Raw genomic sequence first — 265,377 nt, 5'->3', positions numbered from 1 at the left:
CCACAGCAGGAAAGCCAGGGGAGCTCTAGATCAGTGTCACCTGCAGTCTGCGAGATGTTACCCAATGATCCACAAAACTATCGCAACACCAACAAAATACACACACACATACACACACACTCAGCAAATGGGTCAGAGCCAGCACGAGCTGGCACTCGCTCCCGACTGCTCTCCATACCTAACAGCAAAAACAAGCCATGGCTCATACATTATTTAATCAATATTTTACATTACGATGCCTGTAATTTCAACAATAACTGTGTTTTTTTGTAAGGCAATGTGATTGTCTTTACCTTAACCCTAAGCACTTTGTTTCTTGCTTTCCCTCCAACTGTTGGGAACGAGACAGGCTACGGATAGTTTTTTTCTCAGGCAAAGAAGCGTCAGCAGCTCTGTTCTAGATCGGGCTAAACGCTGACATTAGCATATAGGTTCAGAGCAGTCATATGGTTTTGAAGGGACCCTGATTGTCCCCATTGTCTGTGTTTTAGTTGGGTTTGCGGAGTTTCTCCTCATTCTGCGGTTCGGTGCCGTCCCAGCGATGCTTCGCTCCTGCGCAGACCGGCTGAGACCGCGGCCACGGGGTGCCGAGCTGGTGCTCAGCACGGTGCACTAAGCCGCTCGCCCTGCGTGGGCTTCAAGCTTCCTTGCTGCCTGCTTTCCACAAGGCACAGCAGTCACAGAGGAGGGGCTCGGTCCAGGTGACATTGGCTTGAGGCTTGGAGGTCCCTGTGAAGGATCATGGGTGTCCAGTGTGCCCTGAGGATTTTCCTTCTGGGCCTTGTTTCCTCATCTCTGAAACGGAGATGTGTGTCCGTCCCAGCCTCAGGAGGGTGGAGGGAGGTGATGTACGCTGACAGCAGCGAGGCATTTTGATACATGGTGATGTGTGCGAGCAGTGACAGTGGAGTATAGACAAATCTATGCTGGGTTTAATCCAACTAGCTCCAGGGCTGGTAGTTATCCAGCTGCTGTAACAAGTCAGGCTTGTGTAGTAATGATGTAATTCCCGTAGAAATGACTTGCATGACCTATGGCTATTTGTTCTGCAAGATGATCATGAGCAGACATCTTTCTTTAGCTGTGGTAAAGAAAACTAGGTGGGTGGTAATTTCATTAAGGGCTAAATTCCTCCCGCCCCGGTTTAGATACTTAACTGAGGCATCTGAGAGAGATGAGGACCTGGAAAGGGGGAGGCAGATCTTTGATGGGCTGAGCTACAGTCTGCTGATGTCTGTCTCTCTGCACTGACTGCTCGGGGGTGTAGGGTACCTATGCTCCTAATTTAGGTGCCCACATTAGTGCCTAAATGTGGGTGGGACGAATGCAATGCTAAATGGCTTAATTCCACATTTGCTAGTGCCCATGAGAGGTTTAACTGACCCAATAAGCCTATTTTTACACCTAAAAACCTAAGCACAAGCCCCCAAATCCGATGAAGGAAAACCACTAGTCTTGGATCACAGAGTAGATCGAAGGCAGAGCTGAGAACAGGAACCCTAAGCTGAGTCCTAATGTATTCTTCCAAGAGTAAAATGCAAATTAAACGAACTGATGATTGCCCTTCCATTACTGCAAATCTGGGAACCAGAGGTGCAGTCAGAGACAGCTCGGTTGCTCCAGCTGCAAGGGGCTTGCAAACAGCTCAGGTGTGGTTCCCACCTGGGCCTCATCCCACACTCATCAGCAGAGCTCTGCAGGGCTGAGGATGGCCAGATAAATGAATGCCCTGCTGGGGAAAGCAATTGCTCTGTGGGGTCTAGCGAGGCTGATAGTGGTAGGAAGCTCTGGGTCATGTCCTAAGCATATTCAGCCCAGTCATGTCCTATGTAGAGTGGTAAAATCACTAGGCAGCCCTGTCTTCTCCTGCCTGTGAGCTGTTCCTGGAGCTCCGTCTTGGCTCAGCCCTCCCTAGTATGTGGTATGTATTTCTGTGTGGCCCCTGCTGGGGTTTTTGTCCGCAGCTTAGTGAGTCAAGGCTGTTGGCTGCTTTTGTGCTAAGGCAATGTACTCAAAATCCAAATAGAGACTGTTTCCAGCTCACTGGAGAGCTATTTGTCTACAGTTTATTATCATTGGCATGGTGCTGGTCTTCTCTTGTATTTTACTTTCTCTTTCATGTGGTTCTTTCAGTAGGCCAAATTGGTGACTTATGCAGAAGCTGTTTTAAAATGGTTGTACTGCTCAGCGGCTGTGTCAGAAAACCTGTGCACATGTTCCTGTGAAACAGTGGTTTTTAGCCTGATGAACTGGCTGCTACAGCTGTCATCAGGCTTAAGCTGTTAGCCGCTTTCAAGGGCGTTTCGTGACTGCTTACTAGAAAGAGATACTGAATTGGGACTAAATACCAGAGCTTGTCACAACATCTTTTGGAAATCAGTGGTTTGAACTGGTCTGGGCCTTATATCCTGTTTTTTAGCTTGGGAACTTGCAGAACAGACCAAGGTTGTATACTTACAAATCTTTCTAAGTAATGTCCTTCAGTAAAGGCAGGGGAATATCAGCTCAAAAAAGCTCTAACAGCTCTGAAACTAATAGATGAATTGAAAGGAAGAGTAAGAGAACTAGCAGCAATGACTCACTGGCACAGGACTGCTGTATAAGAATGCAGTGTTTTAGACCCAAGATGTGCAGGATCAAGAGATTTGATAACCAGAGCTGAGCTCTGAACTGTGCTTTTTAGTCTGGAAATGTTGAAATCCACACAGTGATCTCCTGAATGCTCTTGACCTCTATGGGAGAACTGAACCTGCTTCAGGTGCTTCAGACAAATTCATACTCAAATCCAGAGCTTGGTCTATCTTTAAATATTTTTGTCATCAATTGTTCTTTCTCAAAAAACTTGAGAAACGGTGACACAGAGCACAATGCTATTTGTCAGCGGTTGATCACAGCAAAGGCCAAATGAAAGAAAGTCGTTTTCTTGGTGCCTTTTATTTAAAGGCAAAGTCAAGAGAGGTGCTGTCGAAATGAGAAAGATATGAAGTTTTGGAGGACGGGGACTTGCAGCTAGCAGTCGTAACCTGAAATGACCATTACCATACAACTGTAACCATAGCTACCCCTCTCTGAAAAGAAGTGCAGTGAGATGTGTAGAGCCATCTTATTAATTACAAACTGAATAGCTGTCCTCTGCCCTCTTGGAGCGAGACAAACTGTCTCTTAATATAGCTTTCAGTAAAGTTTTGTTCCTGGTGCGCTTCCCTGAGAAGAGGGAAGGGGACGGTATGCTTAAAATGAAAAGGCCTGCCATGATCTTATGTTATATTTAAAGTCAATCCATATAATAGGGGCATATTCCAAAGAAAATGTGGCCAAGAGTAGAAAAAATAAATCTGCCGGTACAATGGATGGACTGCTGAGTGCGTTGTGTGTAAACACATGCAGGTAGTCTGTGAGCAAAAAAAGCCACTCTTAGTTCGTGGAGTTGCCTGATGGGCTGCTCAGGTATACCTAAGATTGCAGGGTCATGATTTTAAATCTACCAGATTCTGCTCATAATTAAACCACCGAGTCTGCAACAACCTTACCATGGCACAGAATTTCATGGAGGAGTGGGAGAGAATACAAACTTTTATTACTCCAAAATGACCAGCCCTTATGAAGAGGTTTTTTAGCTATGAACAGTATACAATTTTTCAAGTTAGAATTAAGAAGTTCTTTTGACTCTAGCTAGAAGACTGCAGTCTGGGTGTTTATCAATCACCCTTGAAAGAGGAAAGAAAAATTCCTCTGTTTACCAGTGCATGTATGGGTTTGAAAAAACCCTGCTATTCTGTTCTGGAAAGCAGAGAGAGCAGGAAGTTCAAATTCCTGAGCTTGCTGAAAGACCCTAAGACAATAGGTGATATAAGCTCCAAGAAAGGCATATATTGCAGTAAGATAAGAAAACCACTGCAAATTTCAAATAGATGTGGACAGAGAACAAAAGGACTAGTTAGAAGGAAGGGGCTTTGTCAGGAGCACAATTAAATATTTATCATTTGTGCAAAGTCCTTGAGGAACTGCAGGGCAAACTGAACTTAACATCCTTCTCAGGACACGAATTTATAGAGCTATTTTCACTGCTTTTGAATCCTATAGCCATTTGCTATGTGAGAGTCATTGTTTTGGTGACTGATTTGTATAATCTAGTTATTATAGTATGCAACCAAGGATGAAGAAAATTGTTAAACAGCATTAACTAAGAATGGCAGATCTGTGGTGTGTGCTGACACTTGTTTATTAATGCTGTGTTGTCTACCCCAAGCATTTCCAAACCAGCTGATTAGTTGCTTGCTTCTCTCCAAAAAAAAAAAAAAAAAAAAAAAAAAAAAAAAAAAAGCAGGAGACTTTCGTGTAGAGAAAATGGGCTGAAGAGCTATGTGCTTTGTAGTTCCTGATGCTTTAAGGGAAGCTATCTGCCTCAAAAACATATGAAATGCTGGAGACCGAAATCTGTTTTTATACCTATCTCCCTGCAAAGAGAGACTGCTTGGGCCTCTTGACCACTCAGGCAACCACTTTGCTTTGCTGGAAGAAGAAAGCAATGCCCAAGGAGGGTCCAAGCGTACTGTGCTGCCTTTTTAAGGGAGCTCCCAGGGATTTCCCTTTGCAGGCATTGCCAGGCATTTTCATATGTCTTTGCTGCGTTTGAGGGCTATAGCATAAGGACAAAATGTGCATTCAGTTGTCCCCAGGTCCAGCTCGCTGGGATAAATCCTACCAGCTTGTATTTTGACAGTAAGACAGTTCGTGTAGCTCTCGGTCCTTCTTTGTGTTTTTCAGAAGTACAGCTTTCCTTGGAAACAGTCTTCAGGCAAGTTTCCAATCTTTCAGCATAGCTCAGAATTTCAACTTTTTATTTTCCTCCCATTTTTTCCTTCTCCCTGTGGAAGTGATTGAATTGAGGTTACAGCAAGTAGCTGACAACTCATCTTCAGTTTCTTTTCTCCTTTGCTGTGTGGCCTTACCTGCAGTTACCAGAAACTGCTGCCTGTAGCTCTGGCTTGCTTTTTTTGTGTGATTTTTGCAATGCGTGCAGTGTCTCACACTTCAGCACAAACTACATGGCATCGTTCTCCTTTCAAGGCTGAGGTTCAGAAACTCTTTTAGGATAGACAGCAAGGAAGGAAGGAAAGGGTCTCCCCATCCTCCCCACCTTTGTCATCCTTGAGTCAATTAACTATTCCCTGTTGCAATGTCTATCTGACCTACAGTGGTCTTCCGGAGTCTGGGAAACCTTCCATGAGCCTTTCAATGGCAGGGTGTAGGGGTATCTCTCACGGGGGAGAGGGCCATGCCATGTGGTTTCCACACAGACTAAAGTTTGACTGGTATGAAGTTCCTCCTTTAAGGTTGAAAACTTCTGGAAGGTGAGAAAAGATGATTGAATCCTTCTGGTGCAACTTTCTGCTTGCTGAACACCATCTTGCTGAAGTATTTGCTCCCTGACTTCCTCGAGGGGACACAGAGCCGCTAGTGAACATGCATGGCTCATCCTCCTGAGACTGGCATCTCCCAAAGCTGCACTGGTTGCCAGGGAGGACTTCCCATGTAAATCTGAACACTCATGGAGGGGGTTTCATCTTCAGCTTGTCAGGTGTTCCTCGTGCGGATCCACTGGGATCTGGGGCCTAAGCAAGAGGCAATGGATTACTCCACTTTCACCCTCAGTACCAAATGCTCCCTGGAAGTGTTTTGGCATTTCCATGGTTTGTGGCATTGGTGACTGCAGAGAAAAATAGGTCCTTTGAACCTAGTCTCCAGTTAATTTCTTTGCTGAAAGAAGAGTAAAAAAATTCTTGGTAATGCATTAACCTTTGTCCTGCTAATGTGTCACTTCTAGTCATCGCTGAATCTTGGGCAACAGCACTACTGCATTTGCTTTCACAATTGAGTCTTTCTTCCTTGTATAATGTTCCACTTTCCTTTTGCACATACCTTCCCGTTTTCTGTATTTTTTCAGTAGTTAACAACAAAAAAAGAAGGTCTTTTTTCTGAGATGTTATGTTATAATTAGTTTTAAGATGATCCATGCTGTTTATTCTCTTATGTCTGACATCCATGATGAGTAACTGAGAAGATACTTTGGTGCTGAGAGCAGCAAACTTAGGTGTCCGTTTTCTTCCATGGAAAACTACTTTTGCACTTATTCCAGAAACTGAAATGACTCTTTCTTTAGAAATGGATTATTTTAAACTACTGCTGTGCTACTTCCACCATTGCTGTTGTTGTCAGGATCACACTCAAGGTCAAGATATGCGGTTTTTTTGAGGGGGAGGAGGGGGCTAAAAATGCATAAGCATTTGATTTTGACCTTCTATAAAAATCATGCTGACTGTTCTACAGCTTCTCTTCACTAGACTGACAGACAGAAGGTTTCATCACAAATAAGATGACTTGGGGGGAAAATTAGTCTTCAGCAAATTTAGTTCATTTTTTAGCTACCCATAACCCTTCTTCCAGTCATTCCCAGTTCTCTGCTTTATTCGGCCCTATAAGTAGTGCAGTGGAGAATATTGTATGGGTTCAAGATAAGAACTTTCCCTCCTAGCTCTTGCTGCAGTGCTCAGGTGGTCCTTTCCTGAAGGTCAGAGTCTGCTTTTATTTCTGACTCAGGCTCCTGGCTTGGACATCTGTCCTCAGCAGATGAGGACACTGCAGGTGCTGCTCTGCTTGCGTGCTCGGCAGTTCAGCTGCCCTGCTAAGGGATCTAGTTGTGGGGGTTTGAACTGTTTGTTTTACGTGTGCTTCAAGACGCTCAGCTGAAATGCCTCTGAAGGACAGGGATGCAGCACTTGGGACTCCAGGTTTCTCTGAAAGTGTGGAAGCCTCCTACTGCAAGTGGAGAATAAACAGATAAACTGCTTGAAAACAGCACTCCAGACTTCATGTGATCCTTGTCAGGAGATGGACAGAAGAAGATTGGATAAACACCGTATTTTGAAATGGCAAAACACCCAGTCTCTAATGGCCTTACCATATCCATAACTGGGTGTTGCTGGGTTGGAAGGGACCTCTGAAGGTTGTGTCATCAAACCTCCTGTTTGAAGCAGGGTCAGACTCAAGGTTTGAGTGGATTGCTCAAGGCCATGAGGCAGTCTGCACGTCCAAGTTTCCCCTCATTGAGAGCAACTGATAACTATTCTGGGTAGATGCAAGATGGTAGGAAACTTTGACTCGCATAAATTTTTCCATTTTCATAAATGCTGCTCTGACTTGGATACTCTGAGGAGACCTTCCTTAAGGAAGGAGCTAAGGCAACACTTGTATTCCACCACGACTGTTTCAAATGCAGTGCTGGTTGCTGGAACAGTGAGCATGGGAGCAATGGTATTATATAGAGTGACATAGCTTAAAAAGCAGCAAGGTTTAAAAACAGATGATGATAAAGCAGAGCTGGCACAAACCTGCACTTTTTATGCCTTTCATTTTTTGAGGTCAACAAAAATAGACTATGTTTTGGTTCAACTTCTTCCAGTTCATACCAGTGTTCTCCCAGGGACTCCCCCGACTGCTTCTTGCAAAGTCTGAGGACAATAAGGCTTTCAAACCTGCCTCTGTAAGATACTTTTCTTGGTTCTAGTGCTGCCATCAAAAATATATGTACGTTATTAGGGAAACTTGATTTGTTGCCACACTCTGAAAGTTTAACATTGGTCTTAGGACAAACTTTAATAGAATGAAAATGCCCAGAATTTGGAGTTAGAGTAAATGAAGGACTGGAAAATTTGTCCTGGGGGAAGTCTGTGGCTGTCGCTGCTGTGTGGAAGAGTGTGAACCCTAGAGCAAGGGGTGGTCTATGGCTCCTTATTCAGGTACCTATCCTGGGTTTAGCCGTACGCTACCAACTCTAAGTACAAAGCAATGGAGAGAAGCACATCTGTTGAGGCATACAGAGCAGTGTGGGCCTCAGCTTATCCCTGAAGGAGCTACAAGGGGGCAGGAGCACTCTGTAGTGCATGAGAACCTGGAAAGTGCCCCATGGCTTGATCTCGCCAAAGGTGGTGCTTTGCAGCAGGCCTGGGCCTAAAGAAAAGTGCTGTAAGCTGAAACCATCAAAGTTCAGAGAGCAGAGCGGGAGCAGGTTGTGGGAGTAGACGAGCGTCTTCTAAATGTTAAGGGGCACATTGCAGGAGATGCTCAACGGATGCAAAAGGTCACCGCTGCCTAAGCTTTCAGTAAAACAAAGGCCAACTATTTTTAACTTAATTTCCAGTGAGAAGCCTAAAGCCATAAGCTGGCCTGATTGCAGAAGGGTCAGACTTCTGGTAATCACAGCTGTATACATAATGTGATCCTATGACCACGTGTGCATTCATAAACAGTGTCCAAAATTTGCTCTGATCTCTGATGCAGTAACGCTTGCAGCTGCAGAATGGGCCCAATTGTGTTAGGAACTGCAAGCCACGCAGTAACAGCAGTATTTGTCTTGGGGTTACTGTCAGACAGTGAATTCATGAATCAAAGGTGAGATTTAGCAGAAGGAGATATAAATATTCTGTGTTTCTTAATACCACCATCTCCAGCTGCTCACCACAAATGAGTTTAAAAAAAAAAAAAATAGGCAAGAGATACCTCATTGATTGCCAGGGAAATGGGGCAGAGGCCTGAAGAAATGTTGCTGAAGGAATCTGCCAGGAGAAGCCAGGGCTCCCAAGCTGTGTCCTGTATGAGACCCAAAGCTTGGACCCCAAGCCTATTTTTAGGAATAAATGTTTGTATTTTCTAAGACAGATCTGCAGGGATCATGTTAATGCACCTGCTGGCAGGAGTGTGGGGAGCGACAGGAGGAAACCTGCTTCTGTCTTGCACAGCTTCTTCTCACCCTGATACTTGATCCAAGAGAGGACAAGTTTTGGTCCCAGATCGTATCGGCTACTGTAGAAAGTGGGACTTCAGATGTAGGTTTTAGTTCATACTCATTTCTGGTGCAGAAGAAAAGCTGCTGTAACTTGTTAGTGAGCTTCATGAGCAGCAGGATCTGCAGGCAGCTTGGACAGTAGACAGTCTGCAGGAGACCTCCAGAAAGTCCAGTTTGCCTTCTTTCCAGTGCGATGAAAGCTGTGTCAAGAAGAGAAAGGGCGAGGAGGAAGCAAGTGTGGACTAGTCTTATTTCTCCTGAGATGGTATTTGCAGCAGGGCTTTTCTCAAATTTACGGAGGGCATATCAGTATCCTTCTGCCTTCTCAGCAGTCCGGCAATGCAGGTGAGGCACGCTTCTCCACAGCGGTGAGAGGCTTCACCTCTCGACTCTCCTCTGTGCGGTTATGAAGCTGGATCACTGTATGAGTATGACACTCTAGGGAGGAACCTTTCTTCTTAGGAATGAGTTTGGAAGGCTTTTAAGTGCAGGAGCTTGTTGTTTTATTGATGGTTGCTAGGGACTGGGGACAGAACGTAGCTCTAAAGGCAACTCCACGGAAGGCATGAGCCCGTCGTTTCACTTTGACTGGCAGGTCATAAACGATGCTGATTTGTGCCTCTGGGTGACTGCCAAGTACAGCACGAGGGCAACGCCCGCAGCAGTGACGTGAGCGAGAATGGAAGGCTTTTTGTATCCCAATTAGTAACTGCAGCACAGCCTGGGCCTGTTCTTGGCTGCCTTTCCACCAGCTTGGAAGGGGAGCAGCTATCAGCACGAGTGCTGTGTCTGCAGCTTTGGGACAGCTGTAGCGCGTGGCTGGGAGGGCTTGCGGCACCAGGTCCCCAAGTGGACGAGCCGTGAGTTAGTGTTACCTCGTGATGTTGCAGCTCCCGTTTCTCAGCCACTGCTCAGACCCACGTCCGTCCCCATGGCAGTGCAGGTGATCCACCAGCTCTGCTCCCGAGTTGCACTTTGTATTCCCAGGGGAAATTCTGCCCTTTTCAAAGCAGCTGTTTTCAATGAGTAGATTTCTCCTCCCTTTGGCATGGGCGGGGAGTGTGCATGGCTGCTGCTGTTGCACAAAGGTAATAGGCTTGTGGCATAAGACCCTTTAACAAACAGCACAAAATGGTTTTCCACAGTGGTATTAGAGCTTTGGAGCTGTGCTCAGCATATCAGCTCAGCTATTTCCCTGACGTTTCAGTCACCTCTTCTGATCTGCGTTAGTGACTGGTGCTTTTGAGGAAACGAGCATGTCTCCAGATTGTCCAAGTGCACAGATAAAATGAAAATGTGCATCTCTTATCTGCAGTATTTATCTGTCCCCCAGGTGCTGCGGAGGTCACTGAGCAGGTGTTTCTCACGTCTGCCTGGAAACACCTCTTGGAATAATCCTGATGCTTGGGATCCCCAGGCAGCTCGTCCTGTACAAGGTTCTCCAAGGTGCATCAGTGTTGGGGTATTGCACTCATTTTTCTAACAAGGCACAGAGACGTGAAGAAATTTGGCAGAAGTCATACATGGCATCTCCCCTAGAGCTAGGGGTTCAGTGTGGGAAGCTCTTGGTCCTACTCCTTCAGTGAGAGGCTTAGATCTGTAGTAATGTATTTCTTATAAGGACTTCTGACAAAGAGCTGAGGACTCAATGCAGTCAACAATATGTTTAAGTAGTTTTAAGTAGTGAATCAGGTTTTTGATTGAATAATCACTTTTTAAGAAGGTACTTATTTTGTACCCCCAAAACCCAAATCTTTCCATTGAACAGGTTAATGCTCTCAGATTGACTAGGTTTTTTGAGACAAATTCCAATACATTTGGAGTTGTACTTGTGATTGTCTTTTGGTGAAGGCTCAATATTTTTCCACATTCAACACAGATGATATTCTTTCTATTTTTCTTTAAAAAGAAACCTCATCTCTAAAGGAACCAACCAAAACCTCTCAGACGCCTTGTCTCAGTGGATGCAGATCAGCCTAACTCCAGCAATGGCAGTGGAGTTGCAAGAGTGGCTGGCCCTTGCTTTTTCCACCAAGCCCTCCAGGTTTGCTAGGATAGAGACTTATATATGTGTATACTCTTGAGAGAGGATCTTTCTCGTACTGCCACCTGTTCATCCTAAAGCACAACGGTAGGTGAGCGTTTGTAAAAACCTCCCTGTGCTCCTCAGGAGAACAGTCTCATCAACCAAAACCAAGCTGCGTTTCTGTAGTGTCCTGCAGAGCATCCTCACTGAGTGCTTTTCAGGGTTAGCTGTTACAATCAATAATAATTAAAAGCAATCCAAAGAAGTAAGAGGATAAAGGCCTTTTCTCAGTTAGTGTCAAAGCTGTTGTGGACTGCACGCTCTGAATTGCAGGCGGGAGCTGATGCTGTGGGTGAGGAGCAATGCTTAAAAAAGCCCTGCTGCTTCCCAGAGCTGAAGTACTAATTAGGGCCATGGACAGTCAGCTAATTCAGGCCTTAATGAGCCTCAAGGGACTCCAAGATAACAAAAGCTATGCTGGGTATACCACTGTGCAGCCTTGAAGCTGTGCTGTTTTATTAATAAAAGCCTTTACAATAGATGTTGCATCATACGTGGAACTGGAAGGAATCTTTGAAAACAGAGCTTGTGAAATCCAGGCGGTGGAGGCAGGTCCAGCCTTTTCTGCTGGCATATTTCACCTGTAAAAAGCCAAATGCGCATCAGCACGATTTGGGGTCTCTCTACTGAAAGCCCAGAGATCTGCAAAATTGGATTGCTATTTCTTGGGCTGCAAAGAGGAACCAATGCTGTGCAAAGGCAGGACTGAGGTGTTCCTCTTGTTTTGAGGACTTGGGACAGGACCTGAAATTTCTTCTCTGGGTGGTTACTCTCTAACTTGATTTTTGAAAAGAAGCTGTGGTGTCTTTCCTATGCTTAATTTTCTCGGAAAGCATCTTTCGGGTGGGAATTGCAGGGATCTTTGTGTGCGTGCACGTAGATCTGTGACCCACACAGGTCTCCTGATCACCTGTGTGGAAACACAGCTAACCACTAACACAGCGGAAAATGGGACGCTTCCATATCTCTAGGATACAAAACAGATGTGAGGCAGAACAAAAAGAAGAGAAAAAGGAAAACCCCTCCCAGCTGCCCTTGCGACCTGCCCCCTCTGAAGCCTTTGCAGTGGGGTGCCTCTAAACTCCGGAGGATCAGGCCTGCCACACAGCCCAGTGAACCCCGTATAGCTTTTTATCATCTTCAGTCAGCTTTATCTGAGGCAGTATGGACCCTGTGGGGTCACTTATGTGGATCTTCCAGCAGACCCTTCCGCTGTTTGGGTTTTCACTCTTTTGAAGCAGAACAAAATGAATTTGAGCGTGAATGACGTGATTTCCTTTCTGGGGGCATCCTGGCAAATGTGGGGCAGCCTGGGCAGCCAAAGCAAATATTCCCGTTTGCTCCACGCTGACAGCCTGACCGCGGGATCCCAAGTGCTGCCGGGGCCGGTTCCTCCTGAGCAGAAGCAGTAAGCGAAGCCGCTGCCCCCTTCCCGCTGCGCCTGTGCGTGTGCTGAGGCAGTCCTTCTCCCGTCTCCCTCCCGCCGCGACTTCTGTGCACCAAAGGGCAGGATCTGGCCTTTAATCACAGGTTTCACTGAGGGCTTGTGCCTGTTGGGCTGCAGCACCAATTATCTCTGCATTTTGCCTACCCAGAAGATGGGGGTAAATTGACACTATTCTGCTTCAGAGCTCATTTTTAATGAATTAAATTTAAATTTAATTAAGTATTTCTCACACTTTTGTATGTTTTTTTTTCCTCCCTTAGTAAGCTAAAATGCTAATTGTGGAGCGTATGATCATCATGGTAAGCTACTTTCCTGAGAGTTTAACAGAGGGGTAGAGAGAGGAATCTCTTCATATGCAATGGTTCCTTCCTGCCAAAGGAGCGTTAGGTCTCATCTAAGGTCCTTTCTCTTCCAGTTAGTCCTATTTTTATATACACACACACACACACACACACACACACACACACACACACACACACACATATATATCTATAGCCAATGCACTGCATCATCTTTTGGCACCCTGAGGAGGAGCCAGGGGCACAGTAGATCTTTCCAGTGGATTTATGTGACTGTCATTTGCCCTTTAGATATTGTCTGGCTTCTCTAAATTTTTCAGAAGCCACACTTGCTTTTGGGCCTGCAAAGCATCCCTGCTGCAGGATCAGGCTCTGTGGTGTCTCTGTACGGGATCAGCTGCTGTGGGTTAGCATTGCAGCCCCACCAAAAGCAGGAACCCCTGGCCGGGCTCTTGGAGAAATGGAGGAATTGCCTCTAGCTTTCCTCCTCCCAGCCAACTGGGAATTCTCCTTGGGTTGCTACAGTTCTTCCTTTGTGTAAATTAAAATGTCTTTTCTTGCTGACTGCTTCAAAACTGATCCTGCCGGGAGCCTGGGCACCCCTTCCCCATGGCTACCTGTTGCTGCAGTGCTGAGTCCCTCCCATTCATCTCTAATCCTTTCGTGTTATTGTATGGCATTTTCTTTTTGTTTGCTATTACACGTAGCGACCTGGGCCAGTCTGGGTGTCAAGCCCCTGTGAGCTGTGTAAGGAAAGCAAGAAGATGTGACAAAGGTGTTAGCTCGCCTGGAAAGCTGGACCTGGCCAATGGTGAGAGAGGTTAATTTGCTTTCCTTGCTAAAATAAAGGATGGTGCCTTGATCCTTACCCTTATTTATCCAGTTCAGAAACAGTTCACTGCTTCGTAAGTCAGGATCACACCCTTCCTCTTATTGCTGAAGTGTGTTTCCTGAGAAAGTACAACCTGTCTCCTCCATCTGCCGTTGCGATTAAAATAGCTGGGGTGGGAGCTCTCCTCCCCCTTCCCAGCGCCCAGAAACATTACTCAGGAAAACAAGGAAAAACACAACACCTACAAACCAGCCCCCATGTGAAATTATCTGCCTGGGTATGAAAATGTAGGAGAGTTGGGAGTCGCTGTGCTTCACATGTGGCTTCAGACACAGCACGAGGGCGGCAGGGCAGGTTCCCGGCGTGGGTGAACGCTCAGGTGTGGGTGCAAAGCATGTGGCATGGTCCCGCTGTGACCCGTGTGGTCAACCAGGTCCACCCTTGTGTATGACAACCTTCAAATCTTTTGCATCCTGTCTATACTGTATCTTTATTATATCTCTGTATGGTATTTTTATCTATGTTCTCTCTTTTGCATCTCCTCTATGTGAACAGCTCACATGCCCATAATATCCCAGCCTGGCAAACGTGTGCGTGGTGACAAACGTCCAGTGGCACTGAACAGAGGCTGCTGGCACCTTGGGTCTGTTTGTGCATCGTGTACATGCAAATATAGGGGCATACAAAAGCTGGCTTATTTTACCAGCCGTTGCCTTGGGCTGCAGGGTGCTTCTCCTAGCAGCTGAAGTTAGAGCGGGCGAGAGAGCAAGCGAACAGCGTGGAAGCTTGGACTTCACCAGCAAGTGAATTGTGGCCCCTCAATCTTTATTGTTCATGTTTTTGAGCCATGAACATTTTTCTGTTCACTGCCACCCTCTCCTCTGCTCCTGTCCTCTTGCTGAGCTGCAAAGGGCACCACATGCTTTCAGCCAGCATCTTCCCTCCAACACTTACTGCATGAGCAGTTTCTTTCTGGTGCTCCGGCTTTTGGTACAGCTGCAAGTAGAAATGGCTGCAACACAGACAGGAAAAAATTGCTCATTTTTGGCTACTGCTGTTCTTCAGTATCAGAAAGTAATGGGATGTGTTGAAAATTGTGATTTTTTTGGGGGGGGGGCATGAAAACTCAAAGTTCTTTTTGTAGTGGCTTATATTCTCTATATCGGAACCTTGGAAGTTTGATTTTGCAGCCTGGAGTTCCCAAATGGAACGTAAAACAGTACAAGGCTTTTAAGAGTTGGGGGACCTGCAAGAGGCAGCCTCATTTTGAGGGGCTTTGCTTTAGGAAGGTATGTGCTTGGTCACTACTTTGTTTGCTGCAATAATGTAGGGCTATTTGCTTTTTCTTGTTATTTGTAGTGAAACCTGCTGTCATGCAGATTTTTCAACCAAAATTTCACAGAAAGTTCTTCTGAGTCATCTTTTAGGAAGTAGCTCCTAGAAGACTCTTCTCTCCCCCCTCACCTTCCAAACCACATAAAGAACTGTAATAGGAAGTAAGAGTCTTCAACGGAGATGAAGCAATTAAACGCCACTGAAGATTTCTATCGTCTTCAAATTCCACTTCTCCTTAATTTCACGGCCACACTCAGCTCCCTCTCCTCCCTGTTCCCTTCACACAATGACCTGTCTCTCTCCACTGCGTCTCCCACCTCTCTGCCGTCACCTCCTGGCTCCCTCTCAGCTCGGAGCTCAGCTGGCCTCAGACCTGTGGCCTCATCTCATTCCACCTAAGGGCAATGTGTGAATGGAGGTTTCATATGCTTTTATGCCTGTCTGTAGTCTCATCACAGAGTCTGATGGTTGCCTAGGATGGGCAAAGGTATCGTGTTATTGGTATGAGAGCTTTGTGTGTTTATTGGGGAGGTCTCTGCAGCAGCTTTTATTTAATGGAAATCAGTAGTATCACAAGACCAAAAAAACCCCTCTAAGAACTGTGAAGCAACAGCCTTCCCTCTACTTCTGGTTTCCTGGCGCTGCTGCCCACCCATAGCAGTGTAATATGTGGAGAGAGACTGTAGAGTCAAACGGAAGGCGAAGGAAAACAGGATTCACCAGATATTTTGCAGCCTCATCATTATCATTATGACAGTGATATATTAGGTGAGAGCTGGGCAGATATTTTGTGCTATAGCCTCTCATCCCAAAATAATCTTCTTCCCCTTCCCCTTGCTCTCCAGCCACCACCTCCAGCAGCAGCGTTGCTCCTGCCTCTTGGGCAATAACAGGGCTCGGAGGGGCTTTGGTATGTCGGTTCCCACTTGGCACCCCTCTTGTTCTGGTTGTGACAAGGGTCTCACACACCTGGTGAGCAAACCCTCCTTTGTATTTTTATTCTTCTCTCCTCATTGATCGTTTCCTGGGATAACAACATGAGAAAAATAGATTAGCAAAACTCACAGCAGTCACAAACCACAGAAGTCTTTGCCCTCTGATTCAACTGCTTGGCATTATCAAGCAGAAGAAATGTGAAATGGTGACACTTTTTAATTCATTAACGTATTTGTTTGCCATGGCTTAAAGCATTCTCTCTCCTTTGCTCTTTATGAACGGCAAGTACAAAGCATAAGCATGGAAGATAAGGCAGGCATTTGCACAAATAAATGAAAATAATGATACGGCATCAGTTGCCTGAAAGCAAGAATCAAATTCTTTCCCATTCTGCTGAGTTTGATATACATCAAAAATACAAACTTTCTGCATTTTCAGTTCTCTGTGCAGAAGACAAACACAGTCTATTTTCCCCATTACTGACAAACAGCTAAGCAGCAATCAGAACAGAATAACGGAGAACAGCCCAACTTACTGCATTTACTTTTGTCCAAAATGCCACCAGTGTATTGTCGTAGATGAACACTACTGAGAGATTTAGGACTCAGAAAACAAGTGGAGTTGCTGCAATACAAAGTGTGTCTCCTTTCAAAAACACTTCTGATTTTTTGTGTGTGTGTGTTGTTTTCAAGAAGCTCTGGCTACAATGCTGGTCTCTTCTGGCATGAATGCCTCTCTTGAGAATATTTTCCAGCGTTTTTTTGGAAAAGAGATGTATAGTTGAGAAATCAGATGAGGAGTGCAGCAGACTAAGGGAATGGCTTCAAAGGTTAACCTGGTGTAATGGTTTGGCGCTGCTTTCTTGGCAGCCTTGCCTGGACATCTTAAGCCAAAGATGCTGTTGCTATCAGGACAGCATTACCCTTTCCCACTCTTCTCTCTAAAAGTCTAACGCACACGCAGAAGATGAGAACTGAAGCTCCTAAAGAAAAAAAAAAGTGCAAATAGCTTGGTTTGAAAGAAAACCATTCCCCCCCCCCCCCCCGCTTTTATTTTAAGAGAAGATGGGCTTTAATGAAAAAAAAAGTTGCTTGTCAGGAAGAGAAGTGTCCTCTCTTATTTCTGATAGAAAACAAGATCAGATGAGTAGGCATAGCTGGGACTGCCAGTGGGTGTTTCCCTCATTGAAATGAAGCCTAAGGAGGGGAGGAGGTTTAATTTTTTTCTGTCAAGAAAAAAATTGTCCCAAACCAACCTTAAAATTGTAAAATTTTTATTTAATTTGCACAAGATATCTTCCTTTTTTTTTTTTTTTTTAGGTACTTTTTGCTGGACAGTTATTTACCTGCTCTAGCTGGCCATTTCTGTGCCATCTCCATGCACAGCCTTGATTTTAAAAAGCAGCGTGATACCGAAATGTGACTGCATTCAGGGCTTTAAGGGTCTTTGTGAATTGACTGCAATGGAGGCGGCAGCCAAGACCCATGGACCAAGGTTATTCCTTCAGCTCACTTTTCCCTGTACGTGTGTCCTTGAATGATGTCAGAGAACAAAGAGCATCAGCGACGATGGAAGAATTATATAGTACTGACCCTTGTGATTATTGTCCCCAGGGAAGCCTCCCACTCTTCTGGGTATAGGAAGAGTTCAGGCATTTGAAAATGCATTTTAACATTTGGCAAAGCGAGGATCCAGAGGACAGACCATTAAAAATTTGCTTTTCATTAACACAGATTAATTCAATCATTTAGCTAGTGCTTTCTGTACTGAGAGCACCCAGCCACACACTATTGTGGGGTTTCACTTGTTTTTCTGCCAAGTGCCAGGCTCCAAAGCAGCTTGATTTCCAAGCGGGCACTAAAGACTTTTGGACGCTGTGATGTGCCATCCCTTGGATCCGCGGGTTGATGGCTGGGTTGTGCAAGCCTTCCCCAGGCAATGTGACTAATTTGAAACGTGCCTCGCGGCGTGCGGGCAGGACAGCTCGCTGGAGTGCCAGCCAGGGGGGCAGCCCCCGGCACCAGCATTATCTGTAGGAGGATGAGTAAGTCCTGAGTAAGGCTCACATGAGGTGGCTCTTTATTTTAATTTCGTGTTAGTAATGTGAACTGTGCTGTAGTCAAGGGTTTCCTGAGGTTATTAGCTGTAATACACCAGGTCCTAAACACCTTTTATTTCTCAGTAGTAGAAGCTGACCCCTTCTGCAGTTATGTCGTACACACCAGGAAGAAGAGCCTGGTGTTTACCTGGTTAATTTGGAGGAAAGCTCCCCATACACTTCAGTAAGCTTTGATTGAGGCCCTTCCTGAGCTACTAGTGCCAAATTTTATTTGGTTCTTCAGCGGGCTTTGCCTGGTGAGAACAAAGCTCCAGCACCTTTCCTGTTTTGTTGTGGTTCATCGCCTGGGCAGTCCACTTTCCATGATCCTTCTCGCATCTTGGTTGGATGTAGACTTTGTTTGCCTTCAATAAACTTATTTTTAGCTCAATAAAGTACATTCCAGTCTTCCAAGGCAGCTATGCTGCTGCCTAAGCAACCATAGTCTTTCTGGAGCATTTCATGTAGCATTTGTTTTTCAGTAAGTAGTAAAGCTGTGCTGAAATACATGCAGTGCTTGGTGTGGAGTTTTATTTCCCAAGATGTGGATGAGACAGACAGAAATCCTGGCCCTGCAAAGTCAGCAGTAAGACCCTGGCTGACTCTAGTGAAGTGGGGATGACGGGAGAACAGCAGAAATGCAGCCTTGATAAAACCAGATCTAACACACTCGCTCCCTGCTCTTCGTCTATCTCCCCCATCAGCAAAATGGCACTTTAAACCATCGGTGAAGGCTGCGTTGCCTGGATGTAAGAGTGGGTCTGTCCCTACATATCCCCAGCGTGGCTCAGAGGGCAGAGGTTTGCAACTGGGAGGAATTTGGCTATGAAGACTGGAGAGGCCCAGGTGAAAGAGAGGAAATCTGCAGCGAAATCTGAGAGGAGGCCAAATACTGGGGTGATTCATGCCAGAAGACTCAAAAAAATTGAGAGCAGAGGTTATACTTTAGAAAATAGTGCAGAGATTAGAGCCTGGTGTTTGCCTGGTTAATTCAGAGGAAAACTCCACATAGGCCTCGATAAGCGTTGAATGAAGCCTTGGCTGGGCTGCCACTGCCATATTTTATTCAGTTCTTCTTCAGCAGGACTTTACCTGCTGAGAATAAAGCTCCAGCACCTTTTCAAAAGAGAGTGCAGTGCAAGTGCCTTCATAGTTACTACCATTAAGATAAATCGTTTAATACGCGGCATGTCTCTGAGACCCTGGACTTCCCTCTGCGCTATTGCTGATGGAGACTTTTCCCCACCAGGGATTTTCTGGGTGCATTGCCTGGCAGAAATCTGGGGGAGAAGGACATTGAGAGCATTGCTGCAGCCCAGGGGATAAGGAAAGATGTCGCAGGGGGTGTCCTACCTAGCTAGGATCCAAGCTCCCTCCAGCTCATTTAAAAACATCCCAAATTTAAAATAGCTCTAGTCATCTCCTTTAATGCCCTCTAAATTGCAGCTGAACCAACCCATGGGACTCAAACTGCTACCAGTTGAGGTGTTCTTAGCTCCAGCTTCTGGTTCAACCTTGAGAGCGGGTACGTTAGCACCTGGGCAGTGGAGCAAGGTGAGGCTGAGCCCTCTCTCGACACTTCCACTAGTGCTGAATAATCGAGCGCAATGAGTACGAAAGGCCTTTCTTGGGGCAGGAGAGTGTCCTGGCCGTTGGGGTGGGCTTGCCTGACTGTGATGGGCTGTCATCCACGCCGGACACTAGCAGGAGACCCCTTGCATCTTGGTGTGATGATTTGCCTTGTTACTAAAATAGAGTGTGAGTGCGTGTGTGTGCATGCTGCCAGGCGCGACAAGTTCCCAGCCTGTGACTGGGCTTCTAGGCATCGTTACAAGAACAAGAAATAATGTCCCTGGAAGAAATTCCTCTGTCTAAATGACTCGCTCGTGGCCTTGCTTTAGCCATTACGACGTTGCAGAACTAATGGCCGATCACCAGCATTACGGCAAGGCACTTTTCACAAACGAATGCACATGCTGAGCTTTATTTCTGTAATGTCATCAGGCTGGCAGATAATGAGCAAGAACAATTTTTTGCCCTTAAATAACAGCACATATTAAAAAACAAAAAAACAAAAAACAGCCCACAAGCAGAAAGCCAAGGAGCTTGCGAATCACCTCTCCGCTCAAGGATTTATAGCGCGCAGGCCTGGTCGGAGCAGGAGAACCTGTGGAGATGACTGAAGTCTAGTTTTTCTCAACAAGCCCATTTTGTGTCTGGGAAGTGAGAAGGCGATGAATCAACCAGCAAAGAAAGAAACAAAGGCAAAGAGGAAACAAACAAACAAATATATCACTTTTTAAGCAGCAAGCTGCCCAAAGGGGACAGGAGCAGAGCAGAGGGCTCTAACGAGAGCTTGTGCCCCATCCCGGTCACCTGGATGAAGGATCTGGTGTTACCGCACCTGCGTTCCCATGGACATCACTCGTTTCCTCACAGTAGGAGATGCCTGCCCGTGTTGACTAGGCTGATGGGCATGTCTGCAGACCTGATGATGTGCCTCGTTCCCGGGTTTGGTTAGGAGGGATATGTGGCAGGTCTAGCAGCAGGATGGTGCCAAGCCAGGGCCAGGGAAGGGCTTGCACCTGGGGGGCACAGGGCTGGCTGGGGCCCCTCTGGCCGAAGGCTGCCCAGGGTGGGTTGTTTTTTGGGGGAGCAGCTGCATGTTTTTTCTTTACAGGAGCATCAGGATGGAAAAAATTATTGCCGGAGAGGGGGGAGTGGTGCTACAAATGGTCAAGAGCAGCAATTCCGGGTGGCCGTTAGCAGACACACAGCGAGGTGGGAAGTGGTGTGTGTAAATGAGACAAAAAGAGAGGCTTTTGATTCAGCTGCGCCGGGTCCCGGGGTGTTTGCAATTGCTAGAGCAGCCGCTGTGATCGCAGCACCGGCCTCCCTTTGATCAGCAGTGGCTTTGTCGTTTTGTAAGTCCCCGACCTTTCCTTCCCTTTCGAATAGGGCTGAAGTTTTTTCTACTTGCATGCTTGAAAGTACATCCACCACCCTCTACTACCTTAATCTTTTGGTCTAATCATTTGCCAGCTTTAGATCTAAATGCTCTTCTCAGGAGACAAATAACACCAGCACTTCTTCCAAAGCAGCTTTAAGTTGATGATACAAGACATAGGTCATGAGGAGCAATTATAAAAATCAATATCTTTCACTTGGACAAGCACTGTTATACCATTAGCACCACCTTAGTTTGTTAAAAGTCTTTTTACAGCCCACTTAGCCTGCGAAGGGGCTGCAGTTCACACCGCACGTGTTGCTCGACCGTGCCGCGACCGTGCCGCGATGGGCTGCTTGCTTTAAGCTCGGTTTCGCTTGAAGGGTCTCCGCCGCAGTGTTTGGCCAGGAGCACTGCGGAAGACAGCGTTATTTATTGGAGCCATCTGTTTCCATTGGCACGGAGTGAGCCCATCACAATATTTCGGTTGGTCTCTGCGCTCTTTGCACACCGTTGCCGCACGTGTTTGCGGCAGAGCAAAGCGAGCAGCTCCTGACGTTACGGCGAGGTCACGCTCGCTTTGCACAGGTATAAATAACGCTGGCGAACGACGCCAATACCCTTGGTCTGCCTCCCTCTCCGAATTTCTCCAAACTGGGAATAGCGCAGGAATTACAATCCAGGGCCGTGGAATTCAACCTAGCATTTCTATAGCAGTTTATGTCAGCATTTCTCTTCCAGCAAAAGCTTTTTGATTGTCTTTGGTGCAGCAGAAATACAGCCTTTAACCCGCTATGTAACTGGGTAATACTAAAATACTTTCCCATAAAAAGCTAAGCTGAAAGAATTGTACAGTCAGGGCACAACAGCTCTGAAGAGTCTCCCATTGCTCTCCTCCAGGGCTGTCATCTGCGGCTTTCTGGGGACTTGATCTTCCTTAACTGGAAAACATCTCCATTAGCTCCAAACTCCTGGATGCTGACTAAAAACGAGTCTATTTTGGGAGCGTAAGGAACAGGGGTGAGCCCGAGCGGGGGGCACTGCCTGCCTGGCACAGCACAGCCAAGCGAAGGGGCTATCACAGCCGGTGCTGGACCGGACTAGGCTCTGTCAACGAAACCAGCTTAACCGTGGACTTCGGCGGGTGCTCCCTCCCCAGTGTGTGCTCTACCTTGTGCAGTGTTCATGCCATTTGCTCCCCCCCCAAGAAGAGACCACGACCGTTGTCCTTCGCTGCTACAAATGATGCAGTCAAGCTTCCCACGTTTTGGTAGATCGGAGGGGTCGGCGTGCCCAGGGTGCAAGGAACGGATAGGAAAACCCAGCCAAATGTTTCCCTTGCCGGGTAATACTGTCACCACTGGCTCCAGCATTAAACGCAAATGTGTTAGCACATGATGAATAGCCTGCTTCCCCACTGTCCAGAAATGCCGTTAATTGGAGCCCCTGGGCAGCACTGGATTACGTTACAGGCTGAAACCGCTTATCTATAATCAGCGACCAAAATAAAGCTTGTTTAACGGTACAGCCACGCAGCAAACAACAGAAAAAAGGACAGTGCAACCCTGCGAGCAACACGGGGACCGGCAGCGTGCCGCATCCTGCCCAGCGCGGCGGGCAGGGAGCACGCGGAGGAGCGCCGAGCACGGCAGCGTCGCGGCAGCCCGCCCGCTCGCCCTCGCCAGACAGCAGGCACCAACGGCCCCGGGAGCTGGCCTGGGGACCACGGCTTAGCTCTCACCACGGGCTGGGAGCGTTTATTGTACTTACTCCTGTTTTCTTTCCCCAGTCCTGAGACTCTGGATTTCCTTTATAGGTAGAAAAAAAAAAAAAAAAAATGACTGCAGCAGAAGGGCCGGACCTGTCTTGCCACCAGGTATCTGCAGGGGAGTGAAAGCTTGAGGAAATCAGTGCATTGGTCACGTCTTCCCTCCAAAATAACCGGTGGGATGAGGGCTGCGTTCAGGCAGGTGGTGACGTGGTTGGGGCTCCCCTTGAAGGGAAGCGAGACAGCCAGCACCGTCCCTGACGCCCGCACCAAACTGACCTGCCGCTGCGCATGCGAAGACATGATGGCGGGGGGGGGGGGGGGGGGGGGGAATCAGCATAGAAAATAGAGGCGTTTGCAGAATAAACATGAAGCGGTTTAGGTCAGTAAGGCAGCGAGCAAGGAGGGATTTTTGCAATTACCCTGATAGCGCAGTTTTGCCCAAGCGGCTCTGCTCCGTCCCCGGGGTCGGGCCCGAGAGGCTTTGCAAAGCGGTGCGCTTCCGCGGCGAAGAGCTGGCGAGAGGCGGGCGCCTTGTGTGCCCTAAGGCTGGTCCTTTTGTCACAAGAAAAGCAGCGGGCAGGCTGGTGGGTGTTACAATACAGCAAATTGCAGCTCTCAACATTTATCCAGCTTCCCAACAGAGAGCAAAGGGCTCGATGGATGGCACCAGTTCTTGGAAGGCAATTTCACTTGAAGGTGTGCTAAAGGCCGTTCAGCGCAAGAACGGCGGTTTCGCTGCTCGGGAATGGCAGATGGTGGGAAAGCTATCGAGTGTCCAGGTCAGCAGGCATCAAAGTGACGGTAAAATGACAGGGGCAATATGGCTCAGCAAAGCTCTGCTCAGCCCATGAGGGGCTGAGCGAGGAGACCTCGCCTGTGGGGACTGGGGAATAGCCCCGCGACCGAGGACCATCAGAGATAACCACAATGGCCACTTCCAGTTCTGCCAAGGACTTATTTGCTCAGACCTGCAGCTCTTCACACTTTTTGCAGTGTTTTGTGGTGAATGTGACCCAGCCTCATATAAAACCTATATTAAAAATCACTGTCTGTAGTAGGGAGAGATAGTCTTAAGTGGCTGAGCTGACCTATTCCCAAGCATTTCCAGTCTGTGCTGGTGCAGTCGCTAGCTAAAGCCCATGGATCAAATATGGCTTTTGGTTACACTGGGAATACACCTGCGGTAGGTCACCAGGGTTGTTTTGATTTTTACCAGTTCAGAAAGTCACAACTGTGATTTTTGCCCTTGTTGTACAGTTCTCGGGACAATCCCACCCGGTTACAGGCGCCCAAGGACGGCTGTTGGGCAGGTTCGAGGAGCCCCAGCTCTGCTGGCATAGACAACTTGTACATGCACCCAGACACACACATACACGTGCACATAAAAGTGAGCTAAACAGAGAGGCAACTATAGCGATATATCCTTTTATTTCCCCAGATGATAAGAATAAAAGCTCTTTATTAACCGTGCCGAGGTTAAGTTATAACAGTTTTTCTTCCGTTGACTTCCTGGGGGAGTGCAGGTGGACCAGCCAACAAGATACCACTTAGTCTCTTGGCGCATGCCTTCGCAAAGGTTATATATAGCCCATTTAGGCACACGGTTTATTCTGAAAAATCTCAGCAGCTGCCTAAATCCTACCAAAATTGTGTGCCTTTTCCATACGATGGGTTTAAAAGCTAGCCCGTCACTAGCTGAGATGAAGACATTAAGGCTCTCTGCTATTACAGCAGCAGGGCAGGGAGGAGACCGAGCATTAAGAGCTGCGTGTATACATCCATCATCACCGCTCTGAATGCGATTAGCAACGCTTTTCTCCGGCTGGTGAGCAGAGGAAGCAGGGAGGGAGCCAGCGGTGACACATACTTGACTAGATGTCCAAGAACAGAGCGCTTCCTCAAGCACTAATGTTTTCTTTATGAGGCAATCATTTCTGCAAGGGTTTAATTTTTTATATATATTGCCCTTAATGAAAAATTAAAAAAAAAAAAAAAAAATCCCACAATGTTCCTGTCTTAAGAGATTTGGTGGTGGCGGTGCAGCTGCTGCTGTTGTAACCAGCATTGAAAGACGATCAAACGTCCACATCCGTCAAGCGACGCGCGTGGGGCTGGGCTGGATTTGGAGGAGCCCGAGAGCTGCTGCAGGGAGGGCGGTTTGGCAAAGGGGCTGCCGGGCGCCGGGACCTGCCGAGAGCCACCTCCGCCCGCCCGGCCCCGGCTGACCACAGAGGCGCCCTCAGACCCGCAAGAGGTAGCGGACTAGTTTGGCTCTGAAATGAGAGGCTGCAAATTTCCGCAAGGACGATTTTTGCCTTGAGGGAGCTAAAAAAAGAGAAAGGATGTGAGCATTAAGCGCATCAAGAAATAACGTCTACCTCTTTTCCATAGCAAAGGTAAAAGAGACACAGGAGGATAAACGCTGGTTCACAGTTTGTACTTGCGGCCTCGGGGAGCTGATGTTCGGGCTTGCACAGCTGCTCTCCTCCCTTAGCACGGGAGCACTGCGAAGCCCTGAGCGAGCGGTGCTGTGAAACACGCTCGAAAATGCCCGGTCGTCTCTGCCTCCATATCAACGTGCAATTCTAGTTGCTTCTCGAAGAGCACAGGTGGCCCGTTACATGCTTTGGAGGCTGCTGAGCTGGTGCTGTGTTTAGTGCAAAACCTGGTACAGCTTCTCAGGTGCAGACTAAGAAGGAATTTCAGTGTTTGGGCTAGACCGGGACCTGTAATCCCAGACCCATCAGTCGGGTTCAAAGCATGAGTCCTTAGGAAGGACACGCTTCTCTGTAATACCCTGGGCACATACACAGATAAACCGGAGAGGGCTTTGACATATGGAGTCGTTGGTCAAACAACATTTGTATCACGTCAGAAACATATTTTAGCCCAAAAGCTTGAGCGGTTATATTGCAATGCCCCAGATGGAGCCGGGACCTGCGTCTGGTCGTGGCGGGTGAAGGCAGTACCCTGCGTTCCCACCTATTTTGCGTAATAATGTTATAGCAAACACACAGTGTGGAAACCATGCACTTAGCTGAAGCAGTATATACCATTAAAACAGGCGGAGTTAATGTAGACGTTCATTTTAAGGTACTTTCCCCAATGATGGTGAATTCCTGAGCTAGTCACGTGCATTCCTGAGTGTTGCTAATGCTCCTGCTCCCGGGAGCCATGGCGGGTGACTGGGTGTCTTCCCCTTTCCCCCTTTGGCAAGGCTTTTTTGGGTGCATCATGACCCACCTTGGGCAATGCATGCCCCCTTCCCGAAGGGCGTGTTTGCGAGCTCAGAGGCGAAGGTAAAATTCTGGCAAACAGCTTTTTTGCCCCATAAAAACCACATGGAGCAAAGACGGCGGCGCAGGTAGGAGAGAGACTCTGCGGAGGGAGGTTTTGTATAAAGCTGCGTTGGGAGCCCGTTCTCCTCCGCAGGCCCCTTTGGGAGCGATGCCGTGCCCGGCCTCAAACCGGACCTGTTAGGCGGGATACGAGCAATCCTATCCCTGGCCCAGGCGATCGCCAGCATCCGCATCGTCTTCGCAGCAAGCAGCCGTGGCAGCGGGGGGAGCAGCGGCAGCTCGCGGCATTGCCGAAGCGGGAAGCAAGCGGCACCCCGGGACGTCCGAGCTCGGCGTGCCCCCGATTTCCGCCCCGACTCCAAAGCCGGAGCCGCAGAAGCCGCTGCGCTTGCAGCCTGGCATCGTCGCCTCGCTCTGGTGCACGGGGAGCGGAGCTGCTTGGCTTCCGCAATTTTTTTTCATTCCCCTGCCATTTGCCTGATGCGTGCGGGCTGCCGGGTCGCCCACCCGGCACGGCACGGCCGGGAGAGAAGGAGCAGGGCGGCAGGGTCGCTGCTGGGGCCATGCAATTATTTATGGGCATTTAACGCCTGGGCCTGTTTGCTCTTGGCAATGGGCATTGCCCCAGCCTCTACCGGTCTGGATGCCACGGTTAAATAAGCCCAGTTTTCCTGGTTATAGCTTATTTTCCGAGCTCTCTCGATAGCCACCCCTGACCTGTCTTACCTGCAAAACGCCAAAGGGTTTCTGCAGCGAGCGGAGGGGCAACGCGCCAGGTTTTTTTCCTCCTCGGGTGCCCCAGCTCCCCTCCCGCGGAGGCAAAGCCAAGGCAGCGACCCGCTCGTGCCCTGGGGGCTCAGCCCTCCGTGCGGCCGGGGCTGGCCCCCTGCGACCCCCCCAGCCCGAGAGGCAGCGCTGCCCGTCCGGGGCCGAGCGAAGCGGCAGCGGCCGAAAGCTTCGGAGCGCGTGGAGCAGCCGCAGCGGTTTGCAAGCGTGGAGCCTCGCCGGGAGCCGCCTGCCCCGCTCCGGGCGGAGGATCCCGCACGGAGGATCCCGCACGGAGGATCCCGCATGGAGGATCCCGCACGGTGGATCCCGCACGGAGGATCCCGCATGGAGGATCCCGCACGGTGGATCCCGCACAGTGGATCCCGCACGGTGGATCCCACGCAGGGGGCTGCTCTTCCGGCTCCCCGGGAGCTGGTTCTGCCGGCAAGCGCTTGCCCCCGCCCCGGCCGTGCTGGCTCGTCCTTTGGGGAAAGAGGGGCCCCGCTCTGAGGAAAATGATTTAAAATGCCTTCAGATGCCTTTTCACTTCTTTTTATTTAATTCCATAAATATTTTCATAAGGCTCAGTGTCTTTACAACACTTTTTTTTAAACACTTTTTTTTTTGTTTTATACACACAACTTTGACACTTGTTTGACAGGGTCAAACAGTCCAATATAAACAAAATAATAAAACTGGCAAGTGCGGATCAGCTGGGTTACCAAAATCCTTTTTTTTTTCTTTTTTTTCTTTTTTTTTTTTTTTTGCTCTTACTGTTAAAACCCCAAAAGCACTAAAATATCAGTATTTGGCTTCAAACTAGAATTTTAAAAACCTTTTTTTTTTTTTTTAAATTCTCTGCTACAAGTCCCTGTCGTCATAGTGCCTTTAAACTCCTACAGACTCTTCTTTTCTTCTCAAGGAAAAATAAGCTTGGTGATGCCATGCAGAACTTACAATAGCTACTAAATATACATGTTCCCTGAAATGTAGCTGCAATGAAAAGATGACAGAGCATAAAGAGAACAAAACCAGAAAACCCAAAGCACCACAGTGTACTATCAATAACATTGCAATGGACGGCTGGTGACCATCCAGAAACTGAAACAAAATTTCAAATATATTTTTCTATGTATTATTCTCTATTTACAACTGTTAGATGCACCTAGGTTGGTTCTCGTCTGAGCTTTTTGGAGAGGGTGGGGAGGCGAAAGTCTTGAATTTAGATCCTCTGTTCTAGTGGCTAGGTCAAGGGGTGATGCAAGTCATTTACCTAGGGAGGAGGGGTTTTTTAAATTATTTTTTTATATATATATTTATATATATATAGTTTCAGCCAGAGAAATACCGTAAACGTTTGTTACAACTGTCTTGTTTTCTGCGTATGGGATGGTGTGTGGGTTCCTCCTGTCTGGCATTGAAATAAAGTCGGTATCGGCTGCTCAGGCAAAACTACCCGGCCCCGCTTGCGGCGGCGCGGCGTCCGGAGCGCTGGAGCCGCAGCCCGGCCCTGCTCCCTAGCGGGAAAGCCGCGGCGGGCAGCAAAAGTGGGGCCGGCGCTGGTTCTTCTTTGCGATAACGCGCCATCTCTTGCAGCACCGTGGCAATTTATGGAGGGGAAGAGCTTGCTCGGATGTCCTGACTGAGAGCCAAGCCCCTCTGTCCTCTGCAGCAAACGCCTGCATCTGCTTGGCCGGCCACCTGGCTGGGGCAAGGGCTAGCAACGCTAGTTGGGCTTGGCTTTCCGTTTAAGAAAGGAGCTGCGAGTCCAACAAGTGGCCTTGTCAGATCGAGCGAGTCTTGATTTATGACGCAAATAATGGTGTGGCGGTGGTGTTTCGTTTTTCCTAGTGCTGAATATTTAGGAAGCATCTTCTCATAAAAATTATGGATGTCTCATTCTCACTCTCTGAGGCACAAAACAGTAAATGAACAGGCTTAACTAATGTGCTTGTTACTTTTTTTTTCTTTTTTCCCCTAAGCAATTAAAAAGGCAAAGGAATAAGTGAAATTTCATCATGCTGACAATATTTTACAATCTCTCTCTCTCTTTCTCTCTCTGTCTCTCTGCAGCTCTCTCCAGCCATTCAGCAACAGTACGATGCTTCAGTTCACTTCTGCGACCCAAACTCACCCACCTCTCTAAATACCCGTTCTGCTGAGCAAACAAAATAATAATCGCTGCATATTCTGTATTAATATCTGAGCATAAAAATGCAGAGATACAAAAGAGCATAAAAATCAGTTCTGATATAAAAGTGCGTTGCCTCCTATACGGAAATCCTGGCGTTTAGCTGTTGCCTACTGCGGGTTGCAGCGGGGGGACGCTTCCCCTCTGAAATCCTGCTCTGGCTTTGCTGCTTATTGGTAATTTCTAGGTTACTAAAAAGTGCTGAGATTATGGTTGTGCTTAAATAAAAAAAATCTATAGTCAATGCCTTGTAACATGCCCTGAAAGGGAAGAGGCTTCATGGAAATACTGAAATCACACTCTTGGCTGGTCTCCCCAATTTCTTGTTTCTCTTAAGGGAGAAGAGAACGTATCTCCATGCTAGGTGGCCTGGGGTTGCTGATACGGTGCGTGACATTCAAAACAAAACAACAAATACCATGATCAATCACTTCATCCCACATTTGCAAAGGAGCTTGCAAAACTGCTCTGCAAAGCTTCAAGTTCATCAAAAAAACCCATCCTAGGGCACAACGATTTGTTTTACAAGCTCGAACAGCAGCTTTTGGGCTTGCAAAGAAATGCACCGAAGGCTGAAATCGTAGCAAGCGGCTTTGAAAACACAGCTATGAATCTCCAGAGCGAGAAAAAGAGAGAGAAAGAGACCCAGAGAGTTTAGCTAATGCCTATCGAGCCCCCTGACAGCGCTACACCCCTGCTCGACCATTGCTCCAGGTTGCCGTCAACCCATCGCTGCTCTAGATCAGGTCACGCGACCACGGTCACCCAGCAAAACTCCTCGGGTCGCATCACTACCGGAGCAAGCCCTTCTGCCGCTGCAGCTTGCATGCATTACATGGCAGGCGACTACTCCCAGTTACTTAAGCAATGATCCTTAAGCTAACGGGTCACTACCGGCAGCTAACGGCTTGCTTGGCAGGTCAGGGCCCACAGCAAAGCCCGGGAGCTTATACGGAAGAGCGAAGAGCAGTGGTGGGCCTCGCTCTGGGGATCATTGCTCCCGTAAAGAGCAATTAGTGGTTCGTTAGAGCAGGACTGTGCAGGCGTGAGCGGGGCCGACAGGATGGGACCTTAGTTCCTGAAGAAAGAAAACCGGCCATGTGCTGGAGCCTAACAGCCAATTTTCCGCTAGCTAGGATGGAGGGCATGAAGCCACCAATTTCTAAGCTCTTATCTTTGCGTAGAAGACAAAGATAGTAGTGGGCATTTCAGAGTTGTGGCTCGGCTTAAAAAGAAAGCAAAATCCAAAGCGAAAACAACCCCACAGAACTAAAACAACCCCACAGAACTAAAACGGCACGCCAAGGAAAGGAAAGCCCCCCGCTGCTCTTTTCTCAGCCTCACTCCGCCTGTGAGCAAACCACAGCGTCCTGAGAAAAAGGCAGCGCTTAAAAGAAAAGGGAAAAAAAAAAAAAAAGGCAAGACATCAACTAAGGAAAAGCCGCTCGCTTCCTGAAAAGCCCTTCGGCTCGTTTCCCCCTGCCCCCAAGAAAACAGTGAAAGCCAGAGAAATACTGCGCAGCAGAGCGTGGTGCAGGACAGAGCACATCCAGCCAGGCACGGGGGGGAGCGGGGAGGGCGGCACGGGGAGGAGGGCAGGGGACGATGCTCTTCCAACGCCGGGGACAGCCAGGGACGGGACGGAGAGGGAGCGGAGATCTCCCGCCGCTCCGAAAAGCAAACACCCCCCCCCCCCCGCCCCGCCATAAATAAAATCAAATAAAATATACACCAGTGCAGTCCACGGGGAGCTTCGATGACGAACTCACACAAGCGAGAAAGCATTCTGGGATGCCAATGGCGACTTGGATGGAAATGAAGGAGAACAGAACAACAACAACAAAAAAATTACGTTCGACCGATGGAATAAAATAAAATAGGTCACATGATTAGAAATCATTGGTGCTTCCTAGTATCTAGTAGCAGATTGCTTCCCAAAAACAACAAAAAAAGTTTTTGGTCCTTCCATATATATACATACATATATACGTGCGTGTGCACATATATATATATGTATATATATATTTAGTTGCAACAGTGCTTCTCCGAAAAAAGGTCCATCTATAAATATAATTTTATTTATTTTTATTTTTAATTTTTAGGTTTTTTTAAGTTTAAAATTCTCCGTCTCACTCTACGTATTATTTTTTGAATGGCGTTAACCTGCTGAAGTTTTGCCAGAATGGTGACTGGCTGCGTTTGGGTTCGGTGAACTCGAAGACCTGGGCCTGGGATATGCCATCTGTCACCATGTACTGTCCCTGATTTAATGGATCCTGGGGTGGTGGGTAGGCTGGAGGAACCGACCTGGAGTAGCTGACACCTGCATCGATGATTGGGGGGAAAAAGAAACAGATCAGTCAAAGTGCAATCGGGTCAGTAGTCGTTCTTCGTCATGCTATCGCTTCTTAACGACCCGGGTCCCGAACACCGGGGAGCTGCGCTAGAGACGGCAAAGCTACGGACGGCACCGGCGGCTGCCTCAGGTCTCCCCTCGAAGGCCGCCTACGCTGGGAACGAGTCGATGGCGTGGAAACGGCGCGTGGCTTCGGCAGGGGCCGAGCTGGGCCGGCCCTCGCGGAGAAGTCCTGCGCCACCCACGAAACACGGGCGCGCGGGCGAGGGCAGCCAGCCGCGGCCTTCAACCCCGCTCCCAGGTTTCCGAGCTCGGGAGCCCCCCGTCCCCCGCGGGAAGCCGTTCGGCCCCCGGCCGCCCCGAGCGGCGCGATGCCCCAAGCCGCTGGGCCACGGCTCTTCCCTTCGGTGCCCTCGGCAGGACTTCTCCGGAGGGCGTGCTCTACGCCGGCCAGCCCGCCCTAGCCCCAGAAGGGCGGCGCGCCCCTCCGACCAGGCCGCTGCTGCTCCGGCCAAGGGGGAGCGCGGGGCGGGCGAAACCTCCCCGCGGGCGGGAGCATCCTTCCCCCGGGAGAGGCAGCGGGGCGGGCCGGGACCCGCGCGGGCGGTGCCGGGAGGGCGCCTCGGGGACAACGGCAAGTCGCCGCCCGCGGGCGCGCCGCGGGCGAGGGGACAGAGCCGGGACGAGCCCTCGCTCCGCGCCGCGGGCGGGCGGCGAGGGCGGCTCCGGCAAAGGGCAGGGCGGGAGGGCGAGCAGGGCTTGGAAGCGGGTTGCCGTAAGCTCTGGCCATCTCCGGGTTGCCTCCGCGGCACCGCTCTTCCTTCTGCGGGAGGGCAGCGCCCGGCCGCCGGCTTCGCGCGGGGCAACCTCGAGGCGACAGCCTGCCCTGGCTCTAACTGCAGGCGCCAGGCGACTCTGCCCGAGGAGATCAGTGTCCTCATCTGGAAAGCGGGGTAGCAGGACCCACCTACCTCGCACGAGGGTTGTGAAGCTAAATTAATTAATGTTTGTAAAACACTTTGAGATCCTCGGCTGGGAAGGTGCTAGAGAAGGCAAAATACGGTGATTAGCACCCAGGTACCACAGCAACGTGTGCACAAGAAATGCGACTCTCTGCATTCGGTCAGCGGTTCCTACCCACACACAAACGCATGCTCTGCGGGCCCAGCGCCGGCGGCCCTGGGACGGGAAGGGCTGCACGCGGGCAGGTACTTACAGAGAAAGGAATGAGCCGCACAAAGGGCACTCGCCGGGTTCAGCTGACAACTTTTATACGTTGCCGCATTGCAATCCGGGACCTCTTTTTGACATGAAGCTAAGGCTTTAGTACGGCAGGAGAGAGAATTAATTCGCTTCCCCTTGCTACAGAATTTACCAATGATGAGTTGTTAAAAACCCCCAAAGGTTCAGACTGAACAGAAATATCATCTTGACTATGCCTAACTGGTTTCTTCTTCTTTACAGCAAATACCATCAAGCCATGCAGCTCTCCATCCACTGTAGGGAGGAACCAAGACCTTTTCTTACGGTGGACAAAACCTGCTCCATGAGTCTTATTATTAATCTTTAACAGATTCATCACAGTTAACGTTTCAAAGATAATTGGAAAGAACAATCTGGAGATGCATTTGTATCTGGATTCTGGAACCTGAACTTACTCATCAGCTACTTTTCTGCTTTTGTACTTTATCCAGCTCTGCATCTTTCCCAACCTCCTCTCTCCCGCAAACAGCCTGCCTAGCAGAATGCAACCCCCACAGAGCCCTTGCTGTTCTGAGGACAAATCCGAATAGGATTGCTTCCAGGATGCCTTGGACAGCTCCTGGACCCTCCTTGCTGGCTGGGCCCAACTGTAAACTTGAATTTGCCACCTTGTGTGATTCAAGCCAGTGACGTCCCATAAGGGCAGGACACGAGCTCATCTCTGCCCTCTCTCTTCCGCCCCTTCTTTTTCTACCACTGTCCTGCTCTGAGTTTCCTTGCCAGAGGGTAATTCAATGGTGGCCAGTGTAACCACTGGCAGAGTCTGCTCTGGAGAGCAAACTCTATCCCTGCACCCTTACAAGAGTGTAGACGTACTCCTGGAGACCACCAGCCATCAGTGCTCCAGGATTACCATTTCTCTCAGGTGAGGAGAGGTTGGAGAGGACTTCTAGGGTCTTTGGGGGAGGTCAGGATCTGGAATGGGTCCCTTATATGGCTGAAGTTGGGAAATATATCTGCTTCGGTCTGGTAAGTGACTTGGATCTTTGGCTGACTCAGAAGACTGTATTAGTTAACAACTCTGAATGCACAAAGACTTTCCCATTAAAGGACCATGTATTACTTTAATGGGAAATAGTCCTTGTGCAACCAGGGTTATTAACTAATGTTCCACAGCACAGAAAAGCTGTGAATCTAAAGCTGCTATTAAGGGACATACAGCAATTGTTTCTAGCTTCAGAAGACCTTAACACCACATTTCTTTAATGACATGGCCCAATGGCTTTTGCATCCTGCTCTTCTGCAGCCACTCTTGTGACGAGTCCAGTCTGCCATGCTGAGCAGGCCTGAGATCTTTATTGTCACTAAACCAATTTGTGGAGGGTGAACTAATGTATTTTAATCATGACACAGAAGTGCTGAGAAACCTCCTGGATCAGCAAAATTTTATGCATTTGGAGGGATGAAGAAGTGGAGAAAGAAGAGTCTGGCTGAAGTCCACTGAAATCCATGGAGTTATGCTGCAAAGCACGTACTCCATAGTCTGTCTTCTCCAAAAGAGAACAAGGCAGACTCCCCTGGCCAGATCACTAGCAACCCCCCATGGGAACATATATATCCCCTCGGAACATATCTGCATATACACTGCTGCTTTCCTCGGTAAAGAAACTTAGACTGACACTCTCCAAGTTGTTTATGTGGCTCTGCTCAAGGCCTAGGCCTTTGGTATTAATATCTCCATTGGATGAACCTCAAAAGCTCCCAGTTGGTTCTACTTGAATAAGCAGCCAAAGGGTTGCATATTTATCAAGTGGCCCCCATGGCCTAAATTACCCAAACTGTGCATTTCGATCGCATGCATAATTGCTGTGTGTTTGTGGGCATGCAAATAAAAACATTTGTGCTCTGGAAAATTAGGCTGATAAGTCCATGATAATATATTTTCTTGGGAAATTGTCACACAGCACTTTGCAATAGCTAGAGATGCCGCAAGAAGGGCTTTTAGAGATATCCGCTCTCTTGACAAGGTGGAACACAGGAATTATGTGGGGGCAGGAGGAGGGAAATTCACCCAATCTGAACACCTTCAAAGCCTGAGAAAGAGCAATTCTGGGAAAAACTGTGACAGGTTGGTATTTTTGTATTCTGCACTGAAGTGGTTTGTTCCCTCATCAGAACTTGGGGCTATTGTGCAAAATTGTCTCTTGAGGGATTTTTTTTATATGCAAAGCCGTAACTCCACTGCAATTCAGCTGAAAAAAATGAGCAAAGCTCTCTTCCAATGCAGTTTTGGGCTGCTTGGTGAACAGAATTCAAAACTCAAAGGAGAAGAATCGATAGCTAAGTAATGATTTCTAGACACAGCTGCTGTGCTGCCTTTCCTAGGCGTTAGGAAGCAGCCATGTCCCAGCGCCCAGACTTGGAGCTCCTTCTGCTGGTTCATACATAATTCTGCACTGTAGCAGACCACGAAGCTTGCAGCTGCACAGCGAGACTGTTCAGTGGAGTGGGGGTTGTGGAAAGCTGTTCAGAATGAGCAAAAAGAAAACTCTGGGGTTTATAATCCGGCTAGACAAAACTGGCAGAGAGAGATGATGCACTGTCAGTTGAAATCATGGCTTTTTTTAGTGCCAGACAACGTCACTTTGAATCATCCGGATTTCTTAGCTCAGGAAAACAATTGCAAAGATTTAGAACAGTCTCTTTTTTCCTTCTAGTTCCCTTCTTCCAAAGTGTCTCTTGTCCTTGGAGTTATCGTAGGAACCCCAAACGATATTTCCAATAGGAACTAGCACTGGAAGATTTAGGAGCGAGCTATTAACTCCCAGGCACCCCACATGGACGTGTGCCGACAGACCCAGTGGTAATCTAGGACAGCTACATTAACACTGCGCTCTGCCAGAGTTAATACAAAACATACACAGAACACACTTCTATTTGCCAATATACAACCACGAAACCTTCCCTTACGAGATGTTTATTCCATCCTCAGCCTGCTAAGATTTTATCTTATGCTTTCACGAGCTATTTCGTATGCTTTTCTTCCACCTACCCATCTAGACATCACGCTGCTCAATAGCCAGGGTTAGATGGGAGACAAAAAATTGCAACACCTGCTCTCTGCACTGGCCAAGCTTGGGACTCCACCGGTAGAAAAGGAAGCGGTGCTGCACCGGGAACCTTTCACTTCTCTTTGCTCTCGATAGCACCTACGGCAACTTGCATCCCTCCGGAGGCATGCTCAGAAATCTCACAGATTCACCCTCCGCATGGACACTGTCACTCACACGCAGCGTGGGGCAGCAGGGAACGCACCTCAGGAACGCTGGGCATTGCACGCTTACACACTCCTGCACGAGCGACAAGTGAGAGAACGGGTAAGAAGCGGTCATGGCTGAACAGCCCTTTGCCCTTCTTCAGCACATTTCAACAGAGGATCTCAAAGCACTTCTCCACTATTCATTCAGCTGCTGTTACTTTTAGAGCTGGCCGACAGTACTTCTGCTCCCTGACTGCAGGACCAGCTTCTAGAGCAAGAGGTGTCGCTAGGGGCCGCGAACGGGAAACGCTGCCTCCGACGGCAGTCCTGACCAGCCACCTACCTCCTTGGCTTTTGCTTGCGTGCTAAACTACTCAGCTCAAATTTTGTCATACTCACCCAATTCAAGAGGAATTTAAGTGGTGCATTAGCCATGGCTCTTTAAACAGCAGGGGATTTTACTCAACAGTCTTGCAGAGGTATTACCAGGAACGGTACCCGGTGATGAGAACGTGCCTGAGCTCCCTTTTCTAACCACTAACCTCCCTTCTCTGTTTGGGGGAAGAGGAAGGGAGAAGGGGCAGCTGCTCCTCTGCAGGGACCTTGCAGCCTGTAGAAATGTGACAGGGAAAAAATGGTCTCGTGTCCTGGCTAATCCACAGCCAAGCGCAGTATCTGCAAATACTGAGGTAACTTCACCTTCCTGAGTATATTTATCAAGTCTGTTACTGCAACCTGGTGTCATTAGACTAGACGTTAAGATAATGATTCCTCATGTGATAAGCAAAAGCTAAGTGAGGCAAGATGGAATAAATGATACCAGTGCTTTATTGATCAAAGCCAGGTGAAAACTAATTTATCCCATCTTGTATTTATATAGTCTCCCTCTCCTCCAGCGCTGTGTACACTGACAGCAAAGATCACTCCATCTATTTCATCAATATGAAGAGGTCACTTCATCCATCACTTCCCTGAAGTGCAGCCTCTCCTGGGCTGAGGAAATGCACCCGGCAACGCTATCCCCTATCTAAAATACCACATCAGACTGAAACTGTGGGAGAATCTGGCTTGACAGACTTATTGAAGTTGGTTTCTCAACATGACATTGATGTCAACACCTAGACTCTTCCAATTAGGGCTTTGGGATTGCGGGAAAACCCAAGAGGTCCATTTCACATCTCACCGAAAGATCCCTCCGGAGAATTTGCTCAGAAGCATGTGCCCACTGCAGAGTCATCAATGCCAACCTCAGAGGTCTCGCGCCCTGGAATTTATTCCTGATTTGCTTAGTCTGTGCATCTGACCAAATCTCAGATAAAACTACTGCCTCCACTGAGAAGCCCTCTATCTAGATGATCATCAGTGAGACTAATAAGCGCTTTGGTGAGCCCCAGACAGTCACTGCATAATCACCATGGCTGTGTTTTGGAGGTTCTGGTTGGGGTCTCTAATTTACAAGCGATGGGATGAGCACTAGGATGTCTCTGAATCCATGCAAAAGCAGTACTGAGAACATGGTTAGCTCCGCTCTTTCACCTATGCTGTGGGAAGCTTTGTAAAAAAAGGCAAACAACCTTGATTATCTGAAAATGCAAACGCCCCTCTGTTTTAAAGAGGTTAGTTTATGTGTTGCTCAGTCTCATTCGTTCCCCCCTCGGCTATGTCTACATGTGCGAACAGGATCGGAAACCATGCCAGGGCCACATCAATCTTGCTGCCAGTGAAGATGCAGTAGCACAGGCTTAAACACTCGGGAAAAACTACAGGGGGCATCTAGAAACTCTGTTACCTGGCAAGACCTGTCCTAGCCGGTCAGATAAAGCCAGCAGAGGTACCTTAGCACTCCGTCATCTCACCTTCATTTTGCTAGGCAGACTTGCTGTGGGACAGCTTGAACTGCAAAAAGTCTGAGATATCCGAGAAAGGGTGCTGGGTGCTTGGGTCAGGGCTTTATGGGTGAGTTTGCCACAAGCTCAAGTCGTCAGAAGGGAAGTCAGCAGGAAAATGTGGTGACTCAGAGGACGTTTTACTGGAGGCCCAAGCAGCTCATGCTGGCTGAAGATTTAACCCCAAGCGGGATATGCATAGCTGGGTGTTTACAGCAGACTGAAAGACAGATAGAGCTCAGCATCCATCCAAGTCCAAGGCTAGGTGGGGGGGTGACGCGTGTGGGTCGGGGGGCATCTGCTTTGGTGAAGCTGTGGCACGGCGCAGAAGAAACCACACGGGACAGAAGGGGCTGACTCCTAGCACGGGCTGCAGCACTCGCCTGCGAGGGGGAAGCCCTCCCACCTAGCACTTCATCCTGAGGTCACTCGTACTACTTTGAACAGCCATTTCACACCAAACTGGAAACAGTCGTGGGAAACGGTGCTTTGAGACTGGGGTCACGTTACTAGGCACTGCAAACTCCAATCACCCATACCTTCTAGGATCGTAAGCAAAAACGCCTTACGTGCTCAAAGAAAGGAGACGGGCTACGTGCTGTCCTGGGTGGGGACACACGGGGACATAGCTGAGCATCCGGTGAGGGACCAAATGCTTCTGAGAGCTGCAAACACTGAGCATTGCAGCGGAGATTAAACGCGGCTATCGCAAAAGCAGCTCTTGATGGACTGAGACACTAAAGAAGCACTGGAGCCTGGTGTTTTCAGACACTTAGACATGGAAAACGTGCCCTGGATAATCCTGGGTCTACATTAAAGATGGACTGGAGATCCACTAGGGATCCATTTTCAAGGCAACTTTTCACTGCTTTAGTCAATTATAAGTGTAATTTTGGAAGCACAACCTGATGCGATCTTAATGTCCTGCTTGTCAGTGCAGGCAGCAAAGGTCCTCAGTAGCAGCTGGACTTCTCTGCAGGAAAACTGCACACTTGATTGTCTGTAGCTTAAAATGGGTTGTGGGGATTTTTGTTGTTTTTGTAAATCAAGCTGAATAAATCTCTTATTTTACTATTTCTAGGAGACACCACACTGAATTCCATTCCCAGTTACTGCACTGACATTGAAAGAAGCTAAAGGGCTGTAACCAGGAGGCAAAATCTTAAACAATCAATGCAAAAAATAATAATAACAATTAAAAAAACAAACAAACATGAAAACCAGCCCTTTTCCCTGTCTGCTGGGAAGGAGCACAGCCAACACTACCCATTCACTTTACGTCTAATGGACTTAAAGAAGGCAGAAAATTGGTTTAATGCTGTCTTAAGGCACCTGGTCTAATATCATTCCGTTTTGCCCAATGCAATAAGTAGTGCAAACCCTGGTGTATTGCTGAAATCTCATCTTGCTCATCGGGACATCGATGTGGCAGGGACCCTGGCACCGTGGGTGAGCACGCACGTGTGCGGGCACGCCAGTGTTAGGACCCTTGCATCGCCAAAAATCTTTCAAAGAGTTGTGCTACCTGAACAACGTGCCCATCAGCTCAGAGGGCAGACTTTTGGGTTCTTCTCTTGGTACCAGCTGATCTCACTGTCTCTGCCTCACCGACCGCAGCGAGCAGCAGACGAACTGCTGCTTTTTAATGGGCACGGCAGCTAGCTCCGGAGTAACACCTTGGGGAGGCAGGGCACAACAGCGCATGAAAAAAGCAGCAGTTTTATACTACGTGAAAAATGTTTTTCTGCCTCACCTCTGCCAAAGCTGATTGCCTTTTTCCATTTCACCTCCTTAACGGCTTTTCTCTCTTCTTTAAGTATCCCGTGACAGGGACATTACCACTGCTTCCCATCGAAGAGGTGGAGGGAACAACTGAGCTACTCTGGAAACAAGCCTGTAACAGATGCCCGCCGGCCCACGAGCAGGGCTCTCGGCATGTCCGGGCAGACTACCGAGCCCTCCGGTCCGGCAGTAGCCACTGTCCAGCAAAGGCCTTAACTCGAAATGGATAAATAGCTCTGCTGAAGTCGGGGGAAATGTTCCTTTTCCCGAAGTGCTTCCTGCTCTCAGGATGTAACTGATGCTCCAGAAGCAACTCAAAGCCCCGGCAGTGCCTCTGCCTCGCTGCGGGACGCTGCCGTGCAAAGCCGAGGTGCCCGCAGCCAGCACCCTTCCCCGCGCCCGCCCGCCCGCCCGGCTGGCGAAAACCCTGCGGGCGCCGTGTGAAAACTGCACGTGGAACGATTACAAAAGTCCGGCCCCAAAAACCACGTCCCGGGCACTCCCTCCTGCTCCCGCGCGGTGCCACGGGCTCCTCGCTGCAAACGCTCGCGCCTCGCGCCGGGTTTGGGGCAAACGCAGCCCACAAACCACTTCCCTCCGAGCAAGAAAACCACGAGTTCGACTTCAGCAAAACGTTCAGGGCCAGCACTTCCTTTAATGAATTTAATGAATTTGGGCTTGGGCTGGGATTGCTGCAGTGTAGGACAAGAGAGGCAGCGCAGCTAGTGGGACGATGCTGTTCGCGTTACCGCAGACCTCGTGTGCTGGGCAAAGCAATCAGGCCTCCCTTAACTCAACGCTCCGAGTCTGACGGAGCTGCCGTCAGACTCAAGGACTTCATCCCATAAAAAGCACTCCCAGTGTTATGGCATAAGCTCATTCTGCACAAAGAAGCGCTGACTGATGTTCTGGGGAAGTAGGAGCTAGTTAATTTTATAGTCAGAGGAGCCTAGGATAATAACTCCCCCACTTTTTCATCTCAGAGAGAGAGCGAGCGAGCGAAAGAGAAAGAGAGAAAGTAAGAGAGCAATTGCTGTGTAAGAAATAACTACAGTTAGGCATATTATGTTTGTCAGGATGCAAGTACAGTGGTTTAATTGGGAGCACTGGTAGGCATGCTCAGGCACTTTTGAGTTGTGTCAGTTAATGATCAAACAGTAAAATTATTAATTAATTAATAGCTTAATTAATTAATAATATAGTCAAATGATTAAATTGCAAATAACAATTACAACTGGTTTTGTTACGGCCGCCATGCAATCCGGTTCTGTGATTTTCCAGCCGCCATAACTTCAGTGATTGCTTCCGCGCCAAGGGAAAAGCATGCAAGAGGTGAGGGGCAAACCAGCTCAGCTGATCTCGTGAGAGTAGCCTGCGCTATAGGTGCATCGTGTGCGATAGGTGTTCCTGGGCCCGTTTTTGGGTGTATGCATATTTTGAGCTTAGAAAATCTGGCCAGGAGAGCTTTTAGAGAACGTTTCAGAAGACAACATAGGAAGTTAGTAGCGAGGAGAAGACCAATGACGATGGAGAGACACAGCGAACCGATGTGTTTACAGTTGGCCTAGCAAACCACTACTGGACCAGCAAAGCCAGTAGACAACAAATAGGTGAGGCAGAAAGCAAGGAGCTCCTTCAACTTGTGCAAAAAATAACCCAAAGCCTGTACAGAATGGGGAAGAACCTGCCCGGGACTTACAACATCCAAGAAATGATGAGTTTTCTCAAAACCCATTTAAAGGCCTGGGTGTGCCAAGGTACTTTGGTAACTAATCAATATGTCTGTGACTTTGGGAAGGTTGGGGAAACTTGGAAAAATGACCTCCCTGACTTTCCCTCCATAGTTCCTATTTCCAAACCTGTAGCTGCAAGAGTTATTGCAAGAGATAATTAGCACTGGCCTTTCAGCCAGTTGCAACTCAGTTTAATATCTAGCATGGCATTTCTTAGTTGGCTGTAGTCTGCTGGGTGGGGAAATGAACCTGCCGTGAGAGATATATAATGTCTGGACTAGGATGCTTTATTTCCTAGAGCTGCTGCTACTGTGCTGCCCTTAAAAAGTTATAGGTAGCCCAAGGAAATACAGGCCTCCCCTTTCCAAAAGCAGGAAAGGGGAAGATCCCTTATTATCTCCAGCATTTTAACCATCTTCCTTTCTTTTCTAACGGGAGACTCTGGGTGTTAGGAAAGCCCCCCCCGACGTCTCCGCACTCACTCCCATTTCAGCCTGAGATAAACGACTGCGTCTGCTTGGTCCGTGGAGCGGCGAGCGGTTTCTGCCGCCCAGGGACAGCTTCCGGACCCGAGACTGGAGACGCGAGATCAAATTCATCTCTGGCAAAACTCCACTGGCTTCAGCCGCGGTAGACCAGAGATTAATTTGGCCCACAGATACATTAAGAAAGGATACAAAGCACAAACGGTGTTTTATAAAAAAAGAAAAGAGAAAGGAGGGGGAAGTTCAGGGGACGCTGGATCCCAGCCCAGCAGGATTCAGCCCAGCCCGCTCCACCCTCACATCACCTGGCACAGGGCATGTTGCCGGTTACCTTTTTGCTTACTGACTTTCCTTACTGTCATTGCCGCTTGCCGCTTTTGATTTTCAGAAATTTCAAAGCCTGAAAAAGGGAACACGGCAAACACAGTTCAGAAGATTGCTTACAAAGCCTCTCGTCCCTTTTTTGGGGGGGGGGCGGGGGGGGATTTTCTGCACTGTTTAGCAAACACAGAACCCCCTCGGTGGCGAAGCCTCACCCCGCGAGCTGTGTGTACGGGAGGTGTTTTATTGAAAAGCAAATCAGCCTTGGCCTCTTTATAATCTCGCTTGTGCAGGGACTGCATGAAAAGTAAGATTAGACCCATTATTCTTTATACAGTATCATAAATATGCCCAGCGCTCTACAGCTGAGCAATACAACCGATTTTGGTTACAGCCAATTTATGGGCTGAGGCTGAGGGGAGGGCAAGGCCGGTAAGTCATCGACTTCCCTGCGTTCCTATCCTGCACAGGACACGCTTAATCAGAGCAAAAATGATGCAGCCAGCAGACTCTGAGGTCTCCCTGAGGGTGCACGGCTGGAGACTTCTCTCCCACAATACCCACGGAGGTCCACTGGGTCCAGGCTTGAAGCTATGGGCAGAACTGGTCTGGGGACGGGCAAAAATACTAGTAACCGAATGGGAAAGATACCTATTTCATGACATCGAAACTAGCCAAAAACATTTGAACAATTTTGAATCGTAATTCTACAGCAAAAAAAAAAGGGGGGGCTTCTTCAACAGTTGGGGCTAAATTTAATATTACCATCAATCTCCTTTCAGGTTCATTTCAGATTCCTCACCTATCTTTTCATCTTCTTGTACCATCTTCCTTTCTTCTCTGAAAGCTCTGAGCCATCGCAACTTCTCCTCCAGTTTCTTGGCAAAGAATAAGTGCATTTCCTCAGTCTCCTTGTTATGAAGTTTGAAGGCATTCTTCATGCTGACATTGAAGTCATCATCTCTCCCATCCTCTATATCCACCACCTCGTACTTATCCATGTCTATGCGACCTTTGTAATACAGGATATCTCTTCGTATCAGGTCCTGTAGAGAAAAAAGGAGAGATGGGCTGATCATAAGACACTCACAGAGCCTGAACTCAACAGAGAATTCATGGGAGGGTTGAAGGAAACAGGGAAGTAATGGTGAAATACGATCGAATTCTTAAAACCTCATCTGCTGTGAACACATTTGTTGCTGGCTAAGTGAATAGGGTCAATTATAGGCATAATAGAAGAAAACATAAACCCTCATGCTGCATGATTTTGCTTGCGGGCATAAAGAAATGCCTTTGAGTAGGTAATGCACTTCCATCCTTTTCCATGGGTTTGATATCTTCTTATGTAGCATATGCTGTGACCCCTGTTCCACAGGACAAGAAGCTGGAAAATCAGGGTCTGACCAGGTTCCCATGCTGCAAAAGAGGCTGAGTAGGACAGCAAAACTTGAGAAATCAGCTTGTGCTTTTGTTTGGCAGCGCAAACTTGGTAGAGCAGCTCTCGGTGTTTTCCGAACCAATTCTAAATGTCACAGGAGATGGGGTTTCTGCCACGTCTCCCCGGAGCTCATTTCCCAGAACACATCGGTGAGAAAATTATCCTGATTCTCAGTTTGGAGAATTCTTAGCTCATCCCTACCCCATTAAAACCACCGGTTTTAACCTCATGGTCTGGCTCAGGATCCTCTTTTTCCCTCCTTGGCATTTGCAGCCTTTAGAACAAAACTTGCTCATCCTCGGCTGCTTTCTAAGTCGATCATCCCTGGCCTCTGTTTTTTCAGAGACAGCTCACTTGGTGTCAGGAAGGGGGAGAAAAAATTAGTCTTTATTATTAATTTTTCAGAACTCCCAGGAAAACACCCACAGCTCCTCGGGCTCATTTCCACGCCGGCGGCCGCCCGCGCGGCGATGCTACGCACCGGGTCCCCGCATCCCCCCCACCGAACCACGGAGGCTGCTCGCGGCAGCCGGGAGCCAGCGGTAGGTGAGGAGACACTGAAACATATTTTGAGGTCTGTGGTGTCAACTGCTCAGTCACAGATAGGAACTTGCAGATGCTGACAAATTGTAGCAAAAAATAGTACTCATTTTCTTCTGTTTTCCCCCTTCATAATTAATTTGGCCTGGTCCATCAAATTTTGTATTGCCTTTAATGAAACGATTCCTGATTTAAGCTGGTGTAAGAGGAGAATCAGACCCAAATCTATACATTTTTTTATAGGAACAGGTAACAAAAAATGATCATCAGAAAACAGGATATTAATTACATAAAAGCATGACCACATAAAGTGATTCAAGTGACAAGGCATACACATTTAAAAAGCCCAATTTAGCAAGACACAGTTGAGAATCCCTTTCTCCACCCACTCTCATAACCCAATGTTTAGCCGTATGAAATCAGTCTAACTTAAATACCATTTGCTTATTGAGAGGGCCACAAAGATAAGCGCTATGTCAAAGGATTCACTTGAGAGAAGAAATAAAATCAATGTACAGCATTTACGTCCTCGAACTAGATTTAGGAGTGAGGTTTTTGAAAGATAAGCAGGAAGTATTATTTTAAACAAACTGTTAATTTCAGAAAAGCAAATTGTACATCACAATTTTTCAGCAAACTTCCTCCTGGGTCTGTCAGGCAGCATTAACAGTCATGAGACGGGGCACCGTCCCGAAGCTTATAGTCTTTAACACCTGGCTCCCTTCCTGAAATGCTCTACCAAAAGAAGAAAAAAATATCCATTGACTAACATACTGTAGAAATATCTTCCTCTAGCATGTAGGCTTTGAATTGTGATGCAGTCCAAAACATAGGAAAAGGATATTTCAAGCTGAATATGTAATAAAAAGCCTTTTCTACACTGTGCTAACTTGGAAAATTGGTTCTTTCCTCTGCCTCTGCCCCCAAGCAGTGAAGTGCTGACAAAAGGCCGTAAAAATCACACTAAATTTGTTCAATTAAATCAATACTGTGCACTGTGTTTAAATTATGGGCTTGGATTAGCCCTTAGAATTAGCATTTATCTTTATCACGTTCTCAAAAAAAATCTGGATAACAAACCTTACGGGGAAAAATAAGATGTGCTCCTTAAATTCGCTCTACTGAGAAATCGTCTTCCTCCCCCAGAGGACGAAGCAGTCTCACCGCTTATGAAAACTTCCAAAACAAAACACTGAACAGACCGCCCTTGTGAGTGAGGGAGGTGAGGTGGGATCAGCCGCTCTTCTCTGTGCCATACTGGCGATTACACAGAGATTTGTCCATAAAAGCTAGGATGAGAATAAATAATCGCAGTCCTTCTAATCTGGTTCTGAAAATACAGCCCCGGGTGCATTAGCTTTTTTCTTGTGCATTTTAAATGCATTTTTTTTTCACTCTTATCTCTCCAGTTTGTGTTTTCAATAGGGAATCCAGAAGCAATGAATCATCTCCTCCACCATCGCCCTCCCCAGAGCTCTCGGCCTCCAGCTTGATGGCAATTTTCCGGTGGAGAGTCCACCCCTGGAGGGCAAGGAGGAAGGCCCAGAGGAGAGACACATACCGCAGCGGACAGAGATGAAATCACCCAAAGGGGTACAGAAAAGGCACAGAGCTCCAGAAAGGTCCATGACATCATCTGGGCGCAAGTTGTTGCCCAGTACCAAGAGTGTATACTACCATGCGTTGCTTCATACTACCACAATGTCAGGACTGTGCCCCACTTAATAACTGCAAATTCCAGCACCAGTAGCCCAAGTTTTTATGGGATCCTTGACTTTTTGTACCGTGACGGAGCACAAAGACATCTGAGTGAAGAGCAGGTGTGTGTGCATGGAGCGCAGTTTGGAATGGACTTGGTTTCTCAGAAAGTTCAATCCATACTGCAGATGTGACTGTAACTAGATAACATCATTTTTAATGAGTTAGTCTTCTCCTACTGTCATTTCTCCTTTCCTCCCCTCTTCAGGCCTACACTCGGTGGATGGATACTGTTCACCAAAAAATGAAATTTTAATATCCACAGTACAGGAAGCATAATGAGTATTTAATCCATGGCTATGTTATCACAAATGTTCTTGCAGCTCTTAAAGAATAATATACATTATTTAGCTTGCCACTGAAGCATGGGCACGTTCAAACGCGTTTGGCTTCCAGTGCAATTGATTTTAACAAAAGTTAGGAATCCTTCTGTGCTACATGAGACATGCACCAAATAAGGCTGTATCCCTGTTTTAAGGAGCTTCTTATGCATGTGGACACAAAAACCAAAACTCAGGGAAAAAATATATGGAATGGAAGCAATGCTGCTCTGTGTGATTGGTGCCAGAGCCTGCAGGGAAGCCACAGCAGTGCTGAGAAATGAACCCTGTTGGTCCGGACCCTGTTTTTGGTCGGGCACAGGACTATCCTCCCTCTCTTCAAGCACAGAAGCTGAATCAAGCAAGCGCACACAAGATGAAGGAAAACAGATGTGTGGCTGAGGATGAAAAGAGATTACTTAAAGAGACTGGCCTAAGTCCTACATGTGAGAAGGACAACGCAAATACATACACATAAAATGGAGACTTGCTGGATATATAAGTTGCCATACTGGTAAAGGCGCTTACGGGAGGGCAGAACCTGCAGCTGGGACAGCGGGCTGCTGCTATTCCTGATTATCTCAGGAACACCGTACCAGGGAACTGGGACGAAATTACTGAGCTATGTTTAGTCAGGATGAGGATCCAGCTGGATTGCACTGCCTCGTTTTGGATGTCATATTAAAATTTTTTTTGAGTTAAATCGGATAACGTGCAAGAAAAAGTACAAAGGAATAAACCCTCAGAAAACATGATCGGGGGGGCGGGAAGGCTGAAGGAATAGAGGTGTTTAACCTAGAGGAGACATGAATGAAGAGGAACATGCTACCAGTATTTCTATACGTGAAATCTTCCTGTAAAAAGGCCAGTGATTATTCTCCATCTTGATTGCAGCTTGACTTAATTTACCACAAGGGAGAATAAGATTGGATACTTGGAAAAAAAAAAAAAACCTCTCTGGCTATAAGGGTAGTTAAGCACCAGAAGAGACAAAATCGGGAAGTCTTGGGACAGCCTTCCTTGGAGATTTTCAAGAATAAGGTTAGACAAACACCCATCAGAGATGATCTGAGGATACTCGATCCTGCTAAGGGAACAGCTAATCTCCTGGGGGTCCCTTCCAGCTCCACATCTTGACGGTGCCTAGGATGAAGCGACAGATGGAGGAGGAGTGGGATGAGAGCGGGTGGGATGGCTGCGGACTTCAGGGGCAGCACGACGGAGGCCCCGAAGCACAGAGCGGGACAGCAAACGCGAGGAGCAGCCACGAGCGAGCACGGCCTCGGCAGACCGCAGCCAGATTGCCTTGCGTGGCCCTTGAGGAAGTGGATGCATTTAGGTCATTTGCACTTATTTGTGTAAATACCATCTTTTTTACCCTACAGCTTCTGTGATTTCGCATTCTTTCTCTAGCAGAGGTTAATTAAGCTCTTCTGAATAAAAACACTCTGCAGTCTGTTCACGTAATGCACACGAAGGATTCACAAGGAAAAAGATGAAGACATCCCCCCCCCCCCCCCAATAAATTTTGATGGGAGCACAAAACAAAGTTTCGACACATTACATAAACCTACTACGACTCTGCTCTCGGCAGTTGCTTTTTTGGAGGGTTAGAGCCGAAGTGCTGGTGCCTGGGGTAGCGGCTGTGCTCAGGGAGCTGGACCTGTGCAGATGACCTGCTCGGGCCATTTTCTCCTGCTCTGACTTAAATCGCCCCAGCTCGCTGTCCCCTCTTTGAAGGCAGGAGGGGACTTTCACTAGGTGGGCTTGGAAAAAAAAAAATTGTGACTGTCATAAGGAAAGCAAGACTTTAAAGGGAAAACCTCCCAGGCTGCAGATCTGAGGCTGCGATGTGGCTTCCGCAACGAATTACCTGCCTAGCCCCCAAAGCATTGGGCCGGATTTAGCTAATAAAGGATTGTATCTATAAATCAGATTGTTCAATAAATCTTACCATTAAGTCGACTTCTATTCTACCTGGCTTTCGTGCTGCTTTCTCCTCCTGCCTTTTGGCTTTAATCAATCAGCGGTTTTCTGCCGTGAGCATCCCCCAGCCCGCAGCTACCTGGGACAGGCGCTGCCTTTGCGCGGCATGTTTGTGCCCTGCCCCGCATGACTCAGACCCTCCCGTGCTGCTGCAGAGGAAATATAATATTAATCACAAGAGGGACAATCTGCCTGCGTAGCCGAGTGCTAGTGCAAAACGGCTCCAGAATTAGAAGCCACCCTGCAGCCTAAAGGAGCACGTAACGGTGAAATTATCCCCTCCGTCAGAAGGCACAGCCGAGCAGTCGGGAATCTCCCGCGGTACCTCGCGCGAGGCTCTCGTCCCTCGCGGAAAGGGGCACTGTGCATTTCGAGTACACGGGGGAGCAGGTTTTGGGGTGAGTTCTGGCTGGGAAAAGCCCAGGAGGAATCAGCACTCCTTTTGGGTACAACGAGCCCGTGCTGTGCCTGGGCTAAGAGTCCCACCGGTGCAAAGAGATTTGTTAAGGTCTAAAGGGAGCTGAGGGGAGACGGAGGAGTTGCGCTGCTTGTATTTGCTGCACGAGGCTGGTTCTCAGCAGCTCTTGTGCCTCTTGCAGTCGAGGCCACTGCAGATTGACTGGGGGATGGAGGGGAACGCAACGGCTCCCTGACCTCTCCCCAAGGCAGGGTCCAGCCTCTAGAGACAACCTGGCCTAAGGTATGTGCCAAATAATTGGCACCTGGTACCTTTGCAGGTCCCCATCCGGTCCTCTTTATGCATTTCAGAAGCTCCTCCTGTATATTTCTTTGGGCATGACATACAAGGAGAGACTGTGAGGTCTTACGCAAGGGTTATGATTTTAGGATGGCCCATTTTTTCAAGTGCCATGTTTTACTCTATGCTAGGTCACACTCTACTTCTCATGTGTAAAACAAGTCATCTGTAAAACACAGGCACAGAGAGAGCCATTTGCAGCCATGACTCATTAGATCCCTTTTATGAGCTGACAATATAAAAGATGCTACCCTCAAAGTAATCTGTTACAAGTTTCTCTTTGCACGTGTAGGTTATCGGTCCTCCTGATTACCAATATCTTGCATATTCCAAAAGTAAAGTAGTTTCAAAATGACCTAGGGAGGAAATATTATGTACTGTAAGTACATGGTACAGTCAGATCTTTTGACCTCTGTTCCTGAAGCACTGACTTTGCTGCACGCCTTCGCTTAACTTGCAATTCCTCCATGCGTCTTTCCACACGTCTGTAATGGGATAATGATATTTGCTTATTTTACAGGACAATTGTGAGCTGTAAATAAGCAATCTGTGAAGGACCCATTGAAAGCCTTTGATGGAGGTTCTTTAAAACCTCAAGGCATTGTAAGAACAGCTTAGCACTGGGCTTACGCGTGCTTCGTGATTTGGAGTAACAGACCAAACGGCCGCAGAGGGAAGGCTCTGCAGGCTGCAGCACGGCCCAGAGATGGCAGACGTGCACGTGGCATCGCACAGTTCCCTGTGTCCCTCCTACAAGGCAAAGGGGGCCTTAATGCTGCTGGGAGTGAAAGACCAAGGTAATGCATAACGGGTGGCTCTTCTGCTGGGGATGGTGGGCTTCATCCCCAGCAAAAATCTACGGAAGATCATCTCAGTAACATCTTTGAGATATTTTCCTCTTGCGTGGAGCATGGGTTACGGTGCAAAGCTACATGAGGGCTGTCAGGGGGGTTCTCCCCTCAGTACTCCTTAACCTAAGTACGTGCTTGGTTTGAGGAGCATCACCTGTAAAGCAACAGCCCTTGCAAGCGTTCATGGGGCTGGAGGGCTCGTAGTGTTAGCCTAAGTAGATATGAGTAAAGGAGAGCCAGGACTTGCCGTAAAGAACTAGCAACTGAAACATAACACAGACAAGGTGGCAAGGCAGCGATGCATTCCCTGCCACTGCAGATTATTTTTGCCTAGTAGGTGATGGTTCTTCAGCAACCAAAGGAAAATGGGGATTCAAGGACGAGGCTGAAGAAAGAGATCCTGCGCAACTGGAAACTCTGCAACTTGGCCAATAGTTGATGTTATGCTGAAATTGGGAAAGACTAAACTAGGGTCCGTAACAGCTGCACCCTAACCCTACGCATGCTTTGGAAAAGGCTGAGCTGGCTCTTGAACTCAGCTGTGGGTCTCAGACCCATCTCTGGTGATTTCTAGTTGGCCTGGGCAGTGATCAAAGTGCAGAATGGAAAGGAAGCAGAGGGAGCGATCCGAATTTCTCAATTTACTCCTGAAATTTGTCCTAATTTTCCTGCCTGCCTGCTCTCCATCTTCACTCTGCCCAGCCTGCCGTGAGCAATGAGAGCATGGCACGCTGCCACTTTGCCATGTCTTTGGGTATCTTTAGTCATAAGGGCTTTCAACGTTCCTTGGGTTTTTATAAAAAGACTCAGTGCCTACATTTTCAAAATCTAATTTACCTTAAAGCGACCCTTTGAAGAAAGCGGTCCAGCCTCCTTTTCATGAACACTCAGGACACAATTTTCCATAGCATTTGTTCATTTAACTTAACCCTACTGAGGGCAGATTTTTAAGACGGGGCAGTCACGTGCAGTTCTCACCGACTGTCCCAGCATCTGAGCGCATTGCAAATCTGGGCCTGTTTTCTGTCCAGCCAAGCACCTACAGATTAATCAACACTTTTGAACGTTTATGTCCTAAATAGTCTTGGTATCAGAAAACAAATCTAAACCCTGCTATGTGGCCGGATGCCAGTGACAGGGAACTTTGATATCACCCAGCAGTGCGGGCGGAGCCATCCTTGAAGAGCAGCCCTGAAGTGCCCTGGGATGGGTCATGTTGTAACCATGGGGAGGTGACACCACCTCCAGGAGGGAGCCTTGGCCACTCAGGTCTTCCCGCACGCTTCCTACGATGGGCCAAATTGTTTGTTACAAGTTGCCCCAGGGGCTGCCATGCAAAGATGGGAACTGAAATCTCCGAGCACGCGGTTTATGTAATCCCTCCTTGCACAAGGACAGCTGTGCTGGGGAGGCCGGCAGATTCCTGCCAAATTATTCAGCAGTGTCTGTCTACTGAGTTTGGAAAGAGCCGTTTGATTCATCCTTGCCAGTTCCATGAAGCTGCAGTGTGGGATCGGTGCGGGGGAGGACTGGAGCTGAAAGCGCTTGTGTGGAAATGCTATTTTCGTTCGATGTATTTATTGGAACATCAGTGGCATTTTGATGCCTTGTTCCACCTAAAGCCCAGTCACATTGTATCTGAAGCAAGGGGGCAAGGGTGAGTGCATTTCCAAAGAACTAATAAACGGAAGGGATGATAGGAAACCTTTCCACAGACACATCGATTTGCTTTTCTGCTCTCCTCATTTTGTTCTCGGGGTCTGAAGATTGTCCTGGTGAAGGGGCACTGGAGGAGGAGGGATCGACTTGCAGCTTTTGAGGTTTCGCTCATGGGCCAAATTTACACCCACTGCAATTATGGGAGCGATAAATTAGGCACAGCATGTATTGTATAGCATCTTGCATATCTATAGGGTTATATGACTAGGCTCAACCTGCTCCACATCCAGAAAAGAAAACACAGACTGTAAACGGCTTTCTAAATTTAGCCCTCCCTGGATTTCACCATCGCGTTAGTAACTAACAGCCCAAACCCTTATCCCGCTGCCCTCTGCCTGTAGGTCTCCTGTGTCCGGCTGAGCCGGGTGTTCTCCCCCCACACCCGCTGCAGCCCAGCTGCCTTGCTGGGGACCGCGATCCCTTCTCCGATATTGCACACCGAGCACCGCAAAAGCAGCACCTGCCACGCTGAGTCGGCAGCACATCAGCAGGTTTTCGGTAGGTCGCTGGCTCCTACCAAGACGGCGGATTAACCCAAGCCCTCGTGCAAGACCGCATTCAGGGCAGGTCGCAACCAGCACACGCGCAGCCCTGCAAAGCGTTCACCGAGCAACGGCGTTAATGACTATCTTGACTAAATATTGAAGGACTTTCATTTTCTTGAATCCGCCAGATCTGAAAGCTATAAAAGCCTTTTCCACCACCATTTTTAATATATATTCTGCCAATTGCTGGAATTTATCGTGTTCTGCTATCTGACGTTACTAGCCGAGCAGACTGACAGAGATGAATGAGAGGATCGGAGTGAGCGTTGTCTTCTCCTTGCTATGCTGTACGGCCTGGACCCACAGATCAGTCGGCACTGGCTGATCGGCAGGGCTACGTCAATTGGATTGTGGAACCAACGCTCCTCAAAAATTTGATTTTATACTTTGCTCCGGGACTCTGACCAGGGCATCCTCAGCCAGGCACGTTTTCTTTGGTTGTCTTTATGCTCGTCTTGTGCTGTCTCACAAGATCAAAGAGCAAAACACCGTGCTTGTAAGTGCAACACACAACCAAGCCTCTGCTGAGCTGCAGGGAAATACAGCCCGACCCAGTTCTCCTGCCTTGCTGCAGCCTGGAACCAGGCCTGACCAGACACACGGGGTTTTATGGAGATCTGCATTAATGGGAGGAAAAGGGAAGAGGTGGGGATGTGGGAAAAGTCCAATCAAGTTCCTTGTGGGTGGAAAACCCACTTGAAGGAACAAGAATTGTGCCAGTGCTGCCTTCTGTTTGCAAACAAGATTTTAGGCTAAACTGATGAGACCTAGTTAGCCTGCAATAAGAGCAGGGCCTTTGTTTCGGTGCAAAGATTACCTCAGTGTTTTTAACTGAACTGATATGGGAGCTAGACCTTCTCACACTAAAAGGGCTCTGAAATGTCTCTTTTATCTTCCTATATGGAAATGTGAACTGCAATGGAGTCTGACAGGATTATTTTATTTATTCTATCTCCTATAGCAAAGCTATTTCTGGCTGAATGTCTGGCTCTTGCCATTAAACTGGTCTCATTTTGCTTCTCATGCAACCTGCTTTGCTCTGAGAGCTCAAGGGAAGACAGCAATAGCAATAAGCCACAAGCTGGAGTTTACATTGCATCTTGATTGCAAGAGACACATAAAAAGTGCAAATGAAAACTAAATGTGTTTCATGCAGTCACTGATCTTTCTGCTCTGTCAGAAAACACTGAGCATGGAGCCCCATCAAAGCCTGTTCCACGATTGGCAAAAGAAATGCCTGAGTTGGTGCGGAAACGCTGTTAACCCTGCTTACTTCGTACTGTCATTTCTAGCCGAGTGCCACAGCACTCTTGAGCCCCTTGGGGAAACCAAAACTATTACCCAGAAGAGAAATATGAAGATCCTCATCTATTATATGGCAAGTACCTTGCGTATCCCCCAACGTGACGAGCTATGGTCATAATTAATACTGCGTGTCACAGCCCTGGATGTGAAGTACTGTGATTTGCAAATTTAAAGCATCTCTGTGCCAAGCTCTCTCAACTTCAGGGTGATGGGAAAAGTAGGCGCTGTGCCTTTAAGGCAACATCTTTTAAGGCTAACATCATCGAGGACTGACTTCATTTCTTGGTAATTACGGTTAGCATACTGGAATATGTATTCTTCCTTCCTGATTGTAGACATATGGCAAGTCGAACAGAGGCCAATACTTGCTTCCTACACAGTTTATTCCCTTCTTCCTTTCCAAAAGGGATTTTTGCATTATGGAAACGAACCCACAGTTTCTTCTGCTGAAGCAAGCACCACTTCGTCCTCATGCATACAGCAAACACCCAGCCTCTGACTCAGGAAACACAGACAGAAAGTTCATTAGAAGAGTTTGATATTAATCTAATAGCCTGAAGTTAGCTGGCTTTGCAAAGAAAATCTAAATCACGAGTTTCACCCATGACTCTTAATCATGAACTGCAGACATCTAAGCTAACTCAGGCCTCCCCTTTCCCCACCGGTTCTAGAAATGTTCTGCAGTATCTACCTACATCCCTCGGTATTTCAGTTTTCATTGGATACTGAAATGGTTGACATGGTCATTTCATCTCACTACAATTCTCACACCCTAGCACCAGGCAATAATTCAGTGGCAACATTAGGAAGCAACGAGTACTGTCTCCTGCGGCAAAATTTGAGGCAAAGAGATTGATTTGTAAATTTGGGAAAATTTTTCCACACAAGTTGCTTTGCAAGATGGTTGCCAAATGAAAGCCGGCTGCCGCAATGTCAGCTTGTCCATCTGCTGCTGCTGCTCTTATCCATACAACTCTTGTAAATCTGAGCGCAAGTCTCCCACCTGGAAGAAAGACTTAGCTATATATCCACAGTGGCTGAGATAACATCTGTCAAGTGCATTTTAATACAGTCTTTGATAATTACTCATTGTCACAAACTAGGTCTCTGTGTGAAGTACTCTCAGTTATCCGAGACGTGGTGGTCATGGAGATGCATTTTGGATTTCTCTTTCTGAGGCAGAGGAGTTTATGTTGGTATCAAGGGAAGGAAATCAAATCCGACCAGCACCGTGATTCCTCTGACTTCCCTGCCTGACTGCTGAGCCACGTATGTGCCTTGCCAGCTCTCTGAATGCACACAGTCCATCAACCAGCTGATCACCCAAGTGCCCTTAAGCACATTTACCAAGAAAGACCCTTGGCTCAGCTCATGTTGCAAGAGCTCTTGGAAAAATCCCAGCAGATTAGGCTACTGGGAAGACAACAGGGACATTCACATTCAAGGAGCTGCTCAAACCAGCAGCTAGCAGTCCATCTCACCCATCTGCGGAGCAGCACATCACCTTTATGAGATGAGTGAGAGAGAGGATACGAGGGGGTAATTCCAACCTGCTGAGATCTGCGGACACCCACGACTTCAAAAGGCCAAGCAGATGCTGAAGCCTTGCTTGAAATGTTTAGGAGCAATTGGTAAATGTGCTGAATGATGATCAGCTCGCTTGTGCTGTCAGATGGCCTGTCTGGCATTACTGATGGCCTTCTGCAGGCGTATCAAGCCGGGGAGCCACTATGTGCTACTCGCAGGAAGAATCATCCGGAGAGTTATCCTCCCTCACAGAAACGTTTTGACCAGATGTTCAAAAAAACTCCCAATCTTAAAAACATTTTCAGGCATCAAGAGAAAGAAAGGGACTGCAAAGCTCCAGGAAAGTAGGTCATTTTCAAAGCAGAAAGGAGTTTACTTGGAAAAAACGTTAACTGCTGCTAAAAGCAGATAGCAGGATATTAGAGGAATATTGGCATACCCAGTAGGCCCAATTCCTTATGCACGTGCAACACTGGGTTGATCAGTGGGAATAAGAAACCCGGTAATTCTTGCTAGCATGTGATAGGTGTCCTGCTGAAACCTTCCTAGGCCATCTGCCTGTATTGATGTAACGAGCCTGATCCAAAGAATCAATGGCGGAAACAAACACATTTTTAGAGCCTCCAGAACGTGCCTTGTCTTTAGAGCTGCGCAACGGACACAAAGTAGGAGAACTGAAGCAGTCCTAAGTGTTTGCTAGCGGATAACAAGACTGCTATGAAGAAACTCAAACTTGCATGGGGAGGGGACGTGTTATTTTGCATGTCGCCCTCGCCTGGAATAATGGGTACAAAATGAGCTGTTATCTTGGCTGAAGACAGATTTTGTTATACTCTGCCATGGGTTCAGCAATTACACAGCTTGCCCAAAGAAGCAAAAGCTTGAAATATAGATATATACCATGGTTGTTGGCATAAATGTGGCAGTATGCGCTCCTAGGAACGATATATCCAGTGCATGGGTTGGTCATCATGCCTGCTGGAAGCAGAGCGTTGCTGTTACTTTTGCAGAAAAAGGAAAACTGGGAGCTATAAAATTCGGGTAACAGTTTGAGTTAGGACATGCAGGAGGGCTTTCAGCAGCTCTTTTCCAGATACTGCAGGAATTCATGTACTGTCTTTATGGACCTAAAGATGCATCTACTGGTATCACTGAATGCCACTACCACCTCACCTTAGTCCAGAGCAGCGAAGCTGATTCCAGCCAGTTTTTGCCACATCAGAACTGTTTATTTCATCAGCCACTGCAGGAATGAGTGAGCAGGAACCTGACGGTCTTTGCAACACGACCCCGCAGTGTGACAAGTTTTGTAGACAACTGAGTTCAAAGGGAAGGACCAGAAAACCAGCATCCAAAACTGTCGTGGAGCTTATGAAAGCAAACTGCAACTGTTCCATCAGGAACAGATGTATCCGTGTCTGCCAAACTGTATCTGCCAAACCACAGAATCCATATGCATTAATACGGGCTTCGAGAGCACACAGCTCTTCCAGCTGCAAACCCATACCCATTAGACAACACATAACGAAGGTGAGGGTGATGTGTAGATAACTGCAATGGAGATTTGGAGGAGTGCGAGATCTTGTTTGAAATATACTCTTATCATCCTTAGAGCCTCTCAAGATATCCAACATGCTTTCACCAAAGTAAAATGCTTGTGATATATTTAAATAGAGAATTTGCTTTAGTTCCTTATTTCTATTTAAAAAATCTCTTTTTGACCAATAAATTGATAAAATTTAACCATTATCACTCAAGAATGTATGTATTCTCAAATAGACTGTGTCACGATTAAGGATGTGTCACACCTACTAATTTACTACTCAGCTAACGTTATCTTATCTAAAAAAAACCCACAAATGTAGACGATTTTCTGAAGAGGGAGATTTACTAGGATACGCCTTCGTAAGTGGTACCAAAACTGAAACTTTTGTTCATGGCTCACCGACTAAATGAACCTCATGCAAAACACAGGTTGGGTCCTCTGGGAATGTTCTCATCATCCGGAAGAAGAGGGGTCCCGTTCAATCTGCCTCTTCGGAAACCTCTGAAGGACTTAATTCTCCCTGCACACGAGACAGAGAAGCTGGCGGCCCTGGACCAGTCTCAACTCTGAATCCTTCTGGAAACCAAAACTTCAGCTTTTTGCTTTGCCCTTGTGCACTCAAGCAACTCTGATTCCTTGAGGGTTTGGGCAAGTGCGATGTGAAAGCCCGTAGCAAGCCCTGTGCCACTGGAGCACTTCGGTTCCCACGACTGGCAGTGGGGCTGTGCTGCCGAGACTGACCCCGGAGGATCAGCCTGGGACGCGGCAGCTCTACCCAACCCCAGCCAAACCAAGCTGGAGCACCAGGACCCCAGCAGACCTGCTGTCTTCTCCCACGTCTCGGAGATGTGTGGGCCGTGATTCATCTCCCTCAGAGAACAAATTTAGGACATAGGGTAGGCAAGGCCAGCCACCCTTGGCTTCCAGCACCTCGGTAGAGATGGTGCTTGACTGAGACAGCCCCAGGTTGTCTGGCTGGCTGGCTCTAAAATGGAGGCTACCTTGCGAGATGGCTGCTTGTTATGATCCATAGCAAGAAAGGGTCAAGACAACACAGGTTGTAAATCATTCGGATTTACTTTATATAGAATATGTGTTCCCAAAATGTGAGCTAACGCTCCTATTAATTCCATATTTGGACAATCTTTCTTAATAATGTTCAAGGAAAATGCTAGCAGTGCTATGGGGAAATGCTATGGCAAAGTCCTGCTGTAGCCCCCTCTCCCCTCCTGCCCCCTTACTCTGAAAAATAAAAAATGCAATCTGACATTGGAAAGGCTGGTACTGCAGATTTAGGAGGAGATGCTGCAACTTAGTATGGCCACTGTGCCCGTGACATCAGGCTCAACCGCTCTCTGCCCCACCACCCTAAAGCTCTGCGTGGAGACTGTCCCACAAAGATCTCGGCCAGCGGCAGAAGAGCTTGTCACAGCTGCGACACGGAGCCAATCTCCCTACCGTGAAGACCTAGAACCGCCACGGAGTCTCCAAGACAGAGCTGAAAACTGCAGGACGTTCTCCTGTGAAGACACCTCTTGTGCGACATCGCCACACGCACAACGCACAACGCCTTTTGAATACGTAAGGGAAGAGGACAGTGTCGCACCAACAGTGCTCGCACGCTGATGCAACCCGTAAGCCCCCAACAGCCTGCTGTGAACTGCTGAACGCTCTCCGGCCATACTGATGACCGCGGAAATCCCAGCTCTGACTTTACTGGGAGCTGAAGCGGTGCTAGAGACCTCTCTGGATCAGACCCAGTGCAAGCCAAACTGAATGCTTATGAATTGGAAATTCAGGATCGTGGTCAAAGTTTAGGAGGTCAAGATTAAAAATTAAACCCAGCTGCTTATTTCCAGCCTCATCTTGACAGTTCTCTGAACATCTGACTTTGTTATTGCTGTTCTATTTACGTTTTTTTTTTTTTTTTTTTTTTTTTTTGCAGAGCTGGGAAAGGTGTAAAAGGGACAGAAATGAGGGAAGAAAAATAAGCACACCCATTCCAGAAGGCAAAATTTCAGCCAACCATGACTCAGGGGAAAAGTGCCACCCACCGAATCGCGCAGGCCACGGCTCCCCGCACCCCGGCAGCGGGCAGAGATGCCTCGGTGAGTCGGGAGCCACCCACTCGCTCACGCACACGGCTTCCTGCAGCAGCAGCAGGGCACTCCTCGGAGGGCCGCCCCGCGCGCGCCGACCTCGCTCCGCCTTCCCGCCGCGTCTGCGACCCGACAGGAACGCGGCCCGCTACGTTCGGCTGCATGTGTCTGCAGCTTGCTCTCGTTCACACTTGAAGCCGATCCAGGGGACTCCCTCTGCAGAGCTATCTACATATCTGCAGCGAAAATGTCAACGAATCCAAGTGTGTCAGAAGACAGAGGCATCCAGGACTTCTGAGCTCCACCGCTTCACGCACTGACGTCTTCCTTAAAGCGGTGTGATAACACTGAGCTGGGATCACCTCAGTGAGGCTACAGCAGTACAACGGCAGGCAGCTCAGAGCCGGAGACGGTGATACTGCTTAGCACAGCTGCTCCCAACCACAGTTCATCTGCTGCTACTAATGCTATACTGTGTTAGCATCAGTATTCTTGACTATCTTTCTCCGCCTTCACGATGGGCTTCATTGCAGAGGCATGCCCTGTAAGCTAGCACCGCAGCTACGTAAAGATGAGGCTTAAAACACGTTCCACCAAATGACAGCACGTACACCCTGGTAAAAACCACAGTGCTGCCTGCTATTCCTTCCAAAAGCAGCAATTGTCATTTTAACGCAGTAACTGAGTCGTCTGCGTACATGCCAGGCTTCACAGTCCATATAGAAGTTCTAGGGCTATCTGATTCCTGATCACATGCTGCTGCAAAAACCCTGAAGGAGAAGCGAGGCAATGAGCCAAAACAAGGGGAATGCAAGAAAAACAGCAAGGCATGCAGCGAACAAATGGATGCTGGATTTGCCACTAGTGTACAAATCCTTCTATGTTACACTCACAATCCTGTAATTCAGTATTTCTAGGATTTGCACTGCCCTTCATCAGTGCTACTCATGTCCTCTTCCGCACGTGTGGGAAATGGCCATCTTGCCCTAAAAACCACTCTGGGATGGAAAGGCTGCAGCCTGCCCGCGGTGTGTCCTTAGCAATGCTGGTTTCTCCCTGGATGTCCTTACCTTCTTGCAGAGAACCATCTGGTGATCAAAGAGAAAGAAAACGCGCTGCTGGTTCCGTCCATAAGGCTGGTAAATCCAGGACATCTCCCCCGTGTAGATCAACTCGGAGCTCCGGTCCAAGATATCGTCTCCCTGGAGGGCACAGAGAACGAGGCGGAGTGAATCACTGCTCCCCGCCGGCACAGCAGATAACTTTCTCTGGGCTGGCTGGGGAGGAGCAGGCATTAAATGACATTTTGACCCTCCTGCATCTCTCCAAGCTGCCCCTTCTGACCAGAAACGGGACCATCCCCACCAGCTGCCCGGCCGCTCTGCCCCTTCTCGTGGCGCCCAGCTCGCCGAGGCAGGCAGGAGGGAGGGGTACGGCAGCGGTCTCGCCGCGACCTCTCAGCACACGTCCTCCGAGCAATTCCCCTTCCTCTGCATCCAGGGCAGGGAATGGCCCTGGGGCCCCCAAAAGAGCTTCCCAACGCAAGTGCCCCGCTGAGCATCTCCAGACATCCCCCCCACGAGCGATCAAAGTCATCCAAAGTAGGATATCAATTTTCTCTCCCCCGAGGCTGTCAAAACTTCTCCCTCCAGATTGCTGCCTCTCTTCCCACTCTTTCAGGCAATTAGATCCCCTTCTCCCACAGGTTGTTAGAGCCCCCCATCTCCAACGAACTGTCAGGACCACCCCGGCTCATCTGGCAGCAGCCAGCCCCAGAGGCGGCGAGGCCTCCCCGGCAGCCTGCCAGGATGCCCTCACCCCTTCTTTGCCTCAGGCTAATGCTTGTTTTCTTCTCCTCTCTTCTTCTTTTTTTGTTTTGTTTTAAGGATTCATGAGCAGATGGTCTTGGAAACACAGCTCGCTCTCTCCCACTCTCGGAGAGAACAAATGCAGTCACCCTCCACTAATTGGGATGAGCTGGACTTTTTTAAAAGTTAATTAAAATCTATTTATTAAAAATGGGTGAATTCGCCACCACCTGCCCTGTGGGCATCTCAGTGCATCTCACACTCTGAAACGCTGCAGAAGGAGTCAGGAGGACTTCAGCTAAAAGGTAAGGAGCAGGATGGGGGAGCAAGGGAGAGAAAAGCTTTCTTTTTTGGCTCCCAAACTGGTGCAATTCTGGCTTTGATGCTGAACGAGGACAAGCCCATTCCAAAATCTAGGCAAACAGCACATAAGGCTTCAGCCAGCTACAGGGGTATCTGGAGAGAGACGCGCCTTTCTGGTACCACTTAGACGTGCAGGTGCTGAAGGACCCAAGAGCCAACCCCCACTCCTAATTTCATGGTTTGGATTTCAGGCTGCTGCTCAGGTAAATGTGTAATTAACCTCTCGGCATTGATCTCAAAGGAACGCCTGAGTCCCTGGGCCCAGTGACAACAGCAGCTTCATTAAGTCGCTGCATCGTCATGCTGCAGCAGAGACTTTCCAATTGCCTCAGTGAGGCATCTATCCACCTCTCTGTCTCAATTTCACAGCTGTGGCATCCGAAGGCCTCATTAGGGATAACTTGCTGGGAATACCGAGGGACATTCCCAGGGAGAGAGGTGGTGTGCATCTCACAGCACTTCCAGAGCGTGGTGTTGGGGTCTGATCCCAGCTGCATTACCTCCTGGTCAGATCCCAGTCTTTACAGAAACTGGGTCCTGCTGAGACGGCTCAGGCATCATCAAGCCCTTGAACAAGAAGCCTCTGAAGCAAACATATGGGCTCCAGAAGTTGTGGGCCATCCTAACTAAACATGAGCTTATGTGAAGAAGATTCTACCAGCCCATGGATGGAAGCTTTTATGAGAGGGGGTGAGCCTAGTGTCTGCTAAAAATAGAAAGCCAGTTCTGTGTTTTACTCCTGTGGTAGCATCTAAAGCCTGAGGACACACAGAGGACTCTGTAAACACTTCTACTTCATTAGCTGAACCCAAACTGTGTAGTCCCTGCAAGCAACATGAAGGAAAGAAAATGATAGGATTTGTATTGCATTTTTTATGTTGTGAAAACTATTTATATATACAGTCCATAGGCTAGAAATAGATGATTTCCAATGTTGCATTTGCAAATTTGGAAATGTGTATTGCAGATAGCTTTAGATTAGCATACAGCTGGCCAGCTTTCAGCCCCCAAGAGCAGCACTCTCCACGGCCCTGCCTGTTCCTCAAACCCTCGGCTGCTGTAGCAATACTGGCTTGGCTACGCTGCCAGAGCCTCCTAGAGCAGATGCAGCGAACCTTGAAAGGAGGTTTTCTGCCAACACAGTGATACCACCTCTCCGAGCAGCATAAAGTCTCTTCTGGTGGCGGAGCATCCATATGGGGGGTTTACTGGGACAGCGAGGTCAGCCAAAGAGAGGGGACGAGGAGGGAAGCGTTTGCCTTTCTGCTCCAGTGCTAACGTGACCACCCCAGCCAGCCTCTCTACGTGTCCTGGCTTGAGGCAGGCTTTCATGCGGTGCCTCTCCCAGCCCGTCTCTAAAGCCACCGTGGTGTGCCTTCGGAGTTAAACTGCGTGGTGGAGCCGAGGACGGGCGCACATTTAAGCCGCCTGGCTTGATCACCCAAGTGGAGGCAGCCAGCCTGTCTTCAGCAGTAAAAAGCTCTCTGGTGACTAGATAGCTGTCCAGCACTGAGCAGACTGTCTGAGGTCTGGCTTCCTCCAATCCTACAGAAAACAATGAAAAAAAAGTTGTTTCCCTCTCCATTTTTTGCAAGCAACCCCTAGAGAGGCTGGATCTCCTACATCCTTCTGTACGTTGAGAGAAACACCGTTAAAAAAGAAGAGGATGGATTTTCAGTAGTTCTGAACTAGCAGATGTCTTGCTGACTTTGGCAGAGCAGAGCAGCAAAATGGCCAAGACAAGATGAGATGGCCTCCCGAGGTCTCTTCCAACCTGAGCTATCCCGTGATCCTGTAAACCAGTAAACCCGGCCCTCCGCAGCCTGCGACACAGGTTTGCACTGAGCATCCTGCTGCAAATGAAGGGCAGGGAGAAGAAAGCCGAGTCCTCCTTTCTTCAGCACAGGCACAGAGTCCAACTACTTCGTGTGCAGTAGCGGGGGCAGAAGGTCACCCGGTCCGAGGCTGGATGTGTGCTTCACGCTCCCTCGAGCTCGCCGGCACCACAGAGAAACGCCTGAAGTGCTGGGGCCAGTCCCGAATGTGGTGGCAGAGGGTCAGCTCTGCTGCTGCTGCTACACAGGGATGAAAGTCAGCAGCTTGCCAGCTGTGCTGCAGGTGACCACTGCTGGGAGGGACCAAAGGGGGTTTAGCAGCGTCACAAAAGGAAAGCTCCTGGGAGAACCAGCGTGACACGGAAGGACATTTCACTGCGAGCTGCGTGTTAGACCTCCCCGTCTGCTCCACTGCTTCTTCCCCACGTGAGCAAGACGCTACCTGGGCAGGTGGTATCAAGGGCTCCGAAATGCTCGGCTCATCGGACACGGGCCCCGGCGCCCAAGCCCACCGCCTGACGCGGCTCCTTGCTACCGCTGCCGGGCAGAAACCCCTCGTCGTAGTTAGCATTCAGCAAGCAGGGCTCTCTCCTGCCCGACACCGCTGCTCCTTAATTAGAGACTGACAGGCTGATTAGCACTCTGGGCTACGGGAAGATCAGAAAAAGGAGAGTGAGAGAAATGTTGTCCTTTTCATCAGGCTCATTTTCGATACCTTCTGTTGCTGGGAAAAATGTAAAAAAGGATCTGCTCCAGTCCCTGATGTGATTTTTCCCAGGAGGATTTCTCATCAGGCTGTCCTCGCTTTGAAAACACTACGTTGGTCGCATGCATCATCTTTTCTTTTTTTTTTTTTCATCTCATTCTGGGATTTAACAACGTAATATTAGGCTGAAGCCAACTATTATGCATTACATAAATAAGGGCACCGAGTCTTGCTTTAAAGCAGCCGTAAATAATAAGAACGGGAAGAAATTTAAAAGGACAGTGTTCATTATATTTCTCAATTACACATATTTTGCCCTTCATGTAAATTTAACACTCTCGAAACCTGCCAAATTGGCAACCCAAGGGAATCAGGGCTAGAAATATCTAGAAATCTGCATAAACCAATGTCATTTGTTTAAACATAAGGAGGAGCAGTTTAAGCCGTCTCGGGCTGATGAGCTGGGCTCTCTCCTGTGTCAGCCATCCTGCCACTGGCTCAGGGTCCTTCAGCGATGCCCGTCCGTGGACGGCCACCACGGGCAAGGGGAACCTGGCCGCGTCGCCTCCCTCCTCCAAGCCAGTCTGGGCTGAACGGGAGGAGAGAGGAGCTGGCTGCAGCCACAGAGGCGGGAGGAGGCCTGGGGTGCTGCGCTCCTCCCGCACCCGGGAGCTGGAGTTAGGGTCGTTGCTGCCTTTTTTGTTTTGTTTTGTTTTGTTTTTTTGTTTTTGACTTGGTTTAAGAGTTACACGGAAAAGGAACTGTTGCCCTCTCATGGGAATAGAGTGATCCTGAGGTCCATCAAAGCGCAAAGCTGTTTTCCGTCACTGCGTCATCTCAAATGGGCGGTTTTGTGGAAACAATCTCTTTATAGTACTACTGTGTGTGCGTGTATATATAAGTGTGTATATATATATTTGTAGCCCACTAACCTTTGAGATCTGTAACTGTCTTTGAGAGGGCACGAGCACAAGAAGGGACTGAGCCTGCAAAGGCTGCCCAGCACGGGCTTTGTCTGGCCCGTTTTCAGTCTGATCCCGAGGAGACTTCGCATGCTGCTCTGAACCGGCTCCAACTAACCTTGCGCGTCAGTTTGGCCTCCCTGCTTTTAAATGTCACTGCTTTGATCTGAGGGTACGTAACCATGGGCAAGGGGACGATGCTGAGCAAAGGGAAACGCAAGCTGGACACCGGGAAGCACTTGACAACACGGAGAGCTCCCAGACCCTGCACGGTCCCTGCGGGAGGGGGAGGAAGCCCTATCCTCCGAGCCACTAACAACTGCAAGGACAAAACACACCAGCAAATTTGGTGTAGGCAGCGGCAGCGCCTCTCTGGGGCTGTTTACGTCTTGGAAATTCAGGTTGCAAAAGAAAAAAAGAAGTGTCATACATGGCACCAGTCCAGCCCAGACTTTTCAGTCCAGACCATGTTCCTAGGAGTTCTGCCGGACCACATTTCAAAGTGATTGGGATTATTTTTGATTTATGGCAGTCAGAGAGACTGGCATCTTCTCTTCAGATTTTGCTCAGTCATGACTTGTATAAAGCTGCCAAAGCTGCCAATAATTCCTTAGGCTTCACGCCCTGGCTGCCACAGCACAGTTATCAGCTACCACTAAAGTCAGGCCACCCTTGCTTGGTCCCATCTGTGATTTAAACCATCAGACCCTGCTTATGTGACACCTTGAAAAAAAAAACAGCCTTGTTTAACTAAAGGACATTTACATTTTTCAAATGCTGACTCTGAAATTAACCTTCAACATGGGCCATGTGGAAAATCATGAGAGATAACAACCATTCCTGACACATACGGGCACAACTCCATGGGATTCAACAGAATAGCTTCTGCTCAAATTAGCTAGAACTTGCCCCCTACTTTTTATTTGCTTTTATTTTAGGATCACCATTATGCATACATTCCAAATAATGCCCTCTCCTTGTGAGAAGATCCGTAAACACACTCTGTTTCACTTCAGCATTCCTTGAATGTTCATGAACATCTCAAATATTCACTCACTAAACACTGTTTTTGTTTGGTTTGGATTCTTCCTTCTTTTTTAAAAAATCTTTTCTAAGATCTCATTGCAAAACACGGGTAAATTTAGAAATGAAAAGGCAATTTCCAATCAGAAAGTCAGAATGGCTAGTCTAGAGATGTGGAAGAAAAACACAGAAATTTCTCCAAATGAAACATTTCAACAAGCTTAAACATTTACTCTTGGTTTCTGTTGAAATAACCCACCAAATGCAACATGCTGTAGTATAACATTAGGTGGGAAATAGGGATTATCTCTATCTTGTGCCCTGGCTGGATTGCTAGTGAAAAAAATCTGAACTGATAGCTTTTCCTGATTCCCATTTTCTTGGATTCATGTTTTGTTTTGTTTTTTCAGGCTAGTTTTAAATGAGCCTGCACGCCAGGTCTACGTTGCTATAGCCACTTTGCACTCCTGTGCCAGCTGCAGAGCGGAGGAAGCCACTGTGATGCCCACAGGGAGAGAGAGGGAGCACCTCGGGGTGCGAACTCTAACTAGAGCAGGAATAGGGCCATGGAAAGATGGGAGGGAGAAGCTGTGGGTTCCTGTCTCTGTTTCAGTGAGCACTAAATACAAGCTGTACAAACATTTATAGAAGCACAAACTGGATGTCAGGTCACCCTCTTCCACCTGAGTGTCCTCCACTAAAAAGCTAGGTCTTCTTCCACGCTCTCACCGAGAAAATGCTTGCATGGGCTCCACAGACTGGAAGAGATGGGAGGGGAAGTACTAGGAAATCCCTCTTACACTCCATAACAGGTAGGAGATGAGGGCTTGACTCCCTTCAGGTGGGGGAAATCAACCCCAGATTGCCTATGAGAGTGCTTCAATCTGTTATGAAAAAAGGGCAACTTGTGTAGACTTTGACTGTTTCTTATGGAGTCAGATGTGCTCTGAGGATGAGCTAAACTGGGTCTCCAGGTAGACGGCGACTGGGAACAAGTCCTACAAGTGAGATGAGTGCCATTCAGTGCTCTGTCTCACACAGCACCACCAAGGTTCAGGGGCTGCCAGGCTCACTGGAAACTTTACTGGCAAAAGCAAAGGCACAAAAGGTTTCTGACAGTGCTATAGATAGAGATCAGCTGAGCAGGATTTTGGAGGCTAGCAGCTTGGATTTGCAATGCCTGAAGATTGTTTGCACAAATCTAGGACAGATCTAAGCATCTGGCACTGCTTTTGATCTCTCCTGCTCCTTTTTTGCAATATAATATAGTTAACTTTTGAGTATTTTGTTTTCTCCTTCATCTTCTTGGCCTTTACATGGACATCTGTGAAGTGGGGGCTGGATTTGAGGACTCAGAGGTTACTTCTGAGGCAAAAATCAAGCGGCGATGTCCTCTAATGGATCTAGCTCTCATAATCTAGCATTCTTACCACAGTCCTTTGACTCTTCTTAATCCAAAACACAGATGTAAAAATGGCAAGAAGGCTGTTTTCCTTTGAATGGGGGCAGTATCTGTATTCCCATTGGAGCTCTGAGCAGTAGCAACAGCAAGTTCTGTTGTGTTATGAAAAGCAGGAGGATGTTGCTGCAATAATGTGCTTACAAATTTGGAAAAGTAACTGGAAAAAAACCCTGGAAGTATGATTTGGAAGCATGATTTGGCAAGTTCCTAAGGACAGGACGGGGATAAAGAATGGGTACAGCTAAGCAGGAATGAATTATTAAGGATATGGCTAAGTAAAAATGAATTATCAACTGGGCTAATGGAAGTGAAAAAGAAACTACTATACCATAGATCCTATATGGAGGTCACCTTGGCTTTCCACTCACACATGAATATTAACTGACTTGGAATTGATCCGTCCTTAATCTAGATTTATTTACAATGACGGTCTTGGCATTTCTTACAAGTGACACCCATTCGCTCATCACACAGAATATACTGAAGGCTGAATATATATCTGATGGCCCTGCGCCTCCTTGGGAGAAGTTTTCTAATTCTGAAAATAAGTCTGCGTGTCAGTATTAGAGAGAATTTTCTTCCCAGTAAGCAACAATAAAACAATCAGGGAAATCATCTGCATTCTCTGCTCTAACCGCCACTCAAAATGTAAACCAACAATGACTGCTGCATTTATATGTTTTATCCAGAGAGCCAGGGTTGAATCTAACCCTCGTTAGAGCAATATGACTAATAATACAGAATTGGAAGGTGATGTACCTGCCTTTCTCTTCATCTCCTCCCAGTCTTCCTAGATCTTTTCTGGAAAAACCTATTAAAGGACTAATGATTCTCCCTATACATTAATTTACATAGTGTGGTCTCATTGACTTTAATGTTGAGTTCTTCCAGATCTTTATAACTGTAAGTAAGAAGGGTGGCTGTTCCACCACTATACAAATCTACTTGCTAAACACCTGACTTGATGATTTAAAATAGAAGGGGACTTACAAAAACATTTGACTTTGGTCTGATTCAAAAACTCTATTCACTAGCTACATTCATACAACAATTTAAAAATTCAGGGAGGAAAAGAAAAGGAGAAATGTTTATTTTGGATAAGAAAACACATGCCAAAAGTATAGAAGACTAAAGGCCTGGTAGTGAGGAATCCATCTGCTGACTTTGCCTTGCCTTTATTCCTCAGCTCATTGATTGTACCATGACTACAGGCTTGGTTCAAAAATATCTTTAAGTGGCTACTCACTTTAAATGTGCAAATAGCATTGCTAGCTTCAGCTTAACATTTTGACTTCTAATCATGAAGTGATCACCGGAAGAGTTTTCCCCATTGTCTTAACCTGTCACAATTTCCATGGCTTTCTGGTACCTCTTTCCATACCTTTTCCCCAGTGAGAAAGCACAAATACCCGCAAAGAGTTTGATTCAGATCTCACTTACTCCCAGCCCAACAGCACTGCAATCACCAGAGTTACTCCAGATTTATATCAGTGAAATCAGAACTGGACCCTAGACTACCTTCAGAGTACCACTAGTGTTTTACATCTTAAACACCATCTCCAAAATCTGTAAATACATCATCTCCTCTGTCCTGAGTTTAATCCTGGTTCTGGGGTCTTCTCCGACATACATCCCGACCAGGCCATGTGAAACAAACTACATGCTCTAGGATGATTCAAAAAAGTGCATGGATTTTACTTTTTCCAGGTTTATAGCACCAAATCAGGATGCAGAGGGTACTTTACCTCCCAGTCCAGAACGGAGGCCTGCCACTGAGCTATCTTGTCGATGTTCTCCAATCTCCGCTTCCGCTCGTTGATCTGTTGAGTCACGTTCCTCATGACTGCGAGTGCGGCAGCCACATACCTGTAGTCACTGTTAGACACAAAAAGGAGTCCATGAGCTGGAGCCTGAGGTGCACTGCAAAGGTACACGAGTCTATCTTTAGGAGTGGCATAATCTCGCCACCCTTTTAGAAAGAAGTGCAGGCAGGGTTTGCCACTCATTATTATCTTTTCCATCAGCAATAACTTTCTCCAACATCCAAAAAGGTCATCTTGCTTAAAACTGAAGTTGTGTGTGTGTGAGAGAGACAAGCAGGTCAAGTCCTCAGTTGGTTTGCATCAAGAGACCCCAACTGAGTTTGGTCTGGCCTCTACCGATCTAACCTAAAACAGTTGTGGATATCGATTTTTAAAGTCTTATGATGCTCAGCTGAAGCATCCAAGAAGAAAGTTTGAACATTTTTATAATTTCTGTCTCTGGGCCCAGATTCTTCCATTTTTAAAATGAACATTGGAAATATTTTTTATATTATTTTTTTCCTTTTGTAAAAAGTATCTCCTTATTGCAATAATTTAAGGAAAAGAGGTCCAGAAGGACCATCCAATAATGCCATTCCCAAGTCAGCTGGTTAAACACTGGTGGGTTTCACAGTCATTTTGTGCAGATAAGCAGCATGTGAGCAACTTTGTCCTACCTGGATCCATCTATCTGTACATCTCCACCCAAACAAACATAAACATTTATAGTCCCAAATTGACATGTTCCTGCTTTCCCTCTTTACTGTCTTTAGCCATAAGAAGATCAGACTAGAACTTCTGGGGTGTAAAGGTCTCCTTTCATAGCCTACTCTTGCACGGCCAAGCCACAGGCTTCTCTGGCCCCACTGTCTGTCCACATTTGCTGTTGTACGTAAAAGGGTGGCAACGTCCCAGAAGAATCAGCCACCGCAGTAAAACCTCACTCTCCCAGTTCGCTTTACCCGGCTTGAACACAGAGGTAACCGACAAAGCCACCGATGGAAACATTACAACTAATTGATCTCTCAGTCTTTAAGACGTAAGGCCAGAGTCCCTTCCAAGCCATAAGGTGATTCCCGTAGTATCACCAAGCATTCATCCTGTGGCATTCACTCTTACTGCAGACTTCAGGTGAGCAAATCAAAGTAATTCTCTTTTTTTTTCCCGGACGGGCCTGTGAGTGTAATAACACAGAGTGAAAATAGCCTCCTGCCAGAGCCAGCAAAGGTGATGATCAGTCTTTCCAAAAAGTGATGCTGAAATCAATGTTATTGATTTCCACCCTGTGCTTTCTTTTCCATTCCAAGGAACCTTAATGTTCATTTCAATCGGAAAGAGAGACAAGGCCAGCTGCCATAATGCCACCATAATTTACTATTAACTTAAGGGTTGATATTGACTGCTGACTAATGAGAAAAACTGAGATCTTGGGCAGCTGCTGGGGGAACGGCTTTACTGATTATTGCTAAGGATTGAGCTGGTGACAGTTAAAATAGGGGTGAATGCTGTGAACCAGAGTGAATCCCTGGATCCATTTCCTCAGGTGACACAGACAGGATTAATATTAAGAAACAATCACAACACAATATACAACAGAATATTATTTGCTATTTCGCCAACCTTTCTTGGATGAAATCTTGAAATCTGTTCTCAAATTTTAATCAATTCTTATGTCAAATTCAAGCTGAGGTTAAAAAAATCCTACAAATTCCAAAAAGTCAGGGCTAGTCTTTCAACAAAGTAAGGATAATAGAGGATAAGATATCTGGCTTATAAACAGTGATGCACAAGGAACAATTCCTTGCGCCTTCCTTCACATGAACATCTGTAGGATGTGGGTGTGCCTGGCTGGTGAAGGGAGAAACTGAGCTATGCCAGAGACACAACAGTCTGATCTTTGAAATATCCAGGAGATCTCACAGGAAAGTCTGAAAGTCACTATGGCCAGAAAGGATCTGTAAAGGTAGGGAGAGGTGTAGGGTTTAGAGAGAATCTCAGATAATCTCCTGGCAGCTACGCTCATGCCAGGAAGGGAGGCAAACTGGAGTGACACCCATTAGCAGAGTCTCCCCTACCTCACCTAGCACGTTCACACAGCTCTTGACTCTGACTCAGATCTGCTTCGGGAACGCTGGGGACACTAGTAAGCTGCACTTATGACCTTCCTATATTTAATTCATATTAAGCTGGTGTAAAACTTTAGGAGGCGAACAGATGTGGCTTTGTGAAAAATTCAAATGAACTAGTCTCAAAACAATGCGCAATTCAGCGGAGCCGGGCTTTGAAAACACCCCCATGCCTGCCTCCATGCAGAGTGGGCTGGTGCCAATCAAGCTGGGTTTTATCTTGGTAATGCTAATTCACTAATGTTCTGGTTGAAGAAAAACCCCCATGCACATTTTTCTTTCTCACAGTAATGAAGAGTCAAGACTGAATTTTATGGGCTCCTAGCCCACGTCTGTGGCTGAACTGGCAAAAACTTAGAAGAAAAATAATAGAAGCAAAGCATTGGGCCAGTGAATTAACAATAGGATAGCATTAACTATGAAATTAAGGTAAATAAATTGTTTGTCATTTATATTTGGGATGCAGTGACCTCTTTCTAGTGCTCAGTCAGGACGCAAGTCAGGACTCTTGCCAAGTATCACATGCTAACTTGGGACAGAGTGATCAGGTTTCTGGTTTCACCTCTATTGTCCTGAACTGGTACAGAGAAGATGCATAGCTATACAAAACCAGTATTAGTGAAGAGGAGGAGAAAAAGAATACAATGTCCCATCTCAGATGAAGCTAACACACTTGCTTTCATTGGGGCTCTTGGTCCTTTCTGAGTTGTGTCTTAACCTGTAAATAGTTCAACTGTTTTTTTTCAAAATGGTATTTTCTGCATAGTACGATACTAAGCAGAGTGCATAACAGACTCTTACTCCAGCCTGTGATGGGCCTGATTTCTTTGCATCCGTCCATTCCGTAATTTTATAGCTTCTGTTTCAGACTCTCAGTCAAACTGCGAGCGTTGCCACGCTGCCAGCGCAGGAGGACACCTCACAGCCTGATTAATGGGGCCACCTGAAGCTCTCCAGTTGGCTTCTCAGTATATATCATTCATAGCTGACATCAGTGGTATCCCAACCAGCAGGTACCTGTCTTTTTCCTATGTCTGATACTGCTTCAACACGACATTCCTCAAACATTATTCACTTTCCCAGTCCCAGGCTTTTGTCTTCTCAGCCCTGATCCAAAGCGAGTGATTATAGCAGCAGCAAACACTCATATTTCAAGTAGGTAATCAGGGAGCCCTGGGCTTTCTGCACAGCCCTGAGGCAGAACCATCTGAGGCTGCGTAAGTCCCACTCGCTGTGCCTCACTTTCCCTACTCGTGGCATTGAACTTGTCCGGCGAATGAGCCGGGTGATCTAGCGGATCGACAGCTTTCAGGCTCTTTGAACGTTTCAACCAGAGGAGCTGGACCACGGGGAGCTGTGGTGTAACCCACCGCACTTCTGCATTATAATGCCATTTAATGTGGGGCAATAAACTCTTCAGGGCATGCCCACACCCACTGAAGCACATCATGCATCCGGGGTGGAGATAAGGCACAGACCCTTTGCTGGCTCTCTGTGCAGGCATGAATTTCATTTCACTGTGTTAGAACTTCAGAGGGCTAACGTTTTATTAATACAAGGTGGGCAAATATCATCCTGGTTTCTCTTTTCAGAAAATGAAGAAACAAGAGAAATGAAGTGCCCAAAGCTCTGTCCTATCACTGACACAATCCAGGACAAAAGAGATCTCAATCTGAATCAGCTGTTGCTTAGCCACAGGAAAGGTCTCAGTCTCCTCAGTCTGATTACATAGCAACACACTGATTTTAAGACATCCCAAAGAAAAAGGAATGTACTGACAAAATAATTCACCCTTGGGGCAATCATGGTGTCCATACCCCCTTCGGTATTGTTACCAATAAGCTCAGAGGAGGTCACTTAAAAACAGACCTCTCCTCTCTGAGGCTGCTAATGTCCTCCTGTTGCAAAGTCACAAACCTAAATTCGCACCATAAGCACTGTGGGGACATCCCACGGGTTGCGTCTGGTAAGGAAAATCAGCCACAACGTTTTGGATCCTAGAGCTGGCTTCAAATACCCTTATGTTCCCACGAGTCCTCTCCAAATCTGATTTGGCCTTGCAGTGAAGGGAAAAACAGAAATTAGATGTGGAGCCAAACACATGTCCGAACTGGTGATTTATGGAGGGGCATTTGGCATTTGATTCGTGAATCAGCGAAACTAGTGAAGTAGCTCAAAGCTCATCAGTGCATCTCTGCTCGTGTCACTTCTCTGTGCATTTCCAGAGCAGGGTTTGGAAAAAAAAAATTACTCGCAGAAATTTCTCAAATATTTGTGGTCTTTTTTTTCTCTGAACCATTTTCCTTTGAGTGGTTTTGGTAAGATAAAGAAAACTGGCAGGGCAGGGGAAAACCCGCTCTTAGGTGGCCTGATTAGGGGAAGTGATTTCATAGGTCTTGGTTTTCCCTCCGTCGGGGAATCAGGTTGGTTGCCCTCACCACAAGCAAAAGAGATCCTGGAAGTTTTAGGAAATAATGAAATTGCCGGGTGCTCCTCAGAACCAAACCTAATGGCAAAATCAGCGATGGAGACGAGCTGAAAAGCAGAGCACGTTCTGAATTCTCCCCAAATCCGAGCGTATTCAGCTTTGAGTTACGGGTCCTGGCCCTCCACCTGCTAATGATGAGGGAGGGCCTCTTCAGGGTCAAGGAAGGAGCCTCTCTGACCACCGCATGCTAACTAATTTTTCTGGTGTAGCAGGTACACCCAAGAGTAATTAGTTCACATCCTGATTACAACAGAGATGACCCTGGCTCCATTAAGTACCCGTGCTTTGGAGAAGCTCTCTGTCTAGTCTGCCGAACCTCTGCCTTGCTTCGATTTATACAAGATGTCATGAAGAGAAGAGCTGGACAGAAAATGCCCGGCCGCTGGGTGTGTGCAGCGGCAACGTAAAGCAGCAGTGAGCAAAACCGCGTGAAAAAGAGAGCGCTGCAGTACCTGTGATCCTGCGCGGTGTACTTCAGTAACTCTGCGAGCTGCAAGGGGTATTTGCAGATCTTCTGCACCGGCGTCAGAAGGAAACCATCTATGGCAATATCAATCATCTGCTGCAACAGACGACACGCTTCAAAGAAATGCTGGTACCTGCCATCTTTCATCAGCTTGGAAAGCTCCATGCACGCGTCCAAGTGATTGTTACAGTACTCCGAGTAGATCCAGAACCCGTCTTGCTGTGAGAGGCAGGAGGGAGGGGAGGCACACAGAGAGGAGCGCACGTCAGACAAGCACTGCCAACGCTCAGCCATCCGGCCGGCTGACAATATGTTACGGGTAAAGAAAAAATGACACCCCAGCAGGAGGAGGGCGGGCTGGTCCTGGAGGAGCCCCTCTGCTTGGAGGAACTGCTGCACGGGTCCCGGGGGGCCGAGGGAGGCAGAGAGGGACCCTGTTGCCGAGGGGCTGCGTGGGTGGGGGTGTGTTAAAGCGATCCCCCGTGCAGCGTTGTGGGAGCTCTCCGTTTCAAACCGAGCGAGGGATTTTCTTTACGAAAGGTGAAGGTGGAACCCAGCTACAGCCCTGGTCTTCGGCAATACAAGAGGACAATCCTGTTGTCCCTAGGGCTCTTTTCCCCGAAAGAGCACGAGCCACCTGAGAAGCGGCAGGGAGCTGAGCCTCCCTCCTGCTCTGCAGGGCAGACTTGAACGGCCCTTCACTAACAGGGAACCCAAGGCACCAACCACTGTGTGGATTTGCCCGTGGCTATAAGGCCACAAAACACCAAAGCTGGAAAAAAAAACCCAAAGAGAAACACATTGGCACATGTGTGCCCAGCCATCCTTTGCGCTGGTCTAACAAGTGGTTTAGGCTTGATCTTGCTGCAATCTCCCTTTTCTGCCTCCACTGACCACGGATGGGGCCGTGGCAGCTGGTCACCCCCTAACTCAGGCTTGGTTCCTCTGGGCAGACTATGGAAAGGGAAGCCCCTTCCTTTAAATATACTTGAGCAGCAATTCGTGTTTCTCAGATAATGTACTTTTCTCGTGATAGGGGCGTGCGGTTTCTTCCTCCATGCCTGTGGCTGACGGTGGGCCACATGCTGAGCACCTCTCTCTTACTAAAGTCACTAAGCAACAAAATACTTTGCAGATCCAAATAACAGAATATATACCTCAGTTTCCCCAAATGCTTATACAGGGATAATTCATCAGGAATTTATTAGCCTGCTTTCAACCCCATGAGAATGACAACGTAAGTATCAGACAGTCCTTTGAATAACAGTAGCAATTCTTACTGTTGTCACTACAAATTAATTGACAGCACAGCCCCAGGACATGAAGTTTTAGCTACTAATTCTCACCAAGATTTCTTACATCTTTTTAGCGCAGAGGTGCAATACGCTGCTACTTTGGAGATCGCTGGCTCTGATCAAAAGGAGCAGCCACTGAATTGGCATTTGTTATTTATAAAAAATATCTACTAAGCAGCAAGTGAAGAGGTCAAGCTGTGTGAAGCTGCACCAAAGAAGCTGGATGGTGGACATCTGGTTCAGATGCCGTGGGCAGCGTCCACGAGCTACCCGCAGCCGCGGCTCCCCACTTCCAGACTGGGCAGCGTTGTAAGATGGTGTCATCCCCATCACATCGCTGCTTTGCCACGTGCTAGTTATAATTTCCGTTTAATTTGCGGAGCACGCAAGTTCAAGGGAGGCCAGTAACGCACAAGCCTCGGCGTGGGGGACAGCCTCCTCCAACACAGCCCGCAGCGAAAGGCATTTCAGTCCTCACTTTGCGGCACGATTTTTCCAGTCTGCTTAATTTCTGACCAAGGGAATTACTGTTCCTGTACATTGCTACCCCTTCCCTAGAGCACCTAGCCCTAAAGATACACAGAGTGATGCTAATGCCATAATGCAATTTCTCAAAAATAAAGTTGCTTTTCAATTAGAAGACCAGTGATGCTTAAGAGGAGCTGTGAACCTTTTCAGGGATGCCCCGCTGAAGTTTTGGGACTGTCTATCACAAATTTCCCCAGTAATAAGTGAATGTGGCCAGCTCAGCCTTGCCTGTAAGTAATGAGGTAATACGTTACAGGATCTGCATCCCGGGTCGGAGCACCTCTTACGTAAGCTCTGCTATAGCACTTCATTCGCCCTAAAGGAAAGCCTGACAAAGCTGGACTGTCATTTTCTTGACATTTCCTGACATACTGGCAACACCGGCCAGTTCATCAGCTCCTGTAATAGGGGGCTTGTGCAACGGCAAGACGGGGTGGGCAAAAGCCTCCAGGACTATATCGTCAGCGAAACTGTCCTGTTCGTTCTGCGTTTGGCGTGAGTAAGCTATCTGCTGCCCTGCTGCCACTCAGCGCGAGGCACCGACGGGCACCTTCCCACCCGGCACGGGCAGGAGCTGCAGCCACCGGGGTTTTCCACCCTTTGCAGACGCATCGCGTCGCCGGAGTGAACGTCCTGAGCATTTTGAGTAGTTCCTGCCTTCTGACATTTTCTGCTCCTCTTCCCCCCCCCCCAAAAAAACACCAAAAAAAGGCAAATGCACTTACATGTTCAAGAAAACATGGTCCAATTTCGCTGAGGTGGGGGTCCTCGTTGTTGTACTGTTTCTCCAAGTCCCGGACAAAACCCATCTGAAATCTGTAGATATCTTCAATGTTGCCAAAGATGACCTTTAGCTGTTCATCACTGAACATATCCCTCCTCTTCCGGCACTGCTTTAAATAACCCTGTAAGGAGTAAGGAAGAGCAATGCATAAAATAACCCAAACTCTGGCAATCCCGGGAGAGCAGCAAGAAAGAAAACACCTCTTGTTTTAGATTAAAAAAAAAATAATAGCTGGGCACTTTTACTAATGCAGCTCCTAGATTTTTCTTGAGGAGGTAGTAAGTAAACACAGAATCAGAAGATGGCTCTGAAGACAAAATCCACTTGTTACAGCATGACGGTCTCCTCCACCCCTGCCTGACTTGGCATGCAATGAGCAAATCGCGCCCCTCCTTCGGCAGACGATGCTTCACGTGCAGCTTTCGGCACTCACAGCCGCTGTTCCTACCGCAGCCCGCAGCACAGCTCTCGCTCCGGACCCGCCAGGGCCACTACCCGCGGGGCTGAGCAGCCTGCGTCGGTCGATGCTGCAGCCAGCGTGCGTAGGAAGGTAAAGAGCGCGCAGAGGACAGCGCTGGGTCCTCAGCAGCCTCAGCACGCTGCACGGCTCAGTTCTGCAAAGGGAAAGTCCCCCCAGCATCTCAGCCGCCGCAGCCTGAAAGCCCCCGTCCCTGCCCGCGGGCAAAACTTGGCCGAGCGCTCCAGAGAGATGCTGCACGCCTGTTCCCTCAGAAACGGCTGCCCCGCGGCACGCGGCATCCCGGGGAGCTTCTACAACCACCGCCGTCCCCACGCCCTCGGCAGCGGCACACGGCCTCGTAAAGCGGCCAGGGTCCGTCTGCCCGCCTGCCCGCCCCCATTTCTCTGTTCGGCCGCAGCGAGCAGGACCAGGAAGCTGCCAACCGCGCTGAGAAACGCTCTGCTAACGTCCAGCCGCGCGCCCTCGGTCTGGCGAGAGGGCGCACACGGTGTAACCGCCCGGGCGCAAAAACGCATCCCAAGCCTGCCGCTCGCCAGGCGAAGCGCACCAAAGCACGCCAGCTCCCCGGTCTGTTAGGCAACACGGCTGGTCCCGCCGTCACGCACCTTCCCCAGCGCGGGGACCCAGGCGGGAGGGCTGGCTGAGCGCGGCGCAGGAGGGCCGCGGGCGCTTGGGCCTCCCGGCCGCGGGGCCGGGCAGCGGCGGGGCGAGCTGCGGATTGATGCCATCTAGAGGAAAGCAGCGTCATTTTAACCTTTGTTTCCTGCTCTTCACTCCATCCCCCCAATTCCAAGCAGCGTAAAACGAGGGAGAAATTTTGTCCTGTTTTCTCAGCTATTGCCTTTCTTTGTTTTTCTTCCTTTCTTAAGCGGGACTAGATGAAAAAGCTTTGTGCCCTGCTCCGCACAAACATCAGGGTCTCTTACTGAGTCTATAGGCATGAAAGATAAATGGTGAAAGAGCGAGGAAGAATTCGGATGCAGAGAGTTTAAGGGAATTCTCCAAAATCACAAAATGAATCTGTGGTGGAGCTGGAAAAAATTCAGACCTCCTGAGCCCCAGCCCACTGCAGCAATATAAAGATCCTCCTTATTTATTCTTCACCCGCCTACAACACTGGTACTGTGGCCAAGCGCAGCTGGTCACCACACATGAACTTAGCCATGAACTCACCATCCCGGTTTCATCTGACTCATGAGGAATTCAACCCCACTTGCTTGGAGCACACGTGGCCTAGGGGACGGGGCGACACACCGAGGCTCGGGATTGCCGGGGCTGTGTTTCTGCCTCTGCCACTGACCCGTGTGACACTGCGCAAATCGCTTCACCCCTCTGTGCTTTGCCTGTCTCGACGATTTAGACTAGAAACTTTGCAGGGGCCAAATATCAAGTGCTATATGCTGTCCTAGTCCCGCTTGTGGCCTCTCGACTGAAATGGCAACAACATGGGGGTCATCACGAGACGACTTTGTCCTTTATTATGTATGGAGAGAAAAAAAAATAAGGGAAAAAGTGCCAACAGCTCCAGTTCAACGGCTATATTTGGGCACTATGGATGCTTAGTCACACAGATGAGCAGCCAGCTGGTGACACGCAGCTGCTGAGAGACAATGCAAACTATTGCAACGCTATAATAAACTGTCCTTCAGCCTCACCATGTGGTTCCTGGGAGGGAGAACTTCAAATAGACGAATGATAAATGCAACTTTGGCCAACCTGGCGAAAAGCCAACCTCTGAAATGTCCAGCTTAACTAATGGGTACCATATAATGAACCGGCTCGCTCCTTCAGCTGGGAAGCCTGGTTTATGGAACACCTTTCACATTTGCTAAATGTAGGTCTCCGCTTTCAGGGCTTCCTTGGTTGCTCCTTGCTGACTCATTTTCCTGGGTTTCCCTCTTGCATTTATCAAGGCCAGGAGGAACGAGGGCAGGCTGGTTCCCAGGTTGCAGGACAGTTGCTGGGCAAATAAAAATCCAAGCTAGCAAGGAATAATACAAAATGCTTTCTGAGCTGTTTTTCATGATTACCTGCTGATCTCAGGACAGCTAAAAAAGCCACGTGGACTTGCCTCCCAAGGTCAGGCTCTCGGCCCCTGGCTTTGGTGCCAGCAGCGCTGAACGACTGCTGCAAGCCGGCCTCCCTTCTCGCATACCCAGCTCTGTGAAATCAGTCAACGGCTGATTTACGTGAACATCTTTCAGCCCTGGGGTTGCTATTGGCTGCGACTACTGTCTTGAATATTCCCCATCCTCTCCACGCTGGCTCATCACTTTACCTAAGTCACGTGTTCCAGAGAAGTTGAAGCAGCACATTTCTGTACAGGCACCTATAAAACCACAGGGAAAAATAAATGCACGCACAGAGTTCCCAAGCCTTATCCTGTACCCAGCCTGTGCATTTGGACGGTTGATTTCCAGCACAAGTGAGCAAATGGGAGACTAAAGATTTATATATAAAACACAGCAAGCACCAGCTAGAAGGCTGCTGCGTAGTTTTTCCAGTAAATTTACTTCTGTTACATAAAACAATGTCATCTTCCTCCTGCTTGTTCCATCAGGTTTGCTCAGAGAAGGGATAGCTGACTGACGAGCAGATGTTGGAGAGTGTTTTGCTCAATGAATACCTAAAAATAGCTGCCAAACTGTCTCCCTTTAAAGTACTTTTCCATGTAGTCCCTAAGGCACAGACCAAAGTTGGAAAGTATTTGTAGGAGGTTAAGTGCTAAGTTCTCTCCACCCTGGAGCGGGTACAGGGAGAGTCAGGAGAGGTGTCCAGTCCATCCACCCTTTTCCTTGTCCTGCTGAGAGCAAGGTGAAGGAGGAGATGATATTCCAGCTTCTTTCCATTTCTGAGCCAGGGTGGAGGAAAGTTTGCCTTTCTGACCGTGCTTCAATTTGGCCAGCACTAGGCTATCGAAAGATACTGCTCTCTAGAGCAGTGGCCACAGCATCGGGGCGAGCATCACGTGCGAGCGTGATGTGCTCTGCAGATACTCACATATGAAGAATAAGCACAAGAGCAAAGTTCAGGCAGTGTGAATCAGAAAGGCAAACTACAGCCACGGCTGCTCACAGGCAGTCAGGGCTCTGAAGCGCTTATTCAAATATCTGCCAACAGCAGGTGCTGAACGTCAGGCACATAACCGTGCATCGGTTCCTCCCCGCTCCTATTCCCCATCGGCACTGCTGATTCTCGGGACGCAGACTGTGATTGCCATGGGGCCCCCCTGAAATACCTACAGTCCAGCAGCAACATAACCTGGTTCCTCAAAACGGCAGCCAGCTCCAAACCAGAAAGACTAGATGTACACAAGCAGGCTGCAATAGACAGCTACAAATTGCGCATTGGGGAAAATACGTATACATATTTTATATCTATCTAGCTAGCTATATATAGAAAGAGATATAAAAAAAGCAGTAGGTTTACACATTCTTCTAAACTACTGAGATGCTTGCTAGCAATGCAGCGATCTGTTCACGTGCCGCTGATTCCCTGTTAATCCAAAGAGCTTTCCACTGAGCCTCCCTCCGGCTGGGTACCCACTACGGAGAGGCTGGTCATGAAGGGCCAGCAGCTCCCTGTCCGCGGTCCTCTGAAGATGGACGGCATCTCTGCCAAGAACGTTTCATGCCACGTGGCTCGGAGGCAGCACAGAAAAGTGGTCGCTCTCTGTCTCTGGGAATGAGTCAAGCTAACGTCACCCGGACCACGTGACAACTTGTCCCGTCAGCTCTGCGCAGCAGACTCAGCTTGACATGTTAAGCTGCAACGAGGAAGTTTGTCACGCGACATTCGGAGGCAGCCTGGCACCAAAGCAACGCTTCGGTGGAATCCAGTCAAAACTACGAAAAAATAAATTCAAAATGAGATTAATTGAATTCACCCTTGTATTCTTAATCCATATTCTAGTCCGAACCCTCCTTGGCTCTCCAAGCCCAGCAGCCTCCTCCTTGGAGCCCTGCTGCGGCTTCTCCTCCTCCTGCCGCAGCTCCCACCCCCTCCTGTGCCCCTGCTCTTGCGAAGGTGCCTCCCGGTTTGAGCGTCGCCGCTGCTCTCCCCGTGTCACCCCGCATCAGGCACAGGCCCGTCAGCCTCCCGCTCCGGGCTGCGCACGGCGTGTCCTCCCGACGTCCCTGCCCTTTGCATCAAAGGCAGCTGCAGGTGTTCGGGGCATCTGCGGACCGCGACCGCAGCCCGCGGGCTCCTGGTGGCAGGGAGGACACCTGCACGCCGGGGGATGGCCATGCCCGTCTACGGGGTTTCACGGGACGGGAGCGAGCAGCGCTGCCTGCCATGAAAGCTGGCTAACGGTACCCATTATAAAAGCCCCGTTTTCCGTAGCTTATTGTTTTCCCACGGTCTGACTCTTAAGCCTGAAATTCCTACCGCTGGATATTTCCCTGAGGCTAAATTCTTTTTCCTTCTTCTTTTTTTTTTTTTTGTTTCTTTCTTTTCCCCTTGGGGCTATTTCAGAATAATGACCCAGCCACTCCTGATAACGCAGTCCAGGGAAAAGACAGAGTTTTGCCCCTACTATAAATCTTTACGAAACGGTTTCACCGGGCAGCAACCGGACCTTCACACTCTACGCGAGGACGCAGCAGCATCAGCCGCGGGGGCCGCGGCGCCTGCTGTGACGGGGGATACCCCCCCAAGCCAGCTGCATTGCAAAGCTCTCCGCCTGCACAGGTCATTTTTATTCCGGTGCTGGCTAGCTTTGAGCTCCTGACTTGGCAGGACTAGCGCGACGGGTGTTATGAATAATAACACGGCGTATAATAACGTATCAGCAGGCAGCGGGAATGCATCCGAAAGCAGAAAAGAGCAATCTGAGGGATCTTAATCACCTAGTGGGGGCTACAGTCTCGCGATAGCAACGACCCATCTTACGGTGCCTCACTGCCGGTAGGACTTGTTATTCATTACAGCACTGAGGATGTAACTACACGTTGCTAAACTCGATCCTAAATCAGGCTCAACCCTCACCACCCAGCCAGAATTCCTCTTTCATCCCCTGCAATTCATCATAATGCAGCGGTTTGCCCTGACGCCTTAAAATAAGCAGCAAAGGGAAGGGGGGATTTGCCACTGTCAGCAGCACTTCTGCCTCTCATCAGTACTTGCCTGGAGACTACGCGTTCTTCGGCACAGATAACAGCTCTGGACGAATCCAGCCATGAGTACCGAGAGGAGCCCAGGCCGGCCCACACCTCCAGCCACCCTCCTCTCACGCACAGATACAGGCCCGTCCAGCTATGCAGAAAGAGCCGGCCATGATGTAGCTGTCTCTGGGCCTTCTCAAAGCAGAACGGATTGCTCTGATTAAACTGAGCAAAATGAGATTTTCCCCAGCAATGGACAGCCCGTCATTTTGCAGATGAGAATGCCCAGCGCAGTCTTCTTCCTTCTTTTGTAGAAGAGGCAGCTGAATCATTCCCTGGTACTATACCTGGAGGGCAGATTTATCCCCTCAATACCGTTTTGTATCACACAAAGCAAGATAAGAGCCTTAGAGATCTCCTTCATGTACAGGGCACATCATTAAGTACTGAAAATCAGTGTCACTCCACAGAAGTCACTGAAACTATGTTTTTTTGCACCTGCTGAGAGTCTGACATGGAAAAGGCATGGTGACATGGCTGGCTAATGCAAATTCTTTTTTTTTTTTCCTTTTTTAAACAGTGCAAATGCAGGCAAAGAAACAGTACGTGGAGAAGTTCCAGCAGTTCTTCACTCCTTCAGTGCAAACACCTCTGACTGGAATAACACAGTGAAATTAAGCTCCTCTGTTCCCAAACTGAAATCCCAAGACTCTCCCATACTTGAAAAGCATCACAGATGCTTTTGGCATGGCTGCTTGTCAATAGAAAAGTGGAAAGCTGGAAGGGAGGAGGAAGAAACTTTCTGAGGAGGATTCATAAGGGACTCCACCACTTTGATTCTGCAAACACTGGGCACAGCATCGTTAAATCCCAGACCCTCAGAGGGAGGAGCTGAAAGCCGCGGGCTTGGGTTTCAGAGCTAACAAACTTCTGCCTCCGAGAGACAGGCGCACCCCCTGCACCCAGCACCCAGGCTGTCCCGTACTGCTCCAGGGCGCAGCCCGGCATTCCCCGTCCCGGGCACCCAGCACCGCACACCCCTGACGGTGCCTTTGCTCGTGCCACGGAGGCTGTGTTGCAGGACACTAAGGCGTTGCAGATACTATTCCGGACTGATGGTAACTGTAACACGACGAAGGAGGACCGGGTTGAGGACGCTAGGCATCAGGCTTCAACGCCCGGAGATCGTCTGCTTGCAGCTGCCCTTATACTACGTAAATCTGACATACTTCAGTTCCCACAGTGACAACATTTTGCTCTCCAAATCACTGTACGCAACGGCAAATAGGAGCCATCCCAAGCAAGAGGAAATTGGAAACACGACGGGAAAGACAGGGATGAAATGGTTAACCGATTTGTTTAATTACAACCTATTTCTCTCAATCACAAGTTCCAAAGTAGTTGGCAATGAGATTTAATTAAGAGGAACGCTTGAAAGATATCACCCTCATCATTTTTTCAGTCAAAGAGGTATGTAAAAAGATCCAAAAATTGTATTTTTCGTTAATACAAACTAAAGCTAATTAGCAGATCTAGTAGAGAATACTCAGAAGCATCAATGTTTATTGACAGATACTGCTCCTCTATTATACACGCTAATTATAAACACGCTGCATCTCCTTCTCCCATCACTCACGTACAGGCCTGTCCCCAGCTCTCAACGGCCCACCACACTGTGCGGTCCCGGCATCACAACCCACCCCCTACCTCGCAGATGTCCTTGAGGTGCTTGATATAGTGGCGCTCTGTGCTCATGATTTCGTTGATGACGTTGGCTCTCATCTGGTCTCGGTTCTGGAGGGTCCGGCCGAGACAGAGGCAGTCGGCGCTTGGATCCAAATGGCCATTCTGCACTTCGCTGGTTCCTTCCTCCACTCCGTCCTCTTGGTTCACCCATAGCTGTGAGGAGAAGAGGGAACAGAACATAATAGAAGAACAATAATAACAGAGGGTTATTTGGAAAAGCCTCAGGAGAGCACCGACTGAAGACCAGCTTGGTAGCTGACTAGAGGACACAGAGAGATCCCGCAACGCCTCCAGCCTTGCAGCCCAGCCTCTCCCCAGCGTGCCCCTGGGCTCACACGGCCATCGGAGCAGCTCTCAAGAGGTCAGCGATGCACCAGGGCACCCAGGGGAGCTTACAGTCCAAAAAGGCATAACTGGCCTCAAACAGTACCCCCCATTAGCAAAGAGATCATAAGTTATAACCGTTTTGGCCTCAAATAAAAAATCATCACATGAAGGCGTAACTGGACTGCTGGATGCTGTCAGATGCAGTGAACCAAGACGTGCTCATATGTACAAAGGACCAACCTAAAAAAAAATTGTGGTTATAAGCGTATACCGTTACTTTCCCTGGTTCTCACAGACCATCGCTTAGGGTCTGCTCTGACAGAAGAAATCTGATGAAGAAGGATCACTACATTTCCACTGAATTTTCTTTCCATCGCCAAATAAACAGCATATATGGAAGCTGTAACCTAAAAGATAACAGTAACTCCTCGTCTCATGGAAAAAGGCTGCTCCCTGCACACAGCATATGATCAAGCAGCCTCCTTTTGTTACCCTCTCCCCCAAATAAAATCTGCTGAAAAATAACTCTGTCAACTCAAAGTGGGCTTGGCGAAGTTTGCAAACAAACATTACCTAAAACACATGGAAATAACATGATCTTACAAAGGTCATCTAAGTTGATATGTAAATGAATCAAGTTTTCTTCTCAACAGTCAAAGCCCAAAATACTGGAGGACGTGAAACTTAAAAATACATCTACCTGTAAAACAGTGAAATTGTCCAAGCAAACAGGAGGCCATACAGAAAACAAATGGCAGAGCCAACCTAACCTTCTAATCTTGTCTTCAGTTCTAACAGTTTTCAATCATTTCCCATTATTCAGCGTAAATTCCATTTTCGATATCTTGAGTGTAAAAGGCCACGTTCCTTTACATTGGTAAAGCAAAGAAACCTAAACCTTCTTCGCTGAGCTCTCTTCCCTGCTTTTCTAACCAACGATTGCATTTTGCTCAACAACATCTCCTCTTTTTATAGCTCCCACATTTTGTCTTCCTACAGTGAGTTTTAGAGGTCAAGAAGCTGTGATTTTGGAAGAAAACCCATCTCTTCTCTAGCAGAATGTTAATGATGCAGTAAACTTAACAGCAACAACGACAAGTCCCGTTCAACATGAAGCAAACACTAAAGTCATTAGTTCTCCTGGTCACAGCTAGGTGACGGGGGGGAATCAGGGGAGGTGAGAAAAACCCAAGGTGGACACACGAGCCAAAGCACTTGGATGAACCAAGGAGCCAAATGGATGAGCCAAACACGCACTAGAAGTGAGTGTTCACGGAAATGCTGTGCAGCTCTGGGTGCCGGAGGAGGAGACTTTGGTGGCCAGAGCCAGTTGCAGCCCCGTGCCTAGGCGATGCAGCACGCTGGCGAGCAGCTCTGCCTGTTTTCCCCCAGGTCTCTCCTGCGGGATGGGGCATCTTCCACCCTCGCAGAGCTCTCCGGCACGGCATCTGCTGCAGAGATGGTGCAGGTCACGTCCCCTCCGCTTGCCTGCCAATGCTGCCCAGTTTGGGGCTGCACGCAGCTCTTCGAAGGGTCCTTGGAGGACTTCCCTCGTCGGTAAGCACCTGTGGCCGGGCTGACCCCCAGGGCCCTGCGAGGGACGGCGCTGAGCTAGCAACCCCGTTCCACCCCAAAATGAGGGGCTCAAGGACGCAAGCCCTCTCCAGCAAGCCCCCACCGTCCGCTTTGGAAGAGGTTTCAATTATCCCTAGATGGAGCAAGGCTTCATGCCCGCGAGCCGTGTTTTGTGCTGAAAAATAAACTTCCAAGCACCGCTTCTGAGTAAGCGCCGTGACGGGGTAGACTGCCAAAGCGCTCTTGGGGGGCGATTTACTTCCATCAGTGCCACTGATTTTAGCGGGGGCTGTAAAACCTAGGGGCCATGCTCGGAACAGAAAATGGGTAGAGCTGTGACAGACACAACCGCGCTGGCAGGCCTTTGAGGGATAGAGCCTGGTGACAGCTTTATTGCTATTCCAGGCCAAATACACGTTGAAAATCAAGCAGCACCAAGGTAGACATTAAGCCCTCAAATCCTGTTTGTGCAAGTTAAAAATATCTTCCCAACCCACCTTTCTGCTGCTAGGAAAAGGTATTTTGCAGCTCTCCCAAACTCAACTGGAACAGCTCGTTACCAAGTGCCAGGATAGTCCGGCCAATTTTGCAGCGGAGGATATTAAAAAAAAAATCTCTGTTTTCATTAAAAAAGAAAAAGCAGGGAAGATTTAATCTTCACAAGAGTGGAAGGGAAAAACCTGGAAAGCATGAGTCCTAATGGCTTTGAAACTGTAAGGCAAATACTGAGACTGCAACTTTCCTGATTTCTGAAAACCTCACAACTCGGCGCGCCTGGCAGGTGCCATACGAACTCTCACAGCTTCCAGAGCTGGGAGTCTCAGGGGTCCTGCTTTTCTTTTTCTTAATGAAATGTTTGCTCTTTCCTGTCAGGATTCACACTTCCAAATGGAAAAACTTGCAGTTCTAGGCCAGATGACTTCTGGTTTAGATTAAAAACACATGCAAAGACGTCATCTTTAGGGGAAGAAGCCAAACGTTTCTTGCATCCAGCACTCTCCAGCCTCAACTGCTGGAAAGAGCAATCCCACTGCAGCGTTCAGCACTCCTGCTTTTTGTCTTAACCTCGAAACTTTGCTAATATCTTTTTTTTTGGCAGGGGATTCACTGATTTTCTCTTGCATTATTTTATTGTTATTCTTTCAGGTGGTGCTGGGTGTCTGACAGTCTTTATTCCCAAGAGTTTCAGGCAAAATTTGCAGTCTCTCAGAGATTAGGGCTTTCACGGAGAGAGTTCACATTCTGCATGTTTATCCAAACCAGCCAAAATCTTCAAGCCATCCCCCTGCTTTCACTCAGGAATGTGAATCCATCTCGTTGCCCAGTGCTCAGTAGCTCTGATAAGGGTCATTCTTGCAGGGCATCATTTTGAAATTTGGATCACAACTCAGAGAAGATGAGTTTACCTTCCCAGCTCTGCTGCTGGCTTCAGGCCAATCACTTGAACTATAAAATGGGGATAATCTCCCTTACCCAGTTACATTTTTCATGAATATTTTTGAGGTTCTCAGACTGTATGTTGAAGAGCAGCATGAAAAAGGCTATGCAAAATCCTAATGTGGACTTAACACATCACTGTGGGCTTGCCCCATTCTCGTGGTCAACCATGGGCAATCCTTTGGCTAAGTGGACCTTTGGTCTGACACAGTACGGCTGTTCTTACAACTTCAGCTTTTGGATTCGTACAGCTCTCAGATCCTCTTGTGCTCTTGCAAAGAAGAGGCTGTGCTGCATTTGGGCTAGGAAAAGTTACACTCCTTACAGCAGTAATTGTGTCCTCTGACCCAACGCCACCACCGCAAGCCAGATCCTCTAGGCTTCACCGACCTGCTCGCTCAGACCTCAGTGATGGTACGCTGGAGGCCACAGTGAGGTGGAAAGGGCAAACTGGGGGTGACACTACTTTTCCCCGGTACCTTATTAAATGTCATATTCAGTTGATCTAGACAATACTCCAAAGGTCGCTATTTTTGCCCAGTCCACAGTCCCTATTCGCTAGGATTTAGACACATGCAACTCTCCTGAAAACAGCCTCCTGCCTGAAATGCTTGACCTCCTATTGCTGCAAATAAGAGCTGAGATAGCACTAATGGAAAAACACCTCTCCTTTTGCCCAGTGACTTTCCACTGTGCACTGGACTCAAGTGCACTGAGTTGCCTCCTGCCCAGTGCAACAAAGTCCGTTTGGTAAAAAGCAGCTTCAAAACTCTACTTTCTTTCCTGTTTCACCTTGTATCCCCAGTCTTCCCTGCTCAAGACAGGTAGCTGCCAGCCCTGCTAAGTGCTTGCGATGCCTTCCCCAGAAAGGCGATGGGGATTCAGTTCCCTGACAGCTTGTCAGCTCCACTGCTCACTCTGATTTCAAGGAGTCTCTCTAGGCTCCTGTCCATCTTCCCAAGGAATTAGGCGCTGTGGCTTGGAGCAGACCTGCATCCAACGCCTTGTCTTTTTTCCTTTTTTTTTTGCAAAAAAAATAATAACAGCTGTTCAGCAATCATCAACAACCCTACAATAATAAATCAGCCTTCAGTGCCTTTTTCAACACCTCTGCAACGCAAAAAAGCATAAGCGCTGAGACAATACAGCACTGTGTATGGCTCCCCCCACGCTTCTACAGGGCCAGCGTGCTAAAAAATGGAGCCTGCCCTGATAAATTGCCCTTAGAAAACCACTTCAAACTCTTCATATTACAATTTTGTTAAAAGAAGCCAACAAAAACTACAGAAAAATTTCAGGTTGCATAACGCCAGTGCTAAGTGATACTTCACACTGAAAGGCCACCCGACACGTGGAGAATAGCCTTATCACGAGTCTCGCAGCCCTGTTTCAAAACTCAGCCCTAATTAGGAAGTCATGACCGGTTCCTGCATAACATAGTAATTTGCAGAGGCAGAAAACAGCAAAATAGTCAAATAAGAAGCCCCTTTTTGCCTAAGGACCCAGTTCTAGGAGCCAGGGAGAGCTGATCATTTCACTGTGCTAGTTAATACTCTATGTGATTTATATAAAATCTGTATAAATGTGATTTATCAATTTGCAGCTATACCCAAATGGTGCATAAAATCACCACATGGCACCACTCCAACATTAGCTGACCTGTAATTATTATAAATTTAGACTGCTGAATGTATACACTGTATACAGAGGACATTTTACTTGAATAAGCATTGAGGGCTGCTGGTCTCATAATAATCAGAACGCATGATAAAACAAACATTTTACCAGCCATCTGCTTTATTAATCTCCTTCCACCGGAGATTTGCAAGGACAAAACCAGCAGACAATGTGCCACCCTCTGATGCTGGCTCACGGTTAAGTAACGTGACGGATTAAAGATACAGCTCCTTCCAGAGGGAGGTTGCGTTCCACCGAATCTGCCCTCACGAGCGACTTCATCATAAACACCAGCGCGAGCAGCCCAACTTTTACCAAAAACCTTGTACTGAACAGCTAGGATTAGCGTCATTAGCCATCCAGCAACTGCAGGGCACTGTATGACACTCCAATAACCCCGCAGGAACAAGCTGCAGCACAGAGCCTCGTGACTAATTTGTACGCCTTGCCGCCCTCTCCCAGCTCACGGGAGCTGCTCTGGGAACCGCAGGCTTGGCCCTCTCTCCCTCCTCCCATAAGCTGGTGGTTTGCCAGCGCTGTGGCTGCTCTTCAGCTGCGCGCAGTGCGCGACACACCTACGCTGTTGGACTCTACGGTATTAGCACTAGCACTCGCTTCTCTGCCATAAAGGAGCGTGTAGAAACACAGCCTCTTCTAGAATGAGGGACAGGACATTTGGCCCTAGAAAGAAAGGCAGTGAAGCAAGTTCCTTCCCTCTGTGGTCCTACCACCATCTTCTCCTGCAGCCCCAATTTGTCCCTCTGGCTCTACGCTTGCTGTCCTTCACCTCGCTCCACTTCCCAGGCTCCCTGGAACCTTTTCCTTCCCTCCCTCCTGCAACTACCCAGCCTCCCCAAACCCCCTCCCAGCTCTTTCCCTAAACCTCTCCATTCCCAGCATCACAAGTTCCCGTTCGCCAAGTTCAGAAACACCCCTCACTCGTTTCCGAAAAAGGAGAAGCCAGGGGACTTTGCAGAGACCGCGTCAGACTCTGTGTCCTTGAATGGTGAACAAAACCGGCTCCAGAAAGGTTGTCCCGGGCTTCCTCCGCGTGTCCCGCAGGCGAAAGGCACTGGCTCCCGAGGGCTGCAGCAGACCAGATCTACGGCTGGCGATGCGGCCGTGCCTGCCCGATGGGTGCTCCAACACTGCAAACGCGTGCTGCGCTTTCTTTCTAGGATACTGTGAGTGAGGGCTTAGACTCCTAAAACTCAAGAGCCCCCGGTCCGTGATGTTACACGTGACACGCAACAGGTAGCAGCCGAAGCTCAGCTGCTCAAGCAGCTCGTCGCAGAAATCCTGCCAGGCTGAGGAAGCTCCCGCTTTTTTCACTAGAGACTGGATCTTTCTTCACAGCCAGCACGCTTGCTTGGCAGAGGATAAGGAGGGACTGCAAAAACTCGCACCGATTTGGCCTCATTCAAAGAACGGCCTCAAAACAATCTGGTTTTGCACCTGCAAAGCAGCTGGTACGAGGAAGGGCCCAACAGCCGGCATTTGAACCTTTGGGGATCCGACAGATGCTGAGCGGCCTGAGTGGCTTCGGTTGCCACATTAATGGCATCTGCAACTAGCACAGGCTGCGTTTGGATGCTGAAACGCTGCTTGACTTCAAAAAAAACCCCACAATTAGTCTGCAGCGCATCCTGTGGCCGTGGCACTCCGCTCGCTCTGCACGCGACACCTCTACTGGAAGCTATTTTTACGCTGGATTTGCCACGGGAGGATAAAATCTGCTTTACGAGGCACTGACTCTGCAGCAGACACTGCAGCGCATATCATTTTATTTGTCCAACAGGTGAATCCCGCTTCGGCGCCGTCCCCGTTTCCCTGGGAAATCTCACCTAGATGCTGCTGCGATTGGTGCTAAGCAAACACAAATCCAGCGACAGCAGCCGACTGAGAAGCAAAAAATCGGTCTAAAATTACAACGCTCAGGGAAACCTAAGGAATGATGAGAAAGAAGAAGGAGCATCGCTGCACTCCCCTGCATTTTCTCCTTTTGTAAGAGTGTACTGACCACAAGGAATTTACACACAATTTTTGCTGAAGGCTTTGGGGGGGACATTATCCTCCAATTCACCCCAACACCTCGGCAGCCACTGGGCACTTCGGGAAGTTGCAGTAGAGCTTCCTCCACCCCAAATTTGCTCCTTAGCTTAGCTTGGTAAATACAAGAAAGAGTCACCACTGTCAAGGTGCTAGAAGATACATTCTGGAAACTCTGTCTGCCTATTGGCATCCAAAGAGATTAAGGACAGCTGTGTAACAAAATAAATTCCCCTTCTCCGCCCAAGATGGGTGCATTTTGCTGTGTCTGTCTCTAGGGTAAGATTTCACAGTAATAAAAATCTGTAAATTTTCATTTTCGGACTTTTCTTTTCCCCAGAGCCCAAACATGACCCTATCTAGTTTTCTGGTTTTGGAGCGTTTGAATGTCACCTGAGCCATTTTGGAGCTGTGATGCTGGGCTCTGCAGTCAGGGACTTTGTTCTGAGACCACCTTTATTTTCTGACAGATTTGCAGTACTGGAGCATTATTGCCTACAGAATATATGGAACATATGGAATTCCTCCCTGCAAATACTAATCCTAATTTTTTGAGCTCGCATGTGAACATGAGCATGCTGGTATGCAAAAACTCATTTGCACAGCATCATGTAAAGACAGCCCAGGGCTACGCCGTTCATGAAGAGCTCCTCCATGAAAAGAAGAGCATCAAGCAACTCCCTCACTACCAGCACATGAAATCCTTTGCAAAATCCCTGCTGTTTTTGTGACTGTGACTCCCACCCTCTCAGATCCCTCCAGCTGATGGGTCATTCAACAACACCGTGCAGCTAATTCCAAGGTTGACTTTAGTGTCCTGTAAGAGCGCTTCTAAATGGTTGCCTGGCATGTTCACTTGATAACAGACACTTAAATACAAGGTAGATATCTTAATCTGTCTGAAATCCAGTTCATTATCCAGCCTTCAGTCTGGTTCTGGAGTTCGCATCCGCCTCTCTAATGATTTCAGGGTTTTCATAACTTGTTTTCTCTCTGAGCGCAGCAGCTTCCTACAGGAAATCATTCATCATTGTTTACTAAGCTCCAAATTTTACTTCTGTTTTGCTTTTTCTCTTCCCAAAAAAGCATCGCTATGTCATCCAGTTTCTCCTTGAAAGCTCTTGTGCTCCCCAAACTTTATGACTTTCAACTCTCCCACTTTCTTCTAGCCCAGTCTCCAGCTACAAAGCAGATAACGGCGGCCTTAGGCACACGGAGCCAATTCCCGGCCAGGCAGTCAAGCTGAGTGCGGTATTCGCATGCACGAACCCCTCTGAGCTGGGCATGTAAGAGAGGCCGAGGGAATCAGCAGGTCACTGTTTCCCTCTGCACTTGCAGATGCGAATTGCTCCTGCGAGGAGATTTTGCGAGTGCCAAATTCTTTGCCAAAGATTTTCATGTGATCTGGCTGCGGGGCAAGAAGCGTCAGACATCTCACCGCGAACTAGGTTTTCCAGGCCAGTTCTGTACTCAGAAGCGATCCAAATGACTTTCAGAGGAAAGTAACTGCAGCGATCTTGTCCTGCAACCCTGTTGGTACCTGTGAGAGACCTGCAGCTTTAAAATGTCCTGAAATTATTCCTGCTTGGTTTTAGCGATCTCAGCTCTGCCCTGCTCTTTTCCTATGTGAACCAGTGCTCGTTTCACTGTTTAGATCCTCTACTAGGCAACTTGTCCTGTTTTCCAGTGCTCGTTTCACTGTTTAGATCCTCTACTAGGCAACTTGTTGTCCTGTTTTCCAGTGCTCGTTTCACTGTTTAGATCCTCTACTAGGCAACTTGTTGTCCTGTTTTCCTTCCTGCATAAGTAAAATATAAATATACAGGGAAACAAATATTTTTCTTATGAAAGCAGAACTTGAGCCACCCAGGCTAACTCGGGCAGTTTTCTGGTATCATCTTAAAAAAGCAGGGCTCAAAGTACAACCACAGAGAAAAAAACCCCAGCCTCCTCATTATGAAAGTGATCAGTTCAATAAACAGCGAGAAATACGAGAATAAGATGGAGGGGAATGAAAAGCAAAAAGGCTGCAGGTTAAGTGGTTCTTGGTGGGACCCTGAAGGAGCACAGTGTGGCTGCAGCAGTCCTGCAAGCCCGAGAGGGGCTGCAGGCATCTTCTCTAAAGGCCCCAAAGGCTTTGCAGGCATCTGGTGAGAATCACTGTCTTTCTTGGTAAGTAAAGTGGGAGGGGGGGGAAAGGGAATATGCAAGAATAGAAATGAAGAGGCAAGCAAGCGACCTCAGCCAGCAGAGGAGAGGAGAACATGACAGCCCAAATGGCAGCTGGTTTCACAGCGCAGGGCAACCAGGGAGTGGGCTGGCTTGTGGCAGCACGCTGCTAGGAATACTGCGCGGGGAAGGCAGCTCCGCTTTGCAAAGCCGCGCGGTGAATAGCCCCCTCCAGCCTCCCTTGCACAGCTGCGGACAAACTGTGCTAGAACTTCACTTGCCTGTTTGTTTTTTTTCTTTTCTTTTTTTCTTTTCTTTTTTTTTTTTGCAATGCCTGGTACTTATTTTTAAATACTAATTACCATCTGTGGCAGCAAAAACATGCAGTCTCCTTTTTCGGAGCCCACCATTCAGTCCCAGGGCACGTCTCTGGTCTCGGACCTAGCTGAACAAGCGTCTCGCAGAAGGAGTAAGTGATCTGTCTTATTGCAGACTTAATGGGAGGATTGATTTTGTTGGAGTAAAGTCAAGCCGTCGGGTTGTCACGTTAGACAAAACAGGCAAGAAACCTGCCTGGAAAGGCCATCGTGATACTATATACCAAGGTGCCCTCCAGGATGTTTTTCTCTGGGTATCATGGTTTTAGATTCATTGATTCATCCCCTTTGTTTTTACTGACTTCTAAAATCACCCTCCTGAGCCTTAGGGAGAGCTGGAAAGTTCAGCCAAGCCAAATGATCCATGGCTTTGGGCCCCAGAGTAAGTGGGCTTGCTTGTTGAGTTGTGTTTTTCAGAAGATAGGATAGTGCAAAACAAGACTGTTACTAAATCTACCACGAACAGTACCTTTACAATATTACAAAAAAAATGGATATTAAATATTTTCCCCTAAATCACAAACAAAACAGCACTGGTAAATGCATTGAAAAGTTAAACTGGCCCAGACCATTTCAGTGTGTAAACCAAGTAAAAAATAACCAGATAGATTTTTATAATTCAGCCTTTCCAGCTTGCAACACGGAGGAGATGTGCTAGCAATGCAGGTGAGAATATTTTCCCCAATAAGATTATCATCTTCATCATGCCTTGTACAAATCAATTTTCCAAACTCTGACTCGCTCCACTGGGAGCTGGGTCAAACTCACAGTGTCCTAGTCAACAAAATACGGAACACTATTTATTACTGTGGGTTTTGGGCTGGGCTTTCTCATGCAGGGAGCCCAGGCTCCAGTTCCAGTCCCTGATCTCTTGCTCGTGGAGCTGGCCGGACCTTGGAGAGACACAAGAGCTGCCTAACCAAGCCCCACGGAGGGAAGATACTTGTCCATCAGGGAGCAGAGGGAGGCAGAAGCCTGGCAAGATCCGGCTTCCCTAAGCAGTGGTCATTATACACCACCAGGAAACACCAGGCCATACATCTTAACCCACTCTTTCTAATCCAGAGGGCTATCTCCCAAATAATGTGGTATAAATCCATCAAAAGCAAAGAGGGATCTTGAGGATGAAGGAATGCCCCAAAGAGTAAGGATTCGGGGGAGAAGAGGGCAGGCAGAGAGCCAAGGCAAATACAGAACTGCTTTAGGATGCTGCATGGTCTTCACTGTGCGCTTCAGAGAAAACAGTCTTCTCCACCACCACTACTGAGCTTGTCAAATTGCCTGGGAGGTTCAAAGGAAAGTCATCTTTCAGACAATCTTACAAGGCAAAAGAAATCTTCATTTTTGAACCATATCCCCTAAGCTTCAAAAGGAATTAAATTTCTGATCCCGCCTATCGCACCCTCCGCAGAAGGGAGAGGAAAAGGAAGCGGACAAGGTCAATGCTGACGTCTTGACTCCCCGAGGAAGGCTTGAGAGCGCCCTAATAATGTGGCAGGAGCTGACGGCAGCAAAACGGGTGTCTTCGGTCTCTTAAGACACAGTGAGCAAATAAATAAAGTTTTGGAATGCTAATTTGTGAAAGGCTGGAAAAGCTGCCCGGGTACAGCAAAGCCTACCTCAGCAGAAAACCAGAGACGAGGGACCATGGTCCTTGTCCCCTTAAAAAATAACCAAAGCTGGTCACGGAATAATTAGTCAATTAATTCTACATCAAAAACTGCTGGAGAGCCAAAGCTCAACATGGTTTGTGGAAGGCAGAGGGCTGACACCTCCACCTACATGGAGCCAAGACAGCTCTCACAAATGCAGGTCTCCCGTAGACAGTATAAACTTTCAGGCACCCCAAAATCATCTACCCAAATTTTGCAGAACAGGTAACTGGTTTTCCAAAGAAGAATCGCCTAAGGAGAGAGCCCACAACATGCTGAGGCACCCAGCAAAGGTGCTCCAGATCACAGGAGCATAGTGCAGAGCCGGTACCCATTCTGGTTGCCCTCTACCCCCTCTCATTTCTTTCAAAACCTTCTTTGTTCCCCTTTTGCTGATAGAAAACAGCCACACTGCTGATAGCAAACATCAGCGGTGGCAAATATGGTGGGCAGGACTCTCCTTTCACCATCAGGCCAAACTGCCATTTCAGTCCACTGACCGATTCAGACAGCGCTGGCAATGACACACTGCGGTGGGACAAAGAAGAAAGTCACTCACCCTCACGAAGCTGGCGGGAAACCATCCTTCTTCATCATCAATCTGACCCCACCACCAGTCCTTGTTGGAAGCATCCAGGACCTTGATAACGTCTCCTGCTTTAAACGCCAACTCCCGGTTGGCCATGGTGACGTGATCCCATACTGCCTCAGCACTTACAATAGAACCACCACTGATCAGCTTTAAAAACAAAAAAGAGACAGTCAGTAAAGGCTCTGTTCCCCAACACGAACACATTCATATGCACAACACAGAAAAAAGTGCTTAGCCATAATAAAGCAATTTTTCCCCATTCCGACCCATAGTACAGTTGTATGTTCTACCCTCACATAAAAAATAAAATATTAATCCAGTCTGCAACTACCTCTGCAGACAGCCGTTGTGCTCCTAACCCTGTCAGGCTGGCTCTGAGAGTGCAGAAGTGAACACCACGTGCGCATGCTCAGCATCTCTCAGGTCCTGGCCCTACACGTGTAAAAAGCAACACCTCCCCTCCCCCCGTCACCGCTAAGCCACATTAATGCACATGCACACCTATCAAGGCACTCGGCTTTCAAGTGTAATTTAGTTAGCATAATGCATAGCTGGGAAGTCCCCAAAATGGCCAAACAGACTGATGGTGCCTTGCAAAGGAATTCTAGTTCCACTGCGGTTTCCCAAAGCTTGCTCAGTTAAAGGAAATACTCTGATCTTCAGGGTTAGAAGGCATCGCATGCAATTCCAAGCAATGAACGTACTGAGGAGAACATTTTTTTTAACTGTGAGTTTAGTATTAATTCAGTGCTGGTGATACACTGACAACCTTGCATTTGAAATCCTCAGGCTACGCGGCAGAGGTGAGAAGGGCACCGTACCACCCTGCTGACCTGTTTCAGACCTAGCCTGGAACACAGATCAGTCCCAATGGTCTTCGCTCTGCCTACAAGTAACCTTCCCGTGATGGCTGTGGTGACAGCCTTCGTGACGCAGATACCTGCCCTCTAGAAACTGGACTGAGGCCAAACTTGTGTCCTGCAAGACCCAGAAAACTTTCATATGGAGCGCTTGGTCTGCTTAGAGCTGGGCCAGAACCACCGCAGTGACCTAGAGGTCATCAGCACCTTCATCAGCAAGCTTTCGAGTCACCAAGTTTTCTACAAACTCCTGTTCAATGCTTGCAGGAAAGACTCATACAAACAACTGATGTTTGTGCATCCGCAAGACAAATCATCCATCTGTACCTGGGACACCCACTGCTGCTCAGAATGATACTCACTGCTTTAACAGAATAATAAATTTTGTTTATGTTTTGTCCACTGCAGGAATTCGGCACTGAACAGTAAGACTGTCCTAGCAAATACAGACTTTACCCATACGCTAATCAGCTTGTCAGAGCCATCCTGAGCCTTGTTCATTAATTCTGCAGTCGGAGATGCACCGAGCGTGGTGAAATCGGGCTCGGCTCCAAATCAGTTTCAGCTCACAAGGCAAGAGCCCACCATTACAGACCTTCCACGTGGCAACACTTCAGCAACCACAGATACCCTCTCGATTCAGGCAAACAACACAACGCGTACAGACAAAGGCCCATCGCAGCGGTTAAATAAGCGCAGCAGCACTGTGAGAGCTCTTAACTGCTCTTTTACAAGTTTGGCTTATAAAAACATCTATTAACAACTACCTGCACAGTACAAACTTGTAGTAAGCCTTTTAGCATCACTGCAGGGGTTCTCAGCGTAAATGTATGAGAACATTCAAGTCCTATGGACAGTTCAGTCAACAGCTTAAAGGACCTGATTTACAGTTTTCCTTGAGCTGACTTTCCTTTAAGAAATCAAGCTGCTTAGGTTTGTGACAATTACAGCTGCCATTTCAGCTCTTCAATTGTTACAGCCAGTTGTACATAAGAAAAGCAAAATCTACGACAGTCCAACTTGACACTTAGTGCTTTTCATCCTCAAAGCAAAGATTTAACTAGTCAGCTCACTCCTCTTGCCCCTAATGCAGATGAAGTAAAATAACGCTCTTCCGGCCTCTGTTTTGCAAATGAGGAAAACAGAGAAGGCAAGCTCAAGGCCGTAGAAGGATTCAACGTGGAAGACAGGACATGCACATCGGGCACCTGACTTAACCACTTCTGTGCCCCTTCCATGATACCAATGATCACGTGCAGGTTCTTACATTCATGCTGCCAATGGCAAAAAAAAAAAAAGAAAAAAAACAGTTTTGGAGAAACAACCCCAAATATGTTAGGTAGCTGTTAGCAAAAATGACAAATTATCTTTTCAAATTCAGAATCAGCTGTAAAAGAAACATGCCTTCAACACGTATCATATAGAGGCTTCCTAGGTACAAGCCTTACAAGATCGCCTGATAACAGACAGAAACCAAGGCACACCAAAGCACAGGTTAATAACAAACTGTCATTTAAGGGGCAAACAATGGACCTAATCTACATGCTGAACTTACCACAGAGGACATCTAATGTACTGATGTGTATTTATCTCACATTTGGGCATTTCATACAGAGCTGCAAGGAGCTGGGCACCAGAGGATCCCAATGAACCTTGCAGTAGCTGCAGCCAGAAGGTGTAGGACTCTCCCTCAGCACATCCTAGCTCTGGGGCCTCTCTTAGCCTAAGAGTAGCTAAATCTGCAAAAAATAATAGTTATGAAGCTTGACTTCTGATTCAAATGCAACAACTGACTGCTCAGCTAAAACCTTGAAGAACCCCAAGGAAGGAATGATAGACTTCTTCACCCTCTATATACTCATGGCCAGCTAACAACGATTTGTTCTTGTGCCAGTACTGAACTCTTCCCCTTCGGTAGTGTTCACCCTTGACGTATTTATGGAGACAGTCACACCCCCGCTCTCAGCCTGGGTTTTTCTACATTAAGCAAGCTCTATTCTTTTAGTCTTGTCTTCTCAGACGGCTCTTCCTTCCCCTGAGCATTTCCCTAGCCCTTCCAGGCATCTAGATATTTTGGCTGCATCTTGCTTGAACACAGATGACCAGAGCTGTAAAGACTATTCCCAAGGAGACCTTACCAGGGATTTGTGAAACAGCATGAAATATTTCCTGTACTGTGTCAGAGAAATCTTCTAGTGATATATTTTATCTCCCCTATTTTTCCACGGCTACCTCCTACCAATGTCTCAGAGTAATCTTGCATCTGGTTAATTTAAATAGATGAGATTGAATGCATCCTTTTTGTCTAAAAATTCAGTTGTCTCATCAAATAATAAATCAGGTTGGCTTGACACTCCTTCTTTTTGTTAATGCCGTTGGGTATTTTAGTCCATTCTTCACTGATGGTGAACCAGGAAGAGAGCTATTACGCAGACGCCGTGTTTCTGCTTTTTCTGCTTCAGCTGGCATAGGCTGTGCTGCCGCTTCACACGCAGGCAGTCCTGGGCACCGAGCTGCCACAAAAAACGTCACTGAACCCAAACTTCAGAGGGACTGTATTTTAGATTGCCCTAGCCCAGTCCACAGAAGTGCATTACCAAGCCTGAGGCACAAAATTGCATCTCTAAAGATTTTGGCTTGGCCAGCTGCAAGGGGTGGCAGGGTCTTGCAGAAGGCCAGAAAAACAGGGCTCTTTGCATGGCCTTTTTAACACAGAGAACTGAAATGTTTTCAGTGGACGTCAGAAGCTGAGGTGGCTTTGCAAAGTGTTTGTTGGCACACAAGAGAAAGACGGGTTGAAATTTCTTCTTTTTCACTTTCTAGTGCCACAGGGTAAAAGAAAGGCCCGATCACATCAGCTGGTTCTCTGCAGCCCTTGGTCTGTAACGCTAGCCCAAGAAAGGGACCCACGTGCCGGGAAGTCTGTGAGCGAGACTCGGCCTTCCAGAATACAAATACAGTTCAACCAGCACTAAAGGGACGGCAGCAGGATGGCAGATTTCCCATTCCAGGCATCAAACATGCTGAGTCCATTGAGAGAATGCCAGAGCCCAAAATGAAAAGGTCCAGTTCTAATTTATTTTATAAGACACCTTGCTGTATCTGTGAAGCCGCCTGACTATTTCAGGGCAAGGTTACAGGAGACAGAACCTGATACCTGCTGCAGCAAGAGAAGAAGAACTAGAGAAAGGTCAGAATAAAATGCTGTATTTTCGGAGGGAATTCAGCACGGGAGCTTTCCACTCCAGAAACTTCAGGTCTCTTGGTTTAGGGCTTGGATGCCAAAGCAAAAGTTGGTTCAAAAATGCCTAAGCCCTGAGTTTCGAATATAGGTTTTGACACTGTGGTCCGACATACCCAACCAAGGACCTTGAAAGGGACTCATCTCCCCTAATTCTAGATGACTACCATACAACATCTGAGGCAGTCATCGAGACTCCTTTATAATCAGTGAAGAGAAAGAGACACATCTGGAGAGTGATTCATCTCAGCTATTTCAGTTGTCTACCTTCGAGTGAGGTGAATCATGCCCTAGAAATGACTATTTCTCTTTGTTTAATTGGGTGATGCAGAAGTTTACATTTCCAGCATCTGAAGTGCATCCCATCTACCATTTGGCCATCACTAAAACAAGGTAACCACAAACTGGATTTAATAATGACAATCACAATAAAAATGGTTGGATTCTTAAATCAAACTCACCCAGACACAATGGTTTCCCAGTATGCAAAGGCTGTTATAAATAATGAAATGTGCTCCTTGCCCATTAGAAGAATTCACAAAATCTCAGCTGTTTGAATTTACAATAAGGAAGATGCAAGTATTTGGGAAAAGGGTCCTACTTATAAGGACAGTGAGGCAGTTTGAAAAGCACAATAGGTGATAATGTACATTTGTTTTCGAGATACACTGAATACTGCATGTCTTCCAGATAAAAGTCCTAGATCCCACTGAAATCAATTATTCTTGTCATTTGGTTGTTTGAACTGAAGAACCGAAATAGAAAAATTTCTCAGTGCTTTCATCATGTAGCATCAGTGTAGGACAAATGCCCCAGAGCTCTTCATAATAACAGAACTGACTATAATTTTTACTGCTTTACAGTAGACTTCAGGGCACAGCCAACCGCTAGCTGTCTGGGGTGAAGAAACAACTTTCTCAGCGGGCAGATGACTAAAGATCAACCATGAGGTTGTTGGGCATGGTCTAAGGAAGTGACCAGAACGGCGTCACTGTTTGCCATGAGGCCCCCACCACCTTCTGGTGAACACCTGGCCGTGGCCAAAGATGAGTGCCAGACGAGACAGATGAAGGGTCTAAGGCCAGGCTGGCACCTTCTACGTCCTAGCACCACCAGAGAATTTAATGAGGAAAGGAAAAATGGAAAAAGAAAAGGCTCTAATTATATGCACAACCGACACACTTCTGGAACGTATACTAAGAACACGTGGCATTATTACTGTATCATCAGAATTATACGCTTCAGCTTTTCCAGTGATTTTTCACTACAGGTTTCCAAAGTGCTCTGTAAACATCCCATAATTAAGAGAACCTCGCTCTGAAGATGGCTATTTAAGATGCTCCTGCCACCCATGCACAACAGGTGAACGCTTGCACAAGAGTGAGTCAGCACGAAGGAATTAAATCATTTCATCTTGAGATCCACGTGGATTTTCCTTCATCTTCTAGTCTGGTTTTATTTCCAGGATGGAACAAGGCCATTGGAAATACTGAATTACATTACAGCAGCTGCCAAAATAGAATGACAACGACAACAAACAGTAAAAAAGGTTTCCGGAGGACTCTGCAAGTGGTGAACCCTGGGATGCAGGGCTGTCAGCACGTGCCAGCTGAGAGCTCCCGACACTGGCACCACGGGCCGGGGCATGGCAGAGACATTGCAAGCTGTCCCACACTAAACATTGTGGCACACTATTGCAAAAACCTCTGCTGAGCTCACCTAGCTGCGATGGTCCTGACCTGCGTCAGCAAAGCACAGCAATGCCCATCTGGCAAACAGTCCCCGTCGTCGTCTTATTCACAAAAGCTTTCCAAAGGCCTCAGCCAAAAGGGAGGGATTGCCACCAAAGTTGTCGGGGAAACTTCCAAGGAAAGTAAAAGAGGAGCTCAGATGTGGTAGCCTGACTCTGGAATCTGCTTTTTTTTTCCTTCTGACCATAGCTTTGTGGCACTGCTGTCAAGATAAAATAACCATCACCACCAAAGCAAGCAGGAAAATGAAAACAGAAGGAGTAACAGGAACAACACCCTTTTGCCAAAATGCATTATTTGGTGGAATTACTCCACTTAACCCCATTGCTTGAGCAAGTAGGACCCAAGAGAGAGGAGGGGAGTGGAGATGACATGAAAGACCCTCTTGCAGCAACAGACTCCACACACCTCGGCATCCCCTATCCAGCAGTCTTATCTATAGCACGTTCTCATCAGAAGAGTGCTAGGATCACTGTGTGATTTTTTTTTTAAAGTGCATCTCAGAAAGTGTCCTCTAAACCAAGATTTATGAATTCTTCCAGGCTAGTGCAGGGTTTAAATCTACTAGCCAAGAGCTGGCTATGTAACTGCAAAGGGACTTCGCTCCAGCTCTACAAGAGGGGGTGCTTTGGAAGAGGAATTTGGGGAACGGCTAAATATCTGTCTCCATTCAGCCAGGTGTCTTTTCCCTGACTTTGCTCACTCCCAGCCCCGCGATGCCCGGTTGGAAGCCACCATCTGCTCCTGCCCAGCAACTGCCCGCAGTGAGGCAGCCAAGGATGAAACACGTTTGGCTGAAATCAGCCACTACCGCAAAAATTCGTTAAGTATTCCCAACTAATCAGCACTTACTGGCTTCTTACTGGGCAACTGGAAAAAGAAATCAGGGACTTGCTGGTCCATGGAGACGGAAGTGAACACAGAAGAGCAGAAGTCCTTTCAGGGTGGTCACTCAGTTTGAGGTTAGGCCACACAAGCCACTATCAGCTACCTGTACCTCTTCCAGGGGTAAATAACAGCTTTTGCCCACAAAATTCTGTACTGAGTTTCCAGTACAGAGTTTCTCACTAGACCAAAATTCACTTGCTGAACACCCACTGCCCAAAAGCCCCCCGAGAAGTCTATCGCAGATCTCCATCTCCTTGCAAAATCCTGAGTACCTACAAAGTCCCTACCAAGAGCATGGTCTCTGGGTACAACGAATAATCTTTGGGCAAAGATATATTACTCCATTACATTATTTACTAATGCATCAATGGAGCTACAAGAGCAAAACAGAAACAAAATCACCGCATCCCTTGCAAGTTAGCACTGCATAAACTCCGTATGGTGCTGTGGCACAGAGGCCAGACCACGGGAACCGGGAGCAAGGTGAAGCTGTGCCGTTTGTTCACACGGGTCTCGTGCAGACAGGCCCTTTACTCAGAGAGCATAAAAACACTGTAAAATAACAATAATGTAACAGCGGCATGTCCTATCGTATTAACAGGCCCTTCCACAACAGCGGCAACCAAAACACCTTCAAACAAAAATATAGAGAGATATATTCTGGAAAAAGAAATCAATGTTCGAAGTAACTCCAACAGAGCAAGAGTCGCAAGTGATCTGGAACCTCCCAGTCAAACGAGAGTCCTGCTTTAATCCATCGGCTCCCAGAAGACAGGCGCCTCGTGCGAGTTTACCCTCGTGTGTTTTAACTGCATTGCTCCCTCCCGTGCAGTAACATTTACAACACAGACTGATGGTGCTGTTAATCACGGGGCCACTTACTGCAACGGCGATGCCGTCATCTCCAAAGACTTCCCGGGGGTGCACGGATAGCTCCTCCGAGATCCACCCGTGCAGCTCCCCCAGGAAAACAGCCTGCACAGCACAAGCACCGCACGGGTCAGAGCTCACCTGAGCGCCGCGAAAAACAGCCATCGCAGCTAGGGTGTCTCAGGGCAACGTCTTTCGGGTTCTCACATAGGGCAGGTCCGTTCAGGTCACAGAGCAGGCGAAACCGAAGAAAGTGCCGCCCCCACCCCATCGCACTGTACGTTTGCTCCTGCACCATCTCCCGACAGGCCCTTTGATTATGCATTTATTTTTAAACCTCTCATCAGAAATTATCCAAACTGAATGACGCTAAATCATAGCGGAGCAGCCACACGGCTCTCATTCACCAAACAAACGGGAGGGCATTTCCACTTGATTTGCTTATTCTCTGAAGAGGTGCAATCACAGAGAGGTTAAGCACGAGGCAGAGAATTTCCCTTTTTGCATTCAAGCCCGCTGATGAATTTGACTAATGGCTGGATTTCAGCGGAAAGGGGCTGAGGGAGGAAGAGAGCCTCTGCTCTCCTCCTGTGCCGGAAAGACTGTCACACTTGCCTGGAAGCTTTCTATATATCCAAAGGTGGAGAATCAGTCCAGGCTTAAAGGTTCATTAGGACTGAGTTACTTTATTTTTCATTGATTTAATTTCCTTCAAGAGCTATAGCCTGGCACAAGTGAAATCACCTGGCCTCCTACAGGGTACGGCAGCGGACTCCAGGGCAGGGCATTACTCTTATTCTCCGTCTTATTCTAGTTATTCGCCGTGTCGTTCCCATTAATACTGACGGCTGCAACACGGGGCTGCGCACCGTATCCGGAGAGCTGGCGATGCCTTTAAAACCGTGGTAGCAACGAAGAAAAGACGGAGTTGGCCCAGGAAAGCCCTGCCCACGCGGTCTGAGTTGGCTCTGGGGCACTGCGAGCACCTATGTCCCTGTAATTGCTTTCCAACGCCTCCCCTTGCCTGACGACGTGTCTTTCATGTGCAGTAATTACGAGTAACCGCTCAACAAAATCTTTCAACTCCAAGTATGAGGTAAGTTCTGGAGCTCAAAATTTAAACCGCTTCTGGGAAAACGGCCGCTTTCTGCAAACATGGCCAGAGCCGCTGACGACGGCACACCGCATCAGCACCAACGCCGGCTGGCAGAGCTATTTTTGCACAAATCCTCCAACGCGGAGGTACGGTGCAGGGCACTTAAATGCAATGAAATCACCCTGCGCAGCCCATGGCAGAGTTAATCCCCAGCCTCGAAACTCATTCACGCATAACCAAGAGTCGTCTGGAAACGGCAGCAATGACAAGCCTACATCCACTCAGCATTTTGCCCAAAGAGGCTGCTTTTTCCAAAACCAGAAAGCAAAAACCATTCCCTCCCGGGGAGAACAGCCTCCCGGACCAACCGCCTGTAGTTCAGCTGAGCAACTGCATGCTTTTTGCAATGGAGGAGGATAAAGCTGTAACTGCTGGGAAGAAGGCAAGAAGGCTTGCAGATTTATAGATCATTTATGTTCAAACGTCCATCACCTGTTACTCTCGGGCATGGGGGTTTCCACAACGAAGAGAAATTAAAGAGCAAATGACACAGATGAGTCCCAGTGGATGGAGTTACTCAACCCACCGAGGCGACGGCACACGGCTCCTCCTCATCCGCAGCTGAGGGTCCCCAGCCTTGCAGCTACAGCCGCCAGCGGCACAAAGCCGGCGACACACGGCTGCGCAAGCCCTGTTCTGCTCAGCAGAAAGCAAGGGCACGCACACGCCAGCAGCACGCTTCAGCCTCAAAAATCTGTGCTTTCTGCCCAAATAAAGTGTAGCAACTGCACTTATCTGAAATCAAACATTCACAGTAAAAGGAATAAAGTGAACGGAACAGGACTAATAGAAGAATAAGAAGGCAGATACTTTTTTCGAGAAAAGCTGACACAGTTGGCCAGGGTCTAAAGATCATAAAGGAAATTAATTCAAAAGCAGGTCTGCAATTACAAAACTGAAACATCATTCCTGGATGGCCAAGTACAAGGAACAGGCAGCAAGGGCCCCGCTGCGATATCAATCACTGCAGTGTGCTTTAAACACCCTTTAGAAATGAAGCAGATGCCTGGATTATGTCATGTTAGACCACAATGTATTAAAACACATCTTAAGTAATAGACTTAATAATGCATAATTCCCGTACATCAGTTCTGCAGCGTGAGGCCAAAATGATATCATTTTTTACAATGCTGATATTTTTAGTAAGGTGATGGGAACTTGGAATTGAAAAGGTAGTGGCTGTTATTAGTGCAAAACCGTGCCCAGGATAGATGAAAGTTTGGATGAGTGGATTACACTGACTGCGGTCACTGCTCAGGCTCCCATCACTGTCCTGATCTCTTGATTGCTGAGCATAAGGCACTCGGCAGCTCACATCTAATAAAGTCAAGGGGTGGCCCACTGCAGATGAGCACGCAGAGGGGAATGCCACCAACACACTGTTTCACAGACCCAGAGCTTATGGAAAAGTGTAATTCAATGAAAGCCTAAAGTGAGCTAGCGATGGCTTAGGAAACAACGCATCCCCCCAGAAACCAGCCCCGGTTTCGGCTGACTTTGCAGGGGCAGTAACAGCCAAGGCAACGGAGAGCAGAGCCTGTCCGGCTGCTCTTTTGCAAGCTAAGAGCCATCCAGAGAAAATCCCATTGCTTCAGCCTCAGGCAGCAAGAGGAAAGAGCAGGATGAGCGCCCAGGAAAAAAAAGGCCAAGCAGAGCTGCTAGCCTCTAAATTACGATCTTCAACATAAGCATTTCTGCAAAAACACAGGTCTTCATCCCGCCTTTCAGTGTTGCAGCACCTGGCCCAAAAAGCAGCAAGACGCAAGGCGGGCTCAAGCGAGACACGAGGGCGCCTGCCGCTGCCAGCCACCACCCCACGCGGGCACCCCGTGCGACCCGCCGCTCACGCCGCGAGGCAGAGCGCGAGTCCCTGCAGCACCCACGGCGGGCGTTTGCAGCTCACCTTCCAGCCGTGGCAGCTCCCGAGAGGGCAAAGAGGCAGGACGTAAATGATGTAAAGCGGCTTCTCCCTTTAGATGCTGCTTAAGACAGACCCGGCGGTTTCCACGGGCTCTCCGAGCTCGCAGCCCGCGCTGCCTGGGGCCGCACGGTGCCCTGGCCGGGCCCGACCTCCAAAGCCCTGCAAGAGCTTGCGCAACGCGCTGCATCACTCACCGATCTCAAAAGCATTGAACAGTGCAAACCCTGCCGTGACCGCTGCTGCTTTGGAGGAGCCCGCGGAGCAACGAAGCAGGGGCACAGCCGCCCACGTACCCTGCGCACACCTTTGCTCCCTTGGCTGCAGCGATACCCCCTATCTGGCTTGATACTCTCACTCCCATCGGATTCGCTTCGCATTACCGCAGTCCGTCCTGCTAAAGGCTGAATGGACAATCCCGGATGTAAAAAGCTGTCTTGCTGGTAAGGTAATAAAAGATGCTGGTTAAATGCCTGTAACTCTCCTGCAGATTGCCATCAAGCCCCGTAAGCCTATTACATGGATTGGCCAGATCAGCAATGGGATATGCAGCCTTCCACCACCTCTAAGCTGCTTTTCTCAGTTCGGCCCAGGTTAGTAATGAGTGAAAGTTCCTGTCTGATGGCTCCTCAGATTTTATGGAAAACTGCCGCAGCCAAAATGCTCTCTTCTAATAGGAGTAATCCAAGGCAAACGCTTGCCACAACCCTCTTCCTAAACTGGACTACAACTCGCTTCCAAACTTCTCAGACTGTGGATGCGTCTACTTAAAAGAAGGTGGAAAGATCCTAATTAACGGACATTTTTCCAAGGCGCCGACACCTCTTCTGCGACAGGCGCTACGATCCCGGCCTGCTGGGCTGCTCCCAGCGACGACAGCTATCTCCCTAGCGCAGCGACGGAGGAGCCGCGCGCGCTGCCTCTCGCCCACCTCCCGTCCACCCGGCCGCCGGCTGCCACGCGCGGCGCCCCGGGCACGCGAGCCCAAAGCCCTCCGTTGCAGGTCCGAGGCACGGTGGGAGGCAGGAGGAGCCCGGAGCAGCCCGGAGCGTGTAACGCAAGCCTTGCCGGAGCACCTGTTAAGCCTAATTTCCATGCTCTTTCTTATTTTAGTTTGCGGCTCAACGCTTGGCAAAGTGCCGCTGCCAAAGCGTCGCGGAGAGCAAGGCGGGACACGCTGTCTGCTCCACCGTGCCAAGCCGGCGTCATCCGGGTCGCTGCGTGACCCGTCCCCACCTCTCTCTCCAGGTCGAGCCGCACGGTGCACGGCCGAGTCCTCCTCTTCCCCGCTCCATCTACTCTACTCACAAAAGGCAACGCTCGCTATTTAGCATAACGAAATTATCCCATGGATGGCACTGGAGGAAATGGTTCCTCACCAAGATAATTCTGTTCAAAGGCTGGAGGGCAAAGTTGTCGCAGATGAAATATCATTGTCTATTATCCCTTGGCAAATGCGCGACATAATGGCAGCCACTCAACTTAATGGCTTACATTCCAGCTTCTTCAAATGAGCCCATCACCACTGTATGTAATCACAGTATATATTTAAAAGTATAATTTCCATTCGAAAGGACCATGCTGGAGCAATATGACTCATACAGTTCCCCGTGCATCAGAAAGCATGTCATGGAGACTGGGAATTTGTGAGCCAGTTACCATCTGTGTACAAATTAGGCCGCGGACAGGATTCTTCAAACCAATCTACAGCAAACTCCCACCGGCGTAAATGGCAGCTCGGAGGCTGCTGAGACCTGAAAGCCAGGCCCTGCGCCCCGGAGAGCAGGAGTGTTTCTGAAGCTGTATGTGAAATAAAGGCATACGGCTCTCACAGAGCAACGCGACGGAATTAAAGGCCGTCTCCCCCCATATACCTATTTTAACGTTTCATATCTGAAGAGCTATTACTGCAAGCGTGGTTTCATCTCTGCCACAACGAAATCATCTCCACAGAATAATCAGTGTGTTCCTGTTATGGTGGGTCCAAACGCATGGGAAAGAAGCACCTAAATATGATTTATCTTCCAAGGCAACCTGATGTTTTCCCTGGTTAATAGATTCGATTCATTAAGGAGCAGCAACAGCCAAACGAACTATTTGCAGGAAACATTTGCGGATTTTAGCAGCTTTTTCTTGTGGGTGAATTATCCAGGAACAGATTGCTTTTCACACTGTTATTTGTTACCTGTAATGATTTGACAACTCTTTATAGTCTAAGTTGGCTGTGCATTGTTTACAAGTTATTTGCTCTCTCATTATTGCTTAAAATAGTGATTATGCATAATTTCCTTAATGGTTTAGTTAGGTCACCGGGCATTAATCTGTTCCCGGACTGGACGACTATCACATTTGCACATAATTTTCAAGATGGCTGAATTGACCATTCAGCTGAACAGATATTTGCACTAGGATTTGCGACACTATCTTAAGGCAAACATCTGAGTTGTCTGAAGGGGTTATGAACGAATAATTTTTTGCATTATTCACCTACCTCTAGAAATAACTCTCCATCTGTTCCATGCAATAGTCCTTTTTTTTTACTTCAGTAAAATGAAGGTCATGCAGTGCATCTAAAGAAAAATTTGCACATCCCTAGTGCCCTACAACCATACACACATACACACACACACACACACCTGGTCAAGGTCATTAACCAGTCAAAGACAGAAATACAGCTGTCAGGTTAAGGGGAGTGAGTAATCGCCTAGTGCATCATTGCTGCGACAAGCACCCCAGGACACAGGCTGGAGTCAGAACATGTCCTTTGCAATTAATCATTAATCAGGACGTGTTACGACAAAGAAGTCAAACGGCAACTCTAAAGGTGAACCACAATGTTACTTTCAAAACACATACATTTAAAAAAACCCAAAAAACAAGAAACCACCAACTCTCAAATCAGAGGGAAAATGCAAAAGGAGCATATATAAAATCTAACCCAATGTCTGGGTGGAAAACATCCAAGTCCTACTGGGACATGCTTCACCCCAGAGCAACGGGCAGCAGTGCAGCTCACGTGAGGCAAATACCTGGCTGTGGGGCTTGGTTGGGAGAGCAGATCTTTCCTTCCCCTGGCCTGTCCCATGTCATTGACCTGCAGAGGACTGGAACGAGCCCCAGGTGCTTTGTGTGACAACAGGACGCTGCCTTGGGCTGGTCCTCCTTGGAGGAGGAGGGAGCTCCTACGCAGGGCTCCTGCTTGGGCTGGACTCACGGCCCCTGGTGTGCTTGGGACAACCATTACAAGTCCTGCTCTGGCTCCAGAGTTCAGAAATGTTCTTGAACAGAACATGAGGAACACAGATATCAAGGCTTATACTCTGAAGACAGGCTAACAGCTTCACAACGCAAATCTTCAAAGCAATCTGAACTTTTCTTATTTCCCCATAACACTGCTCTTCCCAGTTATCTGTCGAGCACAGACAGCCTGGTTTGTACTGCAAGGCTCTGTCCTTACTCCAGCGAATAGTGACACTAAAATCAATTTGAACATCTGCAAGCCTAGGTTCATCAAACACATCTGGTTCTTGCTTCGAGGTATATATAAGCCAAGTGCCTGAGGTCTCAGCCGATAGATTTCAATGACGATTTTATAGAGCAAAGTTAGTGTAAAATGTGAACGACGGTCTGGGGAGGTTGCTACATCCAGGTACAGACAGATGTGAGGGTGCATTAAGACAGCCCAGCTTGGATTTGGATTGAAATGTCCCCACATGGAGCTGTCATGGCCCAGCTCTTCGGAGTCCGTTAGCCCAAGGGGATTCTCATCCGAGGTTCTTAGCCCCAGCTTTAGCTATGGCACATGTTATTTGCCTGGTAAGTGATCTGTACTCAATTATATCCAGAATATAATTATTACTCCTTTCAGAAATATATTTTCTTGGCAGCGAATAAAGGATGTGGATCATTACTTCTAGGATAGGAAATTTCAGGAAAGGGACCATACAATGAAGCTGGGAGATTGTGACCTAATGGAAAACTTCCAAACCATTTCACACGGATTTTGTTTGAGCCAAAGAAACAGAAGCTGAGTGCGTGGATCCCACCCTGACGGCATACTCTGCGGCGAGCAGCACACGCCAGTCACATCAGAGCTCAGGCAAGCGTGGCACGTAGGAAAGACGTGACGCTAAAACCTTGGCCAGCTGCGATGACACCACTCCTGGAAAGATGATGGGGAAACAGAGGTAAGGTGGAAATGCGCAGGCGTTAGCTACAAGGTGAGTTCCCTAAAGTTTCTGCAGTGAACAACATGCCCTGAGACAGCATTACTTGACAGTGCAGCTTGCTCAAATCTCCAAAATACGAAACTTCAGCTAGAGATATTTTGACTAATCATTGAAATCCAAGAGTATGTACACCTCGCTACTCTGCAGCCTGTTTCATTTCTCACTAATTTCTCTTTCCATCACAGAAACAATTTCAAAATATTCCCAAGGCTTTAGAAGAACGCTATGGCAAGCCCTGTACACACCATCTATTCTAGTATCATTAAAAATTGATATTGTTTGTTGAAAGCATCCAAGATGTTCTCTTTGGGAAAGTACTTGGTGAGTACGGTCTCCAAGACATTTTGTAAGGATTTTTTACTACTGGCCTAGATATGTACTCCACCTAGAAGAATTAAGTGACTCTAAGGAGCTGTTAGTCTAAGGCGTAAATCTTCATTTAAACATGCCCTATAAAAATGGGATAGGAGTTCAGATTGGCTCATTTATTTTTGTTTTATGGTCCATTCATAGAGAAAAAAAAAAAACAGGCAAGATGCAATGTGATCTCTCTCTCTCTCTCGCAGGTTTCCATCGCTACTGCCTACCTCACATCTCATTGCCTTTCCTTCCTACGGCATTGGCATGGAAGTAATAAATTACCTTACTCTCACAAATTTTCAAATTACTTTTTATGGCCAGTTTGGACAAGGAGAGACTTTGAGACAAAGTCCAGCTCTAGCTCAGAGAAATTTGGCTTTGAGGCTGCGGTTCAGCTGAACACAAGGAGCCAGAGGTCCTCTTTGGTGGTCTCCCTGCTCAAGGGACTTTGCCATCTACTTGCCTGCAAAGTACGTAGGATGGTGGGAGCACACACAAACAGCAACAGAACTAAGGTAGGAAGATGAATTCGAGTTGAGGCATGTACGAACAGGCAAGGAGGAGGCTGGTTCAAACCCGACTCCAGAGAAGGTCAGAAATCTCAGAGGAGTGCTGGATGGTTTGACAGCTTAAGCCCTACTTTTTCATAACTAATGCTTTATAAAGGTGCTTGTCCAAAGTCTGCTACTGCCTCATAGGAGAATATGTCATTTCTACAGCAACATGATGGAATAAAAGATAATTTCCCCTCCAGTTCAGCCACAGTCTTTGAGGACCTGGATCACAGGTTCAGTTTGCTGTCACACAGCCTTAAGGATCCTGCAAGGTAGAGCAAAGCAAGAAAGGACAGTGCAAGAAATCAGAAAAGGGACCCAACGATTAGCATTTGTTGCAGTCCTTGTTACCTTCACAATCTTCACTCCAAGGTGGAGGAGGTGATATTACTCAGTAACGCTCCTTGACGATATTAAAGAAGAAAACCTTGCAAATATCTCTGAGAACAGAGAAATAAGGCTAAAAGAAACTCAGAGACATTATAAACCTGAGGCAAGCAAACTCATTCCCAACCCATAGTCAGAGGGAGAGATGCTCATGGGGCAAGGAAGCACGGGAGCAACAGGGGCAGGAGATTCGACGGGAGTTTGAAATGCCGTGAAATGAGAGCAAGAGGTGTAAGAAGCTGCAACAGTCCCTCCTCTCAGGGCTTGTTCTGCACGAAGCAACTCATTTCAGCAGATGTTGACAGCGTGGGAGGGATTCAGAGAAAAGCAACAAATTTGATCAGAGGTTCAGGAAGGATTAATATCTAAAAAGAGATTAAACCTGTTAAAAGCTCAGCTAAACTACCATTTCAGAGACTGCACTAACACAGTTTAAATAGTTCCAGGAGAGGTATTATGTCTACATAACGGGGAGAGCTAGGAGTATAACGTCTGAAATGAAGAAAGGCTCCATTTTAACTATCTGAAACCAAAACATCAACCAAGGAATCATTTCCTACCTACAAGGTGAGGAAACCTTTGAAGAAAAAATAAATAAATGAACTTTCCCCAAACGGACAAAGTAGCAAAAGGAACCGCGGCAGCCCAGGAGCAGGGCTGCGGCAGGCGGGCGGCGCGGAAAGCCAAGCGCGCGCCCAGCACCCCACGTGCCACAGCAGGAGCCGAAGACGAGGGCAGAAAGCCCCTCTCCGCTGCCACCTCCCCAGCAGGCAGGGCATCCGAACCTCTCCAGACCACGACGAGCTTTGTACGTGGATGTCTAACCACCTAGAAGAAGCTCCTCAAATGCAAGACTGGTAGAAGTGGATGGCGAGCGTGCCACAGCAGTGCCAGAAGCTACGCCCAGGTGAGAGCTACCGTGCTAGGGGCTGTACGAATCCCCAGGCTCTTTCATTAAGATATTGCAGGCCAAGGAGAGACTGTTGAAAGTCTCAGTGATGAAAGGCAAGCACGGAAACTGTCCCTTATGTTTGCAATAGGCCCTATAATGGCCTAAATAGTACACCGATATACTAGACTTTGTCTCTACGGCACTGTCTCTGCCAAAAACCGGACTATGGCAGGAGGACAGTACTATTACAGCACAACAGTGCTGTAAGAGCAGCAATGTTTGTTTACCTATTTCCAATACAAAAACAATCTCAGAGAGCTGCCTAGTTCTCCAGATACTCCCTCATATACACCCGATTTTGGAGGACCCAAACGTTCTCCCCTTACAAACCGCGGCTCTTGGAGCACCTCACTTCCCCGGTCCCAGCAACACCCTGGAGTCCCCTCGGGGCACGGGCCGCTCCGGCGGCAGGGCAGATGCCACCCTCCCGGAGGCTCTCACCTCTCCCACGGCAGCCTGGCTCCTGCGGGCACCCCTTGCTAGAAGCACACGCAGCGCTCTCGAAGGCTCCTGGCAACCTGCCCCAATAACTCCCCTGCGCTCCTCCACGCCGCCGTGCTGGAGCCCAGGGCTTTCTGTGTGCAGAGCCTCACCTTCTTCTGCCCTCCCGAGAACTTACTGGTCTTAAAGTGTATATACGTACTCACGCTCACTCTCTTTCTCTCTTCCCTTAAAAAGGCACAAATTGTCCCATTTCCATTATTCTCTACGATCCCTGGAAATGCAGCTCCTCAAGTAACTTCTAACAATTTGAGTCAGCAGCCAATTAAGTCGAGAGGAATTTCGTGAAGGTTTTGAATCGGGCTGCTTCAGCGCCTGAAACTGCCTCGATTAAATATGAATACATAGCAGTCCTACAGAATATTTCAATAAAGGTGTCTGTACTATCACGAAGGGCAACTTACAGTGCTGCTCATGGGGGACAAGAACTTGGACACCTGCCTCCCTGGGGCACTTAAGAGCTACAGGGGGATCCAGGAACATTACTTGCAGATCTGGGGGAATTAAAACACAGATTATGTGTTTGCATCGGGTTTTGACATGCTTGTTTTTGGAGAGCAGCAGCCATCCAAGGGAAGGGAAAGTGTTAGTTAATGTAACATGACTGCTTTGCGGGGCAGTCATCTAACGAGGAAACAAGTGCCCTCCTTCTCCGTGAGCCCTGGCCACGGGCAGCACGCTGGCAGGAAGCTCGTGCGTGTGCAAAGCCGGCAGCGCACACAGAGCTGCTTGCGGGACCTGCACGTGCCAAATACAGAACTTGTCCTTGCAAGTTTTCATCTGCGCAAATGTGTGCAGGGATATTTTTGGAAAACGGTAACTATTAATCTTTTTCTGCCATGGCCTGCAGGTTTAACACCTCCCTGAGAGCGGTTTTGAGCTTCCCTCACAGTCCTGGCCGCTAGCAGCTCCACAACATGCTGCTTTATCCCAAAGAAATCCCGGTGCAGAGTGCAGAGAGGATTCCGCACATGCTAAAGGGAGAAATTTAGCTCTGCAGCTCCCGCTCCAGAGCGGCGGCGTGCCTCTGCCCCGGGGAGCAGCAGCGCTGCCCCGCCGTACGGCGCCTTTCCAAGCTGCCTTGCTGGGCACGACATCGCCGGCCGTGGCATCCCCAGCGGAGCACAGATTTGTCACCAAGAGAGGCACAACCTTGCAGCGCTCAGGTGCTGACAGAGCCACGAGAGGCTGGAAATCTCATGAGAATATCTCTTCTGGTCTTTCATCCCGGCTGTCCTTCTGCAGACTGAGCAGGTAACAACCGTCGGGTCGCCAGAGGATCCTGCCCTCCCGAGCAGCCCTGCTGGCCACGGAAGAAAACTGAAATTGGGGAATAACAGGAAAAATCAGCGCAACGCTCCATTAGGGAACCCTGACACAGTGGACCATTCCTCAACAGTCAATGGTTCACAAAACCCAAGCGACAGCAGTCAAAGGCCTGAGGACCCCTCTGTGACGAAGGAAGCACAATGTCTGAAAAAGGCTCAGCAGGGGACAAGCCCACCGGTCACGCACACCAGCCAAGTCCGCCACGCTTTCCACCAGCGTCCGTCACACTCGTACTCACAACAGGCCAATGAGATTGAGACCAGGTAGGGGAGACCTTGCCTCTTCTTCACTCTCTTACCCACCAACACGTGGCCACCACTAAAGAGAGATGACGGCAACTCTTTACAGCAGTCCCGCAGGGCACTGGGAGGTGCAATCCAGCATACTCAAGTCATGGCCAATTCTCAGGCCCTGCTCAAAGGCACAACTGGTTCATGGGGCGCTTGCCGGCACTCTGCAAAGAGCTAGCTAGCCTCTCCCTTCATTTCCAAAAATGAAATCTCATGAAACAGCAGCTAAAACACACCTGTTCTTTCCCCAGCGCTGCTTTTCGGGTGAGTAATTGCCGCGGTCACGACAAGCTGGGAGGAAGTCGTGGCGGCGCTAATGGGACACCAGCTCTCTACCAAGCTCCCCGTTAGGCTGTGGTCCACGCGACGCCAAAGTTTGCAAGCCACAGCTCTCGCTAATTAAAACTGCAGGCGGGGAAGGATGCAGGAAGGCTGAATATAATTATCCAAGCAAGAATTTGGCTGGGACGCTGTGTCTTAATCCACTGCCTCGTGCACAAAGCGCTAAAGGAGTTTAATTACCGCGGCCGATGGGAATCTACATTTGTGACTCCTCTGTAACTCGCACGGGAAAGTTGCTGTTTTTCTCGCTCCTGATTTACTGTTGTTAATGTACTTCCACGGCTGCATCTTTGGTGGCTGGGGCCCAACTGTGCAGTTGTGTTTGATTCTCTATCAAACTTGAGGAGAACGGGCTAGACGGACGCTGTCGTTTGGGCCCATCCCTTAGCAGCGACGGGCGATTTCCCATGTGCTAGCGAGGCACTCGGGGAGGGATTGTTTTATCTGACATATAATAACCAGTTTTTAAATGTGAATTTTCCGATTCTTTCATGCACTTCTCTTTCTTTATTTCACTTTATTTTTATTTACTATTTTAAACAGCACAATTTGAATTGAAATGTCTTCTTTTACCAAAAATGAACAGCCATTCAAGTTACGCTTTCATACATTTTGGTGGGGGGCCTATTTCTTACTTTAAAAATGCAAACACTTCCCAAATTGCCAGAGAGATTTCATCCGGAGTGCTGCGAGGTCAGGATAACATAGACATATTTTTATTTTTCCTGGTTATTCACCCAATAAGGATGAGGGTGCTCGCACCCCGCCACACACCTTCAGAGTGTCTGCTCAGAACTCTTCTTACCCTGGCAACCTTGTCAAGCTAAATCATCACTAAGGACAGATTTCTTCTTTTCTTCCCTCTCCACTGTGCGTTAATTAGCTCAAGTGTTGCCATGGAAACCCGGCAACACTACTTAACACACCATAATTTGCGGTGCTGCTGGAACGTGGACTAGAGCACTACCACAGGCAGGCGGAGGTGCGTATTGAAGCCAGATTTCCTCCTTCGATGAAGGGTTGAGGTCTCCCTGGTCAATAAAAGTCGGAAGACCTTCTAATGTACCTGACTCAGACCCGGACATCAGGACAAGTTATTCTATGTATAATATCAAGGGATGGTTCCCATCTTCCTGATGTTTCAGCAAATTCAGTTCTAGGACACCGGCAGGAACCAAACTGAACCAACAGAGGTTTGGCTGAGGGAGTATGAAAAAAGTGGAGGCAAGTGATCAGACGCAGACGTTCACCTTCAGTAATGACCAATAAGCCAGGGGCAGTTTACAGCCCTGCAGCTGGTAAATGCATGCAATAACTATGTGCTAGAGGTGTGTAGCAACGATGCATCGGACACGTACCATATTCACCCTCTTGCTGCCGTGACTGTGCAACGCCTGTAACTTTGCGTCTCTGCCTTCTAGGCCTGGATGCTGCAGCAGGATCCAAGAGCAGGCAGCAATTAGGGGGACAGACCAGGACACTGGCTCCATGCAATCCCATCCGTCCATCCACCCACCCACCCATCCATCCAGCATGGTTTTTAACACCACTACTCCCTCAGGAAAGCCGTTCCACAGCCTTGCTCCTGTCTGGCTACTAGAAATCATCTTTTAACCTCCTGCCTGTATTTCTCTGTGATCACTTAATACCTCCTTGTTCTTTTGTCTTTCAGCTTAAATAGCTCTTCTCCCTGGTGGGTGCTTGTCCTCAGAGCATTTATAGAGCACAGCCACACTCCTGCTCAGTCGTCGTTTTGCCAGCCTAGACAAGACACTCTTCGCTCTCTGCTCCTCAGACAGATTCTCCATTCCCCTGATTGTCCTTGTCCCTGTTCCAGTTTGAATTCATTTTGCTGAACATTGGCAATCAAACAGGCTACACTATTCCAAGTGAGGTTGCACCACTGTCTGGTACCGCAGCATTAATCTCTCTACTGGAAATTCATCTCCTAACACATCCTTGGATCATACCTTTCTCTTTTATGGTGGTATCACACAGGCAGCTTCTAGTCGGGTTTTGATCACCCGAATACAGCTAGGTCTTCTGCCTGCATACATCACACGAGGTTGCAGCAGGAGCCGCTCTCCCTGTGAGCCACACACTGCTATCTGCTGTCGTGTGCTGCTAGTTACCTCCAATCTGCTGTCTGGTTATTTGGTTACCCTGGTAATAGTCCGCATCATTTTGCGCCATCGTAAGAAGCGTGAGAGAGAGATCTTAAACCACCTCTTTAAATAGCCAGATTTCACTATCTAGGTAAAACTAGACCCAAAGCTCAGCACCAGACTAATAAAGGTATTGCAGAAGCAGAACAAAACCACGGCTTCCTCAGTCAAAGAAATCCTGAAATAAAAGCAGGCATTTGTCTGCATGTCTCCAAGCCAGCCCCTAAGGCATGAGAGACCAGGCGCTTCTTGGCAGGTCACCCCAGCGTGCCAAACCCCTCTCCCACGCTTACTGGAAGAGAAGTTATTTTGGTCCCCAGCATCCCAGAGAGCACAGGAGGAGTTCAAATGCTCCGAGCCGACCAGCTGAATGCATCACACTGAGCGCAGCCTCGCTCCCCCTGCACGTACAAGCAGTCAGCTGTGAAGGTGGCAGCCAACTGTGGGGGGTTTTTTTCTTTCTTTTCACCTTCTTTCGCTCCAGAGGGAAGTGCTGAAGCTCATGCCAAAGCATCATCCCTGAACCTGCATCTGCAGAAAGTCCTCTTGCTTTCCACAGTAGCAGTAAGAGGTGCACCAACATGGCAGTGAGTTTCCAGACAGCACTAGCAATCTCAAGCCTACCTTGAAACGACGCTTCCTCCTAGTCCAGGTCGGTATTTGTTCACCAAACCAGCAGACCCTTCTCTACTCAAAGCCCAGCTTTACGGTTTGCTACGACCTGACTCGGCACATCTGTGCAATAAGTACTAACTGGCAACACCTCTGTATTTAGCAAAAGGGTCGTCCAGGTTCATGAGAGCGGATGAGTGGGCAAGTTTGGCCTCCGCACAATTATCCACATTGAGCAAACTGAATTTGTCAAAACCATTGAAGAAATCAAGCTGGAAAAATACCCACTGCCAAGTATCTGCATCCCTTCATATCATTCTAGCAATCTGCCCACAGAATTTTTACCCCTTCTTGAATACATAGTTATTTTTGCACCTAGGGAAAGATGGAAACACTTTCCATACTTTCAGAGTTTCTCTGGCAGTGTGGAAACCATCCCTCCTCAAAATACCTTCCAAACTCTGGGGAAAAAACATTCGTGGCTTATGCTAAAAGCTTCAGAAACTTTCTGTCACAAGCTGATGTTTCTTCAGTGATTTGAAAGGCATGAACATAGCAAGGAGCAGAAACACTAAACCAAGGCTGGACTCCAAAGCTCTTGTGAACAGGCAACCTGAAATGAGAGAGACTCAGCTTCCAGAAAGACAATCTTTCTAGAAGAGATAGTAAATTGAATATCTCAAGCCCAAGTCCCAGCGAACATAGGTCTACCTTTGGTCACAAGAGCAGGAAGCTCTCATATCGCATAGTCAAAGTGGAGAGAGCTTTGCTCAAACTGAAGGCACTAAGCTGACTTTATACCAATGAAGGCTCTAACTCAATAATGCCACTCAAGCTCAAATTGGAGAAGATCAAAAGTAGTTTCCTGAATTAACAGTTCTCAGTCCAGTTTCAAGCAGACAGGAATCCAGAAAGCACCAGCAGAGTTTTGAAATCAATGGAAACCTGCTAGATTTCCCACTTTCCAAGAGATTTTGGTTTTGGTTTATACGAATGTGAATGAGATCGGAATTAGGTCTTCTTGCCGCAGGGTAGCATAGGATCATCCAGCCCTGGAAGACTTTTGGTAAGGGGAAGGATATCTAAGCGGAGACCAGAATGAAGGGACATGAAGAAGTCAGTCAGGTCAGCCACATTTGAGGGAAGGCATGTTCACACCTGGATGACGCCCAGACATTTCAGTGGACATCCAAGCCAAATTTGATTCTCCCCTTACCGATAATAAAAGCATAAAAAACATGTGCGGTAATCCACACTGCAAAAGACAGTGTCAGCAGTAAACAACAAACATGCACACACACCGAGGCCCACATGCGTGCACTGCTGGTCCTATACCCTCCCATGCAAACGTATAGGTACCCACCCACATGGATGCACACATTCACGCAATCGGTTGTGTCCAAATGCTTCATACCATATAACTTCCTCTTACAGAGCAGTGCTTAAGGAATTTCTAATACATCCCTTGAACAGAGAGCATTAACAGACTTCTACGAAGTACGGCAATGTTGCTTGGGGGATCATACAGGTGTGTGCTTCTGCCTCTCGCAGCCAACATCACGTTAATCCAGGGGCTGAGAGCTGGAAAAACATTGCTCCAGAGATGCTCCGCTGTCACCTCCGGAGCCAGTTCTTCATCTCAGCAAAGCTACCCCAGATTTAACTGTGGTGATCGAGGCCAGGGACTGCCCCAAAGGCAGAGGCAGGGAAAGAGCGACAAAGGTTGAAGCAGAGAAAGCGAATCTGAAAAGGAAAGCAGAAGCTAGAGGGGCCTTCAATTACAGCGCAACGGTCATTCGGATCAAGCGATCTGACACGGACGCAGCTGTCGTTTCTTTTGGTTTCGAGACAGGGATTTGAGAATCTGCATCCAAAGAGAAATCCTCTTTCCTTGCCTAACTCAGTGAAAAGCTGGTTATTTGATCAGCATTTCTATTTCCATCCCAGCTTGCGCCACTGCAGTTCTGCAATGCATTTAAATGGGGGGAAAAAATCTATGCACTGTCATTCTATAGCAGTGATTTTTTGCTCACGTGTCTAATTTGAAAACTGATCCTCGGGCAAAACATTAAATACCACCAAAAGTAACCAGACCTAGGTGAGAAGGAACATGCACCCGAGGAAAGAGAGCTAGAAAGCAACCTAGTACAGCAAAACCAGGCAAGTAGCCTGAATAACTTCCCTTCAGCCCTTCCCAGCACTGTGTTAAATGACTTCTTCTGCTTCTGTTTCTTTTTTCTTTTTTAGATTTGCAGCATGTGTCTATCATTTTCGCAGTGCCTGCACTGCAAACCTCCTAGATAAGAGATGAAAAACCCTCCCAATTCTTCCTGCAGCACATAATCTCTCTTTCTACTTTGGCCAGATTTGACGCTCAGCCGGTTCACCCTCGCCCCAAACCCCCGGTCGCGAGCAGGCGCACGGAAAGCAGAGCCATCCCACCACCCTGGCTCGGAGCGGCACCTCGGCCGCGTACCCACGGCGCTGCGGCTCGGTTCCCCGTCTCCCCTCTCTCTTTAGGGTTCTTCCCATGAGCCGTTTCTTTGGCACTTTTAATTTAAGCATTGCTTTGCCCATCCAAGATGCGGTACTTTTACTGGCGGAGCTTTACCGGGAAACGCAAATTTATACTGAGGCATGCAAATGCTAAAAGAGTGCAGAAACTTTCTTCCAAAATAGCTGGCAGTTGGGTTCACATGGCTGCTTTGAAAACATAATCTTAGAGGATCTAAACCAAGTAATTCCACCAGCTCCTTACTAGCTAAAGCTATCAAGGCTGTTGCAGTGCTACATGTGGCAATTTATCTTGGTGAAAATGCTCTTAAAAGAGCACATCTGTCCCCAAAATCTTAGTCTCCAGGCAGAGGTGGGCCTCCTTGCTCCCAACTGCTTCAGCTGCTACAGGCCCTGTTCGCCCCGGGTCTCACAGGTCCTTCAACCCTCCTCGCGCAGAGCCCAGCTAGAAGAAGGTTGGTGGGCACCAGGACCTGTGTCCGTCCTCCCTAGTGCCACTCAGCCAAGGCCACAGCGCTCCAAAAAAGCCAAAGGGGCGTCATCCTTGGATGTAGGGGTCCTATACAGCTCTCCAGCTCTCAGACATACTTCATGTCCTACCAACCTTGCATTTCCAGCAGCTAAGATGCTTCATGGCATCTCATCCCAAATTCCTTGCTTTAACCCCGACAGAAACACCTCTTCCCTTACAATGTGGTATTTCAAAAGGATTAAGCTTGACACAACATAAGCTTTTTTTTTTTTCTTTAAACTTGCTCTTTTCATATTTCAAACCCAGTGCATCGGGCCTTAGGAGCACAGGAAGCCTGGAAAGCGCAACGAAATAAAAACAGAAAATGAAAAATGGATTCTCCAAACTGGACATAGACATAAGCACCTGCCGCCCGTGGGGAAAATTACGGTGCACATGGAGCTCCTTCCACTGCAGTGCCCAAGGTGGTATTGGAGACATGAGTTTTAAAATTACGATATTTTTATCTCAGCCACCCCCTCTTATTTATGCCTTGCAGAAGGGAGATATCTTTCTGTTATTTTTAAACTCTGCTGCGCGATACATTAAAGATTACAACCTTTGCCGACAAGCTGGCGGATCTATGAGCTCTCCACCGGCTGGATTTGGCTCCGTGCACAGGCACAGGAGCAAGCTGCGCAACGGCAGCACCCAAAGCCGCGAGGCCGCTGCGTTCCCTGCTGCAAAGGTGCCTTAGCTTGCTGTGTCTCCGCTTCCCATCCTCAGCGCTGGAAATAACACCAGACTGAGCTGGGCCCAAGGGACATTTTGCAGAGAAAACCGCAGGCAGCTGATACAGCAGGGTAATTCTCGCACTGAAACCTGGAGGGATTTTCGCCTCTGTTTTGAGGGAGGTTTTTCAGTGTCCTGCATAAAATGCACTTTCAGAGGTGCTTCTGGAAAATCAGTAACTGAGGTTTGCTCTGAGCTTTTTCGCTTCTGTTGCTTTGATTTACCCCCAAACGCAGGTTTTAGGAATTTCAGGGGTTGGGGGGTGCAGGGGCACACGTGTGCGTGGTGTCTGCAAGAGGGCAAGGAGGACGAAGGCTTGTGCATGCGCCACAACAGCAATTACTCAGTCATTACCCAGCCACTAGCTTTAAGTAAAAGATAACGAAGGCCCCAAAGAAAGGGCAAGCACAGGTCCGAAACCCTTCTGCCATCAAAATAAAGCACCTCAGCTGCTTCTTTTCCCCGTGCTAATGACCCAGAAAAGCAAACAGCCCTTCTTCTGCAGCAGCCGCAGACGCCAGCCACGAGCAGGAGAGCGGGAAGACGGTGCAGAGGATCAGCGCCGTGATGAGCCCCGCGTGAGCCAAGCTCAGCCACCGCTGCGGGAGGAGGAAGGACGAGAGCAGGAGATGGTGGGAGTGGACAGTTGGCTTGGTTGCCTGCCAAAACTGTTAGGATCACAGTGGCTTTGGCAAGCGACGTGCCAACCTCAGAGCGCCCGTCCACAGAGGCAGAAGGATAGAAAGCATCTCGATTAGGGCTAATTGCAGTTTAAGCTTGATCTTCCCTGCTCTCCCTCACCCACAAGAACCACAAGAGCAGACTGCTAGCTCTCCGAGGGCTAGCGCGACTCTCCTGGCTCTTCGGTCTCCTTCACCACCAAATAACCAGGGCAGAAGATTTTTCTCCTTGACTTTTTTGGGGGGGAATTTAATCCTTGCTTTCAAAGATAATCTCCACGGTCCAGGAGCCCAGCTCCCTGGGACAATCTGGCATTCTGGGATTCGTGCCACTGACTCCTGAGTACACGGATAAATCCCACGGCCCGCTCAGATGCGTCAACCCATCGGTCTGGAAAGGCACTGGGGTACGCAACGGTGCCAGCAAGCCTCACAAATCCTGGCCTCACAGCAGGGCACTTCCGCCCTAAACAAGCCCCAGACCAAACCATTTATTTTGACGTTAGCTTCTAAACACTGAAGGATCACAGAAATCGGTAGCAGACGCTATCGTAAGTGATGGCCCATGTTGGCAATGCCACTGCATTTCCTACATGTCCCCTTCTGCAGGAGGCCACCAGTGCTCCTGAGGACACCACTACCTGCTCGGTTCACGCGGGGTCCACGCAGCTGCGCCTTCAAGAGGGCCACATGCCAGAGCAAAGCTGGAAATCCCTCTCCCTTCTTGGCTACGCCAAGGTTTTTCTTGTGTTTCTTTGACTTAAAAAAGGCACCCGTCCAAAACAGCCATTACTAGAGGTTGAAGGCTGCCTTCCCGCTGGCTTTGCCAGGGACCAGACCTCAGCGACGGAGGGTTTGGGGGGAGAAGTAACGTTCTAGTTCGTCTGGACTGCACGACTCAACTCCGCAGAAAGGCAGGATTAACAAGCAGGGCGCACCGAGCCCCTCCCTGAAAAGCTGGTCATTTTGTGGTGAACAGCAAAGAATCGGTTATCAATTAAAGCAAGCTTAAAAGATGGGAAAAGCACCACTGTAAAGAGCCGTCCTCCAGCGCCCCTAACCCTCACTTGAGCTTCTTGCAGGAGAAAGGCAGCCACATTCCTATTTCCACCTTAGAAAATACTCTGTATTAAAAATACACACTAATATTAATTTTGGTCACCCTAAATACTGTACTTACGACTTTTCACTTCATTATCCCAGCCATGGATGAACCAGTTCTGATAAAATATCCATCAAAGACTAGTCCCTAACCCCCACAGACTAAAACAGTCTTTTTCTTCTTATGAACTGAAAGGTTCAGTTAGACCATTATGAACTTCATTGTAGCCAGAACAGAAACGGAAGAGCTGGAGCACCAAGAAGGCAGCTATTCTTGTTAAATCGGTCTCAATTTCTCATGGATCCCACTGCACATTATAGGGGTCAAACCCCTGCACTTCTGCAAACGTGAAGGAGTCTCTGTGACCTGAAGGGTTTAATACCGAATGCTATATTCCCACATCGCCTAAAATGTTCTACAGAATTTTATGAGGGAGGTTCAGGGTCCCAAACACTAACCAAACAAAAAAATCTGCTTCTTCCAGATTTTCACGTCGCTATTTTTAACAGGCTGGAAACGCAAATACAGTTCCTGTGAACCAGTTAAGCTTTGGCCATTAGCTTCTATCGAAGGTCTAACACCACTTTTCCCAGCCAGCAGGCCACGTGCTCCCTGCGCGCAAGAGTCCCCTGTTTACCGTATTCGCGCCGTGCCATTTACTCTGTCCCACTTCCCTGATGTTCTAACGTATTGCCATTCTTCAGGCACAACTTTTCCTGGAAAGCTAAAACAACCTGTCACAAGGCTCTTTAGACCTAACGGCCTAATAGCAGGATGACAAGCTTAAGTATAATGTGTGATTATGCTGCCCACTTTCCCTTTTGTTACAGTTTTTGTAAGTCTTCTACCCACATGTGTATCCGTATTTCCCATAGGGCACGTCTGGAATTGATCAAAGTGGCTGAGACCGCCGAAGCATCCTTTCCATTTTTCTCCCTTTTTCCACCTCATTCTGGACACGCCGGCTGTTTCGCTGCCAGATTTAAGTGCTGTAACATCTGCAGACCGTGCCAGTAGCACAGCAGCAGCGATACAAGCTCACACCACCCCAACGTACCATTAACGCCGACAGGTAATCTCAAGGGCTCAAAGTCAATTTAGTCTCCAAGGCAGTTTGGCCTTTTGGCTTTGACAAGTCTATCTTCAACTGGGGACATGAATTATAGCAATGGCTTTGGTGATGTGGGTATCTGTCCAGTAGCAAGAGGACCGAAGCATCAACATTACTTCAGGTCATATGGTACCGCTTTCCAGACACCACCAGCCAGGGTAGAATTTACACTTTTCATCTACTGTATATTGGGGTTGTAAAATTAAAGCTCTTTTCTTCTCATGCTGCCCTTCTTATTCAGATTAATTTGATTAACAGCTCTTTTCATGGGCCCTACAAAACAGTGTTCTGCATTTGGGCCCCTTTTAAGAGGAGGACTGTCTACATAGGTCTTTCATTACTTGAGGGCCACTCGTCAAACACAGTCCTCGTTTGCCTTGGTTTTTTCGCACCAAAAAATCCTCTCTTTATCTCCTCAAGAGAGGTCTAAGCAATGACAGAACTAGCCAAGTAAAGAAATGTCATGGCTGTTTTTTGCATATACTACACACTATCCCACCCCAAATGCGAGCAAGGACATTCAGGACCGGTGGCACTCGGATCCCTTGGGTTAGCTCCAACCGGCTGCTGGAGGGGGCAGCTAAGAGCTGCGGAGACCTGACCGAACGCTGCTTTTTCGTGATTTACACACCACGTTTCCTGTTCGTGTCTCCGCAAATAAAAACCAACATCTTACTTCCCACTGAATGACAGCACGGCAGCTCAACAAATTAATAAAAACCCCCGCTGGCTCTGTAAGTTGAATACACCCTCTATTTTACGTAAGAGACAATGCCAAATCCTTGGACCTTTAAGTTGAGCCTTTCAGGAGCAGTTTTGGTGCCTCTGAGCCCACCGGCTCACCCGGGCTGTCCCCCGCGCCACGCCAGACCTCACGGCCTATTTCAGCGTGGCTGCAAACAAAATCGTGCAAAGCTGACTCCCAGTGCCGCCTGGTTTCAAGCAGCCGGGTGAGATTTCTGCCAAAATCGCTCGAGAACGTGCTATCGGATAGGGAGCCTTCGATCTTGATTTTATCTTGCTGCTAAATGGTGGCCGCTGGCCGGAGCTAAGCCTGAGCGCCAAGCCTTCAGCTTGCGCAGTGCTATCTTCCAGCCACCCGGCTGAGGCGTTCAGGGAGTATCTATCACTGCACTGGACATCAGATACTGCATTTAAGATTAACAGGTCAACGCAGGTCGCATCTAAGCCCCAGCACCACTCCCTGCGCTCTCCTGGGCAGCTATTTCTCCGTTAATAGTAAAGGGGACTACACATCTGGGCTCTCTTTGATCTATTCTGGTCTATTATATTCCTCTTCCCGGTGTCTGCTAGCAGCCTCGGTGTAGCCGTGCTTCTCTAACTGAACATACTAATGAACCTTTGATGGAGTACTTGAACGCTGCCGCGTCAAACGGGATGCTCTGCAGAGAGCGGGCGAGACCCTGCCGGCGGCCAGGGGCTGCGTAAGGCAGGCGCAGCGCCCAGGGCCACCGCTCGGCGCCGGTGCCAAAAATTCAGCCCCGGCAGCAGTGTCCTGACAAAGCCCTCCGGCTCCGTCCACCCCGTGCCCCCGCTCCTCCCAGGGCAGCCGGGCCTCCGCGGAGCATTGCGCATGAATAAACTGCTTCTCTTCTCGCTTTCCGAGGGCTCTGTTCCACCGTTTCGTCGCGCATTTGCTCCACGCTGCATTTGTGCATCCTGCTCCCTGCTTAGCGTCTTGCTGCCTCCTCCTCCCGCTGCTTCCGAACGCTTCCCACCTTGCTTTCGCCAGTCGTACAGGGGAAAATTTTAGTCTGAGCCTCATTAGTAGAGGATGCAAAAATAGAAGTGCATTATCTTTTGTAGTTCTCTCAGTTGATTCATCAGCAGCACAAAGGTAAAATAATTAAGTGTTTGTCTAGTGTAAGAAAACCCACAAGAGAGGCTGGTTCTGCATTCTTCTTGAACCTGAGCATGGAGATTTTGGGTCCCTTATGACACACAGGCTTTGCCCTCCCCACTCTCCGTAGCTATAAAAATGCCTGATGATCATACTTCCCTCCTCCTCCCCTTCCCTCCTCCTCAGTGCAAAAATAAATACATGATAAAGGCTTCAATTCAGGAAAAGCTGGCAGAATGTCTCTGCCGCAAAGCACAAACATCCAGCAGATCTCCTACAAAACTTGCACCAAAAGCTCCCCAAATCCTGCCTTGCAATTTTGCCAGCACCTCCAAAAGCTCTCCCGGAGACACCAGAGCGGGATGAGCAGGACTGTGTCTGCGCGGACCAAGGTCAGCACAGGAGATGTTCAGAAAACATTAGCGAGTTGACTTGATCCTTCATCAAAATACTTTTGCTTTGCCTTCCTAACACTTCACTGCCCACGACATGGCAGGCTGAGCCGATGTGACAAACTGTCGAAACACATTTTTTTTTCTAACACAAAAAAATTAAACCTAGACTTTAAAGGTAAAACTGGCCCCTTTGGTCTCTCTATCACATGTGACATGCCTGCTGCAAAAACCAGGGGACCGGAGAGCAACTCGCTGGGAAAAGGCACCCACCAACTGGTTAGGTCTGCGCTGCAGCAGCAGGACTAGCAGCAGCGATCTCCAGGGTTTACTGTTGTCTTTTAGGCTTCCATTAGTTAATAAAAATAACCACAGAGGTACACAAGCACCTGAGCGTTTGCTGATGTCCAGACACAGATCTACGAAGAGGCGCTGCTGCTCTCTGATTCTATAATGAAACAATTAGATATTATCTAAATCATTCTGCCGGCACTAGTAATAATAACTGCTGCCACAAAAAAAGGATCACAACAAACACCATTGCTCCTAACTCTCTAAATTCATACATCACCGTTTATTACTGTTATTGTATTAGTAATGACCTCTTTACCGCGGGGCTATTGAGGGTGTCAAATCCAAAGTGCCTTTGTGTTCCCTGTTGGAGTCGGAGATTGCTATTGATGAGCTTAGTGATTTGATGCAAAGGAAATGAGTTGAGTTTAATGCTGCTGGCCGTCTTCTTGGACAAACGCCAGGGATTTTTTATAGAGAGTCTTCAAAGTGCCAATAAAGTACCAGGGATGTGACTCAGAGTGGGCAGGCATCTCCATGGAAATCCGTGAGCAGCAGAGGTCCATCTGTGTTCACACCACGACCGCACACAGGAGAAGCTGTGTAAGAGTCTGTGATGGGTCCAAACCCCTATACGTGGCCGTGGGTATTCATTTGGTTCTCTGAAGCTGCCCAGAACTCAGATTTATGGTGTACACATTGACAAGCCTTTATATTGCTCTGTATGTGACCAATCGCATGTATGTGCACCCACATCATCTGTGCAGGTGCATGGATGTATTTTCGGACGTGCGCGGCTGCAAATCAATGCCTTGTTGCATTATGTGTGCTTGTGAGCGTGCAACAGCCAATAACCGTTCTGTATTCTTTGCTTTTAATTAAGTCAGGTGGTTAAAATAGCCTATTCTTAGGGCTGGCTGAGTAGCGAGTACACATAGAAAAGAATTTACAAGTGCCCTGGGAATAGACTAATTCCTAGCTATAGTCATTAATACCAGTTCCAAAGAAATCAAACCTTCTCATTTTTCTCCAGAAACCGGTTGCCTATTTACCATAATTCCAAAACAATTCTCCTGACAGTGGAACGAACGCTTTTAAATTATTATGCCTTATTTCAATACACAACAGTCTACGACAGATGAAAAATTAAAAGCTGTGAGAGCAACAAAAGGGATACCAACAGCTTCCCAACAAACAGCTCAAAAGCTAAGCCGTAGCTGACTGACAACCTAGCTCATGGTTTCCATGGTCCTGGGCTCATTCCCAAATTCTCAGAAGCCATTCCCCCTCCATTAGGTCCATCAGGATTAACAAGAACCCTGGAGTCTCAGTTCACAGTCTTAAAATGGCTGGTGCTACTGAAGGCAAAGGAAATGGGGAAAAAAATGTCTTTTCTGTATTCATACATCAGGGTAAAGTAGGCAGAGTTTATGAATAAGCAGAATGTGATGGGACAGAAATATTTAAGAATGAAGGGGGGGTTGTGGTAGAAGAACAACCCGATGCACTTGGTAATGAAGTATTTTTAAAAATAACACATCGAGGCTGCTGGACACAGATAAGACTCCACAATTCGGTCTCTCTAGCACCCTGGCTAACCAAATACAGCTTGCGCTTGCTAAGGTCATCCATAAATCCAGAGGACTTCTGACTACATCAAAGAGATCATGAAGATCTGGAATAGGCTATTGAACTGCCAAGAGAAATCCTTTTCTTACAGCCAAATCTGCCTCTGTGAAACTTCCAAAAAAAGAAGGCGCAGTAATCAAAACGCTGTTTTCAACCTGTGAAATATCTCACTTATTTGTTTCTGCTTCTTTAGGTCTGGTGCCAAAACTAAGACCTATTTGCAGCATAAGCTCCTAGCACCTGCAATCTCAATGTAAACCAGCATAACCATCAAACCTAACCTTGAACTTTTACTTAACCAGTCCTTTTTGGGTTCAGAAAGCATAGGTGGACACAGGACCCCCTGTTCAGGGGGATAGATGGGGCTGACGGGCAGCCTGGCACGTGAGTCTCCAACGCCCGGCTTTCGAGCACGTTCAAACTGCCAAATCTTCCTGCCTGTTTAAGGCTTGAATCCACTCCAGGTAAGAATAATAAAAAAAAAATCCCTTCATCTCTGCTCTGGTGTTACCAAGTGCCCATTTCCCGAGTGTGGACCCATCTGTCCTTGGGAGGTCTGTTGCTCCTCCCTGCAATTATCATTAGAATAAACTTAATTCCGTGCGAATCCTGCCGGCGCTGCCCCTTCGTTAAGGCATCCTGTACGGAGAAATGCGGCGCTCCTCGTTACTCAGGATCGCTGAATTAGGGGGGCCGCTGCGAGAAACGTATGTGGATCATCTGTCGTGCTCGAAGGCAAAGGAAGATTGTCCCCGAGAGCACCCGTTCCCGGTATTTTCTCCAATCTAACGAGAAGTGTCCCCAGTGGATTAGTTTTTCTGCATGGTTTTTTTCCCCCTGCTCTCCAGCCTCAGTTTTCCCTTCATGATATCACTTCTTTTTGCTTAGTTTTACCACCTGCATCACATGTTTCTCCCTCTTTTATCCAAACTCCCAATTCTTTGTAAAAGCCGGCACCCTCCCCTTGCCTTCCCTCCTTGGACTACTGACCCAGGCAGATGCTCCATCTCCGAGGGTTTCATCCTGCCTTGGTAAATCCACTCCAAACCCACTTTCAGTTTCTCTCTGTGGCTCTGAGACAGTGATTTAAACATGAATGCGCTTAATACCCTGTCGGCAGAAACGAGGACCTGAGCCGGCACGCATCCATCCCTAAAAGACTCAGTGCTGTCCCACGAGGGAAATGTCCTCCTAGCTTGATCGGGGAGGTCAGCTTAGCTCCTGCTAAGCGAGCGCGTGTAGCACCGTCACTCCCCAGACAGGACAGACGGGACAGATAGATTTCCACCGGACATGTAAGAACGGTCCTGGAGGGCAAAGCAAGGGGAATGCCCTTGGAAGCGAGGAAGGAGGTCAGAGGAAATATTGCGTGTCTTGAGATGGTTGCTTATGTTTTGAGCCACTCTGCTGGGAAATTTTTCTAACTGCCTGGCTGTCAGGCCAGTCTCCCGTTTCCTCGGATTCCTGTCTCATACCGTCGGCCGTCTGTGAAACCTGACTCCCAAACAGACGTCCAGCCCTCAAGCAGCCCCCTGAGGAACGTCGCCCTCCCCGGGCTGCTCTCTCCCAGCTCCACCATTCACGGCCACCTCGCAGGACTGCATGACAGGCAGAACAAGAGGCAGGAGGAGACAAAGTTTAAAGGGACGTTTTCAAAGCAGCCGGCAAGCGGTTAGCTCCCTGAATCCCCCACGCGCTAGGGGAAGGCACTTGGCCAGATCTATGCACAACCCAGAGCCAAATTTTAAGTCTGGGAAAGCAACGGCATGTAAAAACCCACCACAAGCAGCAAGGTGAAGCGCAACCTACCTCCCAGAAGGGGAAGAAAGCTCGTCCCACACTGCTCAGGGCTGCTCGGTGGCAGACCGGAGCTCTGGCCTGGATACATCACTGGTTTGGTCTGTGCGTGGCCCTTGCCAAGAAGTGGATTCAACGCAAATCACCGTCAGCAGCTCCGAGTGGTCAAGATGCACAAGAAACAAGGTAAAAGCTCCTTCACAAATGTCACTCGGTACAAGAGAAATCTCAGGGGCACTATGCTGGCCTTTCGGGAGACTGCTGGGAACGACACTGAGGGTCACAGTTAGATCCAGCGCTTGGTTCTACCAGGAGAGACATTCCGAACCCTGCCAGATACCAGAAGACTTTAACACTGACGGACTTCAGCCTATCCCCTAAGCAGGATGAGGGCATACATGGGGAAAGACAAGTATCAACTGATTGGGCAGACATAATACCAGCACTGCGTGAGCTGACGATACAGTCTAATGTACTTAAAACAGAGGTGATCAAAGTAAATAACACAGTACGGCTTCAGCTATATCACTCATACAGAAGTACTGCCTCTGGAGTTCCCTGCGTATGGGCAGCACGTCATCTCGACTACATCACTCCAGTCCTCTCCAAAGTGGGACTATCCCATAGAAACCGGGGGTTTCCACCTCCGCACCCTATCCAGGTTGGACGAAACGAGTGGTCTCCACATGGCACCTGTCCCACTGGTGCAACCCTGCGAGGCCAAGGCAGGCTCACCACAGGGTCTCGGGCCCAAACCCACCACGCTCACCAGCACAGCAACTTCACAGCGTTTCTCAGGGGAGCCAAAGAGGAAAAGTTCAGTGGGAAAAGCACCAGGCCACTCCACTTACTGCCCGGCCTCCGACACAACGGGGCCACGGCAAGAAAGAATGGATTAAAATAATCCACGGGAGAAAGCTGAAAATAGCAATCCAGAAAGCTGCAAACATCTGGAAGTCCAATGCTTTGCTCTGCCATTCTGAATTGATTTCTTGCCTCAAATAGATTTCTAGATGGACCGCAATTAAAAAGAATTATACGATGCTGTAAAATGTTACTCGTTTTCATTTCAGATTTTCTTTTTCTTTCTTTGCTTTCTATATCCTTTCACATTTTATCAGCCACACCTTGGTTTTTAGCTATCTTTTTCTCTTCCACTATTCTTCTGGCCAAGGTGCTCTGCATCCAACCATTTCTAATGTTTTATTAGAAGGATTATGCTGCAGGTGGCTTACACAGCCTTACAACGCTTCCGTATGAATAGCTGGTCAGTGGCGAAAATGCCCACTGTGAGCATTGACGACAGCTGCTGGGAAGACTCATGGAAACATCTGAGCCTTTATCACTGCGGCAATCGTTTTGTGAGCCGCCCCAAGCCCTCAGGATGCCCTTGTCCCGTGCCTCCAGAACAGGAATTCCCATCTGTTGTCCCGATTCCTGCTCGCAAGCCACAGGGAGGGAGGAGGATGGCGAGGAACGATGGACAACGTGAAAACAGCTTTGCCTTTCTGAAGAGCTTGCAAGGACACTGTTGGGTTGGACACAATAAGGAGACCGTCCAGGTGCCCCTCAGTGCCGTGGGATATCACTGTAGCCTGGGTACGGCGCGGCGGACCCGGGGCTCTTCTGGGCCCTGCCATGGGTTTACGCCACTAAAGGCAACGCAATAGCCGTGGTTAACTGCTCACTCAGCCTCAAGGAAGCCCAGCTGCCACCAAAGAGGACACTCCTGCCATTTTCCAGCCATTTCCCCATTTTTCACTGTAAAGGGACACACGCAAAAGTGAGATGATAACGCATGGGGTTTCCCGTGAGGGATCTCGGACACCAAAGCTAGCTCTCAAGAGCCCTGGGGTTCGGGCTTACAGACGCGCCAGGCTCTCACCGGCACGCCAGCCCCTTCGCACTTGTCCTGCGCAGCCTCACTGCTGAGCTCTTGTGGCTAATACAGAAAACTGCCAGGAGGCCCACGGCTTTGCTCTGCATCCGACCTTTGAGGGCTTTCAGGCACCCTTTCCACCTTAAAATAGGCAAAGTACTCCAGTATTTATTTACTGCAGAGGCTCGGGAAAACCTTTTGAAGGTGCTGGCATGAAGAACGTCGAGTATTATCACTACCTGGATTTCAACGTGAGCAAAGGCAGAACTGTCTGCAGTGGAAACGGCGAGGAAAAAAAGGCAAAGCAAAGGAAGCTAAACCCAGTGCTAGCGACGGCGAGACGCTTCCAGCCGCGGGAGGACTGTTCAAAGGAGCGAGTGGAAGCCTTTCATGGCCATTCAAGACTAACCACTACAGACGGTTCCTGCCAGGTTTGACAAAACAGGAGGGAACGTGCCCCAGGGAACAATCTTCCCTTCGGGAAGGGGATGGGCAGGCACAGAAGCTCTGAAAGGAAAAACTGGGCAGCAAGCCGTGAGCTCGGGTCGCTCGGGCAGAAGGACGGTGGGCTGCTTGGAGGAGGCAGCACTTCCAGGAGGATCCCACCATCCCGAGCAGGGCCGTGCCGCCTCGGGCAGCTTTTGTGCCATGCACTTGTTCACCGTGAGCCTCTCTTCTGTCTTATTACTGCCTAGAAGAGGACGGTTATTAATTGCCCTGAACGGCTCTGCCCTGGAGCTTAAGCCAGGGAAGACTCGAAAGCTACTACTGCAAAGCTACTAGTTCTGCTTAGGTATTTCTGCATAACACAGCTTAATTTCCTAAATGTACAGAAATACCACAAAAGGCTTTGAGAAACAAAAAAGACCAATTTTGATTAATCATAACAAAGAGCGGTTGTATTATTAGTGAGCAGTGATTGAAGTCTTTGAAGAGATACAAGGAGTTTACCTAGATGAGTGTTGTTGCAAACGCTGAAAATACTAAGGATGCAACCTGATGTTTGCACACGCAAAATATTTGGGGCCAGATTCTCCTCCAGTGGAAACCCGCTGACGAGGGAGTTGCACCGGCCGTTGCTTCGGCGTCCTGTCCGCGTTAAATTTTCCGGAGGCACGCGCGAAGCTGCTGCAAGCACCAAGCGCGGGAGCAGCCTGGGGAGAGCCCAGGTCTGCCAGAGCCTCCGGGCCCCCGCAGAGCCCGTCTCCCCCTCCCTCCGCCCGCGCTCCTCGGCGGCCCTTGGTCCCCTGCGATCGCCTCCACCTCGCGCGTAACGCTCTCCCTCCCAGCGCTCAAACCGCTCAACGGGAGAGGGCGACCACGAGAATTTCCCAGCTACAGCAGAGATTTTTTGCGGTTTTAAAACCACGGAGGATTCAAATCCTCGGGCGGCCGAGAACGGGGAACCGCGGGCTCGTGGCGGGGAGGAGCAGCGCTGTGCACAAGCAGGGTATCCCTGCGCCTCTCCCGCTTTGCTCTCCGCTTGCCTCTCGACCCTGTCCCAGCCGGGGCGCTGAGTTACACGTACCACCGGTGTGATCCCGCACGGCAACGCGCTGCCTCCTTGGGAAGGCTTTGATGTTTCCCAGCCGCAACGGAGCACTCACGTTGCTCCAAAGGCAACCGGGAGCTCAGCCGCGGCGGCAGCACTCGCAGCGCCCTGGGGGACGAAAGCCGCTCAAAGCCGGTAGCTTTTATCGCGTGAATTAAAAATAAACAAACAAATCCCCCCCTTTTTTTTAATTATTATTTCCTTTAACTCCGCTAGTGCCTATTCCCCTCCCAGGCTTTCGAAGCATCCTTCGGACATACAGGGATTAAAGCAGGAATTAAGGCTGCCGTTGCAGATGGAGAAACAGAGAGGCGGCGGTGCTGGGAGGAGGAGGAGAGCGCCCGACCCCCCGGCGCCGCGCGGTGCCCTTCTGCTGCTCTGTCCCCCGGGGAGCCGCTGCACGCGCGGCCCCGGCGCAGCCAGGCACCCGCGTCCCTCCTGCCCCGCTTCAGCCACATCCACCCGACGCACTTTCGGCTTGCGCCTCCCTCTCTCCACAATCCGTGATGCTCCCTGCAAGGCTTCGCAAGAAGCAGAGTAAAACCAAACGCAAGGCTCCGGGAGCCGCGCTTCTGCAGCAGCCGGAGCGGGAGCGGATGGAGATGAGGCCAGGTGATGGAGACGGCCCCGACGCGGGGCAGCGAAGCGAGGCTGGAAAGCCCCCCGCGCAGCAAGCCTGCCTCCTAATAAACTGCCAGGTTTTCCTCCGGCCTGGGGATTATGTAATATGTTCTTGCCTGCTGCTGACTCATATTTTTCAAAATATAGCTGGGAAGGAAAGCATACGTCCGTGCGCTTGAATATTATGTTTGCAGGCATGCGTATACACCGAGACAAATATACATGCCTATGCACAGACGTGTGCACAAGCGTGCACGCACGGGCATGGGGACGTGCGCCACGCGCGCGAGGATGAGGCAGAGGGACAGCCTGGCATCTGTCCTGAAAACACACGCTGGAGAGAGATTAAACCATCCCCGGTTTCTGGGGCAAAACGCAGTGACTGCTTATCGCAGGCGGCGGAAGGGGAAGCTGGGAGCCGCGGGGGGAGGACGAAGTAACCAGCGCCGGGCGACGCAGCGCCCTGCCGCCCCAGCCGAACCGGGACCTGGCAGCCTAGATGCACGGGCACCATCGCATCTGAGATCCGGCTGCCCCCGACCAGGGAAGCTGGGAACCTGCCCGGATGTCGACCGCAGATCCCGAAGCGAAGGCGGACGCCTTCGGGCACTGACGGGCGACCTGACGCCCCCGAGCCCGGCAGCGGTCCGGTGGCTTTGGGCGTGCGGCTTCGCCTAGGTGCAGCACCACAGCCATAAAACCCCAACACGATACGTGACTCTGCATCAGCTTTCATTGCCGTTCACAGGCCACTAATTCTCGTTTCAGAGCAACTTTAAAAGCTGTTCCATCCACGTTCCAAATCTGCTCTACAAACGTTATTTTTAACTTAATTCTCACAAAACCTCACGCAAGACAAAGCATCCAGTGTGCCAAAAAGCTTCGGAATTGATGTTAAAAGCCAAACATGAAAGGCTGATCATACGTTCCCGAGATTACAATAAAACCAACTGAAGCTCAAGTAGATAAGGAAAGAGAATTGCACATAAATTAATCGGTGCCTTATCGAGCCGAGAAGGGACTTTTGATAGTGAGTGTTTTCTAAACGCGGCGTCGGAACAGCAACTTCAATGCGCAGCCTGCTAGGAAAACCTCGTCAGATGTGCGCAGCGCAACACGGGACGCGGAAACAACGCGGCGACGGGGCCCGCAGAAGCGCTGTGAAAAATCCTCTTCTCATAAGCGCAGGCAAGATTGGGACTCTTTTTTTTTTCCCCCCCAACTGGAACAATTTTCCGTGAGAAAACTTCTCTGCAGATAAGCCCAACAAATGAGCCCCGTGCTCACCGGGATGAAAGCCCGATCCGCAGCGCGTTTCTCTACATTTCTATCTAGCCTCGTGTGGCTGAGACCATACTGTATTTTTTTTAATTCCGAGGAACGCCTCCCACATAATTAGGATCCTTGCTGCCTCCGACGTCCCCGCAGCTCTGCCGAGGCCTCTCCCATCATCTTCCGCCTGCGACGCTGCAATCGCTTTTACAGCCACAAGCTCACAGATAGCGGCTTAGAGAGTCGGGAGCTGCCAACGGGAGAGGCTTAACCCTCGAGAAGCAGCAGCTCCCAAGCAAACACCCGAGCCACGGGCCCCAGCGGTGCTGCGCGGCGAGACCGCGCGCCGACCCGGCCGCCTAGAATAGAAACGAGGCCGTCGCCGGTCTCATTGCACTCAACTGGGGCAAAAGATGGGGCAGATGCTAAAGCACGTGGGACCTTCCAGGTGGGCACGGACGGACTCTTCCGCTGCTGGGCTCTGCTACGCCGGGACCCTCGAAATCCCCTGAAAGCTATTCCTCACCAGAGCGCAAACACCTTCCCCCAGAAACCCCCCAAACGAGCCTGTTCGTGCAACAAGGTCCAGATAAAAAATGGACGAGCCAGGAACCGCACCACGCGGTTGTCCCCAGCTCCGCTCCTCGCTCGCCACGCTTTGCGGCTGGACCGCCTCGTGCCTCAGTTTCCCTGCCTGTGTTATGGGCGCAGGGAGAGCTACCCAAAGCCCCTGGCGTAGGAATAAACCAGAGGTGGCTGAAACACAGATCTAATTCTTTAAACGCCTTCTTGTCGTGCTCCTTCGGTCCCTAGGGCCCTCTCAAGTTTGGTGGTAAAGCTTCTAGGCCTGCCCAGCACGTCCATCAGCGGGGGAGCGCTGAAGGCTTCCTGCCCCCTCCTCAGGCTTCCCAGTGAACGCGACACCGGTACGATAGTCCCGATAACGCAAGGGAAATACTCTACAAAGCCTGTTTTTACCTGGAAATAAGCAGCCGGGCTGCCTGGTACTTTGCCAGGGAGGAGGGCAGCAGGGCTAGAGATGACCCAGCCACCGGAGGGGTCTTTCGAATTACGAGTAAGACTCGTTTCCACTCAGGGAAAAGCTCAGGGTCCCAAGAAATTCAACCATAGTGGACCAAAACAATTGGAAAAAAATCTTCTGTGATTCCTCCAGCAGCATCTATTTTTAGTCGGAAGCATAAATCGCTACGGCTTGCCACCTAGAACAGGATCGCCTCCAAACACACGCAAAACCCCGCTACACCGTCGGGCCAACGTGGGCACGCACACGCTGTCTACCTCTACTGCCATACCCCCGCCACGCCGATGGAAAAACAACACGTTGCACCTAAAGGACCTTGTAGAGAGAGAAGAAATAGGAGCCGATGGGTCTTGGCTATGCCTCTGCCGTGTATCATGTCCCTCTTCTACAACCGGGGAGGAAAAGCCACCAGAAGGTGAAGCAACGCGCCCAAGGCCACACAGTAAATCAGCGGCAAAGCCGGGAGCCGGTGGACCTATCCTCCGCCACCGACGCAAGCGCTGAGCAAACTCGCCCTCTTCGCAGCGAGACGACTGCGAGGCTGTTATTAACGTCAGGCAATTTTCCTTGAGCTTCCTCACTTCTGACGGTGGGAGATGCCTCGTAGAGCAGAGACGAACGGATGCGTTTCATCAAAACGGCGCTCCTAAAATTCCCTCGTACGCTACGCGTTGAACGCGAGCGTGGCACCCCGGTCGGGAAGACGTGCATGGGGAATGCAAAACACAGCAGCCCCATCCCCACGGACGCATCAGTAACAACGCGGAGCCCAAGCGGCGACGGCACGGGCACGACACGTCCCTCCACGCAAGCGAGCGCCGCGCACAAAGAGCCCTGCATCTCCCCCCGCGACCGGCGCGCACCAAGCACGGCGATAAAGGAGCGACAGCAAAACGGCACGGACCGTCGAGAAGAGGGCTTCCAGGGACAGGTATAAAGCAAAAAAGGAAACACCCCCCCAACAGACAGAAAAGCAAAACTTACGTGGATTTTTGGCAGTTTTCCTGCAGACATCATGCACAGCAGTTGGGCTGTGCACTGAATACCTGATCCGAAAAGAAACACAAGCACATTATGCGAACGGGGGGGGCGGGGGGGGCCGGAGTCAGGTGCACAGGCAGCTCGGCGCAGGGCACAGACCCTCCACCGCCGCCGCCCGCGCGGGGCTGCTGCTGCCGCCGGCCCCGGGCAAAGCCGGGCGGCGGGACGGGCACCGAGCAGCACGTCAGCGGCCGCCGAGCTGTCCCGGCCCCCCCCCCCCCCCCTTTTAACATGTCACCGGAGGTTGCAAGCAGAGGTGGGAAATAGCCGGGGACGGGGAGGAGGAAACCTTTAAGGGAAAAAAAGCAAAACACCCCCGAACGAAAGCAAGCCCTCTTATTAGTCTTAAAGAGCATTAAAATCACCGTGAACACAGCACCGGCACTGATAAAGGTCTTGAAGGAGGCGACTCGCTGCTCGGGAGGAGCGGACTTTTTCTGGCCTGTGTGGAACGGGGTTGCTATGATACAGTCGGAGGCATTTTCCTGACTCCCGTGGCAAATAACGCTGAATCCTGCTCGAGCAGCCAAACAGCGAGCCGGGTCTCCCCTCGGCCAGCCAGCCCGAATGCACGCGAGCCGCCGCTGAGAGCTCTCACGGGTTAGAAACACGCCGTTTCCAGCAAAATTAGCGGTTTTCTTTGAGGCTGGATTTTGCAGAGTAAAGCACGGACAGCAAGGATGCTTCTCCCCCATCCCTGGGCTGCAGCGTCCCTGCAAACGGCCCGTCCAGAGCAAGAGCGACGGGGCCAAACTCGCACCCGAAGCGTCCCGCTGAGCTCGGCTGCTGCAAGGTGCCCGGAGCGGCGTCAAGAAGCCGCAAGGCCGGCACGGCTCAGGCCACTCCTGAAAAGTCGGGATCGTTTTAGCTTGCTAAGCTGGTGGCCAGAGGCTCGACGGCAGGCTCTGAAAATGCAAAATTGCAGGGGCAAAACCTGCTGGCCACGGCCGGAGGAGCTGGGGGCCTACGGGAAAGGGTGGCCTCTGCGGACGGGGCCAGGGGGAGAAAAAATCCAACTAAGCAAGCCAACCCCCCGCTCACTTTTTCGGCTTATTTCCTCGCTTTGCCCCGAGAGGCCCCAGGGCAGCCTGATGCGCCAAGCAGAGCGTTTGCAAACACCACACAAAGTTTTCTGCTCCCGACTTGCACGTTCGCAGCGCCCTGCATTTCTTGCACGCTGCCAGCCTTCGGGAGAATAAAATGCAAGGCGGTCGTAATAAAATTGCATTAATTCCCTTAAGTGCGGTCTGTTATGAAAGGAAACGAGTGCCCAGCAACGACTCCCCGGGGAGCCGAGCGCACCCACCACCCTCGCTCCTCCCCATGCATCCCCCCGGCTTTAAATCCCCCAGCAACACAAAACACCCCCCCGATGGGATTAAAACCGGCTCATACGAATTATGCTCGCGCGCAGAGGCTCCACACGCATGCCCTGACACACACTGCCATGTGCCCGCACGCTGCCGACGCAGGGACCGCGCGGCGCGGGCTCTGCACCAGGAATGCGCTCGCTGCACCCGAAAACCCCGCCGGGTGCCCAGCTTCCTCGCAGGGATCCTGCCGAAGGGCAAACCTTCGCGCCCGGCCTCCAGCCGCAAGGAAAATGAACATGCAGACAGTCGGATCCCATTTTTCTTCTCCTTCCCCCCCCCCCCAATTTTCCACCCTCGCTGCTCCAAATCGCGCCGCCATCCAAAACCGCCTCCCAGCAGGATCGTTTCGGCTGCTGCGCGGCTGGTCGGCGACCTCTGCCCGCGTCTGAGGTTTCGAGAGCCTCCGCAGCCCGTCGCGCTAACGACGCAGCGTCGCTCACGCCGAAGGAAAGCCCGTCGGAGCTGCTCGACGGCCCGCAGCGCCCTCCGCACCCAGGCTGCCCGCTCCCACGGCGGCTCTGCCGGCGCTTCCCGACGACGCCGCGCGCACGGAGAGCTACAAGTGAGCCAGAGCAACCCCGGGCAGCAGGACCCGCGGGGCCACTTCGGGCTTGTGCCGCTGCCTTTTGGCGTTTCTACCCACCAAAACGGACGTTAAAAACCTCTCGTCCGCTTAGGTGGCCGAACGCTACCACCCTGGCACCCGGTGAGGTCCCCCCTCCTTGCATTTACAGCTAAAACCAGGTTTGAAAGCGCCAGATTTGCAGCTTTTAACTTAATTCCCGGCCGTGACAGCAGCCGGGAAGAGCTCAGTCCCCAAGTACAGCCCTGCGTTAACTCGCAGCAGACCGGCTCTCCCGCGGAAATAACCACGGCTCAATCCACGGGCGCCGTCCGCGTCCTTGCGAATCAGTTAGGGGAATTATCCCCGTTAGTGGAGTGCGGAGCATAACTAGTACAGACAGCCGGAATTAGCACTAACTAGTTCAATCACCAAAGCAACAGAATTGCAGTCAATATTATCACAAGACATAAACATTTTCCAATTCAACTGTGATTTTTTTCTTGCTCGGAGCAATTTTGCTCTTTTCCGGAGGGGAAAATAATATTTAACAAAGATTTCTAACGGCAACACTGCTTATATTCGGAGACATTTGTGCAGGGAGAAAAGACGTTACTCTTTCTCAGACATTTCTTTCCCTTTCTCACTAAACTTCACGCGCTGCAACTCGACCCCCCGAAGCCACCTCCGACTGCAAGCTGTAAACACTGTGATTTCGGTCTAGACGTCTCTCGACACAAGGACCTCTAGCTAGCGGACACCTTTTCATCAAGCCCATAATATGTAACTTAGCACTTCATTTCCAAGAAAATCAATGTAAATGAAGTCACGCAAAACAACCCGTTGCAAAACCGCCTTAGCCTTGAGAGGGGCAGAGCTTTTCCTTCGGCACATTACCAAAAATTGTATATACATAAAAAAATATATATATGCATCTAAAAGAAAGGTAAAATAAGATTTGCAGAGAAATCAAAACAAGCCCCACGCTCTCTGTATCTGTTGCTTTAGCAAAGCAGAACAAAGCATGCAGCCCCTTTCATCGCTGATCGCTCCTTCCCAATTTGCAGAGGTATAAAACACACAGAAACAGGAAAAAAAGCCCAGCGGGTTACGTTTCCACGCCTCGGACATCCTTAAAGAAAGGAGCTCGGCTAAATCAGCGGGGACCTGCAATTTGGAGGCTTTGGGGCTGAATACTGAGAAATCGAGTCGGCTCATCAATGCAACACAGAAATAAACAAGTCAGAATTTCTCTCTCCCTCCCGTTTTTTTGGTGGCTGAATGCTATTTTAGCAAAGATTTAAGCCTTTAATAGGATTTCTCATGCCCCCCCCCCTTAATAATGTGCGGAGCTCTGGCGGCTTGCACACACCACCTCTCCCACCTGGCAGCTACACGGTTACTCTCACGGACGCTACATGCTAACTGCCTGCTAGAAATTTCGACCAAAAGCACTGATCGCTAACTTGAGCCCCCATTTTCCGAGGAAGGGAAACGACACAGCCAGGGCTGCCCGCGGAAAGCGCTCGTCCCCCAGCCCGAGCCGAGGCGGCACGGCTCGCGCTCGGCTGCGCAAAGCTCTGCCAGCCCAGCATCGCTGTTTAGCACATTCAAAACCCAGGCAAAAAAAAAGAAGAAGAAGAAAACAAAAAGCAGCTACACTTACAGGCATACTTAAAAGACAAGACATGACAAAAGATTTAGGGAGAGATAATATACCAACGTCATACATATCACAGCGAGGCCATGTTGAAGCTCAACGCGTTTCCCCCCTCAGTAAGAAATCTCTCTCTCTCTCTTTCTCTCTCTCTCTCTCTCTCTCCTTTCTCTCTCTCGCGCGCTCGCTTGTTGAATTGCTAGTGGTGGTAGTAGCCCCCAACAGCTCAGGAGAAAAAATCCATTTAACGCGTGCCCAGGAAGAACATGAGTATGACATTCACAAGCAAGAGCACCACGATCACGGCAAACACGACCACCGTTTGGACATCCAAGGTCATGGTGCAATGCAGAACACTGTAGTGTTCGAGGTGGGGGGCCGGCAGATTTGGAGAAGTCAACCTCTGCTCTGTAAGACTGTCCATACATCCACCATGCTAGGGAAGAGGAGCGAACTGTCCGCGGCCGCCGCCTGCCTCGGGACGGCTCGGGCTCCGCGGGGCGGCGGGGGCGGCCGGGGGGGGGGGGGGGCGGGGGCCCCCTCGCTGCTGCCTCTAGCTCCGGCTGGGGCCCGCCGCGCCGAGCATCCTCCCGGCCCGCGAGCGCCTCGGCGGCAGGACGCGTCCTCCGCGGGAAGCCGAGCGCCGTCCGCGCCGTCCCCCGCCGCCGCCTCCCGCCGCCGCCTCCCGCCGCCGCCGCGCTGCGCCGTCAGGCGGCCGCCGACGAGGAGGCCGGGCGAGTGCGGCGGCGCGGCGAGCGGCGGCGGCGGCGGCTGCTCCCCCCCGCCCCCCCCCCCCCGGCGCCGGGCGGCCCCCGCGCGCAGCGGCAGCGCCGCTGTCACTCAAGCGCGGCAGGAAGCGGCGGCCCCGCAAACACGGCCGCCCTCCGCCGGCGGCTGCGGAGCTGCTCGGTGACCCGCTGCCGGCCGGGAGCCGCTCCCCGGCCCCACGCAGGAGCGCGCTGCGCCGCGGGAGCCGGACCTCCGGGCAGCCACGTCCAGGAGCGCGGGGGGGGGGGGGGGGGGGGGACTCCAGCGCGCCCCCCCCCCCAGCAGCCCCAAACCTCCCTCCTCCCTCGCATTCACGTGCACGCTCAGCGCTTACGGGGCACTGGGTGCTATCCCCGACCTCACCGCAGACCCCAGCACTTTCGGGGGGGGGGGGAATCCCTCCCGCGCCCCCAAAATACACACTCAGCTGGAAAAAGCAATTTACAGCAGCGAGGGGACGACAGATGCAGAGCTGTCGCCAACGCACCGCTGTCGCACCCCGTCGCCGGCCCCGCGTTCCCCCCCCCCCCCCCCCCCCCGCGGCAGCAGCCCCCGGGGCCGGTAGCGCGGTGGCGGCGTTTGGGGAGGGCACGGGCCAGCCGCTGCTCCTGCCCCCCCGCCCCCCCCCCCGGCGCCCCACAGCCGCGGCAGCAGGTCGTGCCGGGAGCTCGCGCTTTCCGTTGCTAAATCAGGCAGGTGTCTTCAGGATTGCCAGCCTGACCGGGAATCTCCAGCGCAGCCTTGGACCAAGCAGAACCGCAAACACATAACGGATGGGGAGGGATCATTGCCGTCCCCAGCCTTTTCCAGGCCCATACAGGCGATTTTCCAAAGCCCGAGCCTGGACTCCCGGGAATGCCCAGGAAGTGGCAGGTTTGGCCTTAGCGACTTCCAATTTAGACGCGCCTTTAGGGCCAGTTAATCTCCTCCTCTGAACGGGAGTGAACGCAGGAGGAGCCTGGACCTGGCTCCGCGGCTCCAGTACGTCTTTATTCCCTAGGGAAAGCACCCGCGCAGCTTTTCTCCCCGGACGCGGCAAGCCCGGGGGTCCCGCAGGCCGCGCAGCAATGCGGGGGCCCCGCGGAGGCGACGCGCCGGGGCCGGGACAGGGAGCGACGTGCGCCGCTCCCGGGAGCCACCCCAGGCGTCCAGCCCCGGAACTGCAAGCGGAGCCGCCCCCGCCCCGGCCCCCCGCCCCGCTGCCGCCCGGCACCGAGGAGGGGGAGCAGCAGCCTGCACCCCCCGTGCTTCTGCACGTACACGCGGGGTAAAACCGGGCGGCTCAAAGCAGCAGAACCATCCAGAAAAAAGGCGCAGCAGCTCCTGCACATGCTCAATAGCCACTTCCGTGGCCGGGAGGCAGGATTTCACCGGCAGCGCTGAGCCGGGCGGGCTCCGGCCGGCATCCCGCGGCAGCCGAGCCAGGCAGGGCCGAGCCGAGCCGAGCCGAGCCGAGCCGAGCCGCCCGCCTTTAAGCGACGGCCCGATGCGGGAACGAGAGGCCACCCGGCGTAGCAGAAGCGGAGAAGCCAGCAGCAAAACGCACGAGGGTTACGTAAAATCCCTCCTCGCCATCCTCAGCCCTGTTGGAGCACCGCACGCGCCCCGGCATCGCAGCGGCTTCCGCGAGCGCAACCCGCAACGCGAGATAAGCGACGGCATCTTCTATACGAGAAAGCTGTTTTGAGCTCCAGCATCTCTGCATCAGTCGTGTCGATGAGGAAGGGGCCACGCTTTTCACTAATGTAACATGCATACATAACATAACATACATAGCTATATATAATGTATATATAAATCTCTATACACACATACACATAGATGTGCATATACTCGACTCCCAAATAAGAGACAAATCAGAAAGACCATTATAATAACGTTAATTACAATAATGTTAATTTTGAGCTATCTCGCAGAAGTAGATGCTGCCAAATCCTCATTCCTCCTGTGCGTAATTGGGCCAAGGCACGTGACCGCAACTCCCTCCAACGGACGTCTCCAGCAACCAGCACAACCCGCTACTTTGGGGCTAAACAGCTACAGCTCTTGCTCAGGAGTGAGGATGTGTAGTGTGAACGCGTAAAGGTCCTACGTTCGCCTCCCACCGCCACGTACGCGCTCTCCACGAGGGCAGCCCCGACTCCCCGTCCTGCCGGCAGCCCCCCTTGCCGCTGGACCGCGCTACGCTGCAGCCGGTGCACGTCCCGCCCGTGCAGCAGCTTCTCTGCTCTCCTACCACGTCAGCTCCCATCCCCTTAATTGCAAAAACGAAGCACTCCGACAGTAACCTTAACACCGACCCGGCAACTTATCTTCCTGCAGCTGCAGAAAGCGTTGGCTGTGCGCTCTGCGATTTGGCACGAGCCCCCCACCGCTGCCAGCCGGGAAAACGTGCTCAGCAGCCAGCCAAAGGTGATAAATCTTGCCGGGAACCTGGGAAAGCTTCAGACAGATCCTGGGCTGGAGCCTGGTTCTGAGCGGGAAGTAGGAGGGTGCGGGATTAAACACGGCGTAAGGGAAGAGGGCTGCACGCTGCCCTCGTTCCTGCACCTCTTTGGTTCTCCCTGTTGCTCTTCCTTCTCAAGCACAAGCCTGAGACCTATATGGCAAAAAGGGGGATTTTCTTAAACTGAAAGTTGCCACTTTTTCCTTCCTGCCAAAAACACGCAAGTCCAACAGAAAGCCCCTTTCTCCCCCGCTTCGGCCAGAGGGGAGGCGTCAGCCTACGAACGAGCTCCTGCAACGTGCAGTTTTTCTTGAGCAACTCAGCAATTTTGCATGTTTGTGGACTGACTTTGCTGTGAGCTTTGGGTTCCAGTATTTCTGAAAGGCCTCAAATGCCCCAAATCAGTTATCCAAACTGAGCAGCATGCAAAATCGCAGAGCATTTGTAAGAATTTGGACTCAGGGAGCTGATCTTGGCAATTAAAGATTTTTCAGCCACGTGCTTCTCCTTGCCTGTCCTCTCCATCTTCTGAGCGCAAAGTTTCCTCACTTTGATATGAACTTGGGACTCTCTCGCAGAAACTCCCCCTAGTTCTTCTCTTGGCCTTTTTCCTTTGCAGTGCTCTGCGTATCTCCCGTGGAAGGTTTTTGCTTCGCCCCATCAGCTTGAGTGTCCTCCACCAAAAGCCAAGTGCCGGGACGACTCCAAAGTTCGGCCTCCTGGAGCACCTTGCGCATTAACTGCGCAGCGTGCTTTACCAAGCGTAACGAGGCGGGCAAACGACTCATTTATAAAAGCAATGCAGAACACAATTATAGAAGGATGAGGGGGAAGGAAGAAGAGGGAGGAGGCAAGATAGAAAGATGATCTCGAAAGCCGGTGAGGCATAAACAGACGTTTAGAGGAGAAGGCTGAGGTGAGCCTGCAAGCAGCGAAACGGGAGGGAGCGCCAGCGCGGAGAAAGGCCCAGGAAGCTGCGTGTGCAGCAAGGCTACGAGTGCTAAAAAGGGGTAAGTTTTTAAGCCCCCTTTCGCAATGCTTAAAGCAGCAAGGGTGCTCGCTGCTGGCGGCTGAGCTGGCTGTGCTGCTTCAGCCGCCCGGCCACCCGGACAGGAGCGTTAGCCACAGACCAAGGGCGCTGACCTGAGCACCTGGGTCACTGCTCTGGGTATGCCACGAAGGCGAAAACGTCATCGACAAAATCTGGGAAGCATCGCACTGACCTCCCCAGCTCGGCCCTTGGTGGGCAGAGCAGGCACAGCTGAAGCTACACGGAGCGCAGGCGAGCTCTGGTAGGATGAACCCTTCCCCATTTTTCACCCGTCCTACTCTTGCCTCGGAAAACAAGAAGCGACACTGTACAGCAAAGCTTCGTCCCCGTGTAGGGATCCACTCATTTTAACCTTTTCCTTTCATTCTAACAGCCAGATGGCAAGTAGACGTGGGCCTGGGAGCTTACTACCTACCAGTCATAGCCTGCTGTCTTCTCCAGAACTAGCCGTGCTCCAGGTGCACAAGCGTTAACCCCTTGAGACCGGGGGGCAGTGACACCTCAGCTGCTTGGACCATATCTGGAAAGGAGACCTCGGTTAATCCTGGTTCCTTCCGCAGATGGAGAAAACGTCTCAGCAGATGGTGCTCTTCCCTCTGCCAAAGAATTAAAGCACACGTGCGATGCCGGGAGGGGGAGAGGAAGCCGAAGCCGCGTCCCCGGGGTGGGACCACGAGCTGCCACCCCGAGCAGACCCCACCGGGGTGCTCGCTCTGCCGCTGACAACCCTAGCGCCGACCACCGCGCCTCTGCCCGCGTCCTGCCCCGTGCGCCGTGCCGTGCCACGCGGGCACATCTTCAACGTCTACCCCAGCTGCGGCCGCCCTGCAAAGCAGCAAGGAGGGGGGATTCGCATAGCTTCTGTAATACCGTATAAATCAAAGCTCGGACGGCAGGGAGCGGGAGCTGTCGGGGGGGGGGGGGGGGTTAATCCTGTTGTGCTTGTTTGGATTCCACCGAGACAAACAAAACTTCTATTTTTAAGTGTATCTGAACTTGAAGCACAAAGAAAGACTAAAATCTCATGCCCCCGGCGATCACGTTGCAACCGCTTTCCTTTCTACGCGCATCTGCTCCACAGCCCAGCCTGCACTCCAGAAACATCCTCAGACTACCAGGTTGGAAAAATTAAAGAGAAACAGCCACAAATCCAGTCAAATCCCAGGGAAATCAGAAGCGGGAACACCAATTACCCCCGGCCACGGAGCAGACCTGAGGGACTGCCAAAGTTCAGCTTAAAAGATGACACATCAAATCCAGGTGTTCAATTCAATCTTACATAAGCTCTCTCGATCTGGAAAACTGGCCTAGAAAATGCAGAGACATGTACCTCTTTAGTTTGCCTCTCCGGGCTTCCAAATGAGCTTGGAAACATGGCTAAAAACCATGTTCAAAGTGTAGAAAAATCCCAGCAAATCCCCACCCCTTTTGCTGCTCCCTCTAGGGACTTTTCCGAGGAGCTCCAGGGCTTCTGCTCTCCAACCTGAAATTCAGTTGCAGAGGTCTCCTCAGACCCCGCCGGAGACACTGCCTGGCCCGGATTTCGCCTCGTGAAGATACGGAGGAAAGGAAAAGCGTCTTATTAAGCTGATGACCCACGGGACTCGTGTTCTTTGCACAAATTAACCTAGCGCGTCAGAAGTGTTTCGTACAAACCACCTTCTCCCCCTCGCCTGTCTCCCGAAGAAAGGGGAAGCAGCCTATCGAAGCCGGCATTCGCGTAACGAAGAAACCGATGCAAGAAAATCGAATGAAGCGGGAATTCCGGCTGGATACCAGCGGGTGCACGGATCGACGGCAAAACATGCATTTTCATCAGCAGTAAGACCCACTTTTTTTTTTCTTTTAAGAAAAAAGGTTTATGGCTTTCTTTCTTTCTTTCTTTCTTTTTTTCCAGACCAGGCAAACGAATGCCAACGGGCCTTCGTCCCCAACGCCCCCGAACCAGCAGGGCCACTCGCAGCGCAAGCTGGCGCGGCCCCATGCGACGCTACCCAACGGCCCGGTGGGGCCAGGAGGACACCGCTGCCACGCCGGCTTCTCCGAGGAGCACAGATCTGGGGCTAAACCCAAGGACTTTGGTGGCAGGGCAGCTCCGGGGAGAGGGAAGCCGGCATCCCAGCCGAGCAGAGCAGTGGACCCCGCTACGAGACCACGCATTAGCGCTCTCCCGGCTCCAAACCGGCTCCCAAGTGTGACGCTCCTGCCGCTTGCGAACAACGGGGCTGCTTCCCTTGACTTGCCCACGTTGCATAATTGGGAACTTTATTTATTTATTTCGTGCTAAGGCATCTTTTCATAACAAGAGAGACTACTGGAGACTGAGATAGCTTGATGAATTTTTCCTATTATCTAAGAGCTTAGTCACCCAGGGAATTAGTCATGTTCAAAATAACAGCCAGGCTCCAAGATATTTGGAGCAACCGTTCTGGAGCAGAAGCAGCTAATGTCATAAATACATTAAGACGTTGGCTTGAAGCATTTCAGAGATTTTTCAAGAAGTCTTTAAAAACAAAAAGAAAAAAGTGACTAGATGGAAGGAAATCAGGTTCCCAGCAGTTCAAACAAAGACGGCGGCTTACAGCGCCCTGCAGCCCCGAGCGCCGGTGGACCTTGCTCGGTGCCCTACGCAAGCGCGCTTTGCATGTCTAGGGCACTCTCCGATCAATGGTTTCAGCGGGTTTTACAGGTGTCCAAGACGTTTTATTTAATATACCCCGCTCTGCAAAAAAGAGCACCTTTCTGGCTTAGGTGGCCGTGCGTGGAGCTGATGCTGGCGCTGGCCTTGCTCCATCCTCCTGCGGGATGCCCAAACCGTGCGGCGGAGTGCAAAGCGCTTTTGCACATTAAATATCACTTAATTTGCAGGCGGATGAGCAGGGAAGAATCAGCTAGGTAAAACTCTACGAAAGTTTTCTGGCCGCTGAACTGCACTGCTCATAACCACCACCACCACTGGCAACCTTTGGCCCTTTATTCGGCAAATTCCTTTTGAACATATTTTAAGTTGTGATGATACGTAGTAGTTTACCTTTTGTTTACAATAGCCATGAAAAATATCAACACCTGATTATTTTAAATACTTGAACAACATGCCCTGTAAAAACCTGGCTTTAACAGACTGGGACTCTGCATCTATTGAAACCAATGGCTGCGCTCACTTTGGCTTTCACAGATACAAGACTAAGCCCAGAATTAGGCTTGGAGGAAATACAGAGGAAAAGAAGAAGAAGGAGGAAATAAATTGAGGAAACAATAAAATGAAGGTGCAAGTCTGTATTTCCTTTAATAAATACAGCCAAGGCCCCAGGAAAGAAAACTGCCCTCGTCAGATAAAAAACTACTTCAGAAAACATTGTATTACGGCACGATTTAAACCAATTCATCTGATTATCTTGACGGATCAATAGTCTCTGTGAAGAACGCCTAACCAAATAATCATCGCACTCGCAATGCTGATCCGGCGCTTATATTTATCCTCATCGCTAGCAGTGACAATTGCTTCCATCTTTCAGGGTTAGAAGCAGGCACTAGCAGAGTTTAGCAGCTCGGTACCAATGAAGCATGTAAAACACCCTCATGGGATGCTGGCATAATTGGCAAAAGATTAATTGTTTAAAAAATGGAAAGCAGCACATGCAAAGGAGAAAAAAGAAGGCCCGACAACTTAATATTATGGAATAATAGCTGGGTTTAAGTGGCTGGTTTAGGGATAAAGAGCCACCTGCCATCAGAAGAAAAGGTACTATCACTACTGAAATATAGTGACATGCTTCTTGGAGATAACTGACTCTGAAACAGCTCAAGTCTGATTCTTTAACCCATTCCAGTGCTGAGGATACTAGAAAACAGCACTTCTGATCAGTCGGTGAAGGTACTCCAGGTACAGACCAACGTGACCAAGCAGAATAAAGCCTGGGGATGTTACCTGAAACAGATTTCTACTGATGTTCTTTAATGAGCATTAATAAAATAATAATGGAGAAAAAAAATATGGCCAAAACCCACAATCAGTGGCTTACTGCTCATGGAAATTGGTCCAGGGTTGCTCTAGACGAAAGAGTAAGGTTCTTCATCGTGTGAGAAGTAGCCAAGCGTGTGCAAACGGACCAGCCAACCCTCTCCTAGGAGTAATAGTAACAAACCACTTCACGCTTCCACAGCAAATTTTGGCCAGAGGACTGAGACGATGAGGTCTGCACTGACCCGCTGAAGTGCAGCTACTTCTGGTGTGGGACATCTCATTCGCTCAGCAGAGCGCTGCAATACGACCCAACGTTTCACGTACAAAAAGACCGACCCAGCGGCAACGGCAGGGAAACCTCAATTCGGTGGACTCTAGCTATCTGCGCTGGCGTTTGGCCAGGACATCTGGACCAACGCTGCTTGTCTTGCAAAAAGCGAGCAGGATTTGCGGCGAGCGAGGGTCAGCAGGGCCTTGGCTGCCCGGCTCAGCGAGAGACGGCGCTGCCGCAGCTCAGCACCTCCCGGCGCCAGCGCCTTCTTCGGGCACCCGCAGAAGCGACGTCGCCCATCGAATCACCCAGGCCACGGCCATCCTGCCAGGGCACCGGCTCCTCGCTCAAAAGCTACTACAGAAACCTCCGCCGGATTAATCTTATTTGGTTCAATGTTTTGATGTGCTCCTATAATCCCTTTTCGTGTCATTTCTAAGCGACGCGGAGATCCACGGAGAACCTTCAGACGCCGCTGGGGTGGTTGAACCTGCCTGTAACACGCAGAAACCCCCCGTTTCCTTCTCCCCTGGCTGCAAGGGGCGATACCGGGAAACGCCTGGCGAGAGCCTGCTTCAAAACCAACCGCCTGAGCGTCGCTCCCAAAAAACCACGGAGATGTGTTTTAAACGACCGCCGAGCCAGCAACCGCTACAGCTTCTCTCTAAGAGAGGGCGAAGCTGGGACTGATCGGAGCGAAGTGGCCCTTGCTGGCAGCGGCCGGGCCAGGGGGCGAGAAGGGGTCAGGTTTGGGGGCAGCCTGCGCTGCGCCCGCGGCCCCCGGCCCAGCTCCGCAGCGGCCTGGGAGGTAAGAGAAGAAGCGGAAAAGAGCAGTATCCAGCCTCCCCCCAGTACTTTCTCCCAGCACGGAAATCCCTGGGGACACAAAGCGGCGGGAGGCGATGGGGCTGCTCGGCCGGCGGCTGCCGGGGGCCGCGGTGGGGCCGCAGCGCAGCGGGGCGAGGAAAAGCCCGGGGGGGGGGGGCACCGACCCCCCCCCCCCCCAAGCTGTTGCGAGGTGCCAGGCTAAGCTTAGACGGGCCCCTAAGGGCGCCGCGGCCCAGCCGAGCCCCCCCCCACCGCGGGGCGGCAGAGCGCAGGGAGCCGCCGCTGCGAAGAGGCGGCGGGGGGGGGGGGACACGGCCCCTCCCGGTGGGAAGTTTCCGAGCGGGGAGCGGGGCCCCCCGGGGGCGGCGGGATTTCCCCGCCTCCCCCCGCCGCCGAGCGGCAGCAGCCGCGGGGCCGGAGCGGTCCCCGGCGCTCCCCAGGGCGGCGTGTGCCAGCCCGGTGCCGGCGGTGCCAAGGACGCTCCGGCTTAGCAACAAATTCACCCCCCCCTCGCCGCCCCCCCCCCCCCCCCCGGTGACCCACAAACCGGGGAAGCGGCGGAGCCGGCGGGTCCCGCTCGCCCGGCGCTGCCGCATGCCGGCACCGGGGACCCCCCCCTCGCTGCCCCCCCCCCCAAAAAACCCGCCTCGCTTCCCCCTCCCCAGCGCATGCACACACCCCCCCCCCCCCCCTTATTTCCTCTCCGGCAGCAGCTTGGCAACGCCGAGCCCCTAGAAATGGCTACGGAGCGAGCGGGGCCGGGCAGCGCGGAGGCAGCTGCCTTCCCGGCCGGGCCGGGCCGGGCGCCGCAGCCGGCGGGGAGCGGGGAGCGGGGAGCGGGGAGCGGGGAGCGGGGAGCGGGGAGGGCGCCGCCCGCACTCACCATTCCCGAGCCATCCCTCAGCCACTGCATCCTGCCGCCGCCGCCGTCCCTATTAGCGGCGAGGGGAGGGAGGAAAAAGAGAAAGAAAAACCCCAGCGCTGCTGCCTGGCGAGAGGCGAGCGGAGCCCCCCGCCCCCGCGGAGCCCCGGCCGGCAGCAGCGCCCTGCCCGCCGCCTCCCCCCACCTGCGATTTTAGGGATTTTTTTTTTCCCAGGCCCCAAGCGAGGGATTTGAGGCGGGGGGGGTCCTACTCCCCCCCCCCCCCCCCGCGCTTTGCAACTGTGCGTGTCCCACAGGAGCGGAGGGGTGGAAAGGGGGGGGGGCAGCCAGGGAAACTTGGGGAGACCCGGCGCGGGCTTCGAGCCCCCCGCCGCGGGACTCCCGTGTCCGCCGAGCCGGCCCGGCTGCCGCGCTCAGGCCGAGGAGCCTCGGCTCGTGCTGACATTTGCAAGGGCAGCAAGGTCCCTCCGCTCCCCTCGGGCCGCCCGAGCCCCCTTTCGCCCCAAACCAGACCTCCCGGCCGGGACTCGGCACCGGGTACGAGACGGGTCCAGCGCTGGCTGGGAGAGACAACGACAGCACCTTGGGCTCGTGCGCCCGACGGCAAACCAGAGGGAACGCCGCTTCCTCCAGCCGGGACGCCTGTGCCCACACCGTTCCCCCATTTCACGGGTGACACACAAAAAAGCAAAGGAAACCCTGTAGAAAAAAGCTGCAGTCACCTCTGTCACATTTGCAGAGGATGTCAGGTGGCGTTGTGCTTTGGTTTTCTCCCCACACGCTCCTGCCTCAAGGGCAGAAGGGCATTAGAGCCTCCTGCTCCGGAGGAGCCCAAACTCTTCCTCCACCGGAGACCCGGCGTCGGGAAAGCCCACGCAGCCCCTCCCGCCTGCCCCTTTCTGCCCCTCCTGTGCCAGGCGGCTGGATGCGGGAGGACCCAGAGCCCAGGCGTGCTCATTTATTTATTTAAGTAAGACAGGACAAAAGTACAGGGAAGAGGGAACGGACGCATCCTTGCATCACACGGCCCCACATAGCCTGCTCTAGTTACATCAAGCCACATTTCATCACCTTTTATATAGACCCTGACAGCCATCGGTATTTCTGGAGAAGACTGACAAAAGTACAAGTGAGGAGGTAAATACTTATAGATGCCCAAACTCTGGAATTTTACCCAACTTTGCTGTGTTAAGTGACGGGAAACCCAGGTGAGTTACTTGCACCCAAAGAAGGTCTCTGGTCTGAAAATCCAACCTCCCTTCCCGCAAAGGGCACGTCGTCAGCCCGGGTCTCCTTTGCAACCCCTCGCCAGTGCAGGGCACAGTCCCCTGCTACAGGTTACGGCGATGGCCATGCCACTGCGCGGCCCTTCCCCTTCACTCTGTGTCCGGCCCCCACACGTTGAATTGCACCACAAACCGAGGGCAAATCAAAAGTAAATGCATGGAGAAAAATCAAGCTGTCCAGGTCTTCTCCTGTGTTCCCACCTCTCTCCCTGTAACCCCACCTCCAGCTGCAACCACAACATCTCCAGGACCTTCTCCTATTGCCTTGACGATGCTGTAATTACTTCACTTCCTTCCTACACCCTCTACCTCCCCTCTTTCATGGTCTCCCATGTCTTCTCTCCACCAGCCGGAGAAGCAGCACAGCGTGCCCCGGTGACTGGCACTGTCCTCCCCAGGCAAGCAGCAACCAGCCAGTGCCCGGCCGCCTCACGGAGCAGACGGCGCTTGTCTGAGCTTCTTTTCACTATCCTGTTTCTGGTGTTCACCAGCCTCAAAGGAACACCATTGACTTGAGACGGCCGTCAGATCCAGTGGAACTTCACCGACTGATTCAAAAGCCACCGGGGAGGGAGAGAGATAGCACCAAAGAACTGACAGACAGACAGACACCCTGCATGCAGGTGCAGCTTTACCAGCCTAAAAATAAAAGCAATGATCTGGGCTATTTGGCACCGTAGGGCAAACGTTTTTCCAATGAAGGAATCTTAAACGAGAGATCTGCAGTAACGTCAGGCGCACACGCTCAAATCACCCAAGCCAGACCCTCTCAAGCACACGATCACCTTAAAAAGACACGCTATCTGCATCACAGCAGTAACTCCGCTAACGTCCGTCAAAGCTGCACCCACCTTACCCTCGATAGGACAAATGGAGGGAGAAGCTGGGCCACAGATCCCACTCAGTTGCTCTAGTTGGTAAAGTGGATCTGCAGGAGGAGGAGGACATTTTGCGTTGAGGGTTGTTACGCACAAGCAGAAATTAGGCTGATTTCTCTCCTCCCCGCTGTCAGCTGTTGATTAGGCCTATCAATAAGGCTAATATTCCACTGTTCACTTTCTACCCCTTGTTTACACCAAGCTGACGTGAGAAGTAAATCAAAGGTTAATTCTTGCTCCCCAGGAAGGCGACAAAAAGCAACGCGGACCAAAGATCAGCCAAATCCTGGAACTGGCTGCGGTCTGCCCACGCATCCAGTCTCCCCCAGACCAGTGGGGCAGCGATACCTCACCGGCACAGGAAGGCTCAGAAAGCACCAAGCTGCATTTCCTCTGCCAAGGAAACGCACCTCCGCTGCTTCGATCTATACGCAAAGCAGCCTGCAGTCAGCCAGCTGGGCAGAGGACCAAAGCCAGAACCTCTGCCAGAGCAGGGTGCGGAATGGGAAGAGACGCCCGCGAGCCTCTCCGCCGGAACGGTCCTGAAAAAGGGGACGGCACTTGTCGTGCTTGAAAGGGCGCTGAGTCTTGGCTACCTCGCGGGGCATTTGGAAAGGGACACTGCGACCAAGCGCTGGCGAATGCACCGGGGGAAGCCTCAGCGGGACACACCAGACCCTTAGCATTTCAGCCGAGGCACCGGTGCTGTGAGTCACGCAGAACACGGCCGAGCAGCGCGACAGCCAGGGCACTCGCAGGAAAATCCATATTTGCCTAAGGCGGAAACAGAAAGTCAACTTCAAGCGTACAGGATTTGGGCGCTGAAACAGAGTCCGCATTGCAGGCCTGGGCTAGCTCCTTCCCTGTGATTTAGCTGGCAAAAAGGTGATTTTTGCAATGACAGTGAACAGCTCACTACTGCTCTGAATAATTTGGGGAAACCGCTCCGTTCCTAGAAGGGCACAGAAGAACACCATTTTATCTAGTTTTCATTACCACTCCCCATCGGCCATGAAAGGTGGGGATGTGTCACAACCACACGGCAGGACACCCAGCACGTTTCTGCAGAGGCTCACGTCGGCGAGGGACCTGCCAGTGCTAGCCGTGGAGCCCCCAGCCATAACTCACACACCCGAGACAACTCCAAGCAGCACCAATTCCCCCCTCAGAGGCAGGGAGTATCTCCGAGAATGATTTTGCTTAGCTGGGCAGAGCAGGTCCTTGGTTTGTCCGGGGGATAACTCCAGGAGACCCTGGGAAAAACTCACATGCACAGATTTCTTCTCAGTACTATAATGTCGTTATGAACTCGTTCTTAGCTGAACTGCGGCCTGATCACGTTACGGCTCTTGTAGGCCCTAGAACTCCCTGTCCCTACAGAAGAAGGACTAAAAATGGCCGGGTGCTTTTCAGCCTCTGAGAGCTGCATTTGGATTCCCGTTGCCTGGGTGATCCCTTTTTATCGTGGCCTTGTTCGTCTGGATCAACCAGTTTTTGAGACAATCTGCTGGCAGACACTGCTTTTAGACTGAGCCCTGAAAGCCTCCACAACCAAGAGCTTGACCTGAGCCGATCATCCTGTCCCTCGTCATCCTCGGTAGCTGGCTACAGACAAGATAACGCCAAACCACAGGCAAATCTTCCCTCCAAAAGTCTAGTCCAGTTTGGGGACTACTGCCTACTGCTGCGTGACTGGTATTCATGAAGTGTAGTAACCTCCAGGTGAGTAGAGACACGTGAAGGCAGAGGCAAGGTTTACCTGGAAACGGCTGTGTAGTAGCAGTTGTGACTGATGTAAGTACGATAATTGTTAGATTAATGCCACTTTTCCATGCACAACTTTTTTTTCCCCTAATTACTTGCAGCTGGAGAGACTGATTCAAAAGCAAAACAAATGGATATGAGCAGAAGGATGCTTACTATCGCATCACGCCGCTTAGAAAGCAAAAAAGGAATCTCCATCCTTAGACCTCATCAAACACCTCTGGAGTCACGCAAGGGACATACTGAGATTTTCATGACATCCCCGCCACAATCTGCTGTCCAAGACCAATCCTAAACGTGACACCGGGGTCTCAAACTTGATGGTAATTTTCTTCGCATCTGTGAGAGCAGTAAAGGGAGCACAGTAGCATTACAGGCTTTCACCTGCCTCTGAAGTCTTTACTATATCATATTACAGTGTCACCACTGAAATCTCCTTTAGAACTTCAAGGTCTCCTTTCTTTAATCCCACCCGGCAAAGACCTCCCCATTGCATCCCCAGACCTGAATTGCCCCATTCGAGCGGCAGCCTGACGGCGCTCTTTGGAGAGCCCTTTCCCACAGTGATTATTTCATTGCTGCAGAAGGCAGATGTTCTTCATTACACATTAGAGAGCACAAATATGTTCTCTGTTGAGCTGCAAGGAAAAGGCGCCCAGTCCTACAGGTTAATTAGTGAGTAGGGTGGGGGAATTTGTCTAACCTCTACTAGGAATTATCCAACGTGGCTTTAAAAAAAGATCAGCTAGGCTGCACAACTGTGGAACAGGCACCTTCCTCTGGAAGAATAAATAAATAAATAAATAAGAAAAACCTATGCAATACTTCAATAATGGTCCAGTGCCTCTCAGGTTAGCTCAGCAATAACACCGTGCTTTGGGCTCTTCCAAGGTATTATTATTATTTATGCTACGTTACAAGGTAGTTTGTTTGATCCTTAATTGGAGGTGACATATTGAGAAGCCCCAGTTGCAAGCAGCCTCCTGAACTAACTCTGACACAAAGATTGTTCTAGTCATAAATTATAGGACACGAACAAGTGCATAAAACTAATTTGCTCTGATGTAACCGACCAGGATCTTGCTGTTCACCCTGGAAGGGGGAAAAGATTGGTATCTCCCTCTTGCAGCTGCAAACAAAGGGCACGAGGTCTTCCAAGGACTTGCCATCAAAACGGGCAGAGACGCGCACGGGAACCCAAACTTGCAGCACCCTGCTCTGAACCACCTCTCCAACCCGGACCAGCTGCACGCTCTATACGCTGGCACAAACTCTAGCTTTATTCCTAATTTAATTAGATATACTTGGCACTGTGCATTATTCGGTAGGTTTATACTTAGCAGTCACGGCGCGAGCGCAGGCGCCAGGCGGGTTGCAGGCAGAGGTGCCCAGCACCCGCAGCTTGCTCCTCGGGGAAAGCAGGGCTCGCGACCTAACGGGCCTGGGCCACATCATCCGGGGATTGCTCCCCAAAAAACAGGATTTTTGTTTTTGCTGTCCTATTTTAACAACAAAATGAGTTTCGAGTTGTGAAGGGAAGCAAAACCGTAACATTTGATTTGCTAGCATCCTTCAACTTTTTCCGGCAGTGGCAGTTCTGAAACTCCCACACCTGCTTTAATTACGCCGCGGCAGGCTGTTGCCAAGGAACGCGCTCTGCTGCCAAGGCCTCTGCTTCGGAGGCGCAAATTAATAACCTGCAGTCAAATTAACCTTGCGGAGCGACGAGGAAAGCACCCCGGCGAAGGTCCCCAAGCCCTCGAGAACCCTCGCCGGCGTTAAAGCCTTCTTTATGTCCATCTGTTACCAGCAGTGCCCTAGTTCTGCTTATTCAGGGAAAATCCTATGGAGATTAAAAAAAGGAATAAAACTAAATTTGAAAAAAGAAAGGTTGTTTTTTCTGGCTTTTTACAAGTAACAGAACGCACGTATTCAAGTTTAGCTTGTGCATTTAGAGAGAGCTCCGCGGCCATAAAAGGTTCGTAAAGGGAAACAAAACCTAAATATTACTACGCACAAAACGACCTAGAGGGAGACGGTTCCCGACCTCCCCTGGGCCCCGTGTTTTCAGGTCGGAAGGGACCAGCAGAGCCATCTACTCTGCCGCCTGCCTTCTCCCTCCCGCCTGGAGGGGCCGTCGGCCTCCAAAGTCCTGGCGCCTCCATCGCCCAGGCGAGGCCTTAATGAGCAGCTCATATGTATCCGCTAAGGGCCATCGATGGGAGGTCACTGAGATGCATGGAGCAGAGGAGTCTTTTGCACGCGCCCGGCAGTCTTCTAGCTCCAGTAGTAATGCAAGACGTGGCTCTGGAGGCCGGGTGCAAGCACCTGCGTTTGCTTTGGGGCTTGGGTTGGTCTGAATCTGGAGAAAGGGGGGAGGCTCTTGGGGAAGCGAGGTGCGCGGAGAGAGGCACGGGGAGGCCAGCTCCGGCCGTCTGGGGCACCCAACCACCGGTGGCACCGAGCAGCGGCTTTGCCTTCCTCTCTCGGGCGATGCACATCCAGTCCTCACGTGCCCACGCCTGATTAGAAGGGTTAGGAGAGAGATGTCCTCCTTTGCCGCTCCGGGCCGCTCCGGGACCATGGCCTTCCCCGTCCGGCAGGGCATTGCCTTGAGTCACCCACCCACCAGAAGGAAGGACCATCACTCACGAGGAGAAGTCCCATCGCCCATACTGCCACAGCCCCACAGGTGTAGCTGTTCAAAGCCACCGAGCATGATGCTTCCATCCCAGGCCACTTTTCAAGACCGCTTCGAGTCCTGTGGTCCCCTAGTTTTATTTATTATTAATGATATTTATACCTCCCAATCACATTTTCATTGGCACGGCCAGCCCAAGGGTGCCCCTACCACGCTCTGCTCGCCGCGCAGCGTTCCAACCTCGTTCCGTTCGGAGAAGCGCACAAAATCGCCCTTCGGGCAGCACCCTCGGTCAAGCTCCGGGCCCCGTCGCCCTCCCGACACCGCCGCTCCTCGCTGGCGCCCCTTGGAACCGCCGGGACTTCATCCGCCCGCAGTAACTACCGCTGCTTTAATTGCCAACGAGCCGAGAGCCCTCTCAGGCTTGTTTTACTACTGCCGAGGAAACCGGCCACCGGCTCCAAGAGCCTCAGGGTCGCGGGGAGGAAGGGGCACGCCTCTCCCGCTGCTCGGCGTCGCGGGGCAGCAGCGCGTGTGGTAACGCGGCCGGGACAGGCGGACCCAGGAGGAGCGAGACGGCTCCCCACGGAAGTCGTTCCCCAGCGGGGATGGTCTAACGGCACGTCCAGGCTGTGAAACAGGGGCAGGGATCAGCTAACATCTTGCAGAGCATTTACAATTTTGGGTCGTAAGCAGATGGAAGTCCACAGAGCTCCAGTCTCGGGAGCAGTTACACAGGGGAGGTCAAGTAAGCGAAGGGGTTAAAACCAGCTCTGGCGCTGCCTGGAAAGCCTTTCTGCAGAAAAGCAATTGCTTCGTTAAACCAACATCCCCACAAGCACGCGCAGCCCAAGTGCGGAGCAGTCTCTCCCTCTAGCGGCTGGAGGCTCGGGAAGGAGGAGGGCAGAAAACGATCCTGCGATCCCTGGGAATGAACAGAGTTGTCCCTCTGTGCCAGTGTCCCCAAATCCCCGCCGCAGAGCCGTAGGCAGAGGCTGCCCCAGCAGGCGCTAGGGCTGCAGCAAAGAGGAGGTGTTACAGCCTCGGGGACAGCCGCCCCCCGGCACCGCTACGCAGAAGAGGCTGCAATGAGCCAGCATCTAAAATTCATCCCGTTTTCCCCGGATGGGTACATGTTATCACTCCAGAGTCACTCCCTCCCTCACGTCCTCTGCCCGCATTTGTTTGTTCCTCCTCTCCGCGCTTATTCCCCGTCTCAGACCCCACCAGGCCTGCTCACACGTCACAGCGTTAGCGTACGAGGCATAAAAAAGCCACCCTGAGATGGTCCAGCTGCGTGAAGAGAGCAGCGGCGGGGTGAACCGAGTGCAGCCATTTGAGATGATACACTATGAAAAGCTCCACAATCAAGTTTTTCTGAATACACGTAGCTTATTCTTTTTATTGCTCATTGTTGTATTGCTCGTTGCTCTTAAAGATGGCAAAATACTGCGATATGCACCACATTTCAGGCTCCCAGGTTTGGTTACCTGGCTTCTCTATTTATAGGAGCGCCGGGACCCGTTTCATGAGCGCTCTGCCACTCCAACCATCACACAGGGACAACCAGTATAGCACAACCTTCATTTAAAATAAATGTAGCCTTGTTTAGAAGTGCAACATTCTTGGAAGGAAGGTGACACGCTGTACCAATTCAAGACAACTCCTTTCTGCTACCTGCAATAGAGGGCTCCCATCTCATATACTTCAGCTGAAAAAGTCTCACTTGATAACAGACGTCATTATATCAGCACAAAATACATGTGTGGGTTTTATAACATGCTGGGTGAATATTCTTGACAACAACTGCAAAAACGTGCTTATAAGAAAGGGCTGGGGAGGGAAAGGAAGAAAGAGGTGAGGGACACTATCCAAGTGAGTCGGTGACTTGGATTCAAAGGCAACACACGCAAATACTCTGCATTTTCCCCAGGCTTCTGTGCCAATTGCAAGCCCATCCGCATCTTTCCAACAGCCTTGGGGAAAGGGGGTGAGGGAGCCCGGAGCAGCAGCTTGCCGAGCTGTGGCTTTTGGGAGACCCGGCTCCTCACGCGATCACGACCATTCCCGTGGTGCTCTGGTAAGAAGCGGATGCAGGCCAGAACGCATCCACACAAGCAGGCGCCTGTAAGAACCAATGAGCCAGGCAGATGTTGAAAACCACATATATGCCAAAATCCCATTAAACCACACTTAATCCGAATCCCATTGAGTTGCCATGTGCCTTTCCTGCGTTTCCTCCCCAACCACTGCCGGTTCATGAGACGCTGGTGTGAGCCAGCTGAAGGCTTCTCCTCCGGAGCCAGCCTATGGCACCAGCTGTCCGGAGCACCCATCAGGCACAGCCAGCGCTGGTCCCCAACAGCCGCTTGCAGAGAAACCGCGTCAGGCCCGCCCTTCCCCTTCCAAAACTGTCCCTTGCCATGTGGCATTTTCGCTTGGCCGTGAAGCTTGTAATTAGGGCCAAAGGCTCCTTGGCATCACTGCTCGAGTACAAGGGATTATACAGATGCAAAGAATTTAAGAGCCCATGTGATGTGAAACGAGAACGCCATCCATCACCTTCCGCAAGGCTAAATATACCGTTTTACTACGTATTTGCCTACTTAGCTAGCTCAAGAGCAGTCTGCATCAGCCCCTAAAGGAGATAGTTTGCTATTTATATGTATAACGTGCTTGGCAATTTTTGCCACTAAAACTCCATAGCTGTATTATACATGTGGCTTCTCATCCTTTTAAACTCCAACATGGGAGAAATCTATATTTATATATAATCTTCACAGGTTCTTAGAAAGGGATGTTGTCAGACTGGATGAGTGTCCTAACACCTCTGAGAGTGTAATTCTTGTAAACTGGGGATTTTAACAATGTTTTAGAATATGGGATGAGAACTAAGTTATGCAGACAGCCATTGAAAACTTTCATTTATGCCACGTACGAGAATGGTAGATTTGCGTTTAACCCTAGATTGTCACAAAACGGAGATGTACGTAAAGTGCCTCAAGAAAGAAGTATGCACGATTACACCGGCGAGCCAGGTAAGGCTGCAAGATCAGCTTTTACAATTATTCTCCAAATCTAATGCTTATGGAAACACATCGGGCAGACACGTTCATTCAAGCAGTAGAGACGATCACTGAGATTCGTTACAAGCTCAACTGCAAACAATTCAGACAGAATCCAAGGCGCAGTGCTAAAATAAATGCCGGCTGTGTGGCCCTTGCTTGCTTAGACTCAGTGCCAGACCGGGCATCTAAAAACATATGAAACGCACAAGATGGTCCAACCAAGACGCCTCGGAGGCTATAAAGGCAGCTAGAAAAGGCTCTCGAGCCTGCTGAAGCAAGCGGTCTGCTTGCCGTTCACCACCTGGATATTGCCGGGTTTGGGTTTTTTGCAGAGGGCTGGGTTTTAAGTGCCCAGGATTGTTTATAAAACACCACTTCCCTTAATTAAACAATGTTGTGAAAACACCAAAATAACCTTTGGGGCACAGCAGACTAACTGCACAGAGGCATTGCAAAAATATTCCCGTGTAGAACGAAAAGCTGTGAAACACATGTTCTTAAAAACGAAACGGGTGGCTCCCGTTTCCCTCCGCTCCTGCCTTCTATTAACACGCTCCGAGCTCTGCCATTATCCCTCTTTGCATCTGGATAAGCACGGGTGCACAGTTTGGGGTACATAAATACTTAATGCTGGTGCCTTCAGTGGATAGTGACGCTCAGACGTCAGCGCCACCATAAAGAGACTTTGATTAAGTCTCCTGCAAGCTGCTCTACTAAGAGCGCGCCGATCCCACGCTATTCACAGCTAGGAAGCACGGGGAGTGCTGCCTCCGCATCTCTCAATGAACATGGAATAATCCCACTGATATACAGGCCTCTTCCTTACCAAGGCACAAAAAACTCTACCAAATTTCCTCCAACTTTGAAATGAGGCCACAGCTTGGATGAAACGTCCCAGCAACCAGTACAAGGCAACACTAGCAAGGGAAGAGTCACAGCGTACCAGAGGCATCCAAGCCATTTGCAAACAGCAGCTAACCATTCATACATTAAGTATCGCATAAGTAAATACCTACGTGATTTCTTTCATTTCTAGAGTTTCTGGTCCAAAGATGCTCTCACCGACAGCTGCACAACCTGACACAGTCACGTTGGTTGTAGCTCAAGTGCATCAGCCAGTGGATTGCTATTACCCATCGACTCAGCTGGCAGATAGGTTTTACGGGGTTTTTGTATGTTCTTTGGGATTAATTGTATGTAAAAGGCATCTTTGCAGCACTCTGACAACTACAGTTCACGCAGACATACCCAGGCGAGCTCCGAACTACCCAAAAAGGGAAGTGTAGCTGCATCAGCAAGGAGCTCTTGTTATATTCAGCATCTTTATGACATTAAACAGATTTTCGCATGGGAAGGGGTTGGAAGCACGCACTGTACAGCTAGTTTAAGACTAGCTCAAATACACGCAGAAGTCCATTTAGTGAATGCATTATTCCAAGGAGGGCAGCACTTTGTGTTACTGGAGGCAGTGTTATCTATTTACCAGAAGCCTGAGGCTGTGACCTATTTTTACCTGCATATATAGACTCTTAACAGGAAGATGCATATTGCTTGAACTCGTTACAGGATGATATAAATTGCTAGTTGCTGGCTGATAACTTTTTGCTCTTTGTGAATCAGCCTTTTCTTCATATCCAGTCACTTCCACATGTGTTGGAGAAAATACAATCCATCGCAAAAGGTGGGGAATTTAACAGCAGTACTGATACACCACGAGATCACGGTGTGTGTTTGGAGTCTGGGTGGCACCTGAACCTTTCTTGTACTGCAGGACAAATTCCACCGAGTAACATCGAGTTCCCTCCTGTCCTCTCCAAAAATAACAACTCGTTTGTCCCCATCAAGACCAGCAAGGGGAGAAATGCTGTCATAAAAATCTTTCTAAGCACATTTACCATGACCAAGTGACATGACTTCACCCTAGACAAGAAACAAAATAGCTATCTTTTACGAGGAGAGAAATTTGTTTAATCGTGAGGGGAAGTCAACCTTTCCAACTCAAAATTAAGCAGATAGTTCTTTACCCCTGTCCTGATTACACCAGCAACTCTAACTGATGCTCAAGTAGATGGGCTTTGGTTAGATAGCCTCCAAAACATCTCCTGGGTTTCTTGAGCCCCAAAAACTTTGCTCAAAACCAAAGAAGAACTGGTTTTCAGCAAAGATCCCCAGAACTGCTGCTCATTTGAGAATGTTTTCCTGAAATTATTTGCTTTGGTCCCACCTGGAACCAGAAAATCCTTTTGCTGAGTATTTCAGAACCAGAAAGGGTCCATTTTAAGGGGGACCCAGCACTGAGTGATTATTCATCACCAGTTTTATCTTCTCTCCACAGTCTCCAGTAACGATCTAGATCTCCCTCTCTGACATTGAGGTTTTAAAAGAGAGGCAATGGGAAACCTCTTTCAAAAAATCAATTAACTCCACCAAAAAAAAAAAGAAACAAAAAACGCAATCAGTGCTTTTCCTTGCCCTGTATGCATCCCATTCAAGGTAGCGAGCCTGGATTCGACATATTTAGTCACCATGGTATAGCTGCTCAGGCTTTTTGGTCTGCCAGTTGTTGTTCCATTCCTAGCTTGTGCTCTTTCATTTTTTACATGATGCTCAGGCTCTATTTTCTGATGCGACATAAACCGCCTAGGATGATTTTGGCCATGATGGATATGAAAGCTGCATGAAGACAGAAAATGGCTCATTAAATTCTTTATTTCTTTTCCCCAGAGCTTTTTTTGTTTTTTTTCCCCACCCTTTCCTTCTTGTATTTGAATGTTATTTTTAACATCTAATAACAGCTCTGTTCCCCCACCCGGAGCAGGGCCGACTGCTGCGAAACCCCAGGCGCTCTCTGCTCCCATTGACTTCAAGCCCACATAAATCGGATTGAGGAGGGGGTCTGTGCTCCAGCAGCTCTAAGTGCTCACTTTTATTGCAATGGTCTTAGTGCTGAACATTACAGGACCTCAACTCATTTTATGCTCATTTACAGGAATTATATACAATATTCCCTTTCTCTTTCACTGAAATGGAGCTAGTTGTTGAAGGCAACCATTATTTGGCAGCCCACAGAAACGCCATACAATAGGTTAAGCCCCAAAGTAAAGAGCATTCGGATGCACAATGTTCCACAGCCACCGTGGAGCTGATCAGCAAATTGTGGCTTTGGCGCAAAAGGCTTGTGGATATTAAAACAGGCTCTTAAAAAAAAAAAATCCAAAGAAAAATTTCACTTTCAGTTAAAAAGCTAAAAGCTATGTTTGTTGACAAAGACACTTCATTATGGTTTGGGGCCTTGGAGCTTTCTGATTTTTATTTCTTTGAGCCTTCTCCCTCAGAAAGGAGAAAAAAATCTCCAGAAAACAGGGGAACAGCTTTGTTGTAAATATAGTTTTCTGACAAAAAAATCCACAGTCTTAACGGAGAATAAATATGCAAGCAGCCCTTACCAAACTGTTGAGCATAGTCCCACGGGCTCCAGCAGGACTCTAAGAGACCAGTAACATTGGGGTTTATGTTGAACGACAAAAAACTCTGATTCTTGGTGAGGATTACATAAACCGTTATGTAACGGGGACGCGGGAGACGAGCAGAGCGTTTGGGTAAAGGAGACGAACTACCGGCCCGGCAGCTCCCCTCCGTCTTCTCCTGCGAGAGGGCAGAAGTCCAGGCGCAGACGGACGGCACCCCAATAACCCCCCCGAGCTCCCCAGTGCCGGCGCAGCACCCGGCTCGAGCTACCCCGGCCCCGGCTGCAGGGCAGGGCGCTCCGCGAGAAGATCGTCAGGAACGAAATAGCCTCGCTCAACTCCGCCGGCCCGCGCGGATGCTTTCCCCATGCCTCCTGTGGGGATGGGGGCCCACGGGAATAAAAGCGGTCACATCCCTCTAGCTGCCACACGGACGTTCCTGGCCTTTCCCACTGCTACAAATAGGGCAAATGGGCTTGTTCGTGCATGCACATATATTAAAATATATTTTTTAAATATTATACAAACGCACATTTATTTTGGAGAGAGACAACTGTCTGACTAGAGGGCCAAATCCAGAAGCGGTGCGAATGGCCAAGTGAATGAAGCTCGAATACTGGAGCTTGTGCAACACATCATGCAAAAAGCCAAGTCCTACAGACAAGGCGCATCTCTGTGCGAAGGGGCTACGTGCTTAGCAATGGCACGTAACCCCTTCCTGAGCTCCCCAGTACAAAAGGAAATCTTCGTCTGCACGCCCTTTGTCAGAGCTTCGTCCCCTGGAAGGCCATCTCATCCGGAAGCCAGCACGGGACAAGGATCCAGCTACTGCTCGACTGTCCAGCATCCCATGAAACATATGGGATGAGCAACTTCCATAAGCTTCTGCCTGGAAGGATATTTCGTACACATACCTGCATATCGCAAAAACCCAGGCTGCTATCTGATCTTCAGGAGTCCCTAGTAAGATGCACTGCACAGACAGATACTACAGCTACGCCTATCTTATCTGACATACCAGTATTTTTCCCTATTTCCTTCCCTCTTTCTGCCTCTCAGCAGGAAACCCAGATCAGCTCAGGCTTGGTTCAGTCTTACCACACTGGCTAACAAATATGGCTTAACCCTCCTCATGTATCATCTCAAAACACCGCACCAGATTCTGACCCCTGATAAAAGCTGCCTGTAAAGCTGTCCCAAGCTGGCAGCAGACGATTCCCTGCAAGCACCCAAAACCACAGAGTCAGAAGCCCCAAATTTCTTCCTCGCCTTCCCCTCTCCAGTACATGCTGGGTTGCATTAGGGAAGCAAGGAGACATATTCCCAATGTGCTCTGCTTGATATCAAGTACGCTGGTATCAGATCAGTGTTACCAACAGAGGATCTGATCGTTCAGAGAAGTCCTGGAGAAGTTTCCTACATGGGGTAGTGCTCCTGCTGCCTGCTGGGACCACAAACACTTGTAAGGGGAGACACACACATACGAGCGTTCCCTATAAAACAGGCAGATTTTAGTAGTATCTTCAAATTGCTACAGAGCTCACTGACAAGGACTTATTCTCGGTGATCACAAGAGGACTCTGGGTATGACCTGCCCAGAGAAGCAGAGGTACAGCACAAACGCTGCACCCTCTTTCATATGAAACAGCTAACGCTCTACGACTAGAGCTGTTTCCTCACATGTTGGTTGGAACAACAGGGCAATTTATCCTTGGGGAAATCACTTTTATTTTGTCCACTTGCTCTGCCTGTTCCCTGGAGGAGCTGGCTGCTTTCTTGAGTTTAGGAAAACAATTGAACACTGAAAATCAGTGTACAAGAAGCTTGCTGGAAAGTCGTGCCTGGTATGTTTGTACAGTACAGTGCATTGATTAGGCTGCATACAAAGTCTTTCAGCACATTAAATTGCTTCTCCCTGAAAGCTCTCCTCCCACTGAGTCTGCTAATTGTTTCTGCTTTTAAAAGTTATTAGTGATTTTAGTGTTGGGCTTAGATGCTTGGGTAATAACCCCTGAGACTCCTGAACAGGTATGGGATAGGCACCAGTGACAAAAGCCTTACTGTATCATTCAGTAAGCATGGCTTAGAGAAACCACCTCCCCAAAGAGGTGAAAGCATCAGCCCATTCCTTAAGCTACACTGTCCTAAGGCCAACTTCTGCCCCAATATAGGATCCCACGTGACTTCTGAGAGCAAACCAGCACTTCCACTGATGCTAGGACACCTTGCGTAGTGCAAGGCCCCCAGACGGACATGGAGACAAGGAAGCCTGGGCCCTCGGTAACCATTCGCTCATGGACATTGATACCTGGGCACTTGGACAAGAGGCACTAACTGACGCTACCACTGCAGTGGAATGACCAAAAAGACATCATTCCCTGTAAGGAATGGCTTTCGCTCCCCACCAGCAAGTTGGGCAGGACAGGCAGGAATGAAGCAGCCCATTTCTCAGCACAAGCCCCCTGAGCCATCTGTCCTGCATCCACCTCCCCCCTCTTATCTTTTCCATGAACAAATTGTTATTTCTTTACCCCTTTAGAAGAACAATTTTCCTTTGCAGTGTGGTGACCAACAAGCTCCACTCCCCACCTGCAGGAATCTCGCTAAGCTCAGCTGGAAGCTGCTATGCTTCTGCCTCTAGTGTATATAGTCAAAGGGAAAGACTGGGCTTCAGTTCCTGCTCTGGACCCCTCAGTCTCCAAAGCCATTCCAGAAGAGCTGTGAAGGCAGCACGCTTAGCTTCAAGCCTCAACCCAAAGTACACACTTTCAGGCTGAAAGTGTGTCCTGCAACATCACTTCCAGACTCTGAACCAAGCTTTGGGAATCCAAAATCATCCCTTGGCTCTCGCTGCTTCTCCCAGTCTTATGTACCGTCTTGTGCTGCTCTTTCAGAGACAACGTTTGCTTTAACAACGCACATTCCAACAAATCAACATACATTTTTCTTTCAGCAAGGCTCTCTGTCTTATTCCCAGATGTGCACTCATGTGCCTCTCCCACCTGCTTAGGAAATCCCTTTTGGAACTATACACCAGAACATTTTAAGACTCGTGAAGTGATACAGCTGGGGGTGAGGGGGAGGTGGGAGAGAAGAAGGAAAAAAAAAGAGAAAGAGAGAAAGCTGCCTGAGGGCCTTTGAAATGGTAAGCCAGCAGGATGAATCCCCCCCAGGTGCAAACGTTTCTCCAGTTCAAATGATTAGTGCCAAGTATTAAACATCGATGACAAAAGCTCCCTCACGTTTGGTCTAAAATAAGAAGTGCTCTGGGAAGACACGGCCACGCCAAAGGCTTCCCTCACACCACTCTGAAGCACACTCTCTTAAAAGCAAATATCGAGCAAACCCGAAAGCACCTTCGGTGCCACGGGGCAGTGATGAACCGGGGCAGGCTGTTCCCACACAGCGACTCAAAATAGCGATTCTCCATCGGGACAGGTGATAAATCTCAGGCGGATGAGTCAAGAGGAGCGCCAACCCTTCTGACCTCCAGGGAGCAGGCGGCAAGGCCAGAAGCCAAAGAAGGGACATTAAATCCCACACTTCTTGTTCTAAGCCTACTCAGCACGAGGACACAAGTCAACGTGAAAAGCAGCTCATCCCACATACACCTTCCTTGGCAGCACCTGGCACTGGGTACTGCCAGAAAAAGGATGCTGAGGCAAGCCTGAAATGCCACGTCAGCACGAGGAAAATCTATGCAAGCCTAGAGAACAGGAAAGCCTGTGGTTTAATTATCATATGAGCACGAGAGTGGGAAAGGCTACGGACTGGTTTTCTACTCAATATGAGGCTTAAACACCTCTCATGGGAGAATCCCAGACTGCACGGCGAAACCAGAGGGGCTCTAGAAGGTGTCAAGTCTTTCTTTCACTTCTTTGAATCATTTTTCCAAACGCGCTCAGTGATTTCCAAACATCTGCATTTCTGAAGAGTGAGCTCATTCCAGTTTTAAGGTTAAAAATGAAGCGTTGGCTACTCCACTCAGTTTTCCCATGAAGAGCGATTCCAAAACAGGGTGCAGGTACCCTCTTGTAATGCTGAGCACCCCAGCGCAAGGGTAGGAAAGGTCCTTCAACTTTCTTGGCGAGATAAAGTGCATGCTAGAGAAAGGAGTCTCCAATTGGCAAATGTTAGCAAAACTTCCAAAACATGCAACAAGAAGTGAAGAATGAATCTCAGACGTTTACATCCCCTCAAGACAATTACAAGTGTGTAAAATATCTCACTATTGGGAAAAAAAACAGTAAGGGATGAAGTGTTCACCGAATCAGGCACTGGAGGGTATAATATACTGACAGTAGTTTCACGCATATTAGCGGCCCCCTTCCTAAAAATCGAGGCACTGACATATTCTTACAGAGACAGAAAAGCGGCAGGTAAACAGAGGACCATGTGCAAGCATTTTCCTCTGCTGTTCATGTTCCTCTCACCTGGCCAGCCTGAGCTAAGTTCAATCACATTTATTTTTTTCAAATCAAACAGTTAGTTCAACTGAGCAGACTGAAAGTTAAAGTCACAGCCAAAACATGAACGCTACAACATGGTTTCCAAATCTACTTTCACCCTCTCCTCCTTTTGCTCTTCTTTTAGTCTCTTGGGTATTGATTAATTCAATCTCACTGTTTTAGCTACTGAAATTAGACTGCAAGATCCTTGGAGCAAGACCATTGTCATCTTTTAAATGGACACAGATTTTGTGGCATATCGCTAGATGTTTTGAGTGTTTACAGCATTATGGCCAATCCAGTAAAGTAGACTTCAAAGTATTGCAAAAATCAGACATGCACTTCAGAGCTTTGGGGGCTGATGTAGCAAATGTAATACTAATGCCGACAATACACTTCAGTTACTGATACTGCAAACATCATGAGAACCGATGACAGCACAACAAGTGCAAGAAAATAATTAGCATTTAATATTTCATCCAAATGCTTAATTTTTAAGCATTCAAGTTGTCAGTTGTTTTTTGTTTTGGTTTGTTTTTTTAATTATTCAGCTGGTTTTACAGCATTTTTGAAAGCTTCTTTCCATGCCTCGGCCAGTCCCTGTGCCAACTGGCTTCCAAGCGACACCAGACGCTTGATGTCTTTCAAGATGGCTGCCATCAGCCAGCAACTCCGAAATGGCCTTTTAAATTAAAAACGCCATTCTTGACTGCAACTCGCATTTCGTTCACACGGAGAAACATCTTACCTTGAGCTCACAGGCTCCTGGGAGAGGTACCACGGACCAAGCTTTGCTTCCAGGTCTTTCAAGGACGCGACAAGGGAAGCTGGCAAAGGGGTCCGGCTCTGCGCGCCTTTGATCCACACTTCAAGAACGCTTCAGGCTGGACACCTCTCCGCCAAAAGGGGCAAAACTGTTCAACGCTCGAGCACGGCTGCTAGCAGAGAAGGACCTGCCCAAGGGGTTTCTCCTGCCTGTGCCGGGCAGCTCTCACCGGGGCAGCGCCCGCCCTCCCTCCGAGGCGGCGGGCAGCCCCTTCCTCACGCCGTCAGCGCGGGGGAAAGCAGAAGCTACGTCAGTCCCTGCACTCCTGCCTTCAACCCAGGGACAACCTACAGCTCCTACAAAGAGCTCGTCGCATCCTTCCCCACCGCGTTGATGTCCATGGGGAAGCGAGAGGCAAAGCATCGCTTGCTCCTCTCCTCCCCAGAGACGTGTGAGCTTTGGGAGGACAAACCAGAGTCTATCTTGACCCGTGTCTCACTGACAAAATTACCAGCTAAGGGCTTTTCTAGCTGGCGATGTCAAACGCAAAAGGAGCGCGCTTGTCTGTCCGATCCCAGGTGCAGTTTGCAGCGTGGCAGTTAGGAGGATCATCCTTCCCTTATAATTGGAGCAAGCTTTCCGGGGATGTCACTCAGAGAATAAACATGAGCCTGTGCAAGGCATTTTTACACTCGCTTGCCTGACTCTAATCTGGCCTTAAGCATTCCGAATGTGATGCGGATGAGAAGAGTTAGGACAAGATACGCTATTAAATCCTGGATAAAACAATCCTACCAAAATTCTGATTCTGTGCTCGAGCCTCTATCGAAGTCATCTCAGGACCTGTTCTACCCAACGAAACGAAGAAAACATGCCCCGTGACTATCTGCGTCACGCCGGTGGAAGGCAAGGGAAGCAGCCCCCAAACAGCAGCGCTCAGTTGCTTGCCAAGATTAAATCCACTCTCGGTGCTGAGTAGCTTTTAATCCCTTTGGCGCTGTCACTTCCATAACCACCTGTTTCAATGCCTGCCCACAGCAAGGGCAGGTGATGCTGGAGCTTCTCAGGGCTTTCAGCACGATCTGTACCGACACAGTCATCAGTTCACCTGGAAACAAGGACACTCAATTGCATTTTTGTTTCTCCAGCTTCTAAGAAGGAGATGGGGGGGAGCTAATATTAGCTCTTCCAGGAATAGTTAGGTGGCTAAAAAGAGAACAAAGGTGATAAAATAGACTGTGTCTGCAGCAGCCAGAGAAAAAGATTCATTCCTCCAGCCCATCTGTTTTTATCGCCAACAGCCTCTGCTTTTCAGTCTCACTTGATGGAAGATCAGGGTAAGACACCTGGGTCAGCTGTGCGACATCTGCAGTCAAAGGAGGACAGGGTTAAATGCACCTCAGCTAAAACTAATAGCACTGGTAGGCTGGAGCCTTCTGCAAATATATGCAAGTCAATAAGGAAGGAAGAACCTCTGGGCAGCTCAAGAGGTTCTTCCTATCAAAGACCGTAAACCACTGCAAATCCAGGTGACAAAGAATAATGCAACACTTTTGAAAGCCCTCCCTGAAGAACCCCAAGGAGAACTGTGTGTTTTGCAGATTCTCTGTTTGAGAGATGCTACCAGAAGGGACAAGAAGGTTTTGACCAAAAATCACAACCGTCCACACAGACCTGGAATGGGCCCTTGCTCTCCAGTGTCCTCTCTGTGTAACCGGGGTGTGTTTACCACACACATTCAGATCTTTCCCTTCTCTCTTCCTTTTTTCTGATCCTACCAGGCAGTACTGAACATGGTCAAGAGGGATCCCTGAGATCAAATGAATTTTGCTCCTTCTTTGCACTGATTTTCCCAAGCTCCTTCAAAGAAAGTATTTGTCTCAAACTAACTCCGACTTTTTAATGACAAATCACTCCGAGGGCTAAAACATCCCCTGACCAAAAGAGAGAAAGATCCTGTTCTCCAGTAAATGGAAGTGAAGTGGGTTGATTCCTGCCTTGCCAAAGCCCTGTTGCAGCTGAGTTAAAGCATCAAAAGCCATGACTTAAAATTCCTCCTGGGCATCTCACTTTCAAATATGGGTTTGAAAGCGGCAGGGAACTGCATAATTTCTTCCCATTTCCATGACTGCATTTTGCTTTTTTGGGCCACCATCAGGCCTTGGTTTAATGGCTTGCAAATTATACACAGAAACACTTATATACTGTACTAAGTACTAGAGGACTTCCCTCCCCCCCTTCTCAGAAACAAAGGCTTGACATGTCACCACCTTTTCAAGCCTGTCATGAATAAGCCTGCTTGGATGACTATAATTACAGGAATTCAGTTGCGTCTTTTGTTTTGTTTTATAAGCTAAAAAAAAGAAATAGGGAGCTGGAGGAAATGGAAAATAAAAGACCTCTGGATTCAAAGAAGTTTTCCAGGAACAGTATGAGAGAGGGTGGAGAATTGCTGTCTGCAGGAACAGGAGTTCTCGCCTGGGGTTAGCAGTGCTGGACAGTCAATAGGGAAAGGATCCAACAAGCGACAGGGCTACAGAGGAAAGATGCTTGGAAAGAAATTACATCCCACGACTTCAGCCGTTCCGTGAGCCAAGAAGCCAGAAGTGGACAAGCTGTATCCAGTACGTGTGTTCACGCAGGGTACCACGCAAGGAAGGCTTGCAGAAGGAAAGGGCCAGTAAAGTAAGTGTTGGCATCACTGGAAACAAGGTGCAATTACAGTTTCTGAAGGTCTTCAGCAGGGGACCCCAATGCTCTGTCCCTCATGCCCCAACAGCAACCCCAGAAGGCAATACCCCGCTTCTCAAAGCAGAGCTGGGATACCACCTTCCTCCAGCAGTCTCAGCTGAATTGCACCATTTTTGTAGACTTCAGTTTAGGCCAGGATTAAAAGAGGAATCTAGAAGCTCAAAGTTGCATCATTTACGATGACTCACACCAATCATCTACCTTGCCCGTCATCACCACACTGAGAGTTAACGTCCCCAGGGCCACGTGCACGCTGACTCGCACACCGAGCAGCTCCACGAAACTTGAGGAGTGACGCAAGGGCAGAACGGAGCTTTCCATGCGTTACCAACCGTGTTGTTTCTTTTGGCCGCCCTGACCAGGAGAGGCACCCACCACCTACCGAGGGCCAAGAGAGAGACAGAACATGGGGGAAAAGCCAAAAACATACCAACAACCACAGAAGCCGTTCCCAGCGCCTCGGCATTAATTTCTTTAGCGTAACAAGAACCTCAGCTATGCGATGCAGCCCTGCCATCAGTCAGGACAGCAGAGAGGTTACAGCAGACAGTCCCGACATTTGGTGAAGGGCAGACCCGTTACATGAACAGAAGTTTGCTTTCACTCATTTTTGTATTTCTGCAAACAGCGCGATTCTGCAAAGGAAGGACACAGCTTCTCAGGTGAGCCCCAGAACTGAATAGCCAGCACCTGCCCTAATTTCTGCATAATCGTCACATGCAGAGAGGGAAAGTCTGCCTGCACAGCTATAAAAGCCAACAGCTATCACGGAGTGAAATGGCTTCTTGAGACGTAGTTTTTCCTCACTGATTTAGACAGCTGAGAAGAAATAACGACTTGTCACTGCTGTATTTTCCTTGCAAGGGGAACAGGCCTGGAAATCCCACAAGGAACGTGCAAATCTCATCCTGTGATGAGAGTCTGTTTTGGATCAGCAACCAGCAAGGTATCTGGATGCCCTGTGCGCACACCACTCCTCCAGACAACCCTCTGCATCTATTAGCAGCATCTGCTGCTAATAAACAGGGAGAAGCCAAGACACCAGCTTGCTGCTATTTTTGGATTAGCAGCCTGTTTTGAAAGCAAAGCAAATTTCCAGCTTTCACAAAGGCCTTAACCTTCTTTATGTGGGAAACTACCTCCTGCATATTCCCACCAGGCATATACCCACATACAGCCTCTATAAATCACCTGAGATGCTATTAGCATAATTTCCAAGTCAGAAGCAAAAGCACATTGCCAGAAGAGAGAAAACAGGTTATAAATTAACATTAGCCACAAGCATAACATAAACCCAAATCTATGTTGCTGAGCCGGTGAGAAAGAGCAGCTATCAGCTGTTCTCACAGAACGACACTGAGAAGGGTATAAAGATCCCTTTTCCGCTGCCACCGGAGGGTCTCGGAGCTAAGCCACCCACCCCAGGAGACCTGGGTGAGGAGCGTTTGCACAGCCCATGCCACTGACTGTCCTCTGGGAGTCATAAGCCCAGAAAAGGGGCAGTGCTAAGGAGCTAAAAAAGGTGACACCTCATGCCTTTATGGTCAGATTTACAAGAAAACAGTGTGCTGCCTACCCAATGCAAGATATTATGTAGCATAACATCAAAATAAGCACTCCTGCCTCAAACCTCAGAAGTAAAAAGTCAAGTCATTACAGGTTCGACTTTAAAGAAGGCAGCGGGATTATTCCTGTGATGAATGCAGCACCTTGTCTTTTATTACATCTGGCACTGACACATTGCTCTGACTAATACTTATAATACATATAAACGGGCCCCAAGCAAAAATCACAGATCCTTAGTAACTCTTTGCTTCAAAAATCAAGATCTCAGTTTGGTTGCTCAAGCTCTTCATCAGCGCTGGATGCTCCCAGCAGACTTCTGCCGCGCTTGGATCTCTGCATGCAGATCTCAAAGCATGGAGGGCTTCGCAACCTGCTTCCTCAAGTCACAGGTCACCTAAAAGTCGCGGATTCATCAAAGGCTAGTTTCTGGCCCCGGTGGCCACACCTCAGCTCGTTTCTGAAGCATTAGGTGAGACTCCTTGCTGGGTGGCACGACAGCGCTGGCCTAAAAATCGGCTCCCGCTATCGATGCTGTGTCCCGTGGGGCGGCGTGAGCCTGGGGACCGCAGGACTGCTCCCCGCGGGGCTTCTCGCGGCCGGGAGCCCACAGCAGAGACACCCCAACACCCTGACCTCTTCCCAAATCCTGTGGGTCGAGCGTGGACAGCGAGCAAGTTCCCTGCGCGAGCAAAACCAGGGGCAGAGGCGCAGGGGACGGAGGGGCACAAGCCGAGCACAACACAAAAGCTCCAACTCAAAGGGCAATTTAAAAGAGGGCCCAAAACACCCATGCTCGTTTTCTTTCTTGCTTGAAACAAAGATGCGATTTTTCCATCCGTGTCATAGTTCGGGGGTGGGTGGCGAGGGCTGACGCACGGCTTCGGGTTGGCAGTGCCACAGGCACCGGGGGGGCCCGCCCTGAAAGAAAGTGTCCTTTCTTCTCCACCCGGGAGGGAAACTCTTGCAACCAGGGAATCAGAGGGCTGCAGCAGAAGAGAGGGACCGGGCTGGAGGGTTCTCCGGTGATGTTTCACTGCTTTCAGTCACACAACACCAAATCCTCCTGCCTGCTCCAGTCCACACCCAAGCCCGTGCAGCCAGAGCATCTCCAGGCACAGCAGAGGGAAGGGAGTGCAGTGCAGGCGGTGGCGGTGGGGACCTCTTTTTGCATCAGAGCAGCTCCCCGCGGAGATTTTTTTAAGAGGGTATTTAAAGACCGGGGAGGCTGCAGTTCCTCTGAGTTTTCGTAATTCCAGCTCGGCACAAAACCAGGCTTCCCCTAGCCTCCGCCCGGCCCTCGCAACCCTTCCCCATCTCCACACAACGTGTCAGCTCGAGACTGATGTCAGACTGAAAACTGCTGGCGGAAAGGTGCTGTTTTCGCATTTGTGTTTTTCCACTTAAGTCTGCGTTATCCACAGCGACTTGAATATTCAGATAGCTCGGATAACAGATGATGCCCCCAGTACGTGTTAAAAGGAGATTGTCAGAAAGGAGAAGCCAGCCTCTTTCAAATGCCCTGAGATGCCCGAGTCTTTTTTGTTTTTTCTGAGCAGCGAACTCCCTTTCATACAGATACAAAAGAATATGAGCCTTCAGGTGCTAATTCCACAGCCAGATACTCTCAGTCTGCTCAGATCCTTGCAGTAACTTAAGCACTTTATCCGCCACCCCCAGAAAAGGTGCAGGAGTTGTCTCTTCCCTGAGCGTCCTGAAAATCTCCCTGAACCTCGCCTTGCCAGAGGAGTCCAGCTGCTCCTTTAATTTTATCCAAATCTTTTCAACTGATCAACAGCTCCATAACGGCTATGCCTGGGCAGCCAGGGCAATTATAGGTCCTTAACCTTGTGGTATCCAACCATATTGGCTTGTAGAGCACTAAAACTTCCAGGGAGAGGAGCAGGGAGTAATAGATCACCCAAAAATAAATTTAAGCTGCCTGTTATTAGACTCACTATTCTTAGTTACTGTTTGTGGATCCCTTCAAAGCAGCACAAAAAACACAGCTCTAACCACTGTTTTAAGTAATACACCCGAGAGACCTGTTGTTGGAGCTCAGCAAGTTTCTGCAGCTTGAGGGCTAAAGCAGCAAATCCAAAATTCACTAAAGAGAGAGAATGTCTGGATGACAGAGAAGGATAATTTTTAGGCTCTGACTCCTCTCAGGGATGATGCCCTAATTCTCAAATCAATCGCTAGCGGTGCTCCGAACATCTGAGTGAGTAATCCACAACAAACACACAACACATGACACTACGTTGTCTTTTCCCAGCAGCAGAAGGTGGAATTCTTGAATTTCGAGTGTTGGGAATAACATTTGTGCCCTCCCTCCTTTTATGCAAATCAGCTTGGAATCTGGAAATATTGAGATGTCGTGAGACTGTGATGAACAACCAGCTCCACCTTCTTAATACTTCTGCAGGAAACTTTCAAGCAGTCATCTCAACGGATCTGAGGGCACGAGGATTTCTGCTGAAGCAATATTGAAGCTAGAGTGCAAAGCGGTGGTAGGATTACCTCTGCCTTGACCAAGATGACAGCGGGAGAAAGAATCCAGATCTCCAGCCTCCTACTTCCATGCCAAAGCCTACAGACCATAAGTCACAGGAGCGTGGGCTCAAATAACCAACCAACACAGTGTGAACCATAAGTATCAACCAGTGCAACCTAAACCACAGTTCAGACTTCCTTTTGGGAGAATATTCCTGCTTTAGAGATTGCTATTTTTTAATAAATACAGAGCTAAGGATATTCATGTGGGTACAAGAATTGATCAGGGAAGGAGTATGCACATACCTTAACTGTGACTTCAATCTGATTTCAAATATTCTTTGCAGAAGAGTTTTCCCATCCTTTTCACAGCTCCAATAAAGAGTAACCCATTAGCTGAACTCTAAAATAAACCCCAACAGCTTCAAGCTGTAAATAACCAAGTCGTATACGCTAGATTACATAAACGGCAGCTCTGGAGCTCTGTGATAGGCAGCTCGACCCTGCCAGATCCATTCCTAGCATTACAAAATCCTCATTTCCCCTAACCATCTTTTTAAGGACTTGAAGATGATCAAGAAAGTGCAAAGTGCTATAATGGGAGTAATAGGGGGGAGAGGATGAAAGAAGAGATTTTAAAAGAAAATTCATGCCCTCCAACACTGACATGGTGATTATCGGTCTCTGAGAGCTCCAGAATTAAGTGACCAACTAAGTTTGCTGGAGAGATCTGCTCAAGTACAAAAACAGAGAATTATTTCCTCTAAAATTACATATTCCTCTAAAATTATTTCCTCTAAAACTACCTAAACTCTGCCTGTAGTTTCTACCAGGCTGACTAAGCCCACAACCAAATACCCTAACTGCAGCCACCGTGCAGTCGCTCTGCTCCATCCCCCGGGGAGAGTTTATGGGAACCCCTTGAGGATGTTCGCAGGAGAACATCTTCATGACCAACCGGACCCAGTGAGATAGTTGGATTTTGGGCAACTCCACTGCTGTTGAGGCACCTAGATAATGGGATTTTTCTGAGATGCTGGACATGACCCAGAAGTCAGTGATGCTCAGCACTTCTCCCGGTTAGGCCAGGAGTGCTCCTGGCTTTCTGTCCTGGCACCCCGGCAGTAGGACAGCCTGTAGCATACCTTAACAAAAAGGAGCATCTTTCTGCCAATTCACTTCTGTCCCTATTTCTCAGTAAGAGCCAGCAAACCTCATTTTTAAAATGATGGTTCTCTTCATATTCAGGCATAACTATTTTTGTTTAGGGTTGGAGCAAAAACAATAGTACAAATTATGCTGAAGAACCCCCTTTGGCATTTTAACAGGCATTTGGAAAGAACCAGTTTCAGAACGCTGCCTCGTAACGGATGTCTCCATGGATACCTCTCCTTGTCAGCACTTCATTAGATAAGAGCCGAGACTTGTCTGAGTACCTTCTCCTCCTGCATTCCTGCAGGTACCTCAAAAACACTAATTATGCAAATCTCCATCCCCTAACTGATGGGTACTTGTGAGTTCGGTGACAAAACAGATGAGCTGAGCGGCGCTAGGAAAGGAGGGCAAGAGATTTCATTTAGATTCTCTTACAATTACTGAGACTTTGACAATTACCAGAGCCTAGGGAACCCCTTTAGGCCACGAAACTGCTTCTCCTCTCACCCCTATTTCTTTTTAACGGCAAGAAGATGGAAAGGAAGAGAGAAATGGAGAGGCAGAATCCAGAGAGCAGCATCTGGGACCCCGGAAGGGTTTGCAAGTAGGTAGAAAGATTCTGCGTGGCAAAACTATCACCAGAACTGGCCACGACATGGTAACTGGAGAGAGACAGCCCAGATGAGCACCCTTTCTAGACACTCCAGAGATCAGTGTCTAATTAGTCTCCACAAGAGCAAATACTTCAGTTAAAACTAAAATCCAGCTCCAGCAGAGACACAGAAATCACAAAAAAGCTGGCTTGACTTTCAGAACTGCATCAGTAGCAGTAATAAGACAAACGCAGGGATTGAGAAACTCACGTTATCTGTAAAGCTAGGCACAGTTTACAAAAATATCAGAAACAAGGTGAATTAGGTAGCTTTGTGGGAGGTGGGTATGATCCACGGGGACCTCCAATTTGTTCTTCCATTGCTCAGCACAGCAGAGGTTGTAAGTGTTGCAACCTCCTCCTATTCCCGCAGCATCTGGGAGCCCACTCAGATCTTGGCACGCTTAGAGCTGCCACAGGGAAGGTTTTCCTTTATCCTTGAGCAATCAGCATAGCTCAGCCAAACTCACGGGCCAAATCCTTTGGACTGCTCTCAGTTATGCTGACGTGCAGCAACTCCACAGGGCCATCTACCAGCCAGGGATGGCTGACACGCTGCTGCTGCATCGTGCTGCCTTCCACCAGCAGAGAAATACCAACTTCATAACGAGGTAGAAACCTCACGACACCAGTGAGCTGGGTGTTTGAGCCCCTTCATGTGGCTCCGTGACAAGGCTCAGGACTCAACCCCTAGGAATTGCCTTGAAGTAGAACAAAAATCATGCTGAAGCCTTAGGGGCATATTGCAAGACAGGAGGTGCCTACTGGAAGCAATTCTTGCATGAGACCTTGCGGCACACTGTTTCTGCTTCAGGCATGCTCCTTTTAAAGCTTCGCTCAGGAGCTAAGCGGAGCCCCACCAGGTTTCTCTCAAAAACAGCAAAGCAAAGACAGCTCACCTGACAAGGTGCCACCGCGATGCGTTAATCAGCAGTTGGGATCCTCAGGACTAGGAGGCTTGGATAAAGCACAAAGTTGGATCTGTCTAGCAGGTTCATGGAGATAAAATGTCAGGCCCTGAGAGTGCTGCCAGCTTCCAGCATGGTTCTGGCTTACACCAGCTGAGACCTAGTGTAAAACTATGTTCAGATAAAGACAGCAGGTGGGTAGGAGCCTCGGGAACTGTCCAGGAGGCACAAAACACTGTCTGCAATCAAAAACACAGAGATATGGTTTATTGGGAAGGGCTACCGAGTTAGAAAAAGTGACCTTCCAAGCGTCATCCTGCTGGCAACTTGCACCCAGGCAAATCTTTTTCCCACACCCTTCTCTAAACAAGGGCTGCGTTTTTCTATGCAGGTTCAGAGCAGCAGCCTGGCTGGCAGGAGGGGAGTAACGACACCCAGACTGCACTGCACATGCTGCTATCTAATGGCAGGGTGACCATTAGCGAGGCACCAGGGGTAAAGTTTGGACATTTCATGATTTGGGGCCCTAAATCAGGATAACTTAAGCTTTATTTTCAGAGGAGCCCAATGCTAACCATTGCAGTTAGAATCAGCACAAGAGCCTAGGAGCTTTGTAAAAAGCACGGTTTACATGTCTCTGCTTAAAAATTACAGGTCACTCCTGAGCGTCTCCATGAGCCATGCCTACGATGAGGATACCGGTATGTCAAAAAGCATGTCAACGTTCCCATAGGAAAGGTGCTACAGCCTGTATCAGGCAGACACACGATTACTGCCAACATGGGGAGACACTGAGTGTACGTTACATCACCAGCTTGTTACGCGTTGTTCTTTGATGACTGTTTCATCAAAGCTCCTCTGCCGCTCACTTGCAAGAGCCTTCTTCAGTCACTGGAAAATTCAGTGTTGGTGGGAAAGACGTACCAGGTCAGGTCAGCCCCCTTGCTTTCTCTGCCAGTGCACGCGAGATCAACACAGCCATCTGATCCATCCTCCTCCTCCCTCCTCCACCTGGCCTAAGTCATCCTCACCTCCTGCCACCCCGTCCTTCCACCTGCGTGCACGCCAGCGCCAGGCACAGTAACTGCAAACCCCTCTTTCTCATTCTGCCACACAGTACCTGTGCCGAGATCCCTACTCACCGGAGTAGAACAGCAGCCTGCCTGCCACCTCCCAACCCCAAACAACGCACTTACTGGGGTGGCCGAGTGGATATACATGGGCCTTCCCCACACTGCAGCCTGCCTAGTCCCAAACACCCTCCTCAACCAGCAGGCTTCACACAGCATCACCGATTCTTTTGCGTCAGGGGTACTTGGTCACCCTTATACTGAGAGGTGCCATCCTACACCAGGTCTCCCCTTCTCCCCTGGGCTTTTCTGCTCTCAAGCAACATGTCGACACCACTTTGTGAGGTCCTTCTCGGTCTCCATTCTTGCTGGAGAGACTCGTGTCACTCCACTTGCTGGAGAGACTCGTGTCAGACCGAGCAGCCCAAATATTTCTGTTTCATCTGTCATACAAGCGTCAGTGGATTTAATTAGGCAAGAATGGGCTCCCTGGTGGCCCATCTTCTTTATTAGTCCTTTACCTGAGGCTGTGTGAGCAGGACTGTTTGGAGGCTTTTCTAATGACAATTACTTGTATTTATATAGTGTCTGTCATCCTAAAGAATCCCAAAGCAGTGTAAAAGACAGGAATCGCTTTACTGATCCCTGAACCGTAACAACCTCAGCAGCGCAACGTGGCAGCTGCTTAACACCACACGCAATGACCCGGGCATGAAGGAAAAAGAAAGAGAGCTTCCCCTACTCGTGACAACGAAGCAACGAGAAGACTTTGCCCAGGGAGCTTCTAAAATACGGACTCAGCCCTGGGACCTGTGCCACAATCCTGCCAAATCGTTGAGCGCCTTCGGGATCCTGGCACACCGACACAGAGGTGGCTCCTCAGAGGCACAAAGAGTCCAGCAACTTTTGTGCTCCGATCCTGTCTAAAATAGGGTTTTCTGGTTAAACCATAAGGCTGGAGGCAGCGTGGGGAGACACAGATAATGCAGCGAGTCAGGGACTGTGTCCTGCAGGGAGCTCGGAGGAGGTCCAGGCACTTTGCAAACACAGGAAGGAAACTGCAATTTAGAGAGTACAAGAGCACTTCAAATGCCACTGATTTTTTGAAAGGGCAGGCTTAAGCAAACCTGGATTTTGGATATTTTTCCTCCCAGCTGTTTTCCCAGGAATCCCTCTCACAGAGCAAAGCCCTGGTATGCATAAGGAAGAAGATGTATATCCATGCTTGACCAAAAACCTTCCCTACATAAAGAAAATTTACTAAAAATTTCCCATGACTCCCATCTCCACTGCCCCCCTCCCCACACGGCAAGCCAGGGCTTCCAGCTACCAATCAGCACCATTACAGTGCGACTTCCTTAAAATTTACCCTGTGTAATTACTACCTACACTCAGGATAGATGTGACAGCAATTTTGATCTAAACATTACCTTTGCAGCAAGTGTTAGGAAAATGAGTGGTTAATTTTAAATGGAGCTAGATTTTTGATATTGAATATGATATTAGAAAGTTTGGCAAGTCTGAAGAAAGAGGATCACAACCTGTACAAGGTCACGAAGTCAAGGGTGGTTAATCCAGTACTGCCACAGCCTTTCTCCGTGACCCTGAGGAAATCTTACAGCTTTTCTGAGTTTCATTTGCCTCACCAACCTCACCGGAACGATAGCTCAGCGTCCTTCCTTGCTCAGAGTCACCGCCGCGATTGAGGAAACCCAGCCGTACCCTTAACGCCCACCCTCATGTGCTCCAGTGGGTTACTGCCAGGACTGACCAACTATGCAACTCTTCCTTAAGCACATTGGCCACCTAGAAATCAGAGGGAGCACTTGCAGAAGCACACTGTAACGTCTTTGGGAAGAACTGGAAGCCTAGCGCAGCGAGCCCAATTGCCAAGGCGAGCATTTCGTCACTACTAAGCTGGGCTGGTTTTGAACCAGTGACCCGGAGCAGAGGGCAAACGCTAGCAGCTGAGAAAAGACATCACAATCAACCACCTAACTCGAACAAGATTTTCTTTAAGAGTTTTTCTCCTTTTTTTTCAAAAGACAACTTTTTTTCGTTCCTCAGGAATTTCCACAATAACTACAGCTTTCTGAATACATTTTAAAACAAAGACTTGCTTGAATATTAATGCTATCAAAAAATAATGGGAGTTGAGAGTATGTCCTTGATCATGTCTAGACAGAACCAGATATAATAGATTTGCAGTACCTAGGTAGTGGATATTAATAGATTAATATTACTCAGACACCAGGAACATCTCCGTGCATTATCCAGAGAGGAGTGATCCTATAGCACAAGCTCTTGCAGATGATTCATTGCCGTTCAGCTCCTGACTCTCTATCTGCAAGTTTTCCAGGAAAAAAATGGTCAAGGGGTGCTGAGCAGTTGCTCAGAGTTGACTTGTCAGTCTTGTCTCTTCTGGCAGAGGAAGCGACAAATGCCATTAAATGACACCAAAACTAAAGCTTAATAAACACTAAAGATCAAGAAACTGTACCCAAAAACTGCAAGCAAAGTGCCCTATCAGTCTCTGAAGAAGTTCAGATCTGAATGTCACTGTTCAAGACAAACATCAGGCCAAACAGGAATGTCAGGTATGAAGTCAAATCTGGGTCTGAACTCCATGATCGTGTTTCAAAAGCCTCAAAGAGAGCAGCAGAATTCCTACCTCCTCCCGCCTGTGAAGTTCACACGCCTTTCATGTTACAGCCAGCAGCCCAGAAAGGCAGCGAAGTGAAGTTCACCGACATCCTATACATCTGACAGAGGCTGTTGGGATAATACACCCAGCCCCACCATCTGTCCAGCATAGATCCAGCGACAGCACAGAGCCAAAGAGGGATATGGCTTCAAGCATACCAAAACCAGTAAAGGCAGAGACAGCATCAAAACTTTGTCTGATCACTGTTTCTTGTGCTCTTTTGCAGACTGAAAGGGAAATTTTTTACTGGCAGAGTCCTACAGCACATTAGGACCATAATGGAATCAGCACACATCATTCCCACTTCTTCATTTTGCAAGGGACAACACGACCCCCCTCCACAAGAACACGCAAGTACTGCAAAACTCTCCTGCACCAACTCATCGCCAGTGCTTAGTGCTGATCCTTGCAGTTGTATCAGTCTCACTGCTCTAAGTCTCCAACTCTTTTGTTTGGAAAAAGCCACCATCAGGAGTTGGCAGACCTTTCTGGGGAGACCATGAGCCAGAGTAGCTTGCGCTCCCCAACAACACTTGAATCTTGGTACCGCCAAATGCTAGCCTGGACAAGGGGCCGTATCGGTGAACACAAAGTTCAGTTCACACGAGGCACTTTGATTCCTTACAAGAGCCCTAAATGTACAGGGCAACAACCAAGACACTTTAAAGATATCATTCCTCTACCAACTTCCCTCGCAACTTTTTAAGTGAGGGAAAAGAGGCAAGGTTGTTCCTAAGTAAGGTATCATTTAATGACTGCCATGAGGAAACTGCAAGTCGTACATTATAACCTGTTCCTGCCAAAGTTCTCCTCCTGTAAATCCTCACATCTAGGGGAAGAGCAAGCCAGAGATGCTGAGCTCCGCTGCCTGGGCAGGCACAGTCTCCTCCTGGTAGAGGACATGTGCTACCTCCACCACTCACCATCATACATGCAGGAGCCATGACCCTGAATAACAGCCACCGCTGTGGTGTCTTGGGGCTCTTCCACGGCGGAAGGCCTAAAACATTGCCACCTTGCATGTCAGCGTCCGTGGCAGTACTGGGGACTGTTGCGCAGAGCTGGCTGTTGAGGAGCAGAGTCCAGGAGAGTCGAGGATCCCTGCCTGGGCTTTAGGCAGCCCCTACTCCCATTGCTTATGTCCACAAACTTGTTTCCAGAAGAGGAGCACAGAAATGCTTACTCGGGACACAGCTGGTTTGGTAAAATGCAGTGTGGGCATAAGAAACATTCACACTTTCCCAGGAGTTCAGCAATGTGAAGCCTTTTGTCAAGAAAGGGGAAAACAGGGAGGGGGAGAAAGAGCGGGGGGGGGCTCCTCTATGAATTAAAGCTGCTTTAGGTGTAAGCCTGGGGGAATCAACTTCAGCACTCCATTTCAGTTTCTTTTTCCCTTTCTCTTTTGCACAGACTTGCATCTCTGTGCTGTCAGACTTTGATGGTTTTATGTAACTATTTAAAAATTGAACAGGCTTCTTAACTTAGATTTAGCAGAATACACTTTTTTTTTTTTTTTTTTTTTTTTTTTTTTGCCTTGCTCTCTCTTGAATGCACATTAAGAATAAATATTTCCGGAGAAAACAAGATCTTTTCCATCCTCTGACATCAGTCACTGTAGTACAGAAAGCCGCGTCCTTGAGGAGGCTACTTTTTGTACACTCTGTTCCAGCACAAGCCGACGTATCTGCAGCCCCAGCGGGCTTTCCAGCTGGTGGCCGGAAAGACAGACCCATCCCAGAGAAAATACGCAGGTTAACCACAGCAGCAGAAAGAGCACCCACAGTGCAACTCCTCAGAGGAGGAGAAGATCCTAGAAAGCAGGAAGGATGAAGGAAACCCAAGCGACAGCGCATTGCAAAGCCAGTGCACCTTGGCCATATGCTATGGCAGCAAACGTTCTCTGAGTGGCAGACAGAGGTTTGCCCTGTCCTACGGCCTGAGACGCATGGCCCATGACCTTCTGCTGTCAGAAGAATCATTTTTTCTTTCTTTCTTCTAAATGCAAGCGGAGAAAGTTTGTGCTCTGGGCAGCTAGATGAGAAACCTTGAGAAGAGTCTCCCTCAAGGCTCAAAAAACCCACAGACAAATAACCCCCACCCTTTTCTGTGTTTATATTTCTTAATTACATTTGTTTCTAAGCCAGAATCATATTTGTTGATGCTTCGGGTTGGCAATGCTGGTGGTTGAGGCTTTTGGGAAATCCAATAAAAATACTCAACAGCAAGATTTGCAAATCAAGTCCTTCTCTCCCAGTGCATCGACTATTACAAAGTGTCTGCCTTGGTTTGGATTGTGGGCTCTTCAGGGCAAATACTGCTTCTTAATGTTTGCACAGGCCCACAACAACAGACTCATTGCCACCTGGGGGCCAGGAGCTATAGCCAACACCAAACACACAATACGAGCGTTTCTCACTCAAAACTAATTTGGTCCCAGTTTGCAGCTGAATCCCTGGGCTGAACCCTCTTCACCCAGTCATCGCTTGCAGCAACAGGCTGGGCCTGGGAAAGGGACTCGCCATGGACTTCGCCCAGCTCTGGTTTTGGGAGAACACGAGCAAACATCCACCCACGTCTGCTCAACGCTCATCACCGTGGCATCAGAGCGCCTTCCAGTTGGGCAGCCCGACCGACGTCCCTCAGGTGGTGTTTCTTCTCCTACAAGGCGCTGAGTAATTCCACAGACGATCCTCCAGCAGCCTCCTTCTGCTCATTAACCCTGAGCACCCTTCGCTACGGGGATCCCGGCTATCAAACCAGGACCAGCTCCTTCTGCTCAGCTTTCCCAACGCAATACCATACCTCTCAGGGGTCACAAAAAATTCCCAAGAAGGAAACAAGCAGGGCAATCCCAGCACATAAAGCCAAATTAAACATTTTGATATCCAAAGTCTTTTACATGTGAAGAACCTAGATGTGATTAACAAGCATTAATTAGCACGGTCTCACCACACTGCTGCGTGGAGGCCAATGCTATGCTGCCCCTTTTAGAGATGTGGACGCTGAAGCACAGAGAAGCTACATGTTATGCAGCATCATACTGAAGAACAGCATTTACTGAGATGATCTGCTATTTATCTCATGGCTGTATGCAAGTCCCAGCTCTTTCCTGCACTCCTGTCTGCAGCACGTGGCGTTGGCTGTTAAAGACAGCAAATGAGCTATTGAAAAGACTGCCAGTCCCGAGCACTGCACTTCCTCCTCCTCTACGGCTTCTGCCTGCCACATCCCTACCCCAAGTTCCCCGTGTCCCCAGCCTGATGCTGTCCTCTGAGGAGATGTCCTTGACACCTAGTCATCCCGCTTGCTGCTGGTTATTTGGCAGGCAAGGTGTTGTGTCCAGCACCACCTGGCTGGGCATCGCAGGTGTATCAGAGGTTGGTTCTTGGTTCACATGGACACTCATGCTGGCGTGCCAGCGTCACAAAGTGGGCGAGGAACCTGCTTTGTGGGTGCAGTCCAGCCCATGGGCCACACGTTGTGCAGGCTCGCTTTAGGGACTGTACAGGCACATGAAGTCCAAAGCGTAAGCCCCGAGTTTACAATAAAAGTGAAACCTTAGCATGTAAGAGCTAGATGGAGGAGCCACCAGACCATGTTCCAGAAGACAGAGAAGTGTCCTAAATAAAGTCGGCCCTGACCAGAAGATTGCAGCTTCATGAGGTTTTTGTTTGGCCAAACGTGGCCGGCTTGTGCATCAGTGCTGTGCACCTGCGTTGTGCATCCCGGGTTTAGCACACGGTGCATCTGGACCCAACCAGAGGGCAACAGCACGATCAGCTAAAGGAGTGTCTAATGCGGATTTGCAGAACGCTGCCACATGTTGCAGCTGCATCAGGCAGAAAGCAAATAACAGAATAACGGGCAGAAGATCCTGACCCTGCCTCCTGAGGCTGCAGAGGCATCACTTAAAGCACAAAAACTTTGTCGCTACAGCACAAGCGGAGGGGCCGATGGGGCGTGAAGCGAACACGTCCCCAGCACGTCCCGGGGCTCGCGCTTGCAAGGACGTTGCTCCCCTGAGTGCAGCGGGCAGCCGAGAAATGGAGCATGAGGCCTGTTTTCCTGGCCACCCTCCAGCTCAGAGGGTCACTGCAGACTCGGGTGTCGCACAGCCACCGCTCCCAGCACTAGCGGGAAGGTTCCCCCACCCTGCACCTCGCGCGGTCTGGGTACTCCAGAAGATTTACCAGCTACTGAGGGAAAGCTATAGAAAGCTGATTTAAAAGTTTTTCCTTTTAAGATATATTCTGATACAAACTCCCTCAAAAACACAATCAAGAGGCAGCACAATAAAGCTTAAGCTTCACAAAGCCCACCCCAAATCTAAGCTGAACTCCAATCTCCCCATCCACTTTGTGCAAAGTTACACGGCATCGACGCCTGCCCTTAAAACACCTGCAGGCATGGCCATACCCTGCCCCGGGCCACGGAGAGAGCCCGCAGCAGCCTATATTCGGCACATTATATAAACTATACAGCAGGAAACGCTTCTTGTACCACAACCAATTCCCTGGTCAGCCCCGAAACTGCAGCAGACCCACAGCTGCATGCAACATCCTCGCTCAGCTGGATCTTCCCTTGTCAGACAAGAGTTACCCCCCTGCCAAACTTCTGACCTACTTGTGGGTCGTGCTTCTCCCCCGCCCCGCGCCTGCCCTCAGTCCCCAATTAAATCTGTGCGAGATTTCCTCAATTATCCTCTTCCTGCTAATAGACGTGGAAAGAGGATGCCGCGACAATGTATTCCCCTGGCAACGGTTCAAAATAAATCTCAGAATTAACGCTGAAGAGTGCAGGATGCAGGAATATCTTAATCGAGCACAAAGGTACAGAAACAGGCAGTCACGTTTAAGACACTGGGATATAGCTGACTTTCTGCTGTCACCACAACACTTTACCTCTCAGACATGCACCGAGAATCCTAGCGGTCTCGTTTAACTGACAGGCCTATAAATCAGCACTATTCTTCCCTTTTCTTTTTTGTGTAGTTGGGCATGCTGATTTTCAGCTGGGGTCAGCTATTTTGGAATACCGCAATGCTCCAACTGGCACAGCCTAAAAAGCAACATGCCTGGGAATGCTATTGGTAAAATGCTCGGGTTCATTTCTTTCCCAAACCACATATGCATGCCAAAATGCGAGGGGGAAAAAAAAACACCAAGCAACTGTATTTGGGGATTTCTGCAGGAGAATGGTTTGGTAGATACCTTTGGAAAGAAGAGAAGCAGAAGTGGGGAAGTTTTATTTGAACAGGGTAAGCAAGCTACTCCGATAGGCACTCACAGTTCTGGAGGAATATAGAGATAATTTGAACAAGATTTCTAATAAGACAGGAAAAATAAATCCATGAGGAATAGGTAACGAACAGCATCAGGAATCACTTCCCCCCTTACAGGAGACAGCAAGCCTTTGTGCAACTTTATAGACCCCTTTTAACTCATCCCAGGAAAAAGTATTACAAGATAAGAAATTGCAAGTCTTCATAAACAGGGGGCTTTTATCCAGGGAGAAACCACATCTACACATGTACAAGCAAGATTTTCCACACCCGAGTTATGACTTTATCTCCTTTATGTACCCAAAACGATGCATTGGGCCCGTAATGCTATGCAATCTCCTAACAGCTAGATAACAAACTGCAATTAAACATATCGCTGCAAAGGCAGACCAATGTAACAATACTACAGGAGAAAGAAAACATTTTATTTTAAGCCTGTGGCGTGTAAATGCAACATGTTAAAGGAGGCTGGACTCCATCCCTGCGGAAAACACACGGTAAGCTTAACAACCAGCACGTCTATAAGCACATAGCAAGTGGAATCTCTAGCAAAATTATTTAGGGTATAGCATCGCTGGATGAGGCCAAAATGAAAACAGGTGAACACTTAAGCCAAGCAGCAGGGGAATTTCTGCGCAATGAGATGCGAGAGTCTGCCACGGCAAGGGGCCGACCGGCTGCTGAGACCAGACCGCGCTAGAGGAGAGAATAAGCCTGCGCTGCTCTGGAGACGGGCTGGGCAGAGGAAGAAAAGAGAAGAAAGAAAAGGGAAAGGCCACAGTTTTGAACTCTTCCCTAGCATCTCCGCATGCTCCGTGTGGGACAGCTGTTAAAAATGATTCACGCCCCTGAGAACAGGGCGCCATCTCTCAAAACGTAGCCCCTTTCTGTGTAAGAAAGGCAGCAACTCCTGTACCACTGGAATCGTACGCAGCAATACTGTGCCCGTCTCTGGAAAAATGCACCATCTCCTGAGAGGCTCTGAACAAAAACAGCTCTGTTTGCTGTACGTACACCAAAGGCCTTCATTTCCACCTTAATGCACATGTACTGGAGCTATTTTTGGCCAAGAGTGACGTGGCTTTGTTTGCATAACTGGGTTCCCACCTCATGAGCTGCCGCTCTAATAGTTTGCAAAATAATAGCTGGAAAAATGCCTGACTCCCAAGAAGTGCTTGTAAAGTTCACTTTGCTCTTATCTTAAGGGGGGGGAAAAAAAAGCAAGGAAAAAAAAATCTTTCTGCAGAAGAGCTTGTAAAATGCTGTGGCAAGATGCAAACCAAATTCTTTAGTGATGACCAGCTGGGATGTGGGGTTTTGTTGCCTAATTCCCTCTGCTGTTTTGCTAAAATAGTATCAAAACGGAAAAGACAAAATGAAACTCATACAATAAGACAACCATTTTACACAAGTTTTATACACCTGATCCACTATCGACCTGACTTGTAACAGCTCAAGTCAGCCTGAAATATCACCCATTGGAAACGCAAACTTATCACTGCTGGTTAAGGATGGAGCTCAAAACAGCAGCTGAGTGGAGCGTGTCAGCTTGCACAGTTCTCACCTGTCAAAGCCGCGTGGTAACCACAGACCCATCCTGAGGAACGTTCGACATTTGTCCAGTGCGAAAATAAAAGTGAGGTATCGTAGAAGAGAAAGAGCTGGCCTGATTAAACAACGCAGGGAAATAAACTGTGCACAAATAGATCCAGCCCCTGGTTCTTCTTGCCCAGCCTCTACTGGCAGAAGAAGTACTTCCAGTACTTCAGGGGAAAACAAATACGTTTCCATAACAGCTTTGTCACTGCAAAATGCTGTAGGGGTGGGTCTGAACACCGCCCTGACCTGGGGGGCCGTCTCTAGTGATGCCCTGAGGCATGAGAATTGACTATTTTTATCTTAGCATGCCCTTGCTTTAAAAGTACCACACCTTCACATGCCTACTCTGCTCCTCTTTGAGGATCCTGCCCCGAGATGTGGCGCGCGGTTTCCTGGGGCAGAGGATTCCCGCGGCGAGAGGCGATCCCTTCCGCTCACCCCCCCGCCATTCGTTCTGCCCCGCGTGCTCGTGGGCAACGGGAAAAGCAGGCAGAAATCAGTTTGAGATATCTGCCTCCAGTCTCTGCCTCCCTCCTGCCCATCCACCACCCTCACCCACCGCTGCGTCCAGCACTGGAAGAACGTGGGGCCGCTGGCTTTACGTACCCATAGGCTCTACAGGGATAAATGATTCAACACCACGAGCAGCTCAGTCCCTGCAAAACACTGCCTCAGTAAACAGCAGGGACCAAGGCCTTCATGGGGAGTAGCTCTCCTGCCCCCTTTCCAGGGGGAAATTTCTCAGCTGAACAAACCACTGGGCTGCCAGAGAAGGGAGGAGCGCCTGGAAACCTCCTTTTTTCCACTGCTCCAGAACACCCCATCCTGGCAGCTCCACCCACGGTGCTGGCTGGCCGATCGCGCTGCTCCGCGTCACAGCCGCGGTGACAGGCAGCAAGCACCACACTGTGCAGTCACAGGGAAAGCTCCTGACAACAGCCTGTTCAGCAGGTCCGACTGGGATAAAATAATACACCAGTCTGCAAAAGACTGCATTAGCTTCTTCACCTCTCGCAGAGCATTTCGCAGAGCTGACGTGGAACTGAAAGCCTCACGCTGCAGAGACCAGGCCTCTTGTATGGCAAACACAGCAGAAGTCTACCGAAGGTGCTCTAGCCACCGGTTGCCCACGCACTTGAACATCTGGGAGTCAGCAATAACCAGCAAATCCGCAAGGCAGCTTCCACCAGCGCTGCCCTACGCAAGTCCAGGAACGCTAATGGCATTGCAAAGAACTGAATGCATCACTGCTATGGTGAAGTCTTGGAAAAGCTTCAGTTTGTTTTAAACAACCCTCTTTTTCCTCTGCCCAAGCTTTTTGTTGGCTCTATCTCCATATTAAAGACTCAAGAAAGCTCTTGGCTCCCTGCTGCAAGGAAGAGCTAACAAAGAGGTCAGGAGTCCGAACGGAGAAGGCAGGTAACGCTTCAGGCAGGCGCAGCAGGTAGATAGCGTGGGTAGCAGCACACATAGCTGGGTCACCCCGCGAACAAATCAGTGCATTGCAATCCCCACGTCCAGCTTTTAATTTACCTTTTGCTATTTTCGCTTCCCCGCTGTCTAGGAACAGTAAAGGACGCCAGCCGGCCGCAGCCCATGCACCCGAACGGAGCACAGCCGCAGCACGGCACCCGAGCCACCGCTCCGCAGCACGCTGCTTGCTGCTCGGGTCAGCCCCTTCTCCGGCATCACGCCGACACCGATTTCACTCAGCCATTTCCACCTCTACACATGGCAGAGGAGCCGCGTACCCCTATGGCACAGCAAGTGCCCTTTAAAAGGCAATCACAAGTTGTAGCCTGGCTCCAGTGGGAGCTGCTTGTTTCCCCAGTCAGTGGCTGAACTCACCTAAAAATTTGGGAAGTGTGTCAAGAGAGAGAGCAGAGGAGGACCCGTCATAGGGAGAGCAGTGGTAGAGGTATTATTGCTTTCAGACACGCAAGCTCTTGTGTGAGGAGGAGTGTAAAGGGGGAGCATTTGGCACTGACTCATCTCTCTTTGAGGAATCTGCTTCTCTGGGCACCTCGCTCTCACCGCACTTGACGTCAGTCCTTTTCCAGCTCGCAGCAATCATTTTACTTTGCCTTCTATCCTTTACCGGATCATACAGAGCATCATTGGGGAGGCACCCAAAATTCGATACCACCACAGAAAGCAATGATAGGAGGACAGAACTGGAAAAGGCCAGACTTCATTTGCATGTAGATTTGCACAAAAACATGTCTTGACCTGGAAAGTGACCCGTGCCACAACAGCTGTCCACATGCAATGCAAGTTAAATCCATTCCTGAGGACGAGAACGGTCCAAGGCCTGGCAACCAACCAGTGCCCAAGGAGCCCTCTGAAGATGGTCCCAAATAGCATATGGACTTTGAGCGGCATCCCTGGCAAGGGGTAGTTTCTCTGATGCTAGCTCAAGGTGGTTCAGGCTCTACAGCCTCCCCCACCCTTCGAAGGATGCGTTAACACAGCAGCTTGCACCATGCAGCGCTGGGCCAAGCACCCACGGCTGGCGAAGGGGCCAAGGCTCTTCTCCGCAGGTGTAGGCAAGCCAGGCCCAAGCACCCAGCCAGGCGCAGCCCAAACACCCAGTCACAGAGCACAAGTCCCTTGCGGGCAAGAAACCGCTCAGGTGTGATGGGACGTTGCAAGACAGCAGAGCGGGAAGAACAGGCCAAGGCTCGGATACAGAAACTGCTCCTGTGAGTCCACCCCCGACTCAGCCACATCCTTCCCGTGGAAGTCCTTCTCTGACTCATGCTTGAGAAGTCAGCCAGGCATGACAGCTACTGTCCCCGTTCCTCCCCCTCATCCCACTAGTCCTTTCCAGCCTCGGTGGTTTTCTGCTGAGCTCTCCTCCACAAAGCTGGATGGGTGCAGGGGACGCCAACGCAGCACGACAGCCTGAACCCATTTCACCTTGCTTGCTCCAACTTTCCCCTTACAAGTTTACTTCATGGCTACTCTCCGTAGACTGATGCACAATGTGTCTCAGTATTGCAATGGCCAAACAGCCTTTAACACTGGTAAAAGCTCAAGGATAACCCTGCACTGCAACCAGCTATTATTTGGTCTTTTCTCCAGCTGCACAGGAGTGCAACCACTGACCCCATCACACCAGACACAGCTAACATGAAATGTCTATTCCAGTTCAGGTAGAATCCGGATCTCTCAAGATTTTTGGACAACAGGATAACCTGTATCCCTAGATATTAGAGATTGAAAGAGATCTATTAGGGGAATTATTTTCTGTATTCTCTGCAGTCAAGAGACGAAGATTAAGAGATTCCCTGATTCATCTAGAAGCTCAGTCCAGGCCACATGGTTTCACTGATATAATACCCAAGTTCCCTTTGCAGCTTCTCATCCTGTTAATGTTATACTTCTCATTCTCCAAGTGCAGTGTTTGGTTAATGTCCCAAGTTCAATTCAGGTATAAGGGCATCACAATTCTGTAGAACAAAACCAGGGAAAAAAAACTAGGCCATTTATTCCTACCTGTAGCAGTGACCAGGGGCAATGCGTTACCCAAACCCCGCTCCAGCTTCTGGATTTCAAAACGCAGAGCAAAATCCAAAAACAACTGAACCTTACCTGCAAGCCCCGATTTTCACATGCTAACCAAAGCACCATTACACTGTGGCCAGGTGCACTGTATTTGTTTGCTTCTGGATGCATCCCCCCAGATTACATGACTACAATCAGACTGAAGGAGATGTGGGAAGGGGTAGAGGGGATGGTCACACATCTTCCTTCCAGTGGGTCCAACAGAAGTACACCAACCACACTGGACTCAGTGCTGAATTGCACAGAGCTCACGGCAACACGGGGGTTGGACATCAGCCCTCCCACTTCCACAGCACAGGTCCCCATCGTGAGAGCTGAAGGGGAATCGCCTTTGGCCACGTTGGTTTGATGATGCACAGTAAAGCACTTCAGACCTCATCTCTCAGAGGACTTCCCTTCTGTCCCTTGAGAGTTTTTCCTCAGAGCCAAGATGTATTCACATACCCAGTGACCGATGGCTTCAGCGGTACTTTTGTATGGAAGATGCACCTCAGAATCGCATCTGAATACTTACAGGAGAAGAGATTTTTAGGCTATGACCTGTGCTTTCGCCTTTCCCTCCCAAATTTAGCTCTTACTCAGCTAAATACTTGTGACACTGCAGTAGCCTTGCATTACAAATGCAGCCAGAGCTCAGGAAGCACTACAAAAGCATTTGTTCCAATATTTACTCAGAGATTTTTCATGCTACACCTAACACGGACTTTGGCTTATTGAGAACATAGTGCACCGGGGAAGGCCAAACCACACAGGGTATATACTGCTGCCAAGCAAACTGTCATTAAGGTTTTAGCAATGCAACACAAATTGAGGTTACATTAAAGCTTCTTTTGTACAAACCATATCCCAGAGTGAAACCCAGTGACAGAGCTGAGTAATGAGTTGAAGCAGAACAATCAAGGTGGAACTACTGAGCAATAAGAAAAGGATCCTTTCTTCACTGGTTTTTAAGATGAGGATGGAGAGCTTAATTCAAACTGTAGAGGAGCTGATTATGTACAGTCACCATTACACATGTGTTTATCCCATGTAGGATGGAGTACCCACCACCTGCAGGGGCACAGAAAACATCCCGAGGTTCAATTCCATCAACTGGAAGCTGAGATTTTTCTTAATATAAGCTTATATATAACCTCTACAGAGCTGAGAATCTCTTCAAAACCTGGAAGTTCAAACCTCTCTTTTGCTCTCCAGAGCTGAAACCCACAATGCAAAGCTCTCTGTTTCTTCACTTCAAGCTTCTCCTTCCAGTAGAATTCACGCTCCCTCTGTCCCCAGGGGCTGTGGAGAAATATCTATGCCATGGTACTGTTGGTGTAGCACCAACCAGGGCTCATGTTTGAGATGAGCACTGCTCTGCACAGAAACACAGCACTCTTAACTGCTATTCCTAAGCAAAACAAAACAGCCAGACCATGTTAAGTTCATAAGCTCTGCTCATTCTTGGTACTAGCAATCTTAAAGCCTGTTTTGCACTTTATTCATCCCAGTCACTGGGGAGTAAGTTCAAAGCATGGTCCATTCACGCGAAATAGATGCAAATGGCTTTACGGATGACCTGGAGCTCACGGTAGACTATACACATTCATTCAATGTTCTTCATGCTCTGACCAGTTCATAAACTAAATTGGATCAGACGCATCGGACCTCAGGTGCCAGAGAGGCTGCCCGCTGCTGCGGCCCCCGCTCATCCGCGGAGCCTCGCCGAGCGCGGTTCACGCGGACACGGGGAGAGCACATGACGCCATCAGCGAGTCACGGGGCTCCGAGGCAGGTACATCAGGGTCTGCCAGCTTGGACTTAACTGCCGCTTCCTCCTTGAATGAGCAGGGGTTTTTTTTTTTTTTCTTACAATGCTGCATAGACAGAGTTTTTCAGAACGGAAGAAATGTGTTTATAAGCACCTAGAGTGGCTCCAAGGAGGAAAATAATGGAAAAAAATACATTAAGAGATTTCAGAACACTGTTAAGTAGCACAGCATAATATGGCTTATTAAGATATAAAACAATTCGCAGAAAATATACATATCAGACATACCCTGGCAGAAGAAGTACTGAACGTTTGAAGGGAGGGAAGAGAGATTAAAAGAGGATGCGTTTTCTTGGCAGCCCTCCAAATGTGTATATAAACCTCTGGTCACCAGCGCGCTGATATTTAAACTAATTAGCACAAATAAAGCAACGGGACTATGCTTTTCTCTGAGCCTATTCGTATGGACAGAAGAACTTAAAAAAAAAAAAAACGCTATGATTAAATCCGGCTCACGTATGAGAATGCAGCAGTCTACAACCTCTTCCACACCCCCTTCCTCCTCAAAGCAGTAAGGCAAGAGAAACATGGTGCAGGACACATTTCAAACAGGGAGGGGGAAAAAAAAAAAAAAAAAAAACAACTCAACCCCACCAAATAAAACGCTCACTCAGCATTACGCCAGGAGATAAAAATAGAAAGCAGGCCAGCTGGTACAGAATACCAAGCAGCATTCCCTATTCAGTGCGACGCAGCACGAGCAAGACAACCCAAATCAACCTTCCCTTCACTGTTCTCTCGGAGGCTGCACGTTGCTCGAATTTCCTGCTCCCGACAGACGTGCTGGTGGGGAATCAGCTCTGGGGAGCCAAGGACTGGTGCCTGCAGCTCACACAGCCACCGTTATTGCGATGGCAGCCCCCCACCAGCCTCCAAAAGGAGCTCGTGACTCAGAGGAGCAAGGGCAGGTTGGGTTGGTGGGGTTTTGTGAAGGTTCAACAGCTTTGTGCAGCAGGTCTGTAGGCTGCCTGCTATGAGAAGCTGGCTTTGATGCGGAGGCAAAGTTTCCATCCTAAGTAATGAGACTGTGGCTTCATCCAGCGTATAAATTTGTGCTTTAGCTCCTTGTGTGAGACTACACTGTACAGGAGGTGGGGAAGGAGCAGAGAACAGGCATGTTTGGGAGAGGATTCACCTTTGCTAAGCTGAAGGCTAAAAGTTGCATCTATAGCCACGTGTGCTCCCTTCACAGGTAGGACAGAACGAGCTAACACACATGTGCCTACACTCTCTGAGAGGATGGTTTGGATTTGAGGATGGCCTGAATTCTCCTTCTGGAGTACGTTCCCCCAGCACCTGACTATGGAGAGAGCCGAGACGACTAACTTTGGTCAGACGGCTAACTAGGAGCAAACAGTCCCTTCCCAAATAACAGCAAAGGCCAGTGATTTTGGTCAGAACAAAGCCATTTCAGGATGGGACTGTCAACCTGTACTTCTGCCATCCAGACCCATAAAATATCTACCAGAATTGCTCTGGTGCTGGAGAAAGTAACTGATTTCTACCTCAGGAGCTGACATTGTCCCAACTGGTAGGAGCTGCTTGAGGACATGGCACAGAGGTATGAGGAGGGGTGCCAAGGGTCCTGTCAGCGCTAGGACAGCCTTTCTGGTTACTCTTTGCATTTCAGCTTTCTGTTGCAAAGACTGCAGATCTGGGAACCTTGAGGTCCTGTGAAAGCTGGTCCTCAATCTGCCAAACTGCTCACATAAAAGCAAAGGTTTCAAACAAGCTAAGGATTAAAACACAATGTTTTGCATATAAACTATTTCAATTCAAAGTTATTCTCCAGGCAGAGAAATGTATTTAAAAAAATACTGAGAGCTTTTAAAATAAGACTCAACTTGACTCCAGTTTACTTTTTTTCCTGCTTCTAAAATTAGGAGAGAATGAAAAATTCCTGCATGGCTCTGCAGGTAACACCCTCTGGTGCTTCAGTTTACTCATCCCCACCTAAGAAGTGGGATAATAACGTTTACCTGCCCCATTGGAAACTTCTAAAACCTGTGTCCAGACTTGCCGATACTCATTCGTTAGGACAGCTCAGGCATGACTGAGAGGAGAAGAGAGTCACGGGCAGTAAGAAAAAACACAGGTGGGTGGGTGTGCATTTGTGCACGTGTGCCCACATGTGCACTCCTACGGTGAATGGGAGATGCAGTACAGAATGAGATGCTTCCCTGTCTCTCCTTTCTGGCTGCCACCACTTTCTTCTCCAATTGCATTTTGCTCCTCTTTTCCTGCCCTCAGGTGCAATGGGGAAGTACCATGAAGGGAGACGACCCGGCTTCTAGGAGCATGGTCCCATCCCTGCTATCTAGGCAGACACATGAAGATGCAGCTAGCTGCAAAGTGATCAACACAGTTACCAGCGGTGACATTTTACGGTCCCGACCGATGCTTTGTCGGCACCCTCTTGCTCTCTCTCCACCTCACACGTTCCCACTCCAGATGGAAATCAGGCACAGTTTCTCCAAGTGCCTGGCCTCTGGTGTGGAAGTATAAATCACCCCTTTCTGTGCTAGATCTAGCCACTTGACTGGTCTTCAGCTGCCAACGAATGGATTTGACAAGAGATACCCAAGCCCACAAATCTCTACTCAAATTTATAAATCTCGTCAAAGAAGAAATTTCCTTCTGGCAAGGAGGTGATTTACAGACCCATAGATCTTCACTCAGCTTGGGACAGAGGTGACAAATGAATTCTCAAGCTCTGCTATTGATAGCCACATTTATAAAGAACTGCAAGAGCAGGATAAACACAGTGATCCTGATTTATAAACCCCAGCACCAGTTTCACACACCTGCCTATTCACTGTAATTAAAGCCAAGCAACAAGCTGCCTAATGGCAGCCATAAATAAGTCTCCAACGGTGTCTTGATCAGCACCTAAAAACAATTCCCTGACCCTGTGACGCGCACGTCTTTGGCACGTCTGCATCCGAGCTGAACCCCACATGCTGGTGTCTGTGCTCATTCAGGAGGAGTTGAGAAGCTCATTTCCCTTTCCATTTCCAGATCTTCTCTTAATACCACCAATGGAGAAGGAAAGCTTCTTAGCTATCCATTCCCAACCTTCAGCAGTATTTTTAGTCTGCCGGAGTTTTAATTTTCACCTGCCTTTGTAAGGATGCTCTAATTTCCAGTCTCTAGGCTCAGTCAGAAATAGGTCTGCGCATTCAGATGACTCAGAGCACAGGCCATCTTGTTTTTCATGCATTCAGCAGCAATACTGTGCCACACCACAGCAGCACCTTGGCTTCAGAGGGGGGCCTGAAGGATGGCCACCAAGGCTGCAAAATGTACGTACGGTTCCTCTTAACAGATTAAGAAAGTATTTGACTTGTTAAGCTGGACCAAACATAGCCATGCATCAGTCAGCGCCAGCTCCTGAATATGGAAATGTTTTATATGATATAACACAACTGATGGTATTCGTAGGTAGGGCTTACATACTGTACAGCAGGACACTTCATTGCGGTAACAGCAACGCCACAGGAATATTATCATCGCCTTTCTTCATTCTGCCCCAGAGCATGAACAACTCTGTTGGCATTAGATCAGGTGTCGAGCTAGAAGCTTAGATGTTCTGCACCCCTATAACCAGCACAGCCTTCCCAAGTCAAAAGAAGCAATCTACGTCTGGTACAGATGTAGACGAGGAAGCTGCAAACCACAGGCAGCAGAGCAGGACACAAGGGAAGGCAGAGAAGAGTCCAGCTCCCTCTGGCTTGTATCTCAGCCCACCAAAACTGCGAGACTCACTTACGGCCAACTGACTGCTTCTGTCATGGAAAACCAAACGCCCAGCGGTTGGGTCCTCCCTGGAAATCGCGAGTCAGGAAGGCAGCTCAGCAGACGTCAAAGGGAAAACGCTAACGATAACGTACTAGTGTGGAGGGACAGTAATAAGGAGCTGCAGAGACCCAGCTGCAGGTGCTCACTTCTCCCTTCTTTTCAGTAGATAAATTCCCCATTTCTGGCTTCCAGCTCATCCCCTGCTCACCTGCCCCCGAGGAACAACAAGGGCCAGACCTCTCCTGGCCTGCTCACTGGTCACCTCTCCTCACACCACGTTAGACACTAGCTAGCAAGTCTACCGTGTGGCAGGCAGCCCAGAGCCTACGCTGCTACCAGTGACGCCAGACTCGCACAGGGAACACGTCCCAAAGACGACCGTGGAATAACCAAGGCTTCCGGCTTCAGACACGAGGCACTGCATGGGCGAGAAACAACTCCACGCGCAAACACGCAAGCGCGCCAGACAACGGCACACGACTTTGCCATCTTTCCTGTGTTTTTTTGATTCCCAGAGAGAGGCAGGGACATCCCCAGTCCCCCAACAGCTTTTACTTCTCCCACGGAGAACATCATCCCCAAAAAGAAAAACCCTCCTGGATTGCGCCTCTATTAGCAAAACACTTGGGGAAAGAAGCAGGCACATAAACGTGGCACAGAGACGACACAGCCGGCGACGGAACCAAACCCAAAGGACACACGGTTAAAAACAAAGAAAAAAACCCATCAAAGTCACAGAGCAAATCTACAGGTGATTTGAAACATCACAGCACGCTCCACAAGCGAGGAACACACGGCCAAAGGGAAGGGAGGCCCAACGCCTCTGTCGGCCCATAAATCCTCCAAAATATATCAAAGGGAAACTATTTCGGTGGAAAAAGCTTAATGCTCCCATTCTTTTACTGCTACGAAGCAACTCTCATAACCAAAAAAATCCCCACCACTAAAGGAACCAGGGATTCAGGAAGCTTTTACTCAAGCACACTGCTAGTTTCCGAGGGAAAACGCGCGGGAGAGAACCGCCAGCCCTGCAGCGGGGAGAGGGACAGCTCCACCAGCGCCTTACTTTATCCACCAGCAGCTGCTCAGCTCCAGGCTTCAGGGGTTTCCACCGGCTGCCGCCGTTCCTGCAGTCCCTGCGCACCTCCAGCGTCTTTGAACCCAGGTCGTTCTCAGCTGCCAGGAGAAAATCCACCGGGAAAGAAAAAAAAGAAGGAATGACAAAAGATAAATGCTGTGCTTTAGCTCAGGCTGGGGGCGGAGGCTGTTCTTTTAAATGAAGGAAACAAAACTGTTTGCAAGAGGCTCATTCAACCTCTTTAGGAAAAAAAGAGAGCAGGGAGTATATTTAGGTGCTTTATTCGGTGCTCTTGGGATACAAAAGCAGCGCAGCTTGGATACTACAAAAACGCAGGCACAAACTAAGGGCCGGATCCAGAGGCGGGGTAAGCAGGTACGGGGGGGGGGCAGGCTGGGTGCGAACGCTCTCCCACAAGCACCGGGCAGCAGCAGGGTATAATCTGCGTGCACTGCTATTCAAAGTGCAACAGCTCCTTGGGACACAGCCGCTAAGGGCACTTCTGAGGCCTGGGAGCGGCAGAAATCCCGGCTCCACAGTCACTGGGGTCTATGTGATGCAACGCCCTGGAAAAGAGAAAAGCTCCTCAAATTTATACAGGAAAAGAAAACCAATGGAAGTGTCCACAAAAATCTGTTTTTCAGAGAAACTGGGAGAGTTTTCTCATCCCAAGCATTTCAGGCCAACCGCTTGCAGATGCAGTTCTGGTCCAGCTTTGAGCAAGTTGCACCACTTACCCCAAATCACAGCTTGGCCCTACGGAGGGTACATGCCAAACAAAACCCGCTTGTGAAGAAGAGGCACGTGGTGGAGGAGGGCTAGCAGCTTAACTTCCAAACCTAAGCTCCACTTTTCTAATCAAACTGACTTTGCAGCTCGCCATCCCGTCCCGCTCTTTTTGGGGTGACGCCGTCACTCCGAGTGAGACAGGGGTGTTTCCCTCCCACGTTTGGCAGTGTCGGGTTTTAATCTCAGCCTCCAGCGGACCCCTCACGTCCCTCCAGCGCGGAGTGACAGCCACCAGGAGCAGGAAGCCAGCAGCAGGCACCACGTGTCCCCCACCCCAGCAGCTGCCAGCGCCAGCTCCGGAGTCGGCAGGCTGCACGTGGCCCAGGCAGCACGTGGGACGTATAGATGTGCGCATGTGCGTGTATCCCCACGCCCGGGTGCATTTGCATCCCCTGGAGGCTCGTCATCCCTTTCGGCAAGAAAAGCACCTACAGAAAGCAGTCAAATTCTGCAATTCTTGCCTAAAAGACGCACGACCAGCAACAGGGTAGATGGTGATGGGCTTTGGGAGAGTGGAGATGAACACCCCGGGCCCTGCGCTCCTGCAGTCCAGGTTGCCCTTCCCTTACGGGGCAAACCACATGTGCTGCAGACCATGGAGCACCACAAGCCAGGAGCCAAGAGCAAGCGTAACCCGCCAGAGCTGCAGCCGTGAACCCTTTCCCCGGCAGGCAGGCTCCCTCCTACGGGACGGGGCCGAAGGACTGTCCCTCACCAGCAGCACAAGCGAACGAAAACCCTCCAACTCTTGACCCCATATGTCTTCCATAGGGCCCCAGGGCTGCGGCTTCCCTGTGCCAGGCCGCCGAGGACCCTGGAGCACTTTGCAATCAGGCAAGTCAGGATGCAGAGCGTCGGTCTGACTCACGAGTACAGGCTAATTATTAAATTCACAGCCACAAGCCTAACCCTGCTCCCAGATCACAAAAATGGGGGCCCTGCTGCTGCCCAGGACGGCGTCAGAGCTGGGATCCTGCTTCTGGCCCGCGGCGTGCCTGGGTGGGCAGCAGCCCTGCTTTCCTGCCGGCGTTGCTGGGAGGGAGATTGCACGGAGCCCCGTTTCCCAACCGCGGTGCTGACGTAGGCAGCCTGCTGCTATTTTTAGCAGCACGTTTCACTTTCTAGACTCGTAGAAAAATCAAGCTGCAGTGTGAGCGCTGATTATAGCGCGAGGATGATACCGGGCTCTGGAGGCAACGTGCCGACATAGTAGCACTCAAGAGCAATGTGCAAACACAGTAACGCTCACATTTTTTTTTGAGAGAGAGATGCATGTGTTGCTCCCCATGTGCTAGAAACGTGCACACCCCTAGGGAGAGAGGCAGCTGCTTCTCCTCTTCCTCCTGGTTCTGCTCACTCCCGATGTGCTGCCACCACGCATTAACTCCTTGGATTCCCAGCGCGCTCTTCAGCGACGCCAGCCCAGCCTGGCAGCGTTCCCATACCCGTGTGCAGCCAAATTAGGGGATTCTTGGTGACAGCAGGTGTCCTTCAGGAAACAAATTTCCTCACTCTCATTATCAATCTTTTTAATTAGAGGTTCAAAAATGATGTCACCTATTCAGCCTTCAGCCCATTAACCTGCCAACACCATGCTCTTCCAGCAAATGCGTTTTGTAGTGCTCCCCTCTAGCGTCATCTCGAACAGGACAAATTACAGCCACAGTAACCAAGTTCTCCAGAGGAGAGTTCATCACAGTCACTGCTTCGTGACACTCTCTTTTCTATCAGGAAAGCACCCAAGCAAGATGCGAGCTTTCTTCTGCTGCCCTGCGTTTCCAAACAAGCATCAGACCTGAGCCGTGATCTGAGCTTATCGAGAGCGTCCACCACCGTCCCAAAATGCCAGCGTTTGCTATGGAGACCGATAACAAATGCAGATGCAAACCCAAGCCACGCTGCTGACTTTTCAACCCGCTGCTGCCCTTGTCTTGCTCTGCAGGACACGTGGGACAGAAAGGTGTATCTGGGAGTAAAACAACCCAAAGCTACTCACCGCCTGTGCTCAGTAACAGCCGCCTTCTCCAGCCCAGCTGGTCCAGCCCCATCGGGGTGCTCTGGGAGAGGGGTAAGGAGCGACATCTCTCCAGGAGGATTTTGAAGGGAGGCGCTTGTGGGGATGGATGAAGAGGATGAGATAGAGGCTGGCAAGAAAGGGGTTGGAAAAGAACATTACCAATATTTGTCAAACCTTGAACAAAACAATCACAGCACATCTATTTTTTTTTTCAAGACACTGTAACACACCTGAGACATCCTCACTCAGACCCCACCCTCTTGCGTTTTTTGACTGAAAAATTCAGACTATCGGGCTGCCCTAACTCCCATTACACATGGCTCGCTAGCTTGAGCGCAGCTTGAGGGTAACACTTCCTGAGTTCCTTAAGTCCTCACAACTTCCAGTAGCGTTTAGCCTCCTAGGCACTTTTGGAAGCAACATCCGATGAAAACATCTCCATTCTGGGCAGCGTTTTGTCCACACCCACTACCACATCAGCAGAGTCCCATGGGTCAGGGCTGGAGGGCCCCACGGCCAGGCGGGGCATGGCTGCGGCAGAGCTGGGGACCAGCACTGCTGCGGCATCACTCGGCAGGGACCGACAGCCCCACACTGGGCTGAAATGGGGCCCTGGACCCATGGGTGTGGGTGGAGGCCCCAGGGGAGGCTGGTCAGGGCCATTAAAGCCTATTAGCACCCTCGGGACCCTGCGCAGCCTCCCCTCCCACTAGCTGTGTCCTCACACCTGATGGAGATGTGGGTGCAGCAGGGGCTCTAGCGTGATCTGACTGCTAGGGAAAGGATGGGAGACTGAGGCTCCACATGGCAGCGCCAGCACTGGGCCTGGTGAGGACAACCAGGGTCAGTTGCAGCCTGGTGACAGCTGGGCAGAGCTGTGGTGACAAGACAGGCTCGGGGTCAAGCTGGGCAGTCAGCCCACGAGCTGGGGTCCAGACCAGCAGGGCCCATGGCCAGGCGGGGGCACAGCCATGGCGGAGCTGGACACCAGCCCTGCACTGCTGGGGCAGGGACTGATGGCCCCAAACTGGGCTGGAACAGGGTGCTGGGCCCTGGGCAGGGGTGGGGGAGCCCCCAGGAGAGGCTGGTCAGGACCAGTAAGGCCATTCCCACACCGTGGCTCACGTCAGGAAGAGTCCTCCCTCCGTGTGTGACCGAGCGCCGTTGGGATGAAACTGTGCTGAAGGACTGGCTGCCAGCACGCAGCCACCGCGTGACCCGAGCCGAAGCACGGCGAGGGAGGACAGCTTGGAGCTCTCCTTCGAAGGGTGCTCCAGAAGTGAGCTGCTAGATGCACCTTTGCTAGCCTACAGACAACAGCAAGCTGCTCACCTCCGCTCTTCTCACCACGTGGCTGTGTGGCCTTCACCGCTGGCCTCCTTGTAAGGCCATGCTGAAGAGACGGGTTAGTAAAGCAGTGGAAAACGGGACAAAAGGGATTTTGAGAAGCAGCTGCAGCACTTGAAGGACACATGGAGCAGCCCAACAAGCTTGCAACATCTCTGCTGATGGTGCCATTTAGGAGAATAATCTGCTCGTCTTTCTGCTTGTCCAGCATCTTATTATAGAAATAAAAGTTACCAGTTTTTAGAATAAAGCTAGGATATTCACCAGGAACAATTCCTGCAAAACCCTGACTGAAGTATTCAGAGTCTTGCTGATAATATCTATGTAAAAGTGAAATAAATTAGTCACAGGATGTCATCTTCCTCATTCCCCAAAATCTTAACGAAACACTCCCTTCCGGGCATTTCCAGAGGTCATGTAAGGTCCCATCCAATTCCACAAACAGAAGCCTACAGATGGTCTTCGAAGAGGACAGGAGGCAAATAATCATAACAACAGCATTGCTATTATTACTGTGCTGCTGGATTTTCTAGGTCTTGAAATATTTGTTGTTAGCTTAGAGTAGTAGATGAAACACGGGTAATATTCCCTGCTTATCAAAACAGGTCCAAAGTCTTGCTACTTTGCTAAAAGGTTAGCTCCCAATACGTACTATTTTAACCACTTGGCTGGCCTGACCGATGGTTTGGGGTGCTCAGGTAGAAGAACAAGGCCTAACTGTATTGCCTAGCGCTTCTGACATTTGCTCTTCAGAGCATCACCGTTTGGGCCAGAACAGGGTCCCAGAGCACCCGATGCACACACGCGCTCAGCTGGGCACTCTGCGCTGAACGGCGTTGATGTGCACCTTCTTCTGGGCACCCGTTACACGGTGTCACTCTCAACACACCTCCCTACAACGTTTCATCCTTGCGACTAACGTGATACCTACCACCCCAATTTTTTTTCAATGATTACAGTGTCCCTCATCTCCAGGTTGAACCCTTACCAGGTTGCGAATGGTTCAAACGTAAGGATGGGACAAATAACAGCACTTAAAAGTATACCCAGGACCAATTTCTAGTTCTTGGAAAATGCCAGGTGTTTTTTCAGGAAAATTACAACAATTCTTTTTCCAGAAAGATTCACAGAGACATGCAGAAATCATCGTGGTGGTTCCCCTGGAAGCTGACTGACAGCAGCTGCTAACGTCACTATACCAACAGCCTAGGAAACACTACTTGAATCAGTAAGATGCTTGACTGAACAACTGATTGAAGCACCTATAAAGCAGGCAAGTACTCTGGCTATACCTCAAGGTAACCTTAATGCAAAGGAGGAATTATCTTTTACAGCTAATTGGAGAAAAACGTTGGAGTTTTTTGATGATCCCAGTTCAAGGGAAAAAAAGATTCAGAAAGAGACAGCTGCACGGAGATACTTTGCGGAACGGATTTTCTTCTAAATCGCAATTCAGACTCCTGCCTTCCTCTTTGTTCCCCACGACGCGTGACGACGTGGAAGCCTCGTGTATAACCCGAGAGTCGAGAAGTCGGCAGAGGATTCGGTTTTACAAAGGCCAGGAGAAGGAACCGGGAGGGCTCCTCCCCGCGCGCCTTTTAGCCTCCGTCAGAGGGGCCGACCCGTCGGACCTGCACGGCCCCGGCTGCTGACTGGGGGCCCCGGTTTGCTGTGCTGTGCCGTTATCTTTACCTACGGATGACGGACGATGCAGAGAGGCTAGAGCTACCCCAAAGGCACAGTGGGAGCCTGGGGTGAACCAAGGCCTGTCCTCTCATTCCCAAGTCCCAGCATGGGCCCCGTGTCCACTCAACCGGGAGCTTCTCTTGACCAGAGAGCAGCGGGGAGGTAAAAGCCAAAGGAAACTTTCCAGCCAGAGAAGTTTTTGAGATGTGGTCCCTCTACCACACAGGCCAGTAATGCCCAGAGGCCCCCACTCATAACACCAAAGGTGGTAGGAGAGGGACTGGTTTGAGGCAGGGAACTAGATGAAAGCAAGACTCAACGTGTATTTTAGGAAAACGTGGAAATCTGAATTATCCATGTGTTCACTGAGTGATTATATATATATATACGTGCGTATATATATATGTATATGCATGTAAAGCCTATCAGCTTTGCAGGCTCAACCTGTCTTTCACTGATGATGCTAAAAATATGTTTAAAAAAAAAAGAAAAAAAAGCCGCCACTATACATAGCACTAAATATAGGCTTTAATTCAAGATTTTGCCTGCATGCTGTGGTTATTAAAAATGCGAAAATCTGAACAGCTTGGAGTTAGGCTTTAGAGGTTTTGTCTCTTTTAGAAATAAGATGATCGTCAGACATAACCATATTAAAGGCCATAAATACACGGGCTCTTCATTCTGCAACTAAATTGTACCTCGCTACAGACTAGAATATAGCACTCCTTTAGCAACAGCAGGATTTAGAAAGTAAAGTATTATTTCTTAACATGAAAGGACTGTGAAGTCATTTATAGGCAGAACTACCAGCAGCAGGCGGGGAGACAACCCAGCCCATTGCCAAAAAAAGGACAAGATAAAGCGAGCTCTGAAGATCAGCTCTTGGAAACACACGTTTCCCGGTTAGTGCCATTGCCGGCAACTTCCCGTCAAACACGGAAAAATGAAGTAGCTGCATCTCCCTCTCGCGAGCAGCCGACTGCCGCAGCTGCTGCCAAACCAGACTTCACGGCTGTGGGAGAAGCCGAGAGGGTCTGCGTTCGAGCCCGCTGTGATGCTCAGCAGCAAGTCCGACTAGAGAGCCCCACGCGTGCGCTTCCAGGGCTCTGACACCAAATTGCCGGGAAAGCCTTGGGGATCCACGGGTGGGCCTGGCACCTGATGCTGCGGGTGGACATCTTCCCCCCGGGGTGACCAGGTCTGTCGAAATCTGATTTTCACCCTTCAGGCAGTCACATTCCCCCAGAAAAACATCACAAAACCAACTCTTTTCTACATGGGACCATAATAGCTTGCAGCAAGAAGTAGTCTGTGAGCCTTTTGGAGATAAAACTCAGAATCCTTTGGGCACAGAAGGGTTTTTTTGTTCTTTAAAAGCAGATCCTTGATTTCACAAATAGCCAGCAGAGGGCACAGAAAGACTGCTGTGAAAAGCCCTCTGCAAGAGCAGCAGGAGCCAAAAACGCAAGGGAGCTGCTCTGCAGTACTCAGTCGCTGTGCGTGGCCTGAGACGAGCAGGGAGAATCCCTCTGCCAGCAATAAGCCTAAATCACGCTTCTGCATCCTAGGAACCCTAAATCGATGTCTGAAATATGAAGCCACCATCCTATTTTGCAACTTTTCCTTGGGCCATTCTGAAGGGAGGCATCAAAACCCTCACGCGCCCTCCCTGTCCAACGGCAAGCTGGGGGGTGTGAAACCCCGATGGCAATGCCCAGACCAGCCCACGTGGTCTCAAAGCTTCCTCCCCAGCTCAGCACCACCTCAAGCGACTGGAAGTGGCCAAGTGCGACTTCTGGGCTCTGCCTGACGCCCTACGGCAGCGTGCTGCCTGCCGGGGTGTCACGCTGCTTTCAGGGTGGGATACGTCACTTCTTCGAGTGGCGACACTGCAAAGAGAGGCTTCCGCAGTTTACAAGAGGGAGCCTTAAGCTGGCAAAAATCTAGACGAACCTGCATTTCATCTTTCAGTTAATTTCTCAGCTGTCAAAATAAGGAAGGCAATTTCATTCTGGAGCCGCGGCAGTGTGAACGGTAAAAATCTGCAATTCACTTCCCATTGACAACTTATTTTGGCTTTTACTATTCTTTCAGTTCTTCAAAACATTTTTAGCTATGCTGTTTCCTAAGTCCCCGGAACAAACAAGAATTTGGGATGGGATCTGAAAGCAGCTGGGCAACAGCAAGGATGGAGAACTAGGTGGTTTTCTACCTTTCTACACCCACTCTTCTCAATAAATGCCACTGCAATGGCATTTACTTTACAGCATCAGGATTAGCATCCTACGGAGCTGTTACTTGCCTGTAATATCGGTCTGTCCCTGCCTCAAAGACCTTAAAATTTTAACAGGGAGACTGCTAAAGCCAGAAACAGCAGCATTAATTGAAGGAGAGTACAGCCAAATGGGAGATTTAATTTACTGCCCGGCTAAGAACAACGCCCAGGTCTCCCAAGTCCTTCGTGCTCCACCATCCTAATCCTCCTAGATCATCTCCTAACAGGCCGGGCCAGGCAGCCCCGGTGAGAAGTGGGGCCTTTGCGCTTTCTGTGGGAGACCGCGTAGGTTGTTTTGAAAACATTGGCAAGGGCTGTTTCTGCTCCACGCAGGCACATCTGGAAGCTGCCGGAGCGCTTGCTTACAGTGGTTTACCCAGCCAAGCCGCCCCGTCCCGGCAGCGCCTTCCCTCTACTTGCTGTTGAGGGCTGCACTTGAAATCCAAATCCTTCAATCCATGCAAAGCAGCCTGGAAGTGGAGGGAAAGAGCGGTGGCAAATGTCCTGGGGAACAGCTGCCAGCAAAGAGCTGGATTTATCCCCAAAACAAGAGGAGACCTGAGCTTGCTGCTAGTGTCACAGTCAGGTTTAAGGCACTCCTATTGCCCATTTATTTTTGGTAAAGCATTTCCAAGTGTCACTCCCTGGTGACAGATAGGCAGGCAAATCCCTTGGGTTCCTCAGGACATTCGTCCCTGGAATTCCTGACGGGCTCTTCACGTCCTTCCGGTCACAAAACGGCACGCTGCCGTTCCCAGAGCATTCCTCCCGCGGCCTGACCCTTGACCGCTCCGGGCTTGGCTCTCCTGCTAGACCGCGAGTCACTGCTGCTGCTCTCCTCAGAGGTTCTGGGACCCAGGAGGCGTCTGCAAGCCAGGGTGGGCCGCGCGTCTCCCCGCACCCCGCCGCTCCTCTGCCCGGCGGAGGCGGCAGGCACGGAGCCACGAAGCCAGCAGCCGCGCTGCTCGGGAGTGTCAGTGCTAGCGCCGCGCTCGACGGGAACGCAGCGGAGGTTTCCTGTTCGGTTATCTCAAGCGCCATATTTAAGCTTCTTGGTCATGTTCGCAAGCTGCAACAGCTGCGCTGGGAGTGACCGCGTCTCCTGTTCACACACCTGACCTGGGAAATCATGTGGACTTTGCTCTAAGAGCTCTGCGATTAGGCATGCAGCCACTGCCCTCAGCTAGCTGTTTCATTTCAGAAGTGTATCTACTCTAGGAAAAGAGTGCCAGTATTTTCCTCTGCTTCGCTCAGTCCTTTCGTGCCTACGTTATCTTGCTCCTGCCCAGAATTCTTTCAGCTTTAGTCCCTGTGAAGGGAAACATGATATCACACCACCACCCTTTCTCATTCAAATCCCTCCTAAAGCCATTTCTCCCTGGAGGCCACGAGAAGTGTCTAACCGCTATTCGCCCCGCTTCACAAGTGCCTGGAATTACACAGTGAGCTGCTGTTATTTTTTTTTGTATTGCACAAAATGGAGCAAAAAAACAAATCCAGGAATAACTAACAATGGTGCTGCCCATTTTAGCTGGGAGTCAGAAGTTCAGATTTTTTCCCTCGGTATTTCTAATCTGCTGCCAATTTTCAAACACTTCCCCTCTCGGCTCAGAAGTTACCATGACCCCTTTTCCAACAGGGAACAATGTCATCACCTCTGTAACACCTCTGGGCTTTCCAAGCCCAAATGGAAGGGAGAAAGTTTCTTCATGACTTGACCTAATTTCCCTGCCTGGCACCTCAAAAAATGGAGAAAAAGTCACTACTTGAGCCTCTGCTAATCAGCAGGGATCCAGAAGAGAACATCTGGGCTTCAAGCTTATTCCTACCATGGCTTGTCCACAAACCTGTACTGTTTCTACAACTGGCACTGAGTGACCTGAGCCTCAAAAGACCTTCAGTGACTGAACTGGGCACAAAACCTTCTCACCCATGAGAACCATGGTTGGGACACGTCGGCCACTGACAAGGAACAGGCTCATGCGACTGTTAGCACTCATCTTTTTCTGCTCTGTATGAAGAGGTACATGCTTGATGGGCTCAGAGTTAACAGGAGGAGACTATTGGCTTCAGGAGGCCTTTGCTCATCCCACATGTCTGACTTTCATATCCACGTGACTTCTGAGCTTTCCCAGTGCTACAAGCTGGACCGTACATATTTATAAGATCGAGAACCTGGCCCAAAATACAATGTCCACTTAAGGTTTTCACAATTTTAAGGGCTTTAGAAGACTTGTTTTAGGGAATGCACAGCAGGAACGCACTGCAGTAATTAGAGCCACAGTTTTCAAAGGGGTTGAATGCACTAAGCAACCACCATTACCCGCCTCTCAGTTACGGCTGGATATTTAACTTCCCAAAAGGTGATGTCATTTTGTTTAGAGAAAGACGCAAGACAGCTCTGACCAGACCTCGGGCCATCATGCAGTCACGTTAGCAAGGCATTTCACTCACACCACACACCAAGGCTTTCTGTCACAGGCTCAACACCAAAGTAATGAGGCCACACAGCTTCTGACAGGTTTGGAGGATGGAGAGAGCTTACTCCAACGTGCCAGAGAAACGATCTGATGAGCTCTACAAGAATTGGGCCATTTTTCTTTTCTCTTCTTGTACTACGTGTCAGGACCCTGATGTATGACTGGGATTCCAGGTGCTGTGGGATAACAAGCACCATCTAATAAACAGCAGCTACTGCCACCAGCACCGCTGCTTTCTTAGGTACCTCAGGACACAAGGACCACAGTGATCTCTCTCAATACAGTTTGTCCATCGCATGCTTTGAAATTCTGAACTTGCCCAAAGTGCTTTTGTTACAGGTTTCTACTTCAAACGAACTCAGTGCAGAAGGCAAAGCAAAAATAAAGGTAGTGCCTGGAAATAAATAAAGTTCTGCTACAGCTTTCTTCGAGGTGCATTGTTGTAAATGACACAGACAAAGGATCATAGCGGGAGCAGCTCTCAAGGTTCGTCTTAACAGCTCAGCGTCAACACCAGTTAAAAGGCTCTTCTTGGTCTGATATAAAATCTGTGTGTCTACTGCTATCGTTCATATGACAGTCTAATTAACTGAAAGCCCCAATGAGATGTATGTAAAAATACTTTCAAGTGAAAGCCGTCTTCATAAGAGATACTGTATAATAACAATAGGGTCTTATTGCTAGCGTAACAGTAAAGATTACTCATACCTTTCCATTGTTGAGCTTGCCAAAGGAGACGATTGTACAGACGTTCATTTGGAATGGATGGTGCATTTCATTGCAGTTAAAGTCATCCTCTCTGTCAGGTAGCTCTACAGAACTTTGTTCTACAGGTGAGCTTGTTCCATGCTTTTTGACAGGGTAATCAGTCTGCTCTAAAACTTGCTCTTTAATTGTTGCACATTTCAAAGAAATCACTGCAGAAAAGTCACGATGAGCAGCTGGAGAACTAGCCAGGTCCTCAGTACCCAGATTATTCACAGAAATATCTTGAGAACATGACAGCTTCCTGCCCAAGTCCTGTGTCTCCTGCGGGGTACTGCTCGTATCCTCAATCTCCAGTTCATCCATAGACAAGTCTTTCAAATGCAGCTCAGTATTTCTCAGGTCCTGCACATCCAGCTCTGTCTTTGAAAGCTCCCGAGCCTCTGCTGGAGAGCGATCCATGTCTTTGGTATCCACTAGAGCACAACCCACATCCTCAGTATCTAGTTCAGTCAGAGTCACGTGTGGAAATTGTGGCAGAGCCTCGGAGGGGTCTTGAGTATTTAGCATGGTAAAAGAGTCATCTGGAAGCTCTGGCAGGGGGGAGATGGATGGTTCTGGCCCAAAGGGAGAAAGGGATGTTTCATTAAAACTATCATTCTCGCTGCCCAGGGCAGAGCAGCCAATTTCTTGTGATACCTCTGGGTTTTTGCAATGCTGTGCAGGCTCCTTCCCTGTTGAACTCTCAGAACTCTGATTATCCCAGATGCCCGAGTCTGGAGACTGCAGAGATGCTCCCACCGTGCAGAAAGCCCTTGCGTTCTCATTCTCAATAACCAAGGCCTCTTTGTGGGAGGTGGCATCCTGCCTCCGGCTTCTGAAACTGGACTGAGGCCTTTTCTCATCTGGTGAAAATGCCCTTGAAGAGCCTCGCAACTTCCTAGCTGCCTCAGCAACACTGTTAAAGAACCTCACAACACCCCCAAAGTGAGTCGCTTTGGTCGCACTGTTTGATTTTTTTCGCTGGCTAAGATTCTCCTCACATCTCGTATCAAAGTCAAAATAAGAAGTAGAATTATCAGTTATATTTTCTAAGTTCTGGAAATTGGTTTCAACCCTTTGATCTGGAGGCTTTGAATTATCTTTGCTAGTTAATGAAATTCCTTTCAGATAGCTCCAAACATCAGAGCTTTTTCCTCTTCTGCTCTCCTGCGGGAGCACAATACACCTCTTTCGATTGTCCCCTTCTGTAATTGCAGAACTCTTAAAGTTTTCAAAATTCAAAGACTCACTCTTTCTAGCTGGTATTTTATGGCAGCTACTATCATTATCTTCGCTCTGTAATCTGACACTAATATCCCTGAGCCATTTATTTTCATTGGCATCAATTTCAGGAATGCTGATATTCAGCTCTACGTCTTCAAAAGAAGAATCCAAATCATCAATGTACCCTGCGTATGAGTGGCGGGAAGGCCTCTGACTCTCTCCCAGTTTCTTAACCCTGTAGACTGCTCTTTGCCCACTGGCATGATGGTCCTCCTCAGGGGCACAAGCAACCTGAACTTTGGATGCTCTCAAATCTACATTCTTAGACATGCTGGAGGTTCTTAGCTTTTTTAAGGACCTCACCCTGTCCATGAAGGATGTTTTTTTTTCTTCTGAGGCCTCGGAGGTAACTCCAAGCAGGATCATGGATTGGGGTCTTTTGTTGTTCATGGAGGAACCTTTCCTTCGACTAACAAAATTCCAGATCCGGTTGCCCTTGGCCTTCTTCTTATACCGGGGCGCTTCTTCCCGTTCATTCTGGACTGCAGCACCGGAGGTGCAGCGCTCAGCACCGCAGCTCTCCAATGCATCAGTACTCCCTTCCTCCATGTTTGCTTGGAAAACCCTGTTTGCATATCCATTTGGCACTATCTCAGGACCAGTGTGCTGGCAGCCCTCTCCAACTTCCATATCTCCGGCTGGCAAGCTGGTATCAGGTGTCACAGCTCCATTGTCTTCAGATTGTTTTCTTCATAAGACTTAAGGAAAAAGAATAAAGAAAGGCAATTAGCGATAGAAAGCTTTTTTCAGGAGACACATTTACTAAATCAAAGGTCAAGTCTTATCCCAGGGACAGCAGTGGTGGCTCTGCTACCGATTTCACCAAGGCTGAGATTTTGCTCCCAAACCGTATAAAGTTTAAAGCCACTCGACTCTGATTTAAATGACTGAAGTTTTAGTAACCGCAAATAAACTTCCTGAATTAATAAGGTCACCACAAAGTATACACAGATTACCATAAATCACATCTTGGTCTTGCAAATCACTAGGAGTCTGAATACACCAGAGTACATGACAGAGAGGGAAAGAGGAAATTACAGTAACATGTCCCCGTGCACGTAACTGTCATCTTCGCTAGCCCCATCTGCCAGAACTAACAATGCGCTCCTGATGAGCTCAGTCTCTTCGGGCAGGCATTCAAAGGAAAGCCAGGACGAGCCTTTTCCTGGAACCGAGGCAGTATCAGAACACTTCAATACCAGAAAACCCATGGAATATCCATGCCAGTTTTCCCAGTATATCTGTGACATCAGCGTGGGAATCCTTCGCTGGAAATGGACTGCTAACTGAAAGCTGTGAGGCTATCACTCAGCCCTTCACAAAATACACACGTTCCCTTCAAGCGAGTTCCAGCCTAAGCGAACAAGATTAAAACCACTGGCACCCAACGCACCAGCAATGGAAACCACTCCGCACCCTTTGTGGGAATACATCTGAACTGCTGATCCTGATCCTAAATTTTCCCTTCCAGCATCGTACCTCCTAAGGTGGTCCTGGGTTCACTGTCTACCTGTGCAGCATGCGCGACTGCATGCCCGGCACCAAACAGGGTTAAATTCCCTATCCCACCCGCAAGAGGGAAAAGGGAGCAAGATTAGGGACGAGAAAGGGTAGAGCCCCAGAGTCACAGGCTTGATCACGGAAGATGAGAACAGGCAGCTACACTGCAGCACTGACACAGAGCCAGGAAGCGCTCTCCCAGTCCGGCCCTTTTCACTCCGACTATTCTGTAAAAAGTTCCCACCTGATCTATAATGAAATTCATTATGTTCACTACTACTACTAAAACCAGGGTTAGTGATGCAATGGCTACCACCCTGGGGACCCTGTGAACATGGAAAGGCTCACCATTGCACTCAGTCAAACAAGCCTTGGCTTCTACTTTTCCACCACACCTATTTTCAGTGACCAAAGCCCACCAAGACCTCCGCAGACGGCAAAAGCACCGAGGACCCAGAGCACGTCCAAGTGAGTTGAAACCCTTCACAGAAACATCCTACCACCCTGCTTCTATATGAACCGCATCCCCCTGGCTTTCACTGCAGCTATGACGCACGGGCCACCCCAAGCATTTTTGGGCAGCAACAGTAATCAGGGTAACGAAGATGAATGTTTGTTACAAAGGTTAACTGTAAATAAAAAAGAAAACACCGGAATTTCAGCGTAAAGAAACTGTCTTCCACAGGCATACCTTTGCTCTGCTTTGGCCATATATTTACTCAACTCAGCGTCTTTTGTTAGCTTCACAATGGAGAGATCTTCAAAGATAATCTCCTTCCCCAGGCAGACATCTATATTGGGGCCTAAGCACAGACTAACCATCACTTAAACACTGTAATACAAATTTATATGGGATCTATGTCTTGTACCGGGTCACGTGGGGCTGCTCCTCCGTTGGGAGCTCCAGAGCCAGACAGATTCTCCTCATTCCCCAGGCTGTTCAGCTCACTTCGGGTCCACGAATTACGCACAGAGATCACCACTGCAATTTGAAGAATAACAAAAACTAAGCCGATGGGGGGATCCAGGTCCTGCCCAGGGCCGCAGAGCGGCAGCGGTGCCGTGCGGGGACCCGCCATAGCCGTTCTGCGGAGGAAGAGGCTGTTCCTCGCCCAGGTCCAGGTGGTTGGCTGAGGCGCATCACTTCACCCAAAAATATCCCTGTGTGTTTGCCCTATGAAACACCTAACGCCTCTTCCGGTGAGGAAAACCGTAGCTGTCAATCAAACACTGCGACCCTTCCACGTTACGGGAGCTACTCTGGTCTCTACCTGCTCCCTGCACCTTCACCCAAGATCTAGTTGTTCTTGCCACAGAAATGGTAGCCCTTAATTCTCAAAATTCACCTTCCTTTTTCAAGCGATTTAGGTTGACAAGTAAGTTAGGACTGCACAAAATCCCAGTCAGCTGACACCAGGCGTGTTACACAAACTTGTGTCTATGGCCACGATCCTCCTCCAAATTCCTTGCATTTTTTTTCCACTATCCAAATCTTTAAGAAAGCACTAGGCACTTTGTAGCTCATTCACGATTGCATAACATTTCCTTGGCAACAAGGCATTTCTGACATGAGACAGGTGGGTGTGATATCAATCCGGCTTCTTTTAGATGTGCTTTAGCAGATGGAAACAAGAGCAGAAATAACACCGTGGGGCCAGGTAACACCCGCTGAAGTTAGCAGTTTCTCATGGACTTAGTGGACACTGAATCAGGCCCAAGCATCCAGGCCTGCCTGTCACAAACTACCATGCAGGGACTGACGCTTTTTTGGGGCAATCTTGTTCTCCTGCGGTGGCCAGCAAAGATTCCCGTAGCAATTCTCCAGGTGTTATCCACAGCCGTAGCAAAATAAGGGTGTCTATGCACCCAAAGAAATCAGGGTAGTGAGGCTGGCTAGCAAAGAAGCAGCAATCACGAAAGGTCTCCTGGCCCAGGCAGAGCTTAGCTGTGTCAGGAGATAGTAAAAAACTCCTCGTTTAAAACTGGGCAATTCCAGCTACTTCCAAGGCCAGTAGAAAACAATTTCAGAACAATATTTTACGTCATAACAGCTCTTGGGCAATGAGTAGATGTATTTTATTGCAAGTTTGGCGCCGTAAAGCTGAAAAAATGACGTGTTAAAATGCTTAGCAGTTTGGACAGCTGTCTGGAAAGAGGACCTACAGAAGGGCTTCCAGGTGAAATATTTGGAAGGACTCTCAGAGCCATGAAAACTTTAAAAATTTAACTGAACCACAGCTCGTCATAGGAAAACATAAGGAAACATGGAGCAGATGTTTCAGGAAACTTCTTTGTGGTGGATGAACTTCATCAGCACCCAGAAGCGGCTCAGGGGCTGTAAATCAGAGCTCGTCTTGCACCGGCTCCATGTCAGACCTCCGAGCAGGGGGAAATTCCATTTAGCAGCGAAACCTGGCACCAGAGCAGCCTCCCAAAGAAGGGGGCAAGACTCCACCCAAGCAGCCCACGAAGACCATGAGGTCACGGAGACGCTACGCCTGCGACCCAGCGCGGAGCCACGCTGCCACCAACACGCTGCGCTCCCTGCATCGCAGCCGCAGGTCGGCCTCCCCTCCTGGGTACCGACGGGAGTACGTATGGATCCGCAGGGAGCCGGACGGGGGCAACAGCCAAACCGAAGATCCGTTGGCTTTGCTGTTCATCAGATCAGCTGGAGGAACACATGCCACGAGGAAAGGGCCAAGGGGGCAGGACTACCTCCTTCCCTAGCAACTAGATTTTTGCTGGAGCGAGCTTCTTTCGTGGTGTTTTTTTGAATTGTGACGGATAATGAGCATCCCCAATTAGATCTTACAATTCCAGTGTTATGCAGTGACTTTTCTTTCTCAGAAGACCAACTATATCCAGGCATCGGCCCAAAACAGTTTTTGCCCTTCACTCACAACCTGACACCATCAGCGCTGTCGAAGTTGGGTTCTGATCAGCCACCAATGACACACGCATCCGTTTCTTTTTTTACATGCTCTTTTAGTTGCAGGGCTGTCACACCAGGGTGGCACTGCCAAGACTAGCCCCCTCTCTGTGTCCACACCGCTCCCTTGCTGCAGATTCCCAGAAGCCACTGCCCCGCACATCTGCCAGCACAGGAGTTTGTTCGGTCCCTAAATCGCATCACGTGAAAGCACGCCAAGACCGTCGCCTGCTTAAGCTGCCAGAAAGCTTGCCCTTACCTTGTCCATCACCTGCTCCAGGCATGCTGAGGGCCACGTTTCCTTCCAGCAGGTCTAGAGGGCCAGCACCGAAACTGGAACAGCGGTGGGAGCTCACCTGGGCCAACAGCTACGTGCCATGATCTACTGGGTACGGGAGCGCACGGCGGGCTCGCCCCTTGGCCAGATACGCGTCCATGAGCGCTTCACGCAAGCAACGGCCGAGCCGCTTCCCTTCCCCTGCTCGCGCTTGGGGCAGCTCTCCAAAGCCCTCAGTCCATCGCTCGCCTTTCGGCAGCGCTAGATTTGCCTAAAACCCCACGGGGTGCCCCCAGCAGCACGAGGCGCTGCCGATTCGCGCTCGCCGAGCGGGGACCGCGCGCCAGGCGAGCCGGCTCTCTTGCGAGGCGGCACCGGGAGCTGGAATGCGCCCAGGGCCCCCGGGGACACGAGCTTCCACCCGGCTCTTCCTCTGCGGAATATAAAATAACAAACAACAAGGAGCCTTTGGCCATTGTTTGTCAGGGAAAGGGGGGCGGCGGGGACAGGGCACACGGCGGAGCCGGCCAGAAGGCATGGCTAAGCTAAGGAAGTCCTGCCTGGGCTTCAGTGCATCCGCTCCTCTCCAGGAGGGGCGGGGGGAGGCAGGAAGGAGAGAAAATAGAGAACAAATGATCCTATAACCCTTGAGAGAAACCTGTCTGCTCCAGGAGAGCGTATTTAGCTCCAGAACGCAGCGCCTCTTGCTATACAAAAGAAAAAGAGGAAAGAAAACCCCGCCAGTTCTTCCGTTACCATGTTCTACCACTGGAAAAATGGGAGGAAACAGATGTTAAGCTCTACAGTGTCAGGAAATTATCTCTTTCATGAGGGTACAGTTACCTCAGTGTATTTAGGTCAAATAAATAGCTCGAGAATCGTGACTTTTCCCCCTTTCTGTTTATGCCTTGGCAGACATCTCCTCGGGCGCTCTTGGTGCCGCTTTGAAGGACCAGCCACAAAGCGTCGCTGGGTTTTTCGCAGCACGTGCCCGGAGGCTGCAAGCCTTGACGCATGCCTTGAACCAGGCGCGCCTGGCTGCCGAGCGGCGGCCCGGGTCCGCCTGCCCAGCCGGGAGGTCCCCGCTTGCCCTGGCGCAGAAAGCCATCGGCACTGGGAATTGCTGCAACTCTGTGGTCCCTGCAAAAATTCAGGATCTCGTTTACAGGACAAGGAGGACTATTGGCTGCTATGCTTTGGCCAGGCATGGCAACACTGCAGCTCGTGTATTTATTTTTTAAACAAAGGTGGAAGGAACATGGACAAGAGACTTAAATGAAACATCTGTTAAAGGGATCTGCAGGCCTTCAGCAAGTGCTTTCACGGCTTTCCGGTGCTGGCTCCCCAAGGAGGGATGAGCCAGTGCCCATAGGAAGTGACCATAGAATTTAACCATGATTTTACATGCTCTGCAAAACACGTTACATGGGAAGTTAAAAATCTCCCATTAGGAGCAGGAGGTGGCCAGACGGACAGGAGATCAGCTTGAATCCCACTGCAGTCAGGAGAGGACAGACATTACTCATGCATTGAGTAACTACTAAGCAGCAGAAGTGAATCTGAGGCAACGGTCTATGACTGATGACAACCTACCAGAAGACTTGGCTCCTCGCGCACAGCAGCCAGTCTGTGCTGAGCCATCACGGCAATGCCACCATTTGCTAGGGCAACAGGCCATCAACGAAACAACCGCGCAGCAAACCTCGTCCTGACACAGCCCAGTTCACCCACCACTGCTGCTCAGGCAGCCCTAGCGTTGGACACCCTTCCCCTGTGAGGATGCGCTCAGGAAAGGCAAGCAAGAGCTCCCATGCGGACCAAAAGCAACTCCAACTGCACAAATAGCGTGCGTTTCCAACCACCTACACCGCACACCACATTCTTAAGTGCTTGCTACAACAGGATTTTCAGTGTTTTGCCCATAAAGTACAGCACAGGTGCTCCAAATCTGTGTGCACTGCGATTTGTGCTCCATGCAGGAGAGCTGGAGCTACAGCAGCATGTATCTGCCTGGTACGGTTTTCACTGGTTTAAGCCAAAGCTTTTACAGCGCTGGGACTGAATTTGTGTTTCTGTTAATTCAATATTCGCTGGGCGGATGGATGGATGCACAGACAGATAGCTGCACCAGTGTATTCATAAAGACGGAACTCAAAACTTCAGTTTGAGTAAATCAGCTCACTCATGTATAATTTAAACATTACTTCCTTCCCATTTCAGAGAGCTTTAGAGTCTATGTGATGGCTAAACACAATGAAATTAGAGCAGGCGACTCATTTTGCCTACAGCCAAAGGAGAGACAGAGTTGTTCAACTGCATCTGTCAGATAAACTGGACTCGGGCTTCTGCTGCCAAGGGTGGGACCAGCTCACTGCAAACATAAGCAGCTCCACGGGCATCATTAATCAGCGTGATGCCAGGAGAGGTACTGCGCCTTGTTCACAGTCAGCACCTGGCCCCATGTCGTGCTGGGCAGCTCTTTGCCTGCTGAGCCCTAAAATCTTCCGTCAAACGCTTCACTCATTCCCCCAGTGCCGGCCCAGAAAAAGGAGTCACGATCTAACCCACTGTGCAGAGCCAAGCAGGAGAAACTCAAAAACAAAACACAGAGGCATAAAAGACTCTGTTAATTGGAATCAAAAACTGCAGAAGGTTTAACATATTATTTCCTAGCAAGCCTAAATTTCAAGGCAAGGCCCTGCACAGAGGCCAGAGCGATGCTTAGCTTTGGCATCATACCTGTTGCTAAGTGTGTCTCTCCAGACCCACACAGCCGACGCATGAACGGCAGGCGAGACTCCCCCCTTGCCCGCTGCGTCTGCGTTGTGTTTACGGGGCACCATCTCCTGCAAACCTGCTGGCATTTCTGTAAGCCCTTGTTGCCAAAGAGTTTTGCTACACAGAAAATAAGAGTACCTAATATATCTGCAAGGATACTTTTTTTCCATTGACTTCCAGGATGCAGAGGAGCCCAGAAATAAAATGAGGGAGCCAGAAAAAAGAGTCATGTCCCAGAACAAGGTTATGCTTTGATGTGCGCCAGCTGTTTCCCCCAGATCTTCTCACTGACTGTGGCCTCCATAATATAGAAATGCCTGCAGTTAGATGTAGGTTATTTAGGCTGTTCTGTAGTCACCTGAAAGTAGTTAATTATACATAGAAAAAATTCATTATTGTCCAGTAGAAGTTGTAAGTATTCTCATACCATGGTGATGAACTGAAATGCAACTGTATAGGCAGATTTAGAGGTCTGCACTCACATAGACCTCATCAACGTCGCATGAATGATGTCAAGCCACTGGCTGCCACGCTTTGCTGGGATGCAAGGACTTGCCGATGCTCCTTACACGATGCTGCACTCCAAATTAATCAATTTAGGATTGTGACCCTGGAAAGCAGGGTCAAAAATGGAAACAAGAGCGGACTACCGCCCGTTGCTCCCCTCAGTCATTGCAGGCACCCCCCAGCTCAGAGGTCCACCCTGGGACACGGCCTCTCCTCAGAGGAAAGCAGAGATTCCTCGGGGACTTTACAGCTGTGACATTCCTCTGCAGCAAGACCATTAAAACCACTTTCCTTCTCCGAAATCTTCAAGTAAAAATGCACGGCCATCTGCAGTCTTAACTAAGAGCCCAAATCAGTAACAGCATTTAATTGTTTATACCTTGAGACAAAGATAGTGTCCGAATAATTGTCTATTGTATCCCAAAGACAGTACAGGAAAACTCTTCCCCTAGCAGGGAGCCTACGGGTCACACATGCTTCTGCCATAACATTTGCTATAAATAATCTTCTGTTGAGCAAAGGGTTGTGCTCCTTACAAAGTGCCGTACGGCAGCCTCCGAGCTCCTATCAGTTTGAGCCATTAGCTCTCCCCAGAGAGTGTATATCCTACCCTATTGTTCCTGCTAAAATGTTTGAAAGAATTATTTTTTCCTTGCTTCTTTTGTTTGGGGAGTTTATTTATATTTCCTCTTTGACATGGAATTACTACCAGAAGAAAAATAACTGCCACCTCACCAGGCGGCTCACCAGTACCAATATTGAAATTAGGTGTGGAGGGTCACATTCGTAGGTACATTGCCATAGTTACAGCCTTTGCAAACTGTGTTTCTGCGCTAATGCATGTGCGGTGTATTCAGCCCAGGAGCAGGAACAAAGCGCCGGGTGCTAAGGACGGCCCCAAATTCTCACGCGGAGGCTGTCGAGGCACGCAGCAACTGGTTTCGCCCAGACGGTTGAATTATTTCAGCATATTACTCAGCAGCTCCTTTACACTGCCCTGGCGACATCAAAAGCCATCTAACGAGTACCTAACCGCCCCTTCTAAGTCCTACTTCTACTTCCAGACAGATATCAAGTGACCTTCTCAGGCAGCTTTAGGGCTGGGATTCCCCCCGTCTCAGTTTATAGCACAGCGCTTGAAGGCAAAGGGGAATGAAGGACACCTCCTTTAAAACAGACACAGCGTAAAACTGCACGGCTGGGCCACCGATCTGCTGTAAATTCCCCAGGCACCACACTGTGGACAACCTCCATTCGTCAAGCAGAGCCCTCAGCCTAGAAGGTGTGGTATAGCCTGACCAAGCGCGGAGATTAAATTGGTGGCAACTGTAAGACTGAAGCCCAGGGCATCAGATTTACAAGCTCCATTTCCTCAAGCTCCATTTCCTCAAACTGCAAACACTTGCTTTAAAAGTAAACTTCTGCACTGTCTTTGGTGACAATCTACCAAATTTTTAAGTGCCCAGAAGTCTGATGTCCCAAACTTGCACAGGTCAACGGCACACACGCTGGGCATTTGGGCACTACCACATCCAGATATTTGGTTCCAAGTCACGAGGGTAGAAGTTCCCACAACTCTCTCATAACCCTGCAGAAGCCATGAGGTCCCTCCAAGACTGGCAGACATCCCTCTCTTCCCTCGCACCCTCCCCAGGGACAAATGGCTTGCCCACCTGCCTTAGTGCCCCGCTAAAAAATCCTTATTTGCGTCCAGTGTCATCGCACCCCGGTGCCCGTGACGTTGCAGCTGGCCCCCTTTGGTGCACACGGCGATTGCTTTGCAGTAATTATCGGTGGGCATTTTCACGGTGGGCATTTTTGGTGATGAGTCTGCCATTGGCGTAGGTGTCCGCTGTGCTCATGGAGCCCGGTGACCTGTGGTTTCCTCTGGCCGGCGCAGGGTCCCCGTGTGGGTGCTGCACCCCGAGGAACCGCTGCTCTCTGACGCACACCGGCTGTGCCAACCTGGCGCTGACGTTAAGCCAAGCGAGCAGCTTCACAGCCTCCTGCACGGCCCCACGAACGGATCCCGCCTGGACGGCTGCACCTTCTCGCAGACGTGGCTTTTCCCTGCAAAAGGGGCCCGTCAGCTCGTATCGCTCGTACGCCAGAGCCCTGCTCGCGCCAGTCCCGCTCGGCTGGGCGACGGCAGCAGGAGCCGTGTCTGAGCATAGAGAAACAACATCACATTCGATTAGCGTCATCACCGGCGAGCTTTTTCATCTCTGGGCTGTCTGGGGCCCTCCCGCGCGCTCCCGACTGCTCCGACCAGAGCCGCGCATGGACGGACGGCCGCCCAAAGTGCTGCGGGGCCACGGGCAGCCGGCTCTGCCTTCCCACGCCGTCACCTGCCCGGGCTGGTCTCAGGTGCCCAAAGACCCTGACACCTTGCATGATCCCATGCTTTGGTGCAGACAGGAGCAAGGTTTTCCCTTCCACCCCCAGCCCTGGAGTGTGACACTGCATCCACCCCATACCCCGGCCAAACCGACACGTGCTCCAGCTCTCCCAGCTCGCACCCCGGGGCAGAGGTTATAGTTTTATGGAACCTTTTGAATGGTAAAAAATGAAGTTCTGCCCCTTTCCATACCTCCAAATGCTTCTTGCTGCCCCAGCAATCACCTTACCTATAACAAGGCCGAGAAGCGGATCTGACTGCAAGTCAACACAGGATTTATCTCCAAGGACAACCCCGGCCCACCCACATCTTCACCCCTGCTTTGAACGCCCCAACAGCCTGGGAATACATGCAGGCGACCTGTGGGCTCTGCAGGAACTTGCATGGCGTGGACATACGAACGCTGTTGACTATCAGGTGCAAAAATCCCAAAGGGATGATGTACCGGATAGGCCAGCCAAAATTCCCGACGTGGTACAGCGTCCACCCAACAACGATGGGCGCTGATCTCCGGGCCACAGCCGAGCAGGGCCGTGCGTCAGCTTTGCGTCTACAGTAACACACCTACTGCCTGGGAAACGAAACGGTAGATGTTTCTGCCGGCACGCACTCCACCTTTGGCGGCACAGGCCCAGCCAAGGCACGCTACCTCGTGTTTTCTTGATGATAAGGTTCAAATCCTGCTCGGCCAGTGCCAGGGATCCTCCCCCAGGCTCCCGACTTGCCCGTGCACGCCGGCAGGGCAGGCCCGGCTCCAGGTCGCCGGCGCTGCCAGGGCGCTTGCGGCTCTTCCCAAAAGCTGCCGTGTTTTCTGGTTGCTACCGAAGCGCTGGCGGCTTTTATTCAGCTGGAATCTGCACTCGCTGTTGAGGCAAAAATCGCTTTGGCTTATGGACCGTACGCTCGACTTTTGCTATGCGCTGTCGCGATGCTTTCCTTCCCGCGGCAAAAGGAACTGGCTCTGCCCTACATACACATATCACTCCCTTGAAATAAAAATCCTTTAAGGGGTCAATCCTTCCTGTTCATCCCACTGGAGAAGCCTCCAAAGAGGAGCTTAACACCGAATTGTGGTCACATTCAACCAGCTCAACATTACAAGGACACAGGCTACAAAACAACTGTGCCGACATCCGGATAAAGATGCTAATTACTTCCAGCAGGGCTAGCAGTCCCAGGTGCACCTTCCCACAACGGTGGTGAGGCATCATCCACAGCAGCAGCGTGGAGAAAGGGACACTTTGTTCCTCACGGAGGAGACAAGAGACATACTCAAAAACATGGAGGTGTCCAGAAGAGATCGGGGGCAAAACTTGGTTCCTGCAGAAGCCTGGAGGAATCTTCATTCCCAACAGGTCCTGGGCTTTACCCTTAATTTCTGGAACCGCACGCAAATGAGAGAGACAGGCCCCACCGAAGGCACAAGAGCTCCACGTGTGCACGGGCGCTCCCAGACTGGCCCCGATTTCACAACCACCCGCAGCAAGAAAATCGAGAAAGCCGACACTGTCAGCGTGACCAAAGTAATCTCCCCGTCACTCTTCCCGATCGCCGTGTCTTTCAAAGAGCTGCCACCGGCACAGGCGTTGGTCCCGATGGCAGCGGGGCGACGGCACGGATGCAGGAACGCGCTCAGCCTGCAGCCAGCCAGCCCTGGCTGAGCTCAAGGCCCTGCGTGGGGAAGCACAAGGTAGCAAGGGAAGCACCTGCAAACCCAATTAAACGCAGCCTTTTTGATCCTCATGTCAAAGGTGAACACCCACTTTCAGTTTGTTTTTAACCCCAAAAGAAGGCGGTGTTGAACGTTCCCCCTAAGCCGCAAATCCCATCACAGACTTCCTGCTTCCCACGCCCCAACGTCAACAGCAACGGGGGGGGGGCAAAGGAAGAGGCAAACGAATTAAGCATCTGATTTTGGAGCATTTATTTGTGGCACGCTTTTGATTGCTTCTGTCAGAGCATGGCATCCCCTTTCTCGCACAGGCCACTCTTTTGAAATGCAAGCACTAAAAGCTGGGTGAGTCCTTACAGAGGGGAGGTCCACATGGGCTGGGGAGGCGGTTGGGTCCGTCACCCCTCAGCCTAGGTCATATGCTGAACACGAAGTTCTGGCCCATCGCTACAGTAACGTGGCTACGTCGCCTCCAGGCCAAATCCGGCCGTCATTCATCCCGCTCACACCACGGTCTGCCCATATCCTCACGTCTAGAAATAGCAGTCCAAGCAGCATGAGGCTGAAGCCCAGTTTATTAACACCACCAGATTGACACCAGGCTCCAAAGCGCATTTCCTCACTGGACTCTTTGCTGAAGAGCTTGTCCCGGCTTGCTTCTTCTCTAGAAATTCGCCTGCACACCTTGGGAAACGTTCACAGGCTGCCCACCTCTCTACGAGAGGCCTAACCACAGCTCCCACGTGGCCACGTCCTGACCGTCACAGCAGGCACACCGCATCTTCAGTATAAACATCATATTTCCCCTCTTACGTGCTCAAACGTGGATTTAGCTACCTGAATTAAACTTGAGCTTGGGATCTCAATATTCATCCTTGCAACGTATTTATACTTGTGGGGCAGAGGGCATATAAAGAAATGAAGAGCTGAAGCACAGAGGGCCTTCTCCAAGATCACCATTCAGACAGATGGGGTCTCCAAAGACAACCTTCTGCCTCAATCCCCAGATCCTTCTGCTCCCAGCAGAAGACACACCTTCTTTCACAGGTGTGTTTGAAGGGAGACGGGCAGCGTTTTCACGTTTCGGGATGAAGCTCCAAGGAGGAGGTAGCAACCCACGTCTGTGTGCCTTGGCTATGGCACTGGGCAGATCCACAGCAGAGTTGTCCTGCAGCATCCTCCAGTACCGCTGTTCCTCAAAAGAAACATCGCCGCACTTTCAGCTCTTGTTAAATGTGTTTATGCTCTAGATGTAAATGAAAGGGAAACTTTCCAGCAATCAAAGCAAAGCACCTGGACTAATTATCACTAGAAAAGTTCAAGCCTGAAACTAAATGGATATACTGGCCATACTTACTACAGACAGCTTAAGTGGCATTGCCCTAGTTCTCTATGGGTGCAAAGCCCACGGATTTCAATCAGAGGAGTGTTAGGACTAGAAAACATAGGGGTTGTATATAAGCCTGTATTTCCCCCTTTGCTCTGGAAAACAATAGATGCTTCGGAGGAAGAGGCAAGAACTTCATTAATGAGTAATTACAGAATAATCTTTGCCTGGGAGAAAATTGTTTCTAGTTTTCTCAAACACAGGCTGGCTTATACCTTAAAGTGTATTATCTTCCTTTTATACAACTATTTTATCTAATGCAACTCCTTACCTTAATAAAAGTTCATTAAAACCTTTGGCCGTAACTCATTATGGCAATGAAGAAGTGCAGACCAGAGAGGCCAGAAAGCCAAGGTCTGCCGTTGTGGGGAAATCAGTCACTGCTGTAGCAGCATCCCAGAGCGAGAAAAATCCAACCACCGAGGAGTCAAAGGCAAAGAGGCGCCTGTAGCACCGAAGGATCCCTTCAGCAGCTGCCGTCTACAAGCACAGGCGCAGAGCTTTGCTAAGGTCTTTGCTAAGGTCAAACAAAACTCCTCTTCATGTGCCCCCTCTCCCTCCTCCTTCTCCTGAGCTGCGGCGAGGCGCATCTCACCCCCAAATCTCGCTCTGCGTAAGGCAGCAGCGCCTGACCCCACGCCCCAGCGACCGACCGCATTTTCCCCTCTTTTTCGCTCCTCTTCACAGCTGACAAGTGGCTCCAGTTTGAGTTCATCCACTCGAAAGGATTGGGGGGAAAAAAAAGCAAGCTGAAGTGTTTTCATGATCTATCTTCATTAACATTAAAAATATTTAAGGCTTAAAATCTTAAAAATCTTAAAATCTTCCTCGGCAGTGCCGGAAACCCAAATAACGGCAGCATCATCTCTCCAAGGGAAACAAAACGAAGCTGATAAAGCTTTCTGCCCAAGCTGATGCTGTAGTTTCACAGAAGTTAAAGGCAACATAAGCCAGCAAAGCCACTAATAAAAGTGGCCTTGCCCTTTGCTCCTCGTGCCTGGTGCCTTATTCCTCGCGCCAACGCACATCTGTGCAACTACACGGGGAAGCAGGTGGAAGATGCAACCAGGATTAAAACAAATCCATGCAACGGCCAGCTTAGACAGCCTGTAACGGACCATCAACGCGCAGCCCTTGATGGAGCACAACCACCACGTGAAACAGCAGCAACGCCAAAAAGAAAAAACAAGAAGGACAAAAAAACAAAACAAAAAAAACAACTGTGGGAGGTTAGTTTCTTAAAGTGAGAAAAGAAATGCCAAAGTTGCTTTCCTTGCAATCTGCAGGGACAATCTGTTTATCGCTCTCTGGACACCTCGTGCCTCTTCTTCCGCTCTGGCCTCGCAGAAGACAGAAGTTGAAATGATCTACAGGGACCTGCTGGACTTCGGAAGAAATAGCTCTGACTCCCGTCAAACAGGAGACGAGCACATCTTCCATGCAAAACACTCCCCCAGGCTGTAGAGCTTCCCGGCGCTGGAAATTGCACGCCATTTCCCTAATTCTGCCAGAAAAGTGTCCAGCTTTCTGGGGAGCGTGAGGTATACACGCAGCACTGACCACAAATAAAACATAGCAGCATCAGCCCAGCATCCAGGCCACGTCCGAGATGAGGGCACCACGTGGAGCCTACTCAGTGTCAGAGGACAAAATCATCTGGCAGCGAGAAACGCTCCCTGAAGGCACGAGGCCTCAGCTGGAGAAGAGGACTTGCGGCTCTCTCCCAGCTCCATGCGGGAGAGGTGGTGAGAAGCCTGGCTGCAACCTCACTGAACACTACCGAGGGTCCAGCGTCCACCAGAGAACTGACTCTCTGCCATTTCGATACCTCTTTGTGCCACAACGGCCTTCACGGTCAAAGTCTTTGGCCCCCAACAACTCTTTTCTTCGGCAACTCAGCAGATCACTCATGGGAAACACCGTCTGAAGGAGACCCAAGCCTTCTGGAGGCCCTACAGGGACTGCACTGGGATGCTTTTTTGTCATCCCTATTCTTACAAAGCCTAACCCGCCACACGTCCGCGGTTTCGTGCCGTACATGCCCTTTGCACACAGTTTGCTCTCTGTCTAAATATAGCGCAGCTTATCCACAGACAGCAGGAAACAGCTCCTCCGGGCCGGCCAGGCGCTGCCTTCGCGGCTGGGACATCACGGCGTGCCGCTGCGGCTCCTGGAGAAAGCAGAACGGTAGGAAATACGGGATCTTCCACAGGAACCCAAGATACCGCACGTCTGGGATCTGGGCAAAACTTGCGTAGAGTTCATCTCAGGCTGAAGCCCACCAGAAGAGAAGCTCCTACCTGTAGCAGTGCTTAGATCAAAAACCGCCAACCCCAGTTCTGGGGCTCCAGAGACCAGCAGGCAGGTACGGAGGAAATGCTGCCGGGACAGGGAGAGACACCCATGGCCAGACCAAAACCGGCAAGTTTATTCCCTGATCCAGCTCGAAATAGCATGGAAAGATCTGAGGTCCTAGGAAAGGAGGAGGCAGCAGGGCAAGCGCAAGGGAAAGTGTTAGAATAAGATGGGAGAGAAAGTGGCTATCAGCTGGTTTCTGCTGGGGGAAGTTTAAGGGCTAAGGAAGGGCTGTAAAAAGTCATCCTGGGAACTGCTAAGCCGACGCTCTCCCTGCCGGGACAGGGGAGCGCCCCGGAGAAACCAGCTGTGCCTACAAAAGGCTCTTATCGCTCAAGCCTGGAGGAGCAATAACAGGAAGAAATTGTTTTGGCAGGACTTACACCACGTAACGTAAACTCCCCAGCCGCTGCTGTTTAAAATCCCATTGGAAAGCACGCGCACGCGCCGCTGTCCCCGCCGCGGAGATGCCGGGCTTCGCCCAGGGCTACAGCCCACGCGATGGCCGCCCTCGGGGAGCAGATGGGACCTCGGGGCCATCTGCCAGCCGCCGCTCCTGGACGCGGAGCTCGAGCTGGACCCGGCCGTAGCGCGGCACCAGCCGAGGAACCTCACGCAGGCAGCTGGATGCTCGGCGCGGTGGCTTCCCTCACTGGGGCTGCGAGCCAAAAAGAAACGAAAAACCCAGCGAGGGGGAGCCGAGAGCGCCTGGGAAGGCAACTCGGGGAGCAAGGGACCAGCCCTGCCGCGAGCGGGGACCTCGCAGGCTGCAAAGCCACCGGCTTTTGCCAGCGCACCGAGCGGGAGGCTGGCGGCTCGCGAGGGTGAAGAACAGCATTTTGCAACTTGGATAATGCAGCCTGGGAAACGCAGGCTATCACCGGCGAGCATCGAAGCCACAAAGATTACTGCAGGAAAAAACAAAGTGGAAGCAAGCACGTGCAGCACTCCGTTGCTGGGATAAGAAACTGAGGCACGGACAGGTTAACAGCCACAGCCTGCCGCACAGCTCTCAGGCGGGCTCTAACCGCCTGTCTGTGCAATCCCGGCCACATCTTCTGACGTTTCAAAGCCAGGGTTTTGGTGGGGTTTTGGGACCCAAGACGCCCGGCTGCAGCGCTTTTGGGCGACGATCATCGTTTTCGCTTGGTGTCTGCCATGCATCCCCCCTGAGCGGCACCGGGCAAAACTGCAAGTACCCAGGGTCATGGTGAGAGATCGTGCCGTGGCTCCGGTTTCACTCCAGATTTTCGTCAACCCCGAGGACTGCTGCGAAAAACCCGAGCAGCAAGTCTGAGCAGAAACCTGGCGACACGGGGTTCCTGCGTGAACACCCTGCGTGCCAGCACTGACTTGGCACCGGGGTGGGCTCGGACCCCCAGACTGGTGACCGGAGCCAGCTAGAAGTTTTCCGACGTGAGCAGAAGCCGAATCCTGCTCTGGCCCCAAACAATAGGGTCCGTCACAATGGTGCAACCAGAGCTTCCTGCGCAGGGGAGCACGCCGGCTCCAGCGAGCAAACGCCGCGGGAAAGCGCTGCCCCGGGAAAGGCAGCTCTGCAGCACGTCCGGGCGACGGCTCCTGCAGACACCGCTCCAGGCCCGGGCCAAAGCAGAGGAGCACCACAACCAAGTCCAGTCCAGAGAGCAGGCAAAACCGCACTAACGCTTCGAAACAGAAGCCGCTCGGCCTGGAAATGGCCGTGGATAATTAATTACCACACCAAGCCTTTGGCAACATCTGGATGCAGCTTTCTCTCACGGGTATTTCGCTACCCTGCACAGCCCTCGTGAAAGCACCGCGCCGGAGCGGCCGCGATTTAGCAGACTTTGATCTCAGCTGGTCTGGCGTGAACCTGCACATCATCACCGCCGGCGGCCCAGCGCCGAGAGCAGAAGGCAGGTCCTCCCGGAGCCGGCCGCGGACGAGGCACGGAAAGACCCGCCGCCACTTGTGCTTTGCGTCCGATGCCAAGATGAGCGATGGTTTTGGAAGTGCTCTGCTGCAATCCCCAGAGGTCTCCAGCACCTCCGGGAGATGCGCTATGGAGGAAGCCTTCACGACACGTGGTGGAGGACCACTGTGACGCGCAACGTGGACCAAGCTGCTCCTCGAGGGAGCGAGAAGCCAGCCCACCTGCTGGTAACCCGGCATCCCGAAAGGCACCAGCGCCAGAGGGACCGCGGGGTCCACAACCCGCCTTTTGAAATCGATGGTGATTTGCACTAGCGTGATCTGGCTGGGATCAAGGCAAGCAACGGGCACCTCAGCAACCCGTTCAAAAGGAGGAAGATGAAGTCCCGCGGTCGAGGAAGACCATCTACAGAAGCAGTGAGGCCCTCTTTTCAGAGGGGAAGAGCAGAGAAACTAAGGACAAGAACATCAGAGCAGTGTGAAACTCCTGGAGTCAACTGACATCAAGGAAGCTGTTTACTGGAAGATATTTGGAAAATGCATTTTTAAATGGCTTAATTGAAAGCTCCAACGCCACTCAGAGATTTTTCATTTCTAATGAACACATGATGGCCTGCAGGCTGTAGCAAGACAGGCGGCTGGTGTCACCACGCTCACGCAGAGAGCTCCCAAGCCCGTTCTCTGATGTGTAGGTGAATAATTTTGTTACACCATGAAACCCATCCCCCGGGGGAAGCCAAGGTTTATCACGGAGGCGGTGGTTTGCAAGCCTCACACGCTACTGAAATTCTTTACAATGCTTATAATTTGCCAGGAGGGGACATTTTACAGCTGAGGTTTATGGATCATGTACTGTAGAAGAAGAAACCTATAGTAAGTCTGTCATTTAATGGAGAATTAATGCTGTGTCCAAACATCTGCAATGAGCAGACATGCAAACCTCCTTTCCACAGACAGCCATGCTCTATCAAGATATTTATTTAAAGTGAAGATAGAGAAAGACGCTAACGAACGCGTGTGCATATACCAACTCCTCAGCCTTCTCCGTTCACACCTGCGTGCATTTTCTGGACCCTTCTGGGTCAAACAAGCGTAACGAATCCCCCAAAATAAAGCCTCACCAAAATCAGCAGTTGGGATGCTTATAAATTTGGCAGAGACCTGGCACGTGGAGGAGCCCCAGTGGAAGCAGCAATTCATGTCCCGGGGGCAACAACGGCCGTCCAGGAGCAGCGCTAACCAAGGCAAGGTCAGAGCCTTCGTCCATCCCACACCACAGTAAAGACCATGAAAATGCAGTTATCCACCACACACGTGCGTTTTCCAGTGGGGAAGAGCAAGCACAAGCTGCTGCCGGGCTCTCCGAGGCACTGGGGCTTTGGGGGCAGGCACCCAAACGCCCCTCGGGACAACCGATCAAGCAGCACAGAGCGGGACTGGACCAACGTACTGTGGACCAAGCCTCAGCAGACGCCGAGCCACCATCCCACAACAATAAATCTGCTCAAAAACATGGAAACAAACAGCCCACTAAAAAATTCCTTTAAGGTACTTTCAATGTTTTTACTCCCCCCACCTCTTTTACCTGTGTTATTTATGGCAGACTTTAAGTGAGGCTCAGTAATTTTTATTAAATCATCTAATATTCTTGCAAAAATTGAGAAAGTCTCCAAGATCGCGAGACCTATCGGTGAGGCAAACAAACATCCAGCCAAATACAGGTAGGAGTAATTGCTCCAAGCGTAACCAGGTTGCCGTAATTAGCTCAGCGGTTTCCAGCTCCTGGTCCTCAGATCCCTGGGATTTCACAGACTGCTTCTAAGAGGGCTAAGTAAGATAACTACGAGAGCAAACCAATTCTCACGCTGAAGTTCATCCCAGGCTCGTCTGCAGTTTTCATAGGCGCCTGCAAGCTGGAAGGAATTAAAACCCGCAGAATAGGATGGCTGAGCGCAATTAGCACTGAGGAGGCCAAGAGGTGAGAGCAGGAGGAGAGGGCAGGAGCCGCTAGTGCTCAGGGAACCAGAGAGAAAGAGGCAGCGTCTGCAACAGGTATGGGATGAACCGCAGGTGGAATAAAGGAAATTCTGCAACAGGCCAGAAAATCATCCTGTCGCACCCATGATTTTTAGCATCCAGTAGCACAAACTTTAGCTTCCACCCTCATCTTTTCCGGGCAGTTTTGCACAGTGCTTCCCGATTCCCGGGAATCCGTCCCGTGGTTCCCCTGGAGCAGACAATGTTTTCCCACTTCCGCCGTCCGCCTGCCTACGTGCACGCGCTCGTCCCCTCGCACATGCACCTGCTTCTTCCCCTTTACCTGATCGGCCAGACTTTCCCCGTTTGCCCACCGGGTCCTCGAGGGGAACGCGCCGAAGTCCCGCCTGCACGAACGGCGGCCGCCCCTCGGGGAGCTCAGCCAACGCGAAAGCCAACGGCGCCGCCGGACTTCGGGACGGGCCTTTTGCCGGCGGATGGGGAGGAAATGCCACCGCGGCCAAAGCCTCCGTGAGAGCGGGCGCTGCGGGGAAATGAGCTCAGCGGCACGCACCTGAGCCCAGCGCGGCTAGCGGTAAGCGCTGGAGCTGGCCCCAGGGACACGGCGGCCGCCAAAGGCGCCGGAGGCTCATCTCCTGCCCCGTGTTCACCAGGTTGCACCGAAGGCGGCAGCAGGAGCCTCTGTCCTCGGGCCGGCGGTGAAACGGCCTCCCCTGCATCCCCCCGAGCCCGGTGTGCACCTCTCCTCCCCGACCAGCCCGCGCGGCCGCTCCCCCTCGCCCTAAATCACACGAACTCATTCCACCTGCAAACACACATGCACCGGCCTTTCACACCGCGATAAGGAAACCAGCTGGGGCAGCAGAAATTTGGCATTCCCAGCCCATATCTATTCTTTTGTCTCATCAGGGAGCAAAATCCGCTCGTGTTAGCAGTCCTGCCAGCCTCGGCGCGCAAGCAGGCCTGAGCAGCCGTCTTCGCTGCCAGCCTCCAGCAACGCTCCTATCCAGAGCAAGACAAGTGAGCTTCGCTGCAACAGGGGTAATCCTGGCACTCTCTCTTTTAATTCCCCCGATCAATCCAGATACCATGGAGGGAGGGACCGGCATTCCAGAAATACTTGATTTAAACAGTTACAGCAAGTTTGGACCAATGCACCATATCCCACTTTAGGCGTTAACAACCTCCACGCAACGTCACCACCGTGCTGCAGAGCAGCCCCGGTTCAAAACCGACCGGTGCCGACTTCCTCGCGAACCGCGGCAAGTCGATTTAGGGAGAAACAGCAAGCTGTCACCTCTGGAAAGAAAGTGCTGTTCCTTGTCCTATAATAAAATCACAGGGAGGAGCAGGAAGGTTATATCAGCTATTAATTACTGCATTTTGAAACAGCTCATCTAATAAACATTAAGGTGCAAAACAAAACCACAGGGGTGGAGAGCTGAACATGGCACCTAACAGGAACCCTCCGGCCAGATCCAGTAAACACATGAGTAAGCCTTTCGCACCGAGGTTGCCCCATCAGCTTCACCGGCACTATTCAAATCAGTAAGAATTGAACCATCCAAGCCAAAAAAACACTCATTACAGCCAAGAGAAACACTCTCCTGGACTTAAACATACTTTGAATCAGCCTCGGTGAGTAATGACCTAATTCTTGGGCAGTTCACCCAAGTGAGTATCAGGCATAAGCTGTTGAAATCAGATGTACATGTACAGTGGGAAACAGAACCAGACTCTGATCAGAATCTGGCCCCATGTAGCAGCTATCTTGTTTAATTTAAAGTTGTTACTTCCTCAGCGGCTCAGACAGACAAACAGGACGAGAGATTTGCATTAGCTTAAACCGTACAGACTCCTGCAAAACTAACATGGACTTTGCTGCTTGGTATCCACTGACAGTTGCATTTGACCACACTGCTCAGAAAGCGAATGTGGAGGGGAGGGGGGAGCCCATCCCGCAGCTTCCTACTCGGCAGAGCGGCATTATTCGTGCATCAGCCGCCAGCAACACAGAGCAACCCGATCCACTCGCGAATATTTTTTTCCCCTGCTAAAGTCCCAGTTCTGACAGCACCAAGCTCAGGCCGAGCCCCGGGAGCCCCCGGCATCACCCTCTTTCCTACCTTAGCACATGGCCTCTGCGCAGCCCGCGAGGAAAATCCCGGAGGGGGAAAAGGAAAAAAATACAAATCTCCTCTTATGTCTTCAAGTTGCAAAGTTTAAAAAAAAAAAAAAAAAGCGCTTAATGGTGCAAGTTACTCAGCGCCAAAGGGGGGGGGGGGGAGCGGGGCTCCGGGCCCCCGCGGGAGCCGCCCCGGCCGGCCGCGCTAGGCGAGCGGCGCCGGGAGCCGCGGCGGCGGCGGCGGCGCGGGCTGCCCCGGGCTCGGCCGAGGGCCAGGGCCGCGGCCGCGCCGCCGCCGCGCAGCGCCGGGGACAGCGAGCGGCCGCCCGCCGCCGCGCATCCCCCGCAGCCGCGGTCCGTGGGGCCGCCCGGCGCCTGCCGCTGCGCCCGGGCGCTGCCCCGCCAACGGGGCCGGGGAAAAAAAAGAAAAAAAGAAAAAAAAAACCCCAGAAATATGTTTTCGGAAAGAAACGCGAACGTCCCGAGCGCGGGTGCCGGCCGCAGCCCGGAGGGAAACTTTCCGCGGCCGCTGCAGCGAGCAGCCGCCCCGCCGCCGGCAGCGTGTGCGCCGCCGCCCTGCGCCCAGCCCGAGCGGGGGGGCCGCGGCGCTGCTTCCGCGGCGAGGGGCGGCCACGGCCGCGGCGCCTGTCGGCGGGGGGGTCCCCGGCGGGGGGGGGTCCCCGCGCCCGGCCCCGCCCGTGGGGAGACCCGGGAGACGCGCGGGCTTTGCAGGAGCGACGCGCCGCTTCGCGTGGTGCAAGGGCTGGCACCGGTGAGCGCCGGCTTTGGCCGCAGCATCCCCCCCGCTACGGAGCGGCTCCGCGTGCTTAGATTTTAAAGCCGCCTCATTTATCGAGGCTCCTTACTCCTGAGCTGGGCACGAGGTTGTGAGCTGGGCCAGGCACACCACTAACTTCTTTCTAGCCTCTTTGGTCTTCCTCTCCTGGAGGAAGGCTGCTGCTTTCCCTCCTTCCCTCCCCGCGGCTCACCCTTGCTCCTACCCCACTCCAGAGCCGACGCTTGCTCCTCACCAGTGACCCTTTGCACCGCTGCTGGTCTGCCTGGGCAGGAATGGGTCATTCTGGTTTGCCTACCGGCTTCAAACTATTCATTTTTGTAACCTGCATAAGCCCGGTCGAATGGCAATAAGCCTTAATAGCCCCTTTGCCCAAATTGGACCCAACTCAAATAGAAACTTGACTTCTCATTGCCACCCCAAACGCCGCTGGAGAAAACCAGCTCCCTAGCAGCACCGGCTGAACGCGCAAAACATACATACGCTGTCAGCACCGAGCCTGGCACGCGCGCATGCTGGCGAGTAAGAGAGCTAGTGGGAGACCATGCAAATAAAAAGAATTTTTGTTTTAAGAAACAGCCTTTATAACCTCAAAAACATCGGAGGGGAATGAAATCATTATTTAGGCAAGGTTTAGTGGGTTTAATTGCTGCTTTTCCATGGCATATAATTGCCATTTTAAGTCATGTTTTCTAAAGTTTTACGTGGAGAGGCAGGTGCGTGCTGAAAAGGGGTGTTATTGCTGGGATAACCACAGTTACGTGAAACGGGAGTCATCATATCAATCACTCCACAGAGCAACCAAATCTCAGAGTTTTCCACCTGGTTTTCTGATCGTTTTTGCGACTCATTGAATTTCAAACGCTTTCTCTGGCTTCGTGCACAGGAAACACAAAGCCCCTTCCTAAATTTTACATCGTCAGCCTGTTCGCGGGAAGCTAATCCCGGGGCCAAAGACTAGTCCCGGCGGCTCCAGCGCTCCCTCTATAAACCTGCATCCCTCCTTGTTCAGCCTGGTTTGCAGCCGAGAAGCCTCCGCGAGCCTCGCTGGCCGCAGGGCTCATGGCTGCTAGCGTTTTGTTTTATATTTGCTACAGAGATTTATCAATATATTGGAGAGCAGCATGGATTTCCAAGGGAAAAAAATATATATACACACATGTATTTCCACACAAGGGGAGCAGGACCCCAGGGTGCATTTGCGTGCAATGTGTTAAGGCTTGGTCTTTGAGGCTTCGCCGCCGTGTGGGTCTTGCTGGGGGGAGTAATTCCCCGAGGGAAGCCTGACCCCCTGTCCACCCCACGAATGCCCCCGAGGGGACAGACACCCAGCAGCAAAGGGACAGCCACCGATGCGTGTGCCAGCGCACCCGGAGGAAGGACTCCCGCGGTGCAGGCCACCTCAGGGGCTCCAAAATGTGGGATTTGGCCATTCAAAACCAAACCAAAAGAAGAAAAAGACTTTCTCTCTGTTGCATTTTGTGTTTTCGTGCTGGATTTTAAGCTCTGAAGGCTCATGTTCTCTCACTCGCAGGAAGCTGCAGAGAGCTTGCTTTTTCCAAAAAGCAAGGTGAGATTATGAGATAGTCACACGGCTTTGTAAGAGGGGCCTTCAGAAAAACTTCAAAACGTGAAAAAAAAATCACAATAACCACAAAATCCAGCGGTGCTGACATTGAGGTGCCTGCACTGCGTTCACTCCTCGTGGGTCTACCAGAGGAGGTGCAACAGCTCGCACGCCTCAGCCCGTTCTCCCCAGGGAACCGGTTCTGCAGTGCAAAGAGCCCACTGGGCTGGGCCCTTTCTTCCCTCTGCTAAATCAACACCAGGCACCAGCCATGCTAATTAGCCAAAGGAGCATTTCCTTAGGTAATTAGCTTCCCCTCTTTCCTCTCTCCCAACAATAATGTTTCCATGTGCATCAGCTGAAGCTGATTGCAGGACAAAAAAAAAAAAACAAAAAAAACCCATGAAGTATTCACCTGGGCCCTGAATATATGACTAACCCAAAGCACCCCATGCACTTACCTGCTGTATTTCAAATGCTCCAAACTCCTCAGCTTCTCCTGCAAAGGTGGCCGTGTTGCAAGAAAACCAGGAAATCCTGAACAATTAAGTGACCCACAGAGAACAAGGGCCCAGTTCCAGTTCCACTGGAGATAACAGGACTTTTTCTATGGCCTGCATTGAGAACCGGATCAGGGCCACCCACCCATCATCAGCTGATCTATAGTGGCTGCTAAGATAGCCCAGTTTTCCCCATTTTCAGGATGAGATACGGCACTGGACTTTCCTGATCTACTGAATTTTGATACAGGATTTTGATATTTGATTCTCAAGAGTGCATTCCTCCAGCCCTGAGTAGTGAAGGTCCCCATCAGGATGGCAGCGTGCCACAACAGAGAGGAAACCCATAGCCACGTGGACACACCAGCTGCTTCATTGCCAGCTTCTCCAGAGAAACACTCACCTTCGGAGACTCAGCAGCTTTCTGCTCCACCTGGGAGGTGACAAGACCAAACGACCACATCCTCCAGCCCCTGAAGCCATCACCATGCATGGCCACGGTGTGTCTGGGAATCACTTTGTTGGAGACCCTCCTAAAAATCTCCTATCTGACACAGGAAGGCGGTTGCTGCTTGCTCCCGTGTAGGAGCTGCCCTCCTTTTCCTTGCTGCAGGCCCCAGTAGCACCCCTTCTCTTGGCAAGGCGCGGGACGAGCCAAGCAGCAACCTCTTCCAGCTCAGGGCCAGCAGGACGAGGCCTTCACAGGTCTCCTTTCAACATTACCTTAGGCCCATGAGCAGATTAACAAACCTGAGTGACCACAAGGACTGATCAGGGCAAACTCAGGCCCAGAAATTTTGAGCTGGTGCCTTGATTTGTTTTTCAGGGTCTAGCGGAGTCGGCTGCTTGGGACAGCCGAGCCAGGGCTGCTGGCGAAGCAGCAGCCTCCGCAGGCGTAACAGGGCCATTGGGCTGACCTCTAGCACCAGCCAAAACCTTCCCCAGCTGCCGCAGAGCTGAGCCTGTGGTTGACCACAACCAGCTGCTGCTTTTCAAACACAATTACCCCAACTAAACGAGGTGCCAAGTGCTGCTGGAGGAGGTGTGAGTTAAAGCTCCTTAGCCAAATCTTTTCCACATACGTTCATTTTCCCTGCCCTTAGACCTGTCCTACATGGCCAGCCTCGACATCCAGCCAGGCAGGTTTAAGAGCCCCTTGGGGTCCCAGCTTCCTCCCTCCATCCCTCACTCCCCTATAGACGCCTCTTTTCTAATTCCCCTGGAGGATGTAACTGCTCTGGCGCCATCTAAACACAGCTCCTTCAATATCCCCGAAGCAAGAAAAGAAATAAAAGGCATAAGGAATGAACACCTCTTGGAAACCCAAAGTTTCTGGAGTAACGCAGGTGTCATAAAATGGCGCTTTGGTGGTTCAGCAGCCCCACGGCTGACGTCTGCAGTCTGCTCCAGCAGACGCGTAGAGGAGGGCTGCACGGACACACCGCGCTGCTCCCCGGCCCCGCAACCTAAAGCCTTTTCCGCTCTCCCTCGCCAGCCCAATACCGGTCTTGGTACCTCCCTGTGCATGATGCTTGCACTGAAATCAGTGGAAAAACAAGATCCGCGTTCTTCATCCAGACAGCCTGAACGGGTGTTTCAGGTTTCTTTGGGACTCTTCCCCATTTGGGCTTCCCCTCGCCCCGAAGGGTTAAGCACTTTCACACCCCTAATTGAGTCAGAGCACAAAGAGCCGGCACTATCTGGATTATTTTATCTCCTTCTTTCATTTTCCAAAAAACTTCAGGTGGGATGGGGCCTCTCATCCTTCCGCTAAAGGTGGGCATGGAATTGGACCACAAACTCCCAAAGGCAGAGACAAGATTTCACGTTAGCCTGGGGAGCACCTTGCACTGCCCCAGAGTGGCTAGCCCTGGCCACTGCCAAAATAAATATAGCAGACGGTCTCCGTCACCCCTCCCGAGCCCACCCGCCGTGGCACGCGGGGCTGTCTGTCCGCCGTCCGCCCCGTGCACACCCATTGTCTTCTCCTCCACTCTGCTTTCATAATCCACTGTATCACAGCCAAATACATCCGCCTGTGCGTCTGCGGGGGGGGACATCAAACCCTGCGCTTGGGATTCGCATCCAAATATGGAACCCACGGAGGCACTTAAATACATGCAATTAATTTTCCCACCCTTTGGTATTCTGGTGCTTCCCTCTCGCTTCCAGGTTCAAGTTGAGACCTGGCGTGGAGGCAGGCGAACGCTATTGAGAAGTCAGGGGTAGGATTCAACTCACGCGATCCCGGCTTGTGCTCTCAGAGCAGACCAGCGCTGGGCGGCTTGGTCCAACGCCACATCTGACAACCCGCAATCACTGCCTTTAAGTGACCTGTGGGCTAGGCCAGCCTGCCCCGAAGGGCTCCGAGTCAGGGCGACGCTTGGGGGCAGGCAGGGCAGGAGAGCTGCTGTGCTTACGGTTAGTCACGGCTCGCAGGATGATGAAGTAAGGATGCTGAGATGGAAGTTTTTTTTTTTTTTAATAAAACACACACCCATGGCTTAGCCGAACCCAAAATACGGTGCAGTAATGGATAGTGATCCCTCTGCCCCACCAGGGAAGTGAGCACCACCCCGCTGGAGCTAGCTAAGGCTCTGGGAATGCTTTGTTTTTCCGTCAGGTTCCCGTTGAACTTCCGCAATAACGCAGTCCATGCAACACAGGAGAGCAGAGGGACTCTCCTTTCTTCAGAGGGAGATGAAGGATGGGGCAGAGAAGCGCTGGGCTCCTGAGCAGGTCCCCAAACCACACTCGTTGACACCCGGTTCATGCTGTAACGGTGGGTCATTTCTGCTCACTTCTCCCCCTCTCACTAACGTGGGCGATGTGCTCTGTCGCTTCACCGGGGACGTCTCTTCTTGCCCTGGACTTTGGTTATTCCTTGCCCACGAGTGTAACTTTTCAGGGAGGGGAAGGCCTGGGACTATGTTCTTGGAAGAAGGCAGCAGCACTTGCCCCGGCACCCGGAGCCGGCCCAGAGAGCCTGGAGGAACCGCAGAGGGAAACGAGGTGAGGATGGGCGACCTGCAAGAAAGGACCAACGTCCAACGGCAAGAGCCAAACACGGCGCAAATCACGGGAGCCGTCTGATTTCCACAGGAGCTGAGGCTCCGCAAATTCTTCCCTGCCGTAAACCTGCCGCCGCTTTCCCATAACTCAGCAGAAAGCCGGATACGTATTTCCTTGCCGTCTCTCCTCTGCGCTGGCCGGCGTTTCATGGCGACATTTGCACTGCCTTGCAGCACTGCTGCGCCATCCCTGTCGTAGAGGGACATATATATATATACATATATATATACACAGATAGAGAGAGAGAGAGAGCGAGCGCACTTGCTTGCAGCGCCCCGCGGGGTTTCGCCCGGCGTCCTTACGCGGCAGGCACTCGCTTTTGCGCGCTGCCTCTGCTTCGCACGCTGGCGGTTCGGGGCGCGCGGTACAGAGCGGCTTGGCCCGCGCGCCCGGAAAAATGCCCCGGGAGCTTCCCTGGTTTACTGCCCGGGCTTTGAGTCATCCCGGATCACTCCCCGTTTGTGCCAGCGCTGATCCCGGAGGATCCCGCGGCGTGCCCGCCGGCGGCGCGGGAAGGCGCCTGGGTCTCTGACTCACGCTGCCCCGCGGAGGCAGCCCCTCCGCTCCCTCGCCCAGCGAGGACCCGCTCTCCTGCACCGAACCCTCCGGCACCTCTCTCCCCTTCACCACCAAAAACTAACCCCCCAAATCCCCCCTCTTTTTCCTAAGCGGCTCAGCCGACCTTTAATGAGCCTTTGCTTTCTGCTTCCTGCGCCCCAAACCCTAAAAATCCCTGTTCTTCAGCTCTTCTCCAGCTACAAGCCAGCCCCTCGGCAGAGCTGCGTCCTGGGGAAGGGAGCAACAGAGACGTGGGAAAATATGGAAATATTCCCTTGCATTAACTTCATTTTTTTCCAAGCTGCAGCCTCACCAGGCTGGGTGCTGGCAATTAACAGCCCTCTGCACCCGCTGCACCCGTTGCATCTGCACCGCGGCAGCTGGGAGCGACGCGCAGTGACAGAGCGGCCCGTGAGGAACCGGGAGTCACAGAGCAGGAGCTTTTGCTGCTTTCCCGGCTCGGGATGCTGGAAACCCCCTTTGGAAGCCCAAACTAGAAGCGTCCCCAGCAGTATTTGTATTTTTTACACTTGCGGGGACGGGGGCTTTGCTGACGCCGGTGCCTCCTGGGTTTGCAAACCAGACGCTGCTCTGAACCCGGGTGCCAAGAGGGACCGAAGGGAGGCAGATGACGGCAGCTTGACTGCCCAGACTCCGAGGAGGCACCTCGGCAACCCACAGGAGCGAATGCAGCTTGCAAAACAAAGGGGAAAAAAATTGTGACCATTCCCACTCTTTATTAACAGCGCAGACACGATCATTTGCCTTTTTTTTAAAGCATATGCTTTAACGCATGCAAACACATCAAGCTGGGTGCTGCTCCCACAAATGGGGCAAGGGGAGACGGCCCCGGGGAGTGCGATGCCGCCGGCCCCTGCGGGAATAACCCCCGGGGTCGCTCGCAGGGGGCTGTGCACGGTTTGCGCTCGAGCATGGGAGAAGTGCCGAGCGCGGAGGAGGGAGACCTGGGGGGCTCCGGTGCCTGAAGAGCCTTGGCAAAATACTGCAGATGATTTTGAGGCCAGAAGAAGTCACTACGCTTAGCCAGCCAGCCTGCCTTCCCCTAGTTGAACCGAAAGCTGCCAAGTTGACCCTCTTTTAAAAAAAAGGGAAAAAAAGAAAAGAAAAAAAAGAAAGGAAAAAGAAAGGAAAAGCCCCGTACTTCGTGTCCAGTGGGAGTTTCCCCCTGTGCAGCTCCCCGCCGCCGCCGGCTCTCCCTGCCGTGTGCTTTCAGGCGTGGGAGGATGCTCAGCCCCAGCTCGCCTGCCCCAGCGTTGAGCTGCCGCCAGCCCCGACGCCTCGCGGGCTGAGCTGTCAGCCGCTGCCGCTCGCACGTCCCCCCGTGCTTCCGTAAACCGGGCGGCTTTAGTAAAGAAAAAAAAGGTCGGGTTTCCCCGCGGGAGCAGGCGCTGTGGAGGGCTGCTGCGGAGACCCGCCGGCTGCTGCTGGGACATGAGGATGGAGCAAGCTGGGCTTCCCCGCACCGCCCCGGGCTGCCGGCTGCCTCCCGCTCCGCACCACCGGTGCTGCAGGGATGCTCAGCCCATCGCCGTGGCGGGAACGCCGGCCCCAGGGGCTTCGCAAGCCGCCGTTTGGACATAGCATAATTTATAGTAGCAAATAGGGAGCAGGGAAGAGTGGGACAGAGTGACACAGAAACAATGCGCCGAGCAGCTCAGAAGCGTGGGGGACTGCTGGCGGACAGTTTATGGGTCTAAGGAAAGGAAACACAATATTAAATACATAATTTTCGTTATTTAACATTTGTTCAGTCACACTTCCATAAATATACCCCTACGTATCGTCCCTCCCACCTGGCTGTATTTCCAGCCAGTCGAAAGCTGACAGTTCATCCTGGAGCATTTAATATCCGAGTTGGTGGGTCCTTCCTTGCTCTTGCATTGCTCCGTTGCTCACTGACCTGCGTGTTGTTTCGGGAGCCTTTCGAACGCGCCGGGCGGTCCCCGTTGCTCTCGGCAGCGTTTGCTTCAGTCCTGGCTTCGGGCACCTCAGTGGAGCCGCCACCACCACGTGCGCTCAAGTGCATGTTGCACCAGCAAGGAAAACGCGTGAATCACTAACACCGCTTTTTACGCTCGTCGGTGGGAGGCAGGACGCCTGCAAGGAGCGGCCCGGAGGAGCGGGGCGAAGGGCCGCGTGCAGCCCTTCCCGCAGCCGCCGTGAGTGAGGTTTCCCGGACGGGGAGAGGACGGCGTGCATCGCTAGCGAGGCCGTCGCTGGAGCACCAGGCTGCTCATCACATGGTAGCGGAGGGGCCAAAATGGGGAAGACTTCACAAAATAGGCTGGAGGAGCTCCAGCTCGGGAAAGCTGGCCCGTAACGGGAGCAGGAGGAGCACAGGGCAAGGTGCTTCATCCCGGAGACGGCTACGACCTACCTTGATGCCGGGCTGCAAGCGCTCACGTGGGGAGAGCGGCCAGCTCTTCACTTCAGCAAAGAGGAGCAGCAGAAGAGCCGGCGTTTGAACACAGACAGAGCAGGGGGCTGTACGGGAAGGGTGGTTTAAACATCTCGCTGCACACCGACCGGGTTTGCCACCAGCCGGAGTCTTTATGTAGGGGCTAGAGGTGAAGGGGCTCAGCGCTGCGTGGCCACGGCGGTTCCTTTATTTTTTTTAACATATAACGGCCTTGAAAGCCAAAATTGTAGGTGGGAAGTGCAAGAGAGGGATGTCCTGACCCATCCCTGTTCTCCAGCCCCATCACCAGCCCCAAGGGAAGCAGGGAAACCCTGGGCGCGAGCCGGGTGGCTTAGCGCGGGGCGCGCTGCACGCGCAAGGCGGCTGCCCACGTCGGCCCTGCCGGCTGCTGTCTGAGCACCCAGACTGCCCCCCGACCGCCGTTTTCCTCCACAAGAGCCTTAAAAAAAATCCCTCCACCCTCCTGTGCCAAATCTATCGATTCACTGACCAGCTTTTACCTGTTACCTAGGTTTAAATCACACTCCCCAAAACCTGGCTGTCTGCACGGTGCTTGATTTTCTTCATCTGTGCTGGAAAACCAAAGACAGAGCTTAAATTTGCTGTGGCAGAGGGGTCAGTAACACAATGCACCATCGTCTCAACCTTACTTTAAGGAAAGGAAAGCTGTAACTACTCATCCTCACGGAGCAAACTTACACCGTGACCGCAACAACCCCAGGACAGCTCGTGAAGTCGCAGCGCCCGGGAGCTGCATCAGCGCGGGGAAGAGCTGCCCTCCTCCTCCAAAGTGAGACCGTTGCATCGAAAAAGAAAAACCCCAATCAAACAAAAAGAAATCGCCGAACCACACCTCTGGGAAGTTACACGCGTAAGAAGGGCAAGTCATATGCAATGACGTCAATCTCGCTGCAGAGGAGCGGCGATTCTGGCGCCAGGAGATGATGGTCTAATTGCCAGGCTCCGTTCGTGACCTGTGTCGCTGGTGGGTTTTTAGCAGAAGCTCTTGGCCAACTGCATCTCCTCCAGCCTTAGACCAAATCTTCCATCTCCTCTTGGCAAATGGCCATTATTCACTCTTTAAATGATTTTAAACAACCAGCCCATCTAGCTGACAGCATATTGCACCAGTCTGGGGACCCTGCAAGCGAACGGCAGCATCTCGCAGTGCCCCAGCCGCTGCTGAGGCACAGTGTGCTGTGTGCGTGTTTTAACGGGCACGTCCTGCTGCGGGCAGAGCTGCTGCCGCGTGGGAGACGCAGCTACCGGCAGAGGAGGTTTCACTCCTCCCTGCAGCGAGCCGGGCGCTGGCCGCTCCGGACCCGGATTCCCGCGCGGCTGCACCAGCCCGTCGCCGAGAAAGTCGGCTCAGCCGAGGGGAAGACACAGCTTTGCCAGGGGCTGTGGCAAAATGAGAAACAAGACCATGGGTTTCAACTGGAAAAATTTTCCCGCCGAGTCCTCCGTAGGAAAAAGCGAGGATATTGCACAAGTCAGTCCAGAATCGGCTCCCAAGCGTACAGTGCTGTGGCCACGGTACAGGATGCTGAGGTCACTTTATCCCAGGTTCAAAGCCAGTCATTTGTCCCCAAAATGCTGTTCACACTCAGTTTTGCCTCCATTACTTGTTGTCCTAGTTGCCGCAGCTGTCCTGTTTCAAGAAGCCAAGGGGGAAGTCTCTGTGAGATGCTGGAAAATTGTAGGAATGTTTTTGTTCTTTCTTTTTCTTTCTTTTTTTTTTTTTAATGGAAAAAGTTCCTGCCATAAAGCCCTCTGGGCCCAGGCCACTTGCAGCTGCCCGATGCCCCGAAAAGGCAAGCTCCCAGTGGAGCTGCAGGCTGGAGAGGCAGGTCCTCCTCCCTGGTCACCACCAGCATGTGACAGCTTCAAGTGCTGCTTTGAGCACAGCTGAGGGGACCCCTGGAGTGGCAGCTTTTGAAGCCTCCCAGCCCTTCTTTCTCCCTCAAATCCCTCTTTTCTGCATGGATCATTTGCCAGAGATGAACCTCTCTGTGACTGAGCCTATGGTTTGTGAACGCATTGGATCCTCTCTTCTTCTCGGGGGGTTGGGACCACACTGCAGTCCTCTTTCCTCCTGGGCACAGTGCTCTCGTTGGCCTCATCTGCTCAAAGCTCCAGAAACGGGGAGCTGAGGATGCTGTGCGGGGACCAGAAATATGCCCACGTAAATCAACTTCATAACAGAGCTTGAGAAAGAAGGTCCTAAAGAAGGACAGGCACAGTTAAAGAGTAAAACACTACGTCTGCATGACTTGTCCGTACCCACCATAACCCCGGTGGGGTCACAGACCTTTCCTTCCTCCCTAAAGCTTCTTTATTTACCACTCATGGCCACAACGAGATCCCCGGCCAGGAGATCAGCAGGTTGCTTCAGCATCAGTGAGCCCCTGACCTCACGTTGCTTTGGGCTGCTGTCGGGGAGGTTTGCCAACACGACTATAACGAAACAGCGCAACCGCACAACGTCGCCGTGAGGGGCTCTCCAACGGCAAAGGGTAACGCCTGGAAAAGCCACCTCACGTAATCCTTCGCAAGGTGCCCAAACAAGTAGTCACTGAACAAACACAACACGAGCCTGCAGCCTGGCTCTCCGCTGCCCTGCTCAGACGTCAGCGCTGCCACGGAGCTGCAGGACCAGGAAAGAGGTTTCGGATGCAGAACATGAGCCCCAAGCCCAGGCTTCGCTCCAGGCATTCGAAGCTCAGCAGCTCCACGCAACCCTTTCTGGCTGGCTCCCCGCAGTGGCTAATGTCATGCCAATGAATAAGCTATAGACACAGTCCAGGGAGTTTTCTTTTTTAGACTGGTTCATTTCTTTTTTTAAAGAAGAAACAATAGAAGAAAACTGCACTCCCCCCTCCCCTGGGTTTGGGTTAATTCCAGGCTTCACTTTTTTCTAGTTTCACACCAAGTGGTACTTCATTATTGGAAACGAATGATCCGTTAAAAGGGAACACAAGCCCACGGAAGATAACAGCACGCCCTCAGCACACCAGCGTTGTGTACACATGTAATTTAACTTCCTAAGGTTGCAAAAAAAAAAAAAAAAGATAGGAAGAAAAATATTGTGACCGAGTATAGTGGGAAGGCAGGAGATCAGATCAAACACCCTGATCAAAGCTAACATAAGCTTGTATGTTGCTATTCAACAGCAACAACCTAGAGCAGAGAAGAAAGGTTCTCAGACACGCTGGAAACACGCAGGCATTGACATGCGGATTCCTGTCTTCCCTTGGCAACGCGCTCCTTGTACTTGAAAGCACGGCGGCTTCCCAACGCGAAGATCACGAGACCTCTGCATGCACACGCAGGCAGGATTTACCCGAGGAAGAAAGAAGGGTGTAACACCCAGGAGGGGGTGGAAACACGTCTCCGAAGGGCTGCAGGAGGAGGTAATTACTACAAAGCCCTCGTTGTGTGGATGGGGTATTCTGAGCAAAACTGGGTGGAACCAAGTACAGGAAAGTTGAGGCTGAATGTAAGGGAGAAGGAGTCCGTGGCACAGAGCCGAACATCAGCCTTCAAAGGGAAGAAGGCAAATCCCTGCCTCCTGTATCATTTAAAAGAAGATTAACCAACACGCAAGCCAAAGATGTGGTACAAACCACAGCTCACCAAGCCGGAGCCTGTCAGGGCGGCGCGAGAGGGGACAGCGATTAGCCAAAGCGGAGGTGAGGCCGACCCCCACCCCAGCAGAAGCTTTGAAGGAGAAATCTTTCCTTCAGATCTGGTTGAAGGAGCCCCGCTGCTGCTCCGCCGCCTCTCTCACCCTCTGCCTCCCACCCACACTGGCTGCACCCGGCCTTTAGAGACGCTGGCCCGTAATCCGCATGCTAAGTAACGCTCTGGATCCCGTCCCGTGCATTTCCTAAGCTCGGGGAATATAAGGGAGTCTTCATCAGCCAGCTCTTGGAGCGAGAACAAACGTAACCAGTCTTGTGTGGTTTTATAAAGGATTGGTTTATTTATATGTTGGCGGGTCTTTGGCAGCCTGCCCTTTTGACATCCCTTCTCCGAACGCGGCGGCTCAGGCCCTGCCCCAGAGCACCCTTTGGCCTTCCAGTTACGCCGTTACCGCAGCGGCCCAGGGTGCCTGTCTCTTCCTCCCGCGAAGTCCCTGAACCCTCCTGCTTGCTCCAGCCGCGAGGTGCCCTGTTTGCTGACTAGCGCTTTTCCTTTGAGGATGATGTTCAGACAAGCGGGAGGAAGTCACCTACCAACTGTGATTTTGCGCTGAACAACGTGGGCTGACTCCAGACCCTGCTTCAGCCACGATGCACCCACGCCGGGACCAGGTGGCTCCCGCAGGACAGCCAGGGCCCTGGGCGCAGCAAGGGCTGGCGGCTCCCTGGGGAGCAGAGCCAGGTGCCATAACGCAGCCGGCAGGGCAGGGGCCTCACCAGCCGGGCCCCCTCCCGCAGTACCCGAGCAAGGCAAGCGGTGCGGGGGTGGCAGCCACGTGCAGCCAAGAGTCAGACCATCAGGCAAGTTCGGGGTGATGAGGCAGGTCAAGCCGGGAAGTCTGGATCAACAGGGCCAGGGACCAGGCACAGCTGCAGCTAGAGAAGAGACAGACACTCCTTCAGGCCCAACCAAAGGCCCCAGGCTGAGCTAAAATGGCCTCCTGGGCCCATGGGTTGGGGGTGTGAGTGGAGGCCCCAGGTGAGGCTGGTCAGGCCCATTAAGGACAATTAGTGCCCTCAGGGCCCTGACAGTCTGGCTCCAAAGTGGTCCTGCTGGAAGAGATATGACACAGCCGAAACGGATGAGTAAGTACAGTGGAAGTCGAGGCTCAGGGAGATCCGACCTCTGCTGGGGCCACCCCATGGCTTACAGCAGCCTCTGTGGGGATGAGGCAGAGGGAGCACGAGGCATCGCTGCCTTCGCTCTGGTCTGTCTGGGTGAATCCACGCGCAGACTCCCTGGAGCAGCAAGCAAAGCCCAGAGACGGTGAGAAACAGAAGAGCAGAACCAAAGGGTCCAAATGTGCCTGGTCCTGCATGAGTGCAATTCTACCGCTCCGTGGGGAAATCCTCCCCGTCAGCCCCCTGAGCCCTCAGCTCTTGCAGGCTGGGCAAAGCTGGCTTGCTGGAACCGGAGGGTTTCACGCCCCAGCTAAGCATTATTCAGCAGGGCTCCATTTGCTGCAACAAACAGGAAAACGCAAGAAGAAAAGATCATAAAATTTATACACAACATCTGTGAGGTCTGGCCTGTGTCAGATGGGCTTTGTTGCTTTCCTTCCACCTCAAGTGATTTCACCACACTGAGTGTGCAGTGAAATCCCTCTATTTATCTCGTAGGATTTGTTTCCTCAAGTCCTGTTTTTCAAAGTCAGCCTTAATCACTTTTTAATCATATTTGATGCTTCTTTGCCTTTGGCATTCCTTAATCTCAGAGATGCTTCCCATGGAACAGCCATGCCTTGCAGCCCTCCCAGGAGGGCTCCATCGCGTAGGCTGCAGGTCTTAATTAAATGAACATGTCCTTGACGTTACTGCATTCTCTGGCCCTGCAAAGCAAAGGTAGAAGTTCATTGCTGCCTCCAGCTCTGTAACTACTGCTCAAAAGCCAAAGCAGCCAGTAGAGGCATCTTGACTGGAGCAAAATGCAGCTCGGCTTCTCTCACTCAATTGACTTTTCTCCTACGGTTGTTCTAGTCAATGCAGTTTCTTCAAGAACTGCAACCCACACTTACTAAGTGGGTTTCTCCTCACAGAGGGAGCACAGAGACACCAAGTTCCTTTTTAATAATGGATGAGCTTTGTGTCTGCTAATGAAACACAGCATAAACCTGACTGAGCCAACATGAAGTGTGATTTGACTCCACTTATGAGAGAAACAGGTACTATATTAGTTGTTTTAGCAGTGGGATTTTTTTTTTGGCAAACTTCTGCTTAGAATTGTCATTAACCAAGGGCAATGCATGGGCATCTAATCATTATTCATTATTTTTCATTCATAAAAGCTGTCTTTGGCTAATAAAAACAAAACTGCTATTTCTTGTGTGTAATTGAATAGCTGCGTCACAACACAGTGTCGTGTTCCTTGGCTTTTGCTCCGACCCATTGTCACATCCCGGTAGAGAGCCAGGCAACTTTGTACTGTTGTCATACTGTGACAATCCACTGGCAAATGGTGACAACAGGCTCTTTGTGATTCTGCTCTTGCAAACACCTTTGTGGCCATTCAGCTACCTGTGATCTTAGGGCAGGAGGCAGAACACAAGCTTGGTCAGCAATGGAGGCTGGGTGGCAGCCAGGCCTGCGGTCAGAAATGTCTATCCTAGTTCTTCGACACTTCTGCAGTTGTTGGCCATGGCTCTGTGGAAAAGATGATGCTACCTAGACATAATTGTCCTGATTGATTTTACAGAGGATCTAACTCAGATCCAAAGCAGTAGAGTGAATTTGCTCCTTTCCCTCAATTCCTTTCTTCCATCTTTCAGGTCATTCATTTGTTCATAGAAATTGCTGGATTAGGCCACTTGACCACAAGTGGGCCAAGATCCATCTCCAGCAGGGATGCTCACAAGCTGCTTTTAAAGTCATTTTCAAGGAAAATGGGAACTTCCTGTGCTCACCTGTTGCTGTTGCACATTTCCCCCAGAGTACATCCTATGAAGGCCTGCAATCCACAAATTTTGTGGACAATGCCACCCTGCAAACAGAAGCCCAATGAGAACCTGGTCACAGTTTTCAGAATATAGAAAGCAGCATCCAAACTGCAAGCAGCAAACAAAAACAGTGCACAAAAGCTAGAGGCAGCACATCAATGTTTCACAGATCTGGAGAGGTAACGAAAGCAGCCACGCTTGGGCCTGTTGGTTTGCTTGTGGGCCAACTTGACATACTTCGGGGAGAAAGCAAGGATAGCTTAGAGACTTCTTCCTTCTTTGGTTTCACCCTGGAAGGAGGAAATGAGCTTCCATTCCTCTGAATCTGTAAAAAACAACTTCTTATTCCTATTCCAGCTGGGAGGGGGAATCCTCAAAAATCTCAAAAGAGCCTTAAAGCCAATGGAACTGGCATCTAAGGTCATCTTTCACATTCTGAAAATCTTCCCCTATGTTTTTGGGATGCAGCTAGCAAAAACATACTCAGTAAGAATTCGTGTTTATATCTGCTCCCATGACCTGATTAGATGCTAACACTGGAGGTACAGGAGCTCTTCGTGACATGTGCTAGAGATATCCATGCATTCACACTGGACATCCTTAGCTCTTCAGCATCTGTAGACAACCTTACACTTCCTTAGCGAAAAAGTGTTTGTTATCTCATTAGTACACTGCAGGAATCAAATTAAACTCAAAGGGATGGGCTACGCAGAAGCTCCACATGTGAGGAGCTTCTCCCTACTCACGGTGTTGAAACACCTTTGCCACCCACAGAAGAACACAGCCACTTCGGAGGCAAGACTCAACAGGTGCTATGACATTAGAGACACTGAACAGAGCAGGGTTAGATGAGAAACGGCCCTTCCGAGTGGGATAAATGCAGGAAAACAGCAGGGTGAATGAGAGAACTCCTCCCAATTGCACCAACTGGAGAAGATCTCTGCCTGAAGGGATACCCCTAACCACCAGCAAAGATGTGCCAGCCAAAGACCCTTTCCTGCCGTCACCCTGAGCAGCTCAGGACTAACTGCATTATCCTTCTCCATGATGTATGGCTACCTTTGAATCGTGTTCCTCTCTTAGCTGGTCTTTATGGTGGCAATTCATTTGTGTTGAAGGGCAGGAACCAAGTGACTGCTATTAAGGCCATGACTGACTACTTGCTCTTGACAGTTTCCAGACAGCAGATTAGGAGAACGATAATGGATCATAAGGAGCCACCACGTACAAAGCCCCTTAAGAGCCAGGATTAATGCAGGAGTGAAGAGAAAGCTTGGTGAGGCGGGGTGGTGGGGAGCAGGAGACAGAGGTGTCCTTTTAGGAGGCAGAGCTTTGTCTTGCCTGACTGATCCACAGAACCAGCTGGGGAGTCAGGAGAGGCTTAGTTACCCTCAGCTGCCCTGGGTTTAACAGCCCTTTTGGCTCCGGGATCATTTCTTTTGTCCTCTTCTGGTTCCCTCTGCTTTTGTGCTCTAGTGCCCGCTCGCAGGCTTGGCCGGAGCCCGGGCTGTGCCTGGGGGCTCTCCCTCCCTTACAGATAGGGATATAGCTAAGGAAGCAGGCAAAGCAGGGAGGTTTTTCTCCTCTGTATCCAGCCCAAGTCCTCTATCCAGGCGACAGGGTGCCATCAGAAAGGAAGAAGAGGTACCGGTCAGCAAGGACGAAGCACGGCTGGTGAACGCAGAGGCACGAGGGACACCCCGTGACGAGACGCGGCTGGGGAACGGTTGCAGTGGGAGGCAGCTGGCAGCTAACGTTTTACAGCCGCCTCCGTGCCTCCCAGGTGCCGGAGACTTGCAGCGGTACATCCTGCCCGCCTGAACTCCTGTCTCGTGGGGAGAGGCTCGGCATCCCATCCCCTCCTGTTTCCAAAGGCTTTTTTTTTTTTTTTGGCAATACAAAAACAAGAGCGAGAGGAAATACATAAAAAGCTGGTGCCTAGGAGACTGCAACCTCTGTCCTCTTTCCGTTCTGCCTGTCAGCAGTGTCTGCAGCTCCCCCGGGCCCCCTCAGAGCAGCCCCTGATTTACCTGCTGGTCTGGTCTCCCGCTCTCCTGGAGCTGGCCCGGCCCTCTCCTCTCGCACCAGCAGGGCGTCACCCCGCAGCCTTGCCCCCGGCAGCCGGCTCCCGCAGAGCCCCACCGAGAGCTCCTGCGGGGTAGCAAGGTGCAATCAAGGAAATCGAATACGAGTTGCTACTATACAATGTAGAGCAAAAGCTCGAGTGGCCCTGCCAGCGCCAGACACCGCAACGCAAACAGCTTTATCAAGGTACGCTGAAGCGGTATAAATTCCTTGGCAGAAAGGTGAGGCCAGCAAGCCGTGCAGGGGTGATAGCTGGGGCCAGATGTTTCTCACAGTGGGGAACTTTGTCCCTTGGAAGGCAGGAGCGGAGCGGAGGGCACGCAAAATATTCCCGGCAAATTCCAGGCTGTGGAAAAGCGAGGTCCTGCCTCCCCGGAAGAATGAATTAAACCTGCCCTGTTTTGCAAAACCAGAACAAACTTCTGAAGGGCTCGGCAGGTCTGCTCAAACAGCAGCCACCCCAGCCCTTAGGAGAAGGCTGTTTTGGTTTCATCCCACTTACAAGCTGGTGGGACTGGCAGGAGTTGACTGGGACCTGTCCGAACTCTGGGTCAGGGAGCTGAGGTTAGCAAGGCCACAGCAGGTCACCCAGGGCTTGGGTTCATTAGCTGCTTGGCCAAAAATGTCTCCTATGAAAGAGAAAGGGTGCAGGAGGGGGAAATACCAGCTGTTCGGCACCAGCAGGTCACAGCTAGTGAAACGAGGCATTATTTGACCTGGATTTATAATTTGACACAATACTTGAGTTTTCTCCTTATGGTCTTCAGCAAGCTTTATTCATATCTACCTTTTGAAAGATCTCCTGAGAGACTGTTTGCAGAGGTGAAGTGACCTACCTGTAGCTGAAGAGGAGGAAGGAACCAAAGGGAGCCTGCCTCTCGCATCCCGGGATCCCAGGTTTGTGGGGAGGATCTGCCAACAAAGTAGCGATGTAGCAAAAAATATGAGGTTCTCCACCTTTGAACCTTCCTAAACCTCAAAGCGAATGGACACAAGTTCATCCTGGCTCCAAGCATCCTGGAAAAATATCTCAAAGAATGACGTTGTGCCCTTCGCCCTGACTGCTGGTCTGTGGAGAGCTTGTAAAAACGGGACAAACTTTCAGGCTTCCCCACCTCCTCTCAGAGCGAATGAATGAAAGCCTTTCCCTGTCGGTGGCTGAAGCACAGGCCACCAGGCCTGCGGTGCTGACAGGCAGAGCAGGGCTAGGCTGGTCCCTGATGCCCTCTGGTGCCTAAGCATGACATGGCACGGATGTAGCCAGCTGACGGCACCAATCAAAGACATCCTAAACTTCTGAGTAGCTTTCAGCTCCCCTTACAGATGTGACACTAGGTCCTCTCCAGCAGCACCACCATTTCGAAATGGGACAATGGACAGTCAGAAAAGGCAGCAGTCAACCACCACCAGCAGTGAAACCGCCTCAATTTCAAAGCAAAGTCAGACACCAGAACAAAGTTGTCCATGTACTGTGTCGTGAAGACCTTCGTGGCATTGCCGTGTCATGACTTGGCCTCATGTCATGAGGGTGCCTTGTGTCATGCCCCCTCAACCATGGTAGGAAGCCAGGGAAGGAGCTTTTTGCTCTCCTACATTTGTCTTCTCTCCATCCACAAAGATTTTGCATCCGCGAGATCTTGCTCTGCAAAATGGAGCTGCCTTTGACCGCTGTGTCCATATGGGAGGGGGAAGGACAGGTCTTGCCCAGCCTTGCCAAAGCCATATGCCAACCCCTGTGCTACTACATGGGGCTGCAGACAGATGGGGAACATTCATCCCACCAATTTGGGCGGCATGGAGAACCTGAAGCTGGTGGCATCCACGTGTGGCCACGCTGGACCAGTCTTCCCCTTGAGGCCGAGATGGTTTATGGGGGGGAAGAAGCTCTGGGAAGTGCGAAAACCCCACACAATCCCTTCTCCCCTTCAGAGCCCTCCTTTAAAGCAAGGCCTAAAGGGCAAAGACGCTCCAGGGGACCTTTCTTCTTTGTGTGGCTTTTATGAGGGACACTAAAAATTACGGCTGGTGTGGCTTTGAAGTGACAAAGCCCTTCTGCCGTCGGCGTGCGGCAGGGGAGCATTCCTGCGCTTTCATCCCCCACGCGCGGCGCGCGGACCCCGCGTTGTTCCCAGCGCCCGGCGCAGACCGCCGCGGAGACGCTGCCGTCCCCCGAGAACGGCGCTCGCCTGCTTTTGATCTAAAATAAAGGTCTTTGTGACCAGAATTGTCTGCTCTTTTGTCTGGAGGGCAGGAGAGAGAGAGGAAAAAAATATATATATAATAATGGTAATAAAACGGAACAAACCCCAGATGGGATGAAAGAAAACTGCCGGGTGCAGAAAGCGCTGTGGCAAAATAGCACAATAAAGCCCGTTTCCCCCCACAAAAACCCCGCTCCCGAGAGGCGGCTCGCGCGACGGCGTCACAGCGGTGCTTGCCGCTCGCCTGCCAGGCGCGGACGGACCCGACCGGCCCAAGGACGGACGGATGGACAAGGTCGGCGCTCAGCCCCGCGGCGGTCGCAGAGACGCCGTGCCGAGCCCCCCGGACACGTGGACACCGTGCGCAGCAGAGCGTCGCGCGGGGGGCGGTTTTGCGTCTCTCCCCCTGGAAGCGCGGGCGGGCGGCCGTGCGGGGAGAGCGGCCCCGGCGCTGACCTCCTCCTTTTCGGACGACGACAGCGGCCTTCCCGCAGGATGTAAACTAATCCGCCGCTTTGAGCTGGAAAAACAGCCCCGCTCGCCGCCTTTGACTCACTTCCCCTCGCACAACAATGGGCTCGGAAAAGCTCCGGCGCTTTGGCAGGGCTTTTCCTTCTTTCCTTGCCAGCCCTTGGCTGTGCCCAGCTTGCTCGCAGCCCAACGGAGGTGGGTTTTTTTCCTGCATCCCAGGTACGCTTTCGCAGCGGTTGCCCAGCTATGGGCGAGCTTAGCCCTCCGGCCCGTGCCCCAGCGCGGTGCCCACGGTGCTCGTCGCAGGGTGGTGGCTTGTGGCCACAGAGGAGGCACCGACCCGCTTGTTGGTCCACATGCCGCTTTCTTCTGTCGTGGCCGAGCAGATGCCAAGGCCGGCCCAGCCGTGCCACTTGCCTCTCCGGCTGGCTGCCAGGCTCCCCTTGCCTCCCAAAGGCAACCCTTGCCAATAGCTCCTGCCAGAGGCAGCACCAAGGCTCAGGGCTCCAGCTGAGGCCTCCTTGCGTGGCTTCAAGGAGGTCTCAAGTTTGTCATTGCTTTTAGCTTCCCTTCCTGTACATCCTGGTTTTACCGGAGGGTAATTCCCGGGAAGTGCAGTGGAGTCGCTCCGGATGGACACAGTGAATTCACCAGGTGTCCGGGAGAAGCGAAGGCAGCAGGGCTGTTGGGCTGCTCCTTAAGATCTTCTGGCCCCTGCATTTGTCACAAGGTGACTGGACAACACAAGGTTAAAAACCAGGCTGGGATTTTTCAAACCTGGTGGAAGATGAACCTCTTCCTTTGCTTTCTTCATCTCACCCTTTTGGCCCATTTTATACCTTCTGCTCTTCCTGCTCCACCTCCAGCTCCTGATCTGGACTTCACAACCAATTTGGTTACAGTTGTTGCTATGAAATTGTTGCTGGCAACTCAGCTCAGAGACCGGTCCAAGAAAAACAAAATAATAATAATACATCGAAATCATGGGAGCCCTTTTATTCACTTCCGTGGCATTGTTCAGCAGAACCAGCCCATTTGGTACGGGGCGGGGAGTGAAGGAAAGGAGACCGACGTCAGCGTTGGATTTACCAGGCAACAGGGGCCCGCAGGCTCCCACGTCACCCCTGCCCGTTGCACCGGCTACCGCGCGCTGCGAGTGACGGCGCTCCAGTCCGACCCAAGGGACCTCAGGCCTCCTCAAGGGCTGGGAGGAAAGGAGCTGGGCGCCCAGCTAGCTAGTGAGAAGCTGCAAAACCTTGACTTGTCCCTCCAGACAGCGAGAATGGAAAAAAACAAAGCGCAAAGTCCACAACCCCTTCCGGATCCGACGCCGACAGGCTGGTGCTCGCGCTGGGATGCCCGCGCTTACTGCAGGATTAGGAGTCAGACCTACTGACCCACATCCAGACCAGATCCATACATTATTTACAGTGTCTGAGACACCAGCTCACGTCCAGCTCCTGGAGGAGAGCCCGTAAGAAGCTGCCTGTCACACCAAGGAACTAGACATGCGGAAAAAGTCCATTTTGGGGAATCTGTGGGTGAACTCACTAGCGCTCCGCTTTTGAGCGATTCCCCAAGGCCACGCGCAGGCTGGAGTCTGGCTAAGTAAAGCGAATGGCACAGGGTGAGCAGGCAGGGAAGAAATGAGAGTTAATGGAAAGCCAAGCTCAATGGGCTGTTTGAGGGGCGCTGAGGAAAACGCCTGCCCACGTTCATACGGCCGAGCTCTGGTACGGTATCATCACACTGCAGGTTTGCTTTCTCCCTGTGTCATGCTTGGAGATCAATGTCTAAACCCGGGTTGAGCAGCGAGAGCTGCTATTGAGCTATTCATCCTGGTGAATAGCTCATCTAAAGAAAACATGCAATGAATCTGGATTTTCAGCTTGGCTTAATCTCTATCAAATTTAAAGGACAGCCCCTCTTCCACAGATGGGCCAACAGGATGGAGTCTCACAGTGGGACTTGTCGCAGGCCGTAAGGTAATACATACCTCACTACAGAGTTACCACCTGGGCCTGAGGATCTGAAAAGCTCAGGAACAGTTTGAGAGGCACGTCCAGCCCAGCTCGCAGGAACGAGGGAGGCCAGCAGACTGCACGGGACCTGGACTCTGCCTCTGTTTGCAACGTGGAGAACATCCAGGCAGGTTCAGCGCCAGACCCTCAATAAGGATTGAAGTGATATGAATCAGAGTCCCCTTCTGGTTCATCGTGGATTTTCACTCCACACGTGTCTCTAAAAGTGCCAAAAGCATGTAGGTGGCTTTTGCAAAGGGAACTTGCTACATGTGCTACGCAGAAATGATCCTGCCTGTGCCTGGGTTTGGTCGGAGAGGACTTCTGCGAAGACCTGTCTCAGCGTCACCCATGCAGCCAGTATCTTTTCAAACACAGGTAGTGCAGTAACTCATCTCTCCCTTAGAGGTCAGCCCAGCATAAAGCTAGCACAGAAATCGGTACAGAGCCTAGGACGGGAAGTACATTTTTGTCCTCGGAGTCCCTGCCTTTCCAGGAGCACGGCTGTTGCTGAAGGGAGCACTTTGTCCAGGTGCTGCAGAACGCAAAGCTTCATCTCCAAACCCAAGGGCCTGCAAAGCATTTCAGAAAACATCTTCACCAGAAGACATCTTCAGATCTGCCAGCAGGGCACGGGCAGCCGCAGGAGCACCGAAACCTGGAACAAGCTAGTGCTGGAGGTGTGGGGGTCACCTGCGGCTTGCACAGTAACACGGTCTGGCTGTCCAAGCAGACCCAGCAAGGCTCGTGCTTTTAGAGCTAGAGATCTCGATAGAGTTTAAATCCATGAAAAGAGCAGGAATTTGAATAAAATGGCCATTCAGCAAGGGAACGTTATGCTCTCCCAGACACTCGGATCCCGTTCTCTTGCTGTTTGCAGAACAGCGATCCCCAGTGCCAAACTCTTTCATGCTTTCATGCTTATGGCAGCTGGAACGTGATGGATATCTTGAACCACACGTACATCTGCCGGTAAAGGAGGTGTCCGTGGGGATGTCACAGCCTGTGACGGGTACTGAGAGCCTCGGCCACACAGAGCATGGACAGCAGCGGTGCCACCTTCCTCCACACAGCTGCTCTTCCTTTGCTCCCCGCTTCTGACTGGAGAGGAGAAGGCAATTCAGCCACCATGTCCTGCTTGTTAGGGCCCAAGAAGGCCCATTAAAGCCACCACAGATGCCATTGCCCGTAGGGGATTTGGGCCTGCTGCACTTAAGTAAGCAGGTGTCAGATGTTTGAACCAGTAACCTCGGGTTTGTACCGCTTATTTCGGAGCAGGAGGAACCGAGGCCCCTCCTTGCCGCTGCTGTAATACTCTGCGTACCCACGGGGCACGGCACAACCGCTCCAAACCCCGGGCAGCTAACAGCGAGCTGGCCACAGGCGGGTTTTATAGCCCTGACGTTTGCTGGATTGCACCCACGGAGACAGGAACCGGAGCCACTTTTATCGCAGCAGACAGTAATCGCCTCCGACGGCTTGCCCTTCTCTCCCTAAACTCTCCTAATGGCTTGCTTACCTCAGACCATAAAACAGTAGTGCAAGGCAAAAATAAATGAATGAATGAAAACGAAACGATCCATCGGCCAGGCTCACCTCAACACCGAGCCCAAATGAAGCCCTTCTGGTGTAACTAATCCCATCCGCCTCTGCGCAGCAGCGAGCTGCTGCCGAGCAAAAGCCCGGCCAGAAAGGGCCCGGCAGCTCCCTCGGGGGCTCGCCGGCGGTGCCTGCAAGTGCGGCACCGCTCCCGGGGCGACTCGCTTGCTGCGGGAGGGGAAGGAGGGGAGCGAGAGCCGGCCCGGACAAGGCCAGCGGCTTCCTGGTGGTGATCACGGTGGCCCAGCTCGCCGTCACAGCTGCCCCCGCTCCTGCCTCCAAGCAAAGGGCTCCAGCAAGCCTCAGCCCCACCACCTCGCTTCTTCCACGGGAGGGACAAACCCACCCTGTCACCCCTGGAAAAAAAAGGAGGAGACGCCTCTTCCCTCCGTTTCTTCGGGAGGGAAGTGAGTGCGAAGGGAGTCAGAGCGATGGCGGAGCCGGGGTCAGCGCCACGTCGCAGCAGGTGCCAGGGTGGTGCACACCAAGCACGGGCAACACCCTCCCGGGGACCGTCTCGCCGTGCTCCATCTATCACAGCAGAAAGCACTGGGGAAAGGAAGGAAGACGCGTTTCCCACCCGGCTGTTTCCAGAACAAAGATAATGTCGAATGTAAAAGTAAAATCCAGGCGCCAGTAGGGAGGAAGATCTGCTGACAGGGCTGCCCGGCCTCCCGGGGAGCACCAGCCCCCTGCGCTGCCGCCCCGCGAGAACGCGGCTTTTGCACGAAAACAAGCCCAATAACCTCTCATTGGAAACGTGATGTCATCCCAGAGGCGGCGAGGCTGGGAAAGGCTTCCCGGGGAAGGGATGGAGTAAGGGCGAGGAATCTGCAGTCCCCAAACGTTCAACCTCATCCTGGAGTTACCCAAATCCCAGTCCGCTGGGGTTACAGACAGACCCCCGGGAACAAGCCAAGGGTCTCTCCCAGGCCAAACACCATTCGGGGGAAAGGCCAATGCTAGAGTCTCAAATCTTTTCCCACCCCAACTCTAATTTTGTTTGATAGGGCAGAAGAAACTTTTCTTTTAGCCTTTCCTGACCATTTCATAGCTTTCAGCATCAGCTGAGAACCTCGTAACGCTTAACCCTGATACATGTGTCTATGAGGGGGGCTTTTCTATCAGAGAGAAAAAAATAAAAAACCAGTCTCTTTCACAAGTCTTATTTTTCAGCCTGCCTGAAATTCTGCAGAGAAATAGGAGCTACTGGTCTCTAAGAATGTCAAAACAGCACTTTTCACTAAAAAAAAAAGCTTTTTAAAAACAAATGATGTGTCAGGACACTCATAAATAGAAACCCTGCTCTGCTCCCACAGTTCTGCATATTTATAACAGCTCCCAACTCATTAGGGCTCATTTAGCTGCTCGGCAATTCTTCACTCCTCTCATAATTACGTTCACCTGAAGCTGCAAATTAAGGAAATGGCAAGAAAAGGGAGCAGGTGAGCAGCGAGGTTTTGCCTTCTGGGGGCTGCTTCTCCCCTTGGGGCTGAGCGCATGTTTCTCTGGGCTGCACTTGCTTGTTTTGCATCTTTTCTCCTGTTTTCTCCCTTTTTTCCTACTGCCACAGCCTTGATGGTCAAAGCCGGGCAGCTGAGCACCTCCGGCCGGGGCCGCGCGGGCGTCTCTCCCTTGGGTGAGGCACTGGCGAGGACGGGAGCCCTGGGAGAGCCGCCACCGCGGGTGCTCCTGAAGGACGCCGCTGCCCACGTGCTTTAAGAAACCAAGAAGCTGTTGGCAAGATTAGACCTGCTAAGGCCAATAAATGTTAATAATCATGTCCTGAGCTTCAGCTGGTGCTGCTTCCTAAGGCTGTGTGGTCCATGTGTGGTCGATGCAGCCTTCACACCTGCTTCTTGCCCTAAATGCTTGCACGGCAGCGGTGCAGGCGCACTCACTCGCTACGCCGCAGCCCCAGCAGCAGCGGGCGCTTGGAGCAGTAGATGCAGGTGGGGAGCTGTCATTTTAATTTGCTTTCCTTTTGGCTTAATTGCTCCTTCTCTTTTCCTTTCTAGCAGACAAATGCAACTCAAAGAAAAAAAAAAAAACACGCCTTCACTGACAGCTTGTGCGTCAGAAGGAAAATCGCTCTTTTTTTTTTCCCAAATCCCTCCAGCATAAAACAGATCTCGGCATCAGCCTAAAAATAGAGAGATTAAAAATAAATCTCCAGCATGCAGCGCTTGCTGGCGAGAGGCATGCCTGAAGAGGGCAGTAGGAAATAGAGGCTGAGGCACTGGGGGAGCCGGAGCCCCCCACATCCCGTTGCCATGGCGATGCCGGGGCATCTCTTCCCCGCGCTGCAGTACCGGAGGCGGACGGTGGGGAAGAGGCCATGGGCACACGGAAGAAATTAATTTAGCTGTCCCAGCCCCACAGGCTCCTGGATATTACACGGACTGCGGGACGCATAGGTAGAGGAGCAGAGGGAGAAGGGGCAAGGGCAGGGGAGACCGCTCCGGGTGGCACCAAGGCCGCACGGCTCTGCTCCGGCTGTGAGCGGAGCCTGAGCCGTGACACTGCTCCAGACGCCCTTCTGTCCCCCCCAGGCTCATCGGGGTCCCCATGCAGGGGAGGAAGGCAAGAACTTCATATAGCAAACTACATCTTTGGGGTAAATAAATAAATACCTACATTTCCTATACAGAAGGGTGATGCCAGGGACTCTGTAACACCTCAAGGCATACCCCCCAGAGCAGGGAGCTCCTGACCCCTCTCTCCTTATACTGTGAAGATATTAATGGAAATAAAGAGGACCCCCTCCAAGCGTCCTCTATATCCCTTCCTACAGCAGAATGTCCCTTGCTGAGTTGCAATTCAAGAGGAATACAGGAAAAAAAGGGGGGGCAGAGACCAGAGGCCCCCAATTCAGCTGCCCCTTCACAGTCACGGGGGACCAGGCACCCAACAGACACCCAGAAGTTGCACCTCTGGTAGCCAAGTGCCTCATCCTTACACTCATCATTTCCAGGAGGAAAACTCCTCCTTGCCTCAGACCAAGCGCCGCGGGGGAAAGGGATGGGGTGCCACGAGGAGCCTCTTCAGGGCTCCCCCTCCAGCTTAGACTCTAGCACATGGCTGGTGGCCCTCCTGCGCAGAGCAGTGGCAGGGTGGCAGCTCCCTGCGGGGCCCTGCCACCCTCACTGGCCCTTATTTCCAGGGAAAAATCAGTGCAGCGTCTTTCTGTCTCACCTACACTTTGCCCTTCTGAAACTGTACTGCAGCATCATGGACAACTCACAAGGGAACCGTTGGATTCGTTTCACCCTTTCCCCTGCTCTTGTCATGCCCATAAGCTGCTCTATAGTTTAATCAAATAAGTCACTGCAGTCATTTATTCAAAACTATCTGTGATGCTGCCTTGGTCCTTCACATGTTTAAGGAAGCTCATGCAAAGCTGCTGCATTCCTACTGGTTTGCTTAGACTAGATGCAAAGGTAACGTGTTTTGCTTGGGGTTTTTTTGGATTTTGTGTTTCTAGATTTCCTTCAGTGAACGATGGGAATCTTGTAAGTGACTTCAGTGGGTTTTGAATCCGAATCTAGGTAACGCTGAGAATTAGGCTAGTTATGGAATATGCACATTTCCAACTTCAAAAGTCCCTCTTACTCAATATCCTACACCATTGCGAGCCTTAGCACCTTCACTGCAACATCTGGCAGCTTAAAGCCCCAGCCCAGACAAGTGATTGTATAGGAATCTTATTTATGTGAGTTCAAATAAAGCCTGAAAATGGGAAATGAGTGTAACCTAAAAGAGGAGTCAATAGAAAGTAAATAACCCCTCCTTTTTTTCTATTTTAAAAAGCACCTGTGGGTTTTGTGACTCATTTTGGAAGCCTTTGAGTTGGCAGCGCTGATCGTCAGCATTGGCTGTTGACAAAGCGAAGAAGTTAGTTACATCTAAAAAGAAGTTAAATGCACCGCTGCTACTAACTCACGTTATTGACCCCAGAAGCAGCAGCTGTGGTACACAGGGTCTATTCGGGGCGCAAGCGTGGGGGGCGAGTGGCGCAGAAGACATTCAAGGTTAGCACCCGAAACCTTTCGCCTCTGCCCCCCAGTCTGGCTCTGGAGAGGGCAGGCAGAGGTCTTCTCCAGCTGGCGGTGGAGAGGCAGGGACAGCCCGGCTGCCAGTGGTCACGTCTTCCCAGCACTAAAACCCCAGGAATGCCTGGAGCCTGCGTTGCCAGGGACCGCATACGGGATGGAAAGGAGGCGACGCCTCTAAAATTCTGCCGTAGGATCTTACGGAGGTAGGTGAGAGCCCGTCTAAGACTTGAGACCTTCGCCCTGAGCCTTGCGCATGTTTGCATCCAGGCCCCAGTTAGCGACTCTGACCAGCTCCTTTGCAGTCTGGGGGCGTTTTGGGTCTCCTTCCCCTCCTGCAGCTGTGGCTTCCCAAGAAGCCCGGGAGATGTGCCGCACCGTTGCTCGCGCAGACGCGCTGCCGTGCCAAGCCCTTGCATCTGGCAGGGGAAAGGAAAGAGCACGCGAAGCTGCTCTCGCCGTCCCCACGGAGCTTTCCCTGGGAAAAGAGGGACATGCCAGTCCCCACTGTCCCCTGACGCACATCATTTGGGAGGAAAACAGGCAATTATCACATCAAAGTCCCTGCAGAGACGGGGCTGGGAGCGGGAACACAAGGTGAACAACTGCTGAACGTCGCAGACCCATCTGTGTTTTGGCAGTAGGGCCGCCCAGCCAGCAGCCGAATCCCAGGAAATCACCACTCCGCACTAATAACCATATCAAGCGATAATCGCTATCCCCAGTAAACCTCCTAGGCTTCCAGCTCAAAACTGGGGCAGAGGAAATGCCCACGTGGGATCAGAACTGAAACGTGAATGACTCCTCATTTTTGCTGCCACCATCTAATTCCCCACAATAACACTGCTTTAATCTTCCCCCTTTTTTTAAAAAAAACTGTTTTTTGGATGGAAGGATTCAGGCAAGCAGAGGAACCGTGGGGCACCTTCCAAACAGGCTAACCTTACCAGCAGTTTGGTGGCTGAATCGCTTTTCGAATCGCTGTGCTCACTGCCTGGAGGTTTATGTGGCACGGGACCATCACCGTGTCCGGCCGCTCTTGACACTGGTGCAATCCCGCGAGGCTCCTGAGAAGCTGCAGGTTGAATTCTCTCCCTACAAGCTCTACTACCTTCGTAGGCTCCTGAGTATTTTCGCCGGGGCTGGCGGATGGGCATACGCAGCCGGAGGACGTGGTCCGAACAGCCCGTCTCCCTCCTGCAGCCCCAGCCGCCAAGCGTGCTTGGCTGGATAGAGCAGCGGGACTAACGTTTCCCAGAGGCTGGCAGAGCCATGGGAACAACTTGAACTTTCAAACTCCTCGGGCTCACCCTCAGCCAGCGTTTGGGTTCAGCGTGCCTCCTCTTACGTCCCGAGGAAGTAATTTAGGCAGCGAGAGCACCAGCCTCTGAGGTGCCTTTATTTTCTCTGCTTTGCCTTTCTGTCTCCCAGAGCCTGGGAGCCTTTTGCGCTCAGCTCACGCTGTCAAAGAGGGGCACCCACACGAGATGCTCTCTCCCGGAGCTTTTAGTGCCTCTTCCTTGATGAGCTTTCCCTTCCCTTCAAGGATTCAGACTGAAAGTACTGTTTGCTCTTTGTCTCTAGTAAAACCTACTGCGTCGCTAATTTGCTCTGTCATTTCCAGCCCGTAGGGGATTGTCTTTGCAGTAAGTCCTCAATTGCTTTGCAAAGTTTAATTTGAATGGTGGAAGATGAAGCAAAACAAAAATCCAAACAGAGGAAATGGGAAGAAAATACTACAGTTTTTAAGCTCTGTAACGTCCTCTAATCCCATCTTCCCAAAGTTGGACGGTGAGTACGGTAAACAGCAAGTGGAAATAAGGCATCAAAGACAGTTGGAAGAAGACATGGGTCTAAAGGAGTGATGCTCCTCAGAACTAGCACACAGCTAAGCAGAGCAGCATTAGACCACGTCAATCCAGCCCTCCATGCTAAAAAGAGCATCAAGCAGAAGCCAGTCCTTCCCTTTAACCTGAAGAGAGTCTACAAATTCCTAGAGAGCGCTGCCCCATTTCCCTTCTGCGCTGCCTGTTTCAAAAATGAAATATTATTTTAAGTTCTGTGTTAAAGTAGCAGCATTGCCAAAGTGGTTTCATTTATTTTTCATCTCTGCAAACTTCAGGGGATGCCCAATGATTTTCAATTGAAATATTTTCTCCTATTATACTAATAATGTTAAGTAGGGCCTGGTTGAGTCACAAATTACTCCTCTGCCTGACCCTCTAGGCTTTGTACAAAGACACCTTTGAAAATGTATTTACCTTTAATGGAGCTCATCTGTGGTTCTCTTGCTTTCATATCTCGTACCCTTGAGAACAGAGAATTCTCATTAAAGCAAGGATTTAGAGAGATAAAGATCAAATTAAATATATAGCTAGGTTTGTTAGACCAGGTTGCATAGCAAAACCCAGGTCAAAGAGCATACCCACATGGAAGCACATCTCTGCAAATTGCATTTACTAATGGCCTAGCTGCTAATTATCACTCCTGGCTTCTTTAAGAAATTGGGACAGGCTGCGCTTTGTTTGGCAGCCATAAGTGCTGTTTTTAGCTGTGATCTCAATGAGATTTCATGCCTTTAGGGCAATGCTTGGATGTGAGACCCAGGAGAGCTACTCGTCTGTCTCCAGCTTCCTGGCTGGTCCTCACTCCCCAGCACAGACATTACTATTAAACCGTGTCCCCAAATGTGTCCCCCCTTTGCTACCTCGCGGGGGCACGTTGGTGAGCATCCTGCATTTTAGTGAGACACCAACGAACAGCTCTTTGCTTGTCTGTAAACGGAGGGAGGAAGAGGCAGTCCTGCTGGGTCGGGAGGTCTGG

At 50.1% G+C, this 265,377-nt stretch overlaps 1 protein-coding gene and 1 long non-coding RNA gene across 5 annotated transcripts; one reads left to right on the top strand and one right to left on the bottom strand.

The window, feature by feature from the left end:
- Positions 1–27,199: 27,199 nt before the first annotated feature.
- ARHGEF9 (Cdc42 guanine nucleotide exchange factor 9) lies at positions 27,200–234,683 on the bottom strand. 4 transcript variants are annotated; one of them, XM_064518085.1, is made up of 15 exons: positions 234,557–234,683; positions 211,390–213,410; positions 202,873–203,020; positions 200,076–200,185; positions 95,073–95,252; positions 83,212–83,403; positions 75,860–76,039; positions 73,298–73,530; positions 68,175–68,304; positions 59,341–59,472; positions 42,682–42,925; positions 41,890–41,958; positions 31,018–31,177; positions 30,587–30,658; positions 27,200–28,572 (listed from the first exon to the last, which is right to left on the bottom strand). In XM_064518085.1, coding segments are annotated over exons 2-15 (3,804 nt in total). In that variant the 5' UTR covers positions 213,343–213,410; positions 234,557–234,683; the 3' UTR covers positions 27,200–28,571. The 4 variants fall into 4 exon arrangements, with proteins under 4 accessions (XP_064374155.1, XP_064374156.1, XP_064374157.1 ...); XM_064518086.1 differs by lacking the exon at positions 234,557–234,683 and adding an exon at positions 217,404–217,659; XM_064518087.1 differs by lacking the exon at positions 30,587–30,658 and having other exon boundaries at positions 234,557–234,682.
- Positions 152,965–157,157, top strand: LOC112982907 (uncharacterized). The gene is made up of 2 exons (XR_003259102.2): positions 152,965–155,226; positions 155,370–157,157. It is a non-coding gene; the product is annotated as an uncharacterized LOC112982907 (long non-coding RNA).
- Positions 234,684–265,377: the final 30,694 nt, after the last annotated feature.

The sequence above is a fragment of the Dromaius novaehollandiae genome, chromosome 11 (genome assembly GCF_036370855.1).
Source record: "Dromaius novaehollandiae isolate bDroNov1 chromosome 11, bDroNov1.hap1, whole genome shotgun sequence".
NCBI lineage: Eukaryota > Metazoa > Chordata > Aves > Casuariiformes > Dromaiidae > Dromaius > Dromaius novaehollandiae.
Note: the sequence above shows the minus strand (reverse complement) of the source record. Positions and strands in the feature narration are given on the sequence as shown.

Excerpts from the sequence above, each read along its gene's own strand:
- ARHGEF9 (XM_064518085.1), bottom strand. The coding sequence starts at position 213,342 with ATGGAAGTTGGAGAGGGCTGCCAGCACACTGGTCCTGAGATAGTGCCA. Across the intron at positions 200,186-202,872 it reads GCTGTTACTGAGCACAGGCG|CTGAGAACGACCTGGGTTCA; the intron begins GTGAGTAGCTTT and ends TTCTCCTGGCAG. Across the intron at positions 83,404-95,072 it reads TTCCCGCCAGCTTCGTGAGG|CTATGGGTGAACCAAGAGGA; the intron begins GTGAGTGACTTT and ends TTCTCCTCACAG.